Raw genomic sequence first — 264,096 nt, 5'->3', positions numbered from 1 at the left:
ATATCTGGATTTTTAGTTATCAGAATATGATTTTATTGGGAAGGAAAACATTCAAAGAATTTCTAATTCTACCAGCAATCAAAAGGTTCACTGATTTAATGAAAATGGAAGAAATATAGTTAAATGTTGGTCTTACATATGGGTAGTAAGACTTCTATGAATACCCAATGCCTAACTCCTGTTAATAGTATTTCAACCAACTCATAAAAGCCTCCAATGTATTAAATTTTCATGTTCAAAACTCAAATATCCTGATTCAACAAATCATGTTGTAAGTTGACCACAGGCACTGAGTTCAAAGCAGAAAGAACAATCAAAAAGAGGAAAGTATGGGTTAGAGTTCTGCTGAGCTAAATTACAACATATAAAAAGCTCTACAGAACCAAAAGGAGAGGTTCTTGCATGCAAGGATAGGTAATTTGGGATGTCTCCTCTAGGCAGTAAAAACTACTGAAGGCCTCTGAGCAGACGGGTGTAAGAGCTGAGCTTCAAAAAGGCCTAACCTGACAGCTAAGCATAAAATAAATTCATCAGAGAGACAGGAGGCTAAGAGCCCAATGGAGAGGCTATTGTTAGCCTGAGATGAGGAAGAGGCAGCAGTGAGAGAAGGGAGAGCCTGCAGAGATAATACAGAAAATCACCAGGATTTTTGTATGCATTCAGAGGTGGCCAAGAGTAAAAGGGAAGGGGACGCCTGGGTGGCTCAGCAGTTGAGCATCTGCCTGGAGTCCCAGGATCGAGCCCCACATTGGCTCCCCTCAGGGAGCCTGCCTCTCTCTCTCTTTCTCGAATAAATAAATAAAATCTTAAAAAAAAAAAAAAAAAAAAAGAGTAAAAGGGAAGGAGCAAAGATTCCTTTGAGATTGAGAACCTGGAACACAGATGGGATGTTGGTTCGATGAATACACAAAGAAATGCAAGAAAAGAAGCAAGTCTGGAGAGCAAAAGCTATATATTCAGCTTTATCATCTTTTCAGGTCATTCAGTGTACATTTAAACATACTACATTTCACTACAGTGTTAGAAAGCTTCCTGCAGAGATGTCTGTACGGTGTCCTCAGAAAAGCTATTGTACATTCTTTTCCTCTCTTCCTGGAAGTTGCTCTCTTCTGCTGTAAGAAGCTCTCCTAGCAGGCAGGGCCTAACTTCAGTGGCGAGCGCCAAAGCTTACTATCCCACATCTGTTCCATCCAGGCCATTTACTATCCGTATGCTTCCTACTGGCACTTTACCATCCATGCACCACACACCTGGATTACAAGTCTCTAAAAGGCAGAAAAATGTATGCTTTTTATGCCTAAATTTCATCAATTTGCATCAAGATTATGTGCATAGGGAGCGAGAGAGATATGCTGCTCTGACGGGGGAGAGGGTAGTTATTACTTATATGTTTGAACCACAGCATTCTTACGCCCAATAAAATACATGCCCAATATTTGACAAATATTAAAATTTAAGCACTGTTAAAATATCTACCATGTGTGATTTGTTACAATTATTGAAAAATACATTATAAAGTAATATAAAAGATTGATGCAAAACAGGTGGTCTCTCCCTTGTTGACCAAAGTATCACCATTAACCCTACTCACGTATTTCGACAGTCGAGGATGAGGAACGGCCATCAAAGAGTGGGTTTAAGAGAAGATAATATTGACACAGAGAGAACTTTTCTTAAATTCTCAGCATTACCAAAAAGAAAGTTTCTGCTTCCCATACCCAGATCCCCATTCCTTTTTTCTGAACTCTCAAAAATGCTTGCATTACTTGAAAGATCGTGTGAAGCATGTCTCACACAATCTGAAACTTCGGGTATGTATATTTATCTTCTCTTTCCTTGGTTATAAAAATGAAACACAAAAGTGAAAGAAGCAATCTGAATGACTATGAAAAGCAAAGCTGCTCCGGAAGTCAATGCCAGCTTTCATCTGAGACAGGACTCAGACTCACCACTTCTTCCCCAAACCATCTAAAATCAGGCTCAGAGCCCATTTCTGGATTCACTCAGAAGAGCCAAAGGGTTAAGAAATGATCCAGAAAGTATAACACAGCCTTTCAAATCACTCTATTTCCAACTGAAGCACAGTGTTTATTATTCAGACTTTTTTCCTTCTTGCTCTCCTTCCCTCAACTCAGAAGGCGTTCTCTCTTTTTTTTTTAATAAAAAGAAATAAATCCCTATCTTAATTTAATCACACAACTAGCATGAAAATGAACTCAATGAATAAAATTGTCAAGACGGGTAAATGATAGGATTCCCTCTTAGCCAACTTTTCTGTCTAAAATTAGACTGCCTTTCAGGATTTACTGCCGTTATTAAGCAAACATCCTTTTGACGATAAAGCAGCGCTTCTTGGAGGTTCAGTGCTATGCAACCAGGCTAAAGTGCTCGGTGATGTACGACGTTGATGGACTCCAGGGATCTCACTGCTTCAATGCTATCGTCTGTTCTTTGTTCACCAGACGAAGACACTACAGGGGAACACGCAGCTCAGGACCAGCACTTGGGGAAGGATGAGTGTAAGGACGGAGAATACCTTGTTTTTGCCATGCTAACATGATGAATTACAGTGTATTAAGAAAGTGTTGACACATGTGGGAATAAGCTTTTGACAGGCTTGCCAGTAATTAAGGCACATTGTATGTAAAGTCGCTACAAAACATTGCAGCCTCGTTCTCTGTGCGGGGTCTTCTGCCAAAGGGTGTTATTCATAAGCTTGATGGAAAATACTTGTATCTACAAAATCTCTGTGGTTCACTGGATGACGAGGGCAAGAAGGAAGAGAGGTTGGGTTTTATGAAAGCTTTCAATGTTCTGCAGCTAGGGATAGTCATGATTATCCTACCGCTCCAGAGGGCTGCAGATTTTAAAGATAAATCACCTAAAATGGACAGGGACATACCAGAATTTAGGAGATGTTTGGAAAAGACAGGAAAGTTCCCCCTCTCATTCCTTCCCTGACCATTTATTCTTACTGCCTCCACCTTTACAAGCTCAGTGGAAAAACCAAGAACTGCATAATAGAGTAGCGTTCCGTGTCACATTCCTTAAGCCCACCTGGCTCCTCATTTTCGGCTACTGCCAAGAAACTGGCCTTCCTACTGGTGATAATAACCACGTAGATCTAGAGCTCCCAAGCCCAAGCCCATAGCCAGCCTTCAGACTAGAGCCAGCAACCTTTGTCCAGGCCCTTCACATTTGGCTCCTGACCATCTGCACAGTCTCATTCCTCAGCTCCCAGCCAGCAGCCATAAGGAACGGCATATCTTAGTTACCTCTTTTGCTGTCCAACAAGATTTAGGACATTTATGATTTGCAAGGGCCGTATTGTATGTAGTCTGGCACTTCTAAACCTTATTTTCCTAATAAATTGTTTTATTGAGTGATAAGAAATAGAATTGACATTCAGGCCAGGTGTAATGGAAATTCTTGGAATTGTACATCACTAGAAACCAAACTAAACCTCTCATTCCCTAAGAAGGGTTGAACTGAAGAGTTCATGTAAACAATAGCCTCATACTGAGTAATTTTCACTAGAGAGCTATTATTCCAAATTGCATCTCAGTGAAGGACAGATACTCAAACTGGATACCTGGCAAATACAGCGGTGAAGTGCAGGCTCTGCCCCTACAGTCAAAGGGCCAAAAACCAGACTGGAGGTAGGGATGGGTTTTCACTTGCCTCAGTTTATCCTGCTTGGCTTCTACTTCCTCGGCTGCTGAAATGAGCCAAAATGTCAGAACTCCCGAACACATATGCTGTGAGCCTCTGACAATGGTTTGAACCCAGCTGTACATTAAGATCACCTGAGTATTCTTTGCCTGGGAGAGGATTTTGAAAGCCTCTCAGGTGATTTTAATGTGTAGTCAAGGCTGAGGGCCATGAGCCTAGGAGGTTTACTCAAGTCCCATCCACAACGGTGACAACTCTGTAAAGAGACCTCTTCAATACAAGGTGAACATTCATCGTAGACTTTGCACCTGTGTTTGAAAGACCTGTCACTCACTGTATTCACATCTACTTTCTTTCTTCAAGAAAAGATAATGGATTTATTTTGAATTGATTGAAATTATAAAGATAAAATTATAAAATATTCCATGCTCAATATAGAGAATTTGGAAAATATAGTGTGAAGAAAAATATAATACCTCAAATCTCACCAACCAGGTATAAATGCTTTTCATATTTTGAGATCTTTGTTTCCAATGCTTTTTAAAAAATAATAGCATGCATATGCACTGTGTTTAAAAAATATTGGGATAACACATGGTTAGACAGGAACATAGCTTATTTATATCACTGGAATTCTTTGTTCCCTGAAAGTTCAAACTAACTTACCCATGGATTTTCATGGTTCTAAAGCCTTTTTTTTTATGTAAGTCTCTGACATTAACATTTTTTATTGATATTTGTCTATGTAACATTTTTCTTTTAGAATCAATCTTGATAATTCATAATTGCCCAAGAAAAGAGTACATTTATTTGGAAATTTCCATTTTATTGGGATAGAGTTCAATGTAGTCTTTCTTTATATTCCTTGCTATATTATTCTTTTTTTTTCCTTGCTATATTATTCTTAACAGGAAGAGGGAGGTGGCACTGAGGGGAATAATGAAACATAATCTCCTGAGGGGCATTTTTAGAGCATATGCCCCAACATTTTGCTAATGTTCCTCATGTGCCCTACCCCACACCTCCTTTGCTCTTGACATTGTTGAGACTCACTGAGGTGAAATGAGAACAACTACTGAAAGGTGCACCTTATCCATGCAAATGGCCTGAAGCCACTAAAAAGAAAATGGTGAGAATCACCATGGAGCACTCTTACTCCAAACCTGGAAGTTCCTGAAACATCACCAGGACAGTATGACTGTCATCTGGTTTGCCCCGCATGCTTCAGCAATAAGGAGCATGACTTAAGGTAATATACTTTATTTATGTGGTAACGTGGGGCTTACACTCCTTACATTCAGAGTGGAATAGACCATCCAAACTCATAAATTCTACACATGTTCCTACTATAAACAATTGGGCTTCACAATTAGATCCAATTACTTTTCACTTCCAAGAACTCAATCACCTCTGTCATAAGACATTTATTACATCTGAATTTTTATTTTTGCTTTCTTGGCAATTTACAGTCCCTCTTAACATTGGCTCTGAGGAAGACATGGAGAGGTTCCAGGCCTGTAAAAAGACTTAGGTGTCTTTCTGGACAGCTCAATGAAGACGTATGCTCAATACACAGTGGTCATCAAGAAAAAAAAAGTCAGAAACAGAATTTGAAAAATTATGGAATATATTATTATTCTATTTCATAAATCATCCATGACTTATTTTTATCACTTAGGGTCATCTTCTCCCAAAAGGGAAAGTTCTACAAAAGAGCAATAAAAAGGAAGCAACACAGAATGAGGATTTTCACATACAGAGGGATTAGAAAGCCTAGGACTTTGTTTTTGGTAAGGGACACAATGCTTAAGTGTAATTAGAGAAATGTGAAATAATGTGCAAAGATGTAGCAAAATGAATTAAAACAAATGAAGGAATAAATTATTGCCATACTATGTAAAAACCAATTCACTTTAATCAAATCCTACATTGGCAGAATTACAACAATAATTCAGAATTTTTAGACCAATTTTATTAACTGATTTGAGTTATTATAGTATTTATTTAAAATTAATTAAAGGCAATGATTTTTGGTGTACAATCATATACAACTCCAGTTCCTAAAAGACTAGCAAAACCAATTGATTTCTGACTTTTTCTGTGCTAGAAAACTATCAACCTCTAATTTAAATATTGTCAGCTATACTTTCATAAACTATACAAGTAGATCAAATTAAGTAGTTTTTCTTTTTATATCAAATTAAGTAGTTTTAAGCGAAACACGAGCCCACATAAACAAAGGACCGCCATGAAAATGTCATTTTCCTGGAGGACTCAACCCAGTACATAAAATGAAATCTGAAAATCATACAACCAAGAAAGAAGCTTTGCTAAAACAACACTCTCTGGGAAACACTTAATAAAGATGATTAACTCCCTACTCAGAACAACTGAAGGATGAAAGCTTTGGCACATTTACGAGAGCAATGATGAGCGGCCCCACATAAATGAAGTATACATAGCACAGTGTGTAATGTACCCTTCCCTATCTTTACATTCCACTTGGTCTATAAATGATTGAGAACAAAACTGCATGTGTCATAGATACAATGATTAAAAACTGAAAACTAAGTAGAAATGGATCAGCAACAGACAACCATCCTCACTTCGATGCTTTAAAAGCAAGCTGGAGATTTCTTATGAAATCTTAGGTTCATCATTTAGCTCTGTAGAGCCAGAGGACAAGGGAAAAGCCTGATTTTAGTGAATATTGATTCTAGAAATTCCATCCACGTCCCATGACCCTATGTCTTCTAATGTGCCAGCACAATTCAACAGAAATTATTTTTTCCTATTTCTATACAATATTCTCTTAATGCTTAGATGGCACGCCTACTGATTAACAGGTAGTCTGATGAATAAGAGCCAGAGATGGTACAGTGGTTAACACACTGGCTTTAGTTAGCACTAAATGAACCGAGTATGATCCTATCAGATGCCACTTGCCAGCATGAAACCTTGCACGGGCTCCTCAACTTCTCTTTCAGTGTCCTCATCCATAAAGTGAAGGCAACAACGGGCCTATCTGAGAACATAAGCTCATACAAACGGCACAAATCTTCCTGAAAAGCAATTTGACAGTGCGCCTCGAAAGTCTTAAAAGTGTCAGTACAATTTGTAGGAGAAATTTCACTTTTAGGAACACAGCCCAAGGAAACAGACTCACACGCAGAGGAATGCTCATTGCATTGATGTTTTCAATCTGAACTTAGAATTTTCAGATAATTGTACATTCACATGCAGTGGTATAAAATAATACAGAGAGATCCTGTGTACCCTTTATCCAGGTCCCCTGATGTTTACATTTGACAAAACTATAATACGGTACCACAACCAGGATATTTACACTGATACAGTCAAAATGCTGATTTTTTTTTTTTAATGAGGACATTAACTCCATGCCATCACCACAGGGATCTCCAAGTTGCCCTTTTATGGCCATATCATGTCCCTCCTACACTCTTCCTCCTCCTCCTTAACCCCTGGCAATCACGTGTATGTTCTCCATTTATATAATATTGTTATTTCAAGAATGTTACATGAATGGAATCATAATGTATTAAATCTTCGAGACTGGCTTTTTCCACTCAGCATAAATCTTGGGGATTCACCCAAGTTCATTCCCCAGAGTAGCCCCTGGAATAGATATACTGTGGTTTGTTTGACCATGCAACCATTGAAAGGTATCTTTCAATCTAGGTTGTTCTCATTTGGGGTCTTTTATGAATAAAGTTGCCAAGATTATTTCTATGCAGGTTTCTTGTGAACACAAGTTTTTATTTCTCTGGGAAGAATACCCAAAAGTTCAACTGCTGGGTGGTTGCATACTGAGTTTACTAAGAAACTGCCAAAATGTTTTCCAGACTGCCCATACCATTTGACATCCCACCAGCAATGTATGAGTGATCCATTGTATTATTTTAAACACTAAAAACAGTAAACCACTCCTAGTGGCAGCAGCAAATAATGCCACAGCCTCAGGAGGGACTGCTATGAAGGTATTTAAAAATGCCTGTTTAAAAATTCAAATATAAATAGGAATAATTCAGTTGACCCTTGAATAATACCGACTTAAACTGCATTGATCCACTCATATGCAGATTTTTTTTGGTAAATATAGTGCAATACTGTAAATATATTTTCTCTTATGATTTTCTTAATCACATTTGCTTTTCTCTACCTTACTTTATGGTGAGAATATAGTATATAATACAGAAAACATACACAATAGGTGTTAATTGTTTATAGTATTATGGCTGCTAGTCAACAGTAGGCTATTAATAGCTAAGGTTTGGGATGTCACAAGTTATATGCAGTTTTTCGATTGCACAGGGGGTCAGTCAGCACCACTAACCCCCATTTTGCTCAAGGATCAACTGTATAACCATAGAAATATATACTGAGTATGTATGTATACATGTGCACATACACACACATAAATTGGAAAACTGATCAAAATGTAACTCTGAGAAACCTAAGTTAAGTTTGTATTTTTAAGACTTATTTTCTCAATTTTCTATGCTGACTCTGTGCTTTTATAATTTAGAAATGTTTCTTTTAATTAGTGATCTTCCCATCAAATCAACATCTTTTTAAAAATGATACATATGAATGTACTTAATTCAACATATGCTCTAATTGCACACATTGATGATTTGTCCAGCTTTTTGCCCCTTCAAACAATTGTATAATAAGAATCCTTGAATATATAGCCTTACCCTCTGATGATTTTATTTCTATAGGAGAGATGCTTAAAGGCAGTACTGATATGTCAAAGAATATTATTAATCTTTAATCTCTCAGATCACTTTTCCAAAAGAGTGAAATCTCACATTCCTAAGAGCAATTTATGAGAACTATATCCCCCCACACTTTTCCCTCTAGTTGTTATAAATTTTGGACATTTTTGCCAATACAATGCATGAAAATGACATGTTGTTCTTGCTTTGATTTGTATTTCCCTCACATGTAATCTTTGTATCTTTTCATTTGCTTATTGCCCATCTGATTTCCTCTTCTGGCTAACCTGTTGAGATGCTTTGCCCAGTGTAAAACTGATTTACTTAAACATTTCTTATCAGTTTGTACGACTTTTTTTTTATTAAAATAAGGACTTTGGCCCCTTGACTATTACATGTATTACACACATTTTCTCCCTTTATGATTTGTTTTCAGCTTTATCTATTGTCTTTATCCTAGCAAAAGTCTTTATTCTATATATGGTCAAATTTGTCAATCTTTTTGACTTCTAGACTTCTTATGTTGTTTAGAAGTCTACCCTAATACACACACACATATCCAACATTATACAAAAGGGTGTCCTAAGTTCTTGTCTAATATTTTCAATATTTGATATTTAATTCCTTAAATTTACTTTTATTTTTATATACTAGTCTGTATATACAGTACACAGTAAGCATGTATGTAGATGAGAAGGGTGGAAATCATTTTCTTACCAATTTAAAAGGTCAAATTCCTGTACGAATTTAGAATTATTCCTGAACTCTTTATTATGACTTATGTATCTATTTTGTGCTGATACCACATAATTTTGATTCAGTGGTTTCATGACAAATTTTAATATCTTATAAGGCAATTTTTAAAAGTCTTTTTGTTTCAAGCACACTTATTTTCCTATATGACATTTAAATTCAGCTATATCCATGATATATTAAGTAAAAAATGTCATGCTGTTGAACAGCATATACAGCATGATCTATGATCGCTTTTTTTAATAAACAGAATAAAACACTGGGGGCAGGGGAAAGTGAGTGGAGGGATGGTGTGCATATGTGTGTTTGCATAAATTTGTACGAATACAAAGAAAAGCCCAGAAAAAGAACACAAACCAAGCTGTCAACATTGGTTACCTCAGAAGGATAGGATTAGGAGGTGTGGAGATTGGCCTTCTCATCCCCACTCCACCCCGTTGTTGGGTCACCCTGTGGTTTGGCTTGTTACAAGAATGCTAGTTTGAAAGAAAAACCCAATTAAATATTTTAAATAAATAAAATATAATTACATTATTAGACCTGGAAGAGACCTTAGAATTTTTTTCTTCCAACTCTTACCCAAACAGGATTCTCTTTGGCAATATCTCTGCCAGATGGTCCTCCAGACTGTTTTAAAATGTCCAGACACAGAGAGTTCTCTTGTTTTTACTCAGCTCCCTGTTCTATCATTGGAGAGTTGTAATTGTTGGAAGGATCTTTCTTGAATTTATTCAAAATGTGTCAGCCTCTAATAACCACTCGGGTCCTGGGGCTGTCTTCTGAAGCAACATAGTCTGAAGAGGACTTTTGCTTCATTTAATCGTGTGCCCCACTATGAACTTGCCCAATCCTTCAACTGTGCTGTTAGTTGTTGTTATACATGTTTTTAGAGTATATTATGTACTAAGCACTAAGCACTGTGTCATTAATCATTTTGCATGGATTTACTTAATTCTCACAATAAACTATTAATGTGATCTTATAAATGATAGTACCAAGACTCAAATCTAAGTCTGGGGTTCTGAGGAAGATGGCAGAGTAGGAGGGCCCTAAACTCACCCTAACCCATGGTTACAACTAGATAACAGTCACATCAGTGCAAATAACCCAGAAAACAACTAGAAGACTTGATGAACAAACTCCACAACTAAATGTAGAGAAGAGGTCACATCAAGTAGGGTAGGAAGGGCAGAGATGCAGGGAGCTAAATCCTGCAGGTCTGGCCACTGGAGGGAAGGATGAAGGGAGAGAGGGAGAAAGGGAGGGAGGGAAGCAGGGGTGCAGATAGGACTGAGAAACAGACTCATAACAGGGAGCCTGCACAGAAAAGATGAATCCTCATAGCATTTTGCTTTGAAAATCAGAGGGACTGAACTTCATGAGTTCTTAGAACCAGCAGGACTTCAAGCCTAGAACTTTAAAAATCAGCAGCTTGGCTCTGGACAGCCCAGAGACTGATAAGAATCTGAGTCCCCCACCTTTAAAGAGACAGTACAACAGCCAGGAAGATAGAGCTTAAAAATAGCAGTTGAAAAATGCCTGGGATACAGGAGAGAGAATTAGTTACTAATTTCCAAGTTCACTGAGGGACTCCTCCAAAAACAAAGGAGCTGGCAGGCACCACTTCCCTCCCCCACCCCCTAGTATAATCACACAGCTGGGTGCTGGAACAAGAGTGGCTCAGTTATTTACCATCTAACTTACTTATACCTTGCTCCACTCCTCCAGCTTGACCTGCTTGCTTCCCCTCCAGTGCTGCAAGTCTCCTTCTCAAGAAGACCAGCACAAAATTTGCCAATACTGTGACTCCTGACACCTGCAAAGGATGTGCACACCTCGTTAAACCTCGTTGGCCGCCTGTGCTTTGTACAACAGCCCCGCTGCCTGGATCTCCACAGAGGCTACCTGTCCCCTGTGGAAGAGAACAGGCACCACCTTGTTAAAAGCGCACACCCTGTCCACTACTTTCAAGAGCAAGAGACTGACTGGATTTCCTAACACACAGAAACAGACACAGAGATTTAGGCAAAATGAGGCGACAAAGAAATATGTCCCAAATGAAAAAACAAGCCAAAATCACAGACCTGACTAAAATGGAGATAAGCAATATATCTGATAGGGAATTTAAAATAATGATCATAAATATACCTACTGGACTTGATAAAAGAGTGGAGAATATCAATGAGACCCTTAACACAGAGGTAAAAGAAGAAACAATCAGAGATGAGAACATAATAATTAAAGTTAAAAATACACCTGATGGAATAAATAGCAGGCTAGAGGGAGAAGAGGATTAATGAGCTGGCAGACAGAGTAACAGAAAGTAATCAAGCTGAACAACTGAGAGAATAAAGAATCACACAAAATGAGACTTAGGGAACTCAGTGACTCCATTTTCTTTATAGGGATCCAGAAGAAGAAGAAGAGAAAAAAAGGGGGCAGAAATTTTATTTTATTTGAGGAAATAATAGCTGAAAATTCCTGAATCTAGGGAAGGAAACAGATATCCAGATTCAAGAGGCACACAGATCCCAGAACAAAATGACTGAAGGACATCCATATCAAGACACATAATAATTAAAAAGATAAAATGTAGAGATAAAGAAAAAAAATTAAAAGCAGCAGGGGCAAGAAGACTGTTACATACAAGGGAAACATCATAAGGGTCTCAGTGGAGTTTTCAGCAGAAACTTTGCAGGCCAGAAGAGAATGCCATGATATATTCAAAGGGCTAAAAGGGAAAAATCTGAAGGCAAGAATACTCTACCCATCAAGGCCATCATTCAGATAGAAGAGATAAAGAGTTTCTTAGACAAACAAGAACTAAAGCAGTTCATGACCACCAAACCAGCCCAATGAGAAACATTAGAGACTCTTTGAGTGAAAAGGAAAGACCTGACAAGTGAGAGTATGAAAAGTAGGAAAACACAAAGCAGTAAAAATAAGTAAATCTGGGGAGCCTGGCTGGCTCAGTCATAGACCATAAGACTCTTGATCTTAGGGTTGTGAGTTCAAGCCCATGTTGAGTGTAGAGGTTACTTAAACATAAGATTATTTTAAAAAATAAGTGTGTCTGTAAAAATTAGCCAAGATATTAAAAAAATAGAAAGTTGTAAAATATGACAACATATAACCTAAAACGTAGGGGGAGAAAAGTAAAGAATGGGTTCAGACTTAAATGACAACAACTTAATATAGATTGCCATAAGCCAGAAGATGTTATATATAAACTTAATAGTAGTCACAAACCCAAAACCAGTAACATATGCAAAGAGAAAAGAGAAAGGAATCCAAGTATATCACTAAAGAAAGCCAGCAGATCATGAAAGAGAACAAGAGAAGAAAGGATCAGAGAAAAACTACAAAAACAACCAAAACCAACTAACAAAATGGCAATAAATACATACTTATCAATAATTACTTTGAATGCAAATGGACTAAACCCTTCATTCAAAGACATAGGTTGACAGAGTAGATTAAAAAAAAAGCCCATCTATATACTGCCAACAAGGAGACTCATTGCAGACCCAAAGACATCTGCAGATTGAAAGTGAGGAGATGGAGAAACATTTATCATGCAAACGGATGTCAAAAGAGCCAGGTAGCAATATTTATATCTGAAAAAATAGACTTTGCAAAAAAACTGTAACAAGAGTCAAAAAAGAACACTGTATAATAATAAAGGAACAATTCAAAAAGAAAACATAACAATTGTAAATATTTATACACCCAATATGGGAGCACCCAAATACATAAAACACTTATTAATAAACATAAAGGAATTAATAGTAACACAATAGTAGTAGGGGACTTTAACACCCAATGTACATTGATGGACACATCATACAAACAGAAAATCAATAAGGAAACAGTGGCTTTGAATGAGACACTGGACCAGATGGAGTTAGCAAATATATTCAGATCATTCCATCCCGAAACAGAAGAATACACATTCTTTTCAAGTACACATGGGACATCCTCCAGAATACATCACATATTAGGCCACAAAGCAAGTCTCAACAAATTCAAACAGACTGAAGTCATACCATGCATCTTTTCTGACCTCAATGCTAGGAAACTAGAAATCAATCACAAGAAAAAATCTGGAAAGAGCACAAACACATGAAGGTTAAATAATATGCTACTAAACTCCTGAATGGGTCAGCCAAGAAATCAAAGAGGAAATCGAAAAATACATAAAGACAAATGAAAATGAAAACACATGGCTACCTCAAAAATCAAGAAAATCTCAAATCTAACCTTATCCCTAAAGGAGCTAGAAAAAGAACAAAGGCCAAAATCAACAGAAGTAAATAATAAAGATTAGAGCAGAAGTAAATGATATAAAACAGATAGAACAGATCAATGAAAATAAAAGTTGGTTTACTAAAAAGATAAATAAAATATGTAAACCTCTACTAGATATCAAAAAAGAGAGAGGACTCAAAATCACAAATATATAGAAATCCATTGCATTTCTATGCACTAATACTGAAACAGTAGAAAATGACATTAAGAAAACAATCTCACTTACAATTGCACCAAAACAATGGAATATTTAGAAATAAACTTAACCAAAGTAGTGAAAGACCTGCACACTGAAAACTTTAAAACAGTGATGAAAGAAATTGAAGGTGACATAAACAAATGGAAAGACATTCCATGCTTTTGTTAAAAAGTCTATACTATCCAAAGCAATCTCCAGATTGAATGCAATCCCTCCCAAAATACCAACAGCATTTTTCACAGAACTAAAACAAACAATCCTAAAATTTGTATAGAACCATAGGAGATCCCCCAATTGCCAAAGCAATCTTGAAAAAGGAAAACAAAACGGAAAGTATCACAATCTCAGACTTCAAATATATTTGAAGCTATATTGCAAAGCTGTAATACTCAAAACAGTAAGGTACTGGCATAAAAATGGAAGTATGGCATAGATCAGTAGGACAGAATGGAAAACCCAGAAACAGACCCACAACTATACGGTCATTGATCTTCAAGACAGGGAGATAGAACATGCAATGAAAAGAAGCGTCTTCAACAAATGATGCTGGGAAAACTGGACGGGCTATGTGCAAAAGGATGAAACTGGACCACTTCCTTACACCACCCACAAAAATAAATTCAAAACAGATTAGAGACCTAAGTGTGAGACCTGAAACCATAAAAATCCTACAGAGCGGCATAGACAGTAATTTCTCTGACCTGCCCTTAACATCTTTCTAAATATGTCTCCTAACACAGGAGAAACAAAAGTAAAAATGAACTGTTGGGATTATATCAAAATATAATCCTACATATATATATAATATATATCAAAAGCTTCTGCACAGTGAATGAAACAATCTATAAAACCAAAAGGCATCCCACTTAGAGGGAAAAGATATTTGCAAATGACATATCCAATAAAGGGTTAGTCCTCAAAATATTAAAGAACTTACACAACTCAGTACCTAAAAAACAAATCCAATTAAAAATGGTCAGAAGATGTTAACATTTCTCCAAGAGACATCCAGATGGCCAGCAGACACATGAAAAGATGCTCAACATCACTCGTCATCAGAAAAATTTAAATCGGAACCACAATGAGATGCCACCTCACACCTGTCAGAATGGCTAAAATAAAAAACACAAGAAAGAACGAGTGTTGGCAAGGATGTGGAAATAAAAGAACCCTATTGCTCTGCTGGTGGGAACGCAAACTGGTGCAGCCAGTGTGGAAGACAGTAGGCAGTTTCCTCAAAAAGTTAAAAATAGAACTACCCTATGATCCAGTAATTGCACTAATAGGTATTTACCAAAGAAAACAACACTAATCCAAAGGGATACGTGCACCCCTATGTTTATTTACATTATTACGTTGCCCCTATGTTTATTCAGCATTATTTACAGTGGCTGAGTCAGGGAAGCAGCTAAGTGTCCATCATTTGATGAATGTATAAAGAAGATGTGTATATATACGCAATAGAATATTACTCAGCCACAAAAATGAATGAAATCTTGCCATTTGCCACAACATAGACGGAGCTAGAGAATATATTGCTAAGCCAAATAAGTCAGAGAAAGATAAATCCATATGATTTCACTCGTATGTGGAATTTAAGAAACAAAACAAATGAGCAAAGAAAAAAAAAAGAGAGAGAAAGAGAAAGCAAGAAACATAGAAACATGCTCTTGACTATAGGCACTGATGGTGACCCGGGGGGGGGGGGGGGTGTTAAATAGGTGATGGAGGTAAAGGTGCACCTGCTGTGCTGATGTGTGGAAGCACTGAATTACTATACTATATGCCTGAAACTAATATAACATGACACTGTATCGTAACTAAACTGGAATTAAAATTATAAAATTAATTTAAAAAAAATATAAGTCTGGCTGGCTCCAAAAACTATGTAATTTAACTACTGTGTTGCATTACACTTCACTGCCTCCCTATAACAGTATGATGGGATTTTTCTTCTAGCATAAATAATGCTGCAATGAACATCCCTGGCCTTGTCTCCCTTGTACATGTTCCTGAAGTGAAAATTTAATTCATACATCCTCAGTGTTATAAGATATGACAAAACTGGCCTCGCAAATTCACTGGCCAATTTATATTTTTAATCTTAACTTGCTATGGAGAGTTGAATAATGGCCCCAAGGACATCCAGATCCTAATCCCCAGAACTGTTGTTAAATGTTAACTTTAGCGGGGGATGGGAGTGAATGGGTGACGGGCACTGGGGGTTATTCTGTATGTTAGTAAATTGAACACCAATAAAAAATAAATTAAAAATAAATAAATAAATAAATGTTAACTTTATGGCAAAAGGGACTTTACAGAAGTGATTAAGGGAAATTTGACTACAGAAATTTAAAAAACAAAACCAAAAAAACAATGTGATGATGGAGGCAGGGAGAGAAGAGTGAGGAAGGAGTCGTAAGCAAGCAAGGAATACTGGTGATTTCCTGAAGCTGGAAAGGCAAGGCAATGAATTCCCCTCTAGAATCTCCAGAAGGAATCATACCTGACAACAGACCTTAAAATTTTTTGGATTTCGGACCTCCAGAACTGAAATAAAATAAATCTGTGTTGATTTAAAATACTAAGTTTGCAATAATCTGTGGTAGCAGTCGCAGAAACGGATAGAATTTCTAAGACCATTTTTTTAAAAAAAAAATCATACATGTGGTGCTAAATTGTATTTATTCATTTTTTTCTACATATATTTTATCCTCCTTACTTTGTTAATATTTTGAATTACGTTGGTGGCACCGGTGGCTTTTTAATATCAAATAATTCTTATATTTCTTGGAAAAATCAAACTTCATAATGATGTGTTTTTAAAATACGTTGTCGAATTCCATTTGCTAATGTTTTGCTTATAATTTTTGTACCATGTAAAATGTCCCCTTATTTTCCTCTTTATACTAACATTGTCTTTTTGCACCGAGATTACTGCTCCAGTAAACCCTCCAGCACACAGATCAGTGGAACAGAACAGAAAACCCAGAAATATACCCACAGCTATATGGTCAACTCATCTTCAACAAAACATCCAATGGAAAAGAAAAGACCGTCTCTTTAACAAATGGTGTTTGGAAAACTGGACAGCGACATACAGAAGCATGAAATTGGACCACTTTCTTACACCACACACAAAAATAAAATCAAGATGGATGAAAGACCGATATGTGAGATAGAAAACCATCAAAATCCTAGAGAAGAACACAGGCAGCCACCTCTTTGACCTCAGCCACAGCAGCTTCTTACTAGACATGTCTCCAGAGGCAAGGGAAACAAAAGCAATAATGAACTACTGGGACTTCATCAAGATAAAAAGCTTCTGCAGAGCAAAGGAAAATATCAACAAAACTAAAAGGAACCGATGGAATGGGAGAAGATATTTGCAAATGACATAGCGGATAATGGACAATTATCCGGAATCAATAAAGAACTCAACAAAATTGACACCCAGAAAACAAATAATCCAATGGAGAAATGGGCAGAAGACATGAACAGACATTTCTCCAAAGAAGATTGACAAATGGCCGACACATGAAAAATGCTCGACATCACTTATCATCAGGAAACACAAATTAAAACCACAAGGAGATATCACCTCACGCCTGTCAAAATGGCAAAAATCAACAACTCAGGAAACAACAGATGTTGGCAAAGATTCAGAGAAAAGGAACCCTCTTGCACTGTTGGTGGGAATTGCAAACCTGTGCAGCCACTGAGAAAAACAGTGTGGAGTTTCCTCAAAAATTCAAAAATAGAAAAACCCTACAACTCAGCAATGCACTATTAGGTGTTTATCCAAAAGGCACAAAAATGCTGATTCAAAGGGGAACATGCACCCCAACATTTATAGCGGCAATATCATCAACAGCCAAATTATAGAAATATATAATAATAGTATATTTTTATAGACACACAATGGACTATTACTCAGCCATCAAAAGAATGAAATCTTGCCATTTGCAACAACGTGGATGGAGCTAGAGTGCATTATGCTGAGCAAAGTAAGTTGGCCAGAGAAAGAAAAATATCATAAGATTCCACTCATATGGAATTTAAGTAACAGATGAACGTAGGGGAAGGGAAGGAAAAAAAATAAGATAAAAACAGAGAGGAAGACAAACTGTAAGACACATTTTTAAAGATTTATTATTTATTTATTCATTTGAGAGAGAGAGAGAGAGCAGGAGAGAGACCATGAGAGAGCGCAGGCAGAGGGAGCTGCAGAGGGAGAGGGAGAAGCAGGCCCCCTGCTGAGCAGCATCCTGAGGCTTCACCCCAGGACCCCGGGACCTGACCCAAGTTGGAGGCAGAGGCTTAACCGACTGAGCTACTCAGGTGCCTCAAGAGACTGTTAGGTGGTCACAAACTGAGGGTTGCAGGAGGGAAACAGGGCAGGAGATGCACTAAGTGGGTGATGGGCATTAAGGAGGGCACTTTGGGGGATGAGCAGTGGGTGTTCTATGTAAGTGATGAATCCCTAAATTTTACTCCTGAAGCCAATACTACATTGTAGGTTAAATAACCTGAATTTATTTTATTTTATTTTTTAAAGATTTTATTTACTCATGATAGACATAGAGAGAGAGAGAGACAGAGAGAGACAGACAGACAGAGAGAGGCAGAGACACAGGCAGAGGGAGAAGCAGGCTCCATGCAGGGAGCCCTACGTGGGACTCCAGGATCACGCCCTGGGCCGAAGGCAGGTGCCAAACTGCTGAGCCACCCAGGGATCCCCTAACTTGAATTTAAATTAAAAAAAAAAAGTTAAAAAAAAAGGAAGGTTGTGGAGAAACATGAATATATGATGTAATATATGCAGAACTTGTTGTATGTGGTTATACATACACATACATGCAGAAAAGCAACTTTTAACATACTCGGCAGAATGTTTTTTTATTGGAGTATAACTAACCTACGATGTTGTATTAGTTCTAGGTGTACAGCCCAGTCATTCCATACGTTCTACACGTGACTCAGTACTCACCAGGCTAAATGTCGTCACCACCTGTCGCCATGCAACGTTATTCTAATATTATTGACTATATTCCTGATTCTTTACTTTTCATGACATTCTTTTTTATTTGAGTGTAGTTGACACACAACGTTACGTTAGCTTTAGTGTACGACACTGATTCAAACACTGTGCCGTGCTCACCACAAGGGCAGCTTCCATCTGTCAACAAATGACGCTACTACAATATCGTTGACCACGTTCCCTGTGCTCTACCTTTTGTCCCTGTGCTTTGTTCGCTCCATAGCTGGAAGCCTGTATCTCCCACTCCTCTCCACCCATTTTGCCCGTCCCCTTGCCCCACTTGCCTCTGGCAACCAACAGTTTGTTCTCTGTGTTTATAGGTCTGAGCAGAATCTTAATTTAGGTGACTGTCTCTGTGGTGAGGTCGAGAGTGACTCTGAACTTTCTCCATTGTCTTACGTGTGCATGTATGAGGTGTGTGCACGTGTGTATACAAAAGTCTTGACCCATGGCAGTGTTTAGCAAAAATATTTTGGCAATGAAATGCTTATTTAACACAACTGTATTTTTTTGCCTTTTTATATTAACTATTTATGTATTTATGTATTTGTGTTTGTTTGTTTGTTTATTTATTTATTTATTTATTTATTTATTTATTATGAGAGGGGAAAAAGAAAGAGAGAAGAGGGGAGGGTCAGAGGGAAAAGGAGAAAGAATCTTAAGCAGACCCCATGCCCAGCACAGAGCCTGAAGCAAGGGTCTATCTCATAACCCTAAGACTATGACCTAAGCCAAAACCAAGAGTCAGACACTTTAATGACTGAGCCACCCAAGCACCCCCTATGTTTACTTTTATAACCAGAATAAACACTAAAGCTACTTTTGCTTTGGGGAAACGTAAGTTAGTGGGCTGGTTACCTGCTACAGCAATATTGTGTGACAACTGCAAAACACAATGGTACAAAATAATAAATATTTATTTATCTCACAAATCAGTTAGGCAGTCCTTATGTTCTTTGCGGAGCTCAGCTGGTGTTGGCAAGTCTTAGGTGCCTGCAGACAGCTAGTAGCGTGGCCAGGAGCTTGTGGGTCCAGGTTGGCCTCGGCTAAGATGACGTGACTCTGTGTGATCTCTTGTCCTCCAGCAGGTTAGTTAGCTTAGGCTTATTTTCATATGGAAACAGGGTCCTAAAGGATGAAGTGGAAATACCCATGGCCTCTTAGGCCTAGGCTTGGACCTGGCCCACTAATCATTTTCATTGCTTTCTTGTGGCTGCAGCAAGTTTCAGGCCAGCCAAATCCGAGAAGGAGGGAAACAAACTCTACTGGAGGGGCAACAGAGTCACAATGCAAAGGGTATGAATACAGAGAAGCCACTCCCTGGGGTCACGGATGCAGTCCACCCACCAGAATCAGATTAACCTACATCCCCCCTCCCTGTGGGGTACATCACCAGCTGTCACTTGGTAAATGGCTGTACCCCCATACTTTTAATTCTGACATTTCTTATGGTTGTGTGTGTGTGAGCGTGAGCGCATGTGTGTGTACACACAGTCTCAATTGATCTATGGGCATGATTTAGTAAAAGTATTTTGGCAACCGAAAGCTTTATTTAATACCACCATCTATGAATCATAGGTCTGTCCATAAGAGATGAAACATGGCCCAGTTAAACATGGACAAAGCACCCAAGACTTCTAAACAGATTCACTGTTGAAAAATCTTTATTTTCTATGTGTTCTTTCTATATAAAATTTGTATGTTTTTCCAAGGTTCAACTGGATGTGACTTTCACATGATCACTCTAGAAATAAACAAAGATTTAGTGATTATGTCAAAGCAGATCATCTGTTAACTTACAGATGTGAACACTGACAGTTGACAGGTAGATAGGAACTGTTTATATCAATTGTAGGCATTTCTGAGTGTATATTTACTCAACCTTTTAGAAATCAAACTTAGAATTTCTAAAATGTGTAATGTTAAACACACTATTTTGAACTTCGTATGGCACATAAACATGTTTGTAAGAATTGTAATCATTTCTGAAAGGTTTCTTCCTAACCCAAGGAATTTTTATGTGTTTTGGAGCATGTATTTATTTAATCAAAGGCTTAAAAGTTTTCGGAAGTATAGAAATGGCTGAAGCCTGTGAGGGATTCCTGAGAGGCCATGGATAAAATGCTAAGGAAGTATGGAGAAGACGTCCAATAAATACCAGGACAAAACAAAATTCTAGGATAGCAAAGGCAGAAAAAAAAATTTTAAAGAGACTAACACTTGCAAACGGGTAGAGGGGGGAAAAAGAATAGAAATAATCTAAAAGAAGCACCATATGTAAATAATTAAGTTGAAGAAATACTTCAAAAAAAATGGATGGACCAAAGCAGCACAAGGCAATACAGATATTGTCAACAAGTTAAACACAGAATAAATACAATCATATTTTATTAATAACATATTTTATTTTAATCATATTTTATTAATCACTATTAAGAGCTGCTAGACTAGATTATGTCGAGTCAGGTATGGCCGGTGTACAACAATGTGAGACGATCCCATGCTCCTCGTTACGAATCTGAGGGCGATAAGTCACCTCACATATGCTAGGAAATTCTTACACCAGCTCAGCTGATGTTTGGTGTCTTCTGTACAGCTCGGAAAATAGGACAAGGCGCAGGCCCAGGTGCACATCACACGAATAGCAAGCCGGGAAGAAGACCAGCATCTCAGCATCTCAGCCTATGAACTTCCTCCCCACTTTTGGATCCACTTCACCAAACCATTCCCTTGAGACATGAGGTTGATTGCCTCTGAATTAAGTTGCCAACTTTTAACTACTTTCCTTCATGCAACCCTACTGTGCTGCAGAGACTCAAGCTGGAGATGGTCGCTAGCTTCGCCTGCGGGCCCAGCCGCAGGAGATGAAGTGCTGGAAACCAACACCCTCCCGCATTTCCTCATTTGCTGTATTCAGCCTCAGTGGGAAACTCACGCGCCTGGCTCTGTGCTGGAAGGCCAGCTTGATGACCAGAACCGTGCGATGCAGGGGCCTTGACGCAGGGAGCTCCCGGTCATTCCCTGCTCTGGTGCCAGCCCCCCTCAGCACATCACAAGGAGACTTTTGAGCTGACTCCGCGAAAAGAAAATGTTGGCGAGGATGTGGAGAAAGGGGAACCCCCTCACACTGTGGGTGGGAAGGCAAGCTGGTGCAGCCACTCTGGACAACAGTGTGGAGGTTCCCCCAAAAAGTCAAAAAATAGGGCTACCCTATGAACCAGCAATTGCACTGCTGGGTATTTACCCAGAGGATACAAGCACAGTGATCCGAAGGGGCATAGGCCCCCCGATATTTATAGCAGCAATGTCCACAGTAGCCAGACTATGGAAAGAGCCCAGATGTCCACCAACAGATGAATGGATAAAGAAAAAATATATATAGAATAGAATATTAACCATCAAAAAAGATGAAATCTTACCATTTTCAACGATATGGGTAGAACTTTATGCTAGGCGAAACAAGTCGGAGAAAGATAATTATGATTTTACGCATATGTAGAAATTAAGAAACAAAACAAGATCATAGGGGAAGGGAGGGAAAAGTCAAATAAGATGAAATCAGAGAGGGAAACAAACCATAATAGACTCAACTCTAGGAAACAAACTGGGGGTTGTGGGAGGGGAAGTGGGTGGGGCAGCGGGGCGCTGGGCAGGGAGGAGGGCACGCGACGTGATGGGCACTGGGTGTTATACGCAATGGAACAACTGAACTCTACCCTGAAGCTCATGATACGCTATATGCTAATTAACTGAATTTAAATATAATAAAATTTTAATTTAAAAAAATGCTCCAACAGGAGATCAGTGCCTAGAAACATTCCTTGATTTTTTAACAAAATAAAGTTTACAAGTTGTTCAAGAGCTAGCAAGGTAACCACAAAGGGTACCAATGAGTTAAGTTCACTCCTCGGTCCTACAGGTACTAAGTCATCTGCTGGGGGCACACGACAGCGGGGTGTCACTTTATAAGAAGAGCTGAGCAAAGGTTAAGGTGTCCAGAGACCCCCCGGAGAGAAGATGTGCCCCCTTGTCGTTTCATTGTCCGCATTTCACATGTACATATGGAGCGAGAGAGAGAGAAATTTGGGGAGATGCAAAAAGTCATGTCCACAAATTTTAGCGACGTTGAAAACGGATTAGGGCAGCGGGGAGCGATGGTTCTGGGGATGGGAACCAGCGCTAAAGTCATTATTAACTCGAGGGAAATGATGACGCTCAGCAGGAGCTGAGTGCAGGGTGCGCTTGTGACGGGGGCTCGAGCCTGAGGCCCGGGAGCCTCATGGGGGCTGTCACGGGAAGGCGACACTGACTGGCCCACGCAGCCTTTCTTCCCCAGAGTTTCCCTGATTGTCCCAAATGCAGCTTTCTGTTGTCCCACTCCTGGAGGCTAGGGGCTGGGGCCCAGGCCTGGCCCTGGAGGACAGCCGAGCGCCGAGCTAGCAGGCCGGGCCTGGGACGAGGGGCACACGGGGACCTCAGGCCGGCCCGGCGGCCGCCCACCGCAGAGCTGAAGGGCACAAACAGTTTGGGCTCCCATCAGGCCACTTTCTCCGCAGGTGACCGGGGATCGGCTCGGCCCGCTTGCTCCTGCTCATTGACCATCCTGTGCTAGTTGGTTCTTTTGGGTTTTAGGGGTTTTATTTTAATATTTTATTTATTGGGATGCCTGAAGCAGCGGGGGGGTGGGGGCTCAGTGGTTGAGCATCTGCCTTCGGCCCAGGCCGTGACCCCGGGGTCCCGGGATCAAGTCCCACATCGGGCTCCCCGCAAAGAGCCTGTTTCTCCCTCTGCCTGGGTCTCTGCCTCTCTCTCTGGGTGTCTCATGGATAAATAAATAAAATTCTAAAAAAAAAAAATTTATTTATTTACTTGAGATACAGAGAGAGCACATGCGAGCACAGAGCGGGAGGGCGAGGCAGGCCTCCCCGAGCAGGGAGCCCGACATGGGGCTCGACCCGAGGACCCTGAGATCATGACTCCAGCAGACACTCAACCGACTGAGCCAACCGAGTGCCCAGACCCGAAGGCGGCTTGACGTTCTGGCTCTGCCGAGGAAGCGGCTGGAGGACACAGTGGTCCCATTGGTCCAGCGGGACCGCACCGACCCCCCGTCACGGAGTCCAGCCACCCAACCTCCTCCCCGTCACCCTCTGGGTATTTCTTCCCCACCCAGTCTCCCTGCCAAGCCGTTCCCGGGACGGAGGCGGCCCCTAACGTGTCTGGACACCACACACAGCCTCACAGCCCCGCTACGGGGACATCCAGCCGCGACCCTTGAAGCCAAGAGCAGCCCGAGAAAAGGCGCCCCGGGCAGCCCGAAGACAACCGGCCGAGACAGAAAGAAGGGGGGCTTTTCCCAGCAGATTCTTCTGTGTTGCCCCCTTCACCGTCATTTTTCCTCACCGGTTACCAGGAATTTTAATGCAGCCTCTCTGCGCTGTTGCTTAACACATTCCCTCTGATGTGTGCAAATTTGCTTCAAAAATTTGAATTTCCAACCGTTCCTCCTGGTGAGCTCATGTCCCCAGATTTGGGTTGTTCCTTTGCCGCACGACTTTCTAACCTGAGTAGCTCACTGTCACCCGAAGACCTCGTCCCTTTTTCCTGTCGCTGGCAACTCATTAAAAAGGCAACTGGTACTAATCCCAGGTTCCACTCTGGACAGTAGCATTATTATTAATCCTTGGTAGCTTTTCTCTTGGTCTAACTCCTGGTTTTGATTTGAACTGTGTGATTTCTCAATCCACAGGCCATCGCTGTCAGAGTTGAAAATATGTGTGCATAGGCTGGATAGATAATATACATGTCTACATCCTAAGCAATGATGTTCTGTGTGCCAGTTCTTTTTTTTTAGTTTTTTTTAATCTTTTTTTTTTTTTTTTTTTAATAAATGGAAGCCTAATATATACGAAAAGTATTGCCTGCTCCTCTGGAGATGTGTGAGAGTATTTTGTAAGATTTTCTCGGCCACTTTGTAAACTCTCCCAGAAGAAGACTCTCAACTGAAGACCGGCAACAATTCCAATATCGGGTGACATCCTCTAGAACTCTAATTCCTCCAACAATAATGCCATGTCTCTCCGGCCTCCTACTGTGTGTTTTCGTTTCTGACGATGGTCCTTTTAAGCCAACGCATTTTAGGTACAATCTCGTTTTCTCAAGCAACAGAACAGAGGAGGTTAAATTCGTGATCGGTTAACCAAAGAGCTTACCACAATGTCGCAGATCATAAACTATGAATTATTTTTCAGCGAATCGTATAGTAAAAGACTCTCTTTTGAAATCATAAAGATCTTTAAAAAAAAAATCAGACATCTTGGTAGTAGAAAACTAACAAGTAAAGAGAAAGAAGAAAAATTTTCCATTATTTATAACGGGACTGATTTGTTTGTTTCGTTAGAAGTGATCACTGACTAATGTTGTGTGGTTGAACCGGATGACTCATTTGAGCAACTGAAGTAAACGCTCGGTTGAGTTCCCACAGAAAGTCAGAGCCTTCAATTTGCTCCTACCTCCCCTAATAATAGTGGTAATAACGCTCATAATGATCGTTCTTAATCAGTTCAGCTAATATGTATTGAGTATTTATCATATTAAGCCCTTAATTTAACACTAGACAGACATCATTCCCCGTTTTTAATATTCAGGGATGTTTTATGGGAAAGGTACAATCATTATCCCCATTTTGCAGATCAGGAAACTGAAGTAAAAGCCCAGACTCCCACAGCTGTAAGTGGCAGGGCCATGCTTGTGTCACCTGACCTCAAAGGCCGTCCACACGGCCAAACCAGCGGAATGCCAAACTTTAACAGCCATAAAAATCACCTGTGGAAAAATTATTCAAATGCCAGATTCTCCAGCTTCGGTTCTTGAAACTCTGATTCTGTAGGTCTGAGCTGGGGCTGCGGAGTCTGCCCTTTGAGGCAGCCCAGCCTCACACCGCTCTCCCGTCTGCATACACGCGGGAACCAGAAGCTGCCTTCGAGCAGTTCTCTAGATTTGAGGTCTTTGACCACAGTCGTTCATAAGGCCTTGAGGGGAGCCCAGAACCCCCTGAGAGTCCGGTACAACCCATAGGCCTTCTCTCGATCAAAACGCACCCAAAGTTTTTTGTCTTCATTTTCTGGGAGTTAAAAGCCCATGCACTTCACATGAAGGACTCCTGTTCTAGTCTCTCTCTACCCTTTTCATTCGAGCGTCTCTTACCTCATTATTCCCACCTCTGAAATAAGGACACTTACCTGCTTTGCCAAGACCATGATGAAGAACGTTTATTTTTTAATACGGGGGTCTGGAGATGCAGAAATGGAAACACTGCACGTAAACTGCGTGCTTACAACCAATAGACAATTAGGGAAGAACAAATTGGAGTAGGAAGGGCTTTTTTTTTTTTTTAAGATTTTATTTATTTGTTCATGAGAGGCACAGAGAGAGGCAGAGACACAGGCAGAGGGAGATCCTGGGACCCTGGGGTCACGGCCCGAGCCCAAGGCAGATGCTCAACCGCTGGGCCCCCTAGGTCCCCCCACCCAGGTGGGGTTTCTGAGGCAAGTCCTGGAACGGGATAGGGAGCCTTAGGCTCTTCCCTCTTCCCAACCACCACTCTGCCTCCTGGGGGAACAGTGGGCAACACCACTGCAACAGGCTTCAATTGCCATTACTGAGCAGCGGCTTGGTCCACCCAACGGGCAAGCAAGACAGCAGGTGGCAACAGAGACGCTTAGGTTCCTGGTGGCAGCACCACCTGAGACAGACCCGGGCCATTGCCCAGGTGGGTGTCTTTCTGCTCGCGTCGAGCCAAGTGTCTACTGTCGAAGCTCTTGGGACCAGCCGGCTGCGTCACACTGTTCAGGGCCGGCCCACCTGGTGGGAAGTATCCCGCCCTTGAACTAGGTGCCGCTCCCAGGAAGGGCTTGCAGGCCGCCCGGCTCGGCCGTGACACACTGGGCCGCAGGCAGATCCTTCCACGGCAAGAGGAAACCTCCTCACGGACCAGTAGAGCTAGAACCAGTCCAGGAAGACTTGCGGGGAGGCCCACGAGACACCTGGAGGCCCGCACGCTCACTCCCACTCTCTTGGGAGCCCCCAGCGCTCTTGGGAGGACTCTACTAACAGGAGCTGACAGCAAGAACGACAACAGGGAATCGAGTTGAGGAGGGCCCAGGCCCTCCTGCAGTCAACCCGCGCCCCTGCGCTCCCCCTCGGCCCATCCCGGTGTCTCTTCCTTAAGGCTGCTTCTCACACCCTTGTTTTACGGACTAACCTGCGCCCCAAGCCCGCCTCAGAGCCGACAGACGTTGCAAGGAACCACTTGAGCCCGGATTCTCTCTACAGGCCCCAAGGCCCGTCAGGGCCCCAGGCTTCTGCACACACTGGCGGTTCTAAAGGCGCCCGCCGCTTTCTGTCGCATCCAAAGAACCTTCTTCAGCTAGATTTTTTTTTTTAAAAAAAGGGGAAGAACCAGCTGCATCCCATATCTCGGACTATTCTTGACTGGTTATTGGAGGAAACCTGTTAGATCAAGCTGTTACTTTTCTTGGTTTCAAAGATAAGCTTTTCTGACCTAGAACTGGCCTGATTCTGTTATCTATTAACGTGCCCCATGACTTGCGAAAACTTAGACTTCTTGGAATCTTAATTTTCTTTCTTTTTTTTTTTTACTTTTTTTGCAGTAACTTCCCTTAACTCTGACATAAGGGATCGTGTTGTCAAAAACCATAAAAAAGGACCCAAACATAATGCTTTATTTTAACAGTTATTGGTATCGCTTTTATATTAAAGGCACCCGGAGGTTTCGGAGATATCCGGGGGCAAAGGCGCAGCAACAGCAGGCACGGCCACTCTAAGCCACGGCCCTGGGCGGGTCCTTAGTGGCTCGACGCATCTCTAAACGTGTCTGAGGGCAGCCCGGGTGGCCCAGAGGTTTAGGTTTAGGGCTGCCTTCCGCCCAGGGTGTGACCCCGGGGTCCTGCGATCGAGTCCCACGTCGGGCTCCCTGCAGGGAGCCTGCTTCTCCCTCTGCCTGGGTCTCAGCCCCTCTCTCTCTCTCTCTCTGTCTCTCATGAATAAATAAATAAAAAATCTTTAAACATGTCTGAATTTAATGTGTCGCAGACTCGATATTTTACAAAACATCGTAACCCTCTAACCCTGGGCTTCCAACTGCCCACACTTCCTAGGACAGAGTGGACAAGGCTGCAGCGGCAGGAGTTCGGGCCCCGACGGCCCACCTGCTCTGCGGCTTCACAGTAACGGTCCACACGCGCGTCACCAGCGACCGCCTAGCCTGCAGCCTGGTCTGGCCTTGGCTCCAGAGTCTGCAAGGGGGGCCCAGGGCAGATGGATGAGGTCACCCCAGCAAGGGACTGCAGAAGTGGGGTGATGGCGGCACCGAAGTGCCTGCAGGGCCCGAGGGGGGGGTGCTGACCGAACAGACCCGAGGCCCCACCCGCGGCAGCTCCGGGCCACGCAGCAGAGCCAGCTGTGGCCTCTGGTGACCATCTACACCCACAACCTGGCTGCAGGGCCCACAAGGCCTCAGACAGACCACCTGCCCCCAGGTCCCCAGCAGGGGCCTGGTCGCAGCCCACCTCGGCCTTCAGGTGAGAGCATCCAATGTCCCCACACCCAGCTGTGGGGCTCACAAGGCCGCGCATGGACCACCTGCCCCCCCTCGGGTCCCCAGCAGGGGCCTGGCCTTCAAGGTGAGGGCGTCCAATGCCCCCACAACTCAGCTGTGGAGCCCACAGGGCCGCACACGGACCACCTGCCCCCGGATCCCCCAGCAGGGGCCTAGCCATGGCCCACCTCAGCCTTCCAGGTGAGAGCATCCAATGTCCCCACAACCCAGCTGCAGGTCTGCGCTCTCACCCCTCACGCCCACCCCGGAAGCCGCTCATCCCCTCCTCTATACCCAGCTGCTCACCAAGAAGCTGGGGGGGGGGAGGGGGTGGTGAATGGAGCCAGGACTCCGTCTACAGATGAACGGCTTCAACTTGGGGCGACTGTTTCCATGAGGCCGCTTCGGAGGAGGAGTTACAACCGAGCCGAGGGAAAGCTCGCTCCGTCAGCCAAAAAAGTTCCAGAAAAAGCATTTTTCTTTTGCTTGGGAAACACGGGGTTGCTTCCCCTGTCACTGGGCTATATACCCCATCCACCAGCCATGTGGGGTGACGTGGTGGGTTTTCAGTCTTGTCTTCAGAATGAGGCGATCGGATTACTTATCCCGAGGCTCCTTACTAGGTTCAGACAGGAATCCCAGGGCTCTGCTACTAGCAGAATTATCTATTTCTTTTTTTTTCTAAGATTTTTATTTATTCATGAGAGACACACACACACAGAGAGAGGGAGAGGGGGAGAGGGAGAGAGGGGGAGAGGGGGAGAGAGAGAGAGAGAGAGAGAGAGAGAGAGAGAGAGAGAGAGAGGCAGGGATACAGGCAGAGGGAGAAGCAGGCTCCATGCAGGGAGTCTGATGTGGGACTCGATCCCGGGACCCCGGGGTCACAGCCTGGACCAGAGGCAGATGCTCAACTCCTGAGCCACCCAGGCGTCCCGAATTATCTTAATAATTATGTGGCCGAAATAACCTCTATTTCTGCAAGAAGAGGTGCACAGTATTATTGATGTTTGCAGGCACGTGCGCAGGGTCTCCGCGCGTCAGCCCCTTCCGTCCGGTGACCCTGAAGCCGCCCTCCCATCAGGCGTCCAGGATTCCCTCCAAGTGCTATTGTACGTCAAGTGCAAGAGACTCAGAAATAAGTAAGACCGATGCGGTCGTGCCCCGGAGAGCCCGAGTGTAGACCCGGCTCTGGGAAGGTCTCGGGGTTCACGAGAGCCCTGAGCCCGGGGTGGAATTCCTGAGGGTGAGTGGTTCCAGGTGCTCACCCTCGGGCTTTGCTCCCACCACGGAGAAGTCGCAGCTGCTCGGTGAAGTCGCCTCCGCGTGTGAGTTCGGAGAATCTCCAGGAGGAGCACCAGTTAGGGGCAAGGGCGCGCCGAGCGGGTGTTGCAGGCCCCAGTGCCGCCGCCAGACAGGTGCTTCTGTCCCCAAAGCGAAGGCCTGGAGCTGCTGTCGATTTGCCAGTGGAAAAAGCCGCACAAAACTTGACCTCCGTGACACTCGAGCGGCCACGGGGCACGTTTCTGTCATCTCCCCGGGAAGCGGGGACGAGAAGCAGGCCAGACGCACGTAGCCATGGTTCTCTTTACCGTCGGAGTCGCACCTGCTTCCACTTAGCGAGGGGGAGAAAAAGACCTTTAATTAAATTTCCCCCCAATTCACGTGGGGTTAGATTAGGGAAAGGTGCTAAATAAAAAATAGAAAATAAAAAAAAGCAAGGGAAGTTTTGCCAAAAAAAAAAAAAAAAGATTAAAAACCAGTTTTCTAGAGATTCTACAAAAACCTGCAGGCTGCAAAATCCTCCCCGACGCCCGCCCGGCCAGGTCACTCCCAGCTCGAGTTCACATTTGAGCTGAGGGTGTGGGGGCGTCTCATTATGTCCGAACAAGACCAACTAGCCACGCGGGCTTTCCTGGCTGCACGCTGGCAACGGAGGGGCCTGACCCTCGGCAGGAGAACGGCTGCGCCCCTTCAGCGGCCTTTAGCTGGGGTCAGGCGGTGCTGGCAGCAGAGGGGCTGGGGCGGGAAGGCGCGACCCCTGCCTTCCAGGACAAATGCCTGTGGCGCACACGCAGGCAGCAGGGAAAATTCCGTCGGAGGCCCGGAGACGGAGGGCCGCGCCGGCCAGGGGTCGCACAGGGGCAGCCTGGCGTGGTCATCACGCAGGTAAGGCCACAGAGGCTGCCCCTTGAGGCCTGGCCACGGCAGTGCGGGCGGCCGCAGTCCCACGGAGGCCTCCCCGGGCAGAGAAGCCGAGAAGCCGAGGTGGGCGCCGCGGGTGGCTCACCGCAGGGCCTCCTCCGTCGTTGGTTAGGGCGGCAGCTGGCTTCTCCAGTCGGCCCTAGGTTGGAGGAAGGGACCACAGGAGGGGAAAGCGCCCGTCGTTAACCAGGGCCTGGCTCCCAGGGGCTGACGGCCACAGAGATCCTCCTTCGGCTTCCCGGATGGATGGTTACCAGAGACGGCGGTCTGGCTTCCCGCACACCTGCCTCCGCTCCCCGGGATGTTTCCTGCAGATCAGGGGGTGCCTTTCCTGGGTGGGGAGCTTCAGGCTGGGTGCCGCGGGCTGGGTGCCGCGGGCTGGGTGCCACTGGCTGGGTGCTGCGGGCTGGGTGCTGCAGGCCTATCTCAATGTATGTCCAGCAACTGTCCAGCCGCACATTCCCTCTGTCACAAGTCCTGGCCCCAGGAATCCGCTTGACATCAGCCCCCCCTTGCAGTGCAAACGTCCCTAGAGCCACCCCTCGGCCCCCCACCCCGAGTGTCTCCTAACACGCCCAACTTGCGGCCTCCACAACGGCGCCAGGTCAAGGCCTCTCCCGGGCCTCCTCTAGGCAAGCCGTGTCCTGCCTCCCTCCTTGTGCTACCTGCGCCGACTGCACCCCATGTAACATAAGGAGAACGCGCCCTTCCCACGGAAAAGCAAATTATCTTACATAAAACAGCAAGTTTTTGAACCATAGACGACCCTGGGGCAAGGGCCTGGTTGACCCTTAATGGTATTAAACATCTATCAACATGACCATCCACTGCAAGCCTAGCAGCAGGACTATAGCAAAACAGAAAACATACACATTACTGAATGAAACGGCACTTCTTTATTTTTTTATAAATTTATTTTTTATTGGTGTTCAATTTACCAACATACAGAATAATACCCAGTGCTCATCCCGTCAAGTGCCCCCCTCAGTGCCCGTCACCCAGTCACCCCCACCCCCGCCCTCCTCCCCTTCCACCACCCCTAGTTCGTTTCCCAGAGTTAGGAGTCTCTCATGTTCTGTCTCCCTTTCTGATATTTCCCACTCATTTTGAAAAGGCATTTAAAAAACAACAGTGTGTACCATCCCATTCTAAATGTGTGTACGTATATGCACAGAGAAAATACAAAGGATAGAAAAGAACTAAATCGGTTCTCAGTTGTAAGATTAAAGACGATTTTTAAAAATTGTCGCTTGAAAAATTTTGCTTTAAAAACTTGCTTCAAAAATTGTTTAATATTTGCTTGCTTGGCTTCCTTTTTTTTTATAATTAACATGCATGTCTTCTGAAATAATAAATACAAAGTTTTAACTTATTTAAAAACCTATAGTATATTTTTATTTTATAGTATATTTTATATTTATATTATATATTAGTAGATTAGTATATTTTATAGTATATTTTTATTTTAAAACCTATAGTATATTTTTAAAAATAGGACCCTCTCATAGCAACACATCTGATTTTTTTTTTTTTTTTTTAGGATTTTATTTATTCATTCATGAGAGACACACAGAGGCAGAGACACAGAGAGAGATGCAGGCTCCCTGCAGGGAGCCTGACGTGGGACTCCATCTGGGGACCCCCAAATCACACCTGAGTAGAAGGCAGATGCTCCACCACTGAGCCCCCTGGGCATCCCCACATCTGATTTGTTAGCAGCTGCTGTCATGAGCACTCAGCACCTCAGTGGTTATCACCCTCACAATTACAACGAATCTGCAAGGTGAGTGTTTCTTCCCCTTTTTTATAGACGAGGAAACCAAGGCATAGAGTAGAGGTTAGCAACTTCCAGGTCTATCAGACCCTGTGTCGGAGCTCCCCGCCACTCTCCTACTCTGCTTCCCTTCTAGGAGGCACGTCCTTAAATTGGGCCTCATACCAAGTATGTGAGCCCAGAAACCCACCCCCCATCTCTAAAATGGGGATAAGTGTACCCGCCTCCTACCGAGACTCATAAGGACAAGGAGGTAACGCTCATGGAGTTAACCCAGGACCCGATGCCTGGAAATGCTCAGTGCGTGATCATTGACGCTGAAGGATCGTTGTTTTCAGGGTTTTATAAAATACTCCAGGAAGGACTTTTATGTTTCAGTGAAGAGAAACAGCAACGGGTAACAAGAACCACTGTAATAGAGATTTGTGAAGAGATTAGGCTTTAGAAGAAGTTAATATAGTTAAGAATGAGTATGAAGGGTCTTCTTTTTTTCAACTCACTCTTGGAATCTTCTTCACTGTTTGAGATTTATCTATCTCAGTAATGGCTTATGGTTTATTTGATAGAATAACACAATAGAAAAGAAGAACGTTCAAAGATTCCTCAGCTAATCTTACCTGTGGCTGAAGTCAGGTTGCTCGAGGCCTAACAGCCAGGTCACCGCAAGGCACCGGAGACCACACACCCTGACTCTGACTCCGGTGGTCCAGCAAAGTTGTCAGGGAATCTGTACTACATCCTGATGCCCAAGCTCACCTCAGAGGTCGTTTGGGTTTTTTTTTTTTTTTTTAAAGATTTTATTTATTTATTTATTTATTCATGAGAGATAGGGAGAGGGAGAAGCAGGCTCCATGCAGGGATCCCATGCAGGACTCTATCCCAGGACCCTGGGGTCATGCCCTGAGTTGAAGGCAGATGCTTAACCGCTGAGCCCCCCAGGCATCCCCTATTTGTTTGCCTTTTAGAGAGAAAGAGAGAGCATGAGGGAGGCGGGGGGGGGGGGCAGAGAGAGAGAGAGAGAGAGAGAATCTCGGGCAGACTCCCTACTGAGCACAGAACCCAACACAGGGCTCCATCGCAGGAGCCTGAGATCATGACCTGAGCCAAATCAAGAGTGAGATGCTTAACTGCCTGAGCCACCAGGTGTCCCTGGCTTTCCTTGTCTTTGAGTGTGACTCATTCTTTCCTACTTCCTTGGTCTTGTTTATGCAGTTTGTTGTGCCTGGAACCATATTCCACTTAAGGTAGTCCTAATATCACTGAAATATGTTTGCCCATTGATAATGCCCACCCGTCTCTGAGGGCAACTTTCTGCATAAGCCTTCCTGGGCTAGGAAGCATCACTTTGTAAACATTAATTGCCGGCATTGTTCATAGGATTCTCATTCTATACTGCTTGGGCTTGTAGTCACTAGCTAGTATGTATGTTCATTTTTCCTACTAATTTGTAAAACGTGGAATCACACACATCGTTGAGCAAAGTGCCGTGCAAACTATAGTTTCTCAGCAACAAGTATCTTTAAACCAGAAAACATTTTGTAAACCTCTGTTTTTGTGTAAATTTCCTGCTTTCAACTTCAAAGACTGTTGGGAAAGGAGACCTACTATTCTTGTTTGTGGTTATAGTGGACAAGGACTGCTTTTGAACTGGGCAACCTCCAGTCAGGTCTCCACTGACAGCGTACAGCAGCCTCTGGGCCCTTTTACCTTCTGTCCAATGAGAAGACGGGAGAGAAAGTAGCATGGATTTTTACTACTGAGTATATAGAGACAAACTAACTGGTGAAGCAGGTCCACATTCTACCAACATCAGCAGGGTGACTAGACCACCTTCAGCTGGGAAGGAGAAAATTTGCTGATAACCCCCCCCCCCAAAAAAAAAAAAAAGTCACATGAAGGGAATTTTAACACCAAGTTGGCCTAAAGCCCCAGCCATTTGGATCTACCCTAGAAGGGATCTGAGTTTAAAATGAGCTCTGAGTAATTTAGCAGATTTATAATCAAAATCTGGAGGCTACAGTTGGGTTAGATTATTCTGGAATTGGTGTAATTAAGCATTAGTCCTAAAGTGAATGCAGTCTAATTGGAGTCTTGTTCTTTCCTCCCCAGAAGAATTAACTCTCACATTATCTACTGTTAAATTTAGCTATTTTGATTCCATATTTTTGAATTTAGAAAAGTAATGGATATTCATGGAAGAGATCTGGTGCCACGTAGAATTTGGAGCAGCACAATCTAATAGCATGAAAATGACCAAAGAGGAAAATGCTCAGACTCAACTGCACAATATGTAAAGCTTGTTATAAGATGTCTGGAGACAGAAAATGTCACACTGTCTTAGGTACTGAGTTTGTACTAGGAAACCAAAATTTAAAACTGTAATTATAGATTATTTGGCACACCCTCTCTACCCCCCATGAGCCCTTTCATTTGCATAAACTAAATAAAGAAGATAAATGTTTGTATGGAGTTGGGGAAGGGCGGGATCTGAAATCATCTGGGTAGTTGTCTGTTTTACTAAAATAAATCTCACCATAAAGTTTGCTTGTTTTCTTCACCCAAAATTAAGAGACCTGAATGTAATAATGGAATGAGAAGGAGAGGTTACGTTTTCCTTATGTTTATGAGAGAGCTGTGTCTTTCACCACAGAGAATGTCACTGTCAGGACCGAAGAATAATTTTCATCATAAGCTCCCTTTTGTTGATTGCTTATAACTATATATGCTTAAAAAAAAAAAAAACAACCTAGTTTCTTTTTAGTCTTGAATGTCTCAGACTTGTTCTCTGCTCCGCAAGGTAAATTACTTTGGAGCAATTGAGCAAAATAGCCTTTAGCAAAATGCTATTTTTCACATTCAGTGAAAAGCTCCTTTACCTCCAGTGTTCCTCCAAGATGTCTCAGTCCAGGACCTCAGACTTGGCAAACAGTTAGAAGCACTGATGAAGAGAAACAGAGCCAAACATGACCCCACTAGCTGAGTGTTTTATTTAAGATGCAAAGGTTTTCATCTACAGATAAACTGAGCTCTGTAATAGGAGTATTTCTGCTCTGTGGTGAAGTCTACCAGAAATAAAATCTCAGAGGGAAAAGCTACTAGGTAAATTGAACTCTCTGAGGTTCCCTCCAGGCAATAACAACCAGTTAAGTAAGACAATTGGAATAATTCATCCTCCTGGAGCACAAAACGCAAACGGCAATATGAAATGTGATATTAAGATTTTAAAAAGAAGTATACAAAAGTCAGGAATCTCCTTCCAAAATAAAAATGTGGGTGGGAATTGATTAGAGGTCGCTCTGATATGCTTCAGTCAACAAAAGTCCTCCCAGGATTCAGTGTCAGGTAGCAACTTTCAATCCCAGCCACTTTCTAACAAATATGCAGGTAAGGCAGCAGGTAAAACAGTGGCTGTGAGTTACATCCAACTGACTCCACTGGCCCCCTGCTTATGCTTTCGTTCCTCATCTGGCACACAGACCCTAGTAGGAGTCTGTTTCCCATGAGCTGGTAGACATAACCTGGCTCTTCTTTTGTGTCAACACTTGGCTTAGAGCTTGAGAAAAAAGCTTTTCTTCTCTGGCCCCTCTGGCCTTTATCTGTGGCATCCAACATCTGCCAATCGTTATGGTCTATTTCTTTCCCATCCCCATAGATACTGGGCTATATTCACTTCACAAGATAAGTTCAAAATATGTAAATCATAAACCAGTGAGTAAAGAGAATCTGAAAAATCACTACTAAGAGCGAAAGATCTTAACATTCCTGCAACAGACTGAAAAAAAATAAGATATAGAAGATTCAAACAACAGAACAAACAAGGTTGATCTAGTAAACATGTATCACATACAAAATGACATTCTTTTTGAGTACACATGAAATGATTCCAAAAATATCCTTGAAGTAAATTAAGATGTCTCAACCAACAAAAAGACATAACATATAGACCACATTTTAACCATAATACAATAAAATGGGAACTCAATAAAAAGAATTCATATATCTTGAAGCAAAAAATACACTCTGAAATAATTTAATGGTCAAAGATGAATTGTAATGGAAATTATGAAATACTTAGAATTAAACAATGCCTTATGCAGTATGCAACTAAAGTGGTACCTAAGGCAAATGAATAGACTTAAATTCAGATCCAGAAAAGAAAGTTTAAAAATCAATAATTAATGCATCCAACTCATGACATTATTTAAAGAGCTACCAAGTAAACCAAGAAAAGGGAGAGAAAGGAAGAGAATGTCAGAGAAGAAATTAATCAAATAGTAGAAAAAACAGTATCGACAAAATCAATTGCTCTTTCTTTGAAGTGAAGGAATAGATTTCTGGTGACAGAGTAGAAGAGAAAGAGAATATATGCAGAGTAAACAATATTAGAAATGAAAAGAGGGTCAAAATAAAGATATTTTGTAAAACTGTATAAAATTATAAGAGAATACTAGGAGCAAATTCATCAGTAGGTTTTAAGACCTTAAATATAATGGACAGCTTCCTGGATAAACCTTGGAATATCCCAAAACTGACTCAAGAAGAAGAAGAAACCTGGAAAAGACATAATGTCCATTAAGGAAGTGAAACAGAGTAGTTAAAAATTTAAGTGCCCCATCCAGAAGTGCCAAAGCACCAGAACCAGACAGGCTTACAGGCATATTTTAGCAGAGCTTTAAATAATTACATAATCTCTTATTCAAAGTATTCCAGAGACTACAAGAGAAGAAAGGCTCTCCAATTTGTTTTATGAGACTAGTAAAAGGTTAATATCAAAACTAAATGAAAATAGTGTAAGTTAGTGAACTGCACAAGCTTTAAACAGGAATGGAAGGATGATTAAATTAATATAAAATCTATTGATGTAAACACTGCATTAACAAATCCAACAAAAAAATCTCAATAGATACAGAAAATTTTAGAAAAAGATATAGAATATTACATGATGAAAAAAGTCAACATCCTTTCATAATAAAGAGTTTGAGTAAACTAGGAAGAGAGTCTACAGCCATTCCACCCTGAACGTGCCCGATCTCGTCTGACCTCGGAAACTAGGAAGAGAAAAAACTTAGTTCACCTAGAAAAAGTACAAAAAATAAGTTTCCTACTTTGTAGTCAATGATAGAAGCCTCTGCTATAAAATAGGGCCACCTGGGTGCTTCAGCAGTTGAGCATCTGCCTTCAGCCCAGGGCGTGATCCTGGAGTCCCGGAATCGAGTCCCGCATCAGGCTCCCTGCATGGAGCCTGCTTCTCCCTCTGCCTGTGTCTTTGCCTCTCTCTCTCTCTCTCCCTCTTAAAGATAAATAAATAAATAAAATATTTTTTAAAAAGAGGAATACAATAAAGATGCCTGTTATTAACACAAGTCTTTAACCAGTAACTGGAGGACTTCACCAATTCCATAAAACAGGAATAGAAATAAGAAAAAAGTGGAGGGGGGGGTTTCAAAATTGTCATTATAGAACATATCATCTACTGAAAAGCCAAAAGAATTCACAAACTTAGAACTTAATAAGAGAGTTCAGTAGAGTCACTGAATACAAGATCAATTAATTAAAAAAAATCAATGGTATTCCCATGCACAAAAACTACCTATTAAAAAAATAAAATGTCAAAAAAAATAAAATAAAATGTCCATTCCATAATAAATGAAAAAAATCTTTTAAAATCTGTCAAGTTCCTGGGAATAAATCTAACAAAACCAGTTTATTACCTGAAAGGATGAAATTATAGAATTTTGATGAAAGATGGAATACTCCAGTAAATGGAAAGATATGTCATATTCATTTAACAGAAGGCTCTCAACATCATAAAGATGTCAATCCTCCCCAAATTAACCTGCAAATTCAAGGGAATTCCAGTGAATATTACAGCTTTCCATGAAAGCTGACAGGCTTTTCCTGAATTTTATTTAGGTGAGCAAAAGTCAAAAATAGCCAAGACCTCCTAAGAGAAGATTTTTAAAAAGGGATGTCCTCCATCAGATACCAAAGCTACCATAAGGCTGAGATAATTAAAACAATGTGCAAAAAAAAATTGACAGACCAATGGAAAAGAATGGAGACCTCAGAAATTAAAACTTGTCAAAGAAGATATCTTTATAAACTGGGGTAGGAAATAGTCTCGTAAGTAAGACATAATAAGCCCAAACCATAAAGGGGAAAATTGATAAATTCAACTACATTAAAAACAAACCTATAGAATTAGAACATTATTTTTCAGAAGCCACGGACTAGCAGACAGCTGCAATAACTATAAACAAACAAAATATTAGTATTGAAAATATATAAATAAGTTGCACATAAAAAGACAACCAATTCAATAGAAAGTAGACAAAGACATGAATAGTCAATTCACAAAATAGCCATGTGACATGAAAGATGCCTAACTGCATGAATAATCAAGGACATATAAACTAAAACAACAGTAAAATAGCATTTTATACTCTGAGATAAGCAAAAACTAAGAAGTCTCACAAAAGCTATGAGGGATGGGTAACAATGAAAACTCTACTGACGGAAGTTAAAATTTGTGACGTTTATTGAGAGAGTAAATTGGCAATATCTAATAAAATTGGTGATGAATACACTCCACCAGCCAGGAATGCAAAGCCCAGACATTTACCCTAAAGCCTCTTCAGCACAGATCTGTAAAGAATCATTCACAAGGATGCTCATCCTTACAGCCTCACTTATAATAGTGAAAAAAGTGGAAATCCTCTTTAATGTGTATTACTACTGAAAGGATAAATTGTTAATATATTTACTCAATCAGTTAAAATGAATTAAACAGACCCATAAGTACCAACATGAATAAATGTCAGAAACAAAATAGAGAAAAAAATCAAGTACCATTTATGTCAAGTATGATGTATATCACGTGATGTATTACAGTGTTTAAGACGTAAATATGTGCATGCATGTGTATAGTTAACGTATAATTTAAAGAAAGGAAGAACATTCTAACCTCAAAAAAGTGTATCCCTGGCAAGGAAGGAAGGGAAATGGGAATCAAGGAGGTAAAATTAGATATATGTCTGCTATGGATTGAATTGTGTGTCCCCAGAATGCGTAGGCTGAAGCCCTAACTCCCAGTGTGGCTATATTTGGAGACAGGGCTTCTAAGGAAGTAATCAAGATTTAATGAACCAGAAGGGTGGGGCCCGATTCAATAGAACTACTGTCCTTAGAAGAAGAGACACCAAAGAGCTCACATTCTATCTCCATGCACACACATTGAGAAAAGGCCAAGTGAGGACATAGTAAGAAGTCTGTAAGCTAGAAAGAATTCTCACCAGGAACAGAATCAGTTGGCATGTTGATCCGGGACTTCCAGCCTCCAGAACTGTGAGAAAACAAGTTTCTGTCCTTTAAGTCAGATGGTCTATGATATTGTTACTATAGCCTGAGCTAATACAACGGCAAAGCATTAAAATGTGTTCGATCTAGTGACTGTATAGGGTTGTGTTATAATTATCCTCTATGCTATTTTATTCTAAATATTCCCCTCATCTATACAGTCATTGTTTAATCTGATGCCACAAAGAAAACATCAATAATTTTAATCACACTAAAAAAAAAATTAAAAAATAAAAAAAAATTTAATCACACTAGAAACAAGGACACAGAACTAAGTCTTCCCAGGAGGTCGTAATAGTTTTACATTTCACTGAATAAAAGTTTCTTACAGAGAAGGGGGTACTTCTGCAAACTGGTGAGGTCATCCTGGAGGCCGCGGAGGTTGGGGGACTGACAGGCACTCAGGTCCCTTCTCCTGCACTTGGCCCACTGGCCATCCAGTCAATAAATGCCAACAGGATTGACACTCTCATTAGTTTTTTGTGGGTGTGCCATTCCTTGAATTTTAGGAAACCTGACAGTGCTGACCCCAAGTTCTTTCAATCAACCTCTTGACATGAGAGGAAGAAAGCTTTATCATGCTATTTTCCAAACAAGAAGAAAAGAAGTGGTATTGCTGTGTCTTACCCAAACACAGTGATACCAAATGTACATCAGAGCAAATTAGCACATGCCTTGCACCCAGTAAGCACTCAGTGCACATTTATTGAACCAAAAGTTTATATTTCTATATTACCATTTTATTTTGGTTCAGCATTTAAACATTTGTTTAAAAGTGTCACCATGAAACGAGATGCCAACTAAACCAAGGGTGTTTGTCATTGAAAATCATTAACCTAAAAAAAATTAAAAATAAATTAAAAAAAAAAAGAAAATCATTAACCTAGAATGGTGACAAGCTCTGTTCCAGTGGTTCTCAAACTTTACAGGGCATAAGGATTATCAGGAAGACTCATGGACACATGGATTTCTAAGTCCCATTCTCAAAATTTCTGGGGTGGAGCTCAAAAAATTGAATTTCCAGCTAGTTCCCAGGTGATCTTGATGCCACTGGTCTGAACACTACGTGTTAACAACTATTGTCTAGACCTTCACAGGTGCCTGGAGAAAGTAAAGTAGAGGGGACCCTTGAAAAATCCAGGGATGAGAGGCTCTGGCCTTCCCCGCCCCACCACGAAGTCGAAAATCTTCATAGAACGTCTGACGCCCCCAAAACTTAACTATTAATAGCCTACTGTTGTCCAGAAGTTTTACCAATAACATAAACAGTCAATTAACACCTGTTTGGCATTTATATGCATTATATACTATATTCTTATGATAAAATAAGCTAAAGAAATGATACTCAACAAATTATAAGGAAGAGAAAATCCATGTACAGTACCATGCTGTAGTGACCGAAAAACATCTGCATGTAAGTGAACCAACACAGTTCAAACCCATGTTGTTCAAGAGTCAACTGTACTGTTTTCTTAAATCTGAATATATATATATATACACACACATACATATATTCAAATATACACACATGTATATATAATAGTATACATATACATAATACTTTAGGTAACATACAGTAAGATATAAAATAACACAGCCAAAATAATCGTATTTTATGATATCCCCACAAATGACAAATTAATAAACTGAAAAATAGTTGTTTATTATGCACAATGGCACTATGGTAGTGGCATAAGACACATTACTTATTTTAATCTTCACAGCAGCTCTATAAGGTAAATATTTTTATCCTAATCTTTACATGCATAAGTTGAGCCTCAGAAAGGGTACGTGACCTGGCCAGCTAGGGCGGTAACGCTAATCCTTACCTAAATGCAACTCCCGATGAGCCCACGCGCTCAACATTGCTTTCACGTCTGCAGTGACAAGTGGCGTTCTGGACCCAGCGTCAGGCCACAAGCCTGCCCCCGTGTGCGCACCAAAATGCCAACTATGGAAACCATCACGTTCACGTCGAGAGCCTGATTAGGGGAAAAGGCACCACAGCAATCGCCTCCTTCCACCTGAAACTAAGCCCCTCACCCTACAGAGAGGAAGGAAGTTCAGAAGAAACAAAGTGAAGACAGGAGTGGAAGATCCAGGTCCTTTTTTCTTCTTGATTTCCCCAAGCCACAGAACAAAGATTCCTGTGTAATACATTCATTTCCTCCCTCAGTCCCAGTGGCATCATTTGAAAACACAATAAAGAAAAGGACAAAACTGCATCTTGGCCGGGGCGGGGGGTGGGGGGAAGTATCTCAGCATCCTTTTGTTCCACTTTTTCTGGCTAGTGAGCTGTTGTGGGAACTTCTGAAGTCATTACATTGAAGAGGACAGAAGTGGGCACGTTGTTTCCTAGTAGTCCAGGAAGTGTGCTGATGAAAAAGAAATGAAGTAGCAAACAGGTAAGATAGGAGATTGGCCCAGTCAGAAAGCGAGTAAAATTTCAAAAACAGGGAGGCTGGGAAAATTGAGACAAGCCGCTCTTTAAAAGGGAGGAGCAAAGTGTCATCTTTCTTCGTGAAGTTGATGGCATATTCATTTTTCAGACTTTTTTTTTATAGTTTTACTTAAGTTTTAAAGAAGGAAAAAGTGAAAGCATTAAAATACTAAATGGACAGAGCAGAGATTTCCATTAAAATAAACACACTCTGCCTTATTGTTTGGAAAACTCTAACGAGCTCCAGACTATTAACTGATTCTGTAATTTTTTTTTTAAAGAAGACATTGCTAGCACATTTCTAGAAGTTAGGTTAAATTGGTATCAATCTTGGAATTACAAATTAAAAGAAAATATGCTAAAATACTCAGGATAACAATGCATCTTAGACCTCTTAGGTCATCTGCTTTCTTTTTGCCTAAACTAGGAGGCTGTTGGCGATGTTAACCTGATGGGACTATTGCTTCAGTCCACATCAAGATCATTTCGCCTCTTGGCTGAGATAGTTGGTATTGATCTTGTACGTGTATTTGAGGCTAAGAAACTTGATATCTTGGCACTAACATTCACGCATTGCTCAGGATTAAATTTTAACCTCATCTTTGATGCTTTTTTTTCTCATACTCTACTTTAACTGGTAAATCCTGTCAGCTCGACCTTCAAAATCCAGCCCCTTCTCTCCACCTTCACCACTTCCATCCTTCTCTCCACCTTCACCATTTCCACCGTGGTTCAAGCCATTAGCATCTTTCCCTTAGACCGTTGAATGAGCCTCCTTCCTGTTTGTGGAGCAGTTTACACACGAGTGATGAAAGTGAGCTAGTGCCACCACACAGCTCAAAGCCTCCAATGGCCTATGCTCATCTCACTTGGAACAGAATCCAAAGTCATCAACATAGTCTACAAGGCCCTTCTAGACCTGCCCCCACTTGTCCCTCAGACCCTAATTCTTACCTCTCTTTAAGTTCTTTGTGTCCATTATACCAACAGCTACCCAGAAAAAAACAGTGCCATTCCCTGCTGCATTCATTCTCCTTCTCTCATAGACAATTACATCACACTTTCTCCACTCTCCTCAAAACTCCAAGAGTCCTCCCATCCAACGCCCAGCTGATGGCCTTGCCCCATACAGTACTGAGAAAATGGTAGCAATTAGAAGAGAGCTCCACATGCTCCCACCTCTGTATTTACCCCCCTACCAGGGTGTGTGCCCATTTATTCGGCCCTCCCCATGCACACTCCGGCCAGGCTTTGATTTAAGACCAACCTCTCTGCTCATGCACTAGACACTCTGCTTCTCATCTCTATTAATTCTTTCCTCTCATTTTGTCATCGATTTCCCACTCTTTCTTAGATCATTCTCATCAGCATTCAACATGAAGTAATTTCTACCTTCTTAAAAATTAAAAAAAAAACCTCTTATGCGTCCCCTATCTACCACGCACTGCAGCAAAACTTTAAAGAGATACCCATATTTCCTCTCCTCTCCTTCACTCTCAACTCCACTACAACTACTCAGCACACATGTATATCCAATGGTCACTCCTCGCATTGTGTCTTATACCACCCACTAGTATCTGTTGGCAGAGTTTATCGCTCCCTCCTGGATATGCTTTTTTCACTTGGCATCCAGGATGCCACACACTTCAGGTTCTGGCCCTGACCAGTGCCTAATCCCCTCTGTCCCTCGTGCCTAACTCATCCCTGAGCTAGGATTCTCTGACCTCACCTCCTATCATGCTCCCCTCATTCACTTTTGCCTGCCACACAAGTTGGCCTCTTTGCTAACTTAAATATATCAGTTTACAAGTCCTTCCCCTTGCTTTTCTCTCTGTCTGGAATGCTCGTCCCTTAGTTCCTTCAAGTTTTTGTTCAAATATCATATAACCAATGTCATCTTCATGATTGCCCTATTGAAATGTCTAATATCCACCACCCTCAAACTTCCCATTTCGATTTATTTTTCTCCAGGGCACTTGCCAAAGTTTAACATACCACACAAAATGTACTTATTCAATTTATTTTAAATCCTCCCATTAGTCTGAATGTGGTCACTCTGTCATTCAAAAGTTATTTGAGAGATATCTAATTCTAGACACCTGCCCATAGTAAGCATTTAGCAAATCGTTATCAAATTAATAAGGCTACAAGCTTTAGCTCCTAACACAGAAGTTAAAACAGCTATCACTCCCAAAGACCATTTATTAAAAAACTAAGAAACACTCCAGAACCTCAAATTCATGAGCAAAATATTCAATAATAAAGTAAGCATATTAAATTCCCAACAGATTGCTCAGAGCTGATTTGTTCGACATACAGAACCATTTCCATAGCCACGTTGGGAAACACTTGTCATTTTTGGAAAGGGATGCCACTCAAATCATTAAATGAGTTAGTACCTAAGATAATTAAGTGGGTAGAGAGAGTTACCCCTTGGAACATAGGATCATATAGTTCCTGGCCCTCAGATGCTATCATCCTCACAAGTAGTTTGTCTTAAATTCCTCAGGTCTTAAAATAGACATGGTCATTTTACAGAAGCCCAACTCAGAAATAATTTTAAGATAACACAAGCAGCAGGACCATTTCATGCCAAACTAATGACTTGAGGACATGCAAGGCATGACTCCTCTGTATAAATCCACTTCAGAGCAGGGGTCAAAATCATTAAACTAATGTTAGACTGGAGTCCCTGAGCCCAGAGTACCCCATGACTCCAGAGGATTGGGATTTGTAAGAAAAATACTAAACACAGAGACGTGTATAAACACTTTAAAAGATTCTTTATACAAATGCCTTTTTGTCTGAAATCAAAATGCCAGAAAACAGAACTTTAAGTTCCACTTTTAAATAACAAGTAAGTTTAGAAAGATATTCAAGAGTTAATTTTAAAAGAAAAAGAAAAAATACTCTCAAGAGGAGATATGAAGACATCACTGCTTGACTTTAATGAATGTTAATATTTTAAATGTTTGTTATTAAGGGTTAGTCCTATTAAGACATTTTCTTAAAAATTCAAGTTTAGCCACTTCTGAGAGCTTTGGTGTTTATGAGTAATCTACACCCCAACCCAGCCCAAAGAAATGTTCTTATTGAGGGATAAGTTAGAAGTGAGTGACTCAACTGTACACCAAACTTTAACATCCATTGCCTCTAGCATTCCAATCCAACAGGCTAGCAAAGGTTGTAAATATACTGATTCCAGGGTCTGCTTCTCAGTATTTGAGGCTTCTAATGGGCTGAACATGTGAGACTTCATAAATAAAGTAAAAACAAAGATTTTGCTTGTTGTGGCTACTGTTGAATAAAAAGACTATTGTCTTTTTTACTCTAATCCAGCTTCCCCCTACCTTGGCCCTGAAGAAGAAAAAAGCATTAAAAAAAAAAAAAAAACAGTAGAGAAAGAAAAGTAAAAGATGAAGAACAGGAAGGGATCCTTGGTCAATGGGTCAGACCTGGGGTGGATGGGGGAGGAGTTTAAATTCAAAGTAAAACTGAAGTTTTAATTTTGCCAACCCAGGACATTTTTAAAGATTGATTGATTGATTGATTGATTGATTGATTTGAGAGAGAGAGAGAGAGGAAGAGAGCACAAGCAGGGGAAATGCCAGGCAGAGGGAGCAGGGAGTCCAACGTGGGGCTCCATCCCAGGACCCTGGAATCATGACCTAAGCAGAAGGCAGACGCTTAATCAAATGAGCCACCTAGATGCCCAAGACAGAACTTTTAATATCTGAAATTATATTAATGATCAAAATGAGAGAAAAGGGAACAAGAAAAGATGGGATAAGCAGAAAAAAGAGCAACATGATAGATATAAATCTAACCATATCAATAATCACATTAAAAGTAATGTGATACTTTATGATATAGCGTAAGGAATACAGCCAGTGATACTGTAATAGTGTTGTATGGTGACGGATGGTATCTACACTTGCGGTGAGCACAGCATAATGTATAAACTTGCTGAATCACTATGTTGCACAACTAAAATAAATGTAACATTGCATGCCAACTATACTCAAACAATTTTTTAATAAAATAAAAAAAGTAAATGGACTGAAGAAAGAAATTAAAGAAAATGCAAATAAATGGAAAGGTATCTCATCTTCATGGATTGGAAGAATTAATTTTGTTAAAATGTCAATACTACTAAAACCTATCTACAGTTGCAATATAATCCCTATCAAGATTTCAATGGCATTTTTTAAAGAAGTAGAAAGAATACTCCTAAAATTTAAAATGGGCCCTAAAAGACACCAAGTAGCCAAAGGAATCCTAAGAAAGAAGAATAAAGCAAAAAGTATCACACTGCTCAATTTCAAGCAGAATATATATATATATATATATATATATATATATATATATATATATATTTCTATAGTATGGCACTGACATAAAAACAGACAAATGGAACACAAGAATCAAGAGGCCAGGAATAAACCCAAGTATATAAGGTCAACTAATATTTGACCAGGGAATCAAGAATACTCCATGGAGAAAAGATAGTCTCTTCAATGTAAAGTACTGGAATAATTGGATATTCACATAAAAAGAATGAAAATGGACAAATATCTTATACCACTTACAAACATTTACTCAAAATGGATTAAAGTCTTAAATACAAGACCTGAAACCATGAAACACCTAGAAAAAAACATAAACAAAGCTTTTTGGCATGGGTTTTGATAATGATTTTTTGGATCTGACACCTGCAGAACAAGTAATGAAATATAAAATAAGTAGGACTGCATCGAGCTGAAAAGCTTCTGCACAGCAAAAGAAACAATCAATAAAATGAAAAAACAACCTTTGGAATGGGGAAAAGTATTTGTAAGCCATATAGTTAATGAGGAGTTAATATACAAAACATATAAAGAACTCATACAACTCAATAGCAAAATAACAATAAAATAAAACAAATATCCAATTAAAAGATGGACAAAGGACCTAAGTAGACATTACTGTAAAGAAGGTAAATGAAAGGTCACAACAGGTACATGACAAGATGCTCCATATCACTCGTCATTAGGGGAATGCAAATTAAAACCACAATGAGATATCACCTGATGCCTATTAGTATGGCCACCATTGGAAAGACGAGAGATAATGAATTCTGGTGTGGATGTGGAAAAAGGAACCTTTGTACACTGTTGGTGGAATTGTAAATTGGTACAACCACTATGGAAAATAACTAAAAACTTAAAAATACAGCTACAACTACCATATGATCCAGCAATTCCACTTCTGGAAATCTATCTAAAGAGAACAAAAACACTTACACAAAAAGACTTGCACCTCCATATTCATATCAGCTTTACTTACAATAGCCAAGATACAAAAACAACCTGTTTCCATTAGTGGATGAATGGGCGAGGAAGATGTAATACACACACACACACACACACACACACACACACACACACAGTGGAATATTGTTTGGCCATTAAAAAGAATTAAATCTTACCATTTATAACAACATGGATGAACCTTGAGGGCATTATGATAAGTGAAATAAGTCAAACAGAGAAAGATAAATACTTTCTGGTCTCACTTATATGTGGAATCTAAAACACAAAAACAAAAAACAAACAAATAAAAAAGCTCAGAGAGATAGAGAACAGATTGTGGTTGCCAGAGGCCAGGAGAGGGTAAAATAGAAGGGAATCAAAAGTTATAAACTTCCAGTTATAGAACACATCAGGGGGAGTTAATAACACTGTACTCCACTTTTGAAAGTTACTAAGAGAGTAAATCTTAAAGCTCTCATCACAAGAAAAAAAATGTGTAACTGGGTATGGTGATGGATATTAAATATAGACTTCTTGTGATCATTTTGCAATATATATAAATACTGAACCATTATGTTGTATACCTGAAGCTAATATAATGTATGTCAACTGTAACTCAATTTAAAAAATTAAAATAAAGAAATAAAACAAAAAAAATAACAAAAAGGTAGACAAAAATGTTTACCAAGAAATGAAAATGAGTGAAAATATCAGTGAGGGTGACAAAACATGAGAGACCCCTAACTCTGGGAAATGAATAAGGGTCAGTGGAAGGGGAGGTGGGCGGGGAGTGGGGGGTGACTGGGTGATGCGCACTGAGGGAGGCACTTGGTGGGATGAGCACTGGGTGTTATGTTATATGTTGGCAAATTGAACTCCAATAAAATTTTTTTTAATTCAATTTCACTATAATAAAAAAATGCAGACCTAGTTTAATGAGCGCTTAAGAAAATGGACCTTTCATACACTGCAGGGATTATAAATTGGAGCAACTTTTCTGAAGGCAATTTGGCAATATCTATCCAAAGCCTTGAATCTGACTATTAATTTCTAGTAATTAATTATGAAGAGATAATATTGTATATTAACTATGACTTAACTAAGGAATATTTGTCACAATGTAGTTGATAATATTTTAAAAGCTAAAAACAATAAAAATATCTAAAAAAAAGAAATGGAAAAATACATACTATTAGAAAATCACTGGGGAAATAAAAAAGAACATTCATATCAAAACCTATAGAACACAAATAAAATTATACTCAATGCAAAATACATAGCTTTGAATGCCTTAGTTTATTTAAAAAGGCAGAAAATAAGGAAATGTTGTGTTAATAAATAAGAAAATAATGACAAAATTAACAAAAGTAACTAGGACAATAGCATTTATAAAGATAAAAGGTAAAATTCACAATATGAGAAACAACAAAAACAGTTCAAAAAAAAATCCAAAAGCCCATCCCTTACAAAAACCAATAAAATAAATAAAGATCTTGAAAGCTTGATAAAAAAAAGAAAAAGTACAAAGTAAACATGATTCAGGAATGAGAAAGGGAACCAGGACCACTGAGTCAGGAGAGAAGAAAGAATAATATAAGAATACTAAATACAACTCTCTGACAAAAGATTTGAAAGACCAGAGGAATAACTTACTTCTTAGCAAAGTATCAATTACAAAACCAACCCAATAAGAAGTGGACAGTTTTGGGACACTGGGTGGCTGTCAGTTAAGCAAGTGCCTTCATCTCAAGTCATGATGTCAGGGTCCCGGGTTGGAGCCCAATGTCAGCTCCTTACTCAGCTCTGCCCCTCCCTCTGCCCCTGCCCCCCTACCTCCACTCACGGCTCCACACACATGTGCGTTTGCTCACTCTTTCTCAAATAAATAAATAATTTTTATAAAAAGTGGACAATTTTTAATCAATTACCAAATAATCCATAAAATGACCAAGATCTACTGTTCAAAAAGATACCAAGACTAGATGGCTTCGTAGCTTTTACCTGGCCTTTAAAGAAGAGAAAATTTCTGTGCTGTTTAAAATAAACCACAGAAAAATATATAAAGCTTCCCAGTGATGCCAACATAATTTTCATGTTCCGATTTGATAAAAATAGAAGCAAAATAGAAAACTACAAATCAATTTAACTTATTACTGTAAAAGCAAAGACTCTAATAAGATATTAGCAAAGAGAATCTATCAATCTATCAAAAGACTAAGTAGATTATATTTCAGAATAATAGGTGCCTCATATCAGGAAACAAAAGTGTCTGCTTAATCCAGTACAGCAAAAAACTCAGAGATAAAAGTATATGTCTTATCAGTAGATATTTAAAAGGCATTTGGCAAAATTCAATAGCTAGTCTTAATTAAAAATAGCACTACAAAAAAGGTATCCAAATTCAATAAAGACAATTTTCTAAAAACTAGCACCAAATTCTAAAATCTGAAGCAGAGATGACCTATTTAACATTATTTTTAACATTATTATAGGTATTACAGTAAATACTAAAAGAAAATGAAATAACTAGCAAACAGCATTGAAAAAAACTCTTGCTGATAACATGACTGTATACTTGTGTAAATATAAAACTCAAGAATTTCTAGTACAAAAAATTCTAAAATTAGTAAAATTATTAATTCTAATTTCTTGTTTAAAAATAAAGTTTTAAAAATTAACAGCTTTTCTCTGGCAACTAAGATCAAAGAATGAAAAATCAAATCTTTTTACAATAGTCACAAAAACCATAAAATACTTTAAAAGTAATTTAATAAAAAAAGACACAGGATATACAGAATCTTATTAAAATATATAATGTAGGAGCACCTGGGCGGCTCAGTGGTTGAGCGTCTGCCTTCCGCTCAGGTCATGATCCCGGGGTCCGGGATCCAGTCCCCCATCAGACTCTGCCTATGTCTCTGCCTCTCTCTGTGTCTCTCATGAATAAATAAGTAAAATCTTTAAAAACATAAATATATATATACATATGTATATAAAATGTATGATCTAAAAATATATCAAAATGCATTCCATACTCTTAGAAGGAAGGATACATTAAAAAATGTCAATTCTCTAAAAATTAATGTACAAATTAAATGCAATTTCAATTGATATTCCAATATTTCCTTAATTGGGGAATTATTTTTAAATTGTATATGAAAGAACATACATCCAATAAACACATTTAAAAATGATATGGGGGGCACCTGGGTGGCTCAGTCAGTTGAGCATCTGCCTTCACCTCAGGTCATGATCTCTGGGTCCTGGAATCGAGTCCTGCATGGGGCTCCCTACTCGGCAGGGGAAGCCTGCTTCTCCCTCTCCCAATCTCTCTCTCTCAAATAAATAAATAAAATCTTTTTAAAAAAAATGATATGGGAAGATTTGCTTTACCAAATATCAGAATATATCATAAAGCCACTGTAATCAAATAGGAACAAATAAATAAAGCCTTGAAACAAGATAGATACTCCAGAGATAAATCCCAGAATTTATTTAGATTATAAAGGTGGTATGTTTGCAATAGGAAAAAGTTATGGGTTACTTAATAATTGGTACTAATATCCTTGATATATATCTGCAAGAAAATAAATAAGGACGGTTTCTTTTTCTTTTTTTTAAGATTTTATTTATTTATTTGAGAGACAGTGAGACAGAGCACAAGCCAGAGGAGGGGCAGAGGGAGATGCAAACTCCCCGCTGAGCAGGGAGCCTGACTTGGGGCAGGATCCCAGGACCCCTGAGATCATGACCTGAGTGAGCCCAAGGTAGCTGCTTAACTGACTGAGCCACCCAGGCGCCCCTGGACCGTTTCTTATAACAAATACAGAAATAAACTCCAGATGGATTACAGTTCTAAATAACAAAATTAAGAAACTGTAAGAAAATCTGCGACTCACAATCTACAAGGGCCTAGAATTCCTTACTTCCTAATACGACTAGAAACCCAGGAGTTATGGCTAAATGCGTGTGGCTAAATAAAAGATCTTGAAAACTAAAAACTAAAACCTTTCATATGGCAGCAGATCTCATAAGTAAAGATAATGGACAAAAAATAGGTGTGGGAGAAAAAGTATTTGTAACAAATAACAAAAGTTAGCTAATATGCAGAAACCTCCTACAAATAGACAAGATGAGACGAGTAACCCAGTAAAATGATGGGCAAAGAGATGGACAAATCTGGGGTAAACAAGAGATGTACAAATTTTCAAGTAGTGACTATGAATATGCAAATTGCAGTAACAGGTGATTATCACCCATCAGGATGACAAAACTTTAAAAAAGCCACAACATTTATTGCTGGCGGAGATGTAATAAGAAGGATACTATCGTGTATTGCTGGTGCAAATGCGAAGTGCTATATAGCCTTCGGGTAAAGCAATCTGGTATCATTTATTATAATTAAAACACATACTCACACTTAGATCCACCCAGCAATAGCATTCCTCCTGGGTATTCCATAAAAATAGAAGTATTTATTTATACAGACAAATGTAAAAAGATATTGGTTGCAACATTGTCAGTAGCGGTGGAAGAAAAGGAAAGACTCGAAACAAAAGCAATGCCTATCAATAGAAGGATAGCTTTTAAAAATTCTAGTCATTAAAAATAACGAATTGGACCTCCAAATGACTTAGAGGATTTTCAAATGAGATAGTGTTGAATGAGAAAAGCAAGCTGCAGAAAAGCATGTAACATATGATTGTACTTTCATTAAAAAAACACATAAATCTTACATACGCATATTATGTGTGTTGGCATGTATATTATACATTATATGAGGATTATACGAGGACATATAAAAATATGCAGAAAAAGATGCATTTAGAGCTATTTTAAGGGCTACTTGGGAGCCAGAGAGACTGATGTGAAAGGAAGAGTGTTGAAGCAAACAAAAAAAACAAAAGAAAGAAAGAAAAACTTGCGGTAAAAGGAGCACTTCATAATTTTACAAGTATGCGTTTGACAAAATTATGTATATGTGGGCACATACAGTTACAATATGTATTCTTTTAAAGTATATATTATATTTAAAATATTTCAAGAAAAATAGCTCGGTAGAAAAATACTCTGCTCTTCTAGTAAGCAAAGGAATTCAAAGCAAAATAATGAGATATGATTTTTCCGTAAAAGATCAGAGAAGATTTTAAAAATTGGTACCACCCAGTGGCTATGTGGAAGCGAAGAATTAAACACTTTCAATGCTTTGTGAGTATAAATTGTTAGACATTTTCTGAAGGATACTTTGGCGATACTTTTTTGAAAGCCTTTAAATAATGACTGCATGGTCATACAGAAATGTACATACAGAAGAAGCATGGTCAGTAATGCCAAGAAGTTTCAAGCAAATTAAAGAAATGAAATAGCATATGTAAAGTGCTTAGCATAAGCCTGGAATATCATTAGCACTCAATAAATGTCCCAAAACAGGGGGATTGGGTAATCAAGTGGTAGTCCAACTCAGGAGAGAAAAATAATAATAATGAAGCGTTTAGTAAGTAGTACCGGCATCCTGAAACGGAAAACAATGCAAGTTTAAGAATGATAATGCTGGAGACACCTGGCTGGTTCAGTCACTAGTTCTTTAGATGCTTGATCTCAGGATGGTGAGTTCGAGCTCCCTACATTGGGCATAGAGATTTTTTTTTAATGAAAAGTTATTAAAACCTGAAAATGACAATTTTCATGACATAGACATGAACAAAACACAAGATATCCTGAAAGGGGAAATGAAGTTGTAGGTAGTAGTCATCTTTGCAAAGCAATTGTAATTATGTTCGTGTAGGGAAACATCTACGAAGAAGTAAACCAAAATGTTAATAGCGGTTATCTCTGACTGGTGGACTTTTTGGGTTGGCGGGGGAGGGGTTCGTTTTTTTTTTTTTTTTAATCCATCAGCATTTCTAATTTTCCACAATAAGAATGCATTTTTGCAAAATTTTTAAACTTTTCAAAGAACAGCAGTGTGGATGAGTATTTAGAATATGGAATCAGAATCCCAGTCCCTTAACTTCATAGCAATGTATAGTTCGTCCTACTTTAAAAAAAAAAAAAAAAAAAAACATGTTTTTTTCATCTGTTGGTTAATCACACAGAGCAGAAATAACCCATCCACTGGTCACTCCAAATCAATAGGCATTTGCTGTACTTGAGTCCATGTGTGGGGTAGAAAAGGGGTGGGGGGCATGTTGACATTTGTTCGCTCACACCAGCAAAATTTTTATGTTGCCCCAGTAGGTATTCAAGAGACTGGATCAGACATAGGAACTTATATGGTTTTTTGCAAACATCTCATGACTTGAAAGAACAGGTGTTGGAGGAAACTGTGTCTACATATTTGCTGGGAAAGCATTCTCAGGTTTCTTTTCTAATCATGGAAAAGATGATACATTAATGTGACTATTACCCTTACTTTCTGAAAACAGCCAAGCAACCAGATGCGTGAAACCCACATTCAGGAGAAATGAAGTCATGAGTCAGAGTCCCAAGCATTCTAGTAATGAAGCTATTAGAGTTGCATAACCTACAAGTTCCAACACATTTTCCCAGGTCCACCACGTACCTAATAAAACTTTTCCAAGGACTACTGAAAGACAATTCCAAAATCCTATATCATGACTTTTGGACCAACTCCAGTGAAATACAGAATGTCCCTGATGGGACTGTTTATGGTGCAGTTGGTGCATGCTCAAAATGACTTTGGAAGGTGAATGGAAATTTTTGATTCACAGTTGGAAAGTGAAAAAGAGGAGAAGACACTCAGTTCTGGAACCAAAAGATGATCGAAAATGAAGAGCAAGTAGAGAGGCTGATGATATCTCCTTGGGAAGGAAAACGGAGAGAGGACCTGAAACACCGCAGGAGGCCTATGCCTTCATCCACCAGCCCAGTGCCATCCTCGGAAGGGAGATGATGGAAATCGCTGATCCTTCCAACTGTCTTTAATACTGAGAGCAAGTGACTCAGCCTCACGAATGAACAAGAGAGCGAAAGACTGAGGGTGAGTCCAGTGTGGAGTCAAATAATGCAAAGCCAGCCCTACTGCCAGATGAGCTGTGCCCTCTGGGTGGGCTTTTGCAATGTCCTCCTAACCGGGCTTTCTGTTTCCAATCTTACCCTTCTATGGTCTACCTTCCATGCAGCGGCCAGTGTGATCTTTTTAAAACAAAAATCAAATCATGTCTCTCCCTGGAGGCTTCTCCTCATACTTGGACTAAAATCCAAAGTCCTCACCAGGGCCTACAGGTAACTGTAGGTTTTAGTTTTCCTGAACAACAGGTTTATGGCTAATGGGGTCCCTCCCCCCATATCCCTTTGGCTCATCCACTCACTTGATCTGGGTGTCTGAGCAAACATCACCTCCTCGGAGAGGCCTTCCTCGACCTCCCTAGTGAAAACAACTCTAAGCCCTCTCCTGCTCTACTTTGCTTCAAATACTTTGTCACTATATAATATATATATATATATAGTGCTCAGGGATTGCCCCAGACACTGCTCATGACACCTCGAAAGGAGTGAAGCAATCAAAGGTAAAATGTGCATGTGGTTCGACATGTATAAGTGGCACTTGTCATGGTCCATGGTCATTATCATATAGACATCACTAGCTCCAGCGACAATTATTAATATTAATATATTTAATTTATATATTTAATTAAGAAAATAAAATGCTATATATATTTAAGAAATCTCACTATATATATTTAATTAAGAAAATAAAATACTGGGGATCCCTGGGTGGCTCAGTGGTTTAGCGCCTGCCTTTGGCCCAGGGTGCGGTCCTGGAGTCCCAGGATCGAGTCCCGCGTCGGGCTCCCAGCATGGAGCCTGCTTCTCCCTCCTCCTGTGTCTCTGCCTCTCTCTATGTCTATCATGAATAAAAATAAATAAATAAATAAATAAATAAATAAATAAATAAATCTTTTAGAAAAAGAAAATACTATATATATTTAATTAAGAAATGTCACTATATTTAATTAAGAAAATAAAACACTTAAAAAAAGAAATAAAATACTATATATATTTAATTAAGAAATGTCACTATATATTTAAGAAAATAAAATACTATATATATTTAATTAAGAAATTAAAATATTAAAATACTATATATAAATAATAAATAATAAATATATATAGTATTTTAATTTCTTAATTGGTTCTTAATTTTAATTTCTTAATTGGTTTGTCTGTGTGACTGGAATTTTTGTTTTGTTTTGTTTATTTTTGTGACTGGAATTTTGCTTCTTAAGAGCAGAACATTGTTGTCTTCACTAAATACCCCCCAGCACTGGCCCTGGGGGGTGGCCCAGCAAATATCTGATGGATGAATGAATGAATGAATGGGAAGGAAGGAAGGAAGGAAGGAAGGAAGGAAGGAAGGAAGGAAGGAAGGAAGGAAGGAAGGAAGGAAGGGAGTCTTTGGCTCTGCTTCGCAGGTATTCCTCACTCCAAGTCTGTTGAACGTCGCTGGAGCTAGTGATGTCTATATGATGATGACAGTGGACCATGACAAGTGCCACTTGTACACGTCGAACCACATGCACATTTTACCTCTGATTGCTTCACTCCTTTCGAGGTGTCATGAGCAGTGTCTGGGGCAAGCCCTGAGCATAGGTTCGCAGCAGCCAAGTCCTGTAGGGCAGCAGGTTCCCTCCGCCCCTTGGCCCAGGCTCAGGGGTCCTTGCCGATCCTCGAACATTACCTCTCTGTGTGCAAGCAAAGATGAGCAACGGACGAAAAGAAACCCGGCTTCCTGCTTTTTATCACGATGTCCTGAAAAGCACACATGCACACACACTCACATGCACAGAAGTCCCCAAAATACGACACATCTGATTTCTGTTAGAGCAAGCCGGGTATCCCGATCCGAGGGGCAGGATAATTGAGTCTCCATGAGGTTAGGGGACAGGAATGGGTTCATGTAACTGGAAAGTGGTAATGTTCAAACTTACAGGCCCACGTATCCGGCACCAAATTTCTGCTACCTTTCGAAAAAGAAAAAAAAACAAAAAAACAAAAAGAAAAGAGGAAGCCAGTCTTTAAAGGGGAATGGGCTTTCCCATAAACTTTCAGAGCAGCCCAGGCCCCAAAGGGGACGCAGAGAGTTGAACAAGTAACCTGAAAACGTATTCTTTGACTGGACAGCAAACAGTTGTCAACAATGGCTCCCCAGTGACCCGAGCTCCAGCTGAGCCTTTCAACCGAGTCAGTTTTCCCAAGCTTTGAAAATAGGTGACAGAGGACGCACCCCAACCGCACAGCAGCCCTGGGCTTCTCTCTCCCTGGAAGGAACAGGAGGCAGGGGCTGCCCTTTCTGTTTCTTTTGCCAACATGTGGCTGCTCTTGAATAATTACCCTGCAGAGAAAAGTTGGCTTGTCCCTCAGTGAACTTGTAGTTAACACTTCAATTACTCAAGAACCAGAATTTCTGTTTGCAGGCCTGAGACTCCGACATTGCAGACGCCCAGATGCACAGCTCATGTGGCAGTAGGGCTGCCTTTGCATTATTGGACTCCACACTGGACTCACTCTCCGTCTTTCACTCTCTTGTTCACTCGTGAGGCTGAGTCACTTGCTCTCAGAGACGCCACCCCCACGGGAGGCTCAGTGAGAGGCCCCATCTCCAGGCAGCCACTTGGGACCCCGCCAGCAGCGCTGCAGCCCCCAGGATTGTGTCAGCCCGGGCTACAGCTGGTAGCTTCCGACCTTCAGCAGCAGGAGCGGGGGAGGCCCCGGGGGTCACGGGTCAAAGACAGCACCTCAGGCGATGGCTGCGTGGAGGTGCCCACAATGGCCACCAGACCCAGGGTGGGTGCAGGGGACAGTTCCCATCGGGTGACTGGGAGCCCAGGAGCCAGCCTCTGCTGAAGGCCCACCTCTGGGCACAGGCCTCTAAGGCTTTGAACGCCGCCCTCAGGATGACACGGTGCGTGCCAAGGTCCGGGGGCACGGAGAGCAGCTCCACACTGCGGAGGGGGGCCTGAAACCCGGACTGAGCAAGCTGGAGTGTCACAGGTGAGGACAGACAGGGGAGACGCGCCCCCAGGCCCCCCCGAGGGCCGCAGAGCTGAGGCCTCACTGCATCCACACGACTCTTCCAGGCCCAAGACGACATGTGTGCATGGAAACGTGCGGTCTCCCCAACACTCAGCGGGGCCCTAATGCACTGGCTCAGCTGCTGCGCCCTAAGGACGATGGGAATGCCCTCTACGGTGCCCACAACGGGGTGCCGCCCGGAGAAGACACTGAATGAACATTTATTGAACAAATTGCAGAGCGAGGGAAAGGGAAGGAAGGGCCGGAGCAACCAGAAAGCCGGGCCAGGAGCCTGAGGGCCTCATCTCCAGGCAGGTGCGTGCAGGGGGCTCAGTCCCCAGGGCTCGTCTCTCGACGGCCTTGCCTCGCCTGAGACCCCGCAAGGGTATGACGCCCCGACCCCGCGGTCACCGAAGTAAGTTCACAGACCGTCAGGGAACTGGAGCAGCAGGTGCCTGTCACCGCCCTCGTTTTCGGATTCTTCCCTGTCTTGTGTCCCCAAGAGGAGACACCGCATCTGGAGATGGAGCCACGTTTCATCCCGATGTGTTTTTCAAGGATAAAGGAATTCCACTGCAGGTGTTTGCCCACCTCGACTCATGTAGGGTCACCGCCTGCCAGACCCCGGCTGAGCACAGCCCCAGCCGCCCCCGGCTCCGGACAGCACTGGAGCTCTGGACGCCCCCTCCTGCCGGCATCTACTTCCCTTCCCGCCCCGCGGTCACTGGGGTCCAGCCGTCCCCTCTCCTTCCACCCTGTCAGAGATTCCCTGCCTTGTCCTCGGGCTTAGGGAACTAATCGCTAAGCCCAGGTGTGGCAGCAGCCTTCCCGCAACATCCGGCCGCGACCACACAGTGACAGCCCGATGCACCAGCCGGGGAGGATTGTAACCCAACGCTCCATCGTCTGCGAAGTGCTTTCACCTACCGCTCTCAGCGGAACAGCTGCCCTCATTTAGGGGGAAAGTCTCCCTCAACACTAGAAAGTAGCAGAGTTGGCTTCAATTCCAAATCTCCCAAGTCTCCCCAGAGTCGGCACCCCCGTGACGCAAGCTTTGTCAGGGTGCAGTTAGCTCCCAAGCACATTGCATCCTTGGTTCCCAAAGTGTGGTGCCAAGTATCACCTGGGAGCTTGCTAGAAATGCAGATGTTTCAGGCCCCTTCCCAGATCTACAAAATCAGATTTTTTTTTTTTTTTTTAACAAGAGCCCTGGCAATTCATGTGCCCTGGAAACTTTGACAAAACCTGCCCAAATCACCTAAAATCCACAATGTACTTACTCTCTCTCTCTCCCCAGAAGCCTTATTATCATTTCTCCCCTCGAGTAAGACAGGAGACTTTTTTTTTTCAAGAGAATATTAAATCGTTTATTGATTACACATGATAATGGACGATATATAAGCTTTAATCCCATCTATAATTTTATCTGATACCATAATTCAATTTAGATATATTGCATAGGATGTGCCAACAATCATAATAACCAAATAAACTTTGGATGCAAATTCAGCACAATCAGAATGAAAGCCACCTCCCGTGCCCTACCAGTTATCAAGAACAGGTTTCTCACAACAGACACTCCAAGGTTATTTTCGACTTTTAGTAGTTCATAAAGGTGGGTGTTTGTTCTGTGCTTTCTCCCCTCCTGTTGCTTCTCTGGGGAGCCAGTGAACTTTAATAGTTATTATTCCAGGGCCGAGTCACTAACTCTCTAGCTAGGAAGAAGCCCACCAAACAAAGAGGTGTATTTATGCAGGGTTCAAACCCTGCCTCTGTCACAGGATAGTGTGGACCGTCTACACTGGCCGTGTGAAACGTCTACCTTTCAGAGTTATGTGAAAATTCAAGATGATGTAAGAGAGTCCCTAGCACAGCGGCTGATTCTGTGCAGACAATAAATGTTTGTCACTGGATGAATAAACAGATGGATGAATAAACAGAAACTACGGGAGGAAGGGCTTGAGTGGGAAGGGGCCAGAGGTAGGAAAGGGACAGTCACGAGAGTACACTTTTTAAATGTGCTTTCTTGTAATTAAGGAGGAGGGGAAGGTGATGAAGGAAGTTGATGGTATCAGGTCTGAAAGCCCAACGGGCACCGAAGGAATGAATGGTGCATGGACGGGTTGGAATGGGGGAAATACTCACATTGTGCAAAAGCGGCCTAGACATGACAAAGTACTTTCCAAACCCGAGTATTCGTATTACCGAGGGGCGGATAGCAGCACTGTTCCCTAGATGATCTGTTCTCTTCTATCCTTTTATTGATTACCTAGAGACTGCAACATTTGCATATTTAACAAAGCCCTACAACTAATTCTGAGGCACATGAATGTTTAAGAACTACTTCTACATTTGAAGGAAGACCCCAAAAATAGGTAAGCTAACAAATGTGGGGAAGAGAGTGTGCTTTGGGGGAGGGACAGAAAGAACTAAATGGGAAGTAGCATGAGCAATGGGAAATTATAGGGCTAGAGAAGGAGAAGGGGTCCCCAGCCACAGTATTCTCTTTTGGACTTACTGCATGGTGTCCTGAGTTATAAGCACCTTCTTCTAGAACATATTTGAAGTTCATGATGCAAAATTGGCTATTCTGAAGCTCTGCTACCTTCTGAACTCTACCCAGAGCCGGGCGTCCTTGACTTTTAATCAATTAGCTATGAGGTGCTGTGTTGTCCTGACCATAGAGGAGATAAGAGCAAGTAGGGGTTTCCCCTAATGGAACCATTTGGTCATGCTGGACCATGTATACCAACACTATTATCTTCTGGATAATTCTCAATACTTTTAAAGGACAAAAAAAAAAAAAAAAAAAAAAAAAAGAACTTTCACCTAAACCAGTTTCTAGAGCATTACAATTTTTCTTCAGACCTACTACTGGGGTTCTATGATTCAAACTTGGTCCTAAATGATTAGCACCCAGGTTCCATATAGCTGGAGGCGGTCAGGAGAAGTCGGACACTGCAGTGGCCCCCAGATCAATAAATGGTCTCAGGCTGCTGTGTTCTCTACTGATGGAAAAGAAGTTAATGTTGGCAAATTGAACACCAATAAAAAATAAATTTATTATTAAAAAAAAAGAAAAGAAGTTAATGGATATGCATGGGAATTCCTTTTAAATCTATAATATTCTTAAATATTTCAAGCAAGAGAAAAAGTGCATGATCATTTTAAATTTTCAGAGAATCTTTTAAGAACTAAATGATCTAAAAATGGAAAAGAGTAGCCCCGCATTTTTTGTCATGTATAATATTTCCCCCCAAAGAATTTCTGTGTCATTGTATGCCTCTGTAAGCTTTAGAAACAAGCCTGATTTATGTCTATTTTGCTTTGATCTTTAAGACAGGATCCACTTACATGCTTGCCATCAAATACCTGTTGTTTTCCACTGTTTTGTTTTGCTTTGCTTTATTTAGGGAGCTATTTTTAGGTTTTTCTGCAATAATATAGGCAGGTAGGGAAGGAGATGGGTTACGAATCTCAAGAAATCATAGGCAAGTGCCTGAGATCTAGGGCATAAGCTAAAAAACAGTGACCTTAACTAGACACTCAAAAACGTAGGTAGCCAACCAGTGTAGATGCCTTATCTGCACCGGTTCTCTTCAAAGACCCACTGCTCTTTAGAAATGCATATCGCAGGGGGACCACCCAAACTGCATTTTCTAAAACACGGTTTCCCAAAATGGGCTCTGGCAAACCCCAGACCTACGAGATGCTTTGTGAAGAAAAAAAAAAGCAGTTTGTGAACAAATCAGTTTGCAAAGCTGTATTTTCTGACAATGAAGATAAAAAATAGTAATTATAGCATTTAACTGAGACCCAGGGCCCTAGCAACATTATTATTCACAAGTAAAATAAAAGCAGCAATAGCAGTATCACTTTGCTCGTTCCAATTGCACGGCCCGAGAGGAAAGGCATAGCTGGCATCGACATTTAAGGACAAGGACTCTTTCTTCACCGTAGAGGAAGCAAGTGGAATATTACCTCCATTCTCATTAGCTGCAGAAGGCACACGCTGCTCATGGAGGGCTGGGCTCTCACACACATGCCCCCTGGCACATGTGTTTCCAGCTTAGCATTTGAAATTATTTTCCTTCTTTTCTCACTTGTTTCTATCTCCTCAACTTGGAATGTGAGCCCCAAGGGAGGAGGCCGACGCCGTTTGTGTCCGCAGCTCACCCAGCCACCTGCCCGACATGCCACAGAAGTAAGTGAATGCTAAAGCTCCCTAATGAAGGCCTGGCTTCTAGGATCTCCAGTTTACCAAGAACCATCAAACGGATGGATTTCCAAGAGCAGCTAGAAAATCGCCTCATGCAAATGTCTAAAACTGTACCTAAAAAATATCAGCTTTTCTCTGCAGCTTCTCTGCAAGCCCACCCAGCTTGTGTGTACGTCGGCCTCAGGGAGTCTCACGGAGTCGTACGGAGTTAGGACCTCAACAAGGGGTCGCAGGGACGCAGCCGACTTCCAGTTCTTCCAGCCGAGACTGGATCTCTTAGTGCTTTGTTTTTCCAGGTTTGCTGAGTTATAATTGCAAGTAAAAACTATCTATATTTAGGGTGTACAATATGATGATTTATTTTTTTTAAGATTTTATTTATTTATTCATGAGAGACATACAGAGAGAGACAGAGAAAGAGAGAGAGAGAGTCATAGACCTGTCAGGCAGAGGGAGAAGCAGGCCCCGTGCAGGGCCTGATGTGGGACTCGATACCGGGGCTCCAGGATCACGCCCCGGGCCAAAGGTGGTGCTAAACCGCTGAGCCACCCGGGCTGCCCCAAAATGATGATTTAACATGTACACATTGTAAAGATCTGTTACCTTGATTGTGGTGATCACTTTACAATGTGTACATATTAAATCATCATTTTGGGGCAGCCCGTGATCACCACAATCAAGGTAACAGATACATCCATCACTCCACCTAGTGACCTTGTGTATGGGCGTGCGTGGTGAGAACACTTAAGATCTACTCTCTCAGCAAAGTGCACGTGCACATACCATATTTTTAACTCTAGTCAGCCTGGTGTGCATTAGATCCCCAGAACTTACTCATCTTGTAACTGAAAGATTATACCCTTTGACCAGTATCTTCCCATGACTCTGACCCCCAGCCCTTGGCAACCCCTGTTGTATTCTCTGGTTCTATGAGCTTGGCGTATTTATAGTCCTCACACCTTCATATTTTAGAGACTGGTTGAGATTCAATCATGAGGGCACGAGGAGCAGGTTCTCCACCTAAGCTTTGCCCTTAGTCCTGAAAGTCTGTCCAGATAAGCCTGGGCTCAAGACAAAATGCCCCATGGCTCCCCAGGCACAAAATAGTTGAGTTTCACGGAGCCCTGGGATGGGGATGGAGGGGTGACATTCCCCACAGACTGACAGATCCACATCTGCTTGAACTGACTTCTTGCCTTCTAGAGTAGAAATTTCCTTTGCTGCTCAGTCTTATCTTAGTTTAGCACAATTCCCTTGAGAGCAGAGGAACTCCATCCAGAGGCCAAAATGCTGATCTAAAAGTGAAAGTTAAAAAAAAAAAAAGAGTAATTATCACAGTCAGCACTTACTTGGTGTTTTCCCGAGAGTGTGTACTTGCTTTGCACACTGCAGACATCATTATTGCATTTAAGCCCCCGGAGCACACCGTGATGCAGTTCCCATTTGACAGATGAGGAAGGAGGAGCATGATACTGACCAAGTCCAGCGGCGGCAACCCAAGGCAACGGTCTAGAGCGCCGCAGGCCCCTTTCTGCCTCCCATGGAGCCCAAACACAGCGTAGAGTGACAGAGGACATGGGAAAACGGGGACGCAAACAATGTTTCTGCCTCTTCTGGCCACCCCGCGGCCACCCCCAAAGGACTTATTGTATTGATTGAGCTCATCTCAGATGCACACACTGTAAGTCCAAGTAGACTCGTATAACTGCATTAGTCATTCTAGATACTTTAATCCATTACTTAATGCATTACTCAGATCCTGGTACCAGGAGGGAATGGCAGGAAGTCAAGGTTGGTTATACATGGATGAAACAATAATAGTCTTGAAAACACCTGCACCTGTGAAGAAACCGCCAGAATTCGCAAACATCTGTCTAAAGTTTTACAGCTTGTCGTTTAAAATGCTTGCCACAGACCTTACTTTCGGGCACACGGCATCTCTGCGATAGTGATCAACTTCTAAATATTCATCCTCTAATTAGAGGAACCCCCAATCACAAGTGAGTCACTGACCTTTCCCTCAGCATTTTGTTTCTGTGAGCCAGGATAAACACACGGAATTGTTACCACGGAGACCGAAGGTACTGAAGGGACCCGGCCTCTCATTAAAAAATTGACACACCAGCAGGAAAAAAAAAATGATGGATGTTGTGGTTATTTTAGGGAAAATCATGTCCCAAATGTTGAGGTTAAGTCAGCCACCCCTTTTCCTCCAGAAAAGAAAAAAAAAAAAAAGAAGAAGAAGAAGAAGAAGAAGTTTCCGATGCAAATGGTTTGAATTAATGCCACGGATATTTATAACAACAGTCTGGTTAAGGGAACTTATTTGCTATTCATCAAGCGAATGTCCCCTAGGATTAGAGGAGCCCAAAGAAAATATTTTTAAAATAATAAATAAAATGTCTTCTGGGGTGGGAAGTAGTCATATTCATATTCAACAGCATGACTGCTGGGTTGAGACCTCAAAGGCTGAGGCCACAGGGACTGGACAAGCCTGCAGTGCTTTTGGAAGTGACCAGCAAGACACATGTGTCCCAGCTGACGTGCCAGCGGGACGGCCAGTGTTTTCTTAAGTTGACACCCCGAGTAGTAAATAAGAAAAGAGAAACCAAGGCTGGCCCAATACGCAGCTCTAAAGTTGGAAAGGCGTTGGCTCTCTCTTTTCAACAACCTCCTTAGTTAAGCTCTGGAGAGAAAAGGAGAGGAAGGGAAGAGGCTTCACTCTTGTAGCATCCTCACTGGATCCAAGGACGCCATCCTCACTTTTCAAGGCCCAGGCCTCTCCTTCGTGGCGCGAGGGTCCCCGACCCGGACGGTGAAGACCCCGTGGTGGCCGTGAGCGGAGGGCCAGCGGCCTGACTTCTGCCCCGGGGTCTGGCGCAGAAGACCCCGACTTCAAGGACCCGACTGATCCTGTCCTTGATATTTTCGTCCAAATCATGGATTTTTAAAGATATTTAATATCGACTAAGTTGGTTATTTCATTTAAGTACATGTTTAACATTTACATGATGTTTAGCGCTGCCATCTACAAGAGTATTTGTTGAATACTATTTAACTCAATTAAATAGCATTTAATAGTAAGAGTGAAATATTAAATAGTATTGAACACTAATGAATTATTGAATTTCTGGTGTTGCCTTAAATTGTGGCCTGGCTCCCCTTCCGCACTGCCTCGCCCGACGCCGGCCGTCAGGGCCCCACCGGGAAGAGCACCTGCTTTGCGGGGGGACCTGAGGCTGCAGCTCCCACTTCAATGACGCCCCTTCTGCCACTGTTGCGTCCCCCAGATCGTGCAGGGCACCCTGTGAGCCCCGCACCCGGAAGCAGGATTGCAGCTGTGGCTTCGGGCCGCTGGCCTGGGACCTTGGCCTCTGTGGGTGCGGCCTGCAGGCTGCGTCCCCTGCCCGGGGGCCAGGGGCCATCCTCGCTGCGGGCTGTCGCATCTCGGTTCCTTCGTCTCTGCACCCCTCAGTCCCCGCTTCCTCTTCTGTAAGGAGGGGGTAATGGTGTGGCCTCCCCGGGCTGCTGCGTGAGGCCAGGCGCTGCCTGGAGTCACGGTCCCAGGCCGCCTCCTGCTGCCCCGTCGTCCTGTCCTCCCCCTGCACCCCCCCCCCGGGGATCCCGGCCCATGGCCCTGCTGGGGTCCAGGGGGTCAGCAGAGCTGCAGCTGTGGACACCCCCCTTCCCGTGGGAAGGCTCCGTGGGCTGCTGGGAAGCCTCAGAACCCAGCGACTCCAGGCCCTGCTTTTAAGAATGCTCCAAGCTCTTCAGACCTTATGATTTCGTGCGTGCAATGCCCGATAACCTGTTGAATTGCTTCTCTGTCCCTCCCTCCCTCTCTCGCTCGCTCTGTCTCATAGCCCAGTTGTCTGGGTCTGCTGTCGACAGAGCCGCAGACAACAGAAGGGTTAGTGTACTTCGATGGTTTACAAAGGAGCGGCATAAAAATAATCTTTAAAGCTAAGGGAATGTTAATATTTAGATCCATCTAAGGGAAAACAATAACAGTTTGCAATTTCCTCCCTCCTCACTCCCAGGGCAAAGGTTTTTAAGGGAAGATTTTATTTTGTAACATAAATTGTTTTCTATATGACCCTAAAGACGTGAGTGATTAATAGTGAGCTATAGAAAGAGATGCCCATAATCAGCAGCTTGGGTACAGTCGGATATAAACATACAGCTTGTTTACGAAACATGTAGCTTGAAAGAAGAGATCACATCTTGCTGGATGTCACCCCAGGGTCAAGATGCGAAGGGAAAAGCCAATAAGACAAAGATTTTTAAGTAAAGTCCCAATCCGATAGAATTCATCCGTGCGTACCAGTGCCACACAGGCCCGAGGCCAGAGTTTATCCAAGTTCATTTCTTCATCGTCATCAATGTCCTCATAATCGTTCCTAATCATCACTCGTATTGACTTTGGTGTAACATCGCGATCCTGATCTCAATTTTAACGATACAGACCTTTCCCAAATACACAGCAATCACCTTGGATGCAGATAAATAAAGGGTTTTCTTATAAAGGGTCGTTAGTTCATATGGTTTATCATCACTGTAACGAGCCCGCTGCCATCTGGCCCTCATGGGCGCCCAGATACTGGCCCAAATTCCTTAAATGCATTAAACCCCGTAATCCTCATAAGCATCCCCGTAAGAAGGGAATCATCATCCCCGATGAAGACACCGAGATGTGGGGAAATCGAGTGACCTGAGCACCGTCACGTTTTCTAAGCAGAGCTGGGGTTTGCACACGGTTCTGTTGAGCGTCCAAGCCTGTCCTGTGAACCACTGCACTAACCAGACAACCATCCAGGCTGACGCAGGTGCTGAGCTCAGCCCCCCTCATCCTACTCTGCACACCCTACGGCCACGGGGCACGGGAGGGCGGCTCTCACTCGAGTCCAACCACGGTTAAGCTCCCCCGTGAGACGGGCGGGTAGCAGGCATCTTGCCAGGACGGCGGTGTCCGGCCGTGCGGAACGTGCACCGTCCAAATGCCTGGAGCCATTCCCGCCGCGATACTGGCCGAGCACCTGCTGGACTCGTTCAGGGTGGCAGCCCTGCCCCTGCTGCCCCGGATGCAACCTCGCCCGCAGCCGGTCGCAGACACGTGGCTCAAAGAGCTGCTCGGATGCTTGCGTGGGGCCCACAGCCCAGGGGACGCAGTGGGGCGACGGGAGAGCAGAGACCTGGGGCGTCGCACCGCAGACCGCCGGGCAGGGGAAGCCAGGAATGAAGGAGGAGGGGAAGGCATACAGGACGGCCCGAAAGAGCTCATGGAGGCCCTTAAAGACGGTGAAAACCGCCCGTTTTCTCCTTTCCGAGAATCCCCTCGGACCCCGTCACGCTCCTCTGCTCTTGATTCCTGAGAGGTCCCCGTGTGACCTTTCCAACAAACCCCTCTTCGTGGGGGCTTGCGCCAGAAGGCACCCTGATCTCTGCAGGAAAGAGAAGTGCCCATTCTTGACCCAACATCATCAAATGGGATTTTCCATCCTATGCCAGTAGCAGGCCTGCCTCTCAATCCCCAGGCTCGTGCCTGTAACAAACGCAACTGGAATTTTCTAGAACACAGTGCAATTTCTATTTTGAGAGAACATGCTGGGGATGGGGGGCGGAGGGCAGATGTGTAGGGGCCGGGGGAGCTGAGTAGTGTCAGGGAAGCGGGGAGGAGGACGGTGGGCACTGAGTTCCCCGTCGCCGGTGGCATCCACGGAGAGGCCCACCCAGGCCCGGTCCTCATACAACAGCCTCGCCGCGGCCTGGCCCGCCTTCCCACGTGTGCCTTGGCTTTGCTTCCCCTGTGCTCCTCGCTGGTACCCAGGAGGTCATTTCCTGCCCCCCACCTTGCTGGGCTGTAGGAAACGGGGGCCGGTCGGAAGCCCACTGCCTTAGCTCAGAGCATGATGTTTCCCGTCAGCCAGCCCATGGGAACCCGATGGTGTCCGAGGCCCCCCTCTTCACACAGTCATTTCTCCTCGGAGGAATACGCAGAGAGCGGGGTGCAGCTGCTGTGTGCACCCAACTCGCACAGCTCCAGCTGGGTCCCGACGGTCATACCCCTGCCCACGGCTCGGCCGCGGTGAGGCCTGGGCACCAGCCGTCCTCAGGGATCATCCACACAGAAACTCCTAAACGTGGATCTACACCCCCCCCGGTGCTCCCTTCTCCACAGAGTGCAGCCCCCCAAGCCGGGCAGCCGATCCTCAGCTTCGGCGTGTTCTAGGCTCACCTACTATCACTTCCCCAGGGTCCTTTTCCCTCCCGTGGGAGTCAGGACTTCGGAACCCTAAAAGCCAGAATATGACTTAGTTTCCTGGGCTTGTTGTACCTTCCCCAAGGCAAGGAACCCAGATGGCCTAATTGACCGAATGGGAGCCAGAACCAAGTGACCCAAGAAAATACTTAAAAAAAAAAAATCCTCAATTGATGTTTCAGGTATTGCCCCACGACACCGCAGGGGACCCCGTTAGGCTCTCGGAGCCCAAGGCCTTGATCTCACTGTGCATTCCCTCGGGGTGCTGTTGGCCGAGCGGAAGGGGGGCGCCTCCAGCCCTCCACGGAGCCGAAGCCTCTGTGACCGTTCCCCTCCAGGTATGACCATGGACCTTACGTACCTGAGCCATTTTGCCACCTTTCCTTAAGACTCCCCTTGACGGCAGGTCTCACGCTGAGAAATCTGGGAGCAAATTGTACATTGTAAATGGAGATTTGCCCTTTTCCATGAGAGCTATGACGGGCATGGAGAGAACTCTTCCTTTCCCTCAGCAAAGTAAAGAGAACTGTCACTCCACACCAGAAGGACCACAATCTATCGTGCCTCGTGTGCTCCTCCATCTCTATGACTATATTAAATAATACTTTCCTATATATATTTATATATATTTATTTTATATATTTTTTTTTTATCTTGTGAGAGTAAGAAAGACATTTCGAGGTGGACAAAATAATTTATTGGTGATTTACAGACAATAGAGACACATAAAATACCACATTTTATGATTCTTTTAAAAAAATGAGTCATACTGCTGATTCAGAGTCAGCGTCAAAAGTGAGAGTTGTATCTACACCTGATTTAGGCATTTGCTGCTTATTTCGTAGCTCCCAAAGAATGCTGTCTTCTCCAAGCTTCCCCAAGAGGCCCAGATCTTCAAATAGATTTCTTAACCAAACAGGGGCACCTGGGTGCCTCAGCGATTGAGCATCTGCCTTTGGCCCAGGTCATGACCCAGGGGTCCCGGGATCGAGTCCCGCGTCGGGCTCCCTGCATGGAGCCTGCTTCTCCCTCTGCCTGTGTCTCTGCCTCTCTCTCTCTCTCTCTCTATGTGTCTCTCATGAATAAGTAAATAAAATCTTAAAAAAAAAAATAAGGATTTCTTAACCAAAGGCAATTGTAGGCTCAATCTTCCCTTGATTCATTCAACACAGTCATAATCACAAACTACCGTGGGCTGGGCATGGGATGCAAAATAACGGTGGCGGGAAATTCACAGGTGAGTGGACGAAATGGAAGCTACAGCACAAAGTAAGGTCTGCAACAGAGAACTTGCCAGCATTAGGTTCAGTCTTCTGTGATGTCCCAGTGCCAGGCCTACCACCTTTCTTCCGGCCTCCCCTAGGGCTCCCGCTCCCTTCCTCCAGTGCTTTCCAGATCAAATCCCCCTCCTCCTGAAACACTCAGTGGCTCCCCTAGGGGCATTTCCCAATCTAGGGTAAGAGAATAGTAGTTTCAGGAACCCCGAGAAGGTATTCCGCGGGAAGGAGGTCTACAGTAACATACATCTAGGAAGCAACGAGTATAACCAAGGTAGGCTCTTGGGCTGTGCTGCCTTCTCGGGCATTCTCGAAGCTGCCCCAGTGCTGAAATGCATCAGGATAGGGACCACGTATGCGTATCTAAGAGGAACAATGCCTAGTTACCGCTGTCTCCCAAACTTCTGACTGTAGAACCCTTCCCTTCCAGAGCTTGTGGCCGGACTGATATTGAGAACAAAACAGAGCAGAACAAAAAAAAAAAAACCTGAGAAGCACCAGCCTGAGGAATGAAGTTCAAACCTCTTAGCAAGGTATTGAAGGCGGTGGCCATCTGTCTCTGATCTGTTCTCATAACCCCGTATCTTATTATTCTTTCTTTACTATACATCACAGCCCCCTTGCTGGGCTATTAGGTCCCTAAGCGGATGGTGTGCTTCAACGTGCTTAAGTTTTTACTTACACATTGCTCGGCTTACAACGCCCCTCCCCCTCCTCCTTTATGTCACTTCTCTGTTCCCTTTTGGACTCCTGTCTATACTGCAAAACCCACTCCCTAGGGACTCATCTATCCAGCCTGTGAATCATTGTTCTGTAACCACTCTTTGTATATTGTAGGACCGATCACTTTGTATTATCTCTTTCTCTGCTGCCTTCAACAGTTCATACGTTTCTGGGACTTCCTCTTTGGATCCCCCGGTATCCGATGGATCGTCTGCCACATAAATGATTCTGTGCACACTGAAATCTTCATATCAAACTTGCAAACCCACCACAAAATTCCCTTACTTCCTTTCAAACCAGAAAAATGCAGGTGTGACTTTGGTGTGCACCGTTCTCTTAAACTCAGATTCCATGTTTGAAATGGGATTCGTATCCACAGAGAAGCTTCCATGATTTACCAAAGAAGGGAATCTTAAGTCACTTGTCGAATCTTAGATTTTTCTTTTGCCCGATTATAAAATCACAAGTCACCAATCACTTTAAAAATTGTTTAAAAAATTGCACAATGTCTCCCCTTAAACAGAAAGAGGGAGATTGTACTTTATGTCTTCACATTTGTGCGACATGCCTCGTACTAAAAATATTTGTTGCAGGGACGCCTGAGGCTCAGGGGTTGAGCGTCTGCCTTGGGCCCAGGGCATGACCCCGGGGTCCCGGGATCGAGTCCCACATCAGGCTCCCCACAGGGAGCCTGCTTCTCCCTCTGCCTGTGTCTCTGCCTCTCTCTGTGTGTCTCATGAATAAATAAATAAAACATTTGAAAAATATATATTTGTTGCAAACATTTCAAAAGTCTTACTATGTCAGTTCATCAGCACATACACATAAAATCGGAACAATACGGACAAGGTCAGCGTGGCTCGTGCACAAGGATGACATGCAGAAGGGCTCTCTGGGAGTGATGGTAAGTAAAGCCCTTGCCAATGCCAGCCGCCCCCCCACCCCCACCCCCAGAGGGGCCTGCATGCTCCCTCCTGCTCCCGGCTTCATGGGCTTTCCCTCCAGATCTGCGGCGCCTGCCTCCTAGCGCCAAGGCATCTCCAGGGAAGCAGAGACACTGCCAGACGCTGGCTGCACCCACATCGTCCTTGACTTGGCCCCTCGCCCCTCTGCCGTTTCCTCCTCTCACCAAGACCCAGAGGGAATTTGTTGATTTTGCCGACAAATCTCCGACGCTTTCAGTTCAGCGAAGAGGTTGACTTACTTTATTTCCTGGTAGGAAAAGACGCATGAGGGGACGCAAGGGGAGATTCAACATCACGCATCCCCCAAATCCACCTTTTAATTAAATGGCACACTTTTCCTCCACATTCTAAAACTTTCCCAGGTGTGTGTGTGTCCACGTGCACAACACACACACACACACACACACACACACGGAGGGGGTGGGGAGCTCCTCACAGGGCTCTAAACACCTCAGTTCTGCAACTGAGACCCTCCCCGTCCTCCCCATCCTCCCCATCCCGCCTGTCCTCCCTGTCCCGCCCGTCCTCCCTGTCCTGCTCGTCCCGCCCGTCTGCCCCATCCCGCCCATCGGCTCCATCCCGCCCGTCCTCTCCATCCTGCCCGTCCTCCCCATCCCGCCTGTCCTCCCCGTCCCGCCCGTCCTCCTTGTCCTGCCTTTCCTCCCCATCCCGCCCGTCCCACCCATCCTCCCCATCCTCCTCGTCCTCCCCGTCTTACCCATTGGGCCCATCCTGCCCATCCTCCCTATCCTGCCCATCCTCCCCGTCCTCCCCATCCTGCCTGTCCTCTCCGTCTTCCCCATCCTCTCCATCCTCCCTGTCCCGCCTGTCCTCCCCATTCTCCCCGTCCTCTCCATCCTCCCTGTCCTCCCCGTCCTCTCCATCCTCCCCATCCTGCCTGTCCTCCCCGTCCTGCCCGTCACCTACTACCCCCCTGCTATCCCAAGGGCAGCTCCGTCCCTGGGTGCACAGACGCCCAGCGCAGGCTGCAGGACATGATCGTGGGCCACCATCAAGGCGCACGGATTAACAAAGACTCGGAAGCACAAGCTTGGTTGGCAAGGAAAGGAGGCAGATCTCCCCCACTCATAACCAACGCGCCACCAGAATCGAAACGTAAGACGAGACAGCATGAGACAGCCGACCGGTCAGGGCACACAGACCATTTCTCTGCCTAGAAAGACCTTTTATTGAACACGCGTGGAGACACAGACGTCCCGGCCCTGACCCCTTTAGCCCAGGCTGCCTGGAGCCTCGCTGGGATGTGCAATACAAAGACGTCCCCCTCAGCCTTTTTAATGAAGTGAGTTCTGATTAGCTCGTGCCTTACACCGAGTCACCAGGCAGGGGCCTAAGATAGTAACTCCCGTCAGATACGAAGCAGGTTTCTTTAGTTACCGCGTGAGCAGGGAAGGGCTGCTCCGTTCAGCGACGGTCACCTGCCAGCCGTCCCGACCCTAGGAGACAAGACCAAGGAGGCCTTGGTAGGAGCCATTCAGCCACCCAGGGGGTGTGAGGACAGTGAATTGCTCCAATCTGCATGATTCCTATAATTTCCTATCACAAAAAAAAAAAAAAGAGAGAGAGAGAGAGAGAGAGAGAGAAAGAAAAGAAAAGAAAAGAAAAGAAAAGAAAAGAAAAGAAGAAAAGCCATCCGTTCACTGAAGAGGTTTCACTGAAAAGCAAAACACCTCTTTCTGTTCACTTAGCGCCAGCCTAGCCCATGAAGAAGCCCAGCAAATTCTAAACATGGTGCACATCTGGGCTGAAAACCACAACCGATGTACGGCCGCATCTGAAACATTTTCAGCGACTGTCATATAATATATTATCACACATTTCTAACAAGACATTTTCTTGGAACCAAAATAGACAGGTATATCTGTCAGTTCAATTCCTTGCAAACGAAAGAGAAAATGATTTGGCTCAGATGTCCGTACTGTCTTTGGAGCGGTGTAACTATCACATGAGCGGGGTATTGGTCAAAGACGCCAGGAGCTCAGAGTTTACTTCCAAAGAGTGAAATTATTGGCTATGGAGAAAAAAAAAAAAGGATATATGCATGTATGCGTGCACGCATCTTCCCTTTTTACCCATTCCAATAGAACCGTTTATTGCATTTACTTGAAAGAGACGTAGCGCGGGCTGGTAAAGCCCATCTATCTCCCAGTACGACAATACTGGACTCCCTATTAAGTAGAAACGTTTGATCTCTGTGGCTCCTAAAGCAGAACTTTATTAAAAGTTTTATTAAAAATTAAAATGCAATTGAAATCACGTTAAAATACTTAAAAGCTCTATATTTTCACCCTAACCCCTCATGGGCATTCGCAAGGAGATTCACAATGGTATTGAATAGCCAGAGAGCCCCACGCCCAATAAAGAGGGCTGCCAAAATATCCCAGTATTGGCCCCAGTGAAACCATTTACTGGCTCACCGTTGGCTGCATAATCTGCCTTTAAGCACTTTCTCCCCTGTAAAAACCCCAGAGCTCCTTTAAGAGCCTTGTCTCAGCACACAAAACTTTCAAGTGACTAACCCTTCCCTACCCAGCCCCTGAGTCCCTCACACCAGCCGGGCAGGCCTTGACCTCCCCTGATCACCCGCTCAAAGCACATTCTGCTTGTACGGCGGGCAAGAAACTGCGTAAAGACCAGGCGATCGGATCTTGGACAAGGTTCATAAGCAGACTGGACACCATCAACCCTCTTTCACGCTTCCAGGCCGGTGCCCGTGCTGCTCTCTCCGCCACGGATGCCGTGGCTGATGCCTCATCATGCTCTGGAACTCAGGTCAACCAGCACTTGTTGGTGACACTTGCCCTCACCTCCCACCTTTTGCTGAATTCACTGACCTGCTCTCTGGTACGAGACGAGACGGAGCATCCCGCACAACTCCCTCCGACTCCTCCCCACCATCCCCCCAGCGCGGTGGAGGATGTGTCATTATGGGTCTCCCCACCGGCCTGCAAGCTCTTCCCGCCAGGACCTGGGTCTTCTCCGAATCACCAGCACCTAGGACACTATCTCGCACAAAGAAGGGCTCCTCAATTACAAGGAAGAGATTCCTCTAATTTACTGAATGAAACACACACACACACACAGCAGCAGCAAGCCAGAAAATTCCTGAGTGTGTCAGAATGGTTAAAAGCATCCCTTGGTTCCCTACGAGCAAAAACAAAAAAGAGAATTTCAGCAAAGGACAAAGTCAGAGTTTTCAGGTCTTTCAAACTCGAGAGCTGTTGGTAAGGGAAATTGAACCCATCACAGGGAGAGAGAGGAGGGGAAGATGCGCTTTTACACCCTGGGCCTGCGGTCTTGCTGAAGGAGTTAGAGAAACACAAAAGAGATGGAAGGGCATCCAAGAGAAGGGGGACTCCAGTGATGGTGGCAAGTGGCCCCCAACATGGTGAGCGCTCCAACGCTCCAAGGCCCGCATCACGGCAGGGCCAGGACGGGGCGTCCGAGGGGGCGGGGGCGGACTACCCAGCTCCGAGCCATAGAACAGCACCCAGCATGGCACAGGACCTCCTGACTGTAAAAGGAAGTGCATCCAGGACAAGCCCAGGCCCCGCGGCCGTCAGCAGGCCCGGCAGGGAGGAAGCCAGGGCGGATGCTGGAGCCCACGGAAGGAACCGCCGCCCCCGGGCTGAGTCGACCTGAACCAAGAGACCTGCCCCTTGGTCTTGACGGACGTGAGGTCCAATCTGGACTTGGGTGCATGGTCTACAGGAGCACCCCGCCAACCCCGGAGAGCCCCCAGGGGGCCGGGTGAGCCAGGGAGGAGGGGGACGCCTGGCCGGGGAACCACTGCGGCCACTCTGGGGACAGACTGCAGCGCACAGCGTCCCTCCGCGGGCCTCCCCGACTGTTGGGGCATCGCACCGTCTCCCCCCGAGGTGCCCTGGCAAGGGCCAAGTGGAGAGGTAGAGCCTTTTAAAATTTTATGTGGTTTCTAAAGCATCTTAATTTTTAATAAAAAGTCCTTAACAACATTCTGGATAAAAGACTACGGTACTTACACGATCCTTTTTATAAGGCCAAACTCTTCGTGTAGTCCATGGATATGTTTTTAAAAAGCCCATGATTTGGCAAACGCTGCCGGCCTTTGACACTTGCAATCACTCTCCTTCCATTCACACCAGCGCGGGGGGGGGGCTGTGGCCCGGAGCAGGTCCCCCAGCGCCACCACCTGCTTGGGTGAGATGCAGCCTAGAGGTGACTTTCATAGCCCCAGTGACATGCGGCCTGGAGGTGACCTCCACAACCCTGGTGACATGGGGCCTGGAGGTGACCTCCAACGGCCCTGGCCCTGCCAGTGGTCACCCAGCCGCCACTACCTACCTGGCTTCTCACACCGCTGGAGGCCCAGGCACGTCCAGGAACGTGCACAGAAGGCACACCTGTGGGCACGGCCGGACATGCCGTGGGAAGGCGCTTTGGAGAAGGCCGAGCGTTTTAGGAAGAGAAATGAGATCTCCTGCGGCCTGTGCATCTGCAAACTGCTGACAGCTCCGAGCTCCTGCAGTAGGTGAATGCGTGGCTCACTTGGAAAACGAGTCAGTTGGTTTCCTGTTGTCAGCCTCTACCTGAGAGGGAAACGTGAGGGGTGCTTGGAGGGAAAGACAGAGCCCCCCCACCCGCTGCCCCCCTCCCCAGACCGAACCCTGAGATGGCAATGGATTTTTCCAAGGTGTTCGTATCCCATTGGTGGACTTAGATTTGCTTTGAGCTTCTTACATTCATCTCGTGGGTTTCCAAATGCCCTTCTGAATTCAAATTTTTACTCTTCTCCCAGGGACTAAGAAGTTACCAATATCCACCCCAAACTTGAGAGAGAAAACTAAATGACAAGGAAGTAGAAACGCTCGCATTTATCCACACATACGGAGCCTGACTCCTCTTCTAAGGGAAGGACACACTGACCCTTCTCTGCAAGTTAGCCTTTCTTTTTTTTTTTTTTTTTTAAGATTTTATTTATTTATTCATGAGAGACACACAGAGAGAGGCAGAGACACAGGCAGAGGGAGAAGCAGGCTCCATGCCGGGAGCCCGACGTGGGATTCGATCCCAGGACCCGGGATCCCGCCCTGAGCTGGAGGCAGACACTCTACCGCTGAGCCCCCCCAGGGATCCCCATCAAGTTAGCCTCTTTGAACCTCAACGTTCTCATCTGTAAATTAGGAAAAACAACAGTACCTGCTCAGGGGTTGTCATTAGGATTGAATAAGTCAACGTACATAGAAGAGTCGGCCTAGTAGCCAGCGTAATAAATGACAAGTAAATGTTAGCTATTATTCATATTCCAATGAGTGCTTTGGTTTCTATAAATCATAAAAAGCAATCCTTGAACACACGCGTGCAAGAAGTTTCCAGTGGTTTGTTAGGTCTATGAAATTTGATCTTCCCTTGCCTTTCTTGGCAGGCACCTTAACTAGCTAAAGTTATTGATCCAGGTAGCAAGATCCACACCTCTACATGACTGTTTCCACTCACCGAAAATTTCCAGAAAGTAATCATTTCAGGCTGAAATTGTCCATGCTTGGTCTCAACCCAATGGAAACTCACTTGCGTTTGGAAGATGGGAACAGAATCCATTCCCTGATTTGCAGTGGCTGGAGTTGAGGAACAACTAGACTTTTTTCTACCCCAAAATAATGTCTTGTAGCTGCATTTTAAAAATCACTAAACATTAGGAGCTTAAGCATCCTTCAGCCCTGAATACCACAAGTGACAAAGCTCCTGTTATTTTTAAGATTTTTTTAAACCTCCTTCGAGACAAAGTGGTCCCGAGTAGAACATTTTTTTTCTTTTAGGTCCAAGTTTTTCAGCTGAAATACTCTACATTTTTAATAGTTGCTTCTCTGATTTTTCTCTTTTAACTTCGTAACATATTTTACAGCTCCGAGGTGCTGGTAAAATGAGTTTGGAAGGTATTTTTAACATAGATTAAATGCCAAGAGACCCCCACTCTACCCACCAGACATATGCAGCCACAAGTCCTTCTCTTCATGATGCCAAGAGAGTCAGATCCAGTGTTTGGAAACACGGGTTTCTCAACCACAGAGCAAGCAGGGCTGCAGCTCATGTGTATCCCTAGCCCCTCACCCAGCGCCCGATACAACGGATGGGTGAGTGGGTGAGTGAGCAATTGAGCATTGTGTCGCCCAAACTTGCAGACGGTCTGGTGAATATTTTACTGATCTGGATATTTCTTAGAAATGTTATAACGTTTCTTTCCTTACAAATACTCTGTTTCTCCAACGTGAAGGTTACTTCTCTCTTTGTCCTTTTCACCACCAGCTACCAGCAGCCGCATTACAGAAGCAACAGTTACAAATCCTCAAACCCAAGACCACTCCAAATCAGAGTTGTTTCGGTTGTACGGCAGTCATTGTCCAACATGCCCGGAGATGGCTCCATGCTTCCTGACCCCCTGGCACCCGCCCCCCCACAAACCCAGAATCCGTTGTGATCCAAATGGGGCAATGCTTGGATTGTGGGAAAAGACAGAGCGGGGGGGGGGGGGGGGGGGAGGTGGGTACCGGAAGAGCAGGGAGGAGGCTCTGCTACAGGACAGCAGCGTTTAAGCACCTTCTCACCTGATCCTTCATCAAAGCAGCCAGCAGGCTCTGCAAAGCCCCCAGGGTCAGGGATGTAGAAACAATGGTCCAGAAGACATACACGTAATCACAGCTCCACTTGGACAAATCACGAGCTCTAGTGAGCCTGGCGCTCCTAACAGGCAAAAGCCACATCATTGCTGCCTTGTACTGTCGGGGGCCTGCTGCGATAGCTGGGATATAGGAAGGGTGCAGCTTAAGAAGCATCCGTGGCGGGAGGAAAAGGTGGACTGTGGGAGGTGGCGAGGAAGGAGGGAGGGAGGAAGGAAAAGCAGATGTTGAGTTTCCTCTGGGGCCAGCATGCCCCGGCCAGCTCATTGAGGCTACCACAACGTCCAGGTGCCTTGCATCCACCCCCTTCACTCACCTGTGCCTGAACCATACTCAGTTATCTGGACGACGTGGGCCACGAGGCAGATCTGAAACTCACGTAAAGGACACCAATCTGAATATCAGGTCGCTGAGCTACCTTACGCCTCCCGTGCACGTGTGGTTTGCTTCCAATGTAGGGTATGGCTGGAGCGGGGGAGCAGGAGTGGAATTCTCTGGAATGCAGAACTGCATTACTGAAAACCGTCAGAGGCCTTCGCCTGGGCTCCCAGGGTCCGTGGACCTGGGCAATCGGAGCCCTGGAACGTGTGATGCTCTGTCCGGGCCAGAAGACCAGATTCTTTGATTAAGCTTCAGACTCTTGGAATCTCCGGATTGTTCATCTCCCGCTAATGATCTGGAAGGAAGGCTGGGAGGCAAGGTAACAACGCTGCTGATGGAACCGGGAGGCGCCCCCTGAAATCGTAGTAGCCACCGCAGTAAAGAAATGATTACAGGGCGGACTAGATTGGAAATGTAATCCCCACAGTGCTTTCCCGTAAGCAAATAAGGCTCAGCTTATAAAACATTATGAAGGAAAAGGACCACCCGACACTCATCGCTGGCGCCTCAGAGAGCTGGCTGCGTCTGGCCGTGGCCCTCGGAGCTACACGGCCGACGGACGGGCTCCCAAACAGCGCAGGCTCCGAACGGGAGATTCCCAAGCCCTCAGGCCTGCGGACCACTAGCAGGCCCGCCGGGCTCGGTGGCCCGGGAACCGGAGCGCCCACCGTGCGCCAGGCGTCTGTGCCGGGTGTCAGGATAGGGACGGGAGGGGCCCATCTCTGGAAAGCTCCCTGTGTGGTGGCAAATGGTTCTTCCCTTAGAGGAAGTAACGGGACTACAATCCCACCTTGGAAACTTCTGGATGAACCGTAGATTTCACGCAGGGAAGCCTTGTCTACGTGCGAGTTCCTCTAGCGACGCTGGCCGAAAGCCACCTCTTCTGAGTCAGAAGATACCGGACAAGTGGGAGAGGCCGCGAGCCTCGGCAGGGTGGCCGCTTCTCTGCAACCTGCCCAGGAGGGGCGCGAGACTTCTAGGCCACTGCCCCGTCTTTTCCCTCTGGTGTTTCCAACGAGCCATATGCCCGGATCACTGAGGGCACTTTTGAAAAAGATAGATTCCTGACCCTGTCTCGGTCTTGCTGAATTCAAATCCCTGGATTGGATGAAATCTGCTTTTTAGACCACTTTTGCAGGGAACTTTTCTGTCAAGTTAGAAAATTACGGGGTAGTAGAAAGAACACATATTTTGGAGCCAGACAAAACAAGATTTGAAATCTGGCACGGACAGTTAATTGACATGACCAACCCTTGGCGACCTGGTTTAATTACTTAACGTCTTTGTGACCCGGTTTCCCATGCAGTAAAGTGGGATAATGCCTAGTATGGTTACAAACTTCAAATAGACTGTGCAAAATACCCAGCACTGAAGCCACGAGCGTCATCTCCTCCCACCTTCACTAAACGCCTGCTCCCCAGAAAACGTCTTATACCAATATTTGATGATTTGGTTCAAATTTAAGTCAAACTTCTCCAGGGCTACCTTATGGGTTTATCCCTAGCTATGACAAGAAGAGTTTTATTCACTAATTTTAAAATTCTAAGGAGCATATTGTAAACAGGAAAGATTCAGGGGACTGAGTTGGTTTTAGCCATGGGGATGAGTTATGGTTACACTTCCCCAGAGAGACAAAGTCCATTATATCCTAAAGAACTGAGAGCAAGAGGTAAAAATCTAGGGAGAATTACGGGAAAGGAGAGAGCCACCAATACATCCCCTTACACTCCTGTAATGAGCTACCCTTTATTACATAATGAGGATGCAGTATATAAAGAGCACCGGACTAGGAACCCGAAGACCTGGGTTCAAATCCCAGCCAGCCATAACTGGACAACTCAGTTCTCTCTGAATCTCAGTCACTTTCCCCATAAAATGAATGATGTAGGCTGCTAAAATCCTATTGCATTGACTCATGGCTTTCATATCTTTTCAAAGTACAGAATTTTCCACTAACAGTCACATAAATTCAGCATAAATGTGCATTATGGTGCACATAAACGCCGGCACCAGAGTATTGAAGAGCAAGGTGAGCACCTACGAAGCACAGATCTTGAATGTCTCACTGGAGTCTGACCTTAGCGATTACCCTGAATTTGCCAATCCTTGACCCCTTTGACACTCAAGTAATTTGGCTGCAGCCCCAAGTTCTCAGTAAAAACAGGAGTGGGTAAAAAAAAATAAAAAAATAAATAATAAATAAATAATAACAATAAAAAATAAATAAAAAATAAAAAAAACAGGAGTGGGCTAAGTGTCCCCAAGACCCCTCTCCCTGGATGCCCCTGGCAGGAGGCAGCCGAGAATACTTGATAACCTGGATAGAACTGAGGTCTCTCCAAGATAAAGAGACAAAAGGTAAAACTGTCCAGTTTGTTTTCCAAGAAAGTCTAGAGATGCTCATTAGGAGGTGAAAACCCACCCAATAGGGCAACCTAAGAGCTGCAACCACAATCTCTACCACCAGTGACCTAGCAGAGGCTCAGATATGCCTCTCCCTGTCATGATTTTGGCATGGCCCACAGCTAGGTTACCCTTGGGTTGAGATATTCCTCCTTGAGCACCACGGGAGAGGAGTCATGAACAGAATACTTTGAGAAAGAAACAACTGGGCCAGAAAAACCTAAAAAACATTGTACTTCATTAAGAATATACAGGCCTTGACATAACCTTCCCTAACTTTGCCCTTTCTCTACTCTCTGACGCGTTTGCATTTCCTTCCATCTTTCCCTTCTTCTCTCCCTTCTTAAGAATGCGATGTCACCTAACCTGACAGCTTTGTATCACTCCTCCCTGATGGCTCCTCTCATTTCTGGATGACCACCCGGTCCTGGGTGACCACACACCATCCTGTCCTGGATGATCACAGCAAAACTGACTCTTCTCTTGGACCTTCCTATTGGCTCATCTTCCTCTACACTTCCCTTACATGTTGGTTTCCAGGAATCCAGCCTGGGCCCTTTGACTTCTTGGTTGCACCTTCTCTCCTCAGGCTATTATATCCGTACCTGGGACCTCAACTATCAACTTCAGACCACAGACTCCCAAATAAAGATCAGAGTTCCAAATTCAGTCTTAAGATTCTAACCCTTAGATCTTAATTGTCCCTTTGGGCTCTCCTTCTAGGTCCAAGAGAAGAAGGCCTAGGCTACAGGAAGGAGCCTACAGGAGGTTGCTCCTCAGAAGGTCTTGTCCCAAAGAAGCCAGTCTGAGCACATTTCCTGTTTTCCTATTCAAACTACTCCCCTGTCCCAATCCCACAGCCAATAAAGCAGGATAGGAAGTGGTGCAAAGGTGTCAGCACCTGATCTGAGTCCCCTTGCCACACACAGGCAACTTACCTCATCTCTCCAAGTTTTGTCACATCATCTGTGTTGAACAGTTTGTAATAGTATCCACAGCGTGGAATCATTATACGTAAAATGAGACGATGCCTACAAGGTGCTTAGCACAGTGCTCAGCACTCAGAAAGAGCTCAGCGTCAGCTATTATTATGTCTGCGGTTATTACGCAAAAATGGCGGTTCTCATTCAAACTTCTCAATAGGAAAACGAAATCCATTTCAATGCTTTCTAAGTCGTCTAACCTTTTTCTGCCCCCATAGTTACATACAATCCAAACGGTGGGTGCCAAGACCTGAGGCCACGGGTGGAAAAGGCTAATGAGGGAAAGGGGCTTTCCTTCTTTGGAGCTTCTTTGCTAAGTACAAGCTTCTCCCATCGACCAGGGAGAGCAAATTCACACCAAACATCCTCCAATCTGGGCTGATGCTTAAAGGAAAGACTCATTAGTGAATTCAAACTGCAATAAACAAAAGAAAGGGCCATGAGGCAAAGTCAGGGAAACAAGGTGCTGAGCACAGGAAAGATGTTTTTTTGTTTTGTTTTGTTTTGTTTTGTTTTGTTTTTTTCTGTATAAGAATTTACTTTGGGCAAATTTGCTCTCCTCTGGAACTCCACCTCTTGCCTGGAAATTGAAATTCCCTGTTCCCACTCGGAAACAAAATGGGTGGGGAAAAGTAAGCTCGAAATCCCACATGGGACAAGGGACAAGAGAAATCAATCCTTGACCAATCATAGTAATTCTGCCATTTGCATCACTAGCCCCTGGAAAAAAAAAATCACAAGAATCTCCCTGCAGCTTCATTCTGCGCGGCTTCCCTGTGCTTGTGTGAGAGCACCCCTCACTGTGGGGCATGTGCACTCCTCCCTGCCCAAGTCCCAGCTTGCATTTTCCTTTAGAAAGCAACACTCAGCTCACTGGAGCCTGCTGATTATGAGGGTCCACAGACCCAAATGAATCATAGAAGCAGCCAGATTGCACAAATACAAATCCTCCGCATTGTGTCTTACGCCCGCACTAACCTTCTCATACGGCCTCTGTTCCCAGCATCCCTTTCTCTGATTACCTCATCCATACCCAAAGTACAATTAGTGCATTCAAGCACTAGAGACAGCTAACAAGGCTAGGGAGAGTGGCACAAACAACCTCCTGATTCCTGGAATCTAGACACAACACAAAAGCAAAAGAAATTTCCAAAGAAATAGTATCTGCAGCTAGTGCTATGGGGTGCCATCCAGATCTCCCCCTCAGCCCATTCCCCCAGCTGCCAACCATGCTGGCTCTTGAGGGCACAACGGAGTCCCTTTCTGGGCTAGGTCCTTAAGCTAAGAAGCCGCCTCTCCTAAGTTTATACTTTCTTCCCAAAGACAGACAGCATCCAATACCAGGCCGACATGGGGGCCTCAAAGCCGAATCTCCCTAAGTGGGGAGCGATTCTGAATGGCCGTCTCAGGCCCCGCACTCCCATAAGGCTGGTGAGGGCCTCTGCTTGGACTACACTGCACTTCAACTCCTTCTGCCCAACCCCATTCCCCTCGCTCCCAATAAACTCCGGTGTGCAAATCCGTCTCACTCTCCGAACGTGACCTAAAACAGTAGCCCAGTCAGTCTAATATTTCAAGGTTCAGTGAAACTGGTATTTCAGAAACTTCCATCAAGACTTGACGTACTCCTTAAGGTCCATGGAAATGGTCATGGGGTAATCTTTGGTATCACACAGCCAGCCATCAACTTGCTCCACAATGAGAGGGATATTGAGCTCTGGGGAATAAGAAAGCTGGGTTAGAGCCAACACGTTTTGGGTTCAGTCCCAGAGCTTCTTCAGTGTGCCCTTAATCAAGTTTTTTTAGAGCAATGCTTCTCAAATGATCAGTGGCGAAGGACCTTTGTCATTTTCAGTCTATCACATACCAACAGTATTTTTATATCCAAAAATATATATACGCTTATGCATTTAATATATATTATAAACTATATTTTTATAAAGTACAATAAAATAAATTATAACTCCCTGCTTAAGTGTAGGCTGTACATAGTGACTTCCTTCAAGAGTACACTATAAAAGGGGGACCTGGGAAAATAATATTTCAGCAGAGAAACCTGACAAACATGACCTTACCCAGATGATCAAGGTCAACATCAACAATAATAAGTCATGTTGGCAATACGTTGCCTCAATATGATGTGATGAATATGGCCCTTTTCCTCTCTGGTCTTCCTGCCAAAAACCCATAAGCCCAATTTAATCATGAGAAAACATCTGACAAATCCCAACGGAAAGATATCCCATAAAACTCCCTACTAGTATTCCTCAGAACTGTCAAAGTCATCAAACCAACAAAAATCTGAGAAAATTATCACAATAAGGAAGAGCCTAAAAAGACACAACAACTAAAGATAATGTGGTATTTGGATGAGAACCTGGAATAGAAAAAGGATGTCAAGTTAAAAACTAAGGAAATATCAGTAAAATATGAATTTAGTTCATAATAATGTAACATTATGGGTTCAATAATTATAACAAATGTACCATACTAATGTGATATATTAATAATAGGGGAAACTTGTTGGCAGAGGCTATGAGAATTCTCTGCATTACCTTCTCAATGTTTCTATAAATCTAAACTTGTTCTAAAAAATAAAGCTTCTTATAAAAAATAAATTAGGGGTGCCTGGGTGGCTCAGTGGGTTAAGTGTCTGCTTTTAGTTCAGGTCCTGATCTCAGGGTCTTGGGATCAAGTCCTGCATGGGGCTCCCTGCTCAACAGGGAGCCTGCTTCTCCCTCTCCCTCTGCCTCTTCCCTGCCCTCATGCTCTTTCTCTCTCTCTCAAGTAAATAATAAATAAAATCTTTAAAAATAAATTCATTTGGGGGAATATAAATAATAGTGAAAGGGAATAAAGGGGAAAGGAGAAAAAATAAGTGGGAAATATCAGAAAGGGAGACAGAACATGGAAGACTCCTAACTCTGGGAAACAAACTAGAGGTGGTGGAAGGGAGGTGGGTGGGGGTGGGGGTGACTGGGTGGCGGGCACTGAGGGGGGCACTTGACGGGATGAGCACTGGGTGTTATTCTGTATGTTGGCAAATTGAACACCAATAAAAAATAAATTTATTATTAAAAAATAATAATAAAAAATAGATTAAATATAAATGAATTTTTTAAAAAATATACATAAGCCTGTTTTTTTTTAATGAGTAAAAGTAAATAATTTCTTTATTTGGGAGAGGAGAGAGTGAGCTGAGTGGGGAGCCTGCTTCTTCCTCTCCTGTTCCCCCTACTTGTGTGCTCACTCTCTCTCTCGCTCTCTCTGTCAAATAAATAAATAAAATATATTTTTTTAATGTTTCTAAATGCTTACTCTCACATTCTGTGCCTGTATTGCCACCAACCAGTAATAAGTGACTCCCAGACAGACACCCATCTGAAGACCATACTCTGGGGAGTTGTCCACCTGATGCTAGGGCCCATTTTCCTCATGCGTAAAGGAAAACATGGGACCCGATGATCAGATCTCATGTTTCTTCACAGATAGCTTCTGGAATGCTATAAGTGATCACCATTTGCAAAACAATAGGTGCTCAGAACCAGGTGTCTAGAACCAAGCCCCTTCTCCATGACAATAGCATAAGGTAAGCACTGTTCAGTTTTATAAACAGCTATTTCTCCCAAAATTTCTTTAATTCAAACTGCAAAAATTGTACTGCCTCCGGGATTTTTTTTCAATCTAGAACTAGAAAAGGAAGAAATGAAACATAAGAGTAGTACTACATGTTCAGGCTGTCATATATGGTCCTCAAGCCAGGATAGCAAGTGTTCCTTTTCTCTTTCTCTCTCTCTCTCTCAGAAGCCCTAGAAAACCAAGAGAATCCTCTTGTGCCAAGAGATTTTTGGAGTCATAACCCAGCTGTAATTGGCCAGGAACCAAAGGTCTGTCAGCAAACCATGAATTGTCAGAGTTGAGAGAAGGTACACTCTGAGAGAAGACACACCACAGATTGGGAAGTCGGTAAACTGAGTGGAAAGCAAACCTTCCAATGAGCAAGAAGGAGGGGGAAAAAACGATAGTTGAAAAACAGATGGTATCAACCTGTCCCATCAAATAGGTTTTTGAGAAGTCAATGGAGGGTTTCAAAACAACTCAGAGAAACAATTATACATCTAAGACAGCCAGAGATGATTCAATTTCTTGTGGGTCTTGGAAAACCTAAAGTTGATGCCCACAACTGAAGCCCCAAGAAACAGGAAGCAGATATAGCAAAAGCCAGTAGGGAATTTGAACCATGAACATATGCCAGTACTCAACCACCATGAGTGAGAATGAAGGATATTTAAATATTAGAATTTGGGGAAGAATTTAAGTATTGAAACACTTAGGTTCCATGTACTATTCATATATTATCTCCTACTAATTAAATATTATTCCTTTTATTTCCTTTTATTTTTTATTAGAGAGAGTGAGAGAGCATGAGTGGGAGGAGGAGCAGAGGGGGAGAGACAAGCAGACTGTGCTGAGAATGGAGCCCAATGTGGGGCTCGATCTTATGACTCTGAAATCATGACATGAGCCAAAATCAAGAGTCAGATGCTTAACTGACTGAGCCACCCTGGCATCCCCAGATTTTATTTCTTAATTAAACTTCTATTCTTTTTTTTTTTAAAGGAAATACACATTTGAAGCTTTTTTTTTTTTTTATGATAGGCACACAGTGAGAGAGAGAGAGAGAGAGGGGCAGAGACACAGGCAGAGGGAGAAGCAGGCTCCATGCACCGGGAGCCCGATGTGGGACTCGATCCCGGGTCTCCAGGATCGCGCCCTGGGCCAAAGGCAGGCACCAAACCGCTGTGCCACCCAGAGATCCCCTTAAACTTCTATTCTAACTCCTCTGTGGTCCATCCCCTCACAATAGAGTTGGTCTAGATATTTGATCTATAGGTCAAAATTTCTAGAGATGGGATATGTCAGCAAAGGTAAAATTACATAAGAACCATTCATTAGTCAGAGTATGCTAATTGCTATAATAACCTCAAATCTCAAAATTCTAGTTGCTTTACACATCAAAGGTGGTTCAACTCAGTCAACAGTAAGAGCTCTGCTCCAGGTGGTCATTCAGGAACCAGTTCCTCCCAATGTTGTGGTTCCTTCGTCTTAAACTCAAACCAGTTGAGGGGGATATGGGAGTGGAAAATGGAGAAAGTCCATCTATTCCTACTTTCTTTGCCTCAAAAGGATATAAAACTACTTTTTCTTACATTCTATTGGCAAGAACTTGATATAAGTTCTAGATATAAGAGTCCTGGGAAATATTTTGACTAATGTGCCCAGGAAGAAGAAACAGGTTTGGTGAACACTGAGCCAGATGCCAGGAGTAATTACAAAAGGAACTCCCAGAAGGCCGCCCAAACTTGTTGGTTGTTGATATTTTCACATATCTCAGATAGTAACATCCTAGAAAACATGGGCACTGTCTGGACAATTTTCTTACTAGCACTTGAGTCAGTGCCTCATCTGTTAACACTTATTCATAGAATTAAAGTGTGTGGAGTCTGACTGCCTTTATTTCAATCCAGATTCTGCTACTTGTGTGCTGTGCAACCAACAGCACAGGTTGGCTATACCAACCAGAGGATAGGTTATACCTCCTCCTGACACCTCAGTTTTCCCATGTGTACAATAAGGATATTGGTACTTATTTCATAAGATTGTAGAAGTTTAAGTAAGATGATTCTTACAATGCACTCTGCATAATTCCCAGCACATTACTTTTTAACATTTGTTAATACTTCCTGTAATACCATAAGGGCTTTGCATCAATAAAGTAACACCACTCACAACAACCAAATGAAGTAGGAACTGTGTTCTCTAATTTACATACAGAAAAACAGGTTCAGAGGAGCTATTCCATCCCAAGTCATACAACTAGTAAGTGGAAAATATATTTGCGATGTACAGTCTATGTTTTGACATATCATACACCTGTGAAACTGTCACCACAATCAAGTCATGAACATACCCATCACCCCCCAAGAATTTCTTCACGCACCTATTGTTGAAAAGACTACCCTTTCTCCACGGAATTGCCTTTGCATCTTCATCAAATATCAATTAACTGTAGATATATGAATTAATTTTTCCACTGTATCCATTGACATCTGTCCATCTTGACATTGTTACCTTTCTATTTTGATCATTGTAGCTTCATAAAATGTCCTGAAATTAGGTAATAGGAGTCCTCCGACTTTGTTCTCTTTCAAAGCTGTTTGGCTATTCTAAAGCCTTTGCACTTCTATATAAATTTTAGATCAGCCTCTTAATTTCTAAAATAAATAAATAAATAAAAATAAAGCCTATTTTGAATCTATAGATCAATTCGGGGAAAACTGACAACAATATTGAATCTCCCAACCCAGGGATTTAGTATATTTCTCTATTTATTTATATATTCCTTAATTTCTCTTAGCAAAGCTCAGTTGTTCAGAGTACACAGAGAGTGCTATTATTTTAATGACTCCTCCATGTCCATATTATTTCTCCACCTGAGTCTATCACAGAGAATCATATATTAACATTCCTCTTGTGTCCTCCCTGTACTTCTGTTTTCTCATCTGTAAAGAGAGAACAGAAACATCTACCTCACGGTGTCAGACGCAAAACTGCCCATGTAAATCAACTACCCTTTGTGGCTGTTGCACAGTGCTACTGGTCTGCTGATAGGGCCAATACATCTTATTTCATAAAAAGACAAAGAGGAAAATAGAGGAATTATAAGGATGAGGCAACAATGTGTAGATTCAAAGCAAAAGACACCTAAACTGATAAGATAGAGACTAATGAAGGATCCAATGACCACAGCAGTAGGAACTGCTCGTGAATTAACCCCACGACTCAGATAACCGAATGAGGTGCTGCTGCAGCAGAAGCATTAATTCTCATGGCTCGACAGAGAACACATAGTTAGAAACTGCTGGGTGTACTTACATTAAGAGATTATCTAGTGATGCTCCAGCTTTAGGAATGAGACTTAGAAAGGATTACAAAGTAATCCAGAGAAGAAGCGCCAATGTGCGGCAATGTACATCCCTGCATATTTGGGCAGCCGATAACTTTCTCCGTGCCCTGGTAAGAACTGGATAAAGCTGGCATGGCATGCTTTCATATATCTGAGCCTCTATTTATCTGGTTATGCAAGAAAGGCCACAACTGCCAGGAAAAAGGGTTCCATCTACCCAGAGTTGGCGCTCCACAGCAGAACACGAAGCATAGTACTAAGCGCATATAACCTACACTAATGTCTTAATTGGCCCATCTTTTTCCAAGTGTAAATACACTTATAATTAGATTCCTAAAATGTATTTTATTGATTAGTGGATGTCAGAGAGAAGATTCATTAACCAAGGTAACTAGCACTTGCTACCACAAGTAAACCAGAAATCTTAGAGGCTTAGCACCACGAAGGTTAGTTGATGTGTTGGGTAACAGTCCTTCATATCATAGCTATGTTATCTCTCACTTGTGGCCTCCGAAGATGTCATACTAGGTCAAGGGTGCCATAGAATGCCATGAAGGAGTTACACTGGCTCTTAACTGCATCAACTCAGGAGACCCACCCACAATCCATTGACGAGAACTAATCACATGGCCGGAGACTAACTCCAAAGGAAAGTAGGAAACATAGAGGAGCGAGTGCGTAGTGAGCAGTACCTATATTCCTGCAGATAAACCTAGTTCTTTCCCCCACTCCACATCCTCTTCCCCTCCAGAAATGGTAGGAGAATAAAAAGATACTTTTTAAGCAAAGGGTCTGCTTTGAGGTGTGTTACATGGACAGGGGTAATAGAAAGATGGAAGTCAGGTCATAGTGATGAGAGAGACTGCTCATATTTGTGGAAGGAATTTTGGAAGGCTATGACAGTATTTCTGTACCCAAAATTCACAACCCAAATGCTCTGGTGTGACAGGAGAGGCCACAACTTGCCACCACCTCCAATGATCCACTGAGTCCTTCCTGTCCCCACAATTCTGGGCTCTGCAGAGATGGAGGCCTTGACCCTAAAAGGGTACATTCTTGCCAGAGGACACATTAATGTGTCCCATTAAACCCTAAGTTCTGACTGTTGAGGACATGTTGGTCTCCTAGTGTCTTGGAATCACAGGCAAAAAGAACAGTCAGCATATTGTCTTATTATCTCTGTAGTTACATCCTCTTTTTCATTCCTGATATTTGTGATTTGTGTTCTATTTTTTTGTTCTTAATCAGTCTAGCTATTTTAGGTCTGTCCATTTTATTGATCTTTTCAAGAACCAATTTTACCTACGTACACGTATATTTAAAGTACAACTCTTGTAACTAACATAGTTTTTCTAATGTTTATTTTTTAAATTTCTGTTCTTATCTTAATTAGTTCCATCCTTTTGCTGAATTGCAATTCAACTTGCTCTAATATTGCTAGATTTCTAAGATAATAACTTAGGTTATCAATTTGGAATTTTCTTCTTTTATAACATAAGCCCTTAAAGATATAATTTTCCCATAATTACTGTTATGATAGTTGGATTGAAATCCATATATCTGCTAATTCCAACATCTGAGTAACCTCAGGATTGATCTACACCGATTATATTTTCTTTTGAGAAATATTAAGGGGTGCCTGGATGGCCCAGTGAGTTAAGCGTCTGACTCTTGGTTTCAGCTCAGGTTGTGATCTCAGGGTTGGGAGATCAAGCCCCACATCGGGCTCTGTGCTCATTGTAGAGGCTGCTTTAGACTCTTTCCCTCTTCCACTGCCCCCTCCCTCTCTCGTGTTCTCTCTCCCAAATAAGTAAATCTTTTTTTTTTTTTTTTTAATATCAAGAACCCTATTCTTGCTCTTTGTATGTCAAGTAACTCTAGATAGTATCCTGGACATTGTGAATTTTTTCTTGGGAGGACTCTGGGTTCTATTATACTTCTCCCAAAGAGTACACTATTTTTGTTTTGGCAAAACTACAAAAAAAAATTTTAAGTACTTTATATTTTGGGCAATAGTTCATATTTCAGTTCAATTTACTTACCTTTTACTGAGTTGCTTGCAGTGTGCCACATACATTCATGAGCCAGGGGCCAGGCAGAAATTTGGGAAGTTTATAGAATTTAGGGCTCCCTTCTCTGGCTGCCTCCTTATAGAGATTTCTTCAATGGCTGTGGTTGCTTTCAACTCTTTTCCTCTAATTCTTTCTTTTTAAAGATGTACTTATTCATTTATTTGAGGGAGCGAGCGAGAGAGAGCACATGCACAAGCACGCACAAGGGGGGGAGGAGGGGCAGAAGGTGAAAGCAGACTCCCCATTGAGCAGCAACCCTGAAGTAGGGCTCCATACCAGGATCCCGAGATCATGACCTGAGACAAAGTCAGATGCTTAACCAACTGAGCCACTCAGGTGCCCCAAAATGATTTTTTAAAGGATTTATTTATTTATTTGAGAGAGAGAGTGCGGAGGGGAAGGACATGGAAAGAGGGATAGAAAGTCCCAAGTGGACTCTGCACTAAGCATGGAGCCAGGCTTCAGACTCAATCCCTCGACCCCGAGATCACAACGCATGCCAAAACCAAGAGTCAGACACTCAACCAACTGGCCCCCCAGGCACCCCTATCTCTTTCCTCTAATTCTTCAGGTCAAAAATACTATGGACATTGCCTCCGGCCTATACGTCAGCTAAAAACCATAAATAAGGAATGAATTCCTTGTCTTGTCCTCTCATCCAAGTGCCAACCACCCTCCACAATCTGTTTGCATTTATTCACTTTCCAGTGCTTTCAGGTAGCTGTTCTTTGTACTTTTCATCTGCCGTCAGTTTGGTAGCACATGTAGCCATCACAGGAGTGAAAATCAGTATGCATTTTTAAAATAACATTTAGGCATAAGACATTAAAGTGTGCAAGGTAATGTCTTATATTCATTTCTTTCATGACAAGAAGACTTAGAGGAGGAAAAGAGCACAAGACAGCTTAGAAGTGAAGAGTGAATGTCTCTAGAAAGGGAGAAAACACCGAAGGGGAGGAATAGCCATGAAAGACAACCTGACGTTGAATTAGGGTTGACTAGGCCAAATCTGGCTAAAGTGATAAACAGTATTGGTTAACATATTTGGAAGGCCACGTGGCTGTGCTCAATACCTTCTACTTGCCCAGAGCTACTTTCCACTCTTCTGCACCTGCTCTCTGCCCCAAAAACCAACCTGTATGAGCCGTGGGCTTCATCAAGAGCCCCCTTCCCTGTGGCTCCCATTTGAATTCAGCCAGTAGTGAGTATCTGCAGGAGATCAAAGAGAGGGAAGATAAGTGAGGTCAGAAAAAAACTTTTTTCCACAGGATTTCCCAAGTAGGTTTTTGTGGGTAGATTGTATCCCTCCACCAAAGGCCACGGTTTCTGTCAGGAGGCTCTCTCCAAAGACTCTGGGTTCTGGTAAACACTCCTCTCCTTGTCCCTCCAGGCTAAGCGTCGGTAACGGCTGGGGTCCCATCACATCCATTGCTGCTTCTCCTAAATCCAGCGCACATCTTGGCTAATAGCTCCTTTGCCAAACTCTTCCCAGTGGGAGAGTGCACCATCTGTTTCCAGCCAGATCGCACCAGATAGAGGATTCTCAGAAAAAAAGTGACTGTAACAGGTCCTTGGAAACAGAAGATGGTAAAATACCAGCCCACATGCTGGTAAGCAGTGGAGGAGAACTCGACTGCCTCCAAAAACAGTAACTCATAAATTTCATTTATATGTATTATTATCATTATATTTAATGCTAATATTCTAGTTGAATAGGTATTGATACCACTTCTATTAAAGGTAAGAAAACTGCAATTTTAAGGCAGAGTGGAGTCACTGGGATTTCTGACCTCCCTCGGACTACAAGTCCTACCAACCTCCCACTATACCCAGACCCTTCCCGTTCAGACAACACATGCCACCAGTGCTGAAATTCAGAGCTCTCCAGCATCGGGGCCGGACATTAAAGTCTCTGAAGCCCAGGGAAGGGAGCGGTCATTCCAGCTTTGCTGTTTGTTAAAACCCAAATCCTGGGGAAATAGCACATGGCAAATTGAGCCAGTTTAGAGATCTGAGTTCATTGGTCAGAGACTCCTCTTATATTTATTTTTAAAAAACTGTAAAAGAAACTTCAATACAATATGGGGGTTGTCGCATGTACAACTCATCTAATGATGTCTCCTTACCATGAACCCACAGCTCCCCAAGAATTCCTAAATTTATGATAGTGAATTAAAGTCAGCAGAATAGACTAAGACCTCGGGCTCTGGAGGCACATCAGAGGTCCTGGTACAAAACCTGCTAGTAGCTAGTAGCCTGCTAGCAAGCAGTATAACTTTTCTCATCCTCAGTTTTCTCTCATCTATAAAATGGAGATGATAATAATACCTGCATCATAATATTAAATAAGATTTAATGCATTTGTTTATTAAAAACTAATGCATTAAAATAAATAAATAAATAAATAAATAAATAAATAAATAAATAAAATAAAAACTAATGCATTTTAGTGCTTAATGTGGGACCAGGCTTACTGTAATTGCTCAATAAAATGTAACTAATAATTACACCTAGATACTAATTTACGGCAAAGATTCATTTTGCCGTAAGATGGCCTATAAATATTAAAAGAAAAATCCTTTTAGACACATATAAAAGACACAATTTGAAATTTACAAAGAAATTAAAATAAAAAACCAACACTTCTCCCACTTCCATTTTAATTAAAAAGAAAGAGATTCTGGAAGTTTCTGGCCCTCCAAATAAGCCTATCATTCCCTAAAGTAAAAGCTATCTACCACTAGTCATAAAATAAAACAGAAAGTTGTGTGCTCAATTTATTTTATAGTTTCTTACTTATTGTTTTCCATTTCCTGTTTTACAGCTGTAAACTTCCCTTAAACTTTAGCTAAAAGTATTCTTGTCATTGAATCACCTAATTTCTTAGTATAGAGTCTGGATAGGAGGATGTTCCCCATCCCACACCCCCACCAATGAGTTGAAAAGGGCATGTCGCTGTTTGGGCTATGCAGTTTGCCCTTGTACATGGTTATAACCTTGACATTTGATGTAGGTGAGGTGCTCTAATGAACAATCTTCGATCAAGATTTTGACCATGCAAGGCATTCCGTAAGTATTTGGAAACGGATTTATTGACCAGAAATGGGAATGTTTTAATAGCATTTGTTCATCTTCCACATGGAGACCAAGGATCCCCCCTTTAAAGGTTTTTTGACCTTTGAAATCTTGTATCCTAGAATTGCACTAAGTGTGTGTGTGTGGGGGGGGGGGGCTCCAGTCTATCTTCCTCTTGGTAAGTGCATGAACAAGGCCAAAATCACGGAGTCCATCCTGCCTGTGCAAAGCTTCAGGGTAGCTTTCTCCCCAGCTGCTGGCTGTCAGTGCAGAAGCAGAGACTCCTGGGGGACATTATCCCACAGAGCTGGGTTCAAGGCCAAAGTGTGGCCTGTTGCAGAATCAGAACCTAATAAATATCTCTCACATGCTCACAAATAGAAATGGCCACAAAAAATAAATATCATAATCCAACATTTGGTTGGTTTTCTGTTGTTGTTTGCTTCCTTCATAACCGGTTTCTGTTCTGAAAAACTAGAAGCAGGTTGCAGCAGTTGGGATTCGTTCCCTGAAGTACAGCGTGCATGCGGTTTGAATCCTGCACTTCACGCACGCAAATCTGAACCTCCACCTTCCTCCTCTTGGACATTCCAGCAAACACAGATTTCTGCTGTGTGCAGATGGTCGATCAGACGGACTGCAAGACTCCACAACTCAAGATTTTGTACATTTGTGACAATTTGCATCAATCATAAACGGGTACCATCTAAGCCACAATGGTTTTAGGACTCTGAAATCTTGGATCAAATAAGTTTAGACAGCTCTATGGAGTTTAACTTAAAATATTATAATGACTTCAGTGATTCTGAAGACTTTGCTCTTTCCTTCATAGTACAACCAGCTGATAAGACAGACAGGACTCCTAGTATTACTAATATGAAAGTCACTAAAAAAATAAATAAACAAAATAAAATGAAAGTTACTAGACTGTTTGATAGACAGTCTTCAGCAAAAAACACTGTCAGTGACCCAAGATAGCACATCACCGTGGCCACGATTACCTTAGGCGTTTCAACCACTGGTTAGGGCATCATTGAAGAATGGGAGGCACTGAGCTCAGTGGTGCTGCCTCAGGCTCGGGGACCCGCCAAGCCTCGCTGCCAGGAAGGCTGGCTGTCACGCAAAGCGGCTGGAAGGCGGGCTGCCTGTTGCGAAGTGGTGAGGCCGTGGTACCACGGGGCATGCTGCCCTGCCCACCACAATCCACGCACCAGCGGATGTCATAAGCGGGCGCCAGCTTCCACTGCTGCAGGGCCTCCAACTGTGTCCAGCATCAGGCACACCCCGGGCCCTGGCCTCTGGGAGGTAGAGAGACCGGGGCGCTGCCTGCATCCTGGGGAGAGTCCCTCAGACTCTTGCAATACAGGAAGCTCTTGAGCCTCTGCTCCAGTGTACCTCCAATGTGCACACACTAGAGATTGGAAAAATCAAAACCCCGCAGCAACGATAAGGGCCCTGAGAAGCAGCAGACTTCCTGAGTCTTGAAAAGAAAGGGGGTTGGAAGCTCTTTTCTCCCTGCCTCCTGTGTTTTCTTAGGCGCCGCCGAAGTCCAGGCCTGCCTCTCCCAGTCTCTCTGGTGAACGGAGGGCAGAAAGCTGCCGGAAAAGTAGGGCTGCGGGGCCAAGGAAAGGATACAAAACCCTCAGAAAGAAGGTGCGTGATATTTTTGTTGAATCAAATCATGATTTTGTAAGGGGAAAAAAAAGACACACATAAAAGTCCATTTAATGTTTGGCAAAAAGGGAGAAAAAAAAAAAAAGAGCTTTCTGTGTTCAGTGCAAACTCACTTCAAGGGAGCTGAAGGTCAAATTACCAGCCTGTGACATGTGGAGATTGGCTGAGTTGGCTAACGGTAACTCAAGCTGCAATGCTCCTGGCCTGTTCCCGAGCCCATAAACTACACAGAAAATGATCCTGTTTGCTGAATTATTTTCAATTGCAACAGCTGCTATAACAACTCAGAAAAATTTAATATGTATATACAGGCCTGGTGAGTAACCACTTCAAAATATAAATTTGGGGGGTATGCGATTATAGATATATATAAATATATATATAAAATATTGATATATAACATATATGAAAATACCAAATATATATGTATTCAGTATTAGCCCACAATAAAATGTCTCCCTATAAAACCTTCTTTAACCAAAGCTACCCATAACAAACCATAATACAGAGCTTCACAAACCCTTCCACTCTACTCCTGGGAATCTTAAAGGATATCTCAAAAACAGTCTTCAATAAGCATGAAAGTCCGTTGGAATCACTATTTTGCAAGCTAGTCCACAATACACCCATGTTTAGCTTAGTTTAGTTTCCTTATTTTTTATTTAGGCATAACTGACATATAACATTATACGAGTTTCACATGTATAACATCATGATTCGATATTTGCATATATTGCAAAAACGATCGCCATGGAAAGTCTAGGTAACACGTGTAGTTAAATTTTTTTTTTCTTGCGATGAGAACTTTTAAGGTCTACTTTCCTAGACTTGTGTTTATGTTAATATAAAAGTAACTTCCCTCAAATCTTAAAGTGAAATCCACACTTAAGGAAATTGCATTGTGTCCTGCCTGCGGCCTTGTGTTCCCTTGGACGAACCGCACGTACACCTGGGGCAGCTCTGGGCCAGCTTGCCCTCTGGCCCCAGGAGCGTGGGAGGGAAACCTGCTGCTGTCCTCCCGCGGAGCTGCTCCTACATCCAGGCCATTGGAAATTGCTCCTGCAGGTTTCCTGCTTGCTGCACTTTGCCTTTGTTATTGTTGTTGTTTTCATGAGAATTGCAGTGGGAAGATGGAATTCCTAAAATGAAGCTTCTCCATTTGGGGTCACCCAGTAACTTAGGAGAAAGATGTAAACCTGTGATTTCCCTCATTACATGTGTTCGGGAAAACCAACTGTGAAGAGCAGGTGATCTGATTAGGAGGCCAGAGAAAGCACATGATCTCCGACCCTCACCTGATTATCTTGGTTAACATAGGCACGCCATTCCTTTCCCCCAACCACCATGTAGGCCCAAAGCCATTACCTGATTTGATAAAATAGACCCTAAGGAATATGTAGAATAAGATAATGATGATTGAAAGTGTTAAATTAAAAATGCAGGAAGCCAAATAATAATGTAAATAAAAATAATACTCAAATTATGAACAAAAATAAGAGATAAAAAATTAAAAAATAAGAGATAATAAAGGTAGAAGAATTTTTCTGTGTTTGGTTTTGTTTGTATTTTCTCACCTTTATCATGGAACTTTTCTAATCTACAGGAAAGCTGAAGAATAGTAAAGTCAATACCTTTTTATCTTTTCTTTAGATTCAAGAATCATTGTCATTTTGTGAAACTTGCTTGACCCATCTCTCTCATGTATGGCCTAAGGGATAGTCGCCCCCAGGATATTCTCTGCCACAACCCTCTTACCATTATCACACCTAAGAAGATCAACAATTATTCCAGCCCATGTTCAAGTTTCCACAACTGTCCTAAGAATGCCTTTGCTAACTGTTTTGTTTTGTTTTAGAACCAGCATCTAATCAAGGCTCACAAGTGACATATGGTTAATTCTTTTTGATATCTTTTATTTAATCTGGGACACACTCTCATTATTTTTCCCCTCCGTGATGTTTCTTGCATTTGTCTAAATATATCCTCTTGCTATTGTCTAATTTTTTCTCGATCTCTTGTTTGAAAGGAAGAATTTTTAAAAGATGGATTAAAATATACAAATAATATTCGATTGAAGGCAGCAAAAAAATAGTTATTAAATATAAGTAAGCAAGTAAAATACAAAAATTAGAGGAAAATGGAAAGTACTGGATAGTTGAGCTTAAGCTAGAAAAAATTTTAACAATAAAACTTTAAGAATGATAAATTTGAGGGCACCTGGGTAGTACAGTCGGTTGAGCATCCAACTCTTGGTTTCTGCTCAGGTCGTGATCTCAGGGCAATGAGATCAAGTCCCACTTCGGGCTCTGCATTCAGCGCACAGTCGACTTGAGATTCTCTCTGCCTCTTCCTCTGCCCCTCCTCCTTGCGCGCATTCTCTCTCTAAAATACATAAATAAATCTTTTAAAAAATGATAGATTTGAAACTTAAGGTGCAAAACTAGGTAAAAATCAGAATTAAAATCTATTTTAATCAAAAGAAAATATTTGAATACACGTACATATATAAATGAGGAGTAACAATAGGTCCTAGAACGATGATCAGTACATAGTCATTGCTATGTAACTGTTTTCTATCATTATCATCATCATCGCCACAAAAAAAGATATTGAAAAATTAAACTTATAACAAGAAACCTGAAGTATAGGTGAAAAAAAACAAAGAGAAGATAACACTATACTGGGCAAGAATTCTAAAGGAAAAAATGAAGAGGGACTTAAATCATCATAACAAACCAGTCTTAATGCAAAAACACACTTAACAGTGTTTTAATTATATAAAAAGTTAGATATATAGGAATATCATAGGGACAAAGCTACAGAGAGTAGAAGATACATTATAAAGGGGATCATCTGGGCAGAGAACTTGGAAAAGTTCTTCCCTGAGGAGAATGACATCATTAATGATGCCAAACAAAGATGTCCCCAAAATGGGAGTACAAAGCTGAAGGCTCTTAACCAAACCCAGATCTCTTAGAGTCAGAGGTCCTAGATTAAAGGCCAGTTTCCCAGACAATCTAGCAACCTAGATTCTAGATTTTCTAACCTAGAAAACAGGAATTTGTGAGGAGATATCTTCATTGTTTTCTTATCTATAAGACAATTAGTAAGATAAAACTATTGCTAAGATATCTTTTAATTCCAGAAGTCACTAAATATTCTGAGATTCATACTGCATTATTTACTCATTTATTCATTTCTTTAATTAGGTCTCCTGGTGTTCTATTGGTTATGCCTCGGTCAGTCAGATTGGCTGATGTTTTAGGAATCTGTGCACCCTGTGTAAGTTCCAAAAGACTGCTTTCCTCTGTTTTTCCTCATCTGTGTGTGTTTATAACCCCAAACAAGAAAAAAGACCTCCGCAATCTCCATTTTCAAATAGAGACAACTGAATAAAATACCCCTAAGTCAGTAATAACAGCTCAGTTTGACCACACAACTCACAAGTTTGTCTCCCAAAATGAGACAATACAAGTGGCCTGGAAAATCACCCCAGGAATGTCAATTATATTTCAATTTATAAAGAAAAAAAAAAAAGTTTTTGAGGAAGTGGTGGACAGGCCTAAGACTTTGCACCGGTAAAGAGACAGCATTGCTGACAAATGACAGCAGCTGGGTTTCTTTGTTGTTGTTGTTTATTATTATTATTATTATTATTATTATTATTATTATTAGATTTTATTTATTTATTCATGAGACACATAGAGAGAGAGGCAGAGACACAGACAGAGGGAAAAGCAGGCTCCCATCAGGACTCAATCACAGGACCCTGGGATCATGACCTGAGCTGAAGGCAGACGTTCATCCGCTGAACCACCCAGGCATCCCAACAGCAGCTGGTTTAAAGCAAAGGACACAGAGTCTATACGAACATTTTAGAAATGACAGAGATTGGGTCACTCATGAAGGTCTCCCACACTGGTGCAAACCCTGCACCACTCATCCACAATTGCAGACATTCCCATGCTCAGGGCCCGTTCCAGGTCCAAGAGAAGAAGGACATACATCCACACTTCTGCACACCCAGGGGCTGCTTGCCATAGCCAAATAGGCATTCTCTTGGAGAAAATGAAATTTGGGCGTCTAAGGCATTCAACTTTTTGAGGTTTTCCCAGTTATGTCCATGCACAGCAAAAGAAAATCTCTACAGAGATTCTGAAATTTCTTTCAAATATAAAAGAATGGTGACCAGTCTCTTCTCTCCTACATGTGGTCATCTTTCTCCAACAATACCCACCCACCCCACAACACACACACGCACAGACCCCTCAACCTCTCAGCATGCCTACCGCTCTTCCTTCCTATGGCGTGGCCTTTGTCTCTCCATTGCTAACCTGTCAAGAAAAAGCCATCACAGAGCACAGACTTTGGACACCAATCCATAAACTTGCAAGGCTGACCACTTGTTTTAAAACAACAATAACAATCTTAAGTGAATTGGCCCTGGCTTCAAATTTTCCCAATTGCTTTTGTCCAGATATGATGGTTACCTGACAACAAAATCTCCTGGAAGAACAAAGTATTACAAGGGCAATGAAAAGAGCTGCACCACTGTTGCTGGCAGCAATGAGCAACATGCACTGAAATGAAAGAGGCTTTCGCTAAAGTTCCCCAGTGGAAGAGCACTGGTTGGAGAAGCACAGGTCAGCTTTTCCAGTTGGAAATGCTCTGCAGCCCTCTACCCATCAGAGCTCTCGAATGGTCCCATTGCTATGTCAGATCATAACTACTCTATCATACTTTCCCGATTTTCTATTTTTTTCTACCTGGGCCAGAAAGGCTCTGAGTGTTCTTCGGACTCTAAAACACTAAATTCTACATAGAGCCTGATCTCTGTGATCTTATTTGTTCATTTACTAAACAACATTATGCAGAGAAGTTTACCATCCATACTAGTTCTCTTGAACTTAAAATTTAAGCAGTTACACAAGGAATCACTGACGAGAAATATTTAACGGAATGTTCCAGTTGGACATGGATTTTTTTTAACTCATTTCTGTTCAATTTTAATAATCTCTGATTTGTACCATTCTATCATTGCTATGAAATCCATAAAAGACCGGTTTGTCTCCTTACTTAAGCTGAAAAATAAGAAACATTTGATTTGACAACTAAAGTAAAAGGGCCAGATTCTTTGAAAATTTTTTTTTCTTTTTTTTTCTTTTTTTTCTAAGGAAAGGTGACTGTGAGCAATATCAGGAAAAGGTCACAGATGGTTATAAAAGTAATATAATCATAAAAGTAGTACATGCAATGGGGGGAAAACCCCTTATTTTAAACAAAAAACAACTGCAGCTACAATTTTTAAAATATTTACCACACATTTACTTTTTTGTTTGTTGATTATTTGTTCCTTCCACTTTTCTCATGTATCTCAGATGTCCCTCCTGGGACCATTTCTCTTCTTCCTGAAGTATATCCTCTGAAAGTTCTTTTAGGAAGGAACTTTTAATAGTGGATGTCTTTCAGCTTTTGTTTGAAACAGTCTTTATTTTCATTTTTGCAAATAGTTTCATTAGGTATAGAAACATGTGGTTGATGCTTACTCTCACTCAGTATTTGCTTTCTAAAGGAGTAGCCTGAGTTAAGAACAGATGGTTCTTTAATTGAAGAAAATACTTTATGGATTTTGATGGGCCTTTAGGACAAATCAAGGCAGGCCTCTTGGGCTCAGTCTGGTTGTACTAAGACAAGTCCAAGAAAGATGAATTGCTCTGCATTATGAAATGAGAATTTTGCATTTCTAAGGGTAGCCTTACAAAGGAAGCATATGCCTCCAGAAATTAGGTAAAAGGGAAAGATTAAGAAAATCTAAAGAAAGAAACTCAAAAAACATAACAGAAAAGGTGTATGACCCAGTCAGTGAAATTAAAAATGACCAATAAGTTTCTAGAAATTTCCTGTTAGTATAATTATGTGGTTAAGAATTGACCTTATGGGGATCCCTGGGTGGCGCAGTGGTTTAGCGCCTGCCTTTGGCCCAGGGCGCGATCCTGGAGACCCGGGATCGAATCCCACGTCAGGCTCCCGGTGCATGGAGCCTGCTTCTCTGTGTCTCTGCCTCTCTCTCTCTCTCTCTCTGTGACTATCATAAATAAATAAATAAATAAATAAATAAATAAATAAATAAATAAAAAAAAAGAATTGACCTTATGCACAAAGAGGTCTGTCTTTTTTTGCCCTTTGGCTACTTGAAGGTGATCCATAAACCCTTGGATTGTCTTACATGATAGGATATCTTTCTTTGCCCTGAGGCCTTGGGCCACTGACTGGTCTCACAATGTGACTTATAATGGAGGCTTTGGGCCATGTTATGTAAATCCCATGTTCAGAAAAATGGAGACTAAAGGAGTTAGCTTGAATCTCCGAGAGGGTCTGGACAGTACAGGTCAGTCACATGGACATTGTATGATCAAGCACCTAAAAAAGTTCTGGACACCAAAGACTGGTGAGCTTCCCTGGTCACCAATATTCTCAACACTGTCACATATCATGGGCAGGAGGAGGTAATGCCACCCATGACCCCAAGAGAGAAGGACAATTGGAAGTTCCACATCTGGACCTCTCCTTGACTCGGCCTTACATGTCTCTTTCTTTGGTTAATATTAACTTGTATCCTCTCCCTGTAAAAACCATGAGTATAGTTTTCAGTGAGTTCTGGGACTCCTCCTAGCAAATTATCCAAACTGAGGGTAGTTTGGGGAAGCCCCTGAACTTCTAGTTGGAATTAGAAATGAGGGCACTCCCTCAGGCCCTGAAGTTCAGCAAACTCCACTGTAATTATCCTGCATTACCCCAAAACTCTCAGGAAAATCTACTTCGTGCAAACAGTCTTATTTTAACAGCACTTTGGGGGAATTGAAAAGGGGTGAGACCCAGTATGGGAGGCAGCAGTGGGAAGATAAGAACTCTGCCCCAGGACGTACAAGACACTATGGCAGCTAGTGACAGCAGAGTCACAGGTCACAGCACAAGGACCCACACTCAACCTCACAGAAAATCCTTCTTGGGAACCCTGGGTAAGGCTCCAATCTTTCTGCCATGCCTCATCCCTTTTTACTTAATTAGAGAGCAGTCTCTCAACCCTCCCATGCCACGCAGAAGAGCAGAGGTCTGGAAGGCTTCCAGGAAGTAGATTAAGTTGTAATGAAACCAGGCATAATAATATCTAAAAATTGTAAACCCCTGTTTTTGATGAGTCTTAAATTCCCAAATAAAATATATACAAATTTTTTTAAATGTATGCAAAACATGCAGCATAATAGAGATTCAGTAGATGTTTTTTGAACAAGGGAAGAGCAAGTGAGTAAGTAAATGTATGAAAAATACAGTTTATTCTCAATGGCATGGACTACTTTGGTTAGAGAGAACATAAACAACTAAAACAGGTAATTCGCAAAAGCCCAACTACACAATTAATGGGTAACCTCAAACTTCTCAGACGTTTCAGAAGTTCTTACAAGAGAGGCAAACAGGCAGTAAAAAATAACTGTTTTGTCAGCCTGTCTTTGCTTGCTACACTGGAAATGCCAGTACAAAATTCCCCAAATGCCCTTTTGACTACCAAGGGCAAAAGAAAGAATCATACAGCCCATAAGTAGGATTCTCAGGTCCTGCTCCCCAAAACACATAAGATGAAAAGCTAAACAATTAAAGAAACAAAACCAAAACAGTGCTGATGTTTTTCTTCCCCTCTAAACTATTATCATCTTGTGCAACATTTGTCACAACCATCTTTGATTGTTGACTAGGGCCACAGGTGGCTGGCCCCAGCTTTTATATCAGGAATGTAATTGGAGTTGTCATTGTGTTTTAAACACATTTCAGCAACAAGACATCACATGAATCGTAAGCAACCCTGTAATACCAAGCTGCAAGCTGCAGGCAATTCTTTGGGTTTATGCTCTTAATTTACTTGCCACTAATGGGCTCCTGAACCTTGTGGGTCTTTCATTTCCCAATGGAAGCAAATCTTGCAAGTCTCGAGTTTAAATTGCTGCTACTACTGCCTCCCCAAGGCTGAATGGGGTGCAAAAAACTCTAGGCACACTTTTCTCCTGTACTGCTTGGTAACCAATTCAATAGAAGGAGATCCAATGGCAGAAAAAGAAAGAAGAGTGGAGTAGTATTCTGAGACAAAGTGGCCAGAGCTCGAACTGAAAGTTCAGGACAAGCGATTTGGTTCCAAAAGCTATGGAAAGCTTGGAAAGAGAAGCCACAGAAAGTAAAGCTTGACTAACAGACTGCTCGATTGTTGTGTAAATCAGTACAGAGTCCCTGGAGGTCAATTTATCCATTAAGAATCAAAATCCTTAAAACTGCATACATTTTGATCCAATAACTCCACTTCTAGAACTTTATCCTGAAAGATTATCATATATGTGTGCAAATATTTAGCTACAAAGTTATTTCTCATCTAAGTGTTTATATTAACAACAAAATAAACAACCAAAATGTCTAACATTGGGAATTAAATAAACTTTGTACGGACAACAAATTAAGGCTTAACCATCAAATATATTGTGATAAAAAGGAGATATTTACAATAGTTAAGTAAAAGAACACAAAATAGCATGAACGCCATGAAAATATTTGACAAACCTAGATTCATTCCTACTAAAAAAAAATCAGGAGTTATTAAGCATATCAGTAGAATAAAAGCAGCTTTCAATTACTAAGGTCCTCTCAGGGATACAGAACTTCTTAATTAAACAAATAAATAATCAGCCTTGGAAACGAACTTGTAAACAGAGTGCAGTTGATGAGTTTGTTGGGTTTTCTGCCCTTGTGGATGGTCCATCACATTATCTAAGATCTAGTTTGATCTGAGAGAATGACAGAGGGTCTGCAGTCAGAGAGGAATACAGAGAAATGGGGTCCAGGAAATGGAGTTACGAGCAGCAGGTTATTTAGGTGCAATTCTGAGGTGGTTAGCAGCTGGCTGCTTTGTGTTTTGCTTGTTTTCTTTTCTTTTTTTTTTTTTTTTTTTTTTTTTTTTTTTTTTTTTGCCACTTCACCATGACTTTGGCCTGGACTCCTTGCTGATCCAACTCCGATCCCTCTGACTCAGCCCAGACTGCCAGGGCTAAAATTCCTAGTCACCAGAATCATTGTGGTTAGAACACTTAGGTCTTGCTGAGAAAGAAGGGCATGGAAATATAAGACAAGTAAAATGTTTGCTGCCTGTTTTGCTATTTTTGTTTTTGTTTTTATCTTTTTAAAGCAAAATCCTTCTACCCATGTATAAGTAGATGAAGCTGAACAAACCTGTTCAGTAATCAAACCAGGTCAAAGATGACCACTCACATCACTTTTTTATAGGTAAGGGTTTTAAGGTGTAAGCTCTTGGGAGAGAGGGAAGGAAGAAGGAGGAAAAGAAAGGAAATGGAGCCAAAATATATATCAATCCAAAGAATTCCAATAATTTAATAATATTTAACTAAAGCATCTGATTATTTTTTATCTACAAAAACAAAAACTTCATATGGCTCAGTCTAATAATAACTGCTATTATTGCATGCTTATTATACACAGCACTATACAGCATATCCACTATAGCATTTTCTTCTTATTATACCTCTTTGAGACAGATACAGATACCCAACTCCTCATTTGTAATTCCTAAATCTCAAAGTTCTGAAAACCCAAAGTTTTTAATAAGTCTAGAGCAAACGCATTTGGTAACAAAACCTGACTTGATCTAATATGAAGCTACTTGTAGTCTTTATTTAAACCACTCAGTGCACATTTCACTACAGAAATATTAATATGTTTCACTAGAGAATAATGTCCTGAATCCCTCCTAGGGTTCTTACAATAAATGACATATTGTACTTTATTAGCTTTCTAAAATATTAAAAATCTCCAATTGTGAAACTCATCTAGCTCCAGGACTTTCAGATAAGGGACTATTTCTCCCTATTTGATAGATAAGGAAACAAGTTTATTTGTATTCATTGATATATTATCCTGGTATTTTAGTTTGAGTCTTCAATACTTTACTTTTTTGGTTAATGGTTTAAAATTTTTTTTCCATACCATTTCAGTTCACATATAGACTGATGAAATTTTAGCAAATTCTCCTACAGAAAAGTTTTAAAAGACATTTTTCCCCAAAATAGAAAACGCTGACATCCTCAGAAAATTTCCTTGAACCCAAATGAACTCACTTTTAATTCCCCACCCTTCATTTTCAGATTACTCAGTGTATTTAATGCTACCCTTCCTCAATTCCACCCAAAGCTCACATGGTGATGTTAAGGGCATTGGTTAAGAACCCGTCGAGGAGTCTGCGTGGGCCTGAGGCACTGCTTAGCATTCTGACATTCTGTGGTTAGAGTGTCTACGTGAAGATTACCCATGCTGGGCTCCAGTGTTTCAATCACAACCCCAGAATGAACGCCTGGTCACTCTGTGGTCTAAACTCGGAGAGAAGAGAGCATTTCATACTACACTGCATTTCGTAAACAATGATTTGATACATTGAAGAAACCATAAATATTATTTATCTTACCATAGGCCTCAGAATATCCAAACACCACAGCTAATTAGGGTTCAATAATAGATTCAATAAGCTGAAGCCTGTTTTTCTGGTTTATCATAACAAGCAAATCAATGGTCATTACTTTCTAATTTGTAAGCATTCTGTTCGATGGCTCTGAGTGGGAAGTGTGTAGCAATACTTGTCCTATAGGAGGCCTTGCCACCTTCTAAAGTCAGCACTAAGCTACATCTGTTGCCATTTATGGTACTTTTTCCATTTGTTGAAGCACATTATTTGTTAAAACCAAAAGACCATGTTCGAATACAGATGGAGCTTTTGCTAAAATATAGAAAGTCATTTTTTTTTTTTCTAACCAGCAGAAAGAATTTGGTAAAAGGAAGCTGATGAGAGCTTCTTGTTTGATTAGTCTTTCCTCAGCAGCTGGCACTTCGGAAGATCTTAGCTCACATGCTACAGAAGGAAAAAAGTCGAGGCTATGAAACACTGGTAATACACACGAGTGCATTCCACCATTTCAGAGTAGTCCAGTTGAAATTTTTTAATCAAGGCCCCCTAAACCAAGGTTTCTAAACCTTAGCACTATTGATTTGGGGGTAGATAATTCTGTGTCATAGGGGTTGTCCTCATGTCTCATAGGATATCAGCAGAGTCCTTGGCCTCTACCCACTAGATGACAGTAGCATCCTCCTCACCAGTCATGACAACCAAAAATGTCTCCAGAGATGAGAGAATTCTGGGGAAGAGGGCATAATAGGAGGACCCTAGGCACACCCTGTCCCACAAATACAACTAGGTAGCACTCAGATCAGTGTAAATAACCCACAGAATAACCCAAAGACAGGCAGAACAAATTCCACAACTAAATGTGGAGAAGAGGCCACATCAAGGAGGGTAGGAAGGGCTGAGATGCAGTAGGGAGCTACATCCTGCAGGTCTGGCCTCTGGAGGGAGGGAGTTGTGGGTGAAAAGGAGATTGAAACAATCATACCACAGAGCCTGCACAGGGAAGATGAATGCCCATAGCATTTGGCTTTGAAAAACAATGGGTTGAATTTCATGAACTCCTATAACCAGAGGGACTTAAAGCCTGGAGCTTTAAAATCAGTGGGCTTAGCTCTAGGAGAGCCCAGAGGAAATAGGAAGCTGAGTCCCTGCCCTTAAAAAGACAGGAGAGCAAATAGCCACAGAGATACAGCATAGAAGCAGCAGTTGGAAAAATGCCTGGGACATAGGAGAATTATTTACTAATCTCAGAGTTCACTGAGGGACATCTCCAGAAACAAAGGAGCTGGCAGTCACCATTTCCCTCCCCTGTCCCCCAGAATAAACACATGGCCACCTGCAGGAACCAGCACAGCACCTGGCATTCACTAACTTGCCTACACCACATCCTGCCACCTCTATCCAGTCCTGCTTCAGACCAGCACTGTGGGTCCCCTCCCCTAGACCTGCAAATGCTTTGCTGACACCATGCCTTCTGACCTCACATGTTGGGGGCTACAGTTGCATCAGTGGTGGCTGGTTGCCTCCTAGGGAGAAGGTGCGCACCTTGTTGGAATTATACCCCCAACTCGTACACACTTTGCAGAGTGGCCTCAGCCACCCTGGTCTCAACACCAGCTAGGTGTCCCCTGTGGAGAAGGACCAGTGCCACTTTGTTAAAAGTGCATGCCCTGAACACTACTTTCAAGAATAAGAGACCAGCTGACTACTAACACACAGAAACAGACACAAAGAGGCAAAATAAGAAGACAGAGAAATATGTCCTGAATAAAAGAATAGAGCAAAATCATGGCAAAAGATCCGAGCAAAATGGCAATAAGTAATATACCTTATAGAGATTTAAAGTAATGACCATAAAGATATTCACTGGACTTGAGAGAAGAGTGGAAGACATCAGTGACATCCCTTGTACTATAGAGATAAAAAAAGAAACAATTGGAGATGAAAAAAACAATAATTGAAATTAAAAATACACTGGATGAAATAAATATCAGGCTACATGAGGCAGAAGGAGTCAGTGATCTGGAGGACAGAGTAATGGAAAGTAATTAAGCTGAGCAGGTAAGAGAAAAAAAATATGCAAAATGAGAATAAACTTGGGGAACTCCGTGACTCCATTCAGCATAATAACATTCACATGATAGGGATCCCAAAAGGAGGAGAGAGAGAAAGGTGGGCAGCAAGTTTATTTTAGGAAATAATTGTTGAAAACTTCCTAAATTTGGAGAAAGAAACAGAAGTTCAGATTCAGGATCTCCCAACAAAAATCAACAAAAGCAGATCCACACCAAGACATATTAGAATCAAGATGGCAAAAAGCAGTGATAAAAAAGAAAAAGAAGAGCCTTATAAGCAGCAAGAGAAAAGAAAAGTTACATACAAAGGAAACCCCATAAGGCTATCAGTAGATTTCTCAGCAGAAACTTTGTAAGCCAGAAGGGGGTAGATGATCTGTTCAAAGTGCTGAAAGGAAAAATCCTGCAGCCAAGAGCATTCTATCCAGCATAGCTCTCATTCATAACAGAAGAGATAAAGAGTTTCTCTGAGAAACAAAAGTAAAAAGGAGTTCATGACCATTAAACCAGCCCTATAAGAAACGTTGAAGTGGACTCTGTGAGTAGAAAGGAAAGACCATGTATAAGAGTAAGAAAAGTAAGAAGCACAAAAGGAGTAAGAATAAGTATATCTATAAAAACAAGTCAAGGGGCTCACAGAATATTGCAAAGCAACATATGAAACCATATATCTAAAATGTGAGGAGAGAAGTAAAGAATGGCTTCAAAAGTAAGGAGCTGTCAACTTAAGATAGATTGCTATGTACAGAAGAGGTTATATACAAATTTAATGGTAATCACAAATCAAAAACCAGTAAAGAGAAAGAAATCCAAGTATATCACTAAAAAAAGCCCACTTGGGATGCCTGGGTGGTTCAGTGGTTGAGCTCAGATACTGACCCTGGGGTCCTGGGATCGAGTCTCACATTGGGCTCCCTGCAAGGAGCCTGCTTCTCCCTCTGCCTGTGTCTCTGCCTCTTTCTGTGTGTCTCTCATGAATAAATAAATAAAATCTTTAAAAAAAAAAAAAAAGAAAGCCAACTTATGCTGAGAGAAGAGAGCAAAGCAAGAAAGGAACCAGAAGACTCACAAAAACAACACAAAACATAACAAAATGGCAATAAATACATGACTATCAATAATTACTTTGAAGGGTGCCTGAGTGCTCAGTCAGTTAAGCATTTGCCTTTAGCTCAGGTCATGATCTCAGAATTCTTGGAACAAGACTAATATTGGTCTTCCGGCTCAGTGAGGAGTCTGCTGCTTCTTCTCCCTCTGCTCCTCCCCACTGATTGTGTGCTCACTCTCTCTCTCTCAAATAAATAAAAATCTTTAAAATAAAAAAAATTAAAACTAATCACTTTGAATGTAAAATTCCTAAATGCTCCAAACAAAAGACATAGAGTGGGGTGCCTACCTGGCTCAGTTTGTAGAGCAGGTGACTCGATCTCCAGGTCATGAGTTTGAGCCCCATATTTGGTGTAGAGCTTACATTAAAAAAGAAAATGAAAATGAATATTACAAAAGTAAAAAAAAAAAAATAGTGTGATGGAATGGATAAAAAAAAAGACCCAACATAGTGTGATGGAATGGATAAAAAAAGAAGACCCATTTATATGTTGCTTACAGGAGATTCACTTTAGACCTAAAGACACATGCAGATTGAAAGTGAGGGGATGGAGAAATGCATGCAAATGGAGGTCAAAGAAAGCCAGGGTAGCAATACTTAGATCAGACAAAATTGACTCTAAAACAAAGACTAACAAGAGACAAACAAGAACACTATATAACAATAAAGGGGAAAATCCAACAAGAACATATAATAACTGTAAATATTTATGCATCCAACATGGGTGCACCCAAATACATAAAACCACTTATATAACAAATATAAAGGAACTTCCAGAGGGTATGTATCAATGATAACACAATTGTAGGGGACTTTAATACCCACTTGCATCAATGAACAGATCATCTAAACAGAAAATCAACAAGAAAACAGTGGACCAGATTGATGTAGCAGATATATTCAGAATATTCCACCCTAAAACAGCAAAATACATGTTCTTTTCAAGTGCACACAGACCATTCTCCAGAATACATCGCATATTAGGCCACAAAACAAGACTCAATAATTTCAAAAAGATTGTCGTTATGCCATGCACCTTTTCTGACCACAACACTATGAAACTAGAAATCAACCATTTGAAAAAAATCTGGAAAGAGCACGAATACACCAAGGTTAAATAACATGCTACTAAACACCGGATGGGTCAACCAAGAAATCAGAGAAAATAAAAAAACACATGGAGATAAACGAAAATGAAAACACATGGCTACCTCAAACAGCAAGGAAAAAATGTCAAACAACTTAGCCTTACACCTAAAGAAACTAGAAAAAGAATAAACAAAGCCCCAAACCAACAGAAGGATGGAAAATAATAAAGACTAGAGTAGAAATAAGAGATATAGAAACTCAAAAGATCAATAGAACAGATCAATGAAACCAGGAGCTAGTTTAGTAAAAAGATCAACAAAATTGGTAAGCCTCTAGCCAGGCTCCTCGGGGAGGTAGGGAGCTCAAATAAGCAAAATCAGAAATTAAAGAGAAGAAATAACAACCAACACCACCAAAATAAGAATTGTGTGAGAATATTAGGAAAAATGACATGCCAACAAACTGGACAACCTAAAAGAAATGGATATATTCCTAAAAACACATAGCCTACCAAACCTGAGACAGGAAGAAATCGAACATTTGAGCAGACCAATTACCACCAATGAAATTGAAATTAATCAAAAAACTCCCAACAAACAAAAATCCAGGACATGACAACTTCACAGGGTGAATTCTACAAAACATTTAAAGAAAAGTTAATACCTATTCTTCTTAAATGAATCCAAAAAATAGAAGAGGAAGGAAAACTTCCAATTTTATTCTATGAGGCCAGCATTACCCTGATTTCAATACCAGAAAAAGACATAACAAAAAAGAGAACTAGAGGCCAATATCCCTGATTAACATAGATGCAAAAATCCTCAAGAAAATATTAGCAAACTGAATCCAACAATATATTTTTAAAACATCATTCATTATGATCAAGTGCAATTGAGTCTCAGGATGCAAGCATGGCTTTGGAAAAACTGGACAGCTACATGGAAGAATGAAACTAGGCCGCTTTTTTTTTTTTTTTTTTTTTTTTTAGTATTTATGTATTTATTTTAGAGAGAGCACAAGTGGGAGGGGCAGAGTGAGAGGGAAAGAGAATCCCAAGCAGACTCCATGCTGAGCAGGGAACCCAATATGAGGCTCGATTCCATGACCCTGAGGTCACAACCTGGACTGAAACCAAGAGTTGGACTCCTAACCACAGTTGCACCGTCTGGGCACCCCTGGACCACTCTCTTATACCATACACAAAAACAAACTCAGAATGGATTAAGGACCTAAACTGAAACCATAAAAATCTTAGAAGAGAGCACAAGCAATAATTTCTCTAACATCGGCCATAACATCTTTCTAGATATATCTCCTGAGTCAAGGGAAACAAAAGCATAAAAAAAAAAAAATTGGGGGAGGGGAGTATATCAAAATAAAGGCTTCTGCACAGCATAGAGAGAAAAAAAAAAACAATAAAACTAAAAGACGACCTTGAGTGGGAGAAGAAATTTGCAAACGATGTATCTGATAAAGGGTTAGGTTCCAAAATATATAAAGAACTTATACAACCCAACACTGAAAAAAAACACAAATAATCCAATTTAAAAATAAATAGAAGACACGGAAAGACATTTCTCCAAAGAGGATATATAAATGACTAACAGACAGACGAAAAGATGCTCAACAGCACTCATTGTCAAGGAAACGCTAATCAAACCCACAATAAGGTACCACCGGACACCTGTCAGAACGGCTATAGCAGCCAAAACACAAGAAACAGTAAATGCCGGCCAGGACACAGAGAAATAGGACCCCTCGTGCACTGTTGGTGGGGATGCAGACTGGTGCAGCCGCTGTGGAAGGAGGTGGGGAGGGTCCTCGAAAACTCAAAAATAGTACAACCCTATGATCCAGTGATCACACTACAGGGCATTTACCCAAAGAGACACAAAAACACTAATTCAAAGGTTCACATGCACCCCTTTATTGCAGCATTACTTACAACAGCCAAATTGTGCAAGTAATGTGTCTATTAATTTGACGAACTGATTAAGAAGATGCAATATATACATATATGTAAATAATAAAAATAATATTCACATATATGAATATTCATATATTCGTGAATATGTATATGAATATGAATATTCATGTGCATACGAATATTATTTAGCCATGAAAGGAATGAAATCTTACTCTTTGGAACAATATGCTTGGAACAAGGTTGTGATGATAGCAGACAATTATCTTAAAATAAAAGGTTAATTTTGGGGTGCCCAGGTGGCTCAATTAAGCGTCTGACTCTTGCTTTTAGTTCAGATCATGGTCTCAGGGTCATGAGATCAAGCCCCTTGTCGGGCTCTTTGCTCAGCGTGGAGTCTGCTTGTCCTCCTCCCTCACCCTGCCCCGCCCCGCCTCTCCCCAGGCTCTTCTGTGCTTTCCTGTGCGTGCTCTCTCTCGCTCTCTCTCAAATAAATAAAACCTTTTTTTAAAAAACTAAAAGTTTCATTTTAAAAACTCCTTTGACTCTAAACACATAAATATCTTGTGCCATCATATAAGAACGAAATAAAAACATTTTGTCTAGGTCGTGCGTTGCAAATACGTTTGCCGGTTTGTTGTTTGTCTTTTGACTTTTTTATGGTGTTTTAATGATTAAAAATGTTTTTATGGGGACGCCTGGGTGGCTCAGCAGTTGAGCGTCTGCCTTTGGCCCAGGGCGTGATCCTGAAATCCCAGGATCGAGTCCCACATCGGGCTCCCTGCATGGAGCCTGCTTCTCCCTCTACCTGTGTCTCTGCCTCTCTCTGTCACTCATGAATAAATAAATAAAATCTTAAAAAATATATATTTTTATGTTGTTCATTTTATTAACCTTTCCTTTAACAGCTTCAGAGGAATGTTTCATGCTTAGAAACCCCTTCCTGTGGTAAATTATTGTAAAATGTTGCCATGTTTCCCTACAGTGCTGTGTGACTATCTTACATTTAAGTCTTGGATGCGCTTGATGCACAAAGTAGTCTGTATGTTGTGTGCGTGTGTTTACAAATACCTACCCAGTTCTCTCATTGCCTTTTACAGAATAAACGGTGTTTCCATCGGACGTCATGTGCATACCATAACCTTATCCCACACCATGGTCCTGTCATAGAAGTGCCATACATTTCCATATGTCCCCCCTATTCTGTGTCACTCACTTCTTCATCCGTAGAACCAGCATCCCAGCATCCAGATTATTATCATAGCTTCATAGCTTTCATGTCTGGTAGGTCTAGTCCATGTTGATTGCTCTTCTTTATCAGAACCTTTTAGTACGAATTTTAAAAATCCAGCTCCTAGCCCCCAGATTTATTTCTCCGGGAAGGGAAGGCAAGGAGCACCAGCAGCCTAAAGTCACGGCTCATCAACAATTAACAATCCTGGAATGCGTGGGGAGCGTGTCACGCAACTGGCTCTGCCACCCCCCGCGACAGCGAGTCCCTTGCTCTGCCGGGCAGCCTGGTTCTTCCTCTGGAGCAGGGCGGGAGCGACGCGCACAAAGCACTCAGCACTGTGTCTGGCACCAAAGTGTCCAGCGGGTGTTCGTGGTTATGACTCCTCTTCATTCTGAGTTTGTATAAATTACTCCAACTAAAAATATTCTGTGCAAATCGTTCGTGGGCTCGCCTATTTCTCGGCGCCTGTCTTATTCTTTTTTTTTTTCTTTTTTAAAGATTTTATTTATTTATTCATGAAAGAGAGAGAGAGGCAGAGGGAGAAGTAGGCTCCATGCAGGGAGCCTAGTGTGGGACTCGATCCCCGGTCTCCAGGATCATGGCCTGAGCCGAAGGCAGGCGCCAAACCGCTGAGCCACCCAGGGATCCCCTTTTTTTTTTTTAAGGTTTTATTTATTTATTCATTATTCCTCTTTTATACCCAGTAACTACTCTGTGGCACCTGCTTCGTCTCTGGGGCCCCCACCTGTCCGTCCATCAGGGCTCGCATCCGTCTGCGCTTCTCCCCAGGGCCTCACGCCACCTGATCATTCAACGCCATCCTCACTCTCGGAAACCTCCCCTCCTGCCTGCATTGGGTGGGCCTCTTTCTTTTTTCTTTTCTTTTTTTTTTTTTTTTTTTGTTAAGATTTTTTTATTCATTTATTTGAGAGAATGACAGAGAGCACAAGCAGGGGGAGAGAGAGAGGGAGAGGGAGAGGCAGACCTCCTACTGAGCAGGGAGCCCAATGTGGGGATCCATCCCAGGACCTGGAGATCATGACCTGAGCCGAAGGCAGGTGCTGGACCATCTGAGCCACCCAGGCGCTCCCCCTCTGGCCTGCTTCAGTCACTCTCTGTAGCTCACAGCCCCCTTCACCCTCCCACTCCCGTCTTTTCTGCCCAGTGGTCCATCCCCTGAGAGCTGCCGACCCCACGTGACTTACCCGACTCTACCATACATCCTAATAAAATGTGATGGCTTTTAGGTTCAACCCTAGACTCCGGAAGCACAGTAACCCACATGTATTTCTGATTGACGTCACGCATGCAGTGGCTTCGTGAAGTCATCGTAGCTAAAGCTCCTGAGATCCTACTGGCTTGCCGGGTTGTCCACCTGCTACTTCCTCTTATCCCTCATCCTCTTTAAGTCGTCTTCTGCAAACTGAAACCCATCTAGTCCGATATCTTCCTCTTCCTCTTTCCAAAGGTGTCTGTGCAGACATCACTCCTTGCCTGGAGGGTTTTCCATTAGCCCTCAAATTAAAACTTTAAAACTGCAGGAGGGAAACCTACGCCCTTGGAGCTCCCTGAATTCTTACACGGCTTGCCTCAGTGGAGAGCTGGAGAGCTGCGGGCCCAAAGGCCACTGCTAACAAGATTAGTTTGGGCTTTGCTGGAACAGCAGGTCGGGGAACCTCCCATGGTCCTGGATCCCCAGACGCAGTCCTAAGGTGAGACCTCCCAGGATAGCATTTCCAGAACTTGGGGGCTTCAAAGAATTTATAATGTTCTTCCAGATGTAAACCAAGGCGGACTTTGAGATGCCACCTGTGTGCCCTCAAATACCGCAGGCCCTGGGGTGATCCCTGACGGCAAGGTCACCCCGCTGGGCGCCCCAGCTCTATTCTGCAAGCCATCTCCACAAATATTATTTTCCAACTCCCTTGTTGGGTCATAAGAGGGGAAGTTCAGGGAAGGGATTGGGAGCATCATCAGCAACTTAAGTTCACACCTTTTTATGCGTTTGTTACATTTCCCAGTCACATCTCAACAATTCATGTTAAGAAAGAAACGCTCTGGCCCTTGGTCGTATGGGATGGAGTCACTCAGCCTCTGCCCTCGGCGCTCCCTTTCCTCCCAATATCCCGTCCTGCACTCCCCATCTCACACCTCAGTTCCTAGGACAGCCTCACCGGGTTTCCTCCTTCCTTCCTGCTGCTCCCCTGCATCCCACCCCAGCTGTCAGAATAATCTTCCAAGAATCCCACTTACATCATGAAACAAACTTAATTACTCCTGCTACTCTCTCCCTTTCCACCCTCCAGGCTCATTCTAAGCTCCATCTCCTCCCTGAAGGGTCCTGCAGTGGCCCCAGTCCCCAGGGCCCTTCACTCCTCGAAGCTCCCAGAACCAGAACCGATATTCGTGGTCGTGATGCACAGACCATTCACTCCCGGAGCATGTTCTGATCAAATTGCATCCATTCTAATCCCTAATGCCAGCTGTTAAATATTTTGACTGTCGTTCTCACCTACAGCATTTATTTTCTCCATCACTCATCTGGGTATTTTATCATAAACTATATGCCATTGTTATTCAAGTTTTTGCAAAGGGCATGTGTTTTGGTCTTCTTGTAGAGTATGGACTTCCCTGAAGAGAGCTACTGTCTATCCTGAGCCCCAGCACCCAGCCCAGGGGCACATGCAGAAGTGGCCCTCACCACACTTGAAGAAGGAGTCATTGGATGCGGTAAAAGAGAGTCAGCCATAAAAATCCTGTGCCTACCAACATCTAACCTACCAGCTTAAAAAAAAAAAAAGATTGATTGATTGATTGATTTGAGAGAGAGAGACAGAGAGCATGAGCAGAGGGAAAGACAAACAGACTCCCTGCCGAGCATGGAGCCCAATGTGAGGCTCCATCCCAGGCCCCCGAGATCATAACCCGAGCTGAAGGCAGACACCTAACCAACTGAGCCACCAGCCACCTCACTTTAAAAGTTTCTAAATGCTAAAATAAAATAAAATAAAATAAAATAAAATAAAATAAAAATAAAATAAAGTTTCTAAATGCCCCCTCTCATGTTCTGTACCTATAATGCCACCAGCCAATGAGTGGTCCCCAGACAGATGCCAGTCTGAAGACCACACTCTGAGGAGCCGTCCATCTGATGCTGGGGCTCATTTTCAGACCATGACCTGAGCTACAACCCAGAGTCGACTCTTAACCAACCGAGCTCCCCCGACACCCCTAGCCTACCAACTTTAAAGTCTGTTGCCCTGCCTAAAACCACCCACTTTGCCAAGTTCTTTGCCTCTGTTCCTACCTCTTCCACTTACTGTTTTTTATTTCCTAAGGTACACGCCCCTCCTGAATATGTCCCTCACATATTTGAAAACAAGCCCTTCTGGGTGTTTCCATGTGAAAATCCACTGGCCTCACAATGGTGTCTGAGAGTTATTCCGGAAAAACTTGAAATTCCCACTCAATTCCACGTAGGACTCCAACAAGCCAGAAATTTCTAGGATGTCAAGGGAGGTATCACAGTTTCAGGGCTGACACATTCTCGGACAATGTCCTAACATCAGCTGAAGACGACCATAGGACAAACCACCTTTTTAAAAAACTGAAAATAGTCTCTCCCTGCCCCCAGCCCTCTCAATCTGCTCTTTGACTTTCTCTGTTTTCCTCTACATAGCTCATCTCCTTCTGACAAAAGTTTATAATAGACATTTTAATCTGTTTATTGTTCATTGTCCATCTCCACCAACTATAGTACGATCCCTGCAAGGGCAGGGATTTTTTTTTTTTAATTGTGGTAAAATGCAGAACACAACATAAAATTTACCATTTTAACCATTTTTAAGTGTACAGTGCAGTATATTAAGTACATTCACATTGTTAGGCAATCATCACCCCCATCCATCCATGGGACTCTTGTCATCTCCCCAACTGAAACTTGATATCCACAACCCCCCACTCTCCCTTCCTCCAGCCCCTGACACTCGCCATTCTACTTTCTATCTCTATGGATTTGACTGCCCTACACATCTCAGACAAGTGGAATCATACAGTATTTGTCTTTTTTGTGAGTGACTTCTTTCAGTTAGCATAAAGTCCTCAAGATTCATCCGTGTGTCAGAATTTCCTTCCTTTATAAGGCTGAAAAATATTCCGTTGTATGTACTATATTTTGTTTCTATGTTCGTCTATTGACGGACATTTGGGTTGCTTCCATCTTTTAGCCATTGTGAGTAATGCTGCAATGAATATGGGTGTACAAGTGTCTCTCCAAGACTCTGCTCTCAGTTCTTAAATATCCAGAAGTAGAATTTCTGGATCATCTAGTAACTGTACTTTAATTTCAATGAAAAACTGTCATACTGTGTTTCACAGTGGCCACACCATTTTACATTCCTACCTACCAATACTGCACAAGAGTTCTAATCTCGCAGCATCCTCACCAATGCTTATTTTCCATAAAGGCAGAAATTGTTGTCTATTCTACTCACTGGTATATGCCAAGCACTTAGAACAGGGCTCAGCACAAAGTCAACACTTTATTGTATGTGCTTATTGAACCCAACTGTAGAACTGGTGTTAATCAGAAGACCCAGCACGACCTGAATTTGAATCTTGGCCCATACACTCAGACACTACACCGTGGACACATTATTTAACACCCTTGAAATGTAGGTTAACACACCTGTAGCAGCACCCATCTCAAGGGTGTTATTAAACTCCAGTAACATGGTGTAGGTAAATCCAGCCCAGTTGGTCTCATATATTCTCTTCCTTTCATCCTGATTGTAACCTTAGGTTACGGTAATCAAGGCTATTAAGGTTATCAGTAATTAAGGCTAATTAGACACAAGTCTCTGCCTTTCCTGGCAAGTTTTGTTAGACTACCCATTGACTTATGAATTTAAGAGAATCCCCATCAACTATCTTACTTTTTACATTTCTTTGTTTTTCTTTATAGCATGTGTTATTACCTACAAGTATATACCATATCTACCTGTTTACTTGTTTATCCATCTTCTCTACCAGAATGTGAGCTCCATATAGGCAAGGTCCTTATCTGTCTTGTTTACGGCTTTATCTGCAAGGCCCAGAACATCTGGCACATTAAAGGCCTCAATAAATATTTGTTGAGGAAATAAGTGCATTTAAAGAGTTACTAAACACCTGCTATAGGCACTGTGCTTACTACTGGACATCCTGATATAAATATGACATATGAACAAGGAAGATCTGATATAAATATAGATACGTGCATGTACATACACACACACGTATGTGCACTAGAATATTATTACACAGCCATAAAAAAGGATGAGATTGTGCCATTTGCAACCACATGGATGAAACTAGGTGGTATCGTGCTAAGTGAAATAAGTGAGACAGAGAAAGATAAATACCATGATTTCACTTAGGAATGGAATATAAAAACAAGATAAAATAAAACAAACAGAAAGGAGAATCAGACCTATAAATGCGAGGGACAAACTCATGGTTGCCGGGGGTGGGGGGAGGCAGGAGGATGGGCAAAAATGGGTGAAGGGAAGTGGGAGATACAGGCTCCCAGTTATGGGATGAAGGAGTCACGAGAATAAAAGACCCTGCATGAGGAACATAGTCCGTGATATTAGATGTGTATCAAGACAGATGGCAGCTACACTGTAGAAGCTTATGGAATCACCATGCTGTACACCTGAAGTGAACGTCACAGTCAAAAAAAAAAAAATCTATCTGGAGCCCCCGTGGTCAAGGAAGGCTTTCATGGGAAGTGTTTCTTAAAAAGTTTGAAGATTAGCTAGTTTTCCCAACAGAAAAGGAAGTAAAGGCATTTTATGTTTGGGTGGTAGTGAACTAAAGTCACAGGGGCAGGACATATAAGGACGCATCCTGTAAGCGCGTAGTTCTGTGCAGCTACGAGTCAAATTAAGAGAGCATGTGGCAGGGATGGATGGTGGAGGCCTGTTACGACGTGCTGCTGGGGTGTGATCCCCAGGAGCTCGGAACCCCACGAGGCTGGGCGCAGTGAGCACCCTGCGAGGTGCTCACTCCCCAGGAGGTGGGCCTCCAGGGTGGGCGACACCCAGGCCACGGCCCCCAGAGCCCTGCCGTGGTGCTGGGGCAGTGGCAGCAGCCTGCTAACCTGGCACCGGACCCACATTTGGCCCAGACCGGCAAATCCAGGGATGTGGCACCTCCATCCTAGCACCCTAAAGGGTTGTTTTCTCAGGGCTCTAGTCACCTGGCTGTTAGCACAGCTACTGGGCTTAGGATGGTTACAGTGAATGCGGAACAACCAGCCACTGGACTCTGGGCTTTAACATTCCACTTTCCAAACTCCTCTCGTCTACGTCATTAAGCTGGCTCTCCAGTAATAAAGAGGGTGCCTGTTAGGCTAGGGCTAGTGCAGGTCATTGGAGTCTGTTGTGGGAGGAGAAAGTTCTGGCCACTTCGGCCATTCTGCGGACAGCCTTCTCTCGGGGTCCAGACTTCACCGAGGGAAAAGGTCCATTCAAAAGTCCTTGAGGACTTTCACCAGGACACTCTGAAACCAGCCTAAAACTCAGCAACTCTAATAGCTTCATCTCCACTGTCCCTCCCCTGCATTCCGCACCTCATCCTCGCTGCACACTGCATACGCAACATATCCATCCTAGATTCCATGCGTCCTAAGGACAAGATGCGTTCTTGACACATTCATTTCTAGGGCTGTCAGAACAAAGGAGCACAAACCAGTGGTATAAAACAACAGAAATTTATTGTCTCACAGTTCAGGATGCTAGAAGTCTGAAATCAAGGCGTCAGCAGGGCTAATTCCATTAAAAGCTGTAGGTGAGAGTCCCTCCTTGTTTCTCTCCCAGCCTCCAGTGGTTTGCTGGCCATCTTTGGCAGTCCCTGGTTTTCAACTGCCCAACTCCAATCTCCGCCTTCATCCTTATGTGGCCATTCGCCTTGGGTCTCTATCTTCACGTGGCCATCTTCTCATACAGACACCAGTCATAGTGGACTGGGAGCCCACGCTATCCCAACCTTAACTAATTGCCATGACCTTATTCTTAATAAGATCACATTCTGAGGTACTGGGGGTTAGGATCGCAAAACATCTCCTTTTGAGGGAACCCAATTCAATTCATAACACTCTTTTCTCTTGGCCACTCACCTCCAGTATTTCAGTATTTAGCCCAATTCCGAGAATGTGACCGTGAATGCTATTTACTGATGTGATTCAAGTTACCGGCTCACTCATCTGCCTGTCTACAAAGGGCACCAGAGCACCGGGGCTACGTTGTGCCAACACACCAAACACCTTCACTTTCAACATGACTGGAGAAAACACTGGGTGGGGTTTGGTCAAAACGGTGGCCACCTTGGCTGAGCACTGGAATGAGAATTTGTCACTGCCACTTATGACCTGATGGAAATGTTGAACTTTAACAGAATCTAGACTTAGGAGGCATACTCAGGTGCTTCTGTGCTCTCATATCAGTTTAGGTCCTTCACAGGACGGGGGTTCCTTTCAATCACAGCGCCACTATAATTAGTAATGGCAACGTTTTCTTCAATTTGCCCTCAAGGGCCATAGAGTATCAGACTGCCACCCGTGCAATCAGACTAATGGGAGGCAAAGAGCCAAATTAGGGGATGGGGGCAGAGTTATGCTACCCAATCAAATATGGGTTTGTTTTTAATTAAATATTCAAACTTATGGTAGGGGAATCCGCTCTGATTGCACCCTGTCATTTATACACGCAAAATATGTTAAAAGAAAACTATATATGACATCCCTTTTTAGCAATCGACAGTTTTCAGAGTTCTTTTTCATTAGGCTCTTTCCAGTGGGGCCCACAGGACTTCAGTTAAAGTTTGAGGGAGCTGCCCCTACGCCAGAGAAGTGTCCCCAAGAGCAACCAGGAAAATGGTTTGCATGCCCCTCATTTACTTTATTCTTTCCAAGCAAACAGTTGGCAAGAGGAGGCATTTCCTATTGCCTGGGCAATGTTTTAATCACTGTTTAAATATTTGCCATCCTGTCTTTGTTTTGGTTAAAATTGCAGAGTTAATGCGATACAGATTTGTACCTTCTACTGAGTGAAATATAGATTTCATCTTACGAACTAGAGCTATGTTCACTGCAAATAGCTTCCTCACTCCCCACCTCCACTATTTGTCTTTCATTTTACACATTGTATTAATCTTTTTATATCTTCTCAGTGCCTACAGGTTCCCAACAAATTGCCCCCAGGCAGTTCTAACACATTAAGCTTCAGCAAACCTGGCCTTATGTGTGACTCATTACACAAATGTAAGGACTCTTAAGTCAATCTCTCTGAATACCAGCCCAGAAAAATATCAGTCCCAGGCAAGAACCTCACCATCTGATGGATATTCTGGGGTCAAGGTAAAATGAGTTTCTGGCCTCGGGCTAGTTTCTAATGGACAATGGGTCTGTGCCAAGGACTCCGTCTATTCCTTCTAATGAAGCTCTGTAAAGTTTCAGCTGCACTCAGGCTAACTTGGCTTCTCTTAACCCCATTTCTCCAAGCTTCACCAGCTGGGTATGCTTAAAGAGTCATATTAACAGTAATAACTCAAATTTCACTGGAAATCACAGCTCCTACCTGCTGATGAAGGGCCTTTGCCTCCTTTTTTTTATTATTCAGAACTTTGAGTAAAAGTGTCTTTCTATTTTAACATATAGTAAACTCTATATATACAACTCTTCATAAACCCAATGGGACCTGGGCAGAAAAGAAACATGAATGATTGACATCATTCTCACTCCTCCTCCTCGCTGATAACCAAGATTTAGTTAAGTCAAGCTCATCCTGTCTAGCCTTTCCTGCCCCCAGGACAAGCCCCTCTCAAGCATTTCCTCAGTCCTCATCAGAAAAGAGACTTCCAGTAGGCTTTTCCACCAGAACTGCCAGACATGCCAGATAATCAGTTCCGAACCCCACTTAGACTCTACCTGAGGACCCCAACTGCTTACTCCTCTGAAAAATACTTGGTTGAAATTAAAATGTTTGGGGCTTTTATTCCAACAATTGCAAACAACAATTACTGTCAAACCTCTTACAAAAGAAAACTAGGAAAAACTGGATAAAATGTTTTTTAAAATGTTTGATGGCATAGGAAAGTTAAGATGATAGTGAATAATTATCAGAACAGAACCTAAGAGGAGACGTCAGACAGAAAAAGAATGAGGAGAGACCAAAATAGCTCCAGCCTATTGCCATGAAATAGTTTCCAGATCATGGCACAGGAAAGGAAAACTCAGATGCAGTCCACAGACTCCCTATGATGAAGGTATGCACCTAAGGGTTTGGAAAGACCAAGGTGGCTACAGTTAGCAGGATACAGGGAGAACAAAGAGCTGCAGGGAAAGAGAACTGGGCATCTGCAGAGGGTCCCCCTCATTTTCAAAGTACTGACCAGTGCATACATGTCAGGAAACTAGCAGGGGTCAGAGAAGAACTCTACGAAAGACTTTTAAAGAAAGAACAGTACCTGGGTCTGATGTCTTGCTTCTCCAGGATAGGTCCCTTTGAGTGAGGATGAAAGGGGTATGGATAAATGGTAGTCATTCATCTTCACCATTTCATAACTTTCATCAGCCAACCCTGCCCTGGGAACACCATGGCAGATGAGAGTCCACGCTATGGAGCACACAGTTCTGTGGGGACTTAGGTGTATCAACCATCACCAGGAAAAGGAAGGGTCTACCTACAGGTTCATGCCAGGTGCTGGCATCCCATAAGCCCACGATCGCATTGAGGGAGAAAACACAAGTCTGAGAACATAGGAATGTCTCAACAGACCAGAAGACGACGACAGAGGGAGATTATTCAAAAGTAAAATACAGGGCATTCAGTGTTGAAAATCTTCAGCACTAACATGAAAAGATCATCAAGATGTTATGGTAGGCAGAAAATAAGTGTGACAGCAGTGTGTGGGACATATATGCATATGAAGATGCATAGAAAGGTAACTAGAAAGAGTTACAACAAAATATTGACAGCAACTACCTTTGAGAGGAGAAAATGATACCATGAGTAGCCATAATAGGAGCTCCTCTCCCCCTCCATCCTCTTTGTGTTACTTGATTCTTTAGGAGAATGTATTTGTGTGAATGTTGTATAAACGAAAAATCCCAAGTAAATAAATAAACAGGTTTAAAGATTAAAAAACAAAAACAATAAAGCATAGCACCTGGAGCTCACATAAGGACAGGAAAACTGATTGTTCCCACCAGCCAGATTGGAAAACTTCATAATTTACAGAAATTAAATATACCCTGAAAGTTCTTACCTCAGTAGTAGGAAATAATTAGCCCTAGATTAAACAGTGTTCTGGTCCCACCTAAAAAAATATTAAAAGTAAGACTTAAAAGGATCAAACAGTTCCTAAGAAACTGAAACAGAATCCCAGAACAAAGCCCAAGAAATTTATAGGAATAAAAATATAGTCAGAAACCAGCAATGTAAAATTTATAATGTCTTATATTCTATCAAAACATATTGGACATACTCTTTCATCTGGGCTGCCAACATGCCATCCAGACTGAAGAAGACCTGAAAACTCCAGGGCCACATGAGCCACAGCCAAGGCCACATCAACAAGCGCTGGGAGCACCCAGGAGGCCTGGGTGATGCTAGTGGCATGCATCATCACAGGATCAACTTCAACAAATATCACCCACGTTATTCTGGAAAAGTTGGTATGAGGCATTACCACTCAAAAAGGAGCCAGAGCTTGTGCCCAACTGTCAACCTGGATAAACTGTGGACCTTGGTCAGTGGGCAGGCACAGGTAAATGCTGCCAAAAACAAGACTGGAGCTGTTCCTATCATTGATGTGGTACAGTCAGGCCACTACAAAGCTTTGGGGAAAGAACAGCTCCCAAAACAGCCTGTCATCATGAAGGCCAAATTCTTCAGTAGAAGAGCTGAAGAGATTAAGGGGGTGAGGAAGAGCTGTGTCCTGTAGCTTAAGCCATGCAGAGGGAGGCTCATTAAATGCTAACAAGTACTTTTCAAAAAAAAAAAAAAAAGTATCCAAAGAAACAAGAAAGTATTGAGGAAAAAAATCAACCAACCCCAAACTGACACAGATGTTAAAATTAATAGACATCAGCATTTAAAAGAATAAGTATATTTCATAAATTCAAAAAGTTAAATAGTAACAGAAAAGATATTCTAAAAAAGAAAATCAAACTTCTAAGGACAAAAACTAGACTGGAAGAAATTCAGCAGATATAGCAGTAAGAAGAAAATGTCACTGAAATAAAGTGCTTAGAAAAAGATTTTAAAAATAATTAAAAGTAAACTACAGTACAACTTCAAACTAATATACAGGTAATTGGAGTCCCCAGAAAGGAAGCAGGAAAAATAATGCCAAAATAATGCCAAGGAAATACTGGTCAAGAGTTTTCCAGGTTTTTTTTTTTTTTATTTCCATTTTTTTAAAATTTTTTATTGGTGTTCAATTTACTAACATACAGAATAACCCCCAGTGCGGTCACCCATTCACTCCCACCCCCCGCCCTCCTCCCCTTCTACCACCCCTAGTTCGTTTCCCAGAGTTAGCAGTCTTTACGTTCTGTCTCCCTTTCTGATATTTCCCACACATTTCTTCTCCCTTCCCTTATATTCCCTTTCACTATTATTTATATTCCCCAAATGAATGAGAACATATATGTTTGTCCTTCTCCGACTGACTTACTTCACTCAGCATAATACCCTCTAGTTCCATCCACATTGAAGCAAATGGTGGGTATTTGTCATTTCTAATAGCTGAGTAATATTCCATTGTATACATAAACCACATCTTCTTTATCCATTCATCTTTCATTGGACACCGAGGCTCCTTCCACAGTTTGGCTATCGTGGCCATTGCTGCTATAAACATCGGGGTGCAGGTGTCCCGGCGTTTCACTGCATCTGTATCTTTGGGGTAAATCCCCAATAGTGCAATTGCTGGGTCGCAGGGCAGGTCTATTTTTAACTCTTTGAAGAACCTCCACACAGTTTTCCAGAGTGGCTGCACCAGTTCACATTCCCACCAACAGTGTAAGAGGGTTCCCTTTTCTCTGCATCCCCTCCAACATTTGTTGTTTCCTGCCTTGTTAATTTGCCCCATTCTCACCGGTGTGAGGTGGTATCTCATTGTGGTTTTGATTTGTATTTCCCTGATGGCAAGTGATGCAGAGCATTTTCTCATATGCATGTTGGCCATGTCTATGTCTTCCTCTGTGAGATTTCTCTTCATGTCTTTTGCCCATTTCATGATTGGATTGTTTGTTTCTTTGGTGTTGAGTTTAATAAGTTCTTTATAGATCTTGGAAACTAGCCCTTTATCTGATATGTCATTTGCAAATATCTTCTCCCATTCTGTAGGTTGTCTTTCTATACACTAACAATGAGACTGAAGAAAGAGAAATTAAGGAGTCAATCCCATTTACAATTGCACCCAAAAGCATAAGATACCTAGGAATAAACCTAACCAAAGATGTAAAGGATCTATACCCTCAAAACTATAGAACACTTCTGAAAGAAATTGAGGAAGACACAAAGAGATGGAAAAATATTCCATGCTCATGGATTGGCAGAATTAATATTGTGAAAATGTCAATGTTACCCAGGGCAATATACACGTTTAATGCAATCCCTATCAAAATACCATGGACTTTCTTCAGAGAGTTAGAACAAATTATTTTAAGATTTGTGTGGAATCAGAAAAGACCCCAAATAGCCAGGGGAAATTTAAAAAAGAAAACCATATCTGGGGGCATCACAATGCCAGATTTCAGGTTGTACTACAAAGCTGTGGTTATCAAGACAGTGTGGTACTGGCACAAAAACAGACACATAGATCAGTGGAACAGAATAGAGAACCCAGAAGTGGACCCTGAACTTTATGGTCAACTAATATTCGATAAAGGAGGAAAGACTATCCATTGGAAGAAAGACAGTCTCTTCAATAAATGGTGCTGGGAAAATTGGACATCCACATGCAGAAGAATGAAACTAGACCACTCTCTTTCACCAGACACAAAGATAAACTCAAAATGGATGAAAGATCTAAATGTGAGACAAGATTCCATCAAAATCCTAGAGGAGAACACAGGCCACACCCTTTTTGACCTTGGCCACAGCAACTTCTTGCAAGATACATCCACCAAGGCAAAAGAAACAAAAGCAAAAATGAACTATTGGGACTTCATCAAGATAAGAAGCTTTTGCACAGCAAAGGATACAGTCAACAAAACTCAAAGACAACCTCCAGGTTTGATAAAAATCAAATCTACCTATCCAAGAAGTTAATAAACCTTAAGAACAAGAAATATAAGGAAAACTACACCAAAACCCATCATAATCAAATTGCTCAAACCCTGAAAGGTAAAAAAAACAAACAAAAGAACAAAAAACTAGAAAGCAACCATAGAAAAAGCCATAGGAACAAAGGTAAGACTGACAGAAAATTTCTGGTTGGAAATAATGTAAACAAAAAGATAGTAGATCAACATCTTTAAAATTAAAAAAACAAAATAGAGCAAGGACAATGTCTTCAATAAATGATGCTGAGAAAACTGGTTTTCCACATGCAGAAGAATGAAATTAAGCCATCCTCTGACTCCATATACAAAAATCAACTCAAAATAGATTAAAGACTACAGGACCTAAAACCATAAAACTATTAGAAGAAAACACAAGGAAAAAAGCTGCTTGACAGTGATGTGGACAATTATTTTTTTTGATATGACCCCAAAAGCATAAGCAACAAAAGCAAAACTAGACAAATGGAATTGCGTCAAACTAGAAAAGCTTCTGCACAGCAAAGGAAACAATCAACAAGGTAAAGACAGAACCTATGAAATGAGAGACAATATTTGCAAACCATACATCTGATAAGGGGTTAATGTCCAAAATATATAAGGAACTCAACTCAATAACAAGAAAACAAATAACTCAAACTAGGGTCACCTGAGTGGTTCAGTCAGTTACACATCCATCCCTTGATTTCAGCTTAGGTCATGATCAGGGTCATGAGATCCAGGCCTGTGTTTTTCTCTCTCTCCCCCTCTGCTCCTTCCCACTCCACTCTAGCTCTCTCTCTCTCTCTCTCTCTCTCTCTCGAGAAAAACAATTCAATCAAAAACAACAACAATAGGGATCCCTGGGTGGCGCAGCGGTTTAGCCCCTGCCTTTGGCCCAGGGCGCGGTCCTGGAGACCCGGGATCGAATCCCACGTCCGGCTCCCGGTGCATGGAGCCTGCTTCTCCCTCTGCCTGTGTCTCTGCCTCTCTCTCTCTCTCTCTCTCTCTGTGACTATCATGAATAAATAAAATTTTTTTAAAAAATTAAAAAAAACAACAATAACAATGAAAGAGGAGAAGAGAAATATAAAAGAAATGGAATAGATAGAAGACAAAGAGCAAAGTGATAAATATCAACTTAACTATATCAATAGTTATATAAACAGTCTAAATATTCCCATTAATAGGCACAGATTTCCAGATTTGATTTTTTAATATTTTACTTAAATTCAATTTTCAGATTTAATTTTAAAAAGTAAGATCCAGCTGTATGCTGCCAAAAAGAACCACACTTTATATACAAAGCCACAAATAGATCACAAGTTAAAAGGCTAGAAGATATATCAAGCTAACACTGGAGAGACTATGTCAATATCTGATAAAGTAAGTTTTAGAGAAAAGAATATTTTGGTGGATAAAGCTGACAAAGAAGTCAATTCATCAGTAGGATATAGTAATCTTAAATGTTTATATACTCAATGACAGAATTTAAAATGCATAAAGAAAAAACTTAAAAGGGAAAAAGACGAATCCACAATGATAGACATTTCAATACACTCACTCAATAACTGACTGAATAAGTACAGGGAAAATCAGTAAGGATATACATTTGAAAAAGATAATCAACCCACTTGATATAGTTGATATTTCAGGAACAATCCACCAAAAAATAGCAAATACACATTTTTTTCAAGTTCACACAGACCATTCCTGAAATAGACATATTCTTGGCTACAAAGGAAGTCTCAAATTTGAAAAGACAAAAGTCACACAAAGAATGTTCTCTGACACCAAAATTAAATTCGAAATCAGTAATAGAATTATCTCTGGAAAATCTCCCAAATATTTAGAAACTAAATAAAATATGTGTAAGTAACCCATAGATAAAAAAAAATCGAAAGGGAAATTAGAAAATATTTGAACTGAATGAAAATGAATATGTAATTTACCAAAATGCATGGGACACTGCTACAGCCATAATTTAACAAGAATCTATAGCCCTAATGCCTACATTAGAAAATAAAATAAAATCAATAGCATAAAGCTTGCAACTTAAGAAACTATCAAAGAAATAGCGAGTAAAAAAATCAGAAAAGAAATCAATAAAATAGTAAAAAGAAAAACAATGAAGAAAATTAATGAAACCAAAAGCTCACTCTTCAGAAAGTTCAATAAAATTGATAAACCTCTACACAGACTGAAAAGGAAAAAAAAGAAGACACAAATTGTGAATATCAGCAAGGAGAGAAGTAACATCATTACAGATACAATAGATATTAAAAGGTAAAGAAGGAAATACTGTAAAAAACCTAATGCCCATCTGACAATTTAAGTAAACCTTGAAAAACACAAGTCACCAAAACTTGAACAAAAATAAATGTTACTGAAATGTACTATAGTTTCTAAAAAAAAAGTTAAACTTGTAGTTAAAACTCTTCTACAAAGACAACCCAGGCCCAAACAGCTTTACTGGCAAATTCAACTGAACATTTAAAGAAGAAATAAAACCATTAATATACAGACTCTTCCAGAAAGTTTCCCAACTCATTGTGCAAAGTCATTATTACACTGATAGCAAAACCAAAGACGTTACAAGAAAACAACAGTCACTATTCCTCATAAATATAGATATAAAAATTCTAAACACAGTTTTGGCGAATCAGATTCAATAATAGGACAAAAGGTTAAAACATCATAGACAAGTGGAGTTTGTCCCAGGAATGCAAGGCTAATTTAACATTCAAAAATCAATCAATGTAATTCACCATATAACAAACAAACAAAGAAAAACCAAGTATCATTTCAATACATCTATAAAAAGTAGAGGACAAAGTCCAACCTCCAGTCTTATAAAAACTCCTGCAAACTAGAAATAGAAAGGAACTTCCTCAAATGGACACAGGGTATCAAAAGTCCTAGAGTCAACATTCTACTTAATAGTGCGGATTCCTTTCCTCTAAGGTCAGGAATATCTACTCTCACAACTTTTATTCAATATTAAACTGAAGGTTATAACCAGTGCGATAAGATAAAAAAAAAAGAGAAATGAAAGGCATAAAGATTGGAAAGAGAAAAGTAAAAGGAAGATGCCAAGATCATCTGGGTGAAAATCTTATGGAATGTACAAAGAAGGTACTAGAAGAATAATGAGCTAACTAATGCAACAAGATTGCAGTTTTATGATATCAACATATAAGAATTAATCATATTTCTACATAGAAGCAACGAACAATCAGAACAGGAAATTTTTAAAATATTTACAATAATAACATAAAAATATGGAAATCTTTGAAAAATAAAACATTGCTAAGAGAATTTAAGAAGATGCATGGAGAGCTAAATTTTGTTCACAGATTGGAGTTTAAGATATGAATTTTGCTAAGCGGATCTATAGATACAACACACAATCCCAATCAAAATCTCAGTGAATATTTTGTAGAAATTAACAAATTGATTCTAAACTTCAGATGGAAATGCAGAGGACCTGATGTAGCCAGAACAATTTCAAAAAACAAGAAGAAAGTTGGAGGATTTATGCTACTTGATTTTAAGACTTATGGAATTATAGTAACCAACACAGTGTGTGGTATAGGCATAAAGCTCTATGCTGACTCCAATACTTACATATAAACTTTTATTTTATTTTATTTTATTTTATTTTATTTTATTTTATTTTATTTTATTTTAAGATTTATCCACTTATTTATGATAGACAGAGAGAGAGAGAGAGAGAGAGGCAGAGACACAGGCAGAGGGAGAAGCAGGCTCCATGCCGGGAGCCCGACGCAGGACTCGATCCCAGGACTCCAGGATCGCGCCCTGGGCCAAAGGCAGGCGCTAAAATGCTGATCCACCCAGGGATCCCCCCCCCCATACTTACATATAAATGCAAAAACCTACAATAGTTAAGATATTTTTTTGAAAAGAATAATTTTGAAAGACTCCATCTACTACACCACAAGACTAGCTAAAAAGCACAGCAAAAAGAAGTGTCATATTAGCTTAAAAACAGACAGACGAATGAAATAGAATAGTCCAGAAAGAGATTTATGACAAAGATGGTGCAATACAATATCACTATGGGAAAGAAGTTGAAATTCAACTCCCTTTCTCACACTACACACAAAAATCAATTCCAGGTGGACTACAGATCAAACAAAAAAAGATAAAACAATAACGTGTTAGAATATAATATTGGCAAATATATACATAATCTCTGGGGAGAGGGATAGAAAGAAACAGAACACAAAAGGCATTAACTGTAAAGGAAAACATAGATCAAATTGACCCCATTAAAATTAAGAATTTCTATTCATCAAAAGACAGCATTAAAAAAAAAATCACACAGTACAAGAGGATTTTGGCGTATCTGCCTAACAGAGGGCTCATAGCTAGGATACTTGAGCAACTCTTACAAATCAGTAAGAGAAACGCCAACGGGGTGCCCAGGTGGCGCAGGAGCATGAAGGGGCCTTCCTGGAAGCCAGCGATGCTCTATTTCTGGGGCAGTCGTTCTACACTGATTTGGTTTATGATGCATTATTAAGCTGTACATACTTGTCTCGTGCAGCTTTTACATATATAATATTCCACAATTTTTACAGCGCTAAGTTAACAACAACAACAAAGCCAGACTTCCCCGGGCAGGCTTATATGGCTTACGTATGAGAACTGCCTACAAGGAGAAGCTGTTGGCCAAACACCAATCACCCGCTGCCAAAACTAGATTCACCAGAGAATTGTCTTTCAATTGTTTTTTCACATGTATTGAGGGTGGCCGGGATCTAGTGCAATAAACCACGCCAGGGGCAGGAACCCCTGCGTTGTCAGAAGCCATCATTCGCTTCTACCAGTTCATTCATCAAGCACAACAATAATTAAGCACCATCTATGGCCCAAGTGTTGGTTGGGCAAGGTGCTGAGGTTGAAGCTCAGTGGTGAACAAGTGAGGCATGGTCACTGTCCTCACAGAGTAATAACCCCCATGCAGGGTAGGGCAGCCCGAGTGGGGCGGAGGGGCTCAGGGGGGTGTGGAGGGGAGAACCAAGATTAGAGATGGTGTGGAGCGAACGCACACATGCCACAGCTTTTTTGTCAAAAGTCTACACGAGGATATTCCAGGGCAGAGGTCGCCTGAGAAGCCATCTCTACGCAAGGTACCTCCCCGAATTCCTTAACTAAAGGTCAAACAGCAAACCAACAAGATATTAAGATTCTCTGATTTTGGAGAAAGCTGTGGGTCCCTCCTCTCAGACTTAGCCCTTTTTGGAAGCCCCTCCATGACCACCCTATGGAAATGTCAAACGGAAGAAAATAAGTAGACTTGGGTATGAGTATCAAGGTGGGTCCCTGCAAAGAACTCTATGTGTGGCACCCCGCAGATCCCTGAAACTTCACGGCTTATCTGTAGCTTCTGTTTTTCATGTTCAGGGCTTATTTGGGACAGCAAATTTTTAGTTGAGCTCAACAATTCAAATCCACCAGGTAGTTCCCAAGAGCCCATGTGCGCCAGGCTCCTGGCTCTGCTCCAGGCACAGGATACAAGCGTGCAGGTGCCACACCAAGACGTAAGTGCCCCAAGGAGCCGCCAGGGCTCACATGAGGTCCTGCTGAGGGGACTGGTCCTGGGTGCGAATGTCACGTCAGATAACGTGTCTAGTCTCAGACCAGATCACGAACTGGAAGGAACTTGGTGGGTTGGGGCAGGTCAGGCAATGCCTGCACCCTCATTACCCAGAGCCCCTAATCTGGCCTTCCAGAAAGGGGAGATTTCTCGAAGAATTTTTTCACCAAATTAGCTCTTTTATTCATTAAACCAATCCTCGGTGAGTGCAGCTACACCTGCGATTGTCGTCCGCCGGCTGCAGGTGCTAAGGGCTCCCTTCGGAGCCAGCATTGAGGACGGATGATAAAACACCTGCTGTGGGGCCATGGTTCTTGCTCAGGCTCACCCGGGCAGTAGAGGGCAGAGCGTCCGCCCAGGGTCGGCTGACTCGCCTGCTTGCTCACGCCCTTGGGTACAGAGATGGGTGCCCCCGAGCTCTGGGGAGTGGGGCCTCCGGGCCCAGCATCTTCCCCCGTCTGCGTGTTAGTGTGATGGTGCTGCTAATCCTGAGCGTGGCACGACCTTGGCCCAGGCCTGATTTAAGCACAAGGCTCAAGGGGAGGTGGGGAGAGAGGGGGAGGCTTTCCCCATGAGGGGGGGTGTTAGTGACCCAGGAACAGGCTGCTGAAGGTAGGCCTTGGTGCTGGTTTAGCAACCTCACTCTGGAGAAAAGCTCTCAGCAAACTGACAGCAAGGCGAGCTTGTTCCCCATTAGTTTGCAAAAAAAAAAAAAAAAAAAAGAAAGAAAAAAAGAAAAAGAAAAGAAGAAGAAAACAGCCAGAATAAATGCAAACAAAGGAATGACATGAGGCACACAGTACCCAGCTGGCGGCACCCGCTGCCAGCCTCTCCCCTCCAGACGCAAAGGCAAACGTGTCTGTGTGTCCTCAGAAACGGAAGGAAAGCACCGCCTTTGCAGGGCCCACGGACAGCGTGTGTGGGAGAGGCACAGGGCCGTCACCCCTGCCCCCAGCCGCCCTCCTCCCCACGTCCCCACCCCTGTCCACCCCGGATGAGGCCTCGCCCCACAGTCCACATGGCCGAGCAAGCTGTGGGGAGCAGGAGGGGGAAAGTCCAATCCCTCGGAAGTATTTCTTTATTTTGGGGGGAAGGGTATAAAAATGGGTGTTTATGAAGCACGCTGTGCTGCCAGAAGAGAATAAGTAAAAAAAAAAAATGGGCACAAGAGATGTTTTCTTTAATTTCCACTTAATTAGGTTGGTTTTTTTTCTTTATTCTTCCTTCTATTTTTTATTTTTTTCTACATGAACTGACGAAGAGAATGGCATTGACAGAGTATTTGTGAAGAAGCTTCTCTAATATCTCTACCTCCCTGGAGATGCAGCAAAAAGGAGAGAGAAAGTTGGTGTACTTTACAGTAGGCCTTTAAAATCCTCGGAGAGCTTCGTATATCCTGAGCAGATGTGAATGGCCACGCTGCCAGCGTCCTGGACTAAGACGCCACCAGTTTCCTCTGCTGCGGCCAATCTCCCGACCCTACCCCCTCCTCCACTAAAACAGATCTGAAACTCAGAAAGCCTAACCATCCCTGCATTTAAAAATATATTTGCAAGTCATCCAGTGACTTTATTTCCTTCCTCAAAAAAAAAAAAAAAAAGAAAATCCTCTAAATTTATTTTGTGAAGAGGAAGGGCGATGGGGGGGTGGGAATATGTTTTCAGTACCCCTATAGTCTGCAGGCTGGCCCCAAAAGCAAATGTATGTGGCCATGGCTGGTTTTGAAGACTGCACGGTTACTCTTGCAAGGGCGAACAGCCCTAGTCCTTGCTTTCTTGCCCTTCGATATGAAATGAAGATGAACAGCGAGAGGGGCGGTCACTGTACTGGTTTATTCAAACACCAGTCTCTCCTCTTAAAAATACCGGGTTAGTGTGAAACTTCCCTGACGTGATTTTACACCCCAGGGTGCACCGGAAGGACGGTTGACTGCCCAGAGCTACTCACCACAAGAAGCAATGGATGTGTGGGGTCCTGGAAATGGTAGAAGGATTCTGCTTCTCCACAGAGACCCTCCCCTCTGCTGCCCCACTGTGGTCCCAGCCAAAGACATAGGACCCCAAGTACAACACATCCCCCTCCCCCTCCCAGGGGTGGGAGCCATGAGAGAACCACAGGGCTCAGGACATTCCCTGGTGACATACCCGGGTGGCGCCACTGCCTGTGCGTAACAGGAAAAGGGCAGTAAGCTGTATAAAATGTGCTTACCCTGCGCTATGACACTGGGCAAGCTCCAAGGACCCTTCCAGGCCACGTCCCACAATGACACGAGCCATCCACAGCCCTGTCGGCTTTGCTCACCTTGGGCACGGCCAACTCTGGGCACTCACCCTATAAGCCTGAGCTACTTTCCTGCCGCCCTTTATTTTTTTCATGACACTTGAAAGACAAAGTATAGGACATGGTTTTAGAAGGTGAACAGGTTACCTTCATGCACAGAACTGATATTTTGGGACAAGGCTAAACTGAGCTATTTCAAAGCCTCAGATTTAACTTGTGCCCTCAGTTACCCAAAATATTTTTGAGAGTTAGTGGGTATAATGGACTGAAAACTATGAGAAAGACACTATCAACATTGAGGCCACATGGAGAAGGCACCGAGAGAGACCAATTAGCAGATCAGCCCAAAACATAGAGGAGGCGCCCTTCTAATCTTTTTACTTTATGCCTGGGGTCGGTTGCAGGAGTTGATGTTAGCTTTTGGGTTTTTGCTTGCAATAAACACAGTTCCTTTCCGAGCTGGGCTGTGCCAGTTCGTGACATAATGTCCACACAGTAATATGATGTGGTAAGTATAAATGCCGTGCACAGACCAGACTGTGGCCTGGGAAAGACAAGCTCTGTCCATATATCAATGGGAATGGCCTGGAACTCAGGGAGTGAGTATTTTGAAGCAATCGCACATGAATTCACCTTCAGGAGATTAGAAGCTGATGTCACCAGGAGAGTGAAGTCATTAGAAATGACCTAAACTGATGGGACGTTGCCAGAACAAAGCCGCACTGTGCAGACACACAGTTTAACTCCTTCTGGGCTTGAGATTTCTCCAAGGCCTTTTTTGGTGAATACGAGGAGCCTTCAATAGAGACGACGGAGCCAACGTGACTCCCATTCTCCTTGGCATCAGCCGGCGTTACTTGATCGAGGAGGCTTGAAAATAGATTCCGCTAATTAAATGCCCGAGAGGTAACCCCCCATCTTTTCATCCAAGCATGCCATGTCCCTGTGCTTCCCCAGGGGAAAAGTACTTGTAGGCTTGTAATAAATAGCAGTTGATGTGGAGTGAATGGGATTGTTAGCGATTCCAGGGTGAAATAGTTGGGCCCCTGGAACGGAGATGGGATAACACGACCAAAAACAGTCCCTTTGAAAAGCAACTGGCTGCCTGAGTCTGTCTGTGATCCTCAGTGGAGGATTCTATGAACCGGTAGCAATAAGATCCGAGGCCACCCCTGCCTCCATGGAACCGCCCAGCGTCAGGAGCCATCTCCTTCTACTTGTTACCTTTATGCTGGAGAGCCAGTGCCACCCTCTTGCTTCACTCGCTTCTGATATCCACCCGTGTTTACTGGAGATAGCAAAGGGCCAGTCAAACCTTACTCGGGCCAACTAATAGCAACATACCATCAAAGGTTAAAAGTTTACTGGACACAGAAAATCCTTTCGGATAAGTGCAGTAGCCACAGGAACACTGAATCATCAAAACAGGCTAGAGAATATCCTGCTGGAGGCCTCCTTAGAGGCAGAGAATTGAACCCGGCCTCCTTTCTGGGACAAATGGAGCATCTAGAATCTAGAATCCATAATCAAGTAGGAGACCATGGGCAAAAGCACCTTACGCGCTGAAAAACGTTTTTCACTGACGAGCATCTTGACTTCATGGTGGCCCTCTACAAAGCAAGTATAAAAGAGCAACATCAAAGGGTGCAACCCCAATGAGCAGGTAACGTGAGGGGCTAGCTGCCCACGTAGAGTCGTGGGAGTTCTTCACAGAAGGTCTCCTACTGCCTGTCACAGCCCTAAGATCCACTCTCAGACAATCTGCCTTAAGTCAGTGCTTTTTTCACGTTTTTCTCATTACAACCCATGCAAAGAACGTGTTTCATAGCAATGTTCAATACCGTCCCATACACACACAACTGAAACACAGGTTTTGCCATAGAACAGGTCCTTTCTGCTGCCTAAGATGTGCTCTGACAACTTCTACTGGGTTGCATTCTATTTCAGTTTTCGGTGCCATTTCTACCCATTAACCTAACAACCGCTAATGGGTCAAGATTCACGATATGAAAAACACTGAGATTTAAGGCCATTTTGGAACAGAACTGATAAAATACAAGTTAGGGTATTCAAGGTTGGAAAATAAGATTAGGAGGGAAATCCCACGAGGCTTTGAGGCAAAGTCACAGGAGTCCGTTCAGTCTTCTGACTACATGACTTCCCCTCGACCCACACTCTCCCAAACTCGTCCACAACCACAGAAAGCTACTATACCATCCTGAAATGAATCTGACAGAAGACATCATGCTTGTTGGGGTCTTGTTTTTGGTTTTTTGGTCATGCGTTATTTAACTGAGGCCAGTTCAAACCCCTGCATCGAAACAAAGATCAAAGGGACAATGCCCAACAAACGGCCTGATGCCATTATTCAGCGGAGACTGAAGTGGGCCAGTTTTCTGGATGAGTCAAATTGCACTGATTTGACCGCACTCTTGCATCTACTTACATTGTAAATGAAAAAGTTAGCTCCGCTTTCTCATCCAAAGTATCTGACAAATCGTCCAAGCCATTGGCTCTGGAAACTAGGGTTGGTTTTCCGTATACCACTGAAACATCAAGAGGTTTAGGCTGACTCTATCTTGGACTATTGGATGAACTACTGTGACCAAATATTTATTAAATATTTGATTTTTAAGATACAGTGAATACTTCCGGAGCCCTTACTAGGCTGGGCACTATAATAAATGTGTGGATCATTTTATTGGGTTGAATAGTCCAGATATTTGATTGAACTAATATAATTCAGAGTTGTGGTTATGCTTATTACAATAATCCTGAGCCCCAACAGCCTTCAGAACCCTGACACAATTTGCAGGTTTTTAAAATACTGTTCGACATGTATTGTACTGCAACAAAATGTTACTGTTGACCCTTCAAAGGTACTTTACTAAAATACCAATAATTTACAAACATTCAAATTAACGTCTGAATAAATGCATGATACGCTGAGAGAGACAATTCACAGATCTTTAAAAGGGGGAACCAACGTGGGCAGTTTCATTCTCTGTTTCCATTGAGACTAGTTTCCTTTGCACTTGCCTTTATATTTAAAACAAGTGAGAAATAATGTATTTTTTAAATTAAAACTCATAGTCATTACCTTTTTTGGCAGGAGAGGCTCATCCCTAATATTAGGAATATCCAGGCAAGAACACATAAGGAGACCAGGTTTAGGTGCCCCTTACTCTGCTCACCTGAGGAGAACTAAGTCAATGCATGTGGACACTCCAGCCAGCACGTGAGGGGGGAGCCTCTGCACCCTCTAATTCCACCCCAAATATAGCCACTCCCCAGACCTAAAGGGGTGCATGCCAGGGTAGACACAGGGCCAGGGATACCGAGGTGCTGGTCTCAGAGCATAGTTTAGACGTGGGCTGTCAGAGGGGATATGAGGGATGGGTCAGAAGTGGGCCAGAGCAGACACGGCGCCCAAGGAAGGAGCCCCAATTGCCCAAAACCTAAGTGTGGGTGGGGAGAGGCACAAGTCCTGTGCTAGTATCAATATATTCAGATTAATGCATTCAAAATGACACATGTGACATCCACGGCCCACTAGTGAAACCTCCTTACCTCATCAGAACAATCATGAATGCATGCCCAGCCTAATTTAGAACCCAAGTTCTAGGGCATTCATTCTTAGAAAACAAAACAAAAATAAAACCAGATTTCATTATTTTTACTCAAGTGGCATTTTTATTTGCTTTTTTAAAGAGCCAATTTCTGATACACTTGTTTTGTTTTTTCTAATGGCATTTCAAATTGGAACCCATTTTAACCAGGGCCTGCCTTGAGCGAGTTCATAGAGATCTTATGCCCAGTGTTCTCTTTTGCTGTCAATGTATCCTGCTCATTTGCAGAGATCATGGAAAGGAAAATGACTGGGAAATGCACAGAAAGCAGATCTTTTTTTAGCAGGTCTATACATGAGAGGAAAGAGAAAGTAGGGACTATTAAACCCAGGTCTCCTGACATCGGCCAGGATATCATAATAGCTTGTCTGTTACAGTGTCAAGTAACCCGTAGGAAAGAAAACATTTCTCAAACACCTGTAAGTCCATTCCAGGGGGCAGATATGGCATCCTCTCCCACCTGGGACCACTGCAAAGCTAAAATCAACAATTAAGAACAGCTGCAGCCTTGCAACAGCTGCCCTTGCTAACCCCGTTGGAGGGAGGGCAGGCTGAGTTCTAGGAGGGGTAATCAGCAGAGAAGACTGAAATTCCTCTTTCTGCGCATTACTTTTTTCTCTTGTGAAATGTGTTGGAACTGCCCCTGCATGCTGAAGATGTTCCCAAGACTGCTTTTTTTGTTTACCAAACATCCTGCGACATTTTCAAGCCTTACAGACTATGGGAATGTCTAATCTTCCATTTCACAGAGCTAGGACTCACAGCTCCAAATTGCTGCAGGAGTTGATTTAAATATTCAAAGAAATGTTGTTGCTTTTGAATACATTTCTTTGGGAAGAGATCACTAATATGCGCCACTTGGTCCCAGGCTGTGGGACCTCTCAAGAGCTAAGTGAAAAACAGAAGAGACCATCAGCCATTGGTAAAATCATAGGTGCGGCAAATCCAAAGGATTTGACGTGCCCACTCATCAGAAAGGGAAGAAGAGCCACAGCCAGATAAAGGGAAGGCTAAAATGACGAGTGATAGTTTTTAGGTAGCTCGGGAGAGTGAATGCAAGGAGGAAAATAATTTGAGTTGTTCCAGGAAGATTAATGCAATAAAAGAATTATCTGCAAAAATGAAATTCATCTGAGAAAATCTTCTGATACTGTTGACTTTTATTTATTTATGTTTTGGGTTGGTTTTTTTGTTTGTTTTTTTGTTTTTTGTTTTTTGAGGGCTATCTCCCTGAGGGAAACAGCAGAAGAGCTATGAACTAAATCATTTATAATAAAGAAGGAGAATCAGAAAACAGATTACTTAGAACATCCTCCTCCTCTCCCCAGCCTTTCAAGCAGTAAAATGGTGCGTTAAGTGAGATTATCTCATGAGCTTTCTCATCTCTAAATCTTGTTTCTGGCTACATATCTCCCATCCCCTTTTGCCTATGGCCCTGCTGCTAATGGATGTGTTCAACACATAAACCCGGGATTCACTCAATTTTTGTTCAGCTTCTCCATTTCACTTTTAAATAAATTAGGTCACCTTATCAGTACAAATTGTGATTTAGAGAGAAGACAGAAGAATAAATCAGTTTGAAGGCTGTGGATGTTTCATCCCTGTTTGGGTGACGTCTTAGTGACCTTAATTTTAGTGCTTTCTTATGTTTGCCCATTCTAGGACTTGATAGTGTGAAAAATAAAAATAAAACCACCAGCAAAAAGTCAATTCTTAGATATCTGATATCTTGCTTATATGCCTAGGTTGCCTGTTTTTAAAACAAGAACATGATCGTCCGTGAATCTGTCAACAAGTCACAGGTCAGAGATCCTGCCCTGTATTTGTTTTGCTATGTCACTACACACCAAATGTCCAATGCAGATGTTTTTGGACCTGAGAAGTCAACTTACTTGAAAAGTTTTTGTTTAAATTTTTAAGAAAGTTATTAACGGCACCTAATCAAGAAGATGCAACAGAACTTAAAAAGAAAATAATTCATAAACTACTCAGCTCTAATTTATATACTTCTAGGAACATCCAATATATGTTATTTCTTCTCTTTTGATTTACCATTCTTTCCCTCCCTTCTTTAAGTTATCCATGCCAACAGAGGCCAACAAACGTGGGTTTCTATATTTTGCAAAAGGGGCATCTAATACTCTCTTTAATTTCTAGCAAAAGCTAATTAAGGCTTTGAGGTTGCCATGAGACGGTGCCTTGCAGCTCTCCAACAATGGGGAGTATAACTGACCAAGATCTCTAGGTACTGCACTCTGATATCTGCTGCCACATCTGTCCCTAGAGCACACGTACCACAGGCCACTCCCAGCCAATGAGTAGCTGTGGCAGACAGTCTTGTTCCTAGGAAACAGAGGACTCACCAGACAGCTAACATTGGGTCAAGGACTCCCCAGTGGCCTTCCTGAACCTTTCTTAGGTTGCACAGTGGTCAAGGACACTTTTGTTCAACAGAGTTCTCTTCTCTCTTTCACTTACTAGATTTAAATCATAGTCTAACGACTCTCCAACTCCCTCTCCGTTTTCCTCTCATATAGGCATTCCCCTGATAAAATCCTTGCACATTTAATCCCATCTTAGTGTCTGCTTCCAAGAGAAACAGACTAACATAGCTTGCTTTTTCATTCTTGGTCCTTTTCAATAAAGATGGGAAGACTGCATCTTAGTACACAAATATGGGCTCCTTACTTTCTCTTATAGTCATAAGAGACTATGGGTCATAGTCTAGAGGGAATAGATAAAACCAGCATAGTAGAGAACAGATGACCTCACATTTTCTTTCTTCAGGGCATAGATTACTCTGTATGCTAGTCCTTGCTCCTAAGTTCACTAATTTCAACTTTAAAAGGTGGGATAGGAAGGGTGAATTAGGGTTGATGAAAGACACTAAAAATCATCCTACTAAAATTATAAGCAAGATAGTCCAATATCTCAAAGGTTTAGTTTTTGAAGTTATATCTGACAATGTGAATAAAGACTCATTTAATCAAAATTTTTTAATAATCTTCTGTCCCAACATTAATAATTTTCTTCTATCAGTAGATGTATTGCCATGGATACTTTTCTTGGCCCTTTCCAGTCCATTAAACTGAAAGTGACACTGTAACAGGAAATCTTCTTGGCCTATTAACTCTCAATGGAAACCACCATGGGCAACCCTATAGTCTTACCAGAGGAGTTGCTGGGACCTTCATTCCTGCTTAGCCCAATCCTAGCAGACAAGAAAATAATAGGAACCATCAATTCTCCTGAATTGCACCAATGTGATTCCAACTATGATAGCAAAAGCCCTGGAATTCCTCTCATTTCATAAGTAGGGAGGGTATAACTCACCTCTTCTTCCCTTATCCCCACTAGTTTTGGAAGAACTTAGTCAGAACTTGCTGGTTGCTACACAATGTACATTCTCCTTTTTTCATCCTAAGAAAATCTCAATTTTGTTCAGAGATAAATAAGTCCATCTAAAAATACTATATTTTCCAGTCACTCTTGCAGCTAGGGTTGGTCATGTAACATAGTTCTAACCAATGAAATGTAATAAGTCATTGGTTGGAACTCCCATGAGACCTCTTTAAAGGAGAGTCATCTAAAGATTCGGGTGGAAAATGATAAACTGATTCTAAAATATATATGGATTATACAACAATTCCACAGCTAACATCATACTGAATAGTGAAATATTGAAAGCTTTTCCTCTAAGATCAGAACGAAGACAATGGTGCCCCTTCATTGATTAAGAATTCAACGTAGTACCGGAAATCCTAGCCAGAGCAGTTAGGCAAGACAAAAAAATAAAAGGCATCCAAATAAGAAAGAAAGAAATGAAATCATCATTATTTGCAGATGATAAGCTCTTATATAGAGAAAATCTTAAAGAGTTAACCAAAACATTGTTGAAACTAATCAATATATTCAATGAAATCACAGGACATAAAATCAACTCGCAGAAATCAGTTACATTTCTATACACTAACAATGAAACATCTGAAAAAAAAATAAAGCTATTCCATTCACAGTAGCATCAAAAACAATAAAAACACTTAGAAATAAATTTAACCAAGGAATTGAAAGATTGTATGATGAAAGCTACAAACCTTGAATGAAAGAAATTGAAGGAGATACTACAAATGGAAAGATATTCCATTTTCATGGATATAAAGAATTAATTGTTAATAAATCCTTCATACCCAAAGCCATCTATAGATATAATGTATTTCCTATCAAAACTCCAATAATGCTTTTCACAGAAACAGTAAAAAAAAAAAAAGAAATAAAAATAATCCTAGCCAAAGCAATCCTGAAAAAGAAGAATAAAACTAGAAGTAACATATTTCTGGGGCAGCCTGGGTGGCTCAGCTGTTTACGCCGCCTTCAGCCCAGGGTGTAATCCTGGGGTCACAGGATCGAGTCGCATGTCAGGCTCCCTGCATGGAGTCTGCTTCTCTCTCTCTCTCTCTCTCTCTCTCTCTCTCTCTTTCTCTCGAATAAATAAATAAATAAAATCTTAAAAAAACATATTTCTGAATTTCAAACTATACTATAAAGCTATAAGTAATCAAAACAGCATAATCAAAACTAGCATAAAAACAGATACATAGACCTATAGGATAGAATAAAGAGCTCAGAAAGAAACCCCCCTGCATATAGTCAACTAACATTCGGTAAGGAACCCAAGAACACTCAATGAGAAAAAGATAGTCTTGACAAATGTTGCTGAGAAAGCTAATAACCACATGGGAAAAAAAATGATATTGGATCCCTAGCATGAACCATCACAAAAATTAGCTCAAAATAAAGACTTAAACATTAGACCTAATACCATAAAACTCCCAGAAGAAAACATAAAGAAGAAGCTCCTTGACATCAGTTTGAGCAATGATTTTTTTTGGATGACACTGAAAGCACATGCAATAAAAGAAAATAAGTAAGTGGCACCACATCAAACTAAAAAGCTTCTGCACAGCAAAAGAAACAATCAACAAAATGAAATGGCAATCTACAGAATGGAAGAAATATTTGCAAACCACATATAAGAGATTAATATCTAAATTATATCTAGAACTCAGATAACTCAATTACAACAATAACAACAAAAACAATCAATTAAAAAATAGGCAGAGAGGGGATCCCTGGGTGGCTCAGCGGTTTAGCGCCTGCCTTTGGCCCAGGGCATGATCCTGGAGTCCCGGGATCGAGTCCCGCTTCAGGCTCCCGGCATGGAGCCTGCTTCTCTTTCCTCCTGTGCCTCTGCCTCTCTCTCTCTCTCTCTCTTTCTATGTCTATCATAAATAAATAAACCTTTAAAAAAATAGGCAGAGAGTCACAGACAGGTGGGGCAGGATGGAAGCTGGGAGACCAGGGCAACAGGCATGCAGCTTGGTGGAAGGCAAACACTCAGAGATACGGTTGGGCCCTGGTGGCCAGCGTGCCAACCCAAGGCAGGGATGCCCAGCCCCATGCCCTACCTGCCCATGCTCCCCATGAAAAACTAGCTCTGAGGCCCTCCAGTTCTGGTGCACATGTCGACCTCTAGGGCATTGGCTGCTGGGGACACAGGGGTGGCATCAGAGCCCAGTGTGATTAAAAAAAAAAAAAAGAAAAAGACAGAGTAACTAAATATTTTTCCAGAGAAGACATCTAAATGGCCAACAGGTACAGGAAAATATACTCAATATCACTAAGCACTAGAGAAATGCAAATCAAAACCACAATGAGATATCACCTCATTAGAATGACTATTACCAAAAAGCCAAGATATAATAAGTATTTTCAAGGATGTGGAGAAATGGGATCCCTGGCATACAACTGGTGAGAATGTAAATTCATTCAGCCACTGTGGAAAACGTTATGGAGGTTCCTCAAGAAATTAAAAGTAGAACTTTAATGTATGACCCAGCAATGCCACCCCTGGATAAATATCCAAAGGAAATGAAACAAGTAAAAGAGATCTGCATTTCCATGTTTATTGCAGCATTTTTCACAATAACCAAGATATGGATTCAACCTAAGTATCTATGGATGAATGGATAAAAAAGATTCCAGTTCTTTCATGATTTATTATCCAACCATGAGAAAGAAGAATATCCTGCCATTTATGCCAGCATGGATGAAACCTGAGGGCATTATGCTAAATGAGATATCAGGCAGAGAAAGACAAATAGGGTATGATATCACTCATGCAGTATGCAGAATCTATAGATGTCAAACCCGTAAGAACAGATAGTAGAATGGTGGTCACTGGGGCAGGTGGGGGGTGGGGAGGAAGGAGGTGGATGGAAAGATGTTGTTTAAGGGTAAAAGCCTACAACTAGTAGATAAGTCCTGACAATCTAATGTACAGCATAATGATTATAGTCAATAACACTGTATTATAAACGTCTAAGTTGAAGAAAAACTAGACCTACATTATTTTCACCATAAAGAAAATAGTAATAATTATGTGACACGATAAAGGTATTAGCTAACACTATAGTGGTAATCATACTGCAATATACTGCAATATATAAATGTATTCAATCATCATGTTGTGCACCTTAAGCTTACACATTGTTATAAGTCCGTTATATCCCAATAAGAATAAAATTAAAAATAAAATAAAATATATATGGCAATGCAAAGGGTTAAATATAGCAAGGCAATCTAGGAAAAAAGCAAACAATTGCAAGGCTTAAACCGCTAGTTATCAAGACCCATTTTATTAAATAAAACAGTGGTATTGAATTAAGGATACACAAACAGACCAAAGAAAATAAAGAGAACCCAAAAGTAGATCCACACAAATGTGGATGCCTGGTTTACAATGATAACACTGCAATGCTATAGGAAAAGGATGGTTTTTTCAATAAATAATGTTGGGCTCACATAGAAAAATATAAATCATAACTATCTCTCACCACAAATAAAAATTACTTCCAGAAATATTGTACACCCAAATGTAAAGGTAAAGCAAAAGCTTTTAGAAAAAAAAAAACATAAGAAATATTTTTATGACCTTGAAATCAGCAAAGAGTCTTTTAAATAGGCTCCCAAAGTGCCAAGTATAAGGAAAAAATTGATAAATTAAATATTAAAAATAAGAACCCCAGCTCATCAAAAGATACCATTACCATATGACAAATGCCATAATTTCACTTACATGTGGAATTTAAGAAGCAAAACTAAGAAAAAAAGAGAGAAACAAACAAACAAAAAAACCAGACTCTTTCATATAAAGAACAAACTGGTGGTTACCAGAAGGAAGGTGTGCGGGGGGATGAGAGAAATAGGTGAAGGAGATCAAGTGTACACTTATTGTGATGAGCCCTGAGTAAGGCATAGAATTGTTCAATCACTATATTGTACACCTATGTTAGTTACATTGGAATTTTAAAAATTATTTTAAAAAAACAACATTAAGAGAATAAGCAGGTAACTAACAAAGTGGGGGGAAACGTTTACAATACATATATCCAACAAAAAGCTTCTTATGGATGGAATCATGTCCCCACAAAATTCAAATATTGAAGCTCTAACCCTAGTACCTCAGAATGTAATGTACCTGGGAATAGGGTCTCTAAAGAGGTAATTAAATCAAAATGAAGTCATTAGGATGGGTCCTAATCCAATCTAACTGGTATCCGTGTAAGAAAAGATTGGGACAGAGAGAGAGGCAGCAGGGACAGCCATGCATAGAGCAACAGCCATGTAAAGAGGCAGCAAGAAGGCAGCCGTGGTCAAGCCAAGGACAGGGGCTAAGAGAAACTAATCCTGGAGCGTCTGGAGAAACTAATCCTGTTGACACCTTGATCTTGGACTTCGAGCCTCCAGAACAATGAGAAAATAAATTTCTGTTGTTTAAACCACCCAGTCTGTGGTATTGTGTAGTACTTGCCCCAGAAAACTAATTAACACAAGATTCATATTCAGAAGATGTAGGGATCTCTAACTAAACTATGAAAATGACCAACAACGTAAAGACAATAAAACAAAAAATGTGAACAGGTACGTCACTAAAATAGGATATCCAAATAGCCTATAAACATATACATACGAAAAGTTGTTCAACTTCAGTTGATAGACCAGTTATCAGGAAAACAGAAATTAAAAATACAGTATAACACCCACCAGGATGGCTAAAATGAAAGAGTCGGATAATACCAAGTGCTGACAAGGATGTGGGGCAACCAAAACTTTTATACACTGTTGATGGAACAGTAAATGAGCACAAATACTCCGGGAGACGGTTTGGCAGTATCATAGCTAAATTCAAGCATAATCCATAACTCAGGGACTCTTCCTCTTGAGATATATCCACAGAAATGTGAACATATATTCACCAGAAGACTTGTAGAAGTCTTTGCAGACTTTGTAGAAGTCATTAAAGTCCTATTTCTATAATGGCTAAAACCTGCAAGCTATCTGAATGCCCACCAATACTGGAACGGATTTTTAAAAAATTATATTCACACACTGGAATAACATAGCAGTGAGAATAAATATCCTAAAATTACATGCAATAATATAGTCAAATCCCACAAACATTATATTAAGCAAAGGAAGCCAGACACAAAAGAGTACATGCTGTACATTTCCATAAAGCTCAAAATCAGGCAAAATTAATCTATGCTGTTCCTTTGGGTATAGAAGAAGGACCTCTGAGGCAATGAGGAAGATTATGAGGTTCTGGGACTGTTCCAGTTCTTGTCCTAGGTGCCAGGCACATGACTGCGTTCACTTTGTAAAAATTCATCAAGCGGTACAGTTGTGATTTGTGAATTTTTCTGTATATATGTTATATATCACTATAAAATTTTTATGAAAATGAGAGAGCCAACTCATTGGGCCTGCACTTTTTCCTTCACCTTTCCCCCTCTTCCTGTCTGGAACACAGATGTGATGCCTGAAGTGGAACCATAAGGTGACAAGCATGAGAACAAAAACCACATGCTAAAAACTGCTGGGTAGAAAACAGAGGTGGCCCAGGGGGTCCTTGAGTACACGGTGGAGCTCTCTGGTGCCTGCTTCCAGCCTTCTTGTTTCACAGGAAAAGTTAAAATCCTAACTTGTTTAGTCATGTCTCGTCAGGGTTTCTGTTATTCACAGCAAAACGCAACACTAACAGATAAACCAAGTCCTCAGCAGCTGCTAGAAATCGAGGTGGATGGAGAAGGAAATACGGATTGCACATGGTGACCAAGGATAAACACGGTGGACGGGCAGGATGTGGACCAAGACCCAGCTCACGCCACCCCTCCTGGTTGGCATTTTTTGTAGATAAGTATCCCTCTGAGTTAGGCCTTAGGCAAAGGAATTCTATTCCGCGGAGATGATGATCTCTTTGGAAGCTTTTAGCACAGAAATGAGAAAAGCAAAGAATCCAGGCATCACTGTAATACTGGAAAAGTGTATGAACTCTGCAGAGAAAATAAGAAATTTCATGTTAGTCTTATTACTAGCAATGGAGTAAATAACCCAAATGCTGTGATCAGCTCTGTGCTCATCTGTAATATAAATCCAAATTAACAAAGCCTCATAAATGGCAGCTGGTCAGCATTAGAAACCCAAACTCCAACTCTGTTTCTTTTCCACTATGACTAGGATGTCGCCTCCTCTGCATGGGCCAGCACGGCTCCCCATCGCTGTTGTGTGGTGCAGGCAGCGGGTGGAGGAACGAGGGGAGGAGAGGTGCAGCTCTGTCCTTACAGGCACAGCCAGGAGTTGCCCACGTCACTTCTGATCACATCCCTTTGGCCAGAACTTGGCCAAGAACATTAGCAAGGAACATTAGGAAATGCAGTCCTCAGGAAACGCAGCCATGATCTCACTTAAAAATTCAATTACTATCGAAGAAGAGGAAAAATGCATACAGGAGAGGCAGGGCCTAGCAATCCTGCTCTGCAGGGGTGAGTATAGCTCTCCATCCGTGACATCTGAGACTCTGCATTCGAGTAAGAACAAGAAGCAAAGTTCTTTCATCAAAATAAGTTTCTTAAAAGAACTATGATTGGAAAAACAACCTAAGGTGTTTTTTTTTTATCATTTAAACTAATTCTTGCCTCATTGTATTTTCTATTCTCTAAGAATTCTGCTCAAAGTTCACCTTTCCTGTTGAGCTCCCAGATGAGCTACACCTGGCTCCAGATGCTTCCCCAATTTCACCCACAACACAGATCTGTCTGCGTGTAGCACTAAGTGATTATGCATATGTGTACTCGTTCTTTGCTAAGCTCACATGTAGTTTTCTATGATGAAGTGGAAATAATATGGCTTTTGAAGTCTGGCAGACATTGATTCAAATCCCAACTCTGTGAATAAGGGGCTACATGACCTAACTACACACTTCCCTCGCACTCCGTTACCTTTGGTTTCAAAAGAGGGGTCTGCTCTGGTTCAACGCATTTCTTGACCCTACGTCTCTCACTAACTGAACAGATTACCTCTGTGCCTTCCATCTCTTTCTCCATGAACTTCTTTCTCTCATTTAATAAGCTCCTATCTATTGTTTTCAAAACTCTCTCATCCTTTTGTCCTATGCTAAATAGCTTTTCTCTCTTTGTCACTTCACCATATAGCTTCTTAAAAGTGTGCACCCCCTTCTTTGCCCATTAATCATCCTCTGCTTCCGGTTTTATTCCTATTACAAAATGAATCTGCTCTTACGGGAAGTCCTGACCACTTCTAAAAGCCAATCCTATAGTAAATTTTCTGCAGTTTCCAACAGTTGACCACTGGTTGATGCTCTCAGAACCACACAGAACATACATATTACATATCACCACATATATATATATATATATTTTTTTTAGACACTCACAAATTTTATTTCATGCAAAAATAAGATTTAGAACATTATGGCACTCACATTTTTAGTGTTATACATTTAAGTTTTCATATTTTATGTCTTAAAGGGACAAGTATGTCTTGAGATGTATAATTTATGGATATTTTTATCACAGTTTTACATCTAAAATCATGTTTCTTATAAATGATAAGCATATCACAATTACCAGAAAATTCCATTCATAAAATGTAGAGTACTGACATATTTATGTATCACATATTTTATGTACTTATCTGATATTCTGACAGACATAGGATGGTGATCTATGCCTAGATTTTAATTTAAATTTTCTATCCTATTTCATCACTTTAATTAGTCACCACGTATATTATATATAATCATCTTTGATATGTGACCATCTCTGACTGCCTTCTCTGCTCACTCTCCATATTCCCTATGGAGGCTCATCCATGTGTTTGGCCTCCATAAATTCCAGATTAGTCCCAGAATCTACTGAGTTTTAGACTATCCCAGTTTTTTGGGGGCTGAAAGATTTTTTGAGACTCAGCACTTCTCAGTTTTAAGACTGGGAAAGTCTCAGGCCAACCAGAAAGAGTTGGTCACCCTAAAAAACTTAAACTTTAAGCAAACAAACTCTAAGCACCTACTAGACATTTCTACTTAAAGTGTACCACAGATTTAACACGTCCATCCCTAAAATCATCACCACATCCCACCTGCTCACCTTCTTTCATTCAGTATTTCAGCGAATGATGCTCGGACACTGTCAGCCCTCTCAGCCACCATGTCCACTAGTCACTAAAGCCTGAAGAGACTCAAAATGTAGTTTTGCTGCCTCTGCCCTCCTTGTCTGTTGAACTATCATTATCCTACCCTAACCTCCCTATCCCCAGCCTCACCTCTCCAATTATATAGCCATGTGAGTGATTTTTCTAGAACCAAAATATAAAGTTCAAACTCCTTTCACTGGACTCATAAGTCCCATAAGATCTAACCCCTGCCTGTTCTCCAAAACTCCTCCCTCTGATCCCCGCTACCACTCCGTAACAACTGGAACTCTGCACAGTCTTAAGAAAGAGAATGCTATTTCAATATTCATTACTTAGCTCACGCTCTCCTTTCTAATTGAAACTTTCCTTCTTGCTTCCTGACCAGCTCTTATTAACCCTTCAAGACTCGGTTTAAGTTTCTTCTTCCCGAGAAGCCTTCGCTGTTTCTAGAATGTGCATGTCTATCATACCTCCTCGCACATGGAAATGTAATTATGAGTGTATTCAATTCACATCTGCTTTCCTTGCCAGACTAGGTATAAAATTCTTGAGAGCAGGAACCTTGGATATTCATTTTGTATTCAAAGACAAGGTTTGGAACACTCAGAACTAAAATATATCTTTAGTTGACTGACAACCTCTCTGGGTCCAGTTCCCCATCTGTAAGAACTCAGGTGTTACACCTATCTTGAAGAGTATATTGCGGGGATTAACATACAGGAAAGTACCTGTCACCCTGCCTGGAACTCAGCAGACCCTCATGTTTCTCTTCCCCTTTACTAATAAATTCAGATCTGTAATTTCTCCATGCTTTGTAAGTTCCGAGTAGACGCCTAATAAATACCTCTAACTGACACTGTGGTTAGGAGCTGGGGGCCAGGAAAAAAGTCTCTCTTCCTCCTTGAGTGAAATCAGGAGATCAACTTAAAGATTAATCAATACTTATATCAGTATCGATTCCCCAAAACAGTCATCTCTACAGAGAGTTTCCAAGTTATCTGTGCTGTTCACATTCATAGAACAGTTTTGCGTTAAAATAATTCTCATATGTGCATTACAAACATTGCATTATCACCATAGAAGTGGTCAATAAAGATAGGTGAGATTAAATATTTGAAAAGAAAGAATAATACCATCTCCTACCCACCAGACTAATAAAAAAAATGTTAAGATTTGTATTTATTTTAGAGGGAAAAGAGTGGCGGGGTAGACAGAGAAGAGACTCTTGGGTAGACTCCCCACTGAGCAGGGAGCCTGAAGCAGGGCTCCATCCCTGAACCCCGAGACCATGACATGAGCGGAAACCAAGAGCTGGATGCTCAAACGACTGCACCATCCAGGCTCCCCAACTGAAGAATTTTTAAATGTCATTGCAAAGGTCTGGCACAATGGGGATTTCCGTGCACTGCTGGTGGGAACACAACCTGGATGAACACAACTTTAGGAAAACACCAAGCATTGCCTCGTCAAATGAAACCTGCACAGTGCCTATGCCCAAGTCATTCCGCTTGTATGCAGATATTCTAGAGAAACTCTTGTATGTGAGTACCAGGAAATATGTACAGAAAGTCCATAACATCAGAGTTTATAGGAGGAGGGGAGAAAGAAAAGGAAGAAGGAGAAGAGAAGAGAAAGAAGAGAAGGGAAGAGAGAGAAGAGGAAGGAGAGGAGAGGAGAGGAGAGGAGAGGAGAGGAGAGGAGAGGAGAGGAGAGGAGAGGAGAGGAGAGGAGAGGAGAGGAGAGGAGAGAAGAGAAGAGAAGAGAAGAGAAGAGAAGAGAAGAGAAGAGAAGAGAAGAGAAGAGAAGAGAGAAGGAGAGAGAAGGAGAGGAAAGAAGAGGAGGGGGAGGAAGAGGAGGGAAGGGGTGGGGAGAGGTAAGGAATGAAGGGAAGAAACCCAATAAATGGAAATGGAGTATTTTATGATAATAATTATAAATCAACTACAACTACACAATTCAACATAAATGAACCTCAAAACTTAAAGCTTACAAGAAGAGAAAAACCAGTGGAATTTCACTTACATAAATCTCAAAACTCACACCAAAACTAAATAATGTATTGCTTAGAGATCTATATATATGGTAAAACTACAAATAAAAGCAAAGGAATAATTTTCATACATTTTCAGTTCAAAGCAGAGTCAGGAATGTGTGACCAGGAGGGGGACTGAAGAGTTTCGAAGGATTGAATAATGTTCAGTTTCTTAGTCCATGTGATCAGTAAATAGCTCTTCTATTTTTGTGTCATGAACAGATTATTTTTCTTTAAACTGGACATGTGAGTTTATACTCTTTTGTATGTAAGATGTGCTTTAAATTTTAAGAACTGTTCTTTTAAACAGAGGTCAGCTAACTTTTTCAAGGTCATACTAAAAAGTAACAGAGCCACAGGGGACCCACGTCTGTCTGACCATAAAGTTCATGGTGTTTTTATCACTTCACATACATACCGGCTCCCCAGTACTACATTTACATAAAAGTTGCAGGTCCTGGGATGCCTAGGGGCCTCAGGGGGTGAGCGTCTGCCTTGGGCTCAGGGCGTGACCTCGGGGTCCCGGGATCGAGTCCCGCATTGGGCTCCCCACAGGGAGCCTGCTTCTCCCTCTGCCTGTGTCTCTGCCTCTCTCTGTGTCTCTCATGAATAAATAAATAAAATATTTTTTTAAAAAGTTGCATATCCTTAGCCCAAGTGTCCACTGATAGATGACTGGATAAACTGAATGTGGTATAAACACACAATGGAATATTATTCAGCCTTGAAAAGAAGGAAATTCAGTCCCATGCTGTAACACAGATGAGCCTGAAGGACATTACGCTTAGTGAATAAGTCAGTCTCACAAAAGGACAAATACTCATGATCCCATTTGGATGAAGTTCTCAGAGTACTCAAGCCCATAAAGACCGAAAGTAGGAAAGTGGTGTCCAGGGGCCAAAGGAAGAAGAAATAGGTATTTTTTAAATATCAGTATTGTTTAACAGTACAGAATTTCAGTTTTGCAAGATGAAAAAGGTTTTGGAGATGGACGGTGGTCATGAGCGCACAGCAGTTGGGAATGTGCTTCATGTCACCAAATCATATCCTTAAACATGACTAAAATGGTAAGTTTTGTGTTATATTTATTTTACCACAATTTAAAAAAAAAAAAAAAAGGCTGCACACCTCTATCGGAGAAACAATCCAGGTGAGTGGAATTTAGTGGCCAGGCACAAAAAAAAAAAGCTACTTTCTAGATTTCCGGGCATGGCCCGCTAATTGACAGCCAGTCTGCTCACCGAGCTGCACATCGTCACCCAGGTCTCTGGGCCATGGCCTCCTGGAAGTTGGGTCTGTCAACCAAGGCAGTTGCCATTTTTGGTTCGCCCCCGGCCTTATCCCCGGGGTGATGGAATGGAATGTAGGGGGGGCTGCCAGATGGCAGATGAGTAAAAGGGCAAGATCTGAGGTTGAGAGAAACATGAAATAAAGGGGTAGCAGGTGCTGCTGAAGCAGGGCTGGAGCTCAGGGGTCTGTGGGCCTAATCACTTCAGCCCATCCGTCTCCAGCCACATGGCGAGAGGCACAGAACAGAAAGGGATGAGGCATCGGGAGAGGAAATGAGAAACAGAAATCGGCCCCTGGAACGCTAGAGCAAAGAAGCCAGAATTTGCCACAAAAGTGAGCTTTAAGCCTGAACACATCTCCAAAAAACATGATTTAACTCCTGTATAATTTAGCAACTCACCCTTGCCGGAAGCACAAAATGACATACAAACCTACCTACACGGACACATCTCCAAGCACAAGGTTGAAAAGGACCGTTTAATCATCTGGATGATCTGCCTACACAGTAGCAAGGAGCCAGAATCTAGATGATTCACCCAATTCTCTGTGTCTAACTTGCTGGCACCACGCCGACCCAGCTTCAGTAGACTTTTGGTCCAAAAGAGGGCCCACGGCAGGCTGACACTCTTTTCCCATTGCACCAAACCCACCACGCAGTTATCTTTAAGGTCCACTAGGGCCAGCGGAGAACATAGACGCAAGATTGATACTTAGAGACCCGTGCCACTGAGAGACGGCGGTGTTCAGTATTCATGAGGCATGCCACGTGCGAAAATGCATGGGGTTCAACTTTCAGTTAATCCTCCCTGCAGGCCTTAGAGGAAAGGAGCTGTCTGGGAGAAGAAACTGAGGCACAGAGAGGTGAAGGGACCGGTGAGGATCACAGAGGAAAGGTTATCTGCAGAGCTATTGACTAAACCGCCCAGGGCCCCAAACCCCGGGCCGGGGGCGAGTCAAGGTGACGCTCAGCACATCCCAGAAGTCCAGCGTGGGTGCAGCTCGTCGCTCTCCTGCACAAGGTGGAGTGGGGCCCAGCTCGTGCTTCAGAGGGGTCTTTGGAGGCCTCTCTTGCTCCTGGCTCAGCCCCAGTCTGAAGCTCCCCTGAGGACCAGACGTGCAAGCCTCATTCAAAGGGGAACATTAATCTACTTTGATGTGTCTAGACTGTGCCCGACACCTATTTCTGCTTCAGCACAGACCAAAACACCAGGTTTAGCCTCAGGGAAAAAACAAATCAGCCTCACCGGAGTCCCAGGGTACACCTCCAAGCCTTTTATGGAACGCCAGTCTCACCCCATTCCCGCCCTCACCACACGTACCACACACTTCAGATTCCAGGGCTGGTGCAGGACGGTGTACACCTCACCGGCAGGCGATATTCTCGGGTGACACACCAAGGGCTGTGCTCACCCAGAACTGGCCCGTGTGTGTGTGTGTGTGTGTGTGTGTGTGTGTGTGTGTGTGTCTATGTGAAACCAAAGAGTTGGCAGTGGTCATTAGTTCTGCTATTTCTTTCTATTCACCCCATTAGCCTCTGTGGGGTGGTGCTCATTTGGGGGAGTACGTGGAAAGGGCCCCAAGTCAGATCTTCTTCCCCGCGAGTCCAACCAGGATGCATCTTTCTGCCTAGGCCATCTCTTCGCTGACTCTGTTTTGCAGAAAACTGATCTCGAAGGATGATGGAAAGTCATGGGGGTGAGAAATTGCAGATGATGATAAGCTCCTCTAGAATGTCTGCCAGGGGGATCCCTGAGTGGCTCAGCGGTTTGGCACCTGCCTTTGGCCCAGGGCATGATCCTGGAGACCCAGGATCGAGTCCCGCGTTGGGCTCCCTGCATGGAGCCTGCTTCTCCCTCTGCCTGTGTCTCTGCCTCTCTCTCTCTCTGTGTCTATCATAAATAAATTAATTAATACATCAAATAAATAAATAAATAAATAAATAAATAAAACAAACCTCTGCGAGGCCCAAGTGGACCATCATTTAATCATTCCTTCAAGCTCGTAACAAGGGGCAATAGGCATTCGCAATATTCAGTCCGCAACTGCTCTCCTGGAAAGGTCTTTATAAAAAAAATTTTTTTTAACTGCTTTAAGTATGAAATAGCAAGAAAAGGAGGAAGGGAATCTCACGTGGCCCCGCAGGTGCTCCCGGCCAACAGCTCCGCGTGTGTCTGGGACGCTGGTTGCTCAGGACTGTGGTTTCCGCCAAGCCTCACCCCGCGGACCTCCGGATGGTTGCTTACCCGGTGGCCACTCTGCTGCGTGAAGCTGCGAGCGCCGGGGCCGGACGCCACCCCGGAGAGCTGAGGGCCACCTTCTTCCCATCATCACACGTGGGCTACAGAGACGTCGCTCACGGATGGAACTCTCGATCTGCGGCGCTGGGCGCCTTCTTCATAATAACATCCGCCAGAAGCCTGATTCACTGAAAGCATTTTTCTTTTCTTCTTCTTCTTCCTTCTTCTTCCTTCTTTCTTCTTTCTTCTTCTTCATTTCTTCTTCTTCTTCTTCTTCTCCTTCTTCTTCTTCCTCCTCTTTTTTTTAGCATTTTTTTTTTTTTAGCATTTTTCTTCTTAATCAAGGGCCATGCATCTCAGGTCTACAAAAATGCCATCTTGCTTTTCTGCCTCAAACTCCAGTTCACCAATGGGATCTTATCAATTCTAGAGAAACTCAATACTTTGGAGTTTCCTCAATCGTTACCACTTTTGTTCCGTCTGTTCCAGGTTTTCTCCTGCCCGCCCTCCCTCCCTCCTCCCCTCAGCTGACCTGAGTCCCAGAAGTTTTCTAGAATGCCTTAGTGTCAGCATTAACAACAGGGAGGTCTTGGGATTGGGACTATCCTCCCCCTTCCCCAAGATATCTGAGTCACTTACCCCAGCTGACCCCACGGGTGGCCATCTTTCAGGCCAGCGCTACTGAGGGGTCTTATACTCACGTTGTCTTCGACTATGGAGCCACTACCGCCTTCTGCAGCAAAGACCTCTCAGTAGGACCCCAGTGCCCGTCTTGGGTCCACCGGCTCTCCTATTGACTGGTGCTGACTAGTCATCCTTTGCTCCCTCAGCCAACTTCCACACCTTCCATGGCACACAGGAAAACTCAGCTGTTCTGGGGACAAGAGAGGTCCAGATGGGCTGTCTTGGGCCCCTTCTCTGCCTGGCACCCAACGAAGCCATCTTAAGCCTTGGCTTCCAGTCCCGGCAACACGGAGAAGCTGTGGGAAGCAAACTCCTTCCGGGGCTTGAAGAGAATGAGGCACACACCCTCTGTGTTCCTGAGCACAAACTCTCCTGTATGTCCTATTGTCATGTTCCTTTGGGGTCAACTTTGCTGAGTGAGGCGGGGGGGCACACATTCCCTCCCCCAATTCTCCCACTCTCCACCACAGAGGGCTTCGTCACTTCTCTGCTGAGGGAAATGTGTCCTGCAGGTTCGGCTTCAAGTATTTCTTGCACCTGGATAGTACCTGGGGGGTGTGGTGAACCACTCCAGCCAACCCAAGCAGAAAAGGGAGTGCTGTTGAACCGATGCTGGGCAGTTCACAGACTCGCTGGGAAAGCCAGAAAATCCAGTGAAAACCAGGAGGCCGGACAGCAGAAACTAAACACTGAATGGTCAGGGTCTTGCCGCCACTGAGCCTGTCTTTGTTGCCGCTGTGACTAGCAGGAAGGGTCCCTACAGCGCGGGGTCACCGCCTTCACACAGCGCCTTTGGCAGGAGCCATGCCCAGGTCACATGTCCGTCCACAAGCTGGCTGCCAGGTGGGACATCCAGCCCCCACATTTCCCCACAAGGGCAGGCAGGGGCCCCCTTTCCTCCAAGGCTCATGCGACCGAGGGATCCCCGACCCAGGAAAGGCCTCAGAACTCCTGACAGATGAAAAGAGGTAAACATCCCCTGCAAGGACTTAAAATAAAGGTTAAGAACCTTCATTCCTTTGATCTCTGGCTCAATGCTCAGATTCCCCCCTACATAGCTGCTCCAACAAAAGGGGCGAAAGGGAGCGTGAAGGGAAATGGCGTATAAATTAACGCCTCGCGACACACTATTTCACAGACAGTATCTCCCTAATTCCTAGAATTCCATAGACTGAGATTTTTGTATTCCCATTTTGTGCGTGAGAATGTCTTGACCGAGAAGGGTTCCATGATCTTGGGCAATGTAATTTACCTTCTAGATGCCTCCGTTTTCTCCTCAATGGATTAAGAGGAACCGACCTCGCAGGACCTGCTGTAATAAGGTTACAGTTTACAGCAACCCCAGAGTTCCGGGGGTGACAGTGTGGTGGAAAGGGCGCCACCAAACAGGCCAACTGGCCACTAATTCTCCGAGAACCATGGACATCTATCACTTTCCCTCTCTGGGCTCCCATCCTGACATCTGTAAAATAGGCATGTGGGACTAGAGCATCACTAAACTCCCTCCTATCCCACACATTCACCGTCCCTGAGTTCATCTGACCCATGAGTTCCTCCGTCTGCCAGATTCCATGTGATGGGACAGTGACCAGCGTGCTTACCTCCCCCTCGCTGTCCTAACTCCCAAATGAGGCCTCGTCCCTCCGCTTAAGTTGTAGGATCGACAGTTTGATGTGACATGTGAGCCCACAAAGCATGATGCAGTGATGTGTGCTACGCGCACAGCACCCCCGGGATCATTTTCACCAGGAAAAAGGACAGCCTGTGCCGACAGCATGGGTTGGGTCACACAGCGGAGCCTGCAGGGAAGAAACACACAGGCATCAGGGCGGGGGATCACGTCTGATGAGGCTTATAAAGGGAGCAGACCCCAGAGCCTCACTACGAGTGTGCACCATTTAACGTGGGTTTGGGGTTTTGTTTTTTGTTTTTTGTTTTTTGTTTTTTGCTTTTTTTTTAGTTTGCCGGGTGCGTTTTCTTGCCAACACGCCACCATGTCATGTTGAAGGAGATGAAGACCTTAAAGTCATGAGTTCACTCTAAGATCTGGAAAGAGGAAACAGAAGTGAAACTCTGCGGAGCTTCCCGGGTGGGGGAACAGACAATAAAGGACTTTAGAAGAAGACAGAGAGGATTGGGGGTCAGCAGGCACAGGGGAGCAGGAGAGCCCGCTGAGCCTGGCTGGGGGCTTGGGAATGCTCCGTAGGTGACCCCGGGGCACAGGCTGCCCCCAGCGTCCTGGCCGACCCAGGGGGCGTCTCCGAGGGGACTGGCTCCCGCGGGCCTCCCCGCACGTCTCTGGCCCCGCCACCCAGCAGGTCCCGGGGGGACGTTCGTCTCACCCCCGAAGGCAGCAAGTAATTGCAACAGAGGGCGGGGGAAGCTGGGTGAAGTCCCCGGGGTCTCAGCCCGTGGCGGGAGTCGCCGTCCAGGTGGGAAAGCAAAAGGCGGCACCACCCACCAGGGAGCGGAGGACAGCTGGCAAGGCTGGTGTGAGCAAAGGTGGTAATCTCGGGGGGCCTGGGGACACCTAGGAACCGGGACAGAGAACACAGTGTGGACGAGCACACTGCAAGGGCGCAGAGGGACCCAAGCCAAGGTGCCCCGACGGGAGGGGTGACAGCAGGGCTGGAGCAGCCACACGTGTGCAGCGGAACGGGGGCCGCGGCTGTGGCTCTGGGGACGGTGCCACCTCGGAAGCAGGGTGACAAAGCATCAGAGGCCAGAACACACGGCCGGGCTGCGCTGGGGAAGCCGGGAGGGACAGGCTTCTGGAAGCCACCCGCTCTGCCGCTGGGACCCCCTTGGGCTTGAGCCCACAGCACTGCGGGAGCTCAGGCCGGGGTCCCTGTCCCTCCCGTGGCCTCTGGGACCACGCAGGTCGCCCGTGGACCTGGGAAGGGCCTTGCGCCCCAGGCTGGGGCAGACGGCATGAGGTCCTCGGAACTGGTGTCTTGGGGGCTAAAGGAGGAAACAGTGGGACCCTTACTAACCCGTGCTAAAGGGAACGGCCGAGAATGTTCCCGGCGCAGCGTAGGCGATGGGCGAGCTGTGAAGCAGGGCCAACTGTCCTTCCGCGGGGAGCGGGGCTGCCGGCAGCAGGTACCACCCGCGGGCAGGGGCTGAGAGGCAACCCCCACGGGCCTGTCCCCAGTGTGCAGGGGCTCGGGGTCACTTCAGCGCTGCACCTGCAGGCGGGGTGGCAGGTGGCCCCCAGGTGGCTGCACCTGCAGGCAGCACTGCACCGCAGGCCGGGGGGCTGAGAGGCGACCCCCACGGGCCTGTCCCCAGCATGCAGAGCTTCGAGGTCACTTCAGCGCTGCACCTGCAGGCAGGGTGGCAGGTGGCTGCACCTGTGGGCAGCACTGCACCTGTGGACGGGGCTGGCAGGTGGTGCCCAGGTGGCCGCACTGCGGGTGGGGGGGCTGAGAGGCGACCCCCATGGGCCTGTCCCTAGCGCTCAGGGGCTTGGGGTCACTTCAGCGCTGCACCCGCAGGTGGGGGTGGCAGCTGGCCCCCAGGTGGCTGCACTGTGGGTGAGGGGCTAAAAGGGACCCCCACGGCCTGTCCCCGGCGCGCAGAGCCTCGGGGTCACTTCAGCACTGCACCTGCTGCTCCCGGACCTTGCAGCCACTGGGCGTTGCCGTCACGATCCCGGGTCTGTAGTGCCTTCACCCCAGAAGCCCTTCCCAGCTCCGCCTGCTCCGGCCGCGCATCCACGTTTCCCCACGGGCTGAGTTCCCAGGTGTTCGGCGCCGCTGCAGGGACGGTGCTGCGCCGCCTCGACGGCTTCTCAGACTGTCGCCCAGAGGCTCCCCGAGCGCCCGTCTCCAGCTGCCTCGCAGGGCCACCCCCACCCTCACCCGAAGGGAGGACGGACCCCCGGCGGCCACCCAGCCTGCAAGCCGGAGCCACGGGCCTGTGACAGGAGCACTGTCGTCCAGGACACAGCGATGGCCCGGCGTGTGCCCCGGCAACGGGAGAACCATCTGAACATCGAGTCCCCAGAAACCACCTACGTGAACAGAGAAACTATGGAGCAAGAACAGCTGCCCGGATGCTAAGCGCACACCCTGGGCGTCGCAGCGTGCCCCATCCCGGCACCAGGTAAGTGAGCACCTGCGGCAGGCCTGGACTGGTTCCCCCCTGCCCCCTGTCCCCCGAGACCACTCGGTCCCTGTGTCGCTGGCAGGAGGCTACGTGCATGTGGACTTCATCCCGGCTGCTCGGGGGCCAAGGGAGTGGCAGCGGGCCTTGGCCCCCGCAGCGGTGACTCTGTGCCAGGCCACCCAGGACTGGGTCCCACGAGACCACAGCAGCCCTCCTCCCACACCCCCGCCACCCCACGGCTACCTCAGCACCTCCACGTGTCCAGCTGAGTCTCCTAATCAAGCCCCAAGGAGGGCCCTCTGCATCTTCCCTTATCTCCTCACGGGGCAATTCCCAGATCTTGTCTGCTCTTAGACTCTGGGCTTCGCAGCTCCCTCTTCACATGCATCAGTCAAGAGAAGTAAATCTGGGCATATGAAGATGTTCTAAAACACAACGAGTTGAGAAGAAAGGCCAGACCCTCTGTGCAACCCCCTGCCCTCTAAAGCGCACATCATAAAAAAAGAAATGTCCCGACATGCTCATGTTACTAATAAAAATAAAAGAGTGCATGATCTCTGTGAATAAAAAGATAAACCACAGTAAAAAAGAGAACTATCTGGAAAACAAAAATACATACGTCACGCAGAGTAAAGCCCAAAGAAGAGTGACGTCTGGACCAAAAGTTAAGAAATAAAATAGTAGTGGTAAATAAAACCAACGAAGGGCAAACTGGAGCAACACTCCCTGCATCCAAAGGAAGAAAGGGTAAGATAGAGTAAGGATTTAACCAAAAAATAATAAGCATTTCTGGAACAGACAATAAAACAATACATACTAAAGAGAAATTATCCTGTGGTTTTTTTTTTTTTTTTTGATCCAAGCCTGATTATAGAGTCCTTGCAATAACCCAGGTAATCGTTTTGAAAAGAAGTTTATACCTAGCATTTGCTTCTGTTTTTTAGTATTTTATTTATTTATTCATGAGAGACACACACAGAGAGAGGCAGAGACACAGGCCGAGGGAGAAGCAGGCTCCATGCAGGGAGCCCGATGCGGGACTCGATCCCAGGATCCAGGGGTCACACCCTGGGCCGAAGGCAGATGCTTAACCGCTGAGCCACCCAGGCGCCTCTATACCAAGCATGTTTTAGTGAATATTTTAAAAATCCAAAAACAAAGAAAGCATTTCTAGATGCCTTCAGGCAAAAACTGCGAATCACCTATAGTCTTAGCCTGGGTTTCCCTAAAAGCAAAGCCTGAGCCAGAGGTTTACATGCTGCTATTTTGGTGAGTGGACAGCATCAACCCCACGGGAGCACAGACAAGACCACCTCGCTATCGAGTCAGCACAGCTAATTTCTCAAAACCTCACAGGACCAGGGTGCCTGAGTGGCTCAGTCGGCTGAGGACTAGTGATTTCGGCTCAGGTCGTGACCTCATGGGCTGTGAGATTGAGCCCCGGGGTCTGGCTCTGCACTCAGTGGGGAGTGTGCTGGAGATGCTCTCTCTCCCTCTAAAATAAATAAATAAAATCTAAAAAAAACAAAAAAACAAAAAACAAAAAACAAAAACAAAAACAAAAAAACTCACCATATAGGACCATCTTCCAAGAAGTCCCTTGAACTCCTCCAACTCAGCAGAGTCTGACCACAAGACGAGGAGAAAGGATTTTATCCATTGGTTTTCAACTCCCATTGGCCAAAGATTTGCACGCACACACCCAGACCCGGGAGTGTTGACTTCCACATGTCTGTGGGTTATCCCTGCATCACGCCCAGCAAGTCCCAAGAGCTCCGTGCCTCAGCATTATCAGGGAAGCTCCAGGGCAGAGATGGAGGGACACGCGGCCTGACCCGAGGCCAGGCGCTGGCGGCTGTGCCCGTGTGACTCGGTGGGCAGCTTACACTGGTCATCGCAGCGGCTCCCAGGGCAGAACAAGTGCCAGGGCTCCAGACACTAGTGAGCCCCCCAAATTCTGAAGCACCTGCTCCGTTGACAAAAGACCCGAAGTCAACTTCAGACTTCTCCTTGGCAACACTAATAGCAGACCAGGCCGGCTTCCTGGTCCTGATAAGGCACAACCCACCAAATGCCACAGGGCGGTGGAGCAGCAGCTGCAGAGCTTACAGAGAAGAAAGGCTGACCCAGGAATTTATACGCAGCTCTCGCCCTTCTTGTAGCAATGTCCCAATCTCTCTGAATAAGGTACCTGCAGCAAATCCCTAGAGCACAGAAATGCAATGCAATGAAGAACCCAAGAAGGAAGAAGTAGTAGTCAAAACGAATCCTGGAAGCATGAAAACTGTTAAATCATGGATACGGGTCTAATTAATGACTGTCAATCTCATTGGAAACCTCACTGGAAAATAGGAAAAATAGGTTATAAGGAGATACACATTGTCTACTTTTTCAAATTAAATGGTGAGGCTTATAATCACACATTAGACATTTGAAATCTCAAATACTACACTCATCGAAACTGGGGTTCATAAATGATGATTCTGTTCTCGACTTTGATATTTCAGAAAAAGATGGGCTTTATGAGGCTTTTACATTTTAAGCTGTATATTAATGGAATGAAAACCAGAAAGTTGACACTCAAAGAAGAAAATGGGAAGCAAATAGTATACATGGCACAAATTAAAATAAAACTTGACAGGATGAGCACTGGGTGTTATTCTGTATGTTGGCAAATTGAACACCAATAAAAAATAAATTTATAAAAACAAAACAAAAAAAAAGGAAATATAGAAACTGAAATTATAAATCAAGATACATAAAAGAAAAATTAGTTAAAAGGTTATGAGACTATATGTATCAAATGCCCATACTGAAAAAAACAAAAAAAAAGACTTTCAGACTGGATAAATAATAATAAGCTACATATAAAAGGTTCTGTATATTATTTTTAAGACTGGCAAAAATATATCCTGCAAATGTAACACGCAATTCAAAATAAATTACATTAAATTTAAAAAGAAGCCAATTCTTAAAAAATGACAAATGGTACTATCCATGATAAATATTTCATGATAGAGGGAGGCCTGAGTGGCTCAGGTCGTGATCCTGGAATCCTGGGGTCAAGTTCCCCATCGGGGTCCCCTCAGGGAGCCTGCTTCTCCCTCTGCCTGTGTCTCTGCCCCTCTCTGTGTCTCTCATGAATAAATAAGTAAAATATTTAAAAATAAAACTTACAACAGAACTCTTTTAGACATCTAAGAACAAAGCACCCCTACAGAAAGCTAAATTCCAAGCCCAGAGATACCAATACCGGCCGGCACCTGACTCCATCACCTGACTCCATCACACCAACAGCGACCCTGAGATTTTGACATCACCGATGGCCTTATTTTATAAATATGGAAACTGAGGCTCAGGAATGTTAACTGATTGCCCGGGGTCATGGATAATAAGTGGAAGAATCCAGAACTTGCTGCCGGGAATCCCACTTACCTTATCCCCAAATTCATGTCATCCACTGGTAGCTTATGTCTCTGTTTGTCCAAGCACGTGCGGTGGTCATCAAGACGCACCGGGGCATCGACATGACAGTTGTCTCCTTGAAGGCACACGGCTGGCTCACATGCCCACCCACCTGAGATCAGAGTATATGATCTGCATCCACAGAGCTTTCACATGGTCTCTCCCCACAGCAGTGGCCCACATAACGGGTATGACAGTGGCCCACATCAAGAGCCCACCTGTCCCCCACACCTCGGTGGGTTTGCATCAGGTGACATCAACCTTTATTGTTTCAACTACTAGATGCCAAGAGTGGTTCTTTACGACAGCCTGGCCTAAATCGATCCCAACCGATGAATCATTAGTAAAACTCTTCCTCTCAGATGGAGTCCAGGACGAGCGCGGACAGCACCCCGCAGAAGGCGGTCTCACTGGCCTCGCGCCATTAGTCAGCAACGTCCGGCTTAGCTAGCCAGTCACTAACCTACCCGACTGTCCTGTCCCATGGCCCACGTGGCTGCCCAGAGAGGCCTGATCAAAGACGTGCTGGTAGCCGAAGATCCCGCGTCTACCGCATTTATTTATTACACAAGTTAATAATCCCCCAAAGGAGATGAGGTTAGTGTGGAACGACTTCTTTATCAACGATCCATGGTGATCACTGCTGCCTTCCCTAAATAGTCACAGACTTTTTTTTTCCCCTTTAAAGAGAATCTGTCCTCGGAGGAAGAGGAAGGTGACATTTGATCTGAATCCTAGAAATACAATTTTTAAAGGCAGAAACGGAGAGGGAAGGACATTTCAGGTTCAATGACAGAATGAACACAACTGAGGGGGAAGGAAAGCGCGTGGCTTTGAGGGAACCCTCCCTCGGCTTCTGGTTTAGAGAACGGAGGTGGAGACACTAACTCCGTAATGTGTAAAGAGTGTTTACGTGCGCAAGCAGCTCTAGAACAAAAAGCAAGAGATCGGAGAAAATTCCATGTTGTCAGCAACTTGGAAGAGCTGATAGAAACTTTGTCTTTGAATTCATCTGCAGGTTAATTTTAAGTATATAAAGAATCAGATTATAGCCTAGGCCTTCCCTGAAATTGCTTTTAAAGATGTTAATTGATTTCCAATAACCGCATCTAATTTAAAACTCCTTCTTAAGCTTATAGGCAGATGGATGAAAGCCCCTCTAAGAGTTCTCCACTGGGAACGAGTTCTCTCCTACTACGCTCTTTTCCTAAAGTGAGTTTCCCAAGCGCTGGGTGACTGGGCTCAGGGATCTCACGACAAAAATAACAGAAAACATCAGTGGAGTAACAGCGGGCTGGGGAAGCTGGACCTCGTCTTTGGGGTGTCATCCCGGAGGCCACAGTCTGCCCGTCAAGCATCCGAAGCTGGACGTTCCCCAGTAATCCAGGAGAACACTTGACGGTTTTCTCCGCATCAGGTAGGAGGCAGGCCCGGATAAGGCGCAGCGTCTCCAAGGTTAGTTAGCACGATGCCGGGGCGGTGGGGTTCTCGGGCCTTCTGCAGAGGTCATTTCAGCACAGTGACCCCCAGGAGCTGAGCTACCTACAGCTTCCTTAGCTAAGGTCACAGAACAGACTCGGGGTGTGGACCCAACTCTAATGCCCCGAGACAAAAGCGACAGAGAACAGCAAAGTACATACGGGAAAAGCAAGGAACTCCTGAGACGCGAGACAAGTGTCCTCTCACCTCCTGCCCCCTCTGGGGACAGGGACAGCCTGCGCCACCCTGCGGGTCAGCAAGCAGCCGCATCCATTCAAACAGATTTTACCTCAACGGCCAGCTGGATTGGAAGCACAGTTCTTGGGCCTCGCGGCTGAACGTCGCTTGCTACACGACCGGCATTCCTGAGCGTGCTCGTTTGGGGTCTGCACCTCGAGACAAGGGAGGGATGGAAGGACGATGGCAGCCGAGACGCACAGGGCGACGAGGGTCCCCAGCCGTGGGAGCTGTGGCGATGGTCCCCCAAAGGGTGCAAGGCCTGGACACTGGAACCTCCACGATGAGCTCGCCCCGCGCAGCCAGGGCCACGGCCTCCTATTTCCTAACGGCCCCTCTAGCTCAGATGTTAGGAAACGGGGAATAGGAATATTAGAAGAGTGCAAGTTCCTATTTTCAACAAGATTTCTCAAGCTCCTGTGCAGTTTCAAATGCCACGTCGGTGCCTCCTGAGACTGAGAACAGAGAACGGTCAGAGCTCCACAGGACTAAAGATGATCGAGTCTAGAAAGTACATGCAGTGATAAGGGAGTAGAAGCCCTCAGAGGAGAAGAGGCGAATAAGGATCAATGAGCTGGCGGGGACCCTGGGTTCCCAATCTGGGTGCTTTCTTCTTTGACGCCGTGCTGCTTTCTTCATCCACATTTAATCCTCCCACTTAAATATTTCTTGAATCGGTTTCCATCCAGCCCGTAACATTCCACCTGCCACATTTCTTAAATATTGCCGAGAAAAGTTACATTTTTTTTTCCTGACAGAAGGCCCCAATTCAAATCTCATCATCTCTAGGTCTCTGCTCTGATTAGAATGATTTCCCTAAATAACCCAAGGTGATGATTTCCCATATTTTATAACGTAAGTTTAAATTTCTCTGCGCGGCCTGGAAGGCCCTTTCCAGCCCGGCCCCGTGTGAAGCTCCAGCCTCGCCAGCGTGCACGCGGACCGCCAGCCGGAGGCCTGCCCTGCACAGCGTGGCTTTTGTCTCTCACCCCTCGCGTATTAGTCCCCTTCCCTGGGACATCCTTCCTCCCTTTTGTTTGATCAGGTGAGACTTCCTCCTCCTTCAGAACCTGGTTTAAAGAACACTTGCCCCAACGATCCGTGTCTACTGAGATCCAACTATTTGGCAAACGTGAGGCACCCGCATGACACACTCAGAAACGCCGAACAAGGCCCTGTGCCGGTTTGCTGAAGTATCCTATGCGCAGCAAGATAATAACTCATCCAGATTCACACCGCATAGACAAAATGTTATCTGACCAGTAAGATAGGGAAAGACTTTCTGAAGTGCGAAAGTAATAGAAATCAAGGAGAAAAAATATATATATGCACATGAAAATTAGAAACTTCTGTTCTCTGGACTTGGAAATTTTGCATTGGACAAAAGATTGGTATCCTTAATAAATAAAAAGAAAGGCTTAACAAACAATAAGAAAAGCACAAAAAACTGTAATAAATGAGCAAAGGACATAAACTGAGATCTACAAAAGAAGGCAGATGGCTGATAAACACTTACAAATCTTAATCCCACTAGTAGACCAAAATAGCAAATTAAGAGATAATATCTTTTAACTATTTAATTAACAGCGACCATATTCATGATGACAAGAGTAATCAGTAAAATAATCATTCTCATACTTTGCTTATGGGAACTAGATTTATATTTTCTATATGGAAAGCAATTTTGCAGTACATATCACAAGCCTGAAAATTTCATCCCTTGGACTATGTTTTTTCTTCTCAAAATCTAGTCTAAGAAAATTGTCATAAATTGTGGAAACTTCTACTTCCCAGCATTGTTTATGTAGCAAAACAGGATACATCATTCGTGGGGCAATAAAGGAATAATTAAACTATGATACAAATATAGAATATAATATAGTAAATAAATTTTCCTTCTAGTATTATTTTAATGACATGATAAATGCTTATAATTTAATGAAAAATTTAAAAACAAAATGAAAATTGCTTTTGCAGTATGATCCAGATTATATTCTTAAATATTTATCTGTTTCGAAAAAGATTGGAAAGATATACATCAAAACATGACAATTGATTATTTCTGGGAAATTTTAATTTTTTTTCCCTTAAACGTTTTGCAATTTTACAAATTCTCTGTGATAATGTCACATTGCTTTTATAATCAGGCAAAAATGCTAGTTTAAGAAACAACACAAATTTCATACATATATACAAAACATATATATTAATACATATATACAACGAAGTATATATTTTATTTCATATGTGTGTGTGCTTGAACGTTAGTGCAGTCTATCCATAAACTATATGATTTGGAAGACTCCTAACTCTGGGAAACGAACTAGGGGTGGTGGAAGGGGAGGAGGGCGGGGGATGGGGGTGAATGGGTGACGGGCACTGAGGGGGGCACCTGATGGGATGAGCACTGGGTGTTATTCTGTATGTTGGCAAGTTGAACACCAATAAAAATAATTTATTATTTAAAAATTTTTAAAAAAATATATGATTAATCTTTTTCTTACAATGATATTCCTTTTAATACCTAATGAAAGTAGCTAGGGCTTCTGATGTTTCCGAGACGTGGGGCGTAGCAACGCCACCAGCAGTGAATTGTCACGCAGAAGGAAAGCCTTCTCTAACAGCACCTTCTTCTTCGGTTACAACTTTATAATGTATTATGCAGTTATTTGATTAACGTGCTCCATTAGAGCAGGAATTCCGGGAGAGCAAGGGCTCCCTACATAGTGGATGACTGCAGTATGGCCCGGGGTACAGTACGCCTGGATGCCTAGGAGGTGCTCATTAGCTCTGAGTACGCAGAAGAAAGAAGGAAAAAAAACAAGGAGCTCTGAGGTCATGGGGGCCTCCAGGAGAGTGGGACACTCACCCACTCATAGGCATCCCCCATCCTGTCTCCCTGTCCCCTATAGCCATCCCTAGACGGAAACCATAGGATCACTGGGATCCAACATTCTTTTCCTCAAAATCCATACCCACTTGGAGTACTTTTCACCAAAACTGATTCCTTCTAGACACTTTACCTAATGAGAGCCACCGACACGTGGACGTTGATGAGGACTTGGCTGGACACAGACCCGAGGGGTCTGAATCCATCAAGAGTCTCTGACTCTCCAGAACAAAACTCCAGTTGGCCATCGATAAGTCAGGCAAGGTCTTCATTGGCCTTCTAACGCACTGGGGCTGCGTTTCTCGCAGCAGCAAGGCCTGGTCAGATCCTCAGCTCCGCAGAGTACGGCCGGGGGCCCCCACGGGCAGCCCCCTGACAGCTATGGGAGCGGCGAGGACTGGGCCGCACACTGGGGACCCGAGGGAAGAAGGCTTTAGAGGCCCTGCCAGACACTCCCGATTCAACAATTCATTGAGGGCAAGCCAACGATCCAGCCAAAAGGATATTAAAGAGAAACGATGCTGTTGTACTGTCTGTGAGACTCACGAGGGAAGAGTAGATTGGTAAACATTTTCTTAAACCGGCGAAACACTCTATCTTGTTTACAAGGACTGCACGATAAGAATAAATTCTACCGCAAACAGGAGTGAGTGAAGAGGTTCCAAGGCTTCAGATCATGGCTAATTTCCCTAAGCTTCTAAAGCGTGTGATTTATTGATACCGTCTGGAATTCACGTTCGTGAGAAGTAAATTATCTACGTTTTTTATGAATCCCATCTTGTTCTCAATTTGCAAAACACAAAACATTCACTGTTGCAAAATAGTCTTTACAATTAGAAGGGATGCTGACTTAACCACTAAACAAATCTGGTTTTCAGTCTGGCTCAGGAACGAGACAGCAGTGTGACCTTGGCCAAGTCTCTGTCATCTCCCCAATGGAGAATGATGGCAGCCACCTCAGAGGGGAGTGTTGTTGGGATTAATCAAGGATGCCTCCTTCGGTTCCTGACAGAGCAGACAATAAATGGTCCATATCCAGGGCTGAGCAAAATAAAGTCATTTAACCCAACATTTATCAATAGATACTCCCCTGCGTGCCTTGGATTTAGACAGTCCCCTCTCCCTGAACGCGAATTTCCAGTGGATCTACTTGCTCGCGCCAACAGCTTCTTGTTGCATGTCAACCATGCCTGCGAAATAGCCCAGGCATTTATGATCATCCCCATTTTGAGGTTGAGAAATTAAAGCTCACAAAAGTCAAAGAAACTGTGCACGCCCATTACTAGGGATAGAAATAAAGTAAAAATTCCAGAGTTCTGAGTATTCTAAGTACTTCACTCTTCTTTTAGTTGTTGCTTTCATTCCAATCAGCTAGCATACAGCGCTAAATTTGTTTCAGGTGAAAAAAATAAAAAAATAAAAAAATAAAAAAATAAAAGGGAGACAGAACATGAAAGACTCCTAACTCTGGGAAATGAACTAGAGGTGGTAGAAGAGGAGGTGGGCGGGGGGTGGGGTGACTGGGTGACGGGCACTGAAGTGGGCACTTGAGAGGATGAGCACTGGGTGTTATTCTGTATGTTGGCAAATTGAACACCAATAAAAAATAAATTTATTTAAAAAATTAAAAAATTAAATTAAAAAATTAAAAAATTAAATTAAAAAATAAAAAATTAAAAAATTAAAATAAATTTGTTTCAGGTGTACAACGTAGGGATTCAACAGTTCCATACATCATCCGCTGTTCATGACAAGGGCACTCCTTAATCCCCTTCACCTATTAACACATCCTTCTGCCCCCCTACCCCCCCTCTGGTAACCATCAGTGTGTTCTCTATAGTTAACAGTCTGCTTCTTGGTTTCTCTCTCTCTCTCTCCCTTTTTCTTTTCCTTCGCTCATTTGTTTTGTTTCTCAAATCCCACATATGAGTAAAATCATATGGGCTTTGTCTGTCTCTGACGGACTTGTTTTGCTTAGTATTATACTCTCTAGCTCCATCCATGTTGTTGCAAATGGCAAAATTTCATTCCTTTTTTATGGCTGAATAATATTCTGTTATACATATGGATACACCACATCTTTGTCCATTCATCAACTGATGGACGCTTGGGTTGCTTCCATATCTTGGCTATTGTAAGTAATGCTGCTATACATTAGGGGCGCATGTATCCCTTTGAATTAGTGTTCTCTGTTCTTTGGATAAATACCCAGTAATGTGATTGCTGGATCATAAGGCAGTTTTACATTTAACTTCTTGAGGACCCTCCACACTGTTTTCCGCAGTGGCTGCACCAGTCTGCATCCCCACCAACAGTGCATGAGGGTTCCCTTTTCTCCGTATCTTCACAACAACTGCTGTTTCCTGTGTTGTTGATTTTCGCCACTCTGGTGTGAAGCGATATTGTGGTTTTGATTGGCATCCCGCTGACGGTCGGTGATGAAGAGCATCTTTTCATGTGTCTGTTGGCCATCTGGATGTCTTTGGGGAAATATCTGTTCATATCTTCTGCCCATTTTTAATTGGATTATTTATTTTTGGGTGTTGAGTTTTATAAGTGCTTTAGATATTTTGGACACTAACCCTTTATCAGATATGTCATTTGCAAGTATCTTCCCTTACCCAGTACATTGCCTTTAGTTTTGTTGATCATTTCCTCCTTGTGCAGAGAAGGTTTTTATCTTGATGAAATCCCAATAGTTTATTTTTGCTTTGGTTTCCCTTGCCTCAGAAGACATATCTAGAAAAAAGTTGCTACAGCCGATGTCAAAGAAGTTATTGCCTGTGTTCTCTGCTAGGATTTTTATGATTTCAGGTCTCACGTTTAGATCTTTAATCCATTTTGAATTTATTTTTGTTTGTGGTGTAAGAAAGTGTCCAATTTCATTCTTCTGCATGTAGCTGACCAGATTTCCCAGAACCATTTGTTGAAGAGACAGTCCTTTTCCCACTGGATATTCTTTCCTGCTTTGTCAAGGATTAATTGACCATCTGGTTACAGATTTAGTTCTGGGTTCTCTATTCTGTTCCATTGATCCATGTGTCTATTTCTGTGCCAATACCATACTGTTTTGATGACTACAGCTTTGTAATATAACTCTGGAATTGTGATGTCTCCAGCTTTCCTGTTCTTTTTCAAGATTGCTTTGGCTATTCAAGGCCTCTTGTGGTTCCATACAAATTTTGAATTGTTTGTTCTACTTCTGTGAAGAATGCTATTGGTATTTTGATAGAGATTGCATTAAATGTGTAGATTGCCTTGGGTAGTATAGACATTTTAACAATATTTGTTCTCCCAAACCATGAGCATGGAACATCTTTCCATTTCTTTGTGTCGTCTTCAATTTCTGTCATCAGTATTTTGTAGTTTTCAGAGTACAGGTCTTTCACTTCTTTGGTTAGGTTTATTCCTAGGTGTCTTATTATTTGGGATACAATTATAAATGAGACTGTTTTCTTAATATTTTTTTCTGCTGCTTCATTATTAGTGCATAGAAATGTAAGAGATTTCTGTACCCTGATTTTGCATCCAGTGACTTTATTGAATTCATTTATCACTTCTAACAGTTGTTTGGTGGTCTTCAGGGCTTTCTACACAGAGTATCATGTCATCTGCAAAGAGTGATAGTTCTACTTTTTTCCTTACCAATTTGAATGCCTTTTATATCTTTTTCTTGTCTGATTGCTGTGGCTGGGACTTCCACTACTATGTTGAATAAAAGTGGTGAGAGTGGACATCCCTGTCTTGCTCCTGTCCTTAAGGGAAAAGCTCTCAGTTTTTCCCCCATTAAGAATGATGTGAGCTGTGGGGTTTTCATAGATGGCCTTGATTAAGTTGAGGTCTAGTCCCTCTAAACCTATTTTGTTGAGAGGTTTTGTCATGAATGCATGCTTTTTCTCCATCCATTGAAATAATCATACGGTTCTTATCATTTCTCTTATTGATGTGATATATCATGTTGATTGATTTGTGAACATTGAACCACCCTTGCAACCAGGAATAAATCCCACTTGATTGTAGTGAATGATTTTTTTAATGTATTTTTAGATTCAGTTTGCTAATACTTTCTTGAGGGTTTTGTGTCTATATTCATCAGGGATATTGGCCTATAGTTCTCTTTTTTTAGTGGTATCTATCTGATTTGGGCATCAGGGTAATTCAGGCCTCATAGAATAGATTTGGAAGTTTTCCGTCTTCTATTTTGGGGAATAGTTTAAGAAGAATACATATTAACTCTTTTTTAAATGTTTGGTAGAATTTGCCTGTGAAGCTGTCTGGCCGTGGACTTTTGTTTGTTGGGAGTTTTTGTTTTTTATTACTGATTCAATTTCTTTGCCTGTTATCAGTCTTTTCAAATTTTCCATTTCTTCCTGTTTAAGTTTTGCTACTGTGCATGTTTCTAGGAATTTATCCATTTCTTCTAGTTTGTCCAATTTGTTGGCGTATAGTGAGTGTTTTCATAATATTTTCTTATAATTTTATTTCTATGGTGTTGGTTGTTATTTCTCCTCTTCCATTTCTGATTTTGTTTATTTGAGCCCCTCTCCTTTTTTTTTTTTTTTTTTGATGTGTCTAGCTACAGGTTTATCGATTTTCTTGATCTTTTCAATAAACCAGCTCCCCGTTTCATTAATCTTTTCTACTGGCTTTTTTTTAGTTTGTACATCATTTATTTCTGTTATAATATTATTTCTTTCCTTCTGCTGGTTTTAGGCTTTGTTTGTTGTTCTCTTTCTAGCTCCTTTGGGTGTAAGATTAGATTGTTTATTTGAGATTTTTCTTGCTTCATGAGGCTATAAACTTCCCTCTTAAAACCACTATTGTTGGGGATCCCTGGGTGGCTCAGCAGTTTGGCACCTGCCTTTGGCCCAGGGTGTGGTCCTGGAGTCCTGGGATTGAGTCCAGCGTCGGGCTCCCTGCATGGAGCCTGCTTCTCCCTCTGCCTGTGTCTCTGCCTCTCTCTCTCTCTCTCTCTCTCTCTCTCTGTGTGTGTGTGTGTGTGTGTGTGTGTGTCTATCATGAATAAATAAATATATAAATCTTTAAAAAAAAAAAAAAAAGAACCATTATTGTTGCGTCCCAAAAGTTTTGGACCATTATGTTTTCATTTTCATTTGTTTCTGTGTACATATATACTAAAATTGTTTCTGCATACTTTTTTATTTCTTTATTTCCTGATTGGCCCATTCACTATTTAGTAGCATGTTATTTAACCTCCATGTATTTCTGCTCTTTCAGGATTTTTTTTTTCTTGTAGTTGATTTCTAGTTCCCTAGCATTCTGGTCAGAAAAGATACATCATATGACTTCAATCTTCTTAAATTTGTTGAGACTTATGACCTAATATATGTGATCTATTCTGGAGAATGTTCTCTGTGCACTTGAAAGAATGTGTATTCTGCTGATTAAGGGTGGAATTTTCTGAATATATCTTAAATCCATCTGTTCCAATGCTACATTCAAAACCATTGTTTCCTTGTTTACTTTCTGTTTAGATGATCTGTCCATTGATGTATGTGAAGTGTTAATGTCCCATGCTATTGTATTATTTTCAATTAACTAGTTATTATTAACTATTGTATACATTTGGTTGCTCCCATGCTGAGTGCTTACATAATTACAATATTAATGTCTTCCTGTTGGATTGCCCTGTTTATTATTATACAGTGTCCTTTTTGTGCCTCTTATTACAATCATTGTTGTACAGTCTTTTTTGTCCAATATAAGTATTGCTACCCCAGCTTTCTTTTGATATGCATTTGCATGATAGATGTTTCATCATTCCCTTGTTTTCAATCTGCAGGTGTCTTTAGGACTAAAATGAGTCTCTTGCAGCAAATAGATTGGTCTTGTTTTCTTTTATCCATTCTGTCATCCTAAGTCTTTTGATTGGAGCATTTAATCCATTTATATTCAAAGTAATTATTGATAAAGATGTATTTATTGTCATTTTATTCTTTGGTTTGTGGTTGTTTCTGGAGATTTTCTCTGATCCTTTCTTGTCTTACTCTCTTTCATGGTTTGCTGATTTTCTTTTATAATACATTTGGACTTCTTTCTCTTTATTCTTTGCATATTTATTAGTGGTTTTTGATTTGTGATTACCATTAGACTTGTATATAACATCCTATGTATATAGCAGTCTATATTAGATTGATGGTTAAGTTTGAAACCATTCTTTACTCTTCTCCTCACATTTTAGGTATATGTTGTCATATTTTATATCCTTTAATTTTGTGAGTTCTTTGATTTGTATGGAAATATTAATTTTTACTGGTTTTGTGTTTCCTACCTTCATATTGTCACTTTGAGTCCCCTTTAAAATTTCTTGCATAGCTGGTTTGGTCTATCATGAATAAATAAATATTTAAATAATATTTAAATTATTAAATTTAATAATTTAATAATAATAATTTAAATAATTAAATAATTAAATAATTAAAAATAATTTAATTTAATAATAATAATTTAAATAAGGTTTGGTGGTCATGGACTCCATTTAGTTTTTGTTTGTCTATGAAACTCTTTATCTATCCTTCTATTATGAATGATAAGCCTCGCTGTATAAAGTATTATTGGTTGCAGATTTTTTTTCCTTTCAGCACTTTGAATATATCATGCAACACCCTTCTGACTTGGAATATTTCTGCTAAAAAGTACCCTGCTAGCCTTATGGGGCTTCCACTGTCTTCTTTTGTCTTGCTGCCTTTAAATTTTTTTTCTTTATCATTGTATTTTGCAAACTTAATTACAATATGTCTTGGTGTGGACTTGTTGATTTTGTTGGGGATTCTCTGTGCCTCCTTGATCTGGATATCTGTTTCATTCCTCAGATTAGGGAGGTTTTCAGATATTTCTTCAAATAAATTTTCTGCCCCCTTTTCTCTCTCTCTACCTCTTCTGAGATTCCTATAATACAAATGTTATTACGTTGATGAAGCCACTGAATTCCCTAAGTCTATTCTTGTTTCACATAATTCTTTTTCCTCTTTTTTGTTCAGTGTGATTACTTCCCATGCTCTTTCAAGTCATTAATTCCTCCTCTACTTTTTCCAGCCTACCGTTCATTCCATCAAGCATGTTTCTCATTTCATTTCTTGAGCCCTTTATCTCAGCTATGTTATTACTTATCTCTGTGTTAAGGGTCTCACTCACGTCTTCCACCCTTTTCTCAAGTCCAGTGAGTATCCTTATGACCATTGCTTTAAATACTCTATCGGGTATGTTTTATATTTGTTTCACTTAGATTTCTGGCCATGGTCTTGTCTTGTTCTTTCATCTGGGATAAATCTCTCTTACTATTTTGTCTACGTCTCTGTGCCTGTTTCTCTATGTAGGGCATTCAGCTATGTCTCCTGTTCTTGAGAGTAATGGTTTTATAAAGAAGAGGCCCTGTGGCACCTACCATATAGTGTCCCCTGCTCCCCAGGGCCTGGTGCTTCTGGGAGTGTCTCCAATGTGCTGTGTGTGCTCTGCTGTTTTGTCCTGCCCACTTTATCCTCCAGGCCAATCTGTAGGGGCTCTCTTTGTCTGTTATGGGCAGTGTTTGGTCCCTGACCTGCATGTGGTGCATTTTAACCAGGCGTTCCCTGGTCTTCTTATGAAACAAGACCTGTCACCACTATTGCCAAAACTGAGGCTCTGCAAAACTCCCCAGTTGGGAGATGTGATGTGAGCATGCGTTGGGCCCATCTGCTGGGGCAGGCAGCCTGCTATACTGGGATTGAGGCAAGAGAGACTGGGAAGGGCAGTTCCACTGAAGTGTGGGGGGTGTGAGGCTTGGTATAAGCAAGTTAAACAGCCAGTTTAGGTGCTACACTGGATCCTGCAGGTGACCCTATGCTTATACTGAAGGACAGGGGAGGGAAATGGTGTTGACTAGTTTCTTTTTTCTAGAGGGGTCTCTCTGTGGATACTGTCTCTCTGGAACATGCCCTGAGATGAGTGAATAACCTCCCCTGGTATGTGCGCCGGTGCTCTTCAGATTGCTGTTTCCATGCTATATGTCCATGGGTTGTTTGTCTGTCTTCTCTCCAAGAGCAACACAGTGCCCTCTGGGCTCTATCCCAGCCAAGTCTGCTAACCTTCAACACTCTGGACTTTAAGGCCCATTGGTTGCCAGAAGTCATACAGTTCAGGCCCTCTCACTTTCCAAGCCAATTCCGTTTCGCCATATGCTCCCCTGTGTGCCAACCTGTCTCTCACTCTTCTCTAGGACAATGAATGGCTCCCTCCCCACCACAGTGGCCATGAGCCACTTCTCCTCTAAACCATATCTCCAAACCTCCTTCCTTCTCCAATATGGCTTCTTCTCTGTCTTTAGTTGTGAGTTTGTTCTGCCAGTCTTCTGGTCAATTTGGGGGTATTTAGGATGATTTGGTAGTTATCTAGTTGTGCTACTGGGGTTAGGCCAGCCTAGGGTTCTCCGGTTCCACTGCCATCAGGCTGACAAAGTCAACTAAACAACTAACTTTTAAAAGATTCTCCAAAAAAATAAATAAATAAATAATATAATGTTCTCAAAACAGGAGATAAAGATGTTAGGGTCTGTGTTCAATAGGTCATCTAGCAAGAGAAACCCTACAATTTGTAGTAAAGGAAATATATGTGTATGTATATATGCCAACCAGCTCAGCAAAGAGCAGCTGATAGTAAGATAAGCAGTAAGATCAGAGGGTAGTATATAGAACTTCCAGACAGATGAATTCCTTTATTTATAACTATAAAGGATTTTGTAAGCATATATGTGCCAGAAAGGACAGATATTCTAATGCTGTTGAGCTAGGCTATAAAATAACATATTATGTTGAGATAACATTTTTATGATTAACAACACATTTGATACAACTGTTTCAGTGAAGTGAGATGAGGCCAGGTTCATAATTCCTTATTACCAATTCCAAAATCCCAAATGTTACGGAAACCAAAACTCTTTTTACTAAGTTTGGCATCAAAAACTCATTTGGTTAACTAACATCAGGTCATCCCATGTAGCTGAATATTCAGATGTGCCATATCAGAAATAGTATGCTTGGTTAGAGGATGCTGCCCCCAGTCCTTCCTGGGATACTATGTAATACAGCCACCATATTATTGCTCCGGTATCTGCAAAACATCTAATTATTACATACATATGGCCTCAAAAGTTTCATATAAGAACTTGCAGACCTGTATTATTATCTCTATTTTAAGACTGGAAAGTACCTCAGTCTCAAACTAATTTTCATTTTGCTTTGTGTATAATACTAACTTTTAACTAAGTATACTCAAATATTAGAGAATTCTGCTAAGCAGAGAATTCATATGACAATATTTTTTAAAACTCCTTTTGTAGCTGGAAAGGAACTCAGTAAATGTCTATAAAACTAGGTGAAATTAGTTCAAAGAGGAATTAAATCATGTATAAAGTTCCTAAGGTTACATCTTTTTTTTTTTTAGGTTACATCTTAATGACTGTAACATGACTGCTAAAGAAAATGTTTTTATCAAATTGTGTCATTAAAACCATTGAGTTGTGATGTAAGAAGAAGACATCAGCCAAGTCATCTGAGTAGTGTTCATAAAGACATCCCAGCCTATTTGCCTATATTTTCATCTCTGCCTTGATGTGTGCCCTGGGGCTGGCCAAAGACCCCAGACCTCTCCTCTCTTGGATAACTGCCTAGAGATCAGGCTTGAGAGAAAAAGAGAAAAGTTACATCCTGAAAACAGCAACATAAAAAGATCAAACAGCCCCACAAAATTCCTCTTTTTGAGGAAGATTTTTTAAAAAGAGTTATGAGACCTCTGGGCGGGGCTTAGGTGGTTTCAAGGTTTGTGTAGCTCTGAATCATTTTGGATTGTCACATGGAAGTGGGGAAGGGGTAGGCTCCTGGTCGTTTGCTGAAAGTCATCTGCTTCAGATCAAATTATTGGCTTGAAACTTAGAAGTGAGGAACTAATCCCAAAAAGTACCAAAACTGAAAGAAGAGGTGCATGTGCATTGGCGGGAGTTGGGGGCGGTGGGGTGGGGGGGAGTTGGGAGGGAGGGAAGGAGGGAAGGGCCAAGGAAAAGATGGAGAAAGCATTACATCCTGACTTTCCAGAGTTTCTCTGGTTCTTTTAAAGCTAGAGATGAACCCTGCCAGGAACACTTCTTGCTACTCTACTTCCCAGTAACTGACCTGCCTGAGACAGCCAACAGCAATGTTTTCTCTGTCTGGAATATCATCCCTCCTCTTTGTTGCTTAACTCCACTCACCCTTCATGTCTCAGCCTAACAGTCTCCTCCAGTAGGTAGCCACCTTTAGTGCACCCCGCCTTGTCCCTGCACTATCCTAGGTTCTTCTATATACACCCACAACTCCTCGCATCCCCCATCAGAGCACTTACTTTATTTTGCTATAATTGCCTTTTTCCCTTCCATCCCTGTTAGGTATAATCTCCTTGAGGTTAGAGGCTGTATTCCCAGCACCTACTACAATGTCCAGTTCACAATATGTGTTTCATAAATACTTGTTAAATAAATGAATGAACCAATTAATAAATCGGTTCCTACCTGCTGGGGTGCATGGTACATCTAAGAAAGCCCCAAACAGGCAAAAGTGAACCCAGTTGAGTTCTTCAGGAACTGATAAGACAGATTGGACTATAGGTACATAGGCCTTAAATGATACTTAGGACTTAAAAAACAGAGTGCTTCTCCTGCTGTGAATGAGAATAAAACACACAGAAGCAACAGGAATATGCCTGATGCACTTCAGAGCAATGAAGAACCTAGGTTATCTCCAAAAGAGGGACTGTATGAGGAAGTAAAAGGAGAAAATGCTAATGTGAAAGTAAAGACCAGTCACAGAGCAGGGTAGTGACCACGCCATGGTGTTTGAAGTTTATCCTGTGGTCATTACCGAGCCAAGAAGTATTTTTGGCCTGGGAATAAAATGTGCAGATGAGCAGTAGGGGAACTGATGGGAGAAATGAGGGCCAGTTAGGAGATGGTAACGAAGCCATGAAAGTCTAGACAAAAAAAGTGAGGATGAAAATGAAAAGAGAGGAAATATTAAGAAGTGTCCAGACTACATGATTAGTTGGATAGGTCTAAGAAGAAGAGCAAGGCCTTATTAAGAAGTTAGTTTGAAGAAAGATTATAATGAATAACAATGGTTATACTCATCATTTGCTGAGTGTGTACCACATGCCAAGAGCCTTATATTTAATTTAATCTTCATAATTCTCTTTTCTTACTCTCTTGAGTATTATTTCTGTGTTTTACATATTAATACAATTTTAAAGCATTTTTGAAAGGTTGTTGCAATCACATTGGCTAGTGGTTCTCAAACCACAGAATCTTCACCTCATAGAGGCAAGGGAGAGTGCTCCAAGATCTCTTCCCTGACCTTCGAATAGAGCAGCTCCCCTTCCTCTGCCTTATATAATAATTCTCTGTGTAAGGTTCACTTTTAAAAACATTCTCTTAAAAAATGTTGAGAACTACAGAACTAGGTGCTAGTAGTTAAGAATACATAGATGGGTATAGCGGGGTAGGACATCTCACCTACATCAACAGAATTTGGTATTGGTGTAAAAAGAATAAAAGAGTTGAGGATGGTCTTAGGTCTCATACTTAGACTCTCCAAATTGGGTAGGGAGGAACTCTACTGAGAGCAGGATACAAGAGGAGGAAAACATTTAGGGAAGAAAACTGCTTTAGTTTGAATTGGGTTGAGTTTAAGATGCCTCTAGGACAACTCCATGAAGATAAGTAGTTGTAAATAAAAGTCTGGGCCAGCTTATGGATGTTGGTGAAGTCACTCTAGTGGATAAGATCACCAAGGAAAAGAGGGCAGGAGAAAAAGAGAAAAAGGGTCAATGGCAGAACTCTAAGGAAAACTAACATTTCATTTATTTGTCCAACAAATACTTGTTACCTATAATGACACTGTAAATAGAAAGAAAGAAAAGACAATGAAGGAAGAGAGAAGAGTGATAAAACTTTAAAAGTGAGTTCAAAATAAATAGCACTTAAAGGGATGAGCACTGGGTGTTATTCTATATGTTGACAAATTGAACACCAATAAAAAAATAAATTTATTAAGAAAAAATAAATAAAAAAGAAGTTAAAACATTAAAATAATAATAATAATAATAAATTAATAAATAATAAATAAATTAATAAATAAAAGTGAGTTCAGTCACAAAGAGGAGAAGAAGGAATTTCAAGGATGGGGTAGTTAGCAGTGTCAAAGATGGCAGAGTTTAAATAGGATAAGATCAGGGAAAGGGAGGTATGAAATATGACAATTTGAAGGTCACAGGTGACCTCTGAGAAACTACAGCTTCTCCATCCAACAATTATTTTCTGAGCATTTCTAAAGTATCAGACACAGGGCCAGCCTCTGGCGTTAAATAGTAAAAGCAAGACAAGCATCTGCCTTTATGGAGTTTGTAGCTTGGTGAGGGACTGGACACTCACCAAATAATCATATGAACCAAATATAAAATGGCAATTATGATAAGGGGCTAAGAAAAAGACACATGCTAACCCATGGGAGTCTAGAAGTATTAGACTTGGCAGTAGAAGAATTAGACCTTGTCAGGGAAGGTTTCCCTACAGAAATGATGCTCAAACGAAAATGACGAGTGGAACTTAAGCCAAGAAAAAAGAGCTCAGGCAGGGCCTTGCAGTAGAAGAAAGCCCAGGATGTGTTTGAGGGACTGAAAAGTCCAGCATGTGTAGAGCAAAGAGAGGAGGAGTGAGTACAAGGCAAGAATGGAGAGGCAGGCAGGAGCCAGACTGTGTAGGGCTTCGGAGGTCACATCGAAGAGTTCTTCCTTAGGATATCTTAAGAGTAATAAGTGGCCCTTCGAGCGTTAAGTGTTTGGAGATGGGGAGGCAGGCAAGGAGACACTATCGGATTTGCATTCTGGAAAGATGGATCCAGTTGGACTGACTGAAGGCCTAAGAGAAGCAGGATATCTGAACAAGTTCCTAGTGACATGGGAAGATCAGCAGGAATAAGGGCAGAGGGGTGAGGATAAGTTTAAAAGGATGCTTATTCCTGAGAGTTGGATGGATAGAGTTAAAAATGTGGGGGTATGGACACATTTAGAAAAAAAAAAAGATGTTTAGTTGAAAAGTTGAAATCTTTATTCATCTGCTAAGAATGAAGAAAACATGGATAGAAGGTGGGGGTACAGTACTGCTCCAGAGAAGGCTGTAGTCAATATTTATTGGATGTTAATGAATGCAAAAGTTTGGAACAGCTGCCATGACAAACTCGAACAGGATCCAGCTCGTCATAACTCTAAGAATTGCTTAGCAACCAAAGGCCCCACTTTGCTAATTTTACTTAGTGTGCACCATCAATGCCTATAAGGAAAAATGTACAGGCTCCAAAATATTATAAACTTGGAAACACTGTGGACACCTGCACTAGGAAAATCTGAATTGTGGCATCATATTGCTTTAAAAAATGCTCAAAATTAGAGGGGGAATGTCTTCAACGCGCTTGATTACCACTCCTCAAGGGTAACACAGGTCATCCTGGGATTAGTCATAGGTGGTTTGAATACTTTGGAAGTGATTTTTGCTGCTGGCATTTTCTAAAGAAGTATAAATTATGACTAAATTTCTCCTGTTTATATGCATTGCCATTTCTTCCCACAGCTTTCATCAACAAATAGCAATCAGAGCAATATGGCTAAGAAGTAATAGCTGTGTCTTATTTCTAACACTGTGCCAAGCTAGGCTGCCAACTGCTGCCTATTATCTCTTCTCTCCCCCCAGGTCACAGAGGGTAAGAGGTAAGACACCATGGCTGCTACCTCGGAGACCAAATGCCGTGATCACAGAACAGAGTGCAACTCTGATCACTGTGATGAGCACAGCGCATTTTGTTTCACTCCTTTGAAGCACTTCAGAGAGAGAAAGGCATTGTCAGTGTTCTCCTAGACAGGGAACGTCATTCCATTGAGGTACTGGGAAGAAAATACTGATCCACTGAGGTATGGGAAGAACATATTAGAACTGGATTTTCAATTCATTTTCATTTTTAAAGGACAAAGAATTAAGATTTACTGGAATTGCATTTATTATATGAACCAGCACTAACATCTTACTCAGTTTGAACATCAAATTCCATATGCTGCCCCAAGGGAAGAGTGGAAATTCCATGACATAACAGAGGTTGGTTGTCATTTTGTCTAATTAAGTGGATTTGTGAGCAACCTCAGAAGACGCAATTTTGGTGAGATGTCAGTTCTCTCCTAATTGACCTCTTCATTCACTGCAATTCCAATCAAAAATCCATTTTTTGTCATAGCTTGAAAGCAAATTTTTCTGCAGAAATTGAGAATTGAATTCTAAAATTCATACAGAAAATGAAAAGGATTTAGAATGACTAAAGCAACTTTGAAAAAGAAGAACATTAGAGGACTTAGCATTCCTTGATTTCAAGACCTATTATAAAGACATATTATATTTATATTATACTTATTGGCATAGAGATAGATAAATCACTGGAATAGAGGAGAGAGTCTAGAAATAGATCCACAAATACACAAACAATTGATTTTTGACAAAACCGCAAAGCAAGATGGTCGAGTAATGATAAACTTTTCCACAAATGGTGCTGGGAAAATTGACCATCCACATGCAAAAATATCCATACTTTGTATCATATACAAAAATTAACTAAAAATGAAACATAGGCTTACCTAAATGTAAAACCTAAAGCTATAAAATGTATATTAAAAAAACACTGGAGGGATCCCTGGGTGGCGCAGCGGTTTAGCGCCTGCCTTTGGCCCAGGGCGTGATCCTGGAGACCCGGGATCAAATCCCACATCGGGCTCCCGGGGCATGGAGCCTGCTTCTCCCTCTGCCTATGTCTCTGCCTCTCTCTCTCTCTCTCTCTCTCTCTCTGTGACTATCATAAATAAATTTAAAAATTAAAAAAAAAAAACACACAGGAGGGCTGCCTGGGAGGTTCAGTGAGTTAGTGTCTGCCTTCGGCTCAGGTCATGATCTCAGGGTCTTGGAATCAAGCCCCATGTCAGAAGTTGGCTTCTCCCTCGCCCTCTGTGGTCCCACCTCCACTCCTGCTCTCTCTCTCTCAAATAAATAAAATCTTTAAAAAAAAAATTGGAAGAAAATCTCTGTGACACTGAGTTAGGCAATAATGTCTTAGATATAACATCAAATGCACAATACATGCAAAAAATTAATAAACTAGAACTCATCAAAACCAAAAACTTCTGCTCTTCAAAAGCCTTGCTAAGAGAATGAAAAGACTACACACTGGGAACAAATAGTTGGAAATCACACATCTGACAAAGGACACATAAAAAGCTCAGTAATAAGAAAACAAAAATCACAATTTAAAAATGGCCACAAGATTCGAACAAAAATTTCACCAAAGAAGATGCACAGCTGACAAACAAACACATGTAAATATTCTCAATATCATTAGTGTTTGGCAAAATACAAATTAAAATCACAGCAAGGTGCCACACCACAACTATGAAAATGGCTAAAGTTTAAAAGACTAATATCCAGGGACGGCAAGGAATCGGAGCTACTAGAACTCTCGGATACTGTTAATATAAATGCAAAATGGTGCACTCACTTCAGAAAACAATTTGGCAATTTCTGAAAAGTTAAGTATACGCCTACCGTATAATCCAACAATTCTACTCACAGATATTTGCCCAAGAGAAAAAAATGCTCACACAAAGACTTGTACACAAATATACAAATGTTCATAGTTGGGTTTTTTTGGTAATAGCCCCAAACTGGAAAACAGCCCAAATGTCGTCCATCAACAAGTGAATGGATACTGTGTGTCTCATGAGTAAATAAAGTAAAATCTTTTAAAAAGAGAGGGGGGATGGTGGTGCCTCAGTGGCCCAGTACCTGAGCGCCTGCCGTCAGCTCAGGTCATGATCCTGGGGTCCTGGGATCGAGTAACTCTGCATGGAGCCTGCTTCTCCCTTGGCCTGGGTCTCTGCCCCTCTCTCTGTGTCTCTCATGAATAAATAAATAAAATTTTAAAAAAATAATTAGTGAATGGATAAACAAATTGTAGTATAACCATACAATGGAATACTACTCAGCAACAAACAAGAATGGACTATTTATACATCGATGACATCAATTAGTCTCAAAACAATTATTCCGAGTGAAAGAAAGTAGACTTAAAAAATAGTACATATTGGGGCAATGAGGTGGCTCAGTCAATTAAGTATCTGCTCTTGATTTTGGCTCAGTCATGATCCTGAGATCTCACCCTGAGGTTGTGAGATCAAGCCCTGCGTCAGGCTCCATGCTGGGTGTGGAGCCTGCTTGGGAGTCCCCCTCCCTCCGCCACTTTCCCCCACTCATGTGCTCTCTCTCTCACACATACTATGCAGTTTATTGTATGTGAATCACACTTCAATAAAGCCGCTAAAAGAAATTATGTCCTGTTCAATTCAGCAAAATATCATGAATGCTCACCCTCCATAGCACTGAGGTAGGTAGGAGGTGTCCTCTAGTAATCTTTCAGGACTCCAAGTGCATCTGCAAAATAAGGCTGATGTTCACCTCGCTGAGGAATGATGAAAATTATTAACTAGTGTTGACTGGACCCACCAAAAGTGTTAATTGTCATGCACGCTTTTATTTTCAATTATGAAACATGACAGTTCTTTCGGGTCATTGTATTTAAGCATATCACTGTTGGCTGAATTCATCCCTAAGTCCTTTCACTTCTGCAAACTACTCGATTTGTATTATCAGTTAACTCTGTGTGTGGTTCAAGGTTTTCAGGCTGTACTGATGTACTGGCAAAGATAATATTTTGAATGTAAGTAATAGGCTTATTTTAATCTGTAAACCGAAAATTGATAAGTATGGTGAATTTCATGAATACAAGGTTATTGTTGGATTCCTTCAATGATCAATTCATCAAATCCACCTGAACGTGCCTGAAAAATTTCCTCAAGAGAGAACTTAGCGGGCAGCCCAGGTGGCTCAGTGGTTTAGCGCCGCCTTCAGCCCAGGGCATGATCCTGGAGACCCAGGATCGAGTCCCACGTCGGGCTCCCTGCATGGAGCCTGCTTCTCCCTCTGCCCGTGTCTCTGCCTCTCTCTCTTTCTGTCTCTCATGGATATATAAACAAAATCTTAAAAAAAAAAAAAAAGAGAGAGAGAGAACTTAGCTGCTTGTATATCGACACGAAGAGCCTTTCTCCTTGGACCTTGACATTCACTGGCTAAATGTGCTAAATAAGCAGCACATCAGGGGCAGCTGGGTGGCTCAGTCTGTTAAGTATCGGACTCTGGATTTCTGGTTAGGTCATGACCTCAGGGTCCCAAGATCAAGCCCTGTGCCTCAGCGTGGAGCCTGATTCAGATTCTTTCTCTGCCTCTCCTTCCCCCCCACCCAACCCACTTGTGCATGCTGGCTCTCTCTCTCTCTCTCTCTCTCTCAAAAAAAAAAAAAAAAAAAGGTACATCAAAGAAACCTGTACTCTGGTATCACATGAGACTGAGTTCTAATCCCACCTCTGGCACTAACCGGCAGTGAGATCTTGACACGTTACTCAACCACTTCAATCTGTTTCTCTCTTTGTAAAAAGGAAGTGAGATGCTTGCCCTTGGCCTATGAGCACGTATCATTCCGAAGATGACACAACTATCTGATCTTCAATATTTAGCTTTAAACTTTCACTGCAGTGTTATTCAGGCACTACACTTGGGTAAAGAGAGGAAACCAACCCTACTATGGTCTTGCACTTGACCCTTTTCTAGGGTCCAGGCCCAAGATAGGTTTATTATTTTAACACATTTACCAAGTTATTCAGACATCTTTCCCAACCTTTGCAACATGGAGATTTGTTTGGCTGCAGTTTATGAAGATTAACAAAATATGGCAACACATTAAGACATGAGTTACCTAGTCACAACCTCATTCATTCTACAGTCATTAGTTGAGCACCGTGTGTCAGGGAGCCTGCAGTAAACAAATCTCAGTTTACCATTTGTTATGGATGGAACTGTACCCGCCCCCCCTCCCAAATCCCAAACTTCCAACGTGACTGGAATTGGAGAATAGCCTTTAAAAGAGATAAATAAGGATGCACCTGGATGGCTCAGTCAGTTAAACGTCTGCCTTCAACTCCGGTCATGATCTCGGGGTCCTGGGATGGAATCCCACATTGGGCTCTCTGCCTCCACCTGCTGCTCTTTCTACTTGCACTCTTTCTCTCTCTTTCTTTCTCTTTGTCAAATAAATAAAATCTTTTAATTAAATAAATAAAGAGATAAATAAGTATCAATGAGGCCATAAGGATGGGCCCCTACTGACTCGTGTCCTTATAAGGAGAGGAAGAGACACCAGGAGTACACACACTTAGAGAAAGGCCATGTGAGGAAGGGCAAGAAAGAAGCCACCTGCAAGCCAAGGAGAGAGGCCCCAGGAGAAACCACACCCACTAACATCTTAATCTTGGACCTCCAGGCTCTAGAATTATGAGAAAATACAGTTTGGAGTCCAGAGCAGACGGTCCAAGGAGAGTGGGGGCTTCCCTGCCAGAGGTGCGAGCAGATAAGAGTGCTCTTGACTCTAAACTGGTGATTCCCACATTGTCATCTTCAATTCAATCCCCATTTCTGAAAAAGTGCTGGTAACATGTCTGTAATCACCCATGTCTTCATCTGGATGGCCCAAACTTGGGCAGCCCAGGTGCTCAGTAGTGTAGCGCCTCCTTGAGCCCAGGGCCTGAGACTGGAGACCCAGGATCAAGTCCCACGTCAGGCTCCCTGCATGGGGCCTGCTTATCCCTCTGCCTGTATCTCTGCCTCTCCCTCTCTCTCTCTCTCTCTCTCTGTCTCTCATGAATAAATAAATAAAATCTTTTTTAAAAAATCTTAAAAAAAAAATAGATGGCCCAAACTCATCGCTCACTAATCTAACTCACCAGAACCTCCAGCAATAACATTTTGAGTGTCCTTATGTGTCAGGAATCACCCCATTAAATTTGTTATCCATTTAATTCCAAGTATAGGATTCTTTATTTTAAATTTCCTATCCGTTGGCCTTTCACAATGAGACCTCATCCAAAAAGCGTTTTCCCATTTTATCCATATTATTTTTATTGCTGAAATGTCCTCTCTTTAATAAACAAGATAAATGCTGCTATTTCTGAAGTTGTTTTATACATAAAAACATGTTTTAGACACTTGACACAGCCCTTCCCCATCCTATGAATATGTGCTCACAGAAATCTTGAAATGAAGATGATTCAGAGGTTTACTTTCATTTTAAAGATTAATATTAAATGTGTTAAATGTATTAAAGTCACCAACTAATAAACACATGGACCGATGATGGATATGTGTCGCAAACCAAGGATCCCAACTGATCCAGTTCTGAGCACCTGATGCCCATTTGATAAAGAATGCACATTCCCTAAACTTTTAAGTTCAACTTATAAATATTATATTTGTAACTCTAGCAAATTTTAACAATGACTTTTTTTTTTAGAGAAAGAGGGAGCAAGCGTGGGAGTGGGAGGGGAGGGACAGAGGGAAAGGAGAGAGAATCTTAAGCAGGCTCCATGCTGAGGCCCTGACTCAGGGCGTGGTCTCACGACCCTGAGATCACGGCTGGAGGCGAAATCAAGTCAGAAGCTTGACCCACTGAGCCACTCAGGGACCTCCTTAACAATAATTTTTAAGAACTTTTGGAAATTATTGGTTCTTTTTCTTTTAATAAATTTATTTTTTATTGGTGTTCAATTTGTCAACATACAGAATAACACCCAGTGCTCATCCCGGAAACTATCGGTTCTAATGTTCAAATATTTAAGACTAAATTTATAAATTTAATATATTCCATCTATTTTTTAAAGTATTTCAGCTATATTTAACCAACACATTTTCCCATGAACTTTAAGTAATTCTATATATCTGACAAATTTATGAATGTGGTGAAACTTAAGTTCTCTTAAATATAAACTAATAAAATTTCAAGTAAAAAAATGACAGCTCAAAAATCAACTATTCAAAAATGTAAAATCTGTGTCATGGTTCACTTTTTTTTTTTTAACATATTAACTTTCAATTGCTCCAGCACCATTTGTTTGAAAGGTAAAGACTATCCTTTAGCCTCTGAATCGCCTTTACTTCTTTGCCACAGATCAGTCGACTATATTTGTGGAGATCTACGTCTGCGTTGTCTCTCCATTCTCTATTCTGCTCCACACCTACCCTTCTACACAGAAAGATGTGTTTTCACAAGTTCTTGATGAGGGGCTGATTCTCGGCAAAGTGCCACCCCTGCAGATAACCTACAACCAAGGGGTTATGATGCCTTGGCACTCGAAAAGGCAAACCAACTCCAAACTGTGCTCTTCTGTCCCCTTCAAAGGGCGAAGATGAAGGAGGAGGCAGAGTGGGGTTGGAAAGAGGTCGACCCTGTTTCTTAATTGTGTGCTTTAAGACACCTGCAGGAATACTCTACTGGTTAGCGCTTGAAGCTGAAGGTGTGTCCTTTCAGCACAATCAGAGACTTCTATGGGGCTGTACAATGGAAGCTCAGACGCCTCAGCAGCTTAGCAGAGCATCACCCAGGGCCTGCAAATGCACCTAACAATCACGGCAGCCAGCGTGACCGAAAGGGGCAAATGCCAACAGCGCAGAGCTCAATCACAGACTCATTCTCCATTGAGCCAAAAATGGTGTCTTCCTTTCTCAGACCTCATATGACTGCATATCTGCCAACCATTTTAACATTTTGAATGAAAAGTACAGGCTACCTTATCCTGATCCCGAACAATTCTTCACAAACCAAATGGCTCCATGTACTAGCAGTTACTCAAATGCACAGGGAAGAGAACTCGTGTCAAGAACCTATTATGTTCCAGGTATTACGGGAATTATTCCAGTTAATACTCCTAACGACCCTGTGAAATAGATATTATTATCTCCCTTTCACCTGGCGTTGAAAATTAAAGCTTAAGAGTTTGAATACTTGATCCGAGACCATGAGGCAGGAAACGGCAGGGCCCCGAGACTTCCTATGCTCTTGTTCTAAATTCAACACTGTCCAATAGAAATAGAACGTAAGCCACAAATGTGAGCCACATATGTAATTTTAAGTTTTCTCGTAGCCACATTTAAGAAGAGGATGAAACAGATGAAATTAATTTTAATAACGTATTTTATTTATCCCAATATACGCAGGGTATAATTTTAGCATGTCAATCAACATAAAAATTTATTAATGAGATAGTTTGCGTTCCTTTTTTCATACTAAGACTCCGAAATCCAATGTGCGTATCTCAATTCAGACTAGCCACATGTCAAGTGTTCAATAGTCCTACCCTCTGGGTCACCCTAGCAGACTATTGTTCATCCCTGGATTAGAACCAGCTGTACTACACCTGTGACAAACCCGAAAAGAAAAATGTTACAGATTAAAAGTCAAGTTGCTAGAAAACCATACATTTTCTGGTCAAAAGACAAATGAAAGGAAGTAATTCATCAGCTGCATTCCTCTGCACAACAGTCATAAATGCACCAACTGCTCTGGGCTATTTACCTCAGTGGGACTGGAAACAAATGATCTAAAGCTCATAAATCCACACATTTCGAAAGTGTAGACTGCCAGGGAGGGTAGTAAACCCAAATGAGTCCTATCTGAATTCTTCTAGGCAGTCCTTTTTTAATTGATTTTAGAGGAATCCCCCACAAATTACACAATCCTCTGCGAATTTTATCCATCCCCCCCCCCCACCACCACCACCACCATCTACTCTCACAAAACTCCCTCAAGGGGCTAAGTTTGGGTTAAGTAATTTCCTTTATTTATTTTCCATTTCCTTCTTGTCGTACGTGTATTTTTATTCATCCTGCTTTCGCCTCTTCCCTTCCTCTTTTCTAGTTGGTTTCCCAGATTCTCAAACTTGCACTAGGCTTCTAGTTGTGTTTTGCGTTTTAACATTAACCGTATTATTTTGTTGCTGCTTTTCATGTGCCAAGCGGATCATGTTCCCTCCTGCCTGAGGGAAGAAGGGAAACCTTCCAGCACCATCATCGGGGCTGCTCCAGCCCCTGCCTAGTAGGGGCAAGGGCAGAGGGAGGATGGAGACCTGGCCCCACACAACTCCTGGTGGGAGGAGTGGAGTGGGGTGGGATGCATCTGGCTGCCAGTGCGCGTTTCCAATGAAATGAAAGAAATCTCAACGTTGTAAAACTCATTTACTTCGATTGTTCTGGATTATGTTTCCAAAATGGAAATAGCTTAACATTTTTAGACTTCAGAATAACATTTTTTTAAAAAATAAGAAGAGAAAAGGAAAAAGCACCTGAGATTCCACTAGCAGAAAGAATCACTGTTAGTATCTTCACTTTTAAAGATCTTCTGTTTTTCACTCACAGGTTAGTGAGCCACCCCTCACCTCACCCTTGCCCCAGGGTGAGAAGGGGAGGAAAGAAACGGTTATGATTGAGTTCGGAGATAACGGAACTCACATTTAGGCCTGCAATGAGCGCAAAAGTTAGATAAGCTATCCCTCACTCAAGCTTCTAGCAATCTTCGTTTGAATATATGTCCTTTTTAATACAGCTGTGGGATAATAGTAGTGAGAGGAATAATGTCCATCATCTACTCAATACTAAATATGTGCCAAGCCAGGCACTTGCCGTCTGTTCTCCCATTTGAATCCTCGTCCCAACTCCATGAGTTATGGAGTGCTTGTTCCATTACACAATGGGGAAACTGAGGCTCAGAGAGGTCACGTCTAGCTACTAAGTGATAGAATTAGGACCTGAACATAGGCCTGATTCCAAAGGCTGAGTCCTCTCCTCTAAGCCAGATTGCACAGCTGCAGTCATCGGAAAACTGGGTTTCTACCGTTATCTGTTTTAGAACCGAAAAAGCTAGGACCTAAGAACTTAAAGTCAAACGTGAAGTACTACGCTTCTGGCAAGACCCCCCACCCCCCGTTCACGCTGTCGGGCCCCAAGGACGGCAGAAGCACTGGCTCCCTGCAGCGACCCCACTCTCCAGCCCACTCTGGGAAGGAAGCACAGGCCCCCTCATCGACCGCCACCTCTTTCCGGGCCCGAGTTCAGGTCACAAGGCAACCACCCCCATTATCTACAGAATCCAGAGCAGCCCCTAAAACACCAGCTAGTGGGAGGAACATTTTGGTTCTGAACAAAAACGACCTTTCACCATTTAGGGCCATGTGGCTTGGGCTGTTTTCCGGCATAAAATTGAGGTTGGAGTGCAGTAAGACACGCACATTTGCCATCCACAGTCCCTGAACCCACGTGCCCTGACACCTGCTTGGATTCACAAGTACTCAAGAGCTTTAGAGTAAAGTTAGCTCATAATACAAAGAAGAGATGCAAAGAATTCTTGGCAACGGGCTAACCTGATGAAGGCAAGGTCCTCGCCAGCTCCCTGGAAACTCGCTGATGAACAGGTGGCCGACCCCTGTGCTCTGGGCTCTCCCTGGGCCACTGCTCCTCGACGTCATCGTATGGTGGCATTCAGAGAAAACGGTGACGCCCATGTGGCACAATGGGGTAAACTGGGGGAGGGCTGGGGGAAATCATTACGGCCTCCTCATGTTATATTGTTATATACTTATGACTGAAAAATAAAGTAAAAGTAGCAGGGAAGATACTAAGTGTTGAAATATCTAAAGCTTCCAAATAAGACCTTTTCAGATTTTTTAATGAGAAATCTAAGATTACTCCTTTGAACATAGCTTCTTCTTATATGGTTTCATGTAAAAATTGGTTACATGTACTCTCTGACGAAGCCTTTTTAAATCATGATCTCTGTATGGTTCGTGATCACCACCATCAATGAGAAACTTGCAGGTAATTTAAAATTTTTAAACATTTTTATATAATCGTTCAATAATTTACAACCACTAAAGCTACATTTAGCAAATTTTTTTAAAGATTTTATTTATATATTCAGGAGAGACACACAGAGAGAGAGGCAGAGACCCAGGTGGAGGGAGAAGCAGGCTCCATGCAAGGAGCCCAACGTGGGACTCGATCCCGGGTCTCCAGGTTCATGCCCTGAGCCAAAGGCAGATGCTCAACCGCTGAGCCACCAAGGAGTCCCTATATTTAGCAAATCTAACCTCTTCCTCTTATTTTAAATTGCAATGTCTGTTGACAACATAAATATGTTTCAAAACCAACAAGATTTCTCATGATGAGAATTTCAAAATAATGATGAAATTCTAATTTACAGAATGCACACACGTTGTTGCTGTAGTTCTGAAGACAACTTGAATGCCACCAAAAGGGCCTCTCAATAGCACATGAACAGATCTGCCAATAACTGAGGGCAGAGGTTTGGGGTGGCCACCTGGAACTGTGTGTTTTTCGCCAAAGAGGCTATTCCCGATGAATATTTCATGCCATGAATCCAATCACAGCACACTTGTCCGGAAGTTCTGCTCTAGATAAAGATCACAAACCTGCACGGACCTCTTTCCAATGGTTTTCGTTCACTACACACATTCTGGTTCCTACACTCAAAACAACCTTTCTCTAGTTGCCTATGTGGAATCACCCCTTAACCTTCCTGTATCGGGATGCCTCTGTTTCTCGGAGTTCTCTCTAGAGTGCATACTTTAACTCTTCTTCATACCACACAAGAGTCACCAAGGGACCTCAAAATGCAACTCCCCTAATGGATTTCAAATCTCCAATTTAAAATATTCTGACTTTAATGCAATTCTTAAAGGGCCTTTATACTTTACTTTTTAATAGACGTTTATAGTCCCATGGGGAGGTTACTGTACATCACTTTCAGATCCTTAGGTAGATCCTCTAAAGAGACAATGAATGTTCTTTTTCCCATTTTACATGGTAAGCCTACATGGAGAGACTTGAGTAACTGGCTCCAAATGTTTCCACTAGTAAACAGTGAGCATACATCTCCTAACTCATAAGCCAGTGCTCTGCTTTGTCTCATCTCTTACCCACCTGAAGTGATGCCCTACAGGTTCCCAACTAAAAAGCAGAAAGTAATAGTACAAAGCGAGGCGGTTGCCTTTGTGTCTTCAGGATCTGAAGTCCTTCGCTCATTTATTGTGGCCCAAAGTGGACAGACTTCAAGGGTGCCCAGGACCATCCAAGAGAGATCTGGATCCAGGGCAGGATAGAAAAAGCACCCCTTCTCCTCCTTAGCTCCTTTTCTGCCTCTACTTCCCCGCCCGTCAGCCTTATCACCACCCTGCATTTCCCTTGTTCAGTGTAAGTGTGAAACCAATTAAAATAAACTTGATTGAAGGCAACTACACAGAGAAAAAGAAACCACAAAAGACAAGGAGAGTATATACTTGGCATAAGCCAGGGCAGTCCTTCTTGGCCTTGAGAAGGTAAAAAGAGAGTAGTTTCTAAGCAGATCAGCCAAAGCCTTTAAACACTTGCTGGCAGGGTCATCTCCTTCACCCTAACTTCCTCCAGAATGTTTTACTGATGCATCCCCATCATGGACACTGCTGGGCCCTAGGGATGACTATGCTGCCAACTTTCCCCGTTATGGCCAAAATGGGCCTGCATGCTCAGGAGGTGTTAAATTCTTGGGGGAGAGGGGGAGAGGGAGAACCAGGCACTCTTATGCTTTGGATGGATAATAGAGCTATGCAACCATATGATTCCAGTATAGTATTTCTTATGCATCACTGAAAATATGGCAAAATGTCAGCAAAAAGATTATAGGCCAAAGCTTAGTTCATTCCCAGCTGTTTCTCAGCAGATATATCCTACTTCTTAGAAAGGATAGCATTGTATAGTCATCCAGTTAGAGTCCATCTCTCTAAATGATTAACTGTCATTGCCTCAAACTCCTCTATAATTTTAGCTTTAGCAACTTTCTTTGGCAACTTCTGCCTCCGTGATTTTTTTGGAGGATGTCCTCCTCCTGTGAGAGAAGAGGAGAAAATACACGCTGCTGGCTAGTATTTTGCCTTCCTCAGCTCAAGTTCTTGCCAAGTTCTCTTTATGCCCTTCATGCCCTAAAGTCCTAGCTGAAGCCCTCAAGAACTTATAAATCAAGATTACTGTCAAGGTTGTTTACACTGCATTACTATTTAAATCCTTCTCTATACAAATAAAAATGGAATTACACCATTATTTTAATTTAGCATTTCCCAGGAAGGTCTGACGGCTGGTACTCCAGGTGAAAACCTAACACTGTAAACCATTTTGTAACCCATTCACGTAACTCAATTGTTCCAACGGTTTTTTTGCCATGGTTTTTCTATTTCGGTGGTATAAGGATGTTTCGTGCTTTCATCGTATGGGTCAGCCACAAATCTCAGAAATCATTTAGCTATGAACATTAAAAATTATAGTAATAAGAAGGATGATTATTTACAATTAAAATTTCAGGACCAAAAAAAATAATAAAATAAAATAAAATTTCAGGACCAGTAAAATGCTATCACTTACACCCAGTGATACATCAAAATGGCCTATAATAAACCAGCCTTTTGTATATATTTAATTTAAGTGAGGAGATCATTAACTCAAAAAAAAAATCAGGCAAAAGTTGTTACATTTTGGCAAGTTTTTGCTTAGCTCTACTTGTGTTATTTTTTTTCTGATTCCAGATTCGAAATACCATACTTCTCAAACACTATTATAGCTTCAGTTTACTGAGCATTCAGTAGAATTCAGCGTAGGCGAACCCTCCTTCTTTCCTGAAGCACCTTTCTCTCCTGGCTTCCCTGATCTCGACTCCCTGGATTTCCTTCAGCCCTCTTAGCTGCTCCTTCTTGGCCTCCTTCACTGGCTCCACCTCCTCTTCCTACCTTCATATTGCTGGTGTTGTTCCTCAGAGCTCAGTTTCAGATTTTCTATCTCTATTTCTTGCACTTGTGTTGGTAAATACATCTACTCCTGAGATTTTAAGGACTATTTCCTACTCAAAAACCAATATTGCATCTTTGGCTTAGATTCCTTTCTCTTAAGTCCTGCACGTGGATAGAGCTTAAACTTAACATGAAAGATATACAAGGCATTAAAATTCAAGTGTTAAAAGAATAAAGAGTCCATAGAGAAGCAACATATTTCTGTTTATCTTTTCCTACAATGTCTCTCCAATAGTTTAAAAAATTTTATTGAGGTATAATTGAAATACAATAAATAAATCACAAAATTTTAAGTATATCATTTGACTAGTTTTGACAAATGTACATACTTGTGAAACAAACACCACAAAGATAACAAATATTTCATCACCCCCAAAGTTTTGCCATGTCCTTTTGCAATCCCTTCCGCCCTCTATCCTCCTTCCAGGGAACCATCCATCAACTTTCTGTCACTATAGATTTAGTTTGCATGTTCTGGAATTCTATATAAATGGATTCATATAGTATATATTCTTTTGTGTCTGGATTCTTTCACTTATGATTTTCTTTAGGATATTTATTTATTTATTTATTTATTTATTTATTTATTTATTTATTTTTATTTAAGAGAGAGAGCATGGGGTAGGTACACAGAGTAACAGAGAGAGAGAGGGGGAGAAACAGGCTGCCCATGGAGAAGGGAGCCCAACGTGGGGCTCAATCCCAGGACCAGAAATCATGATCTGAGCTGAAAGCAGATGCTTAACCAACTGAACTACCTGCCACCCCTCACTCACCATGATTTGAGAGTCATCCATGCTGTTCCATGTACCCACAATTCATTCCTTGCTATTGATGGGTAATATTCCATTGTATGGATATACAGCAGTTTGTTTATCCTTTTTCCTGTTATGTTCATTTGCGTTGTTTCTAGTTTGAGGCTATTACATATAAAGCTGCTATGATCATTTTCTTTGTATGGACTTATGGTCTTTTATTTCTCTTGGGCAAATATCTAGGAGTGGAATGATTTTGGAGTAAGTGTACTTTAAATCTTTAATAAACTGTTGATTCTGGTCAATATGGTAACATAGGGAGACTCCTGAACTCTCCACCTCGCATGAACACAGTGAATATATTAGCTCTGAAAGAAATCCAGAAACTAGCTGAGTGACTCCTACACACTGAGGGAACAAGTAAAAACCCACATCAACATGAGTAGGAGAGGCTAAGACACAATCTAACATAAATCCCAACTCTGGCATGGTGACACACAATTGAGAGGAAACACAGAACTCCTAACTTCCTCTGAGAAGTATGGACCTGAAGGGTTTAGACCCCATGTCTAGGGCCCCGAATTTTAAAATTTCCACCTGAAAATGGGCCTCCAAATCATTTAGCTTTTAAAGCCAAAAAGGCTTGCATCCACAAGACCAAAAAAGGTCATAGCAAACCGAGACAGTTTTTTAAGGGCTCAAGTAGACTCACTATGGCTGTCCCCAAAGGTTCCAGTATAGAAGCAGCAGACTAAAATTTGGTGTCTTTTTTGTGAAAGAAGCCTATTTGTTTATTGTAAAAGCTGTAGCCCGAAGGTCAGGCTTCTAATTTAAAACATATCTAGGGGCCAACTGCAATAATCTCTAGGGACCATAGAGGTCAGCAGGCACCATCTTCCCACTCTCCCTCTGCCTTGCTACAGGTGGCCGGAATAGTCCAGAAAGAAGTTTGTGCACACATCTGGCACCCCAATTTTTATGGCTGCTTCCCAGATGACTCATATTGATCTCCTGGCTCTGGTGGACAATGAGGCCTACATTTGTGGGTCCCAAAGGATCATAATAAACAGAAAGTTCTTACTGATTTTCCTTCCAGGGCACAGTGCAGAGGCAGCAAAAAGAAACACCCAGTTTTTCTGAAATAGGACTATCTGCTTATCTTAAAAGCTGTGGCTGAAGGCAGGCTTCTAATTTAACATACATCTAGAGGGCAAACTGCAATTCTCTTCAGAGACTGGAGAGGCCACTGAGTGCCATCTTTGTGCTTTCCTTCTGCCCCACTCCAAGTCTCAGTATCTTTGAAAAAGAAACCAAAAACAAAGGCTGTCTAGTTATACATAGACAAAATATTCTTTAAGAAAAGGCTGTAATAAGAGACAAAGAAGGTCGTTATATAATGACAAGGGGATCAATCCAACAAGAGGCTAAAGCATTTGCAAATATGTATGCACTTAGCAAAGGAGAACTAAGTACATAAAGCAAATGTTAACAGATCTACAGAGAGAAATAGACAGCAATATGGTAATGGTAGAGGACTCCAATATCCCACTTTCATCAATGGGTAGATATCCAGACAGAAAATCAATAAGGAAACATTGGGCTTCAATGACGTGTTAGACCAGACAGACTCCAAAGACTTTTACAGAACATCCCATCCAGAAGCAGCAGGATACATATTCTTCTGAAGTGCACATGGGACATTCTTCAGGATAGACATGTTAGGACACAAAAGAAGTCTCAACAAATTCAAGAAAATAGACACCATATCAAGTATCTTCTCAGACCACAATAAAATGAAACTAGAAATCAATTACAGGAAAACAGCTGGAAAATTCACAAATACAGGGAAATTCAACAACATATTCTTGAGCAACCAACATATCAAAGGACAATACAAAAAGGAAATCAAAAACTGTCTTGAGACAAATGAAAATGAAAACTCAACATACCAAAACTAGGAATGTAGCAAACACAGTTCTAAAAAGGAAGTTTAGAGACTCCCGTATGGCTCAGTCAGTTAAGTGTCCGACCCTTGATTTCTGCTCAGGTCTTGATCTCAGGGTCCTGGGAGCAAGCTTCCTGGCAGGCTCCCCACTGGGCATTGAGCCTGCTTAAGCATCTCTCTCCCTCCCTCTCTGCCCTTCCCCTCATCTTGCACACGTGTGCTCTCACTTGTGCAAGCACTTTCTCTCTCTCTAAAAAAACAAACAAATGGGAAGTTTATAGTGATAAACACATCACGTAAACATCTCAAATGACGTAACTTTACAGCTAAAGGAGCTAAAAAGGGAACAGACTAAGCCCCAAATTAGCAGAAGAAAGAAAATAATAAAGATTGTAGCAAAACTACATGAAATAGAGCATAGGAAAACAATAAAGAATGTTAACATAACCAAGAGTTGGTTCTTTGAAAAGAAAAACAAAATTAACACACCTTTAGCCAGACTCACCAAGAAAAAGAGAGAAGGCTCAAACAAAATCAGAAATGAAAGAGGAGGGGCAGCCCGAGTGGCCCAGCGGTTTAGTGCCGCCTTCGGCCCAGGGTGTGATCCTGGAGACCCAGGATTGAGTCCTGCACTGGGTTCCCCGCATGGAGCCTGCTTCTCCCTCTGCCTGTGTCTCTGCCTCTCTCTCTCTCTGTGTCTCTCATGAATAAATAAATAAAATCTTAAAAAAAAAAAGAAATGAAAGAGGATAAGTTACAACTGAGACTGTAGAAATACAAGGGATCATAATAGACTATTATAAGCAACTATATATCAACAAATTGGAGAATATGAAAGAAATAAATTCCTAGAAAGTTACAACCAGCCAAGATTGAGTTGTGAAGACACAAAAAATCTCAACAGACCCATTAGAAGTAAGGAGATCAATCTTACTTACAATCCACTAATAAAAAACTTCCCAACAAAATCCCAGACCAAGTGGCTTCGCTGTAAATTCTACCAAACATTTAAAGAATTAATCCCAACCTGTCTCAAATTCTTCCAAAAAATAAGAGAGAACTCTTCAAAACTTATTTTATGAGACCAGCATTACCCTGATACCAAAACCAGTTTCTTGTTTTGTTTCTCTCTCTCTCTCTCTCTTCCCTTTGCTTGTTTTGTTTCTTAAATTCCATATATGAGTGAAGTCATGTGGTATTTGACTCTGACTTACTTCACTTAGCATCATACTCTCAAGCTCCATCCATTTTTTTTTTTTGCAAATGGCAAGATTTCATTCTTCTTATGGCTGAATATTATTCCATTGTGTATACGTAGGTACCACGTCTTCTTTATCTCTTCATCAGTCGATGGGCACTTGGCACTCTAGCATTTCTTATCTTGGGGATAAATTATTTTAAAATTTCTTTATTAGAGAATGTATTTTGCTCTCATTCCTGAAAGATATTTTCAGTGGTGGTTGAATTTCTGGGCTAACAGTTTTTTTCTTTCAGCTTTTTTTTTTGCTGTCTCCCTGTCTTCTAGGCTTCCGTGGCTTCAGATGAGAAACCTAAAGTTATTTGAACTGGTATTCCCTTGTATATAATGTGCCATTTTTCTCCAGCTTCTTTCAAGATTTTTACATTTATCATTCATTTTTAGAAGTTTGATTTTGATGAGTTCTAGGCATAGTATGTTTAAATTTTTATACTGTTTGGGGTTCACTAGGCTTCTTGAGCCCTTTTCCAAATTTGGAGAGTGTTTTGGCCATTATTTCTTCAAATGTTTTCTGCCTCAGTCTCTTTGTCCTTGCCTTCTGGGATTCCAAACACATGTACTGATATTGTCCCACACGTCCCTGAGATTACATTTATTTTTGTTCATCTTTTCTCTCCTTTCTTTAGATAACTTCTATTGCTCTATCCTCAAGTTCAGACTCTTTTCTCTATCATTTCCATGTTGCTATTGAGGCTATCCAGTTTTCAGATATTGGGGGCTTTTTTTAGTTCTAAATGTTCTATGTGATTTCTGCAGTTCTAAAATATCCATTTGCTTCTCTTTCTAGTTCTCTGCGAAAAGCTTCTATCTTTCCATAGATTTCAAGTGTGTTTCCTTACCTCATGCTGCATAGTTATAATAGCTGCTTTAAAGTCTGTGTCTCATAATTCCAATATCCAGGACACATTGAGTCTAACATAAGTTGATCATCTTTTCTGTTGGGGTAAAAATGTAAGCACATTTGGTTTTTTTTTAATATGTCACATAACTGCTGAAATGTGCCTGGGCATTGTAAGTGTTCTATTTTTTAGATGCTGAGTCCTATTATAATCCTCTAGAGAATGTTGATGTTCTTATTTTAGTGGCAATCAACTGTTTAGGCTCAGATTGCAAGTTCTATCTTACCATCTGTGGGTACTGGTTCAAACCTCGGTTTCATTGTCAAAGCCCGTGCTATGCTAGTTAAGTCTGTCACTCCCATTTGCACTTCAAGAATGAGCCTGAGATTTGTGCAGATGCAAACACAGAATGCGGGATCTATTTTCCAGTTCTCTCCACGTTGGCATTCTCCCCTCACCCTCACGCTGCAACAGCTCCTTTTCCCGGTTCCTCCAGCCAGAAGGAGTGGGTTTCTATTAAGATTCTATCTGCTGGTCCTGCCATCACTCCCTTACTACTCCATAATCAGTACCACCCTTGGGGTACAGCTCTAAGAAAAGAAGGGGAAAAGATGAGAATCTCACCACCATGTGGTCACGTGTCCACATTTTCAGAATCCTCAAATACAGTTTGTTTTGTTTTGTTTGTATTTTATCCAGTTTACAGCTGCAGTCGGTGGAAGAGATGGTGATATAGGACGAACCAAAATCCTCAGTAGATTTATAGGCTGAGGAATGAGGCTATCCCAGTTATTGAGATTGAGAAATTCCAACAGGGGAGTGGACACACGTGCATACCTGTCAGTGTGTGTATGTTGTATGTATGTGTGTGCGTGCTAAGCACTTGACCAACATTCCACAGACCAGCATAAATGCTTACTTCAGTGTTGTTGCAAGGCTTACATAATATAATGGAAGTAAAGTGCCCAGTACAATATCTGACAATTAGTTCCCTTTTCCACTACTCAGTAGAAAGTGTACTACTGAAGGGCAAATAAATTGTTTTTTCAAACAAAAATAATAACTATGATGGAAAATTGATAACTTAGACATGTTCTTGGTATTTAAGTATTGAAAACACAGAGCACTTCTCTTTTTGTTCTTAATCATATGCAACTCCTTCCTTCTCTCTTGCTTATTCTCCTCTTTGTTGGCAACAATCAACCGCGTCCCCAGGATGACGCTGAAGTCAGGCACATCTGTAGTACTGACTAAAGAAGAATCTGTTTCCATAGTTCTGGCCCATCCTAAAGCCTGAACTCTGCTCTCTGCCTGCTTTGCATCATTATCACATATAAAGAAATCACCTGAAAGGAAACCACAAGAAAACAGTAACTTTTAAACCCAAACTCACTTCAAAGTGAAGTTCTCTCTACGCGGCCAGGAATACCAAGGTGCAACGGATGAGTGGCACACCATATTCCATGACAACTAATAAAAGATTGGTGTTACACAGTGACCAAAAAAAGGAATTTGGGAGAAGTGGGATGGAGATGGAACGAGGGAAAATAAGGAGAGATTGGGAGAAAGAAAAAAGAGACTAAAGCTTCCCTGTTCCTTAAAAGTGTAGGAAGAATTCTAGTCAAAATATAATCATTCAAATCCTTTTTAGTCTTGCAGCTGTAACAATATGACCCAATCCCACAGAAGTCAGAGCCATTTGCCATAAATAGAGGTGTCCCATCACCCCAGGTCAGACATAGAGCTGCATTCCTGAGGTCCCTGTTTCTAGCACTCTGCTAGCAAAAACATAAAGAGCGTTCTAACCTGGAGAGTTGCAACGCAGTCTGCACAGAATCTAAATCCTTCTGACTGGCGCTCTAAACATAAACCTATCTATCCACGTTTCTGGTGGCCTTAGCTAGGCAACTATGGACTCCAGAACCTTCCCTCCCCAGGCTATTCCATTCATTTGTTCAATAAAAGCGAACCTATAGCATTAACCAGGGAAAGTCTGTTTCCATAGGCTGCCATGTCCTTTGCGCCAGCTGTCTGCCTGCTTTGCATCATGGCTACACACAACCTAAGTGCCTGAAAGGAAACTGCAAGAAAGACAATTTTTTAAATCCAAACTCACTTCAAAGTAAGGAAGCTCTCCATATGCAGCCAAGAATCTCAAGGTGTTATATATGAGTAACAACAATATTCAAAGAAAATAAAAGATTAGTGCAGCACAACTTCTAAAACATGGGATTGATGAGGGGAGCAGGAGAGGGGGAAGAGAAGGGGGGCTCACTGTGCTCCAGGCCTTGCTCTCACAGGTGTTCTCCAATCTAATAGAGTTTCAAAGAGAAGAACAGAGTTAGGGGGTATAAATAATTACCTCTTTACATCGCTTCAGCAGTAGGACTTGGGCGGGAGCACTGGTTGCCATGCGGCTGACAACTTACATAGCTCAGCTTTTCAACTGAGCCAAAGGGTTGCAGCTCTCCGAGGATGGGCCCATAGGAGCAGCCTTCTGAAAGCATCATTTTTTGGGTAACAGAATCTATTTGTGGTCTGTAACCAATCAGGAAATGGAAGAAAATAGGCCTAAATGCCTGCTGATTGCCAATGTCATAGAGCAAGTCCAAGCATACATGACTTCAGACAGATAATAATTCTCACTTCAGTGTCTTAAGAGGCAGAATGGAAACGAAAGATAGCATAAAAAGAGGTACCCTCCAGAGCACTCTTCACGTAGGATGGAGAAGGATGTTCAGAGCACAACTATAGGAACTTTAAAAAAAAAAAAAAAAAAAAAAGCATTAGGTCATGTTATTGAGATATTTTGTCAACCCCTTTATTCTCTTTGGTTGCAAGTCAGTCAAAGCAAAAGAGAAATTTTAAGAAAGTTTAAAAACAAGATAAGACCAAAAAACAAAAAAAACAAAAACCCATCTTGAAAATGTTGATTGTTCCTGGAGAGTGTTCTAGAAAAATCATGCACGGGGAGGAAGGAAAGGTAACACATTTAGTGACTACTCTGGCCCTGCTCTTGGCTAAGTTCTTTTACAGTGACTGCTTTCACTTTCACAAACTCTGTGAAGTTTGCAGATGAGGAAACTGAGATTCAGAGATAATAAGAGACTTGCCCCAAGTCACAGAGCAACTGGGTGGTAACTGGATCTCTCTTGATTGCAAATGCCCTTCTACTTCTGTGAGATGTGCCTGGAAGCAGCTGAGTTCTAGTCCTGACATTCATTTACTAACTTGCTGAGTGACCAGAGACGAGTCATCCTATTTCTCTGGGATTTGTTTTCCTCCTATGGAAAAGTGGCTCCTAAGACTCCCCTCAGCACCACCTTGTACACCCTGCTGCTCAGGGAGTCCTCCTCACCCTTCCAGTACCAAAGACCCTTTTCTTCTTTTTCATATTTTTCCTTTTTTAGATGGATGGTATCTAACCAAATTTGTATCTCGGGTAACAATTGATCTAATTTTTCCCATTGTAATTGATTTTTTTTAATTCTATGCATTGGTGAGGTCCCAGTAAGGAAAACAAAAACCACCCTAGACATTCCAAGCAGAGAGGATTGGACACAAGGAATTTATGGCATGGATGATGGAAGAGCTGAGAGAGTACCCAGGAAACCACCAGAAGAACAGGAAGCCATTGCCATTCCTACGGCTAAAGAAAAAATGGAAGGAGATTTGCCATTTAGTGTCCAAAGCTGGGATCATCTATCAGGAGCTAGACCCACAGTAGAGGCTACCTGGTGGGCTGGGACTATGGAGCAAAGGGCTATCGAGTGGAAGTCAGAGCCACTGAGGAAACACAGCCAAGGAAGGAGGCATGGCCTGAGGCAGAGCAGAAGGGAGAGGTTCCTGGTTCCCCCCACACACCCCCTCTGGTGTTGCTCCAATGCCTCCCATTGACTGAACTTACTCAGAAGTCGGTTAGCAAGTAAACCAAGGAAATGCAGTTCCCTCGGATACAGAGTAGGGCGACAGCAGATGGACAACGGATTTGAAAGCAAACAGGTAAATGACCCACAAAACCCGGTTAACTGGCGACCAGATCTTCTGATCAGCATATGGCAACAAAGTGATTCAAGGGACTAGAAAGAAGTCTGGCCAAAAACAAACCCATTTGACATCTTATTTAGCCCATGAAGCTTTGCCTCAGATTAAATGTACACTTTCCATTAGGCTCCTTGAAATAGTTTGCATGGCTTTTGGACCCCTCAGGTACTTAGGGACACCAGTTTGGGAATCACGATTCACATTTTACCAATCTGCTTTACACGTGATTCTAATAAAACAGAAAGATAGACTCAAAGAACAAAGAGGGAGAAAACCAGATCCTAATTCTAGCATTGTCTGAAGTGACCCCTTGGGAAATGGCTTCCTGTTCTCCGTATCTCAGACTTCCTGTATGCAAATGGGCAATCAAAATCACTACTAATCTCTAGAACTACGAACCATTACAGGGTTACAGAATCACTACTAATCTCCAGAATTACTAAATGAAGTTATTAGCAGATGTCTAAATTCACTCACACTACATCCAGAAAACATACTATATTTCATAGTGCTTAAAATATAATTTTTTTTTACATTTTAACATACCTAAAACTTAACATATCATAGTTTACTTGGTAGTTGTGATGGTTAGTTGTATGTGTCAACTGGGCTACAGTCCCCAGCTATTCAAACACTAATCTATGTGACCTGTGAAAGTATTTTATAGATGTAATTAAAGTACATAATCAGTTGACTTAAGTATAGGAGATCATCCTAGGTAACCTGGGTAGGCCTGATTCAATCTGCTGAAAGGGCTTAAGAGCAAAGTTAAAGCTTCCCTGACGAAGGGAGAATTTTGCCTGTGGACAACAGCTTCATCCCATGCCCAAGAGTTACAGCCTGCAATTCCTTACAACCTGCCCTAAGTGTTTTGGACTCACCCAGGCAGCCGCCACAATCATGTAAGCCAATTCTTTGCCATAAATCTCTTAATATATATCTCCTAAAAGTTCTCTCTCTCTAGTTGAACTCTAACTAATATAGTTTTTTTTCTTTCTCATTAATTCATTAAAAAATGGTTCCTTTAATAGTCTATGGTATCTTAGCTTTGATAAAATATAGGAATTTCTACTTTCTCTCCATAGCCCATATGATTATCCTCATAAGCCCCTACCCACTAACCAAACCTGGGGAAAAAATTAAAATGTCTTTCCAATCCAGCAATTATAGCAGTCACTTTAATTAACCATTTGATTCGGGTAAAATCTCCTCTTCTTCCCCGTCCTCTAATACAAGATGGTGGCTGGTTGAAGAGGACAGCAGTGGTCATACCTAACAGTGTGACAAAGGAGAAGAGGGAGACCTCAGAGGCACACGGGGTCATCTGGATTCTCACTAGGTCTCTACTGCAGAGAGGACAGACTGAGGCCCTCTCTGAACTAGTGACCACAGAGGTACAAATGGGGTAGGTATACCTCGCCATTTGAGGTCACATGTTAGCACTCACTATAGGAACACATGATCCAGGTTATTCATCCTCATCGTGAAGGGCTCACCCAAAATGAACTCTCTCCTATAATAGGGCCTCTGCTAGTTCACCAGGACTCCCAGCATCTCCACCTCCCCTCCCTAGGACATGAAGAAACTTAAAAGTCCTGGTACCATGTAGAGGTCCAGGGGGTCCAGCATTGCTGACCTGGACTCTTAACACCACCTGAATTTGCTCATATGCTACGCTGCCCGTGGCACCAGGCTCACAGCTGCAATTTTTCTACAGGGCTTCAGTCTTCATCATACTAGTCCAAAGGAACAAATGTTTATTTGGCTTCTCCATTCCAATATGGATGACACTTTCTAAAGCTACACTCCCTTCCCCATCCCACATTGGGCCCTAAGAAAAAAAGAGAAACAAGGACCCTGACATCTCACTTTCTCCTTAGCCCCTTAATTTTCCCAGATTGGAAAAGCAAACTTTGCTTACTTCTCTTTACATCATATCTTCCTTCTACCCAAGGGCGAGACCCTTGGCTTTACCTACAGAGGCAGAACAGCAATCTTCTGAACACTTCATCAAAAATCTGAATGATCTGAGCACACCAGACCAGATTCTTGATAGTCTACAGATATTTAGAAAAGCCACTTCCATTGGTCTATTGAGCCCATCATTTCAATAAGTGAGAAGCCCTGGGACGCCTGGGGGGCTCAGCGTTGAGCATCTGCCTTCAGCTCAGGGCATGATCCTGAGATTCAGGATCGAGTCCCACATCAGGCTCTCTGCGAGGAGCCTGCTTCTCCCTCTGTCTGTGTCTCTGCCTCTCTCTGTATCTCTCATGAATAAACAAATAAAATCTTTTTTAAAAAAAATCTTTAAAAAAAATAAAATAAGTGAGAAGCCCCCAAAATATCAAGATTCACAGTAGATGGCAATACATCTGAAAAATAATTTTAATACAGCTCCATTAAAGATATTTTTGTCACCATTAAGGTCAAGGATCTATCTGACACAAACAAACTCAACACACAGTCTTTTACAATTCTATCAAATCAGGGGATCCCTGGGTGGCTCGGCGGTTTAGCGCCTGCCTTCAGCCCAGGGCGTGATCCTGGAGTCCCGGGGTCAAGTCCCGCGTCGGGCTCCCTGCATGGAGCCTGCTTCTCCCTCTGCCTGTGTCTCTGCCTCTGTGTGTGTGTGTGTGTGTGTCTCTCTCATGAATAAATAAATAAAATCTTTAAAAAAAAAATTCTATCAAATCAGGAAGACTTGGATTGATTGAGTGCATTTTACTCAACTAGTAACAGTTGGCACCAGAATAGCAAATCCAGGGCCTGCTACTTAAACTGCCCGAGACCTGCCTCCTCCTTTGCAAAACTCTTTACTGAAATGTGAAAATGCTTTATAAATTTCATAGTGCTATGTGCATACAATACATTATTAGTCTTTTTAAAATCATTGAAATTCTTGCTTCACTAATTTTTTTTTAGTTCTATTACTCAGACTAACTTCTTAAGTACTGCATGTCTATGGACAATTTTTCAGCTAAAGAAATCCATGGTCTCAAAAAAAAAAAAAAATCCATGGTCTCAAAACTGCCACCAGCAACACAATTATTATTATTATTGACTAAAAGAAATACATTCCTTATTTCAGCAAGATAGTTTTCCATTTCTTCTTCTTTCTTTTTCTGTTCTTTTTTGTTTGTTTGTTTGTTTGTTTCCTAATAACCTAGGAAGGACTAAACAAATTTTTTAACCAAATTTTATGCAATGTTAAAGGACAATGAATTATATCTAATTTGTTCAGTCTGCCATTTGAAACAAAATGTGTGTTACTACACTTTTCAAACACTAGAGATTCTACAGTTCTCCAGAATTTTAGCAAACCCTGGTAAGTTCAAAGAGGCTATAGAAATTCAGATTGCCCTGACTGATAACTGTAGGTTACAGGATACCTTGTGATTTTTCGTCTTAAGAGAAGTCATATGCTTCCTGAATTTGCTGATGTAATTGATGGATGGAACGGTTGACCAATAAAAGCAAAGGCTATCTTTCATCAAACAAAAGTTGTGCTCATGTCACTGCAATTCTTGAGAGCAAATCCATCCTAGATCCAGTTAAGTAGGTCCATACTTGTTTATCTGAGCTCCATGAACAACCATTGCCAGCCGTGGTGACGAGCACACTTAGTGTGTGCTTTTTAAAATTTTTGCTTTTTAATGGCAGCTCAAACCATACCCACAAGGGCTGTGAACTGCCTTTCTGAACCAAGACGGGGCCCTTGGTTGCCATTGTTGAGGACAGTGATTATGAAATGCACAGGCCTGTAACACCTGTTCTCGTATAAGTGCACCCGCTGCAGGTGCTGTGACTGTTGCATGGCTTCAGGCCTGCTCTGCACAGCAGGTTAGTTTAATTCCTTCTCTTACCAACTGGGTAGGGAAATACAGTATTTCATCTGGGTTTGCCACAGAGCAATTGGCAATTGCTCTTAGAGGAGAAAATACATTTTTTTTTGACAGGAGCTGGGAACTCCTGACAGAATTTCTAGGAGTCCTGTTGTTAGGGAGGCACAAGTAAGGCCTTGGTGAAGCTTTGTGGCCATCCCAGAAGACAACCTGTTCCTGGGGCCTGTGTGAAGACATTTGTTAACTGCCCTGGTTGGACAAATTTGATTTTTGGAAATAGCTAAAGGTCATATAGCACCAAGTCCACTGTACTAGAAGCTTGGGATCAAAAAAAAAAAAAATGTGATAGAATATAGAATGATTTTCCTGTTTTTCATTTGCTGACTTTAAAAACAATTCAAAGGTAGAAGTTTTAAAAAGTATTTGAGCACTAAGCTCATAGTAGGCACTCAAAAAATTTGTATCGTCCCAATAACTTAAAAAAGAAAGCATCATTAGACTAAGCATATAATTTTACAAGGGCATTGATTTAAAGAGCAATACTGTTTGAAAAACTAAATTCTGGAAATTTTAGTTTTTAAATGGTTGGATGACTTGTCGCAGGAAAAACAAGTAAATAAAATGAAAACACTGAGAAAGTACTTTTCATGTCTTCAGGCACAGGCACTGCCTCATCCTGTGTTTGGTCTACACACATTATCAACAGTTGGTCAATGTTTCTTGATTTCAAAGTTTCTTGTGTGGTGTTGTTCTGAAGACCTAGGCAACATCACCGGATCACAGAAAGGCTCAGCAATGATATGAGGGGGACAGTGTTAAGAATTCATTTGATTACAAGCTCCAAAGCATAGTTAACTGAGAAGGTAACACAACCTCAATCTTCAGGAACCGAAGTACAGCGTTCAGTTTAACATTTGTCAGAGTTCTGCTCAAATTTGTGCTGATAGCAGAACCTGGACTATAGGCTCCCATCCAGACAAACTAAAGAAAAGCAGAGTAGAGGGCCTGGCATAGTGAGGGGAACAAACCCAGGAAAGCTGAAGAACAACTGTCAAATGGAAGGAAATTTCACCTCAAGAGGGGGTCTTACAGGACACTTGATGCCTCACCAATATCTTCAAGATTTAAGGAAGAAGAGAGACTGGCTTTATTGTATCTTCTTCTTCTTTAAGAGGAAGAATTAGGACCAGTAGATAGAAGTTATAGGAAAGGTAGGTTTGAGTTAGTACAAAGAGCTTTCCGAAAATTTTATGGTCCAAAAAATGGTCTAATGAGAGAAGACAGGCCATTACAGGGGGTGTTTAGATATAAATTACATGTCTATTTATCAAAAATATTATAAAAAGTATTCTTGTGCCACAGATAATTGGCCTGGAAGACATCAAGGGCCTTTCCCAATTCTTATAGCCCTTAAGACTAAGTAGTATCTGTGATCCCTCCTGCACATGCTGTATGTACACATATACTTCACGTGTGTGGTGGATTTATCTAAACTTATTAAAAAGGGGCGCTGGGTGGCTCAGTTGGTTAAGTGTCTGACTCTTGATTTCAGCTCAGGTGGTGATCTCAGGGTTGTGAGACTGAGCCCTGGATCGAGCCACGCTTGGGGCTTCATACCAGATGTGAAGCCTGCTCACGATTTTCTCTCTCTCTCCCCCCTGCCCTTCCTCCACCCCCCCAAAAAATAATAAAATAAAAATAAACTCATTAAAAATACTGTGACCCTACCATTGACAGAAAAATAATAATCTATCAGTCACTTCCTGATATAACTGCTATTTACCACTTATCATCGTGAAACTTTCTTGTGGTTTTTCAGTTCAATCTTACCACTAAATAGGAAGTAACTGAAATATTAGTTGAGATGAATGTCTAATATTCAGAAGTTGCTGGTAAACACTTACTAAGCACCTATTGTATGTTTGGCACTGCACTTGATACATGCAAAAACAAATAAGGCATAGTCTCCTCCTATAAGATGCTTCTAGACTAAAAGGTTAAATGACACCTGAGCAGAAGTGCTAATATATATTCAGTAGTAAGACAGCAGCCACAGAATCTAGAGAAGCCCTCAGTCCCACCTCATTCAAGGGAAGACTCTTTGGAGAGAATGATGGTTTATTCAGGAAGAGTCATCCAAGAAAAGGAAAACAGGAAGGGCATTCCAAAGAGAAGGGAATCTCGTGGGGAGATGTAGTGCTGGGTTCACTAGAGTATAAAATGTCAAGTGCAAAGCAGGGAGGGGCAGGAAATGAGGCTGGGGAGGCCGAGAGAAGGCATCGCACAAAGGGCTCATATACTATTACTTAGAAGCTTGGGGACCAGCCACAACAGGATCATAATCCAGGAGGTAACAAGGTTAGATCTATGTTTTAAGTAGAGCCATTCAGCTACAATGCCAAAGAGAGTAAACTTAAAATTAATACATAAGAAAATTCACTTAAAGGATGATGTTTTATCCACATGCACTGTTGAAGGTTTATTTCTAAACTCCACACTGACCGAAACCCAGGTTAAGCATACCTAACATTAAACACCTAAGCACGAGCACATGCCAACACAGGGATGAGAAGGGCAAACGCCCACGTCGGTCTTCCCATGATCCACTTCCCTCTCTACTTCCACTAACTCAACTGCTCCCAGGAATGGAAGGGTCAACCAAACACAGCTCCTTCTCATTCATCCTTTTTTAGAAATACATCTGGAAACTGCCACTCATAATCCTTGTCCTAATAAGCAGAAAGACATGGATAGAAACCTGTCCTTGAAGAAATAAATGTGGGAAAGCTTTTCTTTCTTTCTTTTACTTTCTTTCTTTCTCTTAATTTTTTTCCCCAAAATGTCCACATTGCTATGGACTGGTGGGGAAGGAGAAACCTAAAATCCAGGTTACTATCAGAGATGATTGTTCTCCCACTGATCATTCTTTTAGACCAAAATGATGGTGTCATACAACTTAAAGATCACTTCTGTAAGTCTCTGAGAGGTCATGCATCTGCAACAACATAGATAAAACTGGTCTGCTCGATCTTATTTATTCAGAATGAAAATCTCCTGTTCACCGTACACACTATAACTCTTTTATCCTCCTGTTTCCATCCTTGAATATGCACTATTGGTGATAGAAAGTGCATTTTCCAGTACCTATTATAAAACAGGTGCATCCTCCCATTTAATTTAGTTCACATTCTTAAGAGTTAGGTAGGTGCAAAGTATCCCAGTCAGGTTCTCCACACTAAGTTTCTTCTTTTTTCTTTTTTAAATCTTTATTTGAACTCCAGTTAGTTAACATACAGTGTAATATTCCACACTAAGTTTCTAAAAAGTGCACACATGTGAACTATTTCTTTTTTCAAAAGCAAAGAGTAACATCTACTTCCTTATAATTCTGTCACAAAACCATAAAAAAAAAAAAGCTACAGGAAAAAAAATTCCAGCAGTTTGGAAGGCTGGAGTTTTGCGACAATTTGCAAATGCTTCATAAGACTTACCAAAGCTTGTATCAGAATTGAATCTGGCCAAGCAAGAAAAAAACTATTACTTTATTTGGTAATGTGGCCACCAAATAAAGGCAGATGTTTCTTCCTCCTTTTTATCTCTAGTCGCCAAACTATTATTTTCCACATGAAGGTTTAACAACATGGAGCTAAGGAAAGACCTAAAATTTTGCTACTACGTTTATCCAACAAAGTCCAAGTATCTATCTATTGAAATACTTTGGCTAATGTTCATTTTTCATCATAAACATATCTTTCACTTAAGGTGGAGAAATTTCTCATGAGTTCTTTCAGGCACAAAAGGAAACCTGCAATCTAAGGGAAGACGCATACACCTGACTTCACGGGAAAGCTGGACCCCAGCGTTGACCTTGTCAGTAATTTGTGACACGGACAACAATGATGTTCATTGAAAGTATGGCTCTGGCTTTCTCTTTCTCTCTCTGCGTCTCTGTCTCTCTCTGGTCTCTCTCTCTCTCTCTCTCTCTCTCTCTCCATCTCATAGGCAAAACAATTAACAACTAGAGGAATCTTCTCTAAAGAAGTTAAGTCAACTTCTTGGGAAGAATTAGGGCTGTTTGGGAGATAAAAGCCCAGATGAAAACTCTTCTCATTCTGAAATGTGAAGGCCTCTCTTTGTTTAAGGGCTGCCTCCATATCAACTCACTCTAAAGTAAGGCCTACCAGTCCACATGCTCCACCTTCATATGCAAACCTCGGGCAGCCTTCCCTGTTTAGAAGATACCCAGAGGAAAAACCACCTAACACATTTAACAGAACTAATGGAAAAAATAGCAATGCCTAGCTATATCACCATGCCAATTTCAGACAGGAAATACACAGAATATTTACCTCGTATGCAATTTTTATGAGAAAGTTACTTGAGGATTTGCTCCAGGAAGGTGAAAGCAAAATACAAAAACTGGAAATCAAAAAAAAAAAAAAAAAAAAGGCTGGAACTCAACCAAGTAACAGAAAGAAATTATATGGATGACAGTTGTGTTTGGCCTAGCAGCAGGCCCAATTGGAGCAAGGTATCAGTACATTCCATGAAAAATATCTTCAAGAAAAACTGTATAGATTTCAAGCAATGGACAGAATCAAAAAGAGCATGATACTTGGAAAAAGGAGAAAAGTTTCCTATCCCAATAATGAATTAACATTTAGAAACTCCAAGGGAAAAAAATGGTCTTGAAAAAAATCATAGTACAAATATAAAGAAAACTAAAATACCAAACCACCAAATAATTTTGAATCATTAATGAATTATAAGAAAAGAAAACCCATTTATCCTTTTGACCTCTGCAGAGGGAATAATGTCTGTTGAAGGGTCAAGAGTTTATGATGTCAGACAAAGGAAAAATAAATATAACCTTAGACTGTGGAAATACAATCTTAGGAAAGAAAATTTGGGGTTGTGAAATGGCAACATATTATTTCCATGCATAACAATAAAATAGCTTTAAATCTTTATAATCAATCGACTATATAAGATTTAAATATTGCCATAGAACAAAATGTAAATGCTAACAGCCTTAATAATATAAAAATAAAGGTTCAATGGTCAGAAGATGGGAGGTGGGATAATATAAAATAGCTAGAAGGAAGCCTAAGAATATAAATATCCCCATCTACCATAGTGAGGAGTCAAGAGATCATCTCTACAGTTGATTGTACAAGGTTTGAGGTTTATAGGTACATAAAAAACATTGAAAATTTTTAAGTAGTGAGTATCAAATTTGAAAAAGAGGATAAATGGATGCTGTGAAGTGGCTTAAGCTCCCACTTACAGGGAGGAGACAAGAGAAAATGTCTTAAATTGATGAACGAAGGAAAAAAAACCAGATACAACGATCATATAATCAAGAAAACAGAAACTACTCCAGCTGTGTCAGACAAATGGAATATAATACAAAGAGTTAATTACAAGACTACTGGAAAGTTCAAAAGAGAGAAAAGTAAAAGTGGTTTTAAAAATATAGGAGTTGGGCAGCCCAGGTGGCTCAGCGATTTAGTGCCGCCTTCAGCCCACAGCATGATCCTGGAGACCCGGGATCGAGGCCCACGTCGGGCTTCCTGCCTTGAGCCTGCTTCTCCCTCTGCCTGTGTCTCTGCCTCTGTGTGTGTGTGTGTGTGTGTGTGTGTGTGTGTGTGTGTGTGTGTGTGTTTTCATGAATAAATAAATAAAATATTTAAAAAAAAATAAATAAAAATATAGGAGTTGACCAATAGTATTTGATAGAGGAAGGAACATAAATGTTGAAGTCAGAGGAGGAGCACTGAGGCAAAATCATGAGTTCAGTTTGGGATATAATTAAATAATCACAGGGGTCATGAATAATAATCAATTAAGTGATTTAAAAAAAGTGACCAGTGCTTCCCCATGCCCTCAACCCTCCAACATGTACACATTACCTGGTTTCTGACCTTCTTTTTTTTCTAGTTTTGTTAAGATATAATTGATATACACCTCTGGACATGTTTAAGGGGTATTATATAATTTAATATACATATTATGAAATGATTACAATACTTTCAGTTAATATTTTTTTCCTCATATAGTTACAAGAAGAAAAGAAGTTTTTCTTGTGATGAGAATTTTTAAGATCTACTGTTAGCAACTTTCAAATATGCCACATATCAGTGTTAACCTTAGTCATTATGTTGTGCATTTCCTCTCCAGTGCTTATTTATCTTATAACTGGAAGTACATACCTTTTAGTTATCTTCCTCCAATTCCCCCTCTCCCCATCTCCTTTCTCTATAAACCATAACTCTGATCTCTTTTTCTGTAAGTTTATTTGTTTTATATTCCACTTATTCCATTAAATTCTCATCTGACTAATTCCATTTATCATCATGCCCTCAAGGTCTGTCCATGTTGTCACAAATGGCAGGATTTCCTTTTTTTTTTTTTGTATGATTGAACAGTGTTCCATTATATATACATATATATCATATTTTCTTTATCCACTCATCTGTTGATGCATACTTAGGCATCCATGTCTTTGCTATTCTAAATAGTGCTGCAATGAGTCAGATATCTTCTTGAGATAGTGATTTTGTTTCCTTCAGATAAATACCCAGAAGTAGAATTACTGGATCATATGGTAGTTCTTTTTTTTAAGTTTTTGAGGAACTTCCATAGTGGCTACACCAAATTACACTCCCACCAACAGTGTACAAGGTTCCATTTTCTTCACATCTTTGCCAGCATTTTTTGCCTCTTATCATTTTTTTTAAGATTTCATCTATTTATTTGAGACAGAGAGAGAGCATAGAGAAAGAGTGAGAGGGAGAAGCAGACTCCTCGCTGAGCAGGGAGCCCAATGTGGGGCTCGATACCAGGACCCTGAGGTCATGACCTGAGCTGAAGGCAGATGCTTTACCAGCTGAGCCACCCGAGTGCACTGCCTCTTATCTTTTTGATGATGCCCATTCTAACAGATGTGACGTGATATCTCACTGTGCTTTCGATGTGCACTTCCCTAACAATTAGTGATATCGAGCACTTTTTCATTTACCTGTTGGCCATTTGGATATCTTCTTTGTAAAAAATGTCTATTCTGACTATCTTCTCAAAAAGAACCTCAAGAAAGGAAAAGAATGGGGTTCTAAAATAGAGGAATTAGAGGTTCACTTAAAACTAGGAAAAATCCATGCACATGGAGATTGCTCCCATCGGGCTCCAGTGCTCTAGTATCCTGTTTGGCTCCTGGGCATGTGCAGCTGTCATTGATAATGTCTGTGTTTCTGTAGTTTGCAGTCTTATTTACCTTTCCTTGATTTTGCCCAGTCTTCTTCAGTAAATTGGAAGGGTAGGTTCTGTAGCTTCTGCTTCCTCTAAAACTACAAATGACTCCTGGTAAAGTGTCCCACACATTATGTGGCACATAAACAAGACTAATCGACTTGATGAGAGAGTGAAGTAGAACTTGGAAATGCCCTGGAGTAGAAACCAGTGACCTCAACCACCGAGTTCGGGCCTGATGCCTTCGGGAAGCATGTATGTTTTCATTAAGAACTACCACCATCGTTCTGTGAACATCTATTAAATACATTTCATGATTGACTAAAACAGTGGACAATGCTTAAATCACAGCTAACATTTTAAACCTTACCAAAAACTTTAAATTTACCGAGTAAATAACTTAGGTCTCAATTCAGACGTCACCTCCTCTGAACAGAGAGACCTGTCAGACCATCAAACTAAAGCCACCTCCAATAACTCTACCACATGACCCTATTTAACCTTCTGCCTTTACCGAGATTATCTCACCTATTTGTGTGTTTACTAGTTTATTTATTCATTCATCAGCTTATTGTCTGTCTCCATCACGAGAATGTAGTCTGTATGAAATCAGGGATGCTGTCATAATCTTTGCTCTATCTCCCACCTCTAGAACAGAGTTAGCGTCTATTAGGTACTGAATGAATCTATGCTGAATCTCAAATATATCCTGCATCTCTCCTCGTCCAATTATAGATTTGTCCTGGTTGGAATTTTTTAGAATTAGAGAACACATAGACATTAATATGAACTAAAATCAGGACTGGAGACCACTGAGACCTCAGCATAGTAAAATAAATAGTTCCATCCGATAAATGCTTGGGTGAAACAATTTTCTTAAAGACCACTCATTAATAGCTTTAAAAGATAATTTATTGTATATATGCAGCTAGAAAATAAGTGTAAAGTGGACTCTTCTAGCAATTGCTGGCATATAGAGAGATTCCCCAGCTACAGGGCATAGGCACAGCATACAGCAGAATGCTTAACTCTTTCTCAGGACGTATTACATCATTTGTGTTGCCCAGTGCAAATCACAAATGCAGTGTAACCCATCCAAAAAGAATTAGTAATTTAAAGATGGCAACAACAGAGAATTCAAACAAATGCAGGGCTCTTCTGAATGCAACATCCCTGAGCAACTGCACAGGTCACATGCCCTGCTCTTTCTTCATCCACAACAGTAAAACGAGTCAAGGAGGGTAGCACTGACACTAGTCAGAAAGACAGCTCTCAGAGGCTATGTAACCAGAAGACCAAGAGTCCCCTGGTTTATCACTCTCATGCACGCATGAGTGTGTGTATGTGTATACATTGCACTCACGTAAGCAAATACCTCCATTCCATTACCTTGCAGCAGGCAATGGTCACCAAAGAATGACCGTCCCGATAGGAAGGAGCAAGCTCAGAGAACAGGGTGTGTCCCAGCTGGTGAGTGATAAAGGAGAAGAAGCTGGGAGAAACCAGGAAGACCAAACCAACCCCCAGTAGCAAGAGGTGTCACGGGAGAAGGGAAAGTTCCCCCAAACTGCAATAAGGTAATTTTGGTCCACTTTTTAGTTTACCCTAAAGCCAAGTTTACTCTAAGATCACAAGAAAGAACCAGATAGCTGAGCTTTTTGAGGGCCTACATATACCAATTTTAAGGTCTCTTCTGACCAAGCAGCTTTAACCTTGTAGAACCTATACTGGGGGCAGAGACGGGTCCTAGGACCCCCTCAGGAGTCTTGGTTGCTCCTATGGGGGAAATTCACATTTAAATTTGTTTTGGACTTTCAGGTAGTACAAATTAAAAACATCTCAACTTAGTGAGTCCTCCAATATTTTAGGGTCAGACAGGAATTTGAATATTTGTGAGCATATATTGAATACTAGTTAGTTGGGAAGGACAGATTTATAGCTAGTTATAAACAAGAATAGCCAGAGTGCTAATTAATCAGTTGTTATCAACCTGGAAGAAAATCTCCAACAGAGTAGCACAGAGCTCTATCCTTAAATTTGTTATAATTAATATTTTCAGTTAATAATTTATATGGAAATTAGGAAGTACACTTTTCAGATCTACCAATGACCTGACAATGAACAGGATAACTAATATGTTAAAATACAGAACTAAAAAATAAAATAAAATAAATAAAATACAGAACTAAAATTCAAATATATCAAGGCACCTGGGTGGCTCAGTGGTTGAGAGTCTCCCTTCGGCTCAGAGCGTGACCCCGGGGTCCCGGGATCGAGTCCCGTGTCGGGGTCCCTGCAGGGAGCCTGATTCTCCCTCTTCCTGTGTCTCTGCCTCTCTCTCTGTGTCTCTCATGAATAAATAAATAATTTTTTTAAAAAAGAGATTGAGGGAGGTGGGTAACCTTAGGCTTCATTAATAAATAAATTCACAAAAGCTGGACTCACAGGATATAATAATCCCACTTTGTATTCAGTGATCATACCCCCAAGCAGTTTGTAATGCTGATTGGTCCAATAATATGATTTTAAAGATGGAAAAACAACACTTGGAGAGGTTAAAAAGACAAACAAGAACAACAAAATAAAACAAAACCTGGCCACCACTACAAGACTTGCAGTGCAAAGTCAGCTAGGACCCAGTTATACCTAGATCATTAATAACACCCACTGTCTTATGGCTCCTCCAAGCCGTATTGGCATTGCCTTATCTAGGAGTAGAATGTGCTCAGGAACATAATTTGTCTTCACAAATTTTCTCCAGCAGTTTGGCCAATATATATAAAAATGGCTCCGGAGAATTCAAAGAGGATTTTTAGGATATAATAATTTCTATAATACTCATATATTCAGTTTGAAAAGCATTTATGGAGCTCATACCATGTGCCTGGCACCAAGTTGGGTGCAGGAACTACTTAACAAGACAGTCCTTGCCCTCTAATCACCCACAGTCCAAAGGAGGAGACAACAGTCAATAAAATTGAATTCTTATTACCCATCATAATATGAAACAGTTATAACTACAAAGTACATGGTATAATATGATTGTTTGTGTGTCCCCCCCAAAACTCCACCCCCATGTTGAAAATCTAATATCAAAGGTAATGGTATTAGGAGGTGGGCCCTTTGGGAGGTGAATAGGTCATGGGGTATCCTCATGACTGGAATTCGGGCCCTAATAGAAAGAGACCTCAGAGAGCATGCTCACCCCTTCCATATATGAAGATATAATGTCTGTGACCTGGGCACCCTGATCTTGGGCTTCTGACTCCAGAACTATGATAAATATATTTCCATTGTTTATAAACCACCTAATCTGGGCTATTTTTGTTACAGCAGCTCAAATCAACTACGACAGTATAGAAGTCATAAAATGGAGGAAGCTGTCAGAGACATCAAGGAAGGCTTCAGAGAGGAAAGTATAGTCTACTTAAATTTACTTCATACCCTGGATGCTTCTTTTATTTTGTTAACAAACGGATTAGCACTTAACTTTTGGGAAGAGAGCATGAAAAGGAATCTGAGGTGTAATCCCAGTGCAGTCCATGTACTAAATGAAATGTGATGCAAACTAAATGTGATACTAAATGCGATACAGAAGATTGGGAAAATATTTTAAAAATAAGTCTCACACAATAAACACATGAAGGAAAGACTAAACTTCACATCCACCCTGCAAAATCCTTCAAATACAAAGGCTTCGTAAATACACTGACAACATGGTGCATGCCAGGGAAAGACTTAAATGTGAGAAAAGTAGTCCCCTCTTCTTTCATTTTTGCTTTTTCTCCTTTTAAAAACCAAATGGGGCACCTAGGTGGTGCAGTCAGTGAAGGATCTGACTCTTGGTTTCAGCTCAGGTCTGATCTCAAGGTCCTGGGATTGAGCCTTGAGTCAGGGTCAGTGCTCAGTATGGAGTCTCCTTGAGTTTCTCTCTCCCTCTCCCTCTGCCCCTTTCCCCCACTTGCACTCTATCTGTCTCAAATAAATAAATAAATCTAATAAAAATGTAAGAAGGGAAGGAAGGAAGGAAGGAAGGAAGGAAGGAAGGAAGGAAGGAAGGAAGGAAGGAAGGAAAGAAAGAAAAGAAAAGAAAAGAAAAGAAAAGAAAAGAAAGAGAAGAGAAGAAAAGAAAAAAAGAAAAAAGAAAAAAAGAAAAGAAAAAAGAAGAGAAGAAAAAAGAAAGAAAAGAGGAAACCAAATGGGTATGGACTCCAGGCACTATCTCCACCAGAATAAATTCCCACCAAATTAGTAGGCTTTGGTCTGTTATTGTTTTATTCTTTTTGAGCTACTGAAAGCAATGTTTTTTATCTTTTCTTTTTTTAAAAGATCGATTATTTATTTGTTCGTTCATTCATTCATTCATTCATTCATGAAAGAAACCCAGAGACAGGCAGAGGGAGAAGCAGGCTCCCAGCGGGGAGCCCAATGCAGGACTCGATCCCGGGACCCACACCCTGGGCCGAAGGCGGACGCTCAACCACTGAGCCACCCAGGCGTCCCGATGTTTTTTATCTTTTAAATAGACTGTATCTTGCTAAAATTCCCTGGGTGCTCTGAAAGCGACCCCAGCCGTATTTCAGTAGGAAAGCCGTGGGAGGCGCACTGTTCGGCCCGCGTTCCCTTTCCCGCGTATGAGGAGCTGTGAAGTACCCGTTTTCCTTGCTTGGAAATGTCACTGGGAAGTTCTAGTGGGAGGGCGCAGTTCACTGCTGGTTAGGAAGAGGCCCTCGTCCCCTCGTCCTCTCGTGGAGGCCCTGAGGTGTAGACGCTAACAAGGTGGCCGGCAGGTGTAGCCCGCTTCAGCCTATGGTGCCTCTCGCTGGCCACGACGCACATCATCTCTCCGAGGGTCTCTCCCTCACTTCTTTACCTAGTGGAATCCCACTCACCCTTCCCCTTCTGCTGTGAGATTTGCCTCAAACTCCACTTTAAAATTAAGTTCCCACCACAGCGTTCAACCATCAAAGCCCCTATTCCATTCACCCTCACATTACAGTCAGGCGCTGACACATCTGCCTCCCTCGCTTCTTGGAAGTAAGAACCGATCTAATTTATCTGTGGTTTTTCTCTGTTGGCATGGAACAGAGGTCTTTACAGTTAGTAAATCCTTGGTAGGCTGCGTTCTATTAACCTCCATCTTTGGACAAAAGAGACAGTCTGGGCACCCGGGTGGCTCCGCGGTTGAGCGTCTGCCTTGGGCTCAGGGCGTGACCCCAGGTCCTGAGATCGAGTCCCACATCGGGCTCCCCGCAGGGAGCCTGCTTCTCCCTCGGCCTGGGTCTCTGCCTCTCTCTGTGTGTCTCTCATGAATAAATAAATAAAATACTTTTTAAAAGAGTCTGATAAATTCATTTTCAACAACAATTAAGCAGATTGCCTAACTTCCCACTAAATTTGGCCCTTTTTTTTTATTGGTCTTCAATTTGCCAACATACAGAGTAACACCCAGTGCTCATCCTGTCAAGTGCCCCCCTCAGTGCCCGTCACCCATTCACCCCCACCTCCCGCCCTCCTCCCCTTCCACCACCCTTAGTTCGTTTCCCAGAGTTAGGAGTCTTTGTGTTCTGTCTCCCTTTCTGATATTTCCCACACATTTCTTCTCCCTTCCCTAATATTCCCTTTCACTATTATTTATATTCCCCAAATGAATGAGAACATACAATGTTTGTCCTTCTCCGATTGACTCACTTCACTCAGCATAATCCCCTCCAGTTCCATCCACGTCGAAGCAAATGGTGGGTATTTGTCGTTTCTAATGGCTGAGGAATATTCCATTGTATACATAGACCACATCTTCTTTATCCATTCATCTTTCGATGGACACCGAGGCTCCTTCCACAGTTTGGCTATTGTGGCCATTGCTGCTATAAATATCGGGGTGCAGGTGTCCCGGCGTTTCACTGCATCTGAATCTTTGGGGTAAATCCCCAGCAGTGCAATTGCTAGGTCGTAGGGCAGGTCTATTTTTAACCCTTTGAGGAACCTCCACACAGTTTTCCAGAGTGGCTGCACCAGGTCACATTCCCACCAGCAGTGCAGGGGGGTTCCCTTTTCTCCGCATCCTCTCCAACATTTGTGGTTTCCTGCCTTGTTAGTTTTCTCCATTCTCACTGGTGTGAGGTGGGATCTCATTGTGGTTTTGATTTGTATTTCCCTGATGGCAAGTGATGCAGAGCATTTTCTCATGTGCTTGTTGGCCATGTCTAGGTCTTCCTCTGTGAGATTTCTGTTCATGTCTTTTGCCCATTTCATGATTGGATTGTTTGTTTCTTTGGTGTTGAGTTGAATAAGTTCTTTATAGATCTTGGAAACTAGCCCTTTATCTGATACGTCATTTGCAAATATCTTCTCCCATTCTGTAGGTTGTCTTTTAGTTTTGTTGACTGTATCCTTTGCTGTGCAAAAGCTTCTTACCTTGATGAAGTCCCAATAGTTCATTTTTGCTTTTGTTTCTCTTGCCTTCGTGGATGTATCTTGCAAGAAGTTGCTGTGGCCAAGGTCAAAAAGGGTGTTGCCTGTGTTCTCCTCTAGGATTTTGATGGAATCTTGTCTCACATTTAGATCTTTCATCCATTTTGAGTTTATCTTTGTGTCTGGTGCAAGAGAGTGGTCTAGTTTCATTCTTCTGCATGTGGATGTCCAGTTTTCCCAGCACCATCTATTGAAGGGACTGTCTTTCTTCCAATGGATAGTCTTTCCTCTTTTATCGAATATTAGTTGACCATAAAGTTGAGGGTCCACTTCTGGGTTCTCTATTCTGTTCCATTGATCTGTGTGTCTGTTTTTGTGCCAGTACCACCCTGTCTTGATGACCACAGCTTTGTAGTACAACCTGAAATCTGGCATTGTGATGCCCCCAGATATGGTTTTCTTTTTTAAAATTCCCCTGGCTATTCAGGGTCTTTTCTGATTCCACACAAATCTTAAAATAATTTGTTCCTTAAACTTGCAGTATCGTGCAATCGGTTCTTGTATATGTGTTATCAGTCTAGCAAGATCGATCACTAGGTCACTAAGAGGGTAGCCACACATTAGTGCAGGCCGTCCCACTTCTGTGATTCTTCATGTCTACAACTTCTAGTGCTACCCACAGAGCAATGACTCCCAAATTTCCCACCTCTGGCCCTCTCCTAGCTCCTAAGTTCCAAAACTGCACTTTTAGTTATCCCCTCACATTCTCATCTGAATGTCTCACAGACAACGTAAATACAACATGACAACCATTTTCTCCAAAAAGTCATACCAGCTTCTTGGAGCCAGCAGGTGATCACCACTATAGGTGATGTGAAGCATTCCGAAAGCCTCTCCACTTAGCCTAACTTTTCCATGATAAGAATTATTCCTTTGGATTATGGTATAAGATCTTCAACGATCTCTATTGAATGCAACAGAGTAGATAAATTAGTGTTAGTAGATTCGTTTTGTCTCCCTTTATTGGCAATGTAAGGAAAGAAAAGGTCTCCTGACTTTACACCACTTCCTAATGAGAGAAGGTTGCTGGCAAGTTCTAGGAGAGAAAACAACATCTGTTTGGTCCCATACCTTGTCTAAACCCACAGAGGGCAAGGGCCCATTTTATCTCCCTGCTAAGTTTAAGCTAGGAAAGGGTCAGCAACTTCTCCGAGAAGCGTAGAACACAGAGCAAACTACTAGATACAAATGCAAACGTGTGTGCGTGTGCCTCCAAACACACACACATAGAGGCAAATACAGGTAAAATCTTACGCAGATGAACATTAAGACCAATCCCATTGGGATCCCTGGGTGGCGCAGCGGTTTGGCGCCTGCCTTTGGCCCAGGGCGTGATCCTGGAGCCCCGGGATTGAATCCCACATCGGGCTCTCGGTGCATGGAGCCTGCTTCTCCCTCTGCCTGTGTCTCTGCCTCTCTCTCTCTCTCTCTCTCTCTCTCTCTGACTATCATAAAATAAATAAAAATTTAAAAAAAAATTTGAAAACAGATTAGACTTTAAAAAAGAAAAAAAAAAAAAAAGACCAATCCCATTCAGTGGAGCCCACATTTTAACCAGGCAAGACAGTGATAAACAGGAGGTAGGGATGTTCCACAGGGAGGAAGAACAAAGGTGAGCCACTCTCAGCAATGGCCATCGAAAGCCCCAGGAGAACGTACGGAGACAGTTACCATCAGCCACCCCATCTTATGCTTAACACACACACACACACACCCCAACTCTATGGGACAAGTGAGTACATTAGCACCAGCAGCTGGTACCATCTCCTCCTCATCCTGACTCCTGTCACCACCTCAGGCCTGAAGTCATCACGTAGCCCAACATCTAGTCTCAGGGCAGAAGAGAACAGCATCAGACTGTGACCCTTCTTGGGCATCCATGTCTTACCCTAATCCAAGCTGTCCTGGATAAAAACAAACCACCTCAAATCGCTTTTGGAAATAGCCTATATATAGATGAAAGTCATACAAAGATTAAAATATATGAAAAAAATAAATAAATAAAATAAAATATATGTATGTTCCCTCCACCGGGCCAAGCCGTCATTCTTCTGAGTGTCCCGTTCCATCAAGGCAATTGCACCTTTACTGTCCTTACCTGTGCTTTGCTTCCATCCTTTGCTTCCATCCTTAGGCATCTTGGTCAACAGTTCTTCTCTACTCTCCCACTGAAACAAAGTAAAACAACATTTTAACCCTCTCTCCCAACCCTCCCCCAGGAAAATCATGCTTTTTAAGAGCCAAATATAATTAAAAAAAAAAAAAAGCAGCACTTTGTTTTACACGTCTGCACTGACAGCTTACAATGTTTTACAATTCATTGAGAGAACCACTAGGCTCACTGGGCTGCCTTCGGCATTGTTTTGAATTTTTGCTCTTCAAAAAAACTCCCATGTAAATTGTTTTAGCAGTCCTAACCACTTTGATAGCTCGGGCTAACTGGGAAGACATCTGGAAGCTTTGGCCTGATGAAAACTGCCCGCACGCTTGCTTCTTATGTTGTTCTTTCCCTAAGCTCTCAGATTAGTAGATGCATGACCTGAGAAGGCCACTTTGCAATTTAGGTGCGGTCTCCTCATTGGTGTCACCATTGATACTCTAGGAGTTGGCCCTGGAGGCTTAGGGAAGCCAGGTGTCTGACCAAGACCCAGTGAGTGGCTGACTGAGTGTCCTCAGGCCTACTTCCAGATGCAGCCTCCCAACAGAGCCTCAGAAAGGTCCCGGAGGGCAGACGAAGGTGTCCTGGGCCTTTGCTGACAAAGTCCTTCCTAACTTAAATGGGAAGAACGCCCTTCCACAAGGTGACACGTTTGGTCTTCAAGAACTCAGAAGCCACTTTTTCTTTCCTCATTGTCTTACCCAACTTGAGAGTGAATAAAACATGTAGAAGTAGGACTCAAAAAGTCATTGAGGAAAAAAGCAAATTTCTATAAATAGCATCACATTTACCCTTGATTTTCGTTAATACTCCCATAAAAGAAACATCTTGTGCATAAGACATATAAAGAATGTGACAAGCCATTTGAAATCATGTATTTGTGACAAAGCATTAATGACTATCAAAAAAAAAAAAAGGGAATGCCATTGAAATGACCTCCTCAAATTTCAAGCATGGAAGTCTTCTGAAGTAAAGTCAGCAGAAAGGGAGATAAATGGTGGCTATTACACTTTTAAGGTCAGCCCACCTCATGCTAACGCAAACAGTCCATTTCTAAGCTGTGAACATGGTCATCTGCACTGCATCCTTATTAGCTCAAGTGAAGGCCCATACAGCTCTCCAGATGTTTATTCTGGAGCTTTTGTAAATTTTTCATGGAGAAATTTGTTCCACTGGACACACTAATTAAAAAAGTTACTTGAAAAAAATAAAAAATACATAAAAAATAAAATAAAAAAATAAAAAAATTACTTGCCATGTCTTAACTGTGACTAAGAATGAGAAGGGTAAAGCTTTTCCCAGAATGAGATTTTTTTTTAATACAAGATCTATCAGCCTGTCCTTATTTTGTAATATCTTTCAGCAGTTGGAAAATTTTTTTTCCACCTTTAAACCATTAGGTGGAAGACACTAAGTGTGAAAGTATTTTTCACCTGCAACTACCCGTGCTTAGCATCTCCTTTCGCAGCTGTTGCTCATGACCAAATCTCACACCCCAGTTGCTGCCCCTCCCCATCGATAAATAAATGAAAAATTTTTTAATTTAAAAAGGAGGGGCCTTATTAAATAATAATAATTAATATTCATTATTAATTTTAAATATAATTTTTATAATATTATATATTATATTATTTAAATATTATAATTTTATGATAAAATATATAATTTAAATATTAATATTAATATTTAAATTAAATAAATTTAAATTATTAAATTTAATAAGGAGTCACCTGGGTGACTCAGTCAGTTAAGCATCTGCCTTTGGCTCAGGTTATGATCTCAGGGTCCTGGGATCGAGTTCTGTATTGGGCTCCCCGTTCAACAGGGAGTCTGCTTCTCCCTCTGCCCTCTGCCCACTCCCACCCCGGCCCCACTCATGCTTTCCCTCTCCCTCTCCAATAAATAAATACAATTAAAAAGGAAAGATTGGGGATCCCTGGGTGGCGCAGCGGTTTAGCGCCTGCCTTTGGCCCAGGGCGTGATCCTGGAGACCCGGGATCGAATCCCACGTCAGGCTCCCGGTGCATGGAGCCTGCTTCTCCCTCTGCCTATGTCTCTGCCTCTCTCTCTCTCTGTGTGACTATCATAAATAAATGAAAAAAAAAAAATTTAAAAAAAAAAAAAGGAAAGATTGCAAAAAGAACTGTTAGGAGGCTTTCGCTGCTCCTTTCAACCCCGTTACAGCTGAGAGGTCAACCTAGACTCCCGAGCCCTGAGCGGATAGGAAAATAAAAGTGAAGAAAGGCAGGTGTTTTATGTCCTGTCATTCTGAGTGTTTAAAACCCGAGAGGACGACCTGGGGAGTCGGGTAGTCAGCCTCCCGTCGGGGCGGCCAGCCGGAGGCACCGTCAGGAGAGGCCGGGAGCGGCCAGGCGGGAGCACTGCTGCCGGGCCCAGAGCTCCCCGAAGGCCAGAGGCGCCGGGGCGGACAGCTTCGCAGATGCCAGGCTGCCAACGCTTGGGGAAGCAGCCAAACGACTGCACCAGTCTCCACGTGGGCAGAATGACCCTTTCCTTTCGAGAAAGCCCTCCCCTCCCTACTTCTCTGCCCCCCACCAGGGGTAAACTGAGCAAGCTTCCCGAGCACTAGCGCTGGAGGAAGGGGGGAGTCCTATCATCCTGATGATGCGCTATCAGGCCTAGGTACAGTTTTTGGAGAAGATCTCCTTACACCTTTCCTCTAGGGGGAATCCTTATCTAGACTTTTCCAGAATTCATTTTTTTTTTGTTTTGTTTTGTTTTTTTTAATTTTTTATTTATTTATGATAGTCACAGAGAGAGAGAGAGAGCGCGCGGCAGAGACACAGGCAGAGGGAGGAACAGGCTCCACGCACCGGGAGCCCGATGTGGGATTCGATCCCGGGTCTCCAGGATCGCGCCCTGGGCCAAAGGCAGGCGCCAAACCGCTGCGCCACCCAGGGATCCCTCCAGAATTCATTTTGATTAAAATATGATTGACGCAAGATCAATCGATGGCAGGCCGCACCGCTTTCTATCACCGCAAAGTGAATGGTGAAAAAAAAAAAAAAAAATTCTGGCCATGTTGTAAATCCATTAGAATAAATGAATGGTTCCACTGACATACTCAAAATAAATATGTGCCTGTCATAAATGTAATTAAATAATTCAGTGGAAAAATTAAATGTTGAAACAATTACCCACATGGTTTGAAGCATTATGAAAATATTATGGAAAAGAAAAAATGGGAGTTGTTATTAATAGAACATGGAGATTTTCATGTCTTTGGGGTTTTTTTCTCCCCTCATTCCCTCAAAGTGAAAGGAAAAAAGAAAATAATATTTACAAAGTGCCTTTTATGCACCACTAAGTACTTTCATATCCATCATCTCGTTTGATTATCAGAATAAGCTTTCCGTTTCATTCGACAGAGAAGGTAAAGAGAAGTGAAGCCTAGGGGGGTCGGATGCCAGGCCCGTGACCAGGCGGGCGGCCGCTGGCTGAGCTGGCATGCCACGCACGCTCCGTGGGACTCCGTCCCTGCCACGCGGCCTGTCACCCCGGCCCCGGCCTTCCCGCCTCTGCAGGAGGCAACCCTCTCCTGTCCCGCGCTGCCTTGTCTTGTCTCCTCTCCTCTCCCCAGCAGCCAGGGGTCCCTGATTCCTTTCCTGGCCCAATGACCATGTCCTTGACTTCTATTTAATGTCTAACCTCCAAGGGTAAAGGATCAGTAATGTAAAAAATAATAATAATTAAAAGAGAACAAGAGGCAAATAATGCCATTGGGGGCTCTCGCTCTCTGTCTCTCTCTCTCTCTCTGCCTACAGAAATCTGCCTATTAATATAAGTCCCTGGTGGGGAGAAGGTACTGGGAGGGCAGCCAACAGTAAGTGGGAGTGGGTGTGGGAAAATGCAAAAGAAAGAAGGAAAGCTGCTAAAAAAGACTGGCCATATGTAGCAAATTATAAATTCTCTGGCTGCAAACACAATTTCTGCAAGTCCGGGGCCTCTTAAGGGAGCACACCTCAGACACTCTGCAAGAACCACCGGGCAGGACGTGGGGGCTGCCCGGAGACCAAACCATCCAAGATGTGACTCTTCCCCAGAGTCTGGGCGGCTGTGAGCAACAGGTGGGGGGACTTAACCCACCTGGTGTTAACCCAGATAATGATACCGCGCCACGGCTACCTCCCGACCCCCGCTCAGCTCCAGCCTCTGAAATCATTGACACCCTGGCACCATCCAAACCTTGGAGGTCTCTGAAAGTGTCCAAACAGATTTTATTAGCTCTGATTTCGGTCATCAAAGAACACAGATGGGGAGTAGAGGCAACTCCTGTGTTCTGATTAACAAGGGCCGCTCTGCAGCAGCGTGCACCGAGAACACTCTTCTGCAAAGTGGAAGCCAAGCAACTACTTGGTGTGGCTTGAAAGTCCCCTACCCACAACGTGCCTCTCTCTTACCCTGAAACTGCCTGAAATGCCCATATCACCTAACGAAACGCCCTAAGATCACTGTTAGGGTGCAACCATGATCCTAGAAAATTCAACAAGAAGCTAATGCCGGCTACCAACACAGCAGGTCAAGGACGTTTACTGGAATGGTTTAAGGTTACTCACCAGGGAAGAGGCACGGTGACCCCTGGATGCAGAGCAGAAGACACCAGGGCCACCTGAGGACAAAGCCAGCCTGGTGCGGCCTACCGTCTTCCTGCGAGCCTGGCTCCCGAGAGGAGAGAAAACACCGTAAAGGCCAGTCCCACAGTGGGCGGCGCTTCGATGAGACTCTTCACAACCAACGTTACAGGCCCGCCTCTTGGCAGCACGTGACGTGGTTTTATCCAGTGAGTTCCAGCTACGAGCTTCCTCCCTTCCTGTCCTCTTCCAGGTTCGCCCGTGAGTTTAAATGGCGGCGAAGGAAGGTGTAGAGACGGTTCCACCAGCCCCGGCCTATGGTGGGGGGGGCTTGGTTCCACCTTCCAAGCGGCCCCCCGCACAGCAAGGAGCGCCCTGTCAGAAGCCACAGCACTCAGGCTCCAGAAGCTAAACAAGACTTCTTTCCAGTCTGCAGACCCAGGACACGTTTCCAATACAGAACAGGATTTGTTTTGACTTTCAGACAACTTTTCAGTTGTATTGGGTCAAGTGGCCCTTTACCATGTCTGGGTGTCTGCACGCTCTCACCACTTTTTGCACATATATGAAGATACTCCCAGGCCTTCACTTTCCTCGGATGCTAGGATACCCATATGTTCCAGAGACTCAGGCTCCAACACAGAGACCAATTCTACGTGGTTTCCAACCTCTTTATCTTTTTCTTCTGCATTTTAGGGTATCATGACGTTATAAGCTATTTGAGATTCTTTTTTGAGGTCAGGCAGCGTAAAACTCATGAGATAAATACTAACTGGGAAGATTTCTTCACATGCAAATGCTCTACACGGTGTGGCACAGTGGAAGGCCCGCCGGGATGGGAGGTGGAGACCAGGTCCTGGGGGTGACCTGCCACTACCAGCAGAGCTCCGAGCCCCACAGGGCCTCTGTCCTGCCTGTGTAGTGAGGCGCGTGGAGTGGGGAGCTCTCTGAGGACCACGCCAGATGCCTGAATCTATATTTGGAAAGGCTTATTAAAGAGCCTTTTGTCATCTGTCTACTTCCTCTCTTCGGAAATCTTTCTCATCTACAGTATGTGTCTAAAATGAGTAGCCGAGACGAGAGGTGATGACACATCTCACGTCAGGAAATACTATGAAAACAGAGCCGAGCAGACATCGGGAGCACCATGAGATGTGGAGCCTCTTTCTGGCTTCGAATTCTTCACTCCACATACAGTTCTAATTGACCACACAAAAAGGTACTGTCTCTTTGAACCTTGCAATTATCTCTTTTTCTCCCCCTCTTTGTAATCATCAGCTCAAGTACAAGTTGATTGTGGTCATGCTGCCGCACGTCAGTGTGGTCGATGGGCCTGTCGGTGAATGAGCTTGGGTAGCTTTGCCCCCACAGAAGGAAATGCTGAAAATACTGAACAGCCAGGACAGGGGCCCATCCAATCAGAACAGGCACCCAATCAACAGCACAGACATGGGCTGGCCTGCCACACAGCTGTGTCCCAGCTGACTGTCAGCCCTGCCTGCTCCCACCCGGACTCCTGTTCTGGCTCCTCGCAGAGGAAGGAGGACACAGAGATTGGGTTGCTGGTGCTGGGCCTGCGACTCTGGCCCTGGCGACCCCAGCACTTCCTAGTGACAGGATTTACTTGCAAAGTGCTGTAATATGCAAGACAGGTGCTTGAGGGAATCCCTGGGTGGCTCAGGGGTTTAGCACCTGCCTTTGGCCCAGGGTGTGATCTTGGAGTCCCAGAATTGAGTCCCGTGTCAGGCTCCCTGCATGGAGACTGCTTCTCCCTCTGCCTGTGTGTCTCTGCCTCTCTCTCTCTCTCTCTCTCTCTCATGAATAAATAAAAACAAAATTAAAAAAAAAGAAAAAAGACAGGTGCTTGAATAAGGAGATACGGTCTCCGACTACCTATCATCTATCTATCCAGCCAGCCATCCCTTCCCTTTCTCTTCCTCCTCCCAGGTACCCCCCACACACCCTTTCTGTCTTTATGCTAATAATATTGTAAGGGCCACAAAACAAACAAAAATTAGATTCTCTTTTTTATAGAGATTTTATTTATTTATTTGAGAGAGAGAGAGAGAGAAAGAGTGCATGCAAGCCAGGGGAAGGACAGAGGGAGAGGGAGAAACAGACCCACCCACTGAACAGGAAGCCCAATGCAGGACTCGATCCCAGAGTCCTGGGATTATGACCTGAGCCAAGGGCACCGACTGAGCCACCCGGGTGACCCCAAATTTAGGTTTTTAACAACATCTTCTCTCTAACTATATGACTCTCCTGTCCCATCCCACTGGCCTCACCCATCTGAAATAATTGTCATTCTAATTGAATGTTGAACCCATGTTCAACTTTCAGGTGGCAGTTTTTTTGTTTTCATTTTCATTTTCTTGGGGGGGTAGTTTTATTGCATTTATACTTGTTCACAAAAATCATATTTTTATTTTGGTTGTTCTGATACCATAATAATTACATCATGTTGTTTGCTCTCTTTTGGAACTCCTTTTTAGCTAACCGTTACATTGCAAAGATTCACCTATATGGTCGCACTGAGGGCTATTTTTAAAGAGACCTCTATTTTCTGATAAAAAAAAAAAGGACCCAAACTCATTGTAGAAACTCTAGAAAACACACACCAAAAAAATTCAAAGAAGAAAATAAAATTTATCATAAGCCTATATTTCTTCTGGTCTTTGTCTTTCCAATACACACATTATTTTTTCTCACAAAATTGGGATCCTGTTGCATAAACAATAAATAAACAAGTAAATAGGTAATTACAAATTTTGATAAGTGCAGTGATGGAAAGAAACTGAGTACAGTTTATTTTCTGTGTAATAATGGGTAGAAGTCATTGAATTGTATATATATCTGGGCAAATTTTATGGTATGTAAATTATATCTCAATAAAGCTACTTCTAAAAAAGAATAGGACAGAGGACCACCTTAAAGTAGACAAGGAAAAGTTCTAGTATACATTATACAGAAAGAGAAGCTGGCAAGGCAATTAATATTTGAAATACATTTGGTTTGTTGCTGTCCATGCTCTTGGGAGACCTAATATTTTCATTAACAATGTGGTTTTTCTTATTTTTCCATTTTTTTATTCTTTTTTAAAATTATTTTTTCTTTTACTTATTTTAATAGCAATGTGTTTTATTATACCATTTCTTGTTGGCATTATTTTAAAAACTGCTTTCTTTAAATAAGAACTGTCATGCCAAAACCCTAGAATTCTAGCTATCAACATTTCATACATAAGTCATATTTGTAACCTGAGCACACAAAAGAATAAAACAGATTTTCTCAGATTTTATGCTGAAGAATCTATTTAGGTAAATCATTTTCACATTAAAGCTTGAGAAAATTCTCACTATATCCTGATCAGTTGAGAGGTCAACAGCCATCTTATAATGAAAGTAAAATCCCTTTTGTTACTACAGTTAACTATAATCGGGACTTGTATAAATGACTCGTGTAAAGTACTTCCCGCAGGGTCTCTATGAATTCCATCATCATTTTACAGGTGAGGACTGTAGCCCTGAGAGGTAGACAGTTTGTCAAAGTGAATCATGTGCAGCTAGGATATCAGTTCATTATTGCTGGTTCATAGTTATCCACACAGTACAAAGCAGAGATTCAGCAAATATCAAGTTAAATGCCTCAATACAGATAGCCCAGTTGAATAATTCGACTTGATTACCATCCGAGATCTGACCAATGTAAACAGATTGGCAGAAAAATTATAGTTGGTAGAGACCAATATAACCATATTAGTCAAGACTCTTTCGATTATAGTTATAAAAATCCAATTAAACCAGCACTTTTTAAAGGAGTACATATTAGAATCCCATAATTAGAAAAGGCAGGGGCATTCCTAGTTTTAACCATCACTGAGGTATAGGTAATATCATCAGGAATCTGCCTCTTGCCCTCTATCTCTTAGCCCTGCTTCCTCTATGTTGACTCCTTTCTCAGACTGTTTCTCTCCGAAAGCAGCAAACAGGGCCACTGGCAGCTTTAGACTTAGACTTGTCCTTATAGCCCATGAACCACCAAAGAAACACCTCATCCCTGATAGTTCTAGCAAGAGCCCCAGCACAGGCTCAGACAGGTAGGTGGAGTCAGGTGTCCACTCTGGAGCCATCACAGCAGTCCAGTTGATGGAGTATTTTGATGGCCCAAGCCTGGATCATATGCCCACCTCTGGGTACAGAGGTTGCAGTGCATCCCATCAGAATTCAAGGCCTGAAAACTGGGAAGGAATGGCACCCACAGAGATGTCAGACAGACCAAAAAACTGGCCCTCTACAATGACTACAGCCCATGGTTTACTCCTCTGATAATAAAGACTGCAGCTGTTGGCTTTGGAAACGTATCAAGTGTCAAGTCTCAACTTCACAAACTATCCTCTTATAACCTGAGACTGTAAAATGATTTGTCTCAAATCATAGCCAGAGGAAAACTTTAGGGAAGGCATGCATGGGCCACCTCAGCTCTGAAATATCTGGGATGGGATACCTCCGAGTGCTAGAGCACTGGCTCCTGGTCCAGCATATGTGTCTGCATATGGGTGTCCTGGCATTCAGCACTGGTGTATCAGCACAGCTCCACTACAGCTTCCTGACTTGGGATGCAAAGCTGTGAAATTCAACGAAACAGAATAACATCTTGGAAGCATTCATATTCTTTTGATGTACATGTGAAAACATTAAGATGAATATCTTTTTGGCAACTTGATGTCATACAAAGGGACAAGATTTCTGTAGACAATAAGTACTGGCATCTTAGTTTTTAGATAGATCTCTCTAGATCTTATATTATTTATTTTCTTAATACTGTATTATATACCAGTTATCTAAGGCAAAAAAAAAGTTCACGTCAACATGTTTGTTTCTTTGGAAATACAAATCAGAAAATAATTGAATTTATAGCTGCGGTATATAACTTATCATTTAGCATGATACCCCTGTCATAACAAGGTATCTTCTGAAACAAACATTCTAGAAAATCAGATTGTCTCTGACCAGGTTCCTACTAGTGAGTCCCAGAATACATAATATCTGTATAGTGCCCCATACCGAGGATTTTAATGCCCCACAAAGAAAAATGTACTTCTATTAACAAACCAACAGTGTAACACCATGACCAATTTGAATAGCCCAACTCTGAGTCCTCCAGCAAGAGAGAAGTCTTTGATAAGGAAAAAGGGTTCCAGCTTGAGCCTAAGCTGTGCCTATGGCTAGAATTCAGACTTCTGGGGTCATGTCTGAAAAATAAGTGGAGCAACTCAACTAGAAAGCATTGGCTTGAGAGACTGGAGTGAGAAACTAGTTGAAAATAATTCACCCTGAGGTGAAAACATTTGCATGAGCTTGGCCCAACATCAATGCCCCAGTCTTAGAGGGCACAGCATGGTGTCAGTCTATGAAAAAGAAAAAAAAAGAAAGAGAAAGAAAGAAAGAAGAAAGAAAGAAAGAAAGAAAGAAAGAAAGAAAGAAAGAAAGAAAGAAAGAAAGAAAGAAAGAAAGAAAAAGAGAAAAGAAAAGAAAAGAAAAGAAAAGAAAAGAAAAGAAAAGAAAAGAAAAGAAAGAAGAGAGAAGAAAGACAAAATCTCTATAAAAGGATTTCTGTTAAAAATGATGGACAAGACTCATACTCAAGATTCTGCTCCATCCCAAAACCCCAGTGAAATAACAGTAAAAAGATTTTCCTAAAGGTATAAGCCCATAAGGATAAATGTGAAGATGGGAGAGTTGATAACAGCAAAAATATTTTGGGAGCTAGAAGCTGATGAAAAAAAGGGAAATTGACATCACAAAACAAAAAAAGCTGAATCCTACTCTGGCCTTTAGGGAAAGCCAGGAGCAACCCCAATTGATCCCTCAGAACCTCCAAAAGGCTTGGGCACCTCTAGAAATAAGGAAAGAGGACAGGCTAAAACAGATTTCTTCAAAAATCTTTAGCTCTCCACCCTCCCCTTCACTAACAAAGGCTTATTCTCTAGAAACAGGTCTCTGGGTTGGGAGACAACAGCGCCATTGAGGGTGTGTGTACCACACTGAAAACAGGAAGATGAAGTAAAAACAGGAAGATGTTGAGACTCCCAGGCTGTTCTCTCACTCAGCTCCCATCAGGCGAACAGTCAGGCTTACACCCCCTGACAGGGGTTTGGAAGAGCCTTCCCCAACCAGCTCAAGAGAAAAATTATTTCTAATTATTAACTTCAGAAATCCCCCCACAAACAGCGCAGTCAGATCACCCTCCAGTACACCACACCCACATACACACACACACACACACACACACACACACACACAAAAGGGTTTCCAACCTGCTCCTGATACTCCATTTCTGCCTATGAGCAGGCAATTAAGGATACCAGCTATTGGAGAACTTCTATCATGAAAGACAGAAACAAAAGAAACAAAAAGAAAAAACACCCTAGAAGAAGCAGACTATGCAGGTAAAGGAAACTTCAAGAAAATCTATCAGTAATGGCCTCAAAGAGTTAAGGGAAAATACTGCACTTATAAATACAAAAAAAAAAAATCTGATTTTTAATGTTTTCAAAGTACAACAGAAAGTTTTAGAAAATAAAAATGTGAGAGTAGAAATGAAAAGCTCATTTAAAGGGCTAGAAGTTAAAATTCAAGAAGTTTCTCAGGAAGTGCAACCAAAAAAAAAAAAAAAGAAGAAAGTGGAAAACAAAGTTAATTTATAAGAAAAAAATATATATTGGAACACCTTGATATACAAAATACAAATATATCAACATATATATGAATATACATAAATACATATGAGACACCTCCATAATCCATACACCAAAAAATATGCGGGAGGGTGTATACGTATATTTATGTGCTATATATGTTAATCACCTAGATATTGTAAGCCACCATGGAAATCTTACAATTTCCTCTTCTAAGCAGCTAATCAAGAACGCTGGACCAAATGGACGCGGGAGAGGGAGAGAGGAGGAACTGGCAAGCACATGAAGGTGGAAGACTGCCAACCCAAACAGCATCACCAGATCCCTAGAATCTCGATGGTGATGGCGAAGGGTGAACAGGAATGACCAGGGCGCCCTCTCTTTGGGAGCCACCCTGGGTCGCAGTTTGGGACTTAACTATGAAATCCAAATTAGAAAAAAAAAAATATCATGCCTACTTAGATTCTTTAATCAGAGCATTTCAAGAGCTTGGTTCCAGCCCCTCAAGCGGAGAAGCTGCATTTGCGCTGGGCCACTCAGGCCACATGAACACACAGTGGGGAGACGGCTTCCCTCCGTGCGCACAGTGCTCAAGTTATTTGCAGCACATAGCTGGGAGGGTTGGGGGGTGTGCCTCGGTATTATTCCCATGGCACTAGCACAACACCATGGAATTCCAGAGTGGGGACACTCCAGAGTGAGGCTCGAGGGATCTGTGGGTGGTAAACACAGACTAGAGAACCAAAGGTGAAGGCATGACCTACGCGAGCCCTGCACCCAACACACTCCCACAGCACCATAGCATGCATTTACCCCATGCAATGTGGGCAAAATAAACACCCAGGGCAGAGGTGATATATATATCTCTGAGACTTATAGACCACCGTCCTTCTGGCTGAATCCCAATTCATGTAACCAAAAATGATTTCAAAATAATGCAAACACCATGAAGGACATTAGATCCCATTGACACTTCTTAACACGTCCTTCCTTCTCCCTCTATTTCCTTCACAAACTAGAATTGCTCCCAAATCCTTCTCCCCAAATGCTCTTCCAGACATTGCCCCCCAGATGCCCCTTGGGAGATGGTTCACCTTCCTTCCACCAGGCCCAAAAAAGCAGGATCCCGCTCAGGAATGGGGACAGGTTTAAATACTGGAAGTATTCTTATACTAGTGACCTTTATTCTCTCCTATTCTAAGAAAGAAATAGGAAAGGCATTAGCCAAAGAGTTCTTCTAAGGTGGTGGTGGTGGTGTGTGTGTGTGTGTGTGTGTGTGTGTGTGTGTGTGTGTGTTTCTGTAAGACAGGAGAAATTTAACCATGTCTTAAGAGAGGTAAAATTGTTGGGTACACCTAACATTATATAAACTGGATTTAGGAAAAGAAAATTGCTGTTGAAAAGTTGTGGAGAAGGAATAATGTAAACTCATAACCTGGTCAAGTCTATTCACACAGACAGTTTTAACACCAGTGCAAACACAATGAATAAATATATTCAACATCAATAAAGCCGAGCTGAAGTTGAAAAGGAACTTGGAAAATCAAAAATCCTGTTGTTTGGGATAAATTTTCTCCAGTGGAGAAAGTGCCAGCTTTGGGGGCAGCCCACAAAGAGAACAGATGGCTAGAGATATGACCATTGGCTCACATTGGCTACTTCGGGCCTGCTAGGAAAAACTTAGAAAAGAAAAACCATAATAAGACTGGGTTTATTATATTTCACTTGTAATTCTTTTATTTTGGTGAGATATTCTTTCCTTTGACTTGACCACACAAGTAACATGTGGTTTTGTTTATCACATTGTGAAAGGAAAGAAAACTGGAACAGAGGTGCAAAGCACAGAGGGCAGTGGTGTGAGATGCTTTGTTCTACACTGACATGAAATCAAGTCCCCCAAAATACACGAAAACCATAAAAAACACAGTGTCCATAAAAGAAACATTTTTCTCTTAATATTAAATGGGTCTTTTCCAAGTTGCTGCAATAAGCCAGTATGGCTTTTATAATCACTTTTATAAAAAGAGCTTTTAAAAATATTGAATGGGCCTTCCCTCTTTGCTTCCTTAACCTCCCAACAACCCAACAACGTAGGCCCGTGACACCACTCACAGTTGACAGTTCGTGGTAGCTCCAGACATACAAGTCGGAGAAATTCCTTGATGACAATACCAGCGCTTGAGAGATTTCAAATGGCCGTGGCATTGTTCAGAGGCACCATGGCCATGTCGTCCCCAAAGTGGCACAGCAGCAGCATCTTGTGATTGTCGCGTTCTGGGTTCAGCCGACTGAGCGCTGGAGTGTCACTGGCCCACCAGACTAACCCTTCCCGCCTGGAAATGCCCACAGCGCCTGCCGTGTGACCACGCCATGTGACATGTGGCCATGCAAGGAGAGAATACAGGGGGAGCAAGTGCTCAGAGCAATAGTGAGAACAAGAGTAAGAGCCCATCACATCGGTCACTTGGGTGCTTTCCTTGAAAGGAAAACACTTTACTCTCGAGAGACTTCCATTCCAAAAATAAAGGAAAACACACGCAGTCCAGAATACATGGAAATACTCAGAGACTGAAAAATAAATATATGTTAACCTTTATTCTAGTAGGCACATTGTCAATAGACTTCCTCAAGACGAGCCCTGTCCCACTCTCTTTAGCTTCCCAGTTGCTCCCAAGGAGTCAGAAGGAGTCCCGGCCCCTTGCCTTCCCCAAACGCAAATTTGGAGGATTTCCACGCTGAGGGCTAGCTGGATGGGATGCGCTGCCTCCAGAGAACCTGTGTGTGAAATTTAAGATCCAGTTGACTCGTACTTTCCTTTTGAATAGCAGAATGATGTCCTCCTTCACTTGGATTTTTGGTTTGTTTGTTTCACATTACCATTATATATATTCTCCATTTTTTCGGGTTATCAACTTTTTGTGCATGTTCAGAGTTATATTAGAAGAGTCCACTCTTTTGACATGGCTTCAATGTAGTTAGTAGTGAATTCCTGAGCACGGAAGTTTTACGTGAATGGGAGTGATGTTTAGTGAGCAAGCTATGCTGCTCGAGGTTAAAGCATGTCAGGTTGGACACAGACACAAGTATCAAGACGAAGGCGCTAATCACGCCAGGCTCCCTGCTTGCAAGTGCTCTGATGAGCCTATTTCCTTCATGCTCTGAATTTTGACACTAGGCTATCTCAAGCCTACGTGAAATGCAAAGTCTTTTTTTCTTTTTTTCTTTTTTTTTAAGATTTTTTTTATTTATTCATGAGAGACTCATGGAGAGAGAGAGGCAGAGACACAGGCAGAGGGAGGAGCAGGCTCCACGCCCTACGTGGGACTCGATCCCGGGTCTCCAGGATCAGGCCCAGGGTTGAAGGTGGCGCTAAACCGCTGGGCCACCCAGGCTGCCCAAAGTCATTTTTTTTCTATAAGAGATTTTTAAATTTCTTAGGAAATGACTGTGGAAATGGATTGGAAAGACGCTTTTCTAAACTTGCATGAATTCCAACTCTTAAGGGCCTTTCTAAAGAGCATTCTGGAGGGCAGCTGTATGTTATAGATTCGGAGAGCAGGTCCTTGGACAACACTCCTGAAGAGCAGAAAAAATACACAGAGATTTTGAGAACAAGAGCAAAAGGAGGAGCTAATGCTCCCAACAGGTGCGTCCTAAAGCCACTGAGCTTCCCAGACTCTCCCCCGCCAAACTAATGCTCACCCGTAGAACACTAGTTTTACAGGTTGCTTCCATTGAAGGCCCTGACAAAGGTCAGAAGCGGCAAGTGATCAGAAGATTGATACCCCTTAAAGGGCAATGGATAGACTGGGAGAGAACAGCAGGGTATATTTAAACAAAAGAGTTTGAGGGATATGCTCCTTACATCAGTGGAGGACTTCCCAAAACCTGTGTGTGGTCTGTACCATGTTTTCCCAATTTATTAGTCCTGTTCAAATATAACAGTAGAATCAACTCAGTGTGTGCTGAGAACTCCAGCCCCTTTTCCAAAAACTCCCTCCTGTCGTCACCTCAGACACTGTCATTCTAATCAGTGTCATATTCCAGACAATAAAATGGTAGAGGAAGAGGAAGAAAAAAACCTATTGCTCAGAAACCTAACCACTACTGAGCTCAACACCTCCAAATAGGGTTCTTACACTTACCACCTCTCTCTGAGCTGAACCACCCAACCTGGGGCTCATCCTGCATGGCTGGGTGAGGACCGTTTCAAATGTCACATCACAGGACACATCAGTTGTCTTCATTTCTTCACCTCCCACTCACTCCTCAACTCATTCCCGTTAGCCTTATTACTCCATGCTTACTACTCCACCAAAGCAGCTTTCATCAAGGCACCAAGATGAGATGACCATGTGTCCAGACCTTGTCTTACTAGATTCCTCGGCAGCAGTTGACCCTGGTGACCACTTCTCCCTCGAAGTCCTCTCTTCCTTTAGTTGCCCTGGCATCACTCCCCTGGTTTTCCTCCTAGCTCTTTGCTCTTCCTCCTCATTCTCCCTTCATCGCTCTTTCCTCTCGGCCTGGCCTTTACATGTTGGCATTACTAAATAAAAGCTCACTTTCCTTCTACTGTATTTTCCTTCCCTGTGCCATCTTTCCCATATCCATAGCCAGCACTCTGCACAAGTCCAGAAGATGCGACACCCATCACACTCCAGGTAACTGGCTCTCCCTTGAGTTGTACAATGCATGGCTCTGTTTGGTCACAAGGGCTGTTCTATCCGCTCCTGTGGCTTTAATATCCATCCGTACATTACTAACCGCAAAATGTCTGTCCCAGGCCCAGACAACAATGAAACTCAAACCCACATATACAACCAAATACTTGACATCCACTTGTTCATCTCAAAGGCACTTCAAATACCATGTCCCAGCTGAACCCATGCTCTTCCTAGACAAGTCTTTTAGCATTCCCTACCTTGGATTTGGGGCCAGCATCCATCAGGTTGCCCAACCTAGAGGCCAGAAGGCATTCTTGTCCCTCGCCCTTCTGACACCATCAACAAATGATCTGTTTCGTGTTTGTTATCTGTCTCCTTCCACTACGATGTAAGCCCCTTGAATGTTGGAATCTCTCTCACCATCACATCTCCAGAGCCTGAGGGATGCCTACCGTGTGACATTTGTTGAATGAAATAATAAAGTCCTATTGATTTTATCTATCTCTCAAGTCATCTCCATCCTCACCCAGCACCTTTACCTAGGTTACTCCTTCAGGTTTCCCCTCCTTTCTTAGCTAATGCCTGTTCAACTTTCAAATCTCAATTCAAAGTCACTCCCTCGGATGAGCACTGGGTGTTATGCTATATGTTGGCAAATCGAACTCCAATTGAAAAATATATAAAAAACAAAACAAAGTCACTCCCTCAGGAAACTTCCTCTGATGTCCCCAACTGGGCCAGGGCCCCTTAAGATGCCATGTAAATATATAACACAGTATGCAATATCTGCTAATATAGAGCTATATACAAAGAAGCTAAAGAGCACAGCGGAAAAGGTGATTAATCCCATTTAGGTGGGGGTGGCCAGAAAAGTCTCACTGAGTGGGTTTTGCAAGCAGATCTTTCACCCTTATTTCCTCATAGACTATTCTTATAGTCAGAAAATTCATGGAAATTGTTTAAGTCTTCCATTTTTTCTTTTCACCCAGAGACTCCCAAAGTCAACTCTCGATGGTTGCTGTCTAGAAACTTTGCTGTTCATTCTAAGGCCTCCTGTTTCTGCAGACTCACAACACCCTGAAATGTCTCCATTTTCTTTCTTTTCTGTTCACTCTTCCCACACCATCCTCTTTCCTCTTTCTTTAAAAAGTAATCTCTTGGGATGCCTGGGTGGCTCAGAGGTTGAGCATCTACCTTCAGCCCAGGGCGTGATCCTGGAGACCCAGGATCGAGTCCCATGTCGGGCTCCCTGCATGGAGCCTGCTTCTCCCTCTGCCTGTGTCTCTGCCTCTCTCTCTCTCTCTCTCTCTCTCTCTTTCTCTCTCTCTCTGTTTCTCATGAATAAATAAATCTTAAAAAAAATCCTTAAAAAAAATAAAAAAATAAAAAGTAATCTCTTGCACTCATTCTCACTAATGTGTTGTAAGTCATATCTTCTTAGAATAGATAAATTTTACAAGAGGCCCTTGAAAGAAATTGCTACTCTAAAAAATGAGTCTTCATTTTCAGGTGGAGGGTCTGCTCCAAATGCTTCCATTTACAACAACAGGCAAGACCTTGTGTTCTGCCTGTAAGTAAGGCCAATGCTGCCAAAACAAACAGGACTTTCCAAGTTTGCTAGTTGTGTGTGCTTCTTGGGTTACTTCTTTTTCCAGCAAACATGAGAGCAACTTGAAATGACCATCACACTTGACTTTTGCCAAAGAACATTACCTGTTGTGAAAGGTATCATATTCCAAGGAAAATCCAACAACATTCAGCTCATCTGTGACATTTGCCTGGACTGTTCTTCCCTTCGCTTCATGCCTGGCCAACTCCTATACTTCATTCAGCCTCCACTCAAACATCACTTCTTCAGGGAACCCCTTCTCTTCTCCTGATTAACTCTCATGGTAGCTTATGCTTCCTTCTCTAGAATACTTACACACATGTAATTACTAAAGATGGGTCTGTCTTGTTTTCAGTTGTATCTCCCAGGCTTAACACAGTACCTGGTACACAGAAGGTCCTCAAAGTCAGTATATATTGAATTGAATTGCTATATCTGTGCCCTCTACGTGCTTCTATTGCTACCACACATTATACCATAACTTATTTGTTTTCGTGTCTCTCTACTTCCTTTCACATTAAGTCCCTTCAAATAAATCATAAATGATTAATTTTTTAATTCCCAGAGTCTAGGACATTGTTGGTGCCTTCAGTAAATGGGGGGAAAAAAGGAAAGGAAAGAGGAAAAGAGAAAGGCAGGGAGAGAGAGAGAGGGAGGGAAATATCGCTGGTTGGCATTTCTATAATTCCAGTAGTGTCTTAATAATATCAAACCCACATGTCTGTAGAGAATGACAACAAAAGCAAGAATCAGGCTCTAGGCTTTTGTAGACTCAGATTCAGAAAAATTCCAAATTTCTTCTTTTTTAAGATTTATTTATTTGAGAGAGAGAGAGAGAGAGAAAGAGAGAATTGGGGGAGGGCCAGAGAGTGAGAGAGAGAGAGAGAATCTCAAGCAGACTCACCTCTGAATGTGGAGCCCAACACAGGACTCGACCTCATGACCCTGAGAGCATGACCTGAATGAAAACCAAAGGTCAGACATTTAACTGACTAAGCTACCCAGATACTCCCTCCCCGCAAAATTCTAAATTTCTGGGAAGTTTATTTAGTTAGAGTGTTTTCCGAGACCTATATCATTCTGATTTCCCTCCTTGTGAAAAGAGAAGGAAAACCAAACATTTCTGAGACCTGCTATGTGCCAGGTGCTTTACATATAGTGTAGTTAGTTCAGCAACAGCCTAACTGAATATTCACTGAGTTGCTACTAGGTACCATGCACTTGATCTCAGGGATCAAAAATGTATTAGTATCCATTTTTAAAATATGGCTCCTAGAATGGAACACAATATCTGTTATGTTCTGACCAATACAGGGGCTTGGGATGCTCTCTCTCTATTTCTTCAGCCCAGAATTCAACTAGGCCATTTTGCAGCTGTAGCCTTTGGATTGCCTAACAGTGCTTATGGTTAACAAACTCCTCTCTGAGGCTTTTGAAATTTAAACACCCTCAAGTCAGATTTTCCCCAGTTTGGACTGAGTCAATTGATTTCAAAATCTAAACTGAAAGTTTACCCTTTTTTTACTTTACATTGGTTTCACCATCTCTCAAACCTGGCCAAAAATGTTTAATTCTTGATTTTATCATCAAACATATAAGACTGGCAGCCTGAGACCACAAAATGACCTTTAGCAAATCTCTTAACTTCTCTGCCAGGGCTACCATGTTGAACTCCAGAGACCCAATTTACCCCAGAGCCAAACAGCACCTATACAAACAGCCCCGCCGGATGTCGTGCAGTGGCCCGGGCTTGGAATCTGCCATTGCCCATAGATTAGAACAAAACCTCATTCTGTAATTTGGGGTCACTTACACTTTTGATAAACATTCCTTTGATGCTCTGTCCTATTTACTGATGAAATTACTGACTACAAGCAAAATATAGAGGAATATATATCTATATCTCCCAGGTCTTACTTTGTGTTCTTGAGAGACTCCTTTAACTAGGTCAACAGTCATCCTTCACTTCCTTTAAAGCACCATAGGTCTTCAAAAGTGTGGGAGATAGCAAATTGCCACTTCCTTGTCACACTGAGCAAAATCCTCATGAGCTACAATATATGACAATATGAAATATATATTCTGAAAGTCCCTGAAAGGAAAAAGCTGATTGATGATTCATCTTATCAATCAAGGAAATAAAATAACTAAGAGTTACTGATACCAGGCCTGTGATCTATAATGTGCCTTTCTCTTTCAGGGTTGTCTAGGCTAGCATCCATAATGGTGAAATGGGAAGATAAGACAAGGAAATGCCATGCAACGTAGTGTTGGTAGAAGATGAAACCGATAGTACTATATTTCTTTAGGTTACCAATTATATCTCCTGAAAATAGGAAGCAAATTAGGAAATAATTCAATGAAAGGAAATATTATAAATGTTCTATAAAAGTCAAAAATTAGCACGTGTAAAAGCCCTGTGTACAAATAGGCAAGAGCTTAGTGAGGTCAAGAAACTGAAAGAAACCAGAATGGTAAAAGCTCAGTAGGCAAGGGGAAGAATGGTGGAAGGTAGGCCATGGGGGGCCAGATCATACAGATCTGTCAGCCATGTAAGGATCCTGGGCTTCTTCCCAAGTGTGACTGAAAACTGTTGACAAAAAGTAGAGGATTAGGTTAGTAAATAAGGCTATAGCATCAGACTAACCATCACTGATTTCCAAAGTGCATTCTAAACACTTAACTGTGGAACAGATGTTTTGTCGTATATTTTTTTAAGTTTCACATTAAATTAATTTGAAAAAAATGTGTAATATTCTCATTCTTTACCTTAAAGCAAGATTTCTCTAGATTTCTTCTTTGAGAAATCCTACAGTGAAGGAATTTATTCACTTTCACAACTTTCCAAACTGATCTGACCTCAGAGACGTTTTATTTTCCCCAAGTAATATAAGTTAAAATCCCAAGAGGGGATCCCTGGGTGGCTCGGCAGTTCAGTGTCTGCCTTTGGCCCGGGGCATGACCCCAGGGTCCCGGGATCAAGTCCCGCGTCAGGCTCCCGGCATGGAGCTGCTTCTCCCTCTGCCTGTGTCTCTGCCTCTCTCTCTTTCTCTATGTCTATCATGAATAAATAAATAAAATCTTTTTTAAAAATCCCAAGAAAGGGATCCCTGGGTGGCGCAGCGGTTTGGCGCCTGCCTTTGGCCCAGGGCGCGATCCTGAAGACCCGGGATCGAATCCCACGTCGGGCTCCCGGTGCATGGAGCCTGGTTCTCCCTCTGCCTGTGTCTCTGCCTCTCTCTCTCTCTCTCTCTCTCTCTCTCTCTCTCTGTGACTATCATAAATAAATAAAAAAAAAAATTTAAAAAAAATAAAAATAAAAAAAAATAAATAAATAAAAATCCCAAGAAACCTGCATTTGTGAAATATCTTTTGGTAAATATTGCTATTTAGCCATTTTAATTTTTTTATTTTACTTAAATTCAACTTGCCAATATATGGTATAACACCAAGTGCTCATCTCATCATGTGCCCTCCTTAATGGCCATCACTCAGTTACCCTACCTATTTTAAAAGATCATATATGGGGGATCCCTGGCTGGCTCAGCAACTGAGCACCTGCCTTCAGCTAAGAGCGTGATCCCAGGTTCCGGGATCAAGACCTGCATCGGGTTTCCTCCATAGAGCCTGCTTCTCCCTCTGCCTGTGTCTCTCTCTGCCTCTCTCAATGTGTGTCTCTCATGAATAAATAAAAATTTTTTTTAAAAAAGATCATATATGGGAAGTCTGTAGAAAAATGAAAAATCCCATGATTGCAACTATATTAAAATATGAATGCACATGAAGGTAATAAGCAACAATTAAAATATCCATTACTCAGAGGTCACCTGGCTGGCTCAGTCTGTTGAGCCTATGACTCTTGATCTCAGGTCTGTGAGTTCGAACTCCATGTTGGGTGTACAGATTACTTAAAAATAAAATCTTAAAAGGGGCACTCGGGTGGCTTAGTCAGTTAAGCGTCTGACTCTTGATTTCAGTCCAGGTCATGATCTCAGTGTCATAGGATCAAGCCCCACATCAGGTGCTACACTCAGCAGAGTCTGCTCGGGGTTTCTCTCTCCTCCTTCTGCCCCTCCCTGCCCTGTGCTTGCTTGCACTGTCTCTCTTTCTCTAAAATAAATAAATAAATATTTTAAAAAATCAAATCAAATCTTTAAAAAAAAAATCTGTTACTTAGCATGACAGGTTTACCAGTGGTTTTATTTCTTTCTTAAGTCTTCCTTAATTATATTATAGCATTTTTTCAATTAAAGATTATAAAGTAGTAAAAAGTTATGAAAGCCATATTTTTAAAAATGTATTTGAAGTTTTGCCAATTCAATCAATCCATGGGCTGCTTCACAAATTTCACTTCATTAGTGTGTCTAGAGACTATGAAAGCTACATTTTATGATGGAGAAAAAAAACAGTCATCTTAATACTAGTTCTAATCCCCTTGCTGGCAGGCTGATCTAATTAACATCTCTTAATTGGATGAATTAATGTAAACTAAACCACAGTTTGATTCATACCATAGTTAACTATAGACATCCTTCATGGGATTCATGGAATCCTCTGGATTTCCTTCCAATCCCATTACTACCCATAAAGCCATTTCAAAGAATATTTCATATACATAGATCAAAACCTGTTTAAAACTTTAGTGTTGGGATCAGAAATTAAATCCTGTCTTTCCATTCATTCATTCATTCAACATTTACCAAAGTATGTTTAGACTATGGTTAAGAATATAAAAACTTAAAATGACAAAAATCTTTATCTACAGTGAATTCTCAGTAAGTAATACAGACATGCAAAGTAAAGTAATAAAGAATACTCTGATCTTGTTATATATTGGCATAATGTTAGTATAAGAAAGAGAGAAGTCAGTCCTTTCCAGAATCAGGAGAGTGGGTTGGAAAGGTTTCAAAGAGGAATTAGATGTATGAGCCACATCTTCAAAAACGAGCGTGAGTTTGGTAGGCAAATGAGGTTGGGAACACTCTAGGCAGAGAAGAGCATGTACAAAGCATAGATGTATGATCCAGCACAAGAACACAAGCTTGGACATAGTAATAGGGCAGAGGGAGACCTTCCAGAGATCCATCAAGTAAGATAAAAATTAAAGTAACTATAGATTTAGAGTTTAGGTGGCAGCACCAACTCTAAAGCAAAAGCAGACTCAGAAAACTGAAGGAAAACATTCAAACTGCAGTCAATTGGAGAGTGAATTCACAGGAACCATAGTCAGCAGACCCAGTCATTTATGGGGTAACATTTTGACAAGTGATAACCTTAATTCATGTAATGAGTTAGCGCTTATGAGGACATTCTGTAGTGCATGTAATGATACCAAGAGACTTTGTAACTCTGGACTTCTGATGCATATCACTGACGGAATATAAAGTGTAGGTTATTCTTATGATTTCAACCCATTCATCCTTTCACTTCTTTAAAAATAATAGTATTTGATGAAGCAGTCCAAGATGGCAGCCTAGGAATGTCCTACCTTCCCTCCTCCCATAGACACATCACATCTACAGCTACATATGGATCACGTCCCTCTGAAAAAGATCTGAAAACCAGGTGAACTGCTGTCCACAACAAAAGATAAAAGGACCACCTCCAAATAGGTAGGAGAGGCAGAGACATGGTCTTGCCAAAAAATCCATCCCCAGCATGGTGTCACACAATAGGGAGGGATCTCACCAGACAGGTGCTTCTCCCGGAGACACAGGGGCTGAGGCCTCACACTGGCACCCACAACTAGAATCTGCACTAAACAGATGAACTCCCAGAACATCTGGCTTGGAAAACCAACAGGGCTGAAGTCTAGGAGTCCCAAATTGCTATAAGAAACTGAGATTCCCTTCTTAAAGGATTGACCCAGAGAACCAGCAGAAAAACAGCAGTTTGAGAAGTGCCTAGATTATATGTAAGCGAGATTTGTTTGCTGATCTGAGAGCATTGGCTGAACAGGTGGGGAACAGTTGAGATGCTCCCCAGAGATGGAGGCACTGAAGGTCATACCTACTGCACTCTCTGCAAGCAGTCACAGTGCTCACTGAGGCTGAAGAGTGTGGGCATTTGCAACACTTCCCTACTTCTTGGCTGAGGTGGGGGAGGATAGTCAGTCACGGTGTTCCCTTGCTCCTTAGCTAAAGTCTCCAAGCATGGGCAGTTGTGACACTCCCCAAGCCCCTGGCAGGGCTGGTGAGTGTGAACAGTCATGGCATCTCCCACTCCCAGCCTAAAGCTGCACACATACACAAACAAAGCACTTTCTCACTGCACTGTTGATGCCCACATGCATAGTCAAGACATTTTCCTACTGCCTTTCTAATGCCAGTGAGCATGTCCCACCCTCTACACTCTCCAGCTGCCTTGCTAAAGCCAGTGGGTGCGGGCAATTCCCACAAAGGTCACTCCTGAATCACCTGGCCCTGGTGGCCAAGAGGGCTAGCATTCCAGAGCTCCGAGGGACTGTAACAATTGGAAAGACAGTTTTTGGCAGGCCATCACACCCAGAGCACTGCACAAATAGCAGACTGAAATACAACCCAGTGTTCCTGTGAAAAAGGCCTATTGACTCAGACTAGAGCTTCAGCCAGAGGGACAGGTTTCAGGTTTCCCACATATCTAGAGGCTAAGGAGGCACTCCTAGGGAACTTAAGCAGGGAGACAAAATCTTTGCATACCCCTTTGGCCTCACTGCAGCTCAATGAGACTTACCAAAAGAAAAGTAAAAGGCTTAAACATTCATCTAGAGCCCTGATTCTTGCAACTGTCACCCAGGGTACAGATCTCCTGGTCCAGATCTCCTGGTCTGAAGACCAGCAGGAATTGTGATTGCAGCCCCACTGGACTATATATATTTGCATACTTTAAAAGTTATTGCCTGAGGGTCTGACGTCCAATTGGCCTGAAACTAGGTGCTAAATGAGATTCCTCTCCTTGGATCACTGACAGGTCTTATCTACCCTCAACAACAGGGTCATATCAAGAATGAATCAAGTTATTAGATAACTAGACAATCACAAATGTTCAAGAGACAAACAAGAGCTATGGTAAGGTTGAATGAGAGGATCATCACCTACAAGAGGCCACTCCAAGACTAAGAGGAGTAGCTGTTTAACCTAATATATAGAAACAAACACAGAGAATCAAGCAAAATGAGAAATAGATTCCAAAAACCAAAAAAAAAAAAAAAAAAAAAGAATTTTTAAAATCTCAGAAAAATACCTTAATGATATAAAGATAAGTAATCTATCTGATAAAGAATTCAAAGTAACAGTCATGAAAATGATCACTGAACTTGGGAGAAGAATGCATAAGCAAACAGTGAGAACTTCAATAAACAGAAAATATAAGAAAATACCCAACAGAAGTCACAGAGTTGAAAATATAATGACTGAACTGAAAAAACACACTAGAGGGGCTCAGCAGCACACTAGGTGAAGCATAAGAACAGTTCAGTGAGCTGGAAGAAAAAGTAATGGAACTCACCCAGACAAAGTAGCTAAAAGAAAAATGAATTTTAAAAAAATGAAGATAACAAATCTCTAAAACAAGATCAAGCAAAATAATATTTGCATTATAGGGGTCTCAAAAGTAAAAGAGAGAGAGAAAGTGGCAGAAAACTTATTTGAGAAAATCATGAATGGAAACTTCCCTAACCTAGAAAACAGAGGTCCAGGTTCAGGAAACCCAGAGAATTCCAAACACAGTGAACCCCAAAGAGAGTCACAACAGGACATGCTATAATTAAAATGTCAAAATTAAACACAAAGAGAATCTTAAAAACAGCAAGAGAAAAATAAATTGTTATATACAAGGAAAATCCCATAAGGCTATCAGTAGATTTCTCAGCAGAAACTTTGCAAGCCAGAAGGGAGGCATAACATATTCAGAGTTCAGAAAAGATAAAATTTCTAACCAAGAATACTCTACCTGGCAAGACTATTATTCAGATTTGAGAGAGAAATAAAGAGCTTTTCAGGCAACCAAAAGCTAAAAGGAGTTCATCTCTACTAAACCAGTCATACAAGAAATATTAAAAGGACTTCTTTAAGCTAAAAAGAAATGGTACTAATTAATAACAAGAAAACATACAAAAATGAAAATCTCACTTGAAAAGGTAAATATTTAGTGAAGACAGTGGATTAATCACTTATAAAGCTACTAAGAAAGGTAAAAGACAAAAGTAGTAAGATTAAGTAAAATTACAATAATTAGATAAAATACATAAAATACGTACAAGGTGGCATTAAAAACATAAAATGTGGGGAGGTGGAAGTAAAAATGTAGACTTTTGGAATATTTTCAAATTTAAGTTGCTATCAACTTAAACTGTTAATGCATAAGATGATATATGTGAACCTCATGGTAACCACAAAGTAAAAACCTAAAGTGAATGCACAGGAGAAAAATAAGAAAGAAATCTAAACACAATGCTAATGAAAATCATCAAACGAAAGGAAAGAAAGGAAAAGAACAGAGAAGAATTAACAAAAAAACACCCAGAAAACAATTAACAAAATGGCAATAAGTCCAAACTTAGCAATGATGACTCTAAATGTATAAGGACTAAATTCTCTAATCATAAGATACATAGTGGCTGAAAAGATTAAAAAAGCAAGACTCATCTATATACTATCTATAAGAGACTTCTTTCAGTAGCAAGGACATATACAGACCAAATAGAGGAGGGATAGAAAAAGATATTCCATATAAATGGAAACCAAAAGAAATCTGGTATAGCTATATTCATATTACACAAAATAGATTTTTTTAATATTTTACTTATTCATAAGAGACACAGAGAGAGAGAAAGAGAGAAAGAGAGAGAGAGAGGCAGAGACACAGGCAGAGGGAGAAGCAGGCTCCATGCAGGGAGCCTGATACAGGACTCGATCCTGGGACTCCAGGATCATGCCCTGAGCCAAAGGCAGATGCTCAACCACTGAGCCAGCCAGGCATCCCAGACAAAATATATCTTAAAACAAAGACTGTAATAAAAGACAAAGAGAAGCACTACATAATGATAAAAAGATCAATCCAGCAAGAAGATATCAGATTTATAAATACATAAGCACCCAGCATAGGAACACCAAAAAATATAAAGCAAATATTAACAGACAAAAGATACAAATTGACAGCAATTCAGTAATAGTTGGGAATTTTAATACCTCACTTAGATCAACAGATAGATCATCCAAACAGAAAATCAATAAGGGAATATTGGCCCCTAAAATACACACTAGACCAGGCGGACCTAACAGATATATACAGACTATTCCATCTAAAACCAGTCGAATACATTTTTCTCAAGTGTACATGGAATGTTATCCAGGATCAATTGCCTGTTTGGCCATAAAACAAATCTGAATAAATTTAAGAAGACAGAAATTATATCAAGCATCCTTTCTGACCACATGGTATGAAACTAGAAATTAATTACAGGAAGAAAACTGGGAAATTAAAAAAAACATGGAAATTAAACAACATGTTACTTAACAACTACCGAGTCATAGAAGAAATCAAAAACTACCTTAGAGACAAAAGAAAACAAGACAAGGATGCCCATCATTTCCACTTGCATTCAACATACTATTGGAAGTCCTAGCCACAGTGATCAGAAAAGAACAAGAAACAAAAATCATACAAATTTGAAAGGAAGGAGTAAAACTGTCACTATTTGCAGATGATACACTATATATAGGCAAACTGTTAAGATTAAACAAATAAGTTCAGTAAATTTGCAGGGTATGGCATTAATATATAAGAATCTGTTGTGGTTTTATACACTAAATAATAAGCTATCAGAAAGAGAAATCAAGAAAGCAATCCTAGTTACAATCACATCAGAAAGAATAAAATATATAGGAATAAGATAGTTTAAAGAAGTAAAAAGACCTGCACTGTGAAAATTATAAGATATTGATGAAAGAAATTGATGGAGACACAAATAAATGAAAAGACATTCAATGTTTATGGAGTGGATGAATTAATACTGCTAAATGTCCATACTACCCAAAGCGATCTACAGATTCAATGCAATCCCTATCAAAATTCTAATGACATTTTTAACGGACCTAGAACAAATAATTCTAAAATTCACTTGGAACCAAAAAGACTCCAAAAGGCCAAAAACAAACTTAAGAAAGAACAAAGCCAGAAGTATCAACTTCCTGATTTCAGAGGGCTATAGTCATTGATTTCGGAGCTGTAGTCATCAAAACTGTATGGTACTGGCACAAAAACAGACACATAGATCAATGGGGTAGAATTGAGAGCTCAGAAGGAAATGCATGCATATATGGTCAATTAATTTATGTCTAAAAGGGCAAGAACATACAATAGGAAAGGGACAATCTCTTCAATAGATGGTGTTGGCAAAACTGGACAGCTACATGCCAAAGAATAAGTCTAGACCACTATCTTACACCATATATAAAAAATAACAAAATGAATTAAAGACTGAATGTAAGAATTGTAACCATAAAACTCCTAGAAAAAAAAAAACATATGTAAGAAGCTCTTTGACATCAGTCTTGGTGATTTTTTTAGATCTGACTCCAAAAGCAAGAGAAACAAAAAAGCAAAAATAAACTATTTGGACTACATCAAACCACAAGATTTCTGCACAGTGAAAGAAACTATCAACAAAATGAAAAGGCAACCTACTGAATGGGATAAGATATTTGCAAATCATATATCCAACAAAGGGTTAATATCCAAAATATATTTTTAAAAATCATATGATTCAATAACAAAAAAATTCAATTAAAAACTTAGAAGATCTGAATAGACATTTTTTTCCAAAGAAGACATCCAGATGGCCAACACGCACATGAAAAGATGCTCAACATCACTCATCATCAGAGAAGTACAAATCAAAACCATGAGTTACTAGCTTACACCTGTCAAAATGGCAATCATCAAAAAGATAAGAAATAACAAGTGTTGATAAAGACATGAGAAAAGAGATACCTTATATACGGCTGATGGGAATGTAAATTGATGCAGCCATTATGGAAAACAGCATTGAGGTTCCTCAAAAAATTACACATAGAGCTACCATATGATCCACTTATTCCACTACTGGGTATTTATCCAAAGAAACTGAAAACACTAATTTGAAGAAATGTGTGCACCTTACGCTCACTGTAGCATTACTTACAACAGCCAAGATAAGGAAAGAACCTGAGCATCCATCAGTGGATGAATGAATAAAGAAGAGATGGTATATGTATACAATGGAATACTAGCCAGTCATAAAAAAGAATGAAATCTTGCCATTTGCAGGAACATGAATGGACCTTAAGGGCATTATGCTAAGCAAAAGACACACAGAGAAAGACAAATATCACGTGATTTACCTTGTATGTGAAATCTGAAAAACAAAACAAATAAAATAAAACCTAGAGTCCTAGGTACAGAGAACATCTTGGTGGTTGCCAGAGGGGAGGGGAGTTGGAGGTGGGCAAAGTGAGTGAAGGAGGTTAAGTACTACAAGCTTCCTGCTATGAAATAAATAAGTCATGGGGATGTAAGGTACAGCGTGGAGAATATAATCAGTAATATTGTATTAACTGTGCAAGGTGACGGGTGGTAACTAGGCTAATTATGGTGACCACTTCGCAACATATACAAATGTCAAATCACAATGCTGTACACCTGAAATTAATATAACATTCTACATCACTTATACCTCAATAAATATAAATAAATAAAAATTTACATCCAGAAAGCCCATACAGGGGGATAAATCAGCAGAATATAGAGAATTTCTAGAGAAAAAAAAATAGCTCTTAAAGACAAGTTGTAGATAAATCTTGATATCCTCAATTGAAAAATGCTACATACAGGGGGACTTGCTAAATCTACTTTGAGTACAGAGACTCCTAAAGTACATGGCAAGAAAACATAATGTTCTGATAACTTCTATGAAATCTCGGAGGTGAGGAGAGAGTGGTGTGTGTCCATCGTGATGCCACACTGTGAATTGTGCAGCAGTGTTTCTCCAAGGGCTGCAGGACACTTTGTATGTATGTTTACTGTCATATGAAGACAGCGGTCTGTGCTCACATTCGAACAGAGGTAAAGAGGCGACGTTTTAAAAGTGCAAGAACCACAAGAGATTTAAGCATCATCTGTCCAACCTCTTCATTCTGGATAATAAGACAGAGTCAGAGAGGTTAAATAAGTTGCCCACAGCTCACCTAGTGAGTCAGAGGTGAAAGCAAGTCTGCAACCCGAAATCCCCACGTCTAGTAGTCTGGTGTGTTTGCTGCACTGCAGCCTCCTGGCCTGGCCCAAAGGCCAAAGCTGAGCCAGAAATAAAAGGAATAAGTCAGTCAACAGTTGAATCAATGAGACTGTGATCCTATCACCCCTTAGCGTGCAACTGAGCCGCTAAGGTCAGGAACACGACAGGGAGGTCCACACTCACCAGTGTTGCTCAACATAGCTCAGCAATTAGACAACAAAAAGAAATAAAAAGGTGTCTGAATCAGGAAAGAAGAAGTCAAACTCTCACTCTTTGCAGAGGACATGATATCCTATGTGGAAAACCCAAAAGACCCCACCCCATTTTAAAGTGAGTGTGGGGCAAAAGAGGATCACTGTGAATACCTGCTGCATGCCTGGCACTTTGTTCGGTGCTATATGTACACTCACAATACAGGATGCAAAGTTATTCTCTCATTATTTCTTAGTCACTGAGTAAATAAATACTTCCTGGGGAATCATGATGTGCCAAGGACATTTCTAGGCCCTAGGGATCGTGCTGAACAAGACAGAGTCTCTTCCTTCATAGAATTACACTGTAATTGGGAGAGACAAAAAATAAACAAGTCAAGTAATGAATACACAAGAGAGAGTAGTAACTGCTAGACAGAGAAATAAAATGAAGTGATGCAATGAAGTGTGACAAAAGAGAATGTGGGAGAGTGGGCACCGCCTCATTTTGTGTGGTCAGGGAAGGCCTTCTCCAGGTCTCCTTCTTACTGGCTGCTAAAAAGGACATGAATCGGGCACCAGCTATGAGCCTTCACACAAGAAGGCATGAAGATGCCCTTGAGCCTGATGCCAAGGGGTAAAACCAGGTCAGAATCGGGTCTGGGCATGTGTGAAGGCACACGTCTGTCCAAGTATCACTTACAGAAGTAGGAAAGAAATGGGCTGAGGACCGGTCAAAAGAACTTTCTGTAAGAGTTTGCTGCTGTTTCCTTTGGTTTTTATTAAGCCGAGCTACTTAATATGCAATGGATTTCACCCTGTGGCCTTCATTCCTCAAGGCTCTAATAATATTCAATGCCCCCCCTTCTCCCTACATGATTCCTTTCTTATTCTAACTGGATGTAACTGTTTCATAACCAGTGAGTTGACATAAAGGTGATAGGGATGACTACCAAGACCTCTGCTAATCACAAGAATTCCCTGGACCAAGACAAATGGGACAGAATGGTAGAAATGCTGCTCCAATGGGCATTCCGATAAGCATAAACAGATTGAACCCAAAGTGAGTGCAATACCATCAGGACTTCTTAAGGGAAAACAGCAATGAGATGTTGGAATTAATTTGAGGCCTCTGACATTGACAGGGTTGGAAGCAACACAAAGCTCAAAAAGTCAATCTGCTCTGGGAATGTTAAAAGGAAACACTTGTTTGGAACGAATTTTTAAGTGTGAAAAAGAAAGACTATTTTTGGTGGAATTTGTGAGCGGTGAGTCTGACCACACACTGGGGGCTGAGAGATGTATCACTGGGGGAACCATGGTCCAGCTCCCAGCAGTTTTCATGCCCGGCACCCAATTGAGAAATCGTGTGCTCTGATTCACATCTTCAATGTGCCAAATGACTCCGCTGGGAGTGAATCTGACTCTCATATCCAATCTCAGTCTAATTTCCATTTTTTTCCTTCTCCTCGCCCCAGCATTCCTTGTTTCTGCAATTCCATATACGTTTTAAGAACCACACACCTTGAGTTTAACTGTTTCATGAATCGCTTCCTCGTCCCCTGGCGGGAAATAGAAGTTCATGCGGAATGTTGCACGTCAGGGACAGGGTTCCAACTGATCCCGCTAGACCGTACTTCCTGTAACACATCCCCAGACCGGATTAAAGTCAACAGGCTAAAGGGCTACATGCCTGAGGCGAGTCTGCCCACTGCATGTCTGAGCTGGTTGTGGCATCTTTTATGACATCTCTCCCTATTCTTGTCATCTGGATGGACACTCAGCCTATTTCCCTTGTTGGTGTGGTGTTTGGGAACGTTTGGGATCACTGGGGAGAAAATAATATGCTATTTTAATATGTCTTCCTGGGAAGCTTTTTCTACCACTGCATCAAGCACCAGGGGATCCTAAAAAGTGCTCTTCTTGTGATTGACATGCATTGAAAACATCCAATCGCCTCCCAAATTCCATCATCCTACTGTACCCATGATGATCGGGTGATAATTATAGAAGTACCTTAAGACACTGGGAGACAAGGGGCAGATTCCCAAGAGTAGGAAAGCAGAAGTATATCTGGGAAACCTCTTGCTGCACAGAACTAAGAATGCCTTTCCATTCTGAAACATCCAATTCCTATCCCTCAATTTGCTACTTCAGGAAGACAAAATTCTCCTTTGTTTCTCAGTGAAAGCTCCTAATAAAGTGTTCTACATGATCATTGCCCTTGGGAGGGCTAATTTTTGACTTAAAATTAAGGCAACTTTGCCCTCACGTCATTTAAATGTGAAAATTCCTTGCCCTTTGAAATGATTAGAGACATAAATTTGGAAATGATTTTTAATACTTTAGGTTATATCTATGCCTCTTAGATTTTAGTATATTCTTTAGATATAAACTTACTTCAGGTAATCACTAAAAATTCCCTCAGTTCAACTTTTTCCAAACCAATAAAGGAAACTTTAAAATTATGAGCTATACACATGATAAAAATGACCCGACGTAGCATTATGCACACAATGTGTATAAATATATGAACAGTACCCATAGCCTAAAGGTTTAAGAGTTCAAGGGATCATATATTTTAAAATTTTATAGCTCATCTTGTCATCTATTTCTTTTTTCTCATTTCAGATCGCCTGGATCAAAGACATGGAATTAAGAACCATGATTTTACATAACTATATATAATATTCTGTAACATGTAGGTAGTAAATGGCATGTTTCGTTTTATTAAACATAATGGTGTATTGTGGAAGATTAACAGATATGTCATCAATCCTCATTATTCACACATTCTGTATTTGCAAGTTTCCCAATCTGGTAGAATTTATTTGTGACTCCAAAAGCAACACACACGGCCTTTTCATAGCCATTGGCAAACGTGAGCAGTGGTGAAATTTCTGAATCACCTGATGTTCACATTCCCAGTGGGGACGAAAGAAGGCAACACTCTGCCTTCTTGTCTCAGCTGTTACAGCATAAACAAGTATCCTTTTCATTTACTTCATGTCACGTTTTCCAAATTTTGGTGGTTTTTGTTTGGTAATTTCTCTGTTTAAAATGGGCCCACGCATAGTGTCGAAGGGCTGCCTAGTGTCCCTAAATGCAAAGAGACTGTGACGTGCCTTACAGAGAACATAACTGTGTGAGATGAGCTTCCTTCAGGTATGAGTTATAGTGCTGCTGGCTGTGAGTTCAATGGTAATGAGCCAACTGTATATTAAATAAGGCATCTAAATAGAAACACACAGAAAATAAGGTTAGGTATCGATCAGTGACAAAAAAACGTTGTGAGCAGAAGCTGGCAGGAACCGAACCCTATATTTCCCCTAGGAGCAATGGTTCATTTATCCACAAATCTGGGGTTCACAGAGCATAGCTTAGTGGTATTAACATGGTTTCTTGGGGCCCCTGGGTGGCTCAGAGCTTGAGCGTCTGCCTTCAGCTCAGGGTGTGACCCTGGGGTCCTGGTATCGAGTCCCACATGGGGCTCCCCATAGGGAGCCTGCTTCTCCCTCTGCCTATGTCTCTGCCTCTCTCTCTCTGTGTCTCTCATGAATAAATGCATAAAATCCTTTTAAAAAAATAATAAAATAAAGTGATTTCTTTAAGCTGCTAATCAGATGGTGTTTCCCAAGGGACCAGGGGCCAGGAGGAACATAGTGACCAGCAACCGTGGGTCCTGAATGGGATTCCTACAAAGGGAAGCCCTCCAAGCCCAAGCTGTCATGTGAGGAGGAGCTCAGGGCAGCACACAAAGACTATGTATGTCCCATAAGGAGCCACGTCAGGATGAAGGTGTGCAATCTGAGGCTGTTTGCTGCAGCTGAGTGGTGCAAGATGAGAATGGGAATCAAGACGAGAACCAAGGGGGGCAGAAGGTGAACCAGGCCAAGGCAAGGTGTGGAGGAACTACTGTGTCAGCATTCAGAAATTCACTGAGAAGTCTGATGTGGGCATCGTGATCTCTGGCCTAGAGGGAGGGAGGTGAGGGGAGTGGACAGTGCTGACAGCCACCTGAGTAACCTCGGAGGGAAGTGCATGGACAAACGTGTCCCCCCCACCCCGGGTCCTTACAGCCCTTTGGGCTTATGAGAGGCTGACAATAAGGAAAAATAGTGCAGGCTGGCAGATCGGCTTTGTTGGTTTGTACTGAAATTTGTGCTTGCCATCAGAGTCCTTAAAAGAGAAACAAGTGTCTTTGGAGTTTGAGCAGAATAGTAGTGTTGAGTAATATAAAATGTCTTTTTACGCTTTGAAGCTGTAACAAAAAGGGATACAAACTTTTTTTTTTTTAATGTCTGGTTATCTCCAGTGAATCTATCAGCCTAGTCTTCTTATTAACTTTCATTATAAAACTTTTCAATCATACACAAAAGGAGAGAGAATCATCTAAGAGACTCCCCTGGGCTCACCACCTAGCTTCAATAATTCTCAACATTTTGGCCCAGCTTTTTCATCCTCTTACTTGATTAACAGAGTATGCATATATTTTTCCATTCAATAAGAAGGTTTTGAGCAACTGCCAGGTCAGGCACTTTTCAAGTACTAGGGATGCATGAGCCAACAAAAGAAAACAGGCAAAGAATACCTGCTGTCAATGAGCTTACATCCAAGTAGAATAAATAACAGCTGGGCAGCCGGGGAGCTCAGCGGTTTAGCGCCGCCTTCAGCCCAGGGCATGATCCAGGAGACCTAGGATCGAGTCCCACGTCAGGCTCCCTGCATGGAGCCTGCTTCTCCTTCTGCCTGGGTCTCTGCCTCTCTCTCTCTCTCTCTCTCTCTCTCTCTGAATAAATAAAATCTTTAAAAAAAAAGATAAAAACAGCTAATTGTACTGAGAGCTGTGGGCCATCACCGTTCAGGACATGTTACTTCAATTATTTTATTTAATCTCACAACTCAATAAGCTAGATACTCTCATTATCCTCTTTTTTACTGATAAGAAAATTGTAATACAGAGAGGTTAGGTAATTTGCCCAAGGTCACACAGCTACCACGTGCAGATGGGGTTCAAGCTGATTCCAGCGTCTGTGCCCTTAACCATCGCGTACGCTGCTTCTCTACACTTTGGTAAGTCCTCTTTCAAAAATCACTTCTCTGCAGATTCCTAGGCTTCTCTGACATAATGAGGATTATAAGAATGAGGGAAATGTTAGCTGTATAACCTTTATTCTCCATTCATATTGAATTCATGGAATCTTTTTTTTAAGATTTATTTATTCATGAGAGACACACAGAGAGAGGCAGAGACACAGGCTCTGTGTCAGAGGGAAAAGCAGGCTCCATGTGGGGAGCTGGATGTGGGACTCAATACCAGGTCCCCAGGATCATGCCTTGGGCTGAAAGCAGACGCTAAACTGCTGAGCCACCCAGGGATCCCCTGAATCTTTAGATTAAAAAAGCTGTGGCCAAAAAAATACATACATACATACATAAAAAATAAATAAAATCAAAAGGCTGTGGTCATTTGTCCTTGTTGGTCTTCCTTCCTCTTAAAAGACATCTCTTTTTGTAGATTCCAAATAAATACTATAGAATATTAAAATATTTTCTCTTAACTCTCAAAACTCTGCATTTTCTACCCTGATATTAAAACCAGCTAACAGTTCAGGTGCCTAGGGTGGCTCAGCTGGTTAAGCATCCCGTATCTAGATTCTGGCTCAGGTCGTGATCTTGGGGTCAGGAGATGGAGCCCCAGCCACGGGCTCCGTGCTGGGCGGGCAGTGTGCCAGAGGTTCTCTCCCTCTCCCCGTCCCGTTCTCTCTCTCTCTCCCTCTCTAAAATAAGTCAATAAATCTTTTTTAAACAGTAGCTGACGTGCTGAGCATGTGCTCTCTGCCAGGCTCGGAGCTGAGTACGCCAGGTGCCTGCGTACAGACTTGGTCACGACTCCACAAGGTAAACACGATCATCCTGAGGCTCTGGATGCAGAAACGAAGCCGCAGATTACGTGACCTATCCCCGTTCATACGGCCACCAAGTGGCAGGAGAACTTGGCTTTATTCCCAATTCACACCCGCGCTAGCCCCCACCTCTGCCTTAGAGGAATTCTCTGCGTCATAAAATTCAGAACTCCTTTGACGGTTCAGCAGAAATACTCCCTATGTATCATACAATGATATTTTCCAAAACAAAGATTTCCAGCTTACTATTGCCCCCCTCTACATTCCAAATCTCATGAAAAACTTGAGTCTGCTCTCCAAAGAGCCTGGCAATATTCATACCCCAAGTAACTATCTCATCCTACCACATCATTCAAGGCGGGGGTAAACTCACGCACCTGCAGGTTCTATCACAGTGCTCTCTCATCGAAGGCATCTGGAGAGACAGCAAAGGGACACAGAACCAGGACGGAAACCACATACTAAGGAAAATGTCCAGTAATAGAGACCCTATTTCACGCCGTAGATTTCCAAGTAAGGACTGGTGGAGTGCTTGGCACATAGAAAGGGCCTCGGCGATTTGGGTTTGCTTAATTAAAGTTATATGTGAATAAATCAGACTCTTGTTTTGAAAAGTAGTCCTGAAATCCCATAACAAGCTACTCACGTCACTGGAGAGGTGGGGTTGTTTAAAATGTTTTATGGAGCAATAATAACAACCGCCTTACCTCCAATCCAGGTAAGGTGAACTCCTGGATGTTCCCAGACCTCGCCGCGCATCCTGTAGATCTTAGCATATTGTAATAATTCGTCTGCGTGCCTTCTGAAGCAAACTGCAAGCTCCATGAGGGCAAAACAAACAAACAAAAAACTTCTGGATCCTGTTCACTATTGTGAACACAGTGCCATGGTCATACAAGACAAATCATCTCATTGCACTGAAATGGGTGAATTAATGAATAAACAAGTGAATAAGTGAATGAACGAAATAGGCACCATAGTACTGACCAGACAGAACCCACATTCACTTGATCAGGCTTTCCTCTGTCAGGAGGCCTCACTGTTCTATCAACCTCTCCTTTTTCCTTTTTCTTTCTGGTTTTTGTCTTGAGTTTATCTGCATTGGTCTTAGTGTATCTGTGTCCTACCTAAACGACGTTAACTCTTCTTTATTTAAAAAAAAAAAAAGAGCTAAAGTAATAAATAAATCCTAGATACTTGACATTAACTCATGATGACTAACATGAATCCAAGTTCACCTACTAGAGAATTTTCTATGCATAAAGAAATGTTGCAAATCTTTCCTTCTGGCCAAAGAACGGCATATTATTTTTTGCTTTCCCAGAGAATTACCTTTAATGTCATTGAATTTTTCACATATGGTTAGATGATTTGCAGCTGATGATTTGGGAATTACAGTGACCCTCAGTTAACCCTTTTCTACCTAAAATTAAATTTTGCAGCTACCCAAAACATTAGGAAATCCAATGCCCCCAAGGGCTTTGCAGTTAAAAATCATAACAGAAAGGCTTAACATCTACAGAGCCCCTCTCTGAAATTCTGGAATTATTTTTGTATCATTAAAATGGAAAAAAGAAAGAGGGAAGGAAGACGAAAGTGATAGAAAGGCATCAGCAGCACACTTTCCTGATATTTCTCGACATTCCTGGCATCTCCTCTTCACGCCTTTCTGTGCAGGCACTGGGCTGACCCTGAAGTGCAGGGCGGGGATGGTGTCAGGGAGGACTCCTGGCTGGAGTCGGGCCGCCCCCGGGTGCAACGCCGCTCGGCTCAGCTTCGGGAAGAAACCTCCATCAGTGGCCAGGAAATGAAGACTCACCTGTCTCAGTGCTGTAACCCCAGCCACCTCCAGCTGAAACCAGTCTGCAAGTATCTCTCATCCCTTCTGGTTTCCAGGATGCCAGGAGCAGGCTCACGAGGAGGCATCTGGGCTCCAACACAAACCTGGGAAGGAGATCATTTGATTCTGAGAATGTCAGTTAACAGAAAGGGGGATGCCCTCCGAGGCTGAGACGTGGGTTCTCACCCCGGTACTACCACTAGCTTGTGAGTTCTTGCACCTGTTTGCGTGTGGGTTTCCTCACCTATGGAGAAAAGACACCCACCCTGCCACCCGCACCCGTACACCGTGGAAACAAATCAACAGATGACGTCATGCTTCGGAAAGGTGAAGGTTTCTCTCGTGGAGCCCCCCAAGAAGACCTCTCTGGCAACGATTGACAGAGGCTTCCTTCAGCCTCACCTCTGTGACCAACCAGGGTGCAGCTGGGAAAGGAGAAAAGAAAAAGAAAAAAACCCACAGTAAGTTACAGCCTCTTCCTCGCAAAAAGAAACACAGTGACGAGTGCAACAACCAGGGGACCCCTGGGTGGCTCAGCGGTTTAGCCTGCCTTTGGCACAGGGCGCCATCCTGGAGTGCCAGAATCGAGTCCCACGTCGGGCTCCCTGAAGGGACCCTGCTTCTCCCTCTGCTTGTGTCTCTGCCTCTCTCTCTCTCTCTCTGTCTATCATGAATAAATAAATAAAATCTTTTTAAAAAATGCAACAACCATCACTAATGAGCATGTATCAAGCACTCGCTTTGCCTCGCTTGATTTCCACCAACGTGGTATCAGTGGCCCCGGGTTAATTATCAGGACGCATCGTTTCAATAATACTGATCATTCATTTTACTGATTACGGATCATTTATCAGGATCAGTGGCCCCGTTTTACCAAAGAGACTGGAAGTGGCCTCAGAACCACTCGCCCCACGAACGTATCTGGCGGCCTCCAGGCCTGTGTTCACGGCCACACACCCGCATGTCGGGACTTCGAACAGGCTGCTCGAGGAGGGGGCATCTGTGTGAAGACCCGGAGGCTCGAGCTTCTGATCCCTCAAACCCCCCTGGAGGGAGCGCCTCCTGACGTCTGTCCCCACCTCTCTCCCAGATCAGAACTAGAGGCGGCGGCCCAGGATGGAGCGGGTCCGCAGACAGGGTGCCTTCCCCAGCCAGGCAGGCCGCCGAGCAACCACCTCCAGCCTGGGTGTAGAAAGTCAGCGACTTTCACGGTCTCGAAGACTGTGCAAAAAGAGAGAGAGACATACAGGAGAAGTCTGCTCTTGACACCCACGCAGCCCTATACACTTGACTTGAGCGCCCCGAAAATTCCCCTAAGCATTCTTATCGTCACGTATCACTTGTATCTCTCCACAGTTTAGTCAGCCAAACCGTATCCTTCTCCAGCTTTACATAAATTGCCTTTTGACAAACTGCACACAGAGAAAATATCACGACGTCCCCAAGTTGTAGTCTTCACACTGTTTTTCTACCGAGATGAGTAAGATTTTCCTATTTAGTTTTTTTAAGTACATAAGCAACAGATATATATATATATATCTATATATGACACGGGTATCATCCACAGTGCATTTACTCACTGTTTCTTGCAATATATTTCAGTTTTATCTCTAAAAGAGAGGTGCTCATTTGCCCTTTCTAACTCTCAGTATGGTAGGTGAAGCGTTAGCTGTATTTTGGGGGGAAAAAATGAATGCAATCAAAGAGTGCAAGATGCTTCGTCACTATCACCAAATTTATACTAAAAATTCCTTCACCAAAAAATAAAAAATAAAAAGATAAAATAAAAATTCCTTCACCACCCGTCACCCAGTCAGGGGGGCACTTGGCGGGTTGAGCACTGGGTGTTATACTATATGTTGGCAAATCGAACTCCAATAAAAAATATACTAAATAAATAAATAAATAAATAAATAAATAAATAAATAAACAAACAAGTAAATCCTCCAATATAGCATAAGGAAGCTAAGCTTTATAAACCACTATAAAATGTCCAAGCATAATCCACCTTAGCCAAAGTCAAATAAGAGGTGGGCTCACCCTCTCTGCCACAACAAGTTTTATTTCAAAGAGAATGCAGTCACTAATGCTTTACTCATCCATCTATTATTAAATTTACATTAATGACTACCCAGAAACACACTGAGATCAGGATTCGATGTAGGAAAGGACACACACAGTTTCTGGTGACCTTATACCCATTAAGGTCGTTATCAGATCAAAAAGGTATTTATCAACTAAGTAAGTGTACTTACTTGGATCGGTACTGTGTCAAGCTGAGTAACGTGTCGTGATGTGAGGCACAGACACACACACACACACACACACACGGTCCTGAAAGACCAGCAGCCACCTGCCCAAGAGACCAGTGGTTGCTCTAACACAGCAACAGAAACACGACCCTGATACCTGGTACCCACGAGAACCCGGCACCCGGCAGGAACTCAGTATCTGCCCAGACACTGATGTGTTCCCACCCTAATATGAATTTCTTAGGCAGAATTATAAAGATATTTAGGGATTTCAGGAGCAAGTCGGAGGCAACACTGTTGAACTTTTTTTTTTTCTCACATCTCAGTTTTGTTTCACTTTTCTACAAATTTCCTACTTGAAATTAATATGCTACTTCTGGAAATTAGTGTCACACACGTTGCTGGGTTTATTTTCACATCCTAAGGTATATGAGTTTTACTTTCAGTCTTTAACCTACTGAGACCCATGTTTTGATCGGCATACATTAATTCACAGAACCTTCTACAAAGCCAAGTGCTTTCTTTTTTTTTTTTTTTTTTTTTTTTTTTTAAGATTTTTTTTTATTGGTGTTCAATTTACTAACATACAGAATAACACCCAGTGCCCGACACCCATTCACTCCCACCCCCTTTCAAAATGATTGTTCTCTTATGCTTGCAGAGCACCTTAGAGTTATTTCACTGAATGCAAACAAAACAGCCACGGGGAGTGGAAAAGACAGCTTCACAGTCCCCACTTCACAAGTGGGAAACAAGCTCAGAGGAGTCGAGGTATCTGGGCCAATGTCACAGAACC

General features: G+C 42.1%; 1 long non-coding RNA gene and 1 pseudogene across 4 annotated transcripts; one reads left to right on the top strand and one right to left on the bottom strand.

Moving 5' to 3' along the window:
* Positions 1–60,269: 60,269 nt before the first annotated feature.
* Positions 60,270–228,363, bottom strand: LOC140608220 (uncharacterized). Of its 4 annotated transcripts, XR_012010247.1 has the most exons (7): positions 227,874–228,363; positions 223,237–223,306; positions 97,319–97,483; positions 91,488–91,561; positions 75,217–75,461; positions 72,271–72,329; positions 68,647–71,119 (listed from the first exon to the last, which is right to left on the bottom strand). It is a non-coding gene; the product is annotated as an uncharacterized lncRNA (long non-coding RNA). The 4 variants fall into 4 exon arrangements; XR_012010245.1 differs by lacking the exons at positions 91,488–91,561; positions 97,319–97,483; positions 223,237–223,306; positions 227,874–228,363 and adding exons at positions 77,475–78,234; positions 78,718–81,500; XR_012010244.1 differs by lacking the exons at positions 91,488–91,561; positions 97,319–97,483; positions 223,237–223,306; positions 227,874–228,363 and adding an exon at positions 77,475–78,687.
* On the top strand, positions 123,587–124,024 carry LOC140608438 (large ribosomal subunit protein uL15-like; annotated as a pseudogene).
* Positions 228,364–264,096: the final 35,733 nt, after the last annotated feature.

This window comes from Canis lupus, chromosome 17 (assembly GCF_048164855.1).
Source record: "Canis lupus baileyi chromosome 17, mCanLup2.hap1, whole genome shotgun sequence".
Lineage (NCBI taxonomy): Eukaryota > Metazoa > Chordata > Mammalia > Carnivora > Canidae > Canis > Canis lupus.
The sequence above is the reverse complement of the archived record's forward strand: the minus strand, read 5'-3'. Positions and strand labels throughout refer to the sequence as shown.